We start from the raw sequence: 250,406 nt of genomic DNA, 5'->3' as shown, positions 1-250,406 counted from the left end.
ATTGTAACAATATTTATGTTGTAGAGTGTATCCAAGAACAGTAATTGTAGACTTACAATTGCAATTTTCTTTCTAACATGTGGCTGGCCAGGAATCTTTCCCATTCCTACTGCCAGTCATTGATGAAAGTCAGAAGGATGTACAGGCTAATGATTGACCTGTTTGGCCTTATTATGAGGGTACCTTCCTTAACCATCAAGTCCTGAAGGGTAACCCAATCCTGGACTTAATTGCTCAAAGGTACTGCGCCACTAACCCTAAGAAGGTGTGATAAGACTATACAAATGACTTACTAATTTCTAGTTCTTCATTATGAAAGTAGCAACATGTAGATCCTGCAGAACCTCTGAGGGGGAATCTTATTTTGTTCTCCTTTCCATCTCCTGGAGTTAACATGTATGAATTTAATGAAGTCAAACTGCCAGTTATGATTGTGTTAATATTCCATGATCCCAGGTAGGGGGAAGTAGATAAAACCATAATAGAAAATCCATATTTATACAAGAAAAAAAAGAATTTGCAAATAATTATCAAAAGCTATAAAAAATAAAAGTGAGTGGGGAAAAAGCGTGATAAATTACTGTTGAGCTTTATAAAAATGGCTCCTATTTAATTATTTCTGTTCAGGTGCAATGTATTGTTACTAAGGGGAATTAATTTGTATAACTCAATTTAAATGAATTTACAAAGCACAAATTGGAAATGACTTTGCAGTTCTCAGCAAAAATATTGAAGTATTTGATGCTTAATATTTCCACTGCAACTGGAAATTGTGGACCAATAAGTTTTCACCATCAGTAATTTTCTACTAAAACACAGATGTGGTGGGGGAGTGGGGCTGGGTTGGCCAATTCAAAGTCCAGGCAGATTCCATAAATGATCAGCCTTCTTGATTATTGTCCACAGTGGGAAATCTTCTTAATACTCTGGTAACAATTCCATTGATGAACTTGGGGGAGCTTTAGCCTGTTTCCTTTTTGTGACTTGTTTTGAACTCCTGGACTCGAGCCTAAGGCTGTTCGAAGAGCCACTGACACGCCTGACGTTCCACGTATCATTCTAAAGGTAAGCGTAATAATGTTCTCTTAAATGTTGTAAGTTTTGATGTTGTTGTGTGTCATTGTACGCCTTGTTTCTTACTGTAGATTAGTCAGGAAAATAAAATATAAGGGGAATCAAGAATTCCACAAAACTAACCAAAATGATGACGTTAGTGGTCTCTTATGTTGGGACATGAAGGTAAAGGGATAAATTTCCTGCAGGATCATAAAATAATTGAGAAGCAGAAGTTAATTGAAATCATGTATGCTATATTACTTTTCAATCACTGATGTAGTATGCCACAGAATAATAGAATCCCTACAGTGTGGAAGCAGGCCATTCTGCCTATTGAGTCCACACCAATTCTCTGAAGAGCATCCCATCCAGATGCACCATACTACACTACCCCTGTAACATGACATTTCCCAGTCGCCTGCCCACTACATTGCACATCCCTGGGCAATTTAACATGGTCAATCCACCTAATCTGCACATCTTTGAACAGTGAGAGGAAACCAGAGCACCCAAAGGAAATGCAGACATGGGGAGAATGTGTAAACTCCACAGAGGCAGTTACCTGAGACTGGAATCCAACCCGGGTCCCTGGCACCATGAAACAGCAGTGCTAACCACTGTGTCACTCTTACAGTTGTATGTGGTATCAATAACTATAGTAATAACTAGACTACATTATCAGTGATAACAGCAGATGCCAGATCACATGGAAGAAGGACAAGAGTGAAACAGATTCTAGTGAAGTCCTGCTCTACCCATTTTATAAATAGTTTATATAATGTTCATTACTGGAATGGTATAGAGGCCCCTTCCATCAAAAAAAAATCAAATCCACTCATGATATTTATATCAGCACTTGAATGATAAATCCTGCAAATGAGCAAACACAAACATTTCATTAAACCAGGTATATCACAGAGTTAAACCATCTCACATAAAGTGTTAGTTTTCATACAAACACAACTCGGGATAAGAGGTGGCATTGCAGTAATGTCACAGCACATGTCATCTAGAGCACCAGGTCAGTGTGATGGCGACAAGGGTTAAAATCCCACCAAGGCAGATGCTGACATTTGAATTCACTAACAATCTGGAATAAGAAGTTAACTGAATGGAGATCATGTGATTACTGTCAATTTGTAAAAACCATCTGGTTCAATAACAGGGAAGGACATTTGCCTAAATGTGACTCAAGACCCACAGCAATGTAGTTGACTCTTAACTGCCCCCTGGGCAATTAGGGATGGGCAATAAATGCTATCTTAACCTGTGTTGTCCAAACTATATGAACAAATAAAAAGCTTAAAGTTTAACCATGAACTGCCATTCAGAAAGGTGTGGTTAGTGATTTTGTTGGGGTTTTTTAAGATAAAGTTTGATATCTATCCTTTTCATGAGTTTAGTTTGTTTTAGCGGCTGTGTGCTTAAACTATGTTGGATAGACATTAGTTGTTCTCACATCTGAAGGCCTAGTTGAAGCTTTCGGACCACATCTAACTTCTGAGGACAACACTTTCGTTTCACAACATACCCACAAATCCCTTCAGGTGATACAATCAACGAAGGAATGCTTTAAGTTTCAACAATGTCTCCTTCACAGCAGTTCACAATTATTCATATTCAATATCAATTCTGTATAATAAAATGGAAATGTGCATCTCTTTCTCCCCCAGGGATACACCAAAAGGTGATTTTTAAGTGAAATGACATCTTTTACAGGGTCTATTTGGTTCCTTTGTGCAAAGGTTGTGCGATTAGCTCAGCTTTTATTATGAATAAAACCCAACAGCTTGTCACAGTACTCACTGAGCCAAGTGGAGTAAAGATCAAACATAACTTGCAAGCTGCCCCAGCACATCTGAAACCAACAATCAACATCCTGAGTGAACAGGCTTCACATTGTAGGCTTGCGATAATAATGGTTCACGTATTTAATATACCGCTGTAACATCTTTCCAACCTCCAGCAGTTCACTGATATAATCCTTTGTAAACAGCCTGCTGCAATAAAAGATTTAAAGCACGCAGAACATCGTGATCATGACACAGAGCTGCTTTTCCATAAAGGAGGTCGTTTTTCTTACCAGATGCATAACTTAGTGGCACAAAATCATATTCTTGAATATGCAAGTCTTTGAATCAACAAATACCTATCTAATTAATGCTTCATTGATGTGTGAATATGTTTTATGAAGTTCTCTCAGACTGTTGCAAATTGAATTCTCCTCAGAAAGAACACAGTGATTAATTCAATCAAACTTTAAGTACTGCCAACATAATTAAGGTAAAGATTAAAAACCTTTTTATATATTGTATGAAAATCACGCATCTGAGATCTATTTTAAAGACTTGGACATTTCTGGCTAAGGTGTGCTTATTATCAGAATAATTACAGTTCAGGCTTGAGACTGGTGAACTTCAGCTTAACACTTGCATGAATTGAGGAGTGACCTTATAGAGGTTTATAAAATCATGATGGGCATGGATAGGATAAATAGACAAAGTCTTTTCCCTGGGGTGGGGGAGTCCAGAACTAGACGGCATAGATTTAGGGTGAGAGGGGAAAGATATAAGAGGGACCTAAGGGGCAACATTTCACACAGAGGGTGGTACGTGTATGGAATGAGCTGCCAGAGGAAGTGGTGGAGCCTGGTACAATTACAATATTTAAAAGGCTTCTGGATGGGTATATGAATAGAAAGGGTTTGGAGGGATATGGGCCGGGTCCTGGCAGATGGGACTAGATTGAGTTGGGATATCTGGTCAACATGGACAAGTTGGACTGAAGGGTCTGTTTCCATTCTGTGCATCTCTGTGACTCTATGACTCTCATTGGGTAATGGTTCCTTTGATGTGGAGGTGCCGGTGTAGGACTCAGGTGGACAAAGTCAGAGGTCACATGACACCAGCTTATAGTCCACTATAGGTTTATTTGAAATCACAAGCTTTCAGGTGAAACTGACAAAGGAGCAGCACTTCAAAAGCTTGTGATTTCAAAGAGACCTGTCGGACTATATCTAGTCAGAGGTCACATGATACCAATAGTTGATCACGTCAGGTCATCTGTCTTTCATTTATGGTTGTGGTTTCGACATTATTCTGTGATTTCTCCAAAGGGCAGCGGATGAATATTTGCCAATTGCATTGGAATCAGGTCAGAGAAGGTTCACTTGACTTATTCCTGGGATGAACAGGTTATCCCATGAGGAAAGGCTTGGTCTTCACCAACTGTAAATTAGACAAATCAGAGGCAATCCCATTCAAAAGGTCTGGAGGGGGCTCGACATTCTGATACTGAAAGGATGTCTCCATTTCGGGAGAGACTAGAGCAAGGGGGCAACAGTTTGAAAATAAACTGGTGTTGCCTGTTTAGGAGAAATGAGAAGAAAGTCTTCCTCTCAGAGGGATAAGAGTCTGTGGAGTTCTTTCTCAGAGAGCAGGAGAGGCATTAAATGTTTTCTAAGAATGAAGCAATAGATTTTTAACTGATAAAGTAGAGTCATAGAGATGTGCAGCATAGAAACAGACTCTTTGGTCCAACCCGTCCATGCTGACCAGATATCCCAACCCAATCTAGTCCCACCTGCCAGCACCTGGCCCATATCCCTCCAAACCCTTCCTATTCATATATCCATCCAAATGCCTCTTAAATGTTGCAATTGTACCAGCCTCCACCACTTCCTCTGGCAGTTCATTCCATACACATACCACTCTCAGCATGAAAAAGTTGCTCCTTACGCCTCTTTTATATCTTTCACCTCTCACCCTAAACCTATGCCCTCTCATTCTGGTCTTCAGAGAGTATCAGACAAGAGGAATTGAGCACACAATTATGAACAAATGGCAGATCACGGTCAATGGGCCAAATGGCCTAATTACTATATACAAATGGCCATTCAGCCCATCAATTCCACACTGACCCTCTGAGGTGCATCCCAACCAGAACGTACTCAATCCCTGTAGCCCTTCATTTCCCCATAGCTAATACACATAGCCTGCATATCCCTTGACACAGTGGGCAGTTTAGCATGGCCAGTCTACCTAACCTGCACATCTTTGGAGGAAACTGGAGCACCCAGATGAAACCCACGCAGACACAGGGAGAATGTGCAAAGTCCGCACAGACAGTCGCCCGAGGCTGGAATCGAACCGGGGTCCGCAGCGCTATCAAGCAGCAGTGCTTCCACCGAGCCACCGCATCACTCCCAGTTGAGACCAACTTCTTGAATATGTACTTTTATATGTTTCTCATAGAGTCGGTGGGGTGGAGGAGGGGGTTCAAGGTCAAAGCAATTACCTTTCATTGGCCGCTTTTTTGAATCCATCCAAGGATTTACGCCAGTCGGGGCAATGGGAGGTCCTCACAGCAGATGGATTAAACTAGTTTCTTAGACCAAAAACTAGCCTCCAAGGCCACCCGTCTAGGAGGCAGGTGATTGGGAAGCTCACGGTTAAGGTTGGATGTTTAAGTTAGCAAACCCAAGGGGTGAAGTCAGGATCTTAAGGATGCAGCCACTTAAAATAAAATGTCCACATGGGGAATCAGTTTGCCCACTGCCATTCCAAAGGCAGTATTGGTTCATACTCTTCGTGGTAGCTTGTGAGGAAAACTGGGATCCTGTTTGATGGGTGGCAGGTGCAGATGCTGCTGCATGAAGTGAACATGAAAAATTACTCCAATGGATTTCTTAAAAATTCATTCATTCACAGGATAAGGGTATCACTGGCTAGGCCAGCATTTCTTGCCAATCCCTTAGTTGCCCAAGGGGCAGTTAGGAGGCAATCACATTGCCATGGATCTGGAGTCACAGGTAAGCCAGACCAGGAAAGGATGACCGTTTCCTGTCATGAAGGAGATTAGTGAACCAGGTCAGATTTTCCTAACAGTTGACACTGGTTTCGTGGTCATCGCTACACTCATAATTCCAGATTTTTAGTTGAATCCAAATTCCACAATCTGGCAGGGTGGGATTCAAACCCAGATCATTACCAGAGTCTCTGAATTTATAGTTTGGTGATAATACCACCAGGCCTTTGCCTGGAGTAGGTATGACTTGGTAGCCCAGAGGTATGGACACTGCTATTACACTACAAGAGCCCCCAGCCCCTGCTGTAAGTCCAAAATCTCAATCAAGCTGATAGCCTTTGATCAGTAGAAACCCCAACAGCACACACCCCATCTCTCTCACTCTGATAAGCTGCAAACAAGTCTGACTTTTCAGGGGGTATCAGGCCGGTGGATCCATTAGCAGTGCGATTAACCCCAACAACAGCGATCTGATGCTCTTGGTTTTTTTTAATTTAGCATGTTAGAGGATGCCCCACATTATTCCATGGATGCATGTTATGTTTGCAGATGTGTTGAATCAAGTCAAGTGGCCATAAATCTTACCACATAGGGCTGTTCTCTCTTGGAGAGAGAAAACTCATGGGGGTTTAACCTGAGGGTCACCAAACCTCAGGCGAGGGAAGAGACTGAGAAGGAGAATCCTTTCATTGTAACCTCAGCCAGTAACAGTAATTGAACCCATGCTGTTAGCATCACACTGCTTCGCAAACTAACTGTCCAGCCAATTGAGCTAAACCACTCCAACACTCTAAGTTTTGGTAATCGGCCCCTTAGGAGTCTCAATTTGTGGTGAGGTAGTAGTATCAACCATTGGTCTTCCAACCATAACTTAAGTCTCTTCTCGGTCAAGTGGGACTTGGACAAGGTGGACAGGTTGCTGGTAAACTGGAGGAACACTATTATCCTTGCAAGGAGTTCTGTTGTTCCACTTGGGAGGGTTTAAACTACTACAGCACGAGGTTAGGAATCAGAGCAGCAGGTCAGCATGTGAAGAGAAGGTAGAGATTATTCGGCTGATCAAGCTGGACCAGTTTAACAAACAAGGCAGCCCTATAAAATGTGTATTGAGTAAGATAGCAGGGAGAAACAATAAAAAGGATGCTGAAGGACAGAATGGTGAAGAAAGCCTTTGCTATGTGACTCAATACTCTGACCAATAATGAAAGCATACCAAACACCTTCTTCACTATCCTACCTACATGTGACTTCATTTACAAGGTGCTATGAACCTGCACTGCAATGTTTCTTTATTCAACAACACACCCTAGGACCTTACCATTAAGTGTATAAGTCCTGCTAAGATTTGCTTTCCCAAAATGCAGCACTTCACATTTATCTGAATTAAACTCAATCTGCCACTTCTCAGCCCATTGGCCCTTTCCATTCTGTACATCTCTGACTCTATGTTTGCCTTCATTAGTCAGAGTATTGAGTATTGGAATTGGGAGGTCATGTTGGGGCTGTACAGGACATTGGTTAGGCTACTTTTGGAAAATTGAATGCATTTCTGGACTCGCTCCTATCAGAAAGATGTTGCGAAACTTGAAAGGGTTCAGAAAAGATTTACAAGGATGTTGCCAGGGTTGGAGGGTTTCAGCTACAGGGAGAGGCCGAACAGGCTGGGGCTGTTTACCCTGGAGCGTCAGAGGCTGAGGGGGGACCTTATAGAGATTTATAAAATCATAAGGGGCATGGATAGGATAAATAGACAAGTTTTTTTTCCCCCAGAGTAGGGAAGTCCAGAACTTGAAGGCATAGGTTTAAGTTGAAAGAGGAAAGATTTAAAAAGGACCGGAGGGGCAACATTTTCACGCAGAAAATTGTGTGTGTATGTAATGAGCTGCCAGAGAAAGTGGTGCTCGTAGGTACAATTACAGCATTGAAGAGGTATTTGGATGGGTACATGAATAGGTAGAGTTTAGAGAGATATGGGCCAAATGCTGGCACATGGAACGAGATCAGTTTAGGATATCTGGTCAGCATGGACTTGTTGGACTGAAGGGTCTGTTTCCCGTTCTGTACAACTCTATCCTGCCGTAGAGCATACAGCCAAAATTAGCATTCTTTATACAAATGCATGGAGTGTAAGGAAAAATTAAGTGAACTATAGACACAGATTCAAATTGGAAACAATGATACAGTTGCCATTATGGAGACGTGGTCATGACTAGATCTAAACATACCAGGGGAATAGGTTTATAGGAGGGATCGAGAAAAAGGCAGAGGAGGTGGATTACCATTACAGCTTAGAAACAGAATCACTTCTATGGTGAGGGAGGATGTAATGAGGGGAAAGAACCCAATGGAGACCTTATGGAACTATAAAGGAACTAAAACCATGATATGTATCATATGTAGACAGCCTGGTAGCAGTTCAGAAGTAGCCAATTGTGTAAATGCTGAAATTAGGCAACTATGTAGCAAAGGCAGCGCAGTATTAATGGCAGATATTAATCTTAAATTTGCCTGGTGGAGACTGACCTGCAGAAAGGCTGTGAATCTCGACAGTGTTAGGATAGTTTCCTATGGCAATACATCTCTGATGCAACAAGGGGACAAGAAGTATTAGATCTAAGTAATGAGCAATGAGTTGATTTAATCAATGACCTGGTTGTTTGTGAGCATTTGTCAAATAGTGATCATAATATAGTCGAGTTTCATGTAGCACTTGTAGGAAATAAGCCATGAATTTTAGATTTAAGTAAGGCAGACTTTAATGGGATGAGACAGAGACTGTCCACAGTAAACGGGAAAGCTCTGCTAATAGATAAAACAACCAAAGAAGAGTGAAGGGTGTTCAAAAGGAATATTTAATGCTATTCAGAAGCAGTGTGTACCCATGAAAAGGAAAAGTTCCACATCACAAAGGAAATGGCCACAGACACCCAAGGAGGTAAGGGACAGCATAAAATTCAAACAAAGGGCTTATAGAAATGCAAAGAACAATCCCAAAGACTGGGACAAATACAACGACCAACAAAGGGCCACAAAGCAGCTTAAAAGAGCAACTCGAAAGGATTATGAAAAGAAAATGCAAGGGGCATAAAAGATTTTATAGTAATATAAAGAGAAAGCGACTAGTTAAGAGTACTATTGTCCCACTGAAGCCTGAGAGTGGGGATGTGGTCAGTGACCATGGGGAAATGGCAAACATCCCAGATGATTATTTTGTTTCAGTATTCACAGCAGAATACTGAAACTTGCCATAAATTCCAAAGAAATTAAGAGAGGAGCAAGGACAGAGTCTAAATAAAATTAGTTCAGTTAAATCGTCAGTAATGGGCACACCAATGGAAGTAAAATGTGACAAATCCCCAGAACATGATGGTTCCCATCCAGAGGTGTTGAAGGAGGTAGGAGAGCACATTGTCGGTGTCCTCACCATAATCTTTCAGAGTTCCCTGGACTTGGGAGTTGTACCTTTGGTTTAGAAATTTGCTCATGTCACTCTGCTCTTTGAGAAGGGTGATAGTGGGAAACCTGGGATTTCCAGATGAGTTAGCCTGACATTTGTGGTGGGGAAACTGTTGGAATCGATAACCCGAGTACAGTAACCAATCACCTTCTAAATTTTCAGTTAATCAAGGAAAGCCAATATGGATTCATGACAGGTAGATCATGCCTGACAAATCTCAGAGATTTTTGAACAGGTACCAAAGGTGGTAGACAGTGGTAAGTTGATGGATAGCATTGATATGGGCTTCCCACACAGGAGCCTATTAGCAAAGATGGAAGCCCATGGAACTGAGGACAAATTACAGACATGGATAGGAAATTGGTCCAGTGACACGAAACAGAGTTGGAATAATGGGTAAGTACTCAAATTGACAGGATGTGACTAGTGGTGTCCCACAGAGAACAGTGCTGGAGCCTCAGTTATTCACAATATTCATTAATGGCCTGGATAATTGCATAAAATGTCAAATATCCAAATTTGCTGATCCAAATGGCGTTATAGCCAATGTTGACAACAGCATTAAATTACAACACAATATTTGTAAGTTAGTTGAATGGGCAATGCTATGGCAGATGCATTTTAATATAAGCAAATGGCAGAATGGCCTACTCCTGTTCCTATATTACCATGTACCTAATTCTAGAGGAGATGTGAAGTCAGAGGGGTTCAGGATTAACACAAGCCCCATTTAATCTTAATCCACATAATTAAAATCATATGAAAATTCAGCATTTGAGCTCTAAAAGCCCACTTTGCTGTGGATTGTTGTTACTCAATCCAAACCCTTGGTGGATTTCATGTTTTTAAGATAAATTATTATTGAATTATCAAGAGTAGGTTGAAAAGAAATCCAATAATATATATTGAAATTCAGATAAAAAGTGTCAGTGACAGTATCTGGTGGTTTTCACATAGTTTTGAAGTGTTTGCGTATAATTAGAAAAGATATGCAGCCAATGGCTCAGAATATTCTCAAATCAGATGTTTTGTTGGATGTAAGAATGCTGTCTTTCCAAAGAGTGACACTTCATGCACAGATGAAACATTGCAACCCTGCCAGGGTCTATCTACACAAGGGCCAATCTATGTTGACGCTAACTTGTGAAAAACAAATCATGTTCAATATTATGAAAAGTCTTTGTAGATGACAGCAAACAAAGATGTCTAAATGCCTACAGGACTATATGGATGTCAATGAGTATTTACTAAAACTCCTGCACATATTCTACTGATAATTTATAAATGTTGAATGTTATGGGATGATTAAATATTTTTCGTATTTACCTGCTAACTATTGTGGTATAAGGTAATGATATTGAAGGAGTTATTGTCAATGTTACATTGGGAGGAACTCAATGTGGTGTCACACAGTCTTTGGGTGAAGACAGGTGAGTATAGAACAAGTACCTGAAGAGAGCAAGTGTATTCCGTACAGCTCCTGAAAGACTTTAGTAAGTATGTCCACCAAGTTAATGTCCATCATACAATAAATTACCATGTTAAGTCAAACAAATGCCTCTTCTGTTTACTCTCATCCTCTACTATTGAGAGTGAGAGACGCTGTTGAGAAAGGAGAGTTAATGGTAGCAAATTAACCCAAACCCCAGGTTAGCTGTGGTGGTATCTGAAAACACAGCATGGTGCCAACTGTGAGAGTGTAAAGACTTCAGGAGCCCCATGAAATGACAACTGTTATCACATTTGAGAGATGCAGCACAAGAAACAGGAATCTAGATACAATGACAAGCTTAACACTTTATTAATTCTTAGTTCATAAGTTAACTAACTCTTGCTGTATTAGAATTTAGAGGTGCCGGTGTTGGACTGGGGTGTACAAAGTTAACAATCGCACAACATCAGGTTATAGTCCAACAGGTTTATTTGGAAGCACTAGCTTTCGGAGCACTGCTCTTTCATCAGGTGACAACCACCTAATGAAGGAGCAGTGCTCCGAAGGCCAATACTTCCAAATAAACCTGTTGGACAATAACCTGGTGTTGTGTTATTTTTAACTTTGCTGTATTAGTTTATCTTGCTGATGTTCAAAGACTGTTTGACAAGGCAGCAAAAGTCAAATACTGACTTCAATTTGCAAATGATCCAATTGCAAGAATCGGGAAATTTTCCAGTCACCTACAAACATTGATGCCGACAAAGACAGTAAAAGCAAAAGGAGGAAACACTGGCTTCTGAATTTAACAATGTGCATGAATGCAACTTCCTTATGCATCACAAGTTGGAGAACTTCCAATATTTCTGAAGGACAGAGATAATGTTGCCTCGAGATAAGGCAGCACCTGGAAGAAAGAAGAGAGAAGCCCAAACTTCATCACCACTTTCATTTACACCAGGACCATTTCCTTGGCTGGATGAAATAGTGCACAGTTTCATCATTTGTGCCTACATTTCAGCAGAAACAACACACCACATTTTAGATCTTAGGAAAGTTCCCACAGAACCATTTAGAACACAACTGGTATCAGTTTGTCAATCCTACAATTAAATTAAAAATAAATATTTCCAATAGTAGATACAATTTTACGTTGGGAGAAAGCTCATTTTAGCACATTTTAATGTACTCAGAGCAGTTTGGATATCTTTATCAATATCTGATTTAGAACGTTAGACTGCTATTTTCATTTGGACCAATCCCCCGTGCCTTTGTTCCTGGCACATCCTCGGAGGAAACCAAATGGAAACACTCTCATAACAGAGTTCAGATGGAATTAGTGACTGCATTGCAAAGTAATCCATTCTGTGAAACACTTTGGGCACTTCAGAGAAACATAAAAATGCACTTTTAAGTTTGATTTTCCAACAACACCCACTAAGCTAACGACTTATGTCTTTTCTATCCAGATGCCAAGAGGTTACAAAGTTTGCTGATTACTAAATTGCAGTTCCATTTGGTAACCTTGTGTGAACAGGAGATTATGTACTGGCATAAAACATTCCAACTAAGGAGCCAAAGATTCCAGCTTGCGGAATTTTGAGACCAAGACGTTTACAAGTCAAGATTTATGGTCTTTGGGTATCAGCAGCAAATATTTATAAATAGAGCAACTCCTGCTGTGGTTATTTAGCTAAATCAATGCTTTTGTCATTGCAACAGCCAGTTGTTAATGATTTATTGGGAAAATTACATGAAGAGGGAATGATGTGATTCTTGACACTTTTACATGCGCTTCCAATGTTTATGGAGATTATCAAAGTTACGGATGGGCAACAAATGCTGTTTGTTGCCAATGATGCTTGCATCCCACACAGAAGGGAAACGCGCAACTTTTCGGGAATAGATTTGGGAATATTATGTGTGCACATTTTTACAGACCTTTACACACAAACTGAGGAGTGAAGGATAAGGTATTGTTTACCCCAGAACACAAGATCAGGCATGACCTTACTGAATGAGTGAACAGGCTCGAGGCGGTTACATGGCCTGGTCCTGCTCCTGGGTTCCCGAAACTTGAGTCAAAGTCCTTTCCAAGTTCTGCCCTAAATCTCCAGAAAACATTCAAGTGAGCTGAAGAATCAAGTCCTGAGCTGCACTGGCTCCATCAGATGCCCAAACCCTGATGGATGCAGACTGTTCAATACATGTAGATGCAATGCAAGTCCCAGCAATTCACTTTGTTTATCAGAGCAAGCTGCCTCCTTCCATCTGTTGAGCCCTCTCTGCTCCTCCTAACCAGCTGACAGCGAAACACACGCACGGCTTTGTGTTAAGTTGTGATTTTTTTCCCATGTTCATTTTAAATCATTTCCACTTCCAAGTATATATTCATTTAAACTGACATTGACCTTAAAACATGCTCATTAGTTAGAATATCCCACAGAGAAGCAGAGAGATGAGGGGTTTTAGAAATCCATAGTTTTCTACAGTAATTCACAATCTGCCGATAGCTGGAGGCTGATGGTATTGGAATTCCACACAGTAAATTAATAAGGTAATAAAAATGCTTTGTACAAAATGGAATGCCAGAAGCAGTTACTATTTTGAATAAAGGTATCAAAGCCTCTGCCTTTGTTGAATTAATGAGAGATGTGCTCACATACACAACTCAAAAAAAAATCCAGTCCCTTTCATTTTTTTATTTCCCTCTGTGCTGCACCACCTTCATTATTATTTGATAATGCAATGCATAATCTATTCGGTGGATGAGTCAAGAGTGAATCTTGCTTCCAACTTCAAATACCATTGATTTGCACATTCAGAGAGAAAATTGCCAAATGTTCTTGTGTCGAACAGCAAATTAAATCCTTCCAAACATATTGCTGCCAGCTGGACAAAGGTTAGCTTATGAAGGAAGAGGGACTGAAGTTTTTTACTTATGAGGTAACTCCAATTCCTCAGACAACATTACAACTTATGATTTTGAGGTATTTAGTTTCATATTGCGTTTATGAGCCAAGCAATTGCAAAAACGAGAGTCCGTATTTGGATTCTCTGTCAGGATAAAAGAACTAAATTCAAACAAGGAATTCTGCTGTTAGATGTTGATACTAGGTTTTGTATTAGTTATGATACCAAGATTTATTTGGAAGATAGCACAAGACCAGTTAATGAAAATCACATTTCTTTTAATAAAAATAGTACCTCATATACTTTGGGACACAAGTGACAGATCAGAGTATGTAAGCTGACCCACCATTGTATAACAATGTATGACAACACCATTCTCTGTTCCAAAAATCATATTTTTGATTATAATTGGTAAATCCTCTTTTCAACAGCAACATGCTATAATTGTATTAGTAGTCAGCCTCACTTTTCACCCTTGAAATGGATACATTACTTCCTGGTATGTTAAAACTGGGTGGAAGGAGATGATATGTACTGTTTTATAAAGATTCGAGGAGTATGAGACACACCCACCCTCTGTGACAAATGATGAGGATGCTGGCCATTCAAATCCATCCTGATGGTCACTTTTCTACTCAGCAAATAAGTCAACCCCAATTTTGGAGGGTTTTTGAGAGCATTGCAAAGGTCAACATATATACTCAGAATTATAGCAAATTTCAAATCATAATCACCATTCAGTCATTCTACATCAACAGGGACTGGTGTAATAGGTCTGCTGGCAAGGACTGCAGCAACTTAAGGTAAGGAGCCCACCAGCATCTTCTCCACAGCAATCTGGAATAGAGAATAGTAGACTAAACCAACCCAGAGGTGGGAGATTCTATGGAATGATAGCACCAGCAGTGATACTGTCCTGAGACCAAAGATTAATGTTGGATCTCAGGCTAGAATGGGCTGTAGTAGAACTGTGTGTGTTGGGTGCAGGGAGGCAGTAACAAGAGAACCACATGGCCCTCAACAGGAGTGCAAACATCCAGACCCTGTGCGACTAGGAAACCGCAAACAACTTCTCAAAAGTATTAAGGGGTACTACAGGTCTCTTGTTGCCACCCTGCACAGGAAGTTCACAGCTGCTGCTGGATTAACACCAGTGGAGGCAGGATAAGGACAAAGTGGTCATTAATTGACCACTTATGGCCCATATCAGGTGGCAGGGTGGTGGGAAGGCTGACCACAGGCCTTCCTGTCCCAGACATAACCAGGTGAAGGCAAAAAGATGGTGAGATCCCTTTTCCAGCCTTCCGCATGATTGAATGGACCCTGCCACCGAACCTGTCACCGTGTGTATGCGGGCAGTGGTGGTGGTGGTCTTTGTGGGGGGGGGAGGGGGGGGGGGGATTGGAAGGAGGTTGGGGAGTACGATGGGGAGTCCTCTTCAATGTCCACGCCATTATTACTCTCCAACAACACTATTAAAACTGAGAATCCCACTGCCTTCTATACAACCTTTCTCTCTGCAAATTGGCTTGCAAAGTGTAAACAACTTTGGAGTGTTCAAGAAAAAAGAAATACAAGCTGATCTTTATCTTCAAATCAAATGCTGTAGGTGAAAGTAGTGACTAATGGGCAATCTGACCCAAGACAGAGATTACTCAGTCTCTATTTGAAAGATAGATGTTTTCATCCTATTTTGATATATCTCTGAAAAACCTCCATCCTCATACTTTAAAAGTAACTGCAGAAATAAACTGGGCATGCTGCAATGACACCCTTCGGCTATTGATGGCGCTGTAATACCTCCACTGAGAAGCTGACAAATAGAATGTCACAGGGGCCCTAAATGTCAGAATAGAAATTAATGATGGGAAAATTAAGTGGAATATTTATGCACAGGTGTAATTTTTTTTTACTTTTGCAACGTATTCCTGTTATTTACAACAACTTAATGATTAAAGGTCAGTCGCTGATTCATGTACGAGTCTTAACCCCACAAATTATACAAACCCTATCTGAAACGTTAGCCTCCTCTTCTTATTTAGGTGCTGACCTTGGTGTCCCACATCGAGATCAGTGATTCTTTCAATGGTTGACCATGAATCATGTGATTATGTTTATAGTGTAATGCACTCTATCAAATCCTTATGGCGCTGTGCTGCAGGCTTCCACCACTTACCTCCATTATGGTGTGCCTTGTAAGCTGTGTATAAAAGAATGGTTATGTTAAAGAGCTATGAGCTGGTCGCAGGTTGCATGGGATGGCAGCAATTGTGCTCCACGTTGGCGGTTAACATTTTGTGGTGTCCATATCTGTGCTGCTATAGCAATATATCTCAGCAACTTACTTAATGAGCCAGCTTCTGCATTCATTACTGCTAGGTGTGCTCACTTTAGTGTGCTCTCAGTGAAGGATACCTGGAGTGTTATGTAATGACAACAATCCTTGTAGCAGCTCATCAAATAGTGCCTCAACTTCAGGATGCATCAACTGTGGTACATAGACATCGTTTCCTATCTTCAGTTTGATTTTGCAAAGCACTCTGTGACGTACTCATAATCAATTCTGTCAACATTTTTAAAACGCTGGCGCATATTTGGTGACATTAACCTTTATATAGTTCAAAAGCACAGCAGTCAGGATTAAAAGGATTTGGCAGAGGTGGACAGACTCCTCCTCCCATTTCAGTAGCACCTTTATTTAAGCTCTAAATTGAAAGGTCTAAAGGCATTTATTACACTTTTTAAAAAAAAATCATGAGACATAGAATGGAAGAGGAAAGTGAGTACTGCAGATGCTGAAGTTTAGAGTCGAGAGTATGGTGCTGGAAAAGCACAGCTGGTAAGGCAGCATCCGAGGAGCAGGAGCATATACTCTTCATCAGGAAGGTTTCTGCTCAGTTTATTTCTATTATATTTGATAACATGTTTCAGTACATGTTGAAGAATCACGGAGAATATTTACCTGTACTTTTCACACGGTTGCTTATGTGGTAAGTCCTATCATATCAGTTACAGCTCACTTTATGAAAATACATAAGAAAGACCAGTAAGCAGCTCTGTAAGGCGAGGGTTGCAGAAACACTTGTCCTGTGAAGGATAAAAGCGTAAAAGATTTCACACATTACCTCATGTATCCGATGGTAAACTCTTGAAGCACTTTAACAGAGGGAGAGGGGAGGTATTTGTGGTGATGGAGTGCCCCGGTACCTTAGAAACTGTGCCACGTCAACTGAAGTGCTGTCCGAATCCTGAGTCACCTGCACGTTTGCTGCCCTAGGTCACTGCCTTCAGCTAGCCTCACCACGTCCCATTACGAGCCTCTGCATTCAGCCCCAAATAAGAGTTCTCCCAAGCTCTTTAGCCCCTTCATCCCCTCTCCATTGTCTTGCAGATTTGTCTTCCATTCACTTTCAAAAACGTTCAAAGATTTCAATATAATTTCAGTCTCTAACATTAGAAAGCTCCCGAAACGTTTAATGCTGCAATATTTCTCATAATATTCAGATGAAGTTAAAAATCACACAACACCAAATTATAGACCAACAGGTTTAATTGGAAGCACACTAGCTTTCGGAGCGACGCTCCTTCATCAGGTGATTGTGGAGGGCTCGATGATAACACAGAATTTATAGCAAAAATTTGCAGTGTAATATAGCAAAAATGTATAATTTCAGTTACAAATTCTGTGTTACCATCGAGCCCTCCACCATCACCTGATGAAGGAGCGTCGCTCCAAAAGCTAGTGTGCTTCCAATTAAACCTGTTGGACTATAACCTGGGGTGTTGTGTGTGATTTTTAACTTTGTACACCCCAATCCAACGCCTGCATCTCCAAATTATATCCAAATGAAGTTAGCCACAGAGCAGGACTGAGGCAGTAGCAATGAGGTTATTTGTCCTATTTTATGATTATGATGAAGCCACAGTGGAAATCCAGATATGAGAATATTACAAGGATCCAAAATACCCTCAATTATTAACGATACTAAAATACTGTGAAATATAAATGATTAGTCCATCAGTGCACAATTATCAATCGCACTATCAAATTCCACAGAACAGCCATCACAGGTGGCTGTGAATCTCAGCATTCATCAAAACAATTGAATGTTTGAAAGCTTGTAAAAGACATTTCCATGTTTCTTTGGAATGGACAATTGTCACATTGGCAATGGAGAAACATGTAAGTGTGTCTGGCTTCACTTAAGCTCAACTGACATTTGGAAGTGATGCAATGGTTAAGGAGCTATAAATCCAGCTCTTCTTGGTGATGCATTTACATCAAAAGAATACTGGTGTTCAACTGTAGCGGGTTGTTTCATTTACAGCTTGGCAAAGGATAAAGCATTTTTAAAACTTAGCTTTTGGGTGGTGGTTGCAGCAGTCAACCAGATGCAGATGATATTCCCCTCTTCAGGACAGTCCAACTGTGTGAAGGACCTGTATCAGAGGTGTTTGGGTCTGCTTCTTTATGGGTTTAGCAGAATTCCTGTATAACATGAGCAGGTGTGCCCTAACCACCACCTTGTTGCATATTTTAAACATGAGAATCTGATACAATTTTGGCTTTTAAACATTACTTCCTGTGGTGGGCACCCCAAGTATACCTAAGTGCCTTCTTAAAAAATGTCACAGTCCACCTGGTACAGCTAGACACTCAGCACAGGTTAGGAAGGGCACTCCAGCTATAGAGAAGGAATGGCAACATATTGCAAGGCAAGATGATGCCTGGCTCAGATAGGAAATTGTCATGGGTCTCCTTACGTCTACTTCCTTTGCCTTGATGGTAGTGACGGCAGGAGAAGCTATGGTGAGTTGCCACAGTGCATCTTGTAGACAATACTCAGAGCTGCCACTGTTTATCAGTGGTGGATGGAATGACAGATGCAGACTAAGCAAGTTTCTGTGTCCTGGATGGTATAGAATGTCGAGTGTTGTTGAAACTATTCTCCTTCAATACTCCCATCATCCCCCTCCATCACATTCCTAACTGGAGTTGGAGCCATTTTGATGCTCCAAACTTGAAAACAGGTCTGTAAAAGCAGTTATTAGAGTCAATTAGGGAATTAGAATTCATCTTTCACAGTAACTGTAACACTATTCTGCATTCTGTTCTATTACCCTTTATGTAATGATTTAATGTCCCCTTCATTACTAGTATACTGACTATAGTGTGGGCCATCTACACAATGCATTACAGCAAGCTTCAGTTGACTGTATTTTCCCAAACCTGTGATCTCAGTGAGCTAGAACAACAGCAGTAAGCACATGAAACACCCCCAAAGTCATACACCATCCTGTCACCAAAATATAAAATTGCTGAGTCCAAACCTGAAACTTCCTACCGAAAAGCTCTGTGGGTGTATTGCAGCAGTTTAGAAAAGTGACTCAGCATTCATCTCCAAGGAAACTTAGGATGGACAATAGTGGAAAGGCAAGCAATGCCCACATTCCATAACTGAGTAGCAAAATAAGAGGGCAGTCACCAAATACTGACGTTCTAGATTTTGTTCACTGCCAATAAATGATGGAATGAAATTAACAGTTAATATTTACCGTCGAGAGTGTGGTGCTAGAAAAGCACAGCAGGTCAGGCAGCATCCAAGGAGCAGAAGAATCAATGTTTCGGGCATAAGCCCTTCATCAGGAATCAGGTTGATAGAATCTCTGGTCCTGATCCCAAAGGCACAATGTACGCAAACCCTTAACAAGATGGAATGCTGCAAGAGTCCATTCCTTTGTAGCTAGCCAGTTAAACCCAGATGGATCCACTAAGTTAGCACTCAAGTGAGACTGAGTTCTTGGTAGGTTACACCTAGGGATGCCTGTAAGTGGTGGAAGCACTCTTGTATTGGGAAGCCTATGATTTTCTTATGAGACCATGAGGAACATGTACCTCACATTCCATCCACTGCTCTATCACTTGGCCCTCAAACTCAGGGTGGGGGGAGAAATTCAGGTCTGTATCTGCACTTGGAACAACTCTATGGTCTTCTGACTGGCTTGCTTACTCAAAAACAAGGGCTCACCATTGAAATAATATCAGAAGGAGGTTAGTTACGTTGCTTATTTCAACAGTCACACCAAAACTATTCCCCTGCCCTCAGTTTCCATCAGGTAGGTGGATTGGAAATTAGAGTACACTTCTACATGGATAATTCCCCACTCAGAGCACCATTGAACAGCTGGCTGTAACAAACCGTTTGTTACCAAGCTAGCTGCTCCTCTGTAGTCTAGGGAAAATAAATTGCAGCTGTAATCTTTGAAAGCAATGAGATATAGTACTTAGGCACTTTAGCAATCACAGGAACTACAAAATAATTCACATTGCGATCTTCACTCTTGTTAACCTGTCCTCACGAACACTAGTACTACAACAACAGCATATTAGTTGTTTAAGATCAGCACAAAAGTGTTCTGACAAATTTAGTCCTATTAACTTCTGTTCATTCTTGCTTTTTTTTAAGTTGTATGTAGACTGCTCTCCTTAAAGCAAAGAGTTAGAACAATTAGGTTATCTCTAATGTGGCTTGGTGGTTCATTACAGGTTTTTAAAACATATATTCAGTATTGAAGTAGAAACACACACCCTACTCTTTGACTGACATGTTCCTGAAGCAGAGTCTATATTGAACTTGATTGGATAGGTTACATTTATGTGGTGCCGTAGCAGAAATTAGAAATTCTAACTTCTTGCTTTGTTTTTAATATTTGATCATTTATTATATACGTTTCTGCGAGTCAATTCAAAAAATGAACTATTACGCTCTTTAATGGAGACTATCAGCGGAATCAAAAGATACACTATTGCGACAAAGTGTGTTGTGAAAATGTGGCCAGCCAAGATTATATACAATTGAGAGGATGACCACAATTGAAATGTTTATTCCATAATGTATCCTAAATAATTCTAATCCTTAAATAAACACATTCAAGGGATAAAACACATGTAAATTTAAATTATTAATCCTACTGATTTTAACTTTACACTGAATAACTGACATGGACTCGCAATACACAGTAAAAGCCAATATCTTTACTTAAGTGAGTGCAGGGTACAAATTTTTACAACAATCTCTAGCATAATTGTTATCATCCGATAAAAAGTTCACTTATTTTTGTATAATGAAGAAAAAAACAACACATTCAGGGAAATTGCAGGTTAACTTAAAGTCTCATCAATATTTGTTTCAATGATGGCAACAAAGTCCAGCTTGTGCTGCCAACAGGCTTAAAGTTTAAACCGTGAACAGCTCCGGTAATCTCTACAAGTAACAAACAATTACCAAATACAGGTACATCAGTTTTATAAAAGCCATTTTAAATATTTTGCAAAGCAGTGTCTTGCACAGCAGAGGGTAGAAAGTCTGTGCAAAAGAAAATCATGTCTCTTCCCTTTCTCTTTGCATACTTTGTTTAGTTTTCCATAAACAGTGTCCAGAGACAGGAAGTTTGAGTTCTCGTCTACTGTCTCTTGTGTGCAAATAAACATTGCCTTCATATATCCCTGGATTCCACAGATAAGCACTGCATTTAGGGATTGCTCTGGGCTGCATTAACCCAAATTATGCCATTTACACCTTTTTAGTTTCATAAAATATTTGAAGCATAATAGGCCCAGTACATCAGTAACTGATTAAATCTAAAGTAAGGGTGTTTGTTTTTTTTAAATTTACTCCTTCACATTAGTTGCCTGATATTAGGATTTAAGTCCTATTTAAATTTCTACAAAACCCCCCAAGGGATTGTGACACCACTGAAGCTGATGGTAAATAAACATTTAAAATTTACCCTGAGAGTGATTAGTACTTTCTTACTGCCCACAGTATTGACATTTTACACAATTGAATAAAAATCTGACAAGTCTAAATTAAAATGTAATGGTTGGCAGTAATGCATTGTTATTGAAATCCCAATTTCTACCAGGATGTGTGTTCAATTTGTAGACTCAAATTCAACATATTCTCGTAGTGAGCTGAAAAGCCATCCTAAGGTACTTCTGCATGCTGCACTTCAGTGTTACTGGACTTTTATACTCATAAAATCAACTGCTGTAGCTCATATTCCAGATAAAGATCTCTACAGTATTCAGCTGTATGTTTGTTACTGCTTAGGATACAATAACAAATCTATCACATGCATCTACAGAAGTTAATTACATAATGCTTTCATCTCTACTATCTTGAAAACTAGATCTCAAAAGGTAAAGTTCTACTTTCCTCAGGAAACTGGTCACATGACTTTTTAAAACCCCGTGATAAACAGTGAACTCCAACAGTTCAATGACTTGAGAACAGTGCAAAAGGTGTGCTATAATTTCACAACCTAACACAGATGTTTCCAAACAAAATCCTTTCGGTTAGCAGGGGAAAAAAAACCCCAAAACCTGGAGGATTAAGAATGAGCAGAAATTTGGCCTTGAATTTGCTGCAGAACCTATTTTCTGAGATTGCAGGATTCCCTCTCCTTGCAAATATTAGATGGCAAGTAACTCCAAAAAACATTTGAATCCAGCTGCAAGTTATTTGCTGTACCTTCCAGTAGCTGCAGTTTGCTACCACGTTAGCTCAAAAGTCCTTAAAGGCGTTACATGGGAAACGGCCAGCTCTTTTAAGTTTTATGCTTTTCTTCTAAGAAGGGACAATGGCCATCAACAACAGAACTGACATGGTCTTTCAATAGAGTATTTCACTTTATTTAGGTGACCACTTCCTCAAAGCAGCCCACAAACCTGCATTGCACTGGCTTATAAAGGAGCCATTCCAACTTGGTTATAAATCCAAACTAAAACTTTTTGAGTGTCTGTACAAAACATCAGGAGTTGCATGGGAAATGGTCTTAAGTAGCAAAGGAAGTGATACATTTAAATAAGTTCTTTTTAAAAAGACTGATAATTAAACTAGTAAATATTTCTTAATGTAGACAAAGATATCAACTAATAGCAATGTAATTCTTGTACTAAACCATGCATGCCACTGACACAATTATGCAACATTGATGCCCACTTCGTAGGACACTGGTTATCATTTGTGAACAAAAGGTAAACGATGCCATCATGTAAGGCAAATTGCACACAAGGAGACACAGTAAATGTGAAGCAAACTTCCTACCAAATGTACAGAAAGTTTCCTCTAACATGCATAATTCAATAAAGCCTATTTCTTTTCAGTCCTGCAGATTACACAACTCAGCTGCTTTTCTGCAGCTTAAAAGAGGTCTGTTCAGCAGTGAGTGAGCAAATTATAATTCCTACCATTGCCTCAGTAGCATTAGCCTCATTTCATCTATCTTTGAACACATTTTCAACTAGTTAATATGTGTAGGAACAAAAAAAAAAGTGGGCAGAAAGTTAAAATGAAAAATATCATACTACTTTCAGTGTCAAATTCTATTGGAGGTCCAAACAGAATAAAATCAGCTTAAAACACACCTTAGACAAAATAATGAATTGATATTTGAGGGAAACTTGAAAATTCTTATCTACAAACATTACCTAACCAAAAATGTTAGATTCCCCTCTTAAAAATAATCAAATAATGAATATCATGCCTATATTTATTGCTAAGAACCGAAAAGCAGTATGGTCATATCATGAGTACATTTTGTAGGAATACAAGTCACACAAAACAATTTTTGTAAATCCAGCATGAACTTTGATAGCCCGTCATGCTTACACACATTCTGCTTCACTCTTTTTTATAAAATAAAGGAATGGAGTCTGTTATAAACCATGTAAAATGTCAATTCAGCTACAACGTTTTCCCTATTATATGTTGGCAGATATTGATTGGCATGGATTCAATGGGACAAATGACCTCATGTGTATTAATGACTCTGAACAAAACTGCCAAAGCCAAATTGCCCATTTTACATTAATAACTGGCAATCTATTAGCAGAAATTTAATAAGTACAATGTCATACCCTTGAAAGTTTCTCAAGCCTTTTGGAGATGGTTTTATAATGGAGAACAGATGGCAGAATAAAGGGACCAGTTCTGACGGTGGTGTCCCCAGAACCTGTTTGCAAACTGCATGTCTCCATGTAATATATTTTTAAAGGTATGTTCACTAAATTACGATGGATGAACTAGCCATGAAATGACAGATTTTGGTTCCCTTTGGTGCCATTAGCATTGGCTCATTTGGGAGTCGTCAAGTCAGTCCATTCAAGGGGTAAAAACCTTACTCTATTGCTCTATTTCTACAAGTGTGCACTCAGGCCTTTCCCCTTTGATTGTCAAATCTATTGCACTCACCACTGAACAATCCTTTTTTTTAAAATATATAAAAGAAACCTTTTACATTTTATTACTCTCAAAAGGTACTCACCTGCACTACTCCCCTGCAGGTTTTTTTTATTAAGAACCACAAGTGTCTACTGTCAGTGAATTATCACAAAAGGCAGCTTATATCAGAAAAGTGTAATTGAATAAAGCAGTGAAATTCCATCCACAACAGTCTACAATATAAGGAACTTGTTTTCAAGTTTGTGCATGACAAATATAACATCAGGATTTAGGATCTGCTTTTTATATGTATAGTAAAGCATTACCATACAGCACAGAAATAACAATTATTGTACACATTCACTGCCATTGAGGAAAATAAAACTTTTACTACTTTTTGCAAATGCCATATATAATAATTAAAACCCAAGGAAGTACAGCATATTAAACAAAATAGTAATTACCAGTGGATACTCTACTCATAAGGATCTTGCCCTGTCAAGTTGGTGATAATCCACAAAAATATACTTTAATCTGGTGAACGTACAATACATTGTACACTGACACCAAAGGTGATATAGTTAAGATGCTATATACACAACATTTGGCTCAAATTCTCTTTACAATAGGTTAGCAAGTGTTCATGGCTTTTAAAGGTTTAGCCTGCATTTTAAAAAAGCAAAAATCTAAGCCAAGGTAACAAGATAAAACCATATCTATAGAGAGCATCAACATGCAACTTTGGCATACATAAATAATTTCATAGCTGAATGTGTTTAAAATTATACAGTTCTATATAGTCAATAATAAGTTGGGGTATTATGTTTTCTTTTAATAAAAATATATAGGTGATCTGAATCAAATTTGGATTTCAGACATTAACATAAAAGAGCTTTAACTAAATTCCAATTATAACTTAATATATTAAGTTTCTCTTAATGCTATATTCACCAACAGTCTCCTCATTTCTCATGCAGGTACTTAATGCATGTTTTCAAGGTACTTAATAAATTGTGTTGCCACTTTTACAACTTGTTTTTGCACATGCAAGAAGAACTGCTCACCTCAGCTCCATACCGTGCAATTTATAACACTTCTTCAAGAGACGGAGACCCATGCCAGCTTCAATATCATAAATTTATTTTATGTACAGTATTGCTCTCGTTTCTTTCTACAGCTTCATTGCTACAAAGCAGAAAGTTTAACTAGCCACACCATTTTTATACACGCACACAGGACACTGTCTGAATTGACAACCAACTGTCTTGTTTTTGCAAGCATGGTAGGGTTGAATATAAATTTTTTTTGTTTTTTGCAAACCAGTATAAGATAACAGCTAATACAAATAAGTGCCAGACTGGGACAGTGACTAAAATTTAAATGTGGGACACCTGCAAATATACAATTAATTTGCACTGTAGAGTACCTGATTAACTTATACATTTTCCATGTCCTTGTCTTAGATATGTAAGGACAGTTTCTCTTGTAACAAAAGAGATACTACAAAACGGCAGCAAAAAGGGGGCTTTATGTCACCCATGTGTCCATCCGCATGCGTTTTACAGATGGGCTTTCTCGATCATCTGTGGATGGTCTTGCGAGTCCAATGGGTGAGTGAAAGTCACCCCGAGGGTCCTCGCGGTCACTTCCGTCGTACGAGCTGCTGGAGCTGCTCAGGCTATCGACGGGCGAACGTCCCGTGTCATGTCGGGACTGCTGAGGGAAACCTGAAGGTGTCATCCGGTCTCGAGGGGGCGAGGTTGGCTCCGATTTGATGTTAACGTTCTGGTTGGTATTGATCGAGAGGTTCGAACCCTGAAGTGACTGACTGTTAACTCTGCAGAAAATTAACAATAGGAGAGGTGAGCTTGATGACTCTTGCACATGATAAGCAAATAATACATTTCAAAGTTTGATCTGGCTCAAACTGCTTTTTTTGATTAAGTGCTTCAAATCACATAATTTTCATTTTCAGTTATATTTCTACATTGAATGATAATAATCTGAATATATGTTGGTCTACAAATTCTTGATCTCAAGTCATTCCACTGTGAGGATTAGGCATGTACCATCTACACACTTCCCCTATGCAATAGTGAAATAAAACTGCAGACCTGAGATGTTGAATTTTTCAAAATTGTTCAGCCTATGTATGTAAACTGAAATTACATTCCCCCCGCCCCGCCCCAACGTATTGCAGACCAAGATTTATAAAAGCAGCAGTAGTCAGTGAGCAAGCCCACCGCCAGACAAGTGACAATGGGAGCCCAGAAGCATATCATCGAATCCCTGCTGCAGTGTGGAAGCAGGCCATTTGGTCTATTGAGTGCACATCAATCCTCAGGACAGCATCCCACCCAGACCCATTGCCTTATCCTATATCCCTGAAAATAGGCATTTTCTATGGCCAATCCACCTACCCTGTACATCTTTAGACTGTGGGAAAAACCCACACAGACATGGGGAGGATGTACAAATTCCATGCAGACAGTTGCCAGAGGCTGGAAACGAAGCTGGTCCTTGCGCTGTCAGGCAGCAATGCTAACCACTGAGCCACCATACCGTTCAAAGTGGAGCAGCAAAGACCCACAAGTGTAGGGGAGTTGAATCTTGAAATGACCCCTTGCAGACTAGTTCTGAATACTGCAATCATATTAAACAGGGAAAATGTAGCTGTCACGGATTTGCAGTGCACTGGCTCCATGCTGGAAGATTTCACATGTCATGAACTTACACTTTCAGAAGCAACTGGCTAAAAAAACCATTAGTGGAGTGAGGAAAATAGCACAGCCTATTTGACTGCTACAGGAATTTTCCAGCTTTACACCAGTGTAATCTAAGAACAGAGTAGTTATTGACTGTTTCTCAGTCATAGGCAAAGGATCGGTTCAGGGGAAGATGACAGGGAATTAATTACCACAGGTAGAGCTTCCTCCTTTATACATACCAATAGGAAATTCTTGCAGTCCACTGAGAGAAACCTCGAATAATTGTTCCTTTAAGCTTCCATGCTAAGTCAGACGATCTTACCTCTGTTTCTCTCCCTGAAGCAGATCATCGGTATCATTCATTGGCCTCAAAATTGCTAAATTGCATCAGTTTAATTCTGGTGCAATTATTTAAAAATGATTACAATGTCATGAAACTAGGATTCTTGTGTTTCAGATAATAACCCACACTAACAGCTTTGCTCTCAGAACAGTTAGAAGCTAGGTTTGAACTGGTCCATGTCATGAATGGTGGGTGAGTAGTGAGTACAGTTTGTGTCCAAGCTCTCTATATAGGCACTTCATTCCTGACAGGAAGGAAATGCATCAGTTGTATATGTTTGTAAGCGTCTGTAAGGGTTAATAATGAAGAGTGCATTAAGCACAACCCAATATGATAATCTCACATGGGCTAAGTGGGGGATACTCACACTAACAATATCTAACGTACTAATGTAACTGGTAACTAGTTGCTATATGCAATAAACTGCATCTTATTTAAAATAAGAACCTCATCTCATTAGACTGTCAGGTGGTTTCTCTCCAACACAACAGACCAAGTAGATTCCTATCAGGAAAAAGGAATTTAGCAGAAAATCTTCATGGATCTTCCACCATGATGAACTGTAGTGAGTAATCATATTACAATATCTACTGACCTTCAGAAGTTGGCACCTCAAGCATTTTACTTCTCAACACATTTTCATCCTGGGTCTACGAATTTACAACCTCAAAAAGCACACTATAGGGTTTAACTGGATTAAAATCTTTTATAAAAGATGTGTGGAACAACATGGAATCTGCTGCTGCAGAATTATCAGATACATTTCCTTTCCTTCATTCCTTTATGGGATGTGGGCATCTCTGGCAAGGCCAGTACAGAGGAACCTCAATTATCCAAATTTCAGACTATCCGGACAAGACCACACTATCCTGATGCTTGGCTAAATTGTGTGTTATCCAGCATTCAATTATCCGAACATTTGATTATCTGAACAAATTACTCCCTGCCTGTGCCATTCAGATAATCGAGGTTTATCTGTATTTATGACCCACACCTTAGTGAGCTTGTACCGAGTATATTACCAATGAATTTCAAAGGACTGTTAAGAGTCAACCACAAATGGTGAGAGTCTGAAGACACTTTAGGCCAGATCAGTTAAGCTAACAGATTTCCATGAACACCATTAATAATTGGTCACCATTGCTGAGACTACTCTCCAATAGCCCTCATTAATTAAAATTTAATTAAAATTTAAATTCTACCAACTGATATGGTGGGATTTGAACCCATGTCCCCCACAATGGCCTTGACCTCTGGATCACTAATCTAGTAACCTTACCATTCAGCCATCATCTCCTCCTTACATAAGGAGGTAGGATTATTCTGGTCATGCAGTGATGTTATAACTGTAGCCTTTTATGAGCAGGTTTCAGACCATAACATTCTGCCTACAAATAACAAAGCAGAAAGCACTGTGTAAAATCTAAAGCCAGAAAGTACCTGCATTGGGTTTCCTTCAAGAGTTCTTCAAGAATAAGTAACAGAATCATATCAATTGCCATTTATTTCCAATATGAATATATTGTAACAAACCAAAACATATTGTAATATCACAAGACATTTATGCTGTCTGAGCTCAAACTGAATTTGATCAAAAAGTAGAATTAATTATAATCTTCTTACTGTTTCTTTATAATCCACGCGAGTGTAACATGGCTACTGTTGGATTTCTTCACAACTTTGGAAAAGGTTTCAGATTAAAACTATACTAAACTGCAGCTTTGGTTCTTGGAGACTAGTTTTCATGTCAAATCATGCAGGGTGATTTCTGACACTCACATACAGCCATCAACCAAATTCCAGTTACCAAAAAGAAACGTTCAACTGTTCACAGTGTTTCAATCACACATTTATGGATGTTGCTAATTTTGTTTGGATAAAAATGATTTCCAATGTTCTGTGGTCCTCACTGAAAATGTTGGGGATTTTTTCAGCCACTGCACCACCTGATGATAAGATCAGAAATGGAACCAGAGAGTGGCAGTAATCATTCGAAATAGTGTGATGTCCCATTAGCCAATCCAAAGTTTCCAATCACAAAAAGACTGAGGCAATTGATTTGATTAGATTCCCGACAGTGTGGAAGCAGGCTCTTCGGCCCAACAAGTCCACACCGACCCTCCGAAGAGTAACCCACCCAGACCCATTCTCCTACATTACCTATGGGTAATTTAGCATGGCCAATTCACCTAACCTGCACATCTTTGGACTGTGGGAGGAAACCCACGGGGAGAAAGTGCAAACTCCACACAGACAGTTGTCCAAGGTGGGAATTGAACCCGGGTCCATGGTGCTGTGAGGCAGCAATACTAACCACTGAGCCACCATGCCGCCCCTCTCGCATTGCAAATCTCTAGAACACAGTGATTTAAACAACGTGATTTAATTGGGTAACTGAGCAATTTGCCTGTTGTTATCTAGTTAGACCCCACCAAACAAGTAAGGCAGAAGGCCAAAGACACAGACCCTCATTCAGGCCATGTATTGGCCAAAAGTTTATTTTGACTGCTTAGGCTGAGTTTTGGTAGTACTGACTATCATGGTCCAAGTGCTTTGTTGATGCTTTTCATTGTTTTAATCTGCTGTTGAACAGAAGATTAATCAGCCTATTCTATAGCTAAGTGGAATTCTGAAATGATTAGCCTTTAGACATCATGTACACAAGCTTGTATGACTGAATCCTATATGTAATTACTTATAAATTTTATCCACAGTGCATTTAACACAGAATTAGCTCACAGTACTTTATGTAACCAATTTCCTTTCAATGATGATCATCATGTTATCAAACATGCCAGTCATTCAAAATCTCACAATCGTATGATGAAGCTGATCCGTTTGATCAGTTTACTTGCTGGGATTTGTTTGGAACAATTAACCGGGACATAGAAAAATTCCCTGCTCTCAGAATATTCCGATGAAATCTCTGCGCCCACCTGAGGGGGCAGACAGCTGGATTCCTAGTTAGGTATCTAATTTGAAACAAAGTCCTTTCAACAATGCAACATGCCTTTGTGCACAGCAGTGAACAGTTTGTCTGGATTCTGTACTCAAGCCCTGAGGTAGGTTTAAGTCACAACTCTCTGACCCAGAATTAAAAATGGCTCTAGAATACCCAATTTTAACTGGGAGAGTACCTAGAATGTACAATATCTCCATTCAAGTGTTATTCAATTATAACCACTTTTCAGGAGACACTCCATTTCTATTTATTTGACCTTGGAACACACAGAGAAATGGAAAATAAAGACTTGAAGAAAGATATCAAATGTCAGGATTGTATAAAACATGAGTAGAAGTGGATATTCCCTTAGGGTTCTTCCTCCTAACGATTGAATCTGAAGTGACATGAAGGCAATAAATATCTAGTGAACAGTCATACCCATCAGTCAGAGATTATTATTTACACCTGCATGTGGGGATGCAGTAAGTTGAGAACTGATATCAGATTGCAATACTTCTATTAAACAAAGGAAATGTCCAGCAACTTTGTTTTATTTTCAGAGCTCCTGGATGAAGCCAAGGGTCTCTCATCTGTCAACCTGTGCAGCTGACGTTAGAACACTGACTTATGCATTAAGACCACATACCTTATGTGGTGTTGAGATCTCATTCATAATGAAAACACTTATCAATAAAGTTAATCATCATTTGAGAGAACCTTATAGATTAAAAAATGGCACTTGGCCATTTTCTTTTACAAATTACTTCCATGATAGATGCTAGATCACCCAAGTAGCCCTTAAATAAGAAATCATTACAAGTGTGCCAGGTGTTTGGCATTCAGATCATTTTCTTCAAGGAAAGCATTTGGTTTCAAGTTTTATTGAAGCATGTTCCAAATGAAATCAGTAATGTTGCAGCTCTAATCTCTGGAATTGAATTAATAGAATAATTGGAGACATAGGGGCAGGCTATATTTGAACTAGCAACACTGAAATGCAACCCATGCCCCAGATGGGAAAACTGAAAGTACAGGGAGTGAGCTTTGTCGCTATGAACAATCTGGAAGAAAATCCACCATTTGTTAGGCCACCATTGAAAAGAATAGAGAAGAAACGTGGAGGCATTTTGTGATGAATGCAGGACTTTACAAGACAATGACATATTAAAATGATGTTCTGACTTAAACGTTCTGAAAACAGGGGATGGGGAGCTCATACCAAACATCTGCCCAGCCTATATGATCTGATTGTTATCAGGAAAGAAACCCAAACCAAAAACAATTGAAATCAATTGTATTGTGTGTTTGTTCCTTCTTTTAATCTAGTCTGCTGTGTTTGCTGTTCACAATGGAGTTTCCATTACACTGGCAAGACCAACCACAGCAGGTGACTACTTTGTGAAGTAATTCAACTATTGGTAAGAATGATCCTGACCCATTGCTTGTAATTTCAACAAGCCATTTTGCTTCCATATGAACATTTCTAGCAGAGGCCTGGAAAGAGGTTCCAATTCTCAATGCAAGCTGGAGGAATAGCATCTCATTACCCACATACGTATTTTACAGCCTTCAGAATTCAAAGTTAAGAATCACACAACACCAGGTTATAGTCCAACAGATTTATTTGGAAGCACTAGCTTTTGGAGCAATGCTCCTTCATCAGGTAGTTGTGATTCACTCAACATTGAGTTCAACAACAGCAGGGTTTGATTTCTGTCCTACATTTTAATTACAAACCCTTTGACTACATGTTTTGTCGGTGTTGTTGGCTTTGCTCACAGCAAACCTGACCAATTTTCTTCTTTTCACACCTAGCATTTACACCTTTCCCCCTCCTTCATCACATTAGCATATCCTTTGTCACAGAGTCATAGAGATTTACAGATCGGTCCAACTCGTCCATGCTGATCAAATATCCTAACCTAATCTAGCCCCATTGCCAGCACTTGACCGATATCCCTCTCAACCCTTCCTATACATGTACCCATTCAAATGCCTTTTAAATGCTATAATTGTACCAGCCTCCACCACTTCCTCTGACAGCTCATTCCATACACGCACCACCTCTGTGTGAAAAACTTGCCCGTTAGATCCCTTTTATATCTTTCCCCTCTCACCCTAAACCTATTCCCTCTAGTTCTGGACTCGAACACCTCAGGGAAAAGACCTTGACTATTTATCCTATCCATGCCCCTCATGATTTTACAAACCTCTAAAAGGTCACCACTCAGCATTCGAAGCTCCAGGGAAAACAGCTCCAGCCTGTTCAGTCTCCCCCAATAGTTCAAATCCTCCAATCCTGGCAACATTCCTGTAAATCTTTTTTGAACCCTTTTAAGTTTCACAACATTCTTCCGATAGGAAGGAGACCAGAATTGCACGCAATATTCCAAAAGTGGCCTAACCAATGTCCTGTACAGCTGCAACATGACCTCCCAACTCCTATAGTCAATGCTCTGACCAATAAAGGAAGGCATACCAAAAACCTAGTTCACTATCCTATTTACCTGCCACTCTACTTTCAAGAAACTATGAATCTGCGTTCAGCAACACTCCCAGGACCTCATATTTAAGTGTATAAGTCATGCTCTGATTTGCTTTTCCAAAATGCAGCACCTCGCATTTATCTAAATTAAACTCCATCTGTCACTCCCCAGCCTCTCTTGCTCGAGGTACCATCACCATCTGTTCCACTTGCTCATCCTTCCCACTCTGTCAACAGTATAAAAAACACATTTTTCCAGCCCCTTTTCAACATCGAAGTGTCAAATCAGACTTGAGCACTGACTCTGACTCTCTCATCACAGATGCTGCCAGGCCTGCTGAGCTTTTCTTGCAAAACCCTTTTCTTGATGGGAGAATACTACATTCAAATGATCACAAAGATCTCCTCCATAGTCAGGAAATATGGAGGAAGGCTAAATGAGCTGAGCTCTGATCAGTTTAAGAGACTTTCAATGATATTGTTTACTATTAGAGAGAAGTTTCTCGGAAGATTGCATATTTTCTTTAAAGTAGATTTAAAGTAATTCCTATTTTGGAAAACATGAACTAATGAAGACTCACAAAAGTACAGTGATTACAAATAGTGATTTACTTATGCATAGACTCAGTGTCTGTAGCCTTTAGGATTCTTGCAGCATCAAAGCTAAGCTCAATCATATCCTCATCCTTTATCCTACTTGGTATTCAAGCCAAGAGTTGCTGGCTGAGACCCAGCCACAGGAACCCTGCATATTTCTCCACATCTGTAGGCCAGGTACAAAGGCTTCTTGTAATGCTGCCAGTCTTTCTTAGTTACGATCAGCTAACTCATCATGGATTAGGAATCAAACCCTAGGTCCATCTGGATCTGCATAGCTTAATATCACATTGCACTTAGCTAAAGATCACAGACATACCAATAACAATAGTTTTCAGGTTTTATTTTCTACTCACAAAGTTATCTGCAATATAATCAGGAATCTATCAAGCTGTATTAGCAAGGCCTGACTTACATTAGTGAGCTGAGGGTAGCTGGTCCAAGATGATGTTGCTGCCAAGCAGACACTGGCCCTAATGACAATGTCCCTGGTGAGCTGAATCCTGATAGTGTAGACAAGTCAGCGCTGGTTAGTGAATAATCTGCAAATGAAATAGAGGTGGGGGGGGGGGGGGGAATCATTTTGTTACTTTTGGCTCCACATGAATATGTACCTTTAAATAGCAACTACTCCAGTGAGTACTGAAAGGCAGAAGCTTAATTTCATTTCTTGTCCCAATGAAGAATTATCTTGCAATATGACTGTGCATTAAATACCTTCATCAATTGTTAATTAACAGAAATGATTTGAAAAGGCCAGTTCTACGGCTTAGCAGATAGAAAAATCTAGAGACAATTCAGTCAAATTTCCAGGAGTCTACTCCTATATTTATATAATTATATATAATGAACAATTTGACTCATTAACAATTTTATTTCACTAGATTTTGGCTAAAATTGAATCTAACTTGTTACACATCATGCAGCTGAGAAAAATTGAGCTTTGTTAAAACAAAATGAAAGCACGGTAACAACCCAATTTTATGAATATGTCTGATCTGAATGCTTTAGATGTAATAAGGTTCCACATTGAAAAGCTGCATACATGCCCGCAACTATGTTATCATAAACACATTCACCATACCGTTCGAGACAATCACTTAAACTGAACCTCTAAGAGATGGGTCTTGAACCGAAAAGGTCAGAGTAGCCAGCATTTAGTGCAAGATGCAATCTTTGTAAAAGGAGAGAAGCTCTTCTTGGAAACATTGATGTTGTCAATCAACTGACACTTAAATTGCCTGTTAATTTTCATAAAACAAATGGCCAAGTGTTTAGGCCCAGGAGACTAACCAAAGATGTTGGAAGGTGAGAGGGGACTGAGTTGGGGGTCCCCAATTCCAGGTCACTTGACAAGGACACAAAGATTATTGGGTTGCCTTTCAAGAGCACAAGCTACAATCTTGTAGCTTTTGTTAATTTCCTGAAGCCCCATTAAGTTACGGTGGGCTCAGGATAATGGGTGTCAACTGAGTTATTAATGAGTCTAACTGGAATAATGCCAGCAGGAGACAGGAAGCCCAAACTCGATCCTTCTCTCAGTCTCTGTGATTAAGGGGACTGGTCACTATATTTCCAGCCACAATGGACTTCAATAAATTCAGCCCTTTGCCTGATCAGCAGTTGAATGCTAAACCCATTTCTGTTTAATCATCAGGTTGGTTTACATTATGGTAATCAACAGCTAGTACCAAAATATTATGCTAAAATCAAACATTAAACAGGTTTGCCTCACCAGCATGTACATTTGATGATTCAATCACATAGAAATGCTGTACTATTGTTGATCAGTAATATGATTGATCTTAGTAATGGGGTAGAAAATTTGCACTAGTTTCACACTTTTTAGTTTTACAGCACTTAACAAGCACCTGAGCTACAAATCTTCTCACAAACTTAAGCCTATTATTTGTTTTAATATTTTTTAACAACATGTCAACATCATAACTTTAGAAAATAGCATTTACTTCCCACTGCTCCACAGCCTGTAATATGCCAATTAAAAATCAATGGAGAGTTTTTTTTGTAGAAATTCACCTATACACATTGTTTAAAAAAATTAATGAGTATTTACAGAAAACTGGGGGACAAAATTGAAAAAATGGCCATCCTTCTCCAGAAATTAGAGCGTATTAATTTTCTCTTTTGCTAAGTTGGTTAGTTAATGTTGGACTCTTTCTGACCTGGAGGCAGACATTTACAAGCAATGATTTGTATTTAGCTGGTGTAATTTATCATAGAATCATCATGAAATCCCTACAGTGTGGAAACAGGCCCTTCGGCCCAACAAGTTCACTCCGACCTTCTGAAGAATATCCCACCCAAACCCGATCCCCATTACTCTAGATTTACCCCTGACTCATGCACCTAACCAACACATTCCTGAACACTATAGGCAATTTAGCATAGCCAATTCACCCAGCCAGAACATCCTTGGGTTATATATAGTACTGAGTACCTGAGTTCATCCATTTATATCATCATTCCACAAGACATATCAATACTATAACTTTCCAATGATAATTTTTCAGATTTAGTTCACCTACACTATAAATCAACAGAATCAGTAGATCCCACATCAAAACCTTAACATGTTCATAGATAGATTCTCTCAGACCTAATAGCTAAATCACCAAAACCTTCCATTTCTATATCTTGACTGAATACAAAATCCAAGCAATGTCACTTACATTAATATTTACATTTGAAAAAGCTAATTTCTTTGTAGCTGTACTTCAGTGTCGACAATAATGAATAAGAATCAATATTGTTTGATTACCAGTGTTGTATGTCGAGTACAACAGACCATGTGGTGGTAGACTTGGAGTAGTAACAGAAACTACTGGAGTTGCAAGAGTCTGTGTAGACTGTGAACTGCTTATCCTCTGTACATTCTAGAAATAAATTAAAAAGTTATTTAACACAAGCATAAGCCACTGAAGCACTTTCATGTAACATAGGCTTTTCCATGTGCAAAGCTATGCAAGAATTATTGGAAATGCAAATATATTTGTTTCCTTCATTAAAAAAAGTTGTTTTTGATCTACATTTCATTAGCCCACATTAAATTACAGGATGAAGAGGCTCGTCACAGAAGCAAGAAAACAGATGTGCATACTGAAGTTGAACGCCACTAAGGATTAATAATAAATGGAAATGCTGGATTGGGGATTGGTTATAGCATAAATCACCATTACATCTCATTTTGGACAATCAAGTTAAAAATCATATGTAAGAGGGACCTAAATGTCCCTAAATGCAGATGTTTACTCTGCATCTCATTTATTTGACTTGTAATGTAGAAGAATTAAAAGACACACTCCAACTCTGCTCAGTCTAACAATTTATTTTAACAGGAACCGAAATAGCCTGAGTATTTAATTCTAGAACAGAAAGCTGCTAGAGTTGGAGACCATCATACTTTCACTGGTTTTGTCAACTCTCCACCCGACCACCAGGTGGAATGATACACAGAGTAAAGATCAAGGGAGAGGAAATCCTTCCTCATGAAGATTTCTTCAATTGCACAGCATCTTTGAAAGCATCCCATAACAGGTTTATGTTGAATTGATAATGCTACCACTAGGACAATATTTCTAATGGAGAACAGAAAAAAATACAAGACCATAAAGAGAGCCAGAGCTTTGTTTTTGATCTGTGCTGGTTCTTTGCAGGACTGATACAATCATGTGGCAGCTTCCTTGTTTCTTGCAAACTTCAGTATTAGGCCTACTTTAATCTTTCATTATGTAGACATGCTGGAGTTGGAATGGGATGGACAAAGTCAAAAGTCACACCACACCAGGTTATGGTGCCAACAGGTTTATTTGAAATCACAAGCTTTTAGAGCGCTGCTCCCTCATCAGGTGAAGCTCTTGGGATTTCAAATAAGCCTGTTAGATTATAACCTAGTGTTGCATGACTTCTAAATTTTCATTAACTCTGCATAAACAGCCCATTCTGTTTTGTTGGGACAGAATACTGCAATATAACTGAGGTTACTTCCAGAGTCCTGGAAAGAATACAGAATTGCAATATTCCATTAGCAGTTATGGCCATTGTGAAGCAGCAGCACTAGGACTCTAAGTAACGTGCAGTCAGCTGTTTGATAAGTTCAAGCGGCAATTAGAAGATCCAAAAGCCAGTCTATGCTGAGTCGACTGGACTCTGCCTGGACAACACAGTCGTATTATCATTAGCTTCAGGTTTAACCTGGTTGCTGCTGAGCAACCCAGGTCACTAAGGCTCACACATGAATAATGGTCTACGTAGGAAAAGTATCAAAATGAAAGGAGGAAGTGGAGATAGAGTATTTAAAAAGTCTTCTTAAAATAATAATGAATGGTCGAAATACCTTATTAACAGTTAAGCAGCAAAGATATTATTCCTGTAAATTATGTTAAATGAAATATCAATTCTAAAACAAAAACAGAATGAGTTATCATTAAACAAATTATTCTGTTGTAGTTGTTGACTCAGTTGTTAAATCAAGTATTTATATACTGAAAATCACAAACAGCCCAACAGCGTGAAGAAAAAAGATTATGAAATATTTCATAATAAGTTTCAAAATGCCACATCCATTTAAACTCATAGGCTCATTGATAATCCTTCATGAAAAGGAAGGTATAAGCTGTCAAAAGCCTTAAAGCTACTGATGGTGACAGAACCTAGTACTGACTAATAAGTACAACTGTATTTAGCAGATAAACAGCGTTATTTAATGGTGATAATAATTAATTATATTGAGGAACAAATCCAGCACTTTTAATCGAGTCCAAATGAATTTGAATTTCCAATCAAAATACATTGATGGGACTTGAGCAAGACAACCGAGCAACATAATAATGGACATGTGTAAGGAAGAAGGGTGTCAATAACTCAAATAAAAGCAAGCTGCACTATTAAATCTAGACAAAAGGATCATCCCCCCCCTATACTTACATTCTGATGTGTTAATGAATGCTATTTATACACAGAAATTAGTAAATAGGTGTTAATGAAGATTGTCTTACATGTTTTGAGTTCTGTTTACACCCAATAGCTAAAGAATAATGACGTATAATTTCAAACTTTTGAGAGATTTAAAATTAACAGCTACTTCAAAAAACAGTGATTGAAATATTTTCTCTATGTGAGGGAACAATGCACTGACATTCCACACAATAAACACTGAAATAAAAAGGACTTTTCACTTCAAACACAAAGCCATGCGGTACTACAGTTGACAATACTATATCATACAAAAATTAATATTAGTTCAAATCTCTTCAAGACCAAGTATAATCACAAACATATTTCTCCAAGGTGCAATCAGACTTACCATATCCAATTCATCCTCCTCTGACTGCAGAAAGCAGATATAAAATAAACATACTGTGTTATTGGGAGTGAAAATGACCCTGACACTACTCACAAAGAACTGCAGATTCTGGGAATCTGAAGCAAAAACTTAAATCAGTCACAGTGGATTCAAAGTGTGAATTCTGCTTTTCTCCACAGAAGCTGCCAGACCTGCTGAGCTTCTCCAGCAATTTCTGTTTTTGTTTCTGACATTACTCATAATTGATCATCTAACAATACAAAGGTATTGATATCAAAATCTTAATTATTTGATTTTCTAAAAAAAAGGATCAATTTGTTATACTGAAATGGAATTGCAGCACTAACATTTGGCCTTTGTTTTAGATTTTCATGGGACCCAGACACACACTCCCTGGATTCCTTTACATCTTTTCCAATGTAGACACAGTTAATTTTCTCGATTAGACTCATATCCCTCAATTACAGCACCTGGGGTGTTCAATCCACACTCTCCTCCGATTCAAACTTTATAAGCTGTCCTCAAAGCTGTCATTTTCAAACAATAAAGTCAGCATTAACAGCACCAACCTTAACTTTCTGTTTTACCCTAAATTTGATGATAGTCATAGTATAAATTGGTCAATGTAAGTCCTACACAAAGCAAAATACTGCAATAGATCAACTTTAGAAAGGTGTATTGAGTAAAAGGTTAACTGAAAATATACATAAGAACCTGTGTGTCATGCTAATGTCAGAACAAGATAAAACCAGGATCTGAGTATGGAGGATCTCAGACAGGCTCTCTCCTGTACATAGTTATGTTTAATAAAACATGTTAATGTTCACTCATCTGAGTGCAGATCTGCTCTCACTACAAAACATATGCTGCTGCTTGCCTTCTGCTACCTTCCCCAGGTTGTAGTTCTGTGTCTCACTCGGGCATGTGCTTCTGTTCCCTTTAACCCCACTTTGAATACGTTGCCAAGATTGCTTGCTTCCAGCTCCTGAGCATTGTCCTAACCATGTCCCAGTACCACTGTAACTAACTGCTGTTCCCAGATCCACCTCAGACTAATGCCAATTCCAAGATAGGATCTTGTCTTTCAGGAGATCTTGCATAACCATCTGTCCTGTTGTTGCCAATTCCTCTCGGACCTATTCCTCTAAACTGTCCATGCAACTTCCTTCACATGCATCCACATCCAATGCTGGCTTATTTGGTCTACTATTATCCAACTTCACCATCCTGTCCCCTCAACCCTGGACTCTTCTCAATTCATCACAAGCCTTTATCTTGGGCATTATTTTGACCACTTTTCCGAGCCAAGCTCCCAAAAAATTACCTCAGGGTATTATGGTGCATGAAAGATACAATTGTGATGTAAGTTGATGTGCTATTAAAAAAGATCATAATTATTTTGCTGCATAACATCTTAAACATTCAATGGCATGACTTCTAAACCATTCTCAATCTTGTAGCCAAAAGACAGAACATTTCCTTGTGAGGCATTCTGCCTACGATTTCCAAAGTAGCACAATAAAATGGAGTCACACAGGTACGGATGATGACACTGATATAATTTACACTGTTTTGTTTTCTAATGGACTCACCAGAGGTGGCATCATGCCTTTGCTTGTTGGTGGAATGACCACGCGTAGGTCTGGCTTACGATTGTTCATTGCAACATTTCCACCAGGAGGGGGCGGAGACTTTGTGGGCATGACTTTTCCTAATCCATTCCCACCTGTGGAGCAGAGCAGGCCAGGCGAAGCACGAGGGTTAACAAAACCATTTCCTGAAATGGAATTTTAGAAAAAGATACATTCTTATATTATATTTTGATGCACTTGGGAGATTTTCTTGCTTAAATCCAAAGATGTGCAGCTTAGGTGAATGGTCATGCTAAATTCCTCATAGTGTTCAGGATGGGTAGGCTAGATGCACTTGCTTGGCCAAAGGGCCTGGAGGGATTCTATGATAACTGTAAATTATTGATGGTCAAAAATCACCAGGCACATGATATGCCCGGCTATGTTAGATCAACACTGACTTGGGCTCAAATATTGAATGCATCAATGAGTGCATTTAGTGACACCATTGTTCCCAGCCAAGGTGGTGATGTTAGCACAATTGCCTTGTGAATCACACTTCGGGACCACACTGCTGCAAATGATTATTAACTTTGTGCACATTGTGTGCTGTTAATTATCATCTGCTCCTGCATTTTGCTGGAGAATTCACACTGCTTTTAACAGGAAACGTTGCTGCACTCTCTTCCTAAATAGATTCCTAAAAAATAGACACTGCTTTTTAAAATAGACCAAAAATAGATCTTGCTTGCTGCAAAATCCAACATTTGCAGCAAAACTCGCCAAAAAATTCTGTTCTGCCTCCAGACCGTTCAGTGAGAAATAACGTCACAGACACTATCAAAATATTATATCTTGACTGGAATTAAAAATCTAACAGAGAATGGAACAAGAGAAATTTTCAATTGAAATGACAAGGATTTGGTTTCACTTGGTGAGAGTGCAAGCTTACTTTTGTTTACTTTCAGGGAAAGTGTGCTAACTTCTGGCAATTGGACATCGAGGGTCTTCCCCAGGATCCTGGGAGCTGACGTTCTACTCTCTGGGAGCTCAACCTGACAGAGGCATGGCTGGTAACGCAATGAGTCCAACCCACCCAAGGTTGGGAATGATTGCTGCATCCCACCATGCTGAGTGAATGATGGATGTGGGGGATAGTACACCTCAATTCCTTGTCAGTCCCTGGATCAGGCACTGTGCCTTTGAATGAGGGACCACCCGAAAGGAGCTTGCAACGAAACCTCTGCAAGCACTTACCCATCATACTTCACTCATGATGAAAACCCCCAACCATTGCTGGGTTGATGCCAGCAGCAACAGGATGTTGCTGAAGTGGGTGTTAATTGCCCAGTTTAAAAGGTCTCAATTTATGACAGGTAGGAAGGCTGTCCATTGGACGTCCAGGCATGGCTGGAGAAGAGATAGTATCAGGGACCCACACACCCGACTAAAATGCTCACCCCCACAAATGGCATTAAATGTCACCTGAGGTGCTTTGACTGTCACTTTACATTGGTAACTTCCTACAAGGTCTTCTGCATTTGATGGCTTAAAACAAATTGACCATTCCTTTAAAGTTCAGCAAATGAATTCAATAAATCAAAAACAACTCTTTTCTGACTGCATCTGGCTGCTGGCTCCCTGTCAGAAAATAGCTGAACTCCCCAGAAACTGTGTCCAAGGATCAATGGGAGATTAGACAGTGTCTTTTAAACCAAACATTATCCCCAAAGTTAATTAGAAGGTGCATTCTCTTGCAGGGGAGCTTTCTCTTTTAAAATTAGCAATAATTAATTCTCTTTCTTAACTGAAGGTTTTGCCTTTTTTTTTCCCCTCAAATAAAATGCTGTGTGGAACATTTTAGTTCATTCCTTAAAGATATAAATCCATATCTGAACGTAATTTTATATCCCAGCTCTTCAGGGATGGAAAAGGTACAAATTAGAAGTTGAAGTGTTATTCTCACCTATGTCACTTTCAATGGGACTACAGTTAGATTAGAAAACTACCAACATTGATTTCACACATGACAGTACCAAACAACATCTTTCATTTTTAAAAAATCATTTATCCACAGCAAACAGTCAGTCAGTCACCAAACAACGAGATACTGCCAGGTCAAGAATTCCAAAAACAAAATAACCCTTTGCCAAATGACAACAATTATGAGAATTCTGTACTTCCCCCAGTGTTGATATAAGTGAAGAAGCCTTTTTTTAAAGGGAGCTGTCAACTATATAAAGAACAGATACATTAAGATTCTATTTCAATTCCTCAGTAATCTAAATTTCCTTTCTTAACAGAAATCATTTCAGTACGGAGCATGCTACTGTTTCTAATTTACATTTAAAATACAATGGTTTACATTCAGCAACTCAACATAAAATGGCTACAATTGCAAAGAATGGTAAATGGGGGGGGGGGGCAGTGAAATTTAAACAGGCAGCCTAAATCTTGCCAAAGACATTTGAAACAAGTCTGAACTATTGATGTGGGAAAACGTAACTTTCTTCACCAGAAAGGGAACATGGACAACAAGTTTATGTTACGAATGACACTGAAATAACAAAGAATGCAGATAGAGTTTTGTGCAATCGAAAGATAGAAGGGGCTGGAAAAACTCAACTAATCTGGAGATGGTGTGGAGAGAGACAATGAGTTATCATTTTGAATCCAATACGACTCGCAGTCTTAACTCTCTTTCTCTCCCCATAGAAGCTGCCAGGTGTGCTGAACTTTACCAGCACTTACTTTCTGTTTTCATTTCAGTTTCCTGGCATTCACAGTATTTTGCTCTAACTACAGACATGGACATTCAACAAATGTTGAACAACAAAGACCAATAAAGTGTCAAAGCAATAGCAAAGTACAAGTCCAAGGAAGTCCTGGCTAACTTCAAGAACAGAGCTCTAGTCAAGCCACACCTTCAGCACCATGGTCAGACCTGGATTCCAAGAAGCACAGGAGAAAATACAAAAAGTGCCACAAAATAAATTATTTGTGTCAGAGGGCCGATTTACTAGGAAGGTCTGGAGGGAATTTTGCTTTTCAATCTGGGTAAGGGGTGTCCGAGGCATGATCTTACCATGGTACAAGGTTAATTTGCAATACCAATTTAAAGCAGAGAGTACAAGTAGGGATGAGGACTACGTACTTGAACTGATAACAGATAATTTGCTATCAGCAAGTTCTTCTTCATCTACTAAAGTATCTACAGAACAAAGACTGCATGTTTAGCTCCAGTGAGCCACAGAATGACAATGCTCTAAAACCCCAAGCACCTTCGTGATTAAATCCCATCTACATATCCTATTTCTTTCTTCCTCCAATCTTTTGCTAGCTTTCAATGAGTATTCACCTCAACTGCTCCCTGTGGCTGTAAGATACACTGTATGTTTTCATTGAAATAGTATTGCCTGGACTCCATATTGAATTTATTAGTTATTGTATTTATGGCCAATTTTTGCTCTTGGCCACAAGTGGAAACACCACCTTTGCGTCTACACTACTAAATCCCATCAAACTGGCCTCCATCAGGGCCTTCCTCGGTCTTCACTCTTCGAGAGAAAACAGCCCTAGCATAATAAATATTACTGTGTAGTTCAGGTGATCAAGTCTTAGTACAGACTTACAGATGCACTGGTGCAGGCAATAATCCCAGAACTAGGATGCGCTGAATGTAGTTAGGAACTGTGATTACTTTGTGGTCTGGAATTCATTCAGAGTTCCCCTATTAAAATTTAACTATGTTTGTACAGCATAGTCTGAAAGAAGAGTGTGAGCTTCCTTAAAAAAAAGTTCAATTTATTTACATGAGCTACAATGAACAATCAACCATCAAGATAACTGAACATTTGTTTGGATGAAATGAACTACACGACAAATGCAGCTTTGGTCAATTAAAAATGGCCTTCTTTTCCCCCCTAGACTATAACACTATGTAGATGTTTCATTATTAATTTTTCCTTTTGGGGATCCATGTTTCGGGGTAGTAGGCACAAGTGCATTTGGATTCCTGGACTGGTTTGTTTTTTTTTAAAAAAAAAGGTCATGAAAAGAACAATGCAACATTCTTTTCAAAAGCACATATCTTAAGCTAGTTACTTGGACTCCACCTGACTTGGCTAACATTTTTTTTAAACGATCATTTGGATTTCAGTTGGGTCACAGCTTATTGAGAGAGAGAATATCCAGTTCAGGCTCTGCTTTTCAAAAAAAAACCCTTGCTGTGAGTTCAGTATGAGAACTGAAACCCTGATCTAGTTTCTCTCCCTGAAAAGTATCCAAAATAAAGCCCTCTGCAACAATTTCTAAGTTAAAGGTTCCAGAGACACATACCTGTGTTTGGTGATATCCACCTACATATCTCAGGACATCAATTGAAAACCATCTTAGTCATTTTTAGCTTTATTCGTGTTTCCTTCAAAAGTTAAACATTGAATAATTTCCACCTCCCATCCCACACCAAAGTCAATCTCTGCAGAAAATGTTTCTTTTTGCTCCCCAGTGCCTGTTTGCATGTGTACATGTTGGGTTATTTAGATTTCTATATTTCAAACTGTGTTAACCAGCTCTGCATCTTTGCTAAATAACTCTTCTTTTATGATAAAAGAATTGCCTTTTTCTTTTCATTAAAGAAACCTGGCTGATAGATCTTTTATTCGAAATCTAAAATAGAGAAGGTATATCATTGGCTAAATTATTTAAATATATGTTGTGACCAGTTCAGTAGAGAGGGGCAGTGCACTCCTTCAATCTCAGTTGTAGCAAAAGGGTAGTGGTCACATCACACCATACCATATCATATCATAGTGGAAATGATGCATTTTGCTGGGATTGTGTTGCAATAAGCTCTAATATGAAACAGCAATTAGCAGCTTAGTCTTAACATCTTACGATGACCAAAACTAATCTGTCTTGCTCACTGAGGTTCAAGCAAGTGGAAACATCAGCAATAAACTTTTATTATTTTGATGCTTGCTGCATTAATGCATCTTGCTAGACCCATTTGGGACCACAATAATAAACAAACATGAATATAATACAGGCCTGCTTAATAATCAACCTGATCTGCATCATGCAATGAAGCATGAAAATAGAAACCTTCAAACATATGCTGATCATTTTGATCTACACAACTACACACTAAAAAGGACAACGTATTGGTCAATTAAAAGATTTCAGTTCCAGGAGAAGATACCCAGTATAATGAACACAACAATGCGTTTTTAAATAGTGATATTTGTTTGTATGTGTTAGCTCTTCATAGATCGCAAGCTATCAATATCTGGAAGGCAAAAGATTAATCATTTGAATTACTGAAGTGTAAAACAGGTAACATTATTTTCACAATGGGCTGCACTGCATAAAATCTTATGCTATTCCAGTTCTTAAATATCAAATAGCAAAATGTTTCCCTTTTAAATGCAATTTTTAAGTCAGTCTATAGGTTTGCAACTCAAATGATCAGGACTTCTAATTTAAAAGTTTTAAAACCAAGAACACCCTCAAGCCTAGTTAGACTTCATCAGTCTGTGGGGAGAGTGATTATGAATCAATGCCATGCACTTTACTGCCATCTAGTGACCAAGATAGTGATCGGATCAAATTTCAAGAAAGTCACGAGAACTTAAACTTTAGTAAATTGAATGCTTTCTCATCTTCCCTTGTGATTTGATTTTTTTGTGAGGATTAGATCAACTATAATGTGAAGGCCTTTCTGACCTTGTTTATATATTTCTATAAAGTATGTTTTACATAGTAGAGGCTGGAGAATGGAGTACAAATCTCAATTATTGCTGAAATAAAAGACTTTTTGTTAAAGCTATTCATCTTGCACTCATCATAACAGTTTACAAGACATATCCATGTAAAGGGTAAACAACATTTATAATGTATGAGGAGAGTGTTGATTGATGGTCAAGTGGACTGTGTTTGGTAAAGATGTTGCTATGGAATTGCATCTAGTCATGCACCAAATTTACATAGTCCTTTCTGCTTGGCAAATATTAACTAACAATATCTCAAGGTTGGGTATGGATTCACAGATTTACTTTTGCCCATTCTGTCAAGGAAAGTATATGTTGCTTGTTTGGACTGTCCTGAGCTTTTCTCATTTGCCTTTCCCAGAAGAGGCAGGATTAGCTCAAAGACAGAAAATAAAGTTTATCCTGTTGGTAGGAAAACTACTTGTGTATGTGAGCACCCAAGGAGTAAAGGGCAACATTAAATTCAATATTTATTTTCAACATCACTGATTAAAAAAAAAGAACAAGGTCAGAGTCCTCGCAAAATAATTTTGCCCAAGTCTTTGTTTTTGAACAGAACAGTAATTTTATTTTATCATTGTAAACAACTGATGCCCAAAAGAGATCATTATCTTGATTAGTTTGGGTCTTTCAAGCAAACAAACATTCCATGATTTCCAACATCAGGGACATTTTTCAATTGTTTCTTCATCTTCTAGTAGAGTTGGCCCCAATCTCAAATTGAGTGACAACTTTTAGGTTCTGATCCAACACAATCTAGCTTATCCCCAACCCTGCTTTGCACACTCTAACAGCATAACTGTCTACTGGATGTAAGTTTGCTTTGAGCTGGAAGGTTCGTTTTCCGATGTTTTGTCACCATACTTGGTAACACCATCAATAAGCCTCCAGTGAAGGCTTCACCAGAGGCTCACTAATGATGTTACAGAGTATGGTGATGAAATGTCTGGAAACAAACCTTCCAGCTCAGCAAGCAAACTTACATCTAGAACCTCAACCTGAGCCACAAATCTTCTCAAAACTCAATAATTGTCTACTTCATGGTAATTCCGTCTAACCCTGTAAACTCTGCCTTCCATTCACTCTAAGCAATTGTATTTCATCCTACTATGATCCACCACTGTTGCCACACCATTAATCACCTACATCCCATTCGATAGAGTTTGCTATGATTCTTGCACATAATATGTGCATTGTTGTTGCTGCAACTTCAACCAATTATTGTATAACTAAACAGGATGGCATTAAAATCAGCTCAGAGCAAACTTACATCCAGTAGACAGTTATGCTGTTGGAGTGTGCAAAGCAGGGTTGGGGATAAGCTAGATTGTGTTGGATCAGAACCTAAAAGTTGTCACTCAATTTGAGATTGGGGCCAACTCTACTAGAAGATGAAGAAACAATTGAAAAATGTCCCTGATGTTGGAAATCATGGAATGTTTGTTTGCTTGAAAGACCCAAACTAATCAAGATAATGATCTCTTCTGGGCACCAGTTGTTTACAATGATAAAATAAAATTACCTTTCCTTTCACAGAGCTGTTAACGACATTTTTCACCTTTAAACCAAACAATTATGAATTAATTGGCCACCAATTTTCAGAATTCACTTCTCACTATGCAAAACAGGATAGCAGCTCATCAAACAGTAAGTAGCACAGATCCCACAAACAGTCTTAATTATAAATGTTCTTCAATCTGCACACTACCTAACAAACTATACCTTCTACTCCCACCAAACTATATAGTCATGCGAACAGCCAAATTTTTACAGCATGCTACCCAACTAAAATGCTTGGACACTATCTATATATAATTCAAACAGACCTAGTGTTATTCTGGAATTTACAAAAAATTAACTATAATGCTCCTTGAACTGTTGATCAATCATTTTTATTCATGCAACTCCTTTTAGGATTAATTGTATTCTTACCTATTCACTCAGATGTCAACTAATAGCAAGCACATGGCTGAGTTTGAAGGCGTCTGTTTCACAGATCAGATATTTATTGGAGAACAAAGCCTTGGCCAGGAGAACTAGGCTCGAGTCCCACCTGCCTGGTTGTGTACCATAAAAAATCTGAACAAATTGATTAAATAACAACAGTGACATTCCTCAGGCTCTTGCAACACAGTGGTGGTGTCCCTGCCTCTATGCCAGAGGTCTGAGTTCAAGTCTCATCTGTGCAGGAAGTATCTTACAAAATGCCTGAGCAGGTTAACTAAAACAGACACTTTCCTGAATGACAGAGCAGGGCTCAGTAGGCAAACGGAGGGACTAAAGATTGTAAAGTTCTCACTGCTAGTGAACTGCGGTTGCTGGACCAATTACCTTGTATGAATTATTCCTTAAACAAGGTCAAAATATAAAGATGCAATTGTACAAATAACTAATGAATAATTTCAAAAGACACATGTCTTTTTACATTAGTTTATATTTTCAGAGCTCAGGCCTGAGCTGGTGTACCATGGAAATCTTGCATAGCGTTTACTCAGGTTAGAGAATTTTATTTTTAGACTGGTTTAATTTTGTGGCCTGGAAGGAGGACAGGGCAAACTGAACTGAAAAGAGTCCAAGATCAGCAGACAGTGGAGGCCGGGTGTAGACAAAATGGTACATGCTGAGTGAAGATTAGAGGCTCAGAGGGGTACTCAGGCCACGTCCTGAACGTTGGCAAGACTAGAGGTCAGGAAGTAGGCCAAGGATGCATGTCAAAAAGCAGTGCAAGGAAGGAAGCTAAGAAATAGGCCAGGTCTTTGCCAACAGATGACCACTATACATAAGCTTCTGTGAAGATGGCAGGGATAAAATATCAGAAATTTTCAGAAGCAGGAGAGAGGCAATTAACATTGAACAATCACTTGAATCCTGGCAAACAATGAGGGAAGCTTAATGTGGGTGAATTATTGGCCAATGACATTTTGCAAGCAACTGGTTTTCAGTCAAATAGAGCAGATCTTATTCAAAGATGGCAGACCCTGAGGGGGCTTGTTAGAGAATCTAGATCTCGGGGCACATTTTAAAAATAAATGGTTTCCTATTCAAGACCAAGATGTGGAGGAATCTCTTCTCTCAAAAGGGTCAATCAGTGAGATTCTCTTCTACAGACAGTAGAGAAGTCTGGGTCATTGAACATATTCATGCCGAGTTAGGCTAGGCATTGTTTGACGAGTGAATCAAAGATTTTGGAGGGAGGCCTTTATTTATTTGTGTATTCATTCAATGGTACACCGAAGAAAGAGTTAATTAGTAGATACAAACTTAAACTTTGAATCTCTCATCATTTCTGCGCACATTCAAGCAAATCACTTCTGCTTCCAAGCACTCGACCTCAGGATAAGGCTGAAACAAGAGCTTAAGATTTCAACAATAAATGTCCAATAGCAATTCTATATTTATAGAATTTAGTTGGCCTTCCTTTGGAAGCCATTTGCTGCACACTCCGTTCTGAACAGGACAACCACCTACACTGCAAAGGTTCCCACCAAAGTTACTGTACAATGGTTGGCAGAGGGGAAGGCTCCAGCAGGGTGATCTAATAAAAATAACTGTAGCTCTAAAATTTGTTTTGTTTATTATCTTTGCTTGGTGACAATATAAACTCTAAAGATGACTTCATGTTCAGCCTTTCCATGCTGACCCACTCCTTCTCTAACCGCACTGTGGAAGTACCTTCACCACATGGGACTGCCGCAGTTCAAGGAGGCACCGTCCCAAGGGCAATAGGGGATCTGCAATAAATGCTGGCCTGACCAGTGATACCCACATCCCATGAAAGAATAAATAAAATGCCCCCACCATACAAGAAATCCTTTCACAGCTATCAACCAATGTTACAAATATAAAACAGTTGGCAGTAAACAATTACACAATGAAGTATTGATGTGCAGATAATCTGCTGATCTAAGTTTTTTTCCAATGCTCAATTATGGTTCAAATGAGTCAGACTAGTTTTGATTGCAATTCATTTTATAATGAACTCACTATCCAGGCACTGGATAAACCTGAAATAGTTCTCTATAGGACCTTATAGAGGGTATTATTATGGAACTTAGGAATAAGTGAGGACTGCAGATGCTGGAGACCAGAGTTGAAAAATGTGATGCTGGAAAAACACAGCAGGCCAGGCAGCATCCGAGGAGCAGGAGAATCGACGTTTTGGGCATAAGCCCTTCTTCAGGAATGAGGCTGGTGTGCCAGGCGGGCTGAAATAAAAGGTAGGGGGGTGGGAATTTGGGGGAGGGGCGCTGGGAATATGATAGGTGGAAGGAGGTGAGGGTGAGGGTGATAGGCTGGAGAGGGTGTGGGGGCGGAGAGGTCGGGAAGAAGATTGCAGGTCAAGAAGGCAGTGCTGAATCCGGAGGTTGGGACTGAGATAAGGTGGGGGGAGGGGAAATGAGGAAGCTGGAGAAATCTACATTTATCCCGTGTGGTTGGAGGGTGCCTAGGCGGAAGATGAGGTGCTCTTCCTCCAGGCGTCACGTGGCCAGGGTCTGGCAATGGAGGAGGCCAAGGACCTGCATGTCCTTGGTGGAGTGGGAGGGGGAGTTAAAGTGTTCAGCCATGGGACGGTTGGGTTGGTTGGTTCTGTTGTCCCAGAGGTGTTCCCTGAAACATTCCGCAAGTAGGCGGCCTGTCTCCCCAAAGTAGAGGAGACCACATCGGGTGTAACGGATACAGTAAATGATGTGTGTAGAGGTGCAGGTGAATTTGCGACAGATTTGGAAGGATCCATTGGGGCCTTGGAGGGAGGTGAGGGGGGAGGTGTGGGCGCAAATTTTGCACTTCTTGCGGTTGCAGGGGAAGGTGCCGGGAGTGGAGGATGGGTTGGTGGGGGATGTGGACCTGACGAGGGAGTTGCAGAGGGATTGGTCTCTCCTGAATGCTGATAGGGGTGGGGAGGGAAATATATCCCTGGTGGTGGGGTCTGTTTGGAGGTGGCGGAAATGACGGAGGATGATATGATGTATATGGAGGTTGGTGGGGTGGAAGATGAGGACCAGTGGGGTTCTGTCCTGGTGGCGATTGGAGGGGCGGGGTTCAAGGGCGGAGGTGTGGGAAGTGGAGGAGATGCGGTGGAGAGCGTCGCCGACCATGTCGGAGGGGAAATTGCAGGCTTTGAAGGAGGAGGCCATCTGGGTTGAAGGCAAATACAATGTTAGCATTTATTTTGAGAGGGCTAGAATACAAGAATACAGATGTACTGCTGAGGCTGTATATGGCTCTGGTCAGACTACATGTCGAATATTGTGAGCAATTTTGGGCCCTGTATCCCAGGAAAGATGTACGGACCTGGAGAAGGTCCAGAGAAAGTTTACAAGAATGATCCTGGGAGTAAGAACTTGTCATATGAGGTGCAATTGAGGACTCTAGGTCTGTACTCAATGGAGTTTATAAGGATAAGGTGGATCTCACTGAAACTTAAAGAATACTGAGAGGTCTGGATAGAGTGAATGTGGAGAAGATATTTCCACTACTGAGAGAGACTAGGAGCCGGGGTGATCTAAAGTGAAGCCTTTAGAACTGAAATGTCTTCAGCTAGAGTGTGAAGAATCTGTGGAACCCATTGCCACAGAAAACTGTGGAAACCAAGTCATTGAGTATAATTAAGACAAAGATAAATAGGCTCTTGATTAGTAAGGGAATCAAAAGGTTACAGGGACAAAGCAGGAGAAAGGGGTTGAGAAACATATCAACCATGATTGAATAGAACAGCAGACATAGTGGACCAAGAGATTTAATGCTGCTCCTATAGCTTATAGTTCCCTCTCAAAAGTGAGATCAGCAAGGAGCTTATCAAGTTTCCCAGTCAAGACACAAGTAGACTTCTATGGACAACTGAATACATGCTAGGCCCAAATCAGGACAGAATGCAGGGTCAACAGCACAGTGGCAATACTACTGGACTATTTACTCCAGAGGTTTGGAATAATGCTCCATACATAGCAGTTCAAAACCCACAATGGCAGTTGGGAAATTTAGATTCAGTTAAAGAACAAATCTGGAATATAATTCCACAGAAAAGCTGCTAACATCGAAGACCCCTCCTACCCTGTTATAATCTCTTCCAACCATTCCCCTCAGGCAGAAAGTACCAAAGCTTAAACACATGCACCAATAGTTTCCCCACTGTTATTAGACTGCTGAATGGGTCTCTCAAATTTTAAAGCTAATGCTGATCTTGATTGAGGTGCCGGTATTGGACTGGGGTGTACAAAGTTAAAAATCTCACAACACCAGGTTATAGTCCAACAGGTTTAATTGGAAGCACTAGCTTTCGGAGCGACGCTCCTTCATCAGGTGGTTGTCTGATGAACCTAATGAAGGAGCGGTGCTCCAAAAGCTAGTGCTTCCAATCAAACCTGTTAGACTATAACCTGGTGTTGTGATTTTTAACGCTGATCTTGCTTTTGGACAACTTGGGTGCAGCCATAACTTTGTATGCCTCACTCTGTCTAAACACCTTACGATCTGTTTGTCCTTGAAGTTTATGATCTGCCTGTACTGCAAGCAAAACAAAATTTTTCACTGCACTTAGGTACATGTGACACCAATAAATTAAATCAAATCTTCTTAATACACACACCACCGATCCACAGCAATATTACTAATTCTTAGCTGCTGTCTGAAATGACCCAAGAACATTAGGTGTGCAATCTGCTACAGAACAGAACTGTGGGTGTACCTTCACCAGCAGGAGCAGCAAACAGCTCATCATTACTTTAAGGACAGTAAATGATGGCCCTGTTGGCAATTCTCATATGTCAAGGACAAAAAAAAAATAAAGAAAAGGTGGATTTTACCAAACTACTGGTGTTGTCCCATGGTTACTGGGGTAGAGGGGCAAGGAGAGTTTGAGGGCAAGTGGGGAGTGAATCATTTGACACTGTCATTATAAGGATTACCAAAAACATTCAATTGCATAGGAAAGCAAGTTGGCACTGAATCCAGTAACATGCTCTCTTTAAACAATTCCAAATATTTAGTTCTCAGATTCTGGACATGGTCTTCTCCACAGACATGACCTCTTTCACCAGACTTTCACATATGTAGACAGGACTGGACACAACTGGAATCTACACTTTGATACAATGAAGTAACAAAGAAGATTGATGAGGGCAGAGCAGTAGATGTGATCTATATGAACTTCAGTAAGGCATTCGACAAGGTTCCCCATGGTAAACTGATGGTTAGATCTCATGGAATACAGGGAGAACTAGACATTCGGATACAGAACTGGCTCAAAAGGTAGAATCAGAGGGTGGTAGTGGAGGGTTGTTTTTCAGACTGGAGGCCTGTGACCAGTGGAGTGCCACAAGGGTCGGTGCTGGGCCCTCTACTTTTTGTCATTTACATAAATGATTTGGACGCGAGCATAAGAGGTACAGTTAGTAAGTTTGCAGATGACACCAAAATTGGAGGTGTAGTGGACAGCAAAGAGGGTTACCTCAGTTTACAACAGGATCTTGACCAGATAGGCCAATGGGCTAAGAAGAGGCAGATGGGAGTTTAATTCAGACAAATGCAAGGTGCTGCATTTTAGGAAAGCAAATTTTAGCAGGACTTATACACTTAATGGTAAGGTCCTAGGCAGTGTTGCTGAGCAAAGAGACCTTGGAGTGCAGATTCATTGCTCCTTGAAAGTGGAGTCACAAGTAGATAGGATAGTGAAGGAGGCATTTGGTATGCTTTCCTTTATTGGTCAGAGTATTAAGTACAGGAGTTGGGAGGTCATGTTGTGTCTGTACAGGACATTGGTTAGGCCACTGTTGGAATATTGCATGCAATTCTGATCTCCTTCCTATCAGAAAGATGTTGTGAAACTTGAAAGGGTTCAGAGAAGACTTACAAGGATGTTGTCAGGTTGGAGGATTTGGGCTATAGGGAGAGGCTGAACAGGCTGGGGCTGTTTTCCCTGGAGCGTCGGAGGCTGAGGGGTGACCTTATTAGAGGTTTACAAAATTATGAGGGGCATGGATAGGGTAGATAGACAAAGTCTTTTCCTTAGGGTCGAGAAGTCCAGAACTACATAGCATAGGTTTAGGGTGAGAGGGAAAAGATATAAAAGAGACCTAAGGGGCAACTTTTTCACGCAGAGGGTGGTACAGGTATGGAATGAGTTGCCAGAGGAAGTGGTGGAGGCTGGTACAATTGCAACATTTAACAGGCATTTGGATAGGTTTATGATTAGGAAGGGTTTGGAGGGATATGGGCCGGGTGCTGGCAGGTGGGACTAGATTGGGTTGGGTTTGGTCAGCATGGACGGGTTAGACCAAAGGGTCTGCTTCCATGCTATACATCCATTACTCTCTAGGAGTTTCACTCTTCAAAAACAGCAGCAAGGAAAATCCATGCTGGAAAAAATTTGAGGCATGAAAATTTAAATACAACTGAATCTAATTTATTTACTCAATGTCAATGTCTCACATCAATATAAAATTGAAGTAATTCTGAATGTGTAAATAAGATTCATTTGAATACTGCATGCCCTTGGCAAAGTTACTAAGCAAGTTGTAGCCAAAAGTGCAATTCACATAATAAAAAATTACCACTGATATTAACCAAAAGTAGGGAATATTCTCTCAACTTTCAATCTGATAAAATATGGAATTTTCAGCTCAAAGCCAGGAGCACAAGTTTTGCCCAAAATTGGACTCGGGCCTCAGCAGCAGATTGCAAATGAGTTGAGGGAAGCCAATATACATTGCAAAGACAATTCTAAAGTTTCACTGAGACAAATCTAGTCCTGGTATGGGGGAAAACAGGGTTTGTTCTCAGGCTAGAGGCTATGCCACAATTTCAACGGCAGCCTTCACAAACAGTGCTTCTCAGGTTGCACAGGGCCCTGTTTAACCTTAATGCAACAAGTCTGCTGAAGGTCATGTTCAGTGAAGGTCATGTTCAATGAAGTCCATTTTTGAGAAGAGGGCCTCAACTAAATGTTAGACCCCTTAATGTCATAGGGAAGGGGCTTTAAGCATTTTATTTAAGAGCAAGCACCACACTTTTGGATTTTTTTTTCATATCTTCTCCCTATTGGATGTGTTTTAACCCATTAAATTTCTAGGTTTTTGTATATTTCTGCTTTACGGAAAGTGATCATTCGTGTGTTTTTGCAGGGGGATTTTACAATACTGAAATTATAAATTCCTCAACGAATCAGAAAGTCAAAACATTACTCAACTTGCTTCTCTCTTAAATCATGAGAGATTGATTTCCAGAGAACGAGCTGGGGTCTGTTTCTTAACAGCTCTGGCAATAAACAAGAACATGTGAATCTGACATCCCTGCTGACATACTGAGCAATTTTCAAAGGCTGCCTTTCCGTTCACTCGGAAGGTAAAAACAACAGCTGATGATCTACCAAGGTCTCACTGGGTCTCAGTTCCAGGATTCATCCTTAATCTGCACCTGCTGTTCCACTTCACATAGCGTATAATGGGCAAAGTCAGCTGGCAAGTTATTGTGTACCAGGAACGTAATGACATGACGTCACCCAAATGCTTGCTGGATGTTCAGAAGTTCTGCTCAGCTTACATGCTACTAGCTTCGCAAATCAATAAAAGGCTTGGCATAGTCTAACACAAACTTGAAACCGTCATTTGAGTAAAGCAAATTCTGTTGAGTGTTTTAGAAAATACCATATATATTAACTATATTAGCATAACAACATTACGTTCTACTGGTCGGTCAATGTGAACAATTAACTACATAATGACAAACTTAAATAACAATGCTAATCCCCTTTATGCTGCAAATTTAATTACAGTATTAACAGAGCATAAAAGTTGAATTGCAAGGCTCAACCTTCAGAGTAAAAGTAAATGAAAGACTGGGGTGATATTGAAATGAACTTTGAATTTTGCCATTTACTTTTTATTGTGGTAAAGTTCTCATTAATTTTACACAGCAGCTAAAAAGAATACTGAACCTGTGCTTCCCAATTTCTTTTCTGCTGTGACCCAAATTTAATACTGCATGCTTGGTGCAACCGCAGAGAGAAAACTGCGTTGGGGGTAAACAGTCAGTCATCTTGTGCTGCTGAGAGCGTGAACAGATTGCTGTTCATTCCGTGTCAGTGGGTTAAAATCCTGAACTCCCTTAGTAATGGTATTGTGGGCCTACCTACACCAAATGGACTGCAACAGTTCAAGAATGCAGCTCCCCACCCCCTTCTAAAAGAAGAAGTAGGGATGGGCAATAAGTGCTGGCTCAGTCTGCAAAGCACACATCCTGTGAGTCAGTGAAATAAAAACAGAAAAGAGAAACAACAAAATCACCTCCCATGTTCTGGGTCTGTTGCTGTCAATGAGTTCACTGAATGAGGCCACAGGCACAAGCAAATAAAAAAAACACATATATTTAAAGAGACCTCATAGCCAATCATGGACTGTCAAACTTGAGTCTCTGCTTCACAACCACTGAGTGATTACCACTCCGGTCACTCTTTGGGAACCTCTCCAACACAGTGTCCTGCTTCACTGTATGCTACAGACCTTTGATTAGCTTATTGAACTTTAGGGTTGTACTGAACATTAGGTACAGGTAAAACAAGGATCTCTGTTTCACTCTGCTTCAGTACATTCAGGTTTTATTACTAGCTAGACTGACAAATTACATGATATAAGGTCAGAACAAACTTATTTTAAAATCAAGCTTGCCCCTGGCTTACAATGCAAGATTAAAAACTTATTAAATTCAGGTTACAACACCTAAAGATTTTCACTTCATGAGATTTGCAGAGTTTTCACCAAAAGGTTAACACTATGGATTTGGGGCTCAAATAGTTCAGATTTTACTGAATAATCACATTAAATAATCAAAATAGATCCATGTTAGACTCAAAGTGCTAGTCTCAAAACGTTGATCTGTTAAATGTCACTTTGCAGACATTCTAATTATAGAGCTTGCACCATCTGCCACATACCCATAAAAGTGCCAAACTTTATGATTACCTCCCTACAAATAAAGGCTCATTTTTAAAATGATCATATAATACTAAATGGAAAACACCAAATCCTCTTCCTGAGACAGACAACATCATTGGGTAACTTTCCAGGAAGAACAATTAGGTATTAGGCCATAGATGTTAAATAATTGGATGACTATTGGAGGTTAGGCCTCTGACACAATCTCAAGGCTGTGAACCCAGCTGAAGTTATGTCTGTTGTGTAAAATCGCACTGATGTTAGCTTCTTTTGGCCTAGGATCCTGACCCAATTGCACGGAGTGACCAACTTATAAGGCTCTGGACTGATATCAGAGACTGCCCTTAACTTACAATACAGGGACACCCTGACTGAATGTGGTCTCCCTTGATTTGAGTGATAACAGCTGATAACCATGACAAGTTTCTTGGCTTTGCAGCTAAATGGCAGGGCAAGTCATAAAAGTGACAGGAATTTGGTATTCTAGGTGCCAAAGCACAAAAATAAACAATAAGGCAGGGATGTTGTGAGCATCCAGATAGGCACAAAGTCAGTGAGTGCTAAGAGAGAAAGAGAGCAGTGCTGAGATGCAGCATTGTCCAATCTGTGAGCTGTGCACAAAATGCCCTTGCAGCAAAATATCAATGCTAATTGTTAATGCATCCTAAACTGCCATGTTAAAGTGCAGAAGCAGCCTGTAAATAGATCAGTGAGATATCATGGAGATCCTGTGAAGTTGACAGGTGTCAGGCATTAGCAACATTAGATTGTGGAAAGGTGGAGAGATGGGGTGGAGAGGGCCCTGGAATGTCATTGCCTAATCTCCAAGATGGCGGCCTGGAGGGCCAAGGGATCAACTGAAATTGCCAGAGGTACCTACTTATGTTTTTCACATGGGGTATTGTCAAAATCTAATTTTCTCGTGGCAGGTTATAGAATAGGAAGCTGCACATTAATGTGCAAATACGTTAACAAGAAATTTTTCCAGTTAAGAGCAATCTTGACACTTACTAGACAGGATCTCATCTCAACAGCCAGAATTGTTTCAAAATGCAACGAGTTGCTCTCAACATCAAAAAAGTCTTGACAGACTTCTCATGATTTGCTCAGATTTCTTGCATCACCCACAGATTCTTTGTCGAAGCTGATAATGCTTCTCCAATAATTTCTGGGATGCATGGGTTTCTTCCATGCCATTATTGGAGTTCAGTTTATTAATGTATTGATAAAAATGGTTTACTACTTCACAGGTGAAATGGAATTAATAAAGCAAATTTAAAATGTTTCTCTGCGTACCATTTTATAACAAGTCAAAATTAATTATGTGGCTTCCACATTTTTGTTCAAGTTTTCATGTGTTGATTTGGACTTTTATCTTCCCTAAAAGGCAATGGAAAAGTTGAGACTGGAAGCAGTGTGATAGAAATATTAAATTAGATTCAAACACCTTATCTGAATTATAAAGTGGTTACATCCGAGAGAAAAATCCACCTGACACTAGCTAATGCAAAGCAGACCAGTGACTTAAGTAGTGCCTGGAAGTTTAAAGCATCAGCATAAAACTGAAAAAAGTTCTCTTACAAATGGTGGTGTAGAGTATTGCACTCTGCCGTTACAACATTTGGACTCTGAAGAAAAATGATGAGAAGAATCATAGAATCCCTACGGTATGGAAGCAGGCCATTCAGCCCATCCAGTTCACACCGAACCTCCGAAGAACATCCCAGCCAGATCCAACACCCCTACCCTAACTCAGTAACCCAGCATTTCCTGTGGCTAATTCACCTTGCCAAAACACACCTGGACACCATAGCATGACCAAACCACCTAAGATGCATATCTTTGGACTGTGGGAGAAAACCAGAGCACCTGGAGACAGGGAGAATGTGCAATGTCCACACAGACTGTTACCCAAGGATGAAATGAAATCTGTGAGGCAGCAGTGCTAACCACAGAGTCGCTGTGCCACCCCTAGGATAACAGCTTTTGAAACATGGGTATGATGGAGGAAGCTTAGTATCCATTAAATGGACAGAAAGACAAGCTAATGGGTTGGATCACGAATACAAAGTTCGGAATTGAAAAACAAAATTGCAAACTCAGAACATGAAGAAAATTTGTGCGGATGGTTAATTTTGACATGTGGACTCAGGGAAGCTTGAAGATAAGCAGCAAAGAAGCATGATGATGCTACGGTGACTACTGATAAACAAAGCCAATGACATGAGGGTAAAACAGTATTGTTTCATTTGAATCTTATGATAATCGGAGGATAGGCCGTTAAACAAACTGAAGTGAAAGAGCCAGGTTGGGCAGCAAAAAAGGCACAAATTAGGTTTTCAACAGATGGGTTGATATAGGGTAGGGAAGGACCACACAATGATGACTTTAAAAAATAGGTAGTTCTGTTGACAGCAGAAATATACAATCAGCTTGTATAAATTACCAAGTCTATCAGCCGTTTCATTCAGTTTTAGGCAGCAGCTAGGGAAGAGGGATCAGATCTGCATACAAAAATTTCTGCTGAGTCATGAAGTGACATAGAAAATTGAACTAATGCCCAAAAACTGCAACATAAGTAAAACTTGATATTTTTACAGCTCATAAATAATGGCTGTCAACAGAAGAAACTCAAATTCACATAAATATTCTCACACAAGTTATGGAAATTTAGGCACAGATTTAAGCGCTGACATGTTCAAGGGGTTTTAAGGGAGAGGATGGGTGGAAATTTAATGTGCAAACCTGATGCAATTAATACCTGGTATTGTAAATTGCACATGATGGCATTGCACAAGGTTACATTGAATCCAGTTAAATGATTTCTGTAAGTAGGCCAACTGTTAATCGTCAGGTTAGGAATGTTGATGACATAGGTTGCTGAAAAGGCACAAATTCTGGATATAATTGAGCAAGATCTGCCAATAGAAACTGCTGTGGAATCATTGGGTTGACTTTAATTATTTTGCTTTCATCCCTCGGGAGGGTAGAGCAGTGTAATACAATCAAGAGCCTTCGACTCTTTCTGATTGTCAAGGTAGAACAGATTAAGGACAGTTCTCTTGTCTATCTTCTCCCAGTTGAAGCCCTTGAATGTCAAAGCAATGGCTACTTAAGAGCCTCATGCCACCACCACTGCTATGCAAAATCTACTGAACTTTAATGAGGGTGAGAGGTACCCTCCTGATCAGACACACTCTGCCCACACAAAGCACCCCTACTTGCAATTGGAGCTGTCCCTGAAAGGATGCCCCCTGCAACCCAAAACTGCTTTGGTCTGCATCAACTCATCTGAATTACAGGACCTTTGTTACAGTAACAGCAGAGACTTTCAATGTGACTGAAGAATTGCTGGCTTCTGACTGGCAGTGACTCTCGGAGATGGAATGTTAAATAGTACGGAAGCTTTGACAGTAGGCAGAAATCTGCCCAAGTGATGCTTAACTGGGAATTAATCTGGGAGTTCCAAGAATGGCCACAGAAGGTTGTCCCAGTTTTCCAACCTATCACTGGCCACCATATGGCCATTACATCCAGTCCATTGATTGAGATAGCAAATCTATAAAAGACCCAAACCAAAGCTGTAAAATGCTGTGTTGAGAGACTGGGAAATATGGGACCGTTTCAGATCTGGACTAAGGGGATCTTTGTGGTTGGAATGGTGCAGACTAGGCGAAAGGCAGCAGAATCTGGATCAGCCGAAGCTTATGAAGGATGGAGAATGTGAGGCTAATGTAGCCAGGTTGGAGGCAAAAAAAGCTTGAATGAGATTTTCAACGACCAAACCATAACGACAAAAAATGGCCAAAGCGGTTTGTGGTGGCTGGTAATTTGACACTTCCATTGTCTTTTTTTTAAACACAAGAAAGTGATGCTGTGTTTCATGCATATTCTAGTTTTAGATTGTCTATGTTGCCTGTGAGATGCCAACAAGGCAATATTCCAAACCAGACTTTGCACAAAAAAAATTACCATGTGTAAACTGACTGCTACTGGCTATGAATGCTTTGTCTTATCCTAGAAATTTCAGCTGCAAATCTCTGCTTTTTAAAATTGGCATACCTTGTATATTTAAAAGATCAATGGAGTGGAGCTTCCCTTATCAGAAACTAACAGTAGTACAGTAAGAGTAGAGCAAGTGACATTTCTGCAGCTTTTCAGGTTTAGACCAGATGATGGTTGAAGATTTTGCAACAAAAGCTTACTGAGTACCATATTGAAGATACTTCATAAACATTTTGAAGTTCAGAAGTGACTCTTCACATTCTCAAATTTGTATTTTCAAACAATAACTGTGCTTTTAAAATAAAGGCTAGTTAACAAAAGGCTTAAGCAGTAGAGGAATAGTAATTTCAATAATTTGTATACTGAACATAATGAATGACAAACCGATTTGTTCTGATGTTACTTACAAACTCAAACTTTTACTTAAAAAGAACTGTACTTTGCATTTCTTCAGAAAATTATCACATCCTCAGTGTCCAAAAGTGCTTTGAATGTGCAGTTTTTTTTTCTTTATTCATTTGTGGGATGTGGGTGTCATTAGCAAGGACAGCAATTGTTACCCATATCTAATTACCCTTGAACTGAGGGGCTTGAGGGACCATTTCAGATAGCAGTTAAGAGTCAACCATATTGCTGTTGATTTGGAGTCCTATGTAGATCTGACCAAGTAAACAGAATTCCTTCCCTTAAGGACATCAATCAATCAGATATGTTTTACAACGAATCAATGATAGTTATCATGTTCCTCACTCATATTTTTAAATTTAATCACCATTATGGAGAGAGGCAGAAAAAAGCATCGATTCTGAACAATTATCCAAACAAAATGGCAGCACAACAGCATAAATTTCTTAAACCAGAAGTTTCTGAATGCCTAATTCCAGCAGGTTTCAGCTTGCAGGTTGGAATTGAAAGGATGAGCAATATTTCATATAAACTTTGCATAGCAGAGTAAAACGGATGCTAGCAAGTCAGCTACTCATTTTATGCATCCTCCAGTTATGTCAAAGGAAATTAATGAAATTGCAGGAATTACAAAACAGACTACTGGCTCATTATTACTCATGTAGTATTATCACCCAAAGTAGATACATAACCCTGAATGTAATAGAATTAATTCCCCTTTTCTACTGACAGTAGGTTACACTATTGAGCTCATTCCAGGTTTTTTTGCTTACCCACAGGGCTGGTGCCTGCACCATTCGGCATTGTAAGGTCACCCATCATTCCACCTATAATAAAACAGAGGACAGATCCAGTTATCAATCAAATGCATCAGAAACACATTCTCAATTTATTGGCAATAAAACTGTTCCTAAATGTACTTTATGAAGAGGTGTCAAAATAAATCAAGTTTTATATTATTGACTGAAAATACATTCCCCTTACAAAATCGAGTAAGGCTATTTAAAGTTGCATAGTGAATTGACAGCTTTTTAATAGACTAGTACTTCATAGAATCTTCAAAAACAATGATATACGTTGAATAATACATACGAGAAAACTCAAAGACACTATTTACTAATATATTACAGCTATATTTTAGACAGTGGATTTGGATCGGCTCAAGCTTGGAGGGCCGAAGGGCCTGTTCCTAGTCTGTAAATTTTCTTTACTCTTCTTTACTTTTCTTTGCTCTTGTTCTATATACCAAAGTGCATGTACTACAAAATGGCTGTAATGTATCTAAGCTTTGCTTAGAAAACTTCTTTCTTGATTAAATCACTATAAATTAACTGCAGATGGGAAATAAAATTAATATCACCAATTCTCTCCAACCGTTAGCTCTCAGTACCACTTACTCAGCTTCTCTTCTGTCCTGGCCTCTTATCAATAATCCCCTCGTCTTCCTACCCCTTTCATACTTCTCTCTCTCCACACTCCATCTCTATCCACTTCTCACCCTGCACCCCTCCCAACCTTATCCTGCATAAATACCAGTTTTTCCTATTTGTTATCTGTTCTGAAGAGCCACCAGACTTGAAACTTTAACTTTGCTTTCTCTCCACAGATGCTGCCAGACCTGAAGTTCTCCAACAATTTCTACGTTGCATATTCTAGCATCTGCAGTTGTTTGCTTTATTGGATTTAAATAGTTCACCTAATTTGATAATTTAAAAATCTACTGTACACTGGCAGTGGGCGGCACAGTGGTTAGCACTGCTGCCTCACAGTGCCAAAGACCCGGGTTCAATTCCCGCCTCAGGCGACTGTGTGGAGTTTGCACATTCTCCCTGTGTCTGCGTGGGTTTCTTCCGGGTGCTCCGGTTTCCTCCCACAATCCAAAAAAAAAGTGCAGGTTAGGTGAATTGGCCATGCTAAATTGCCTGTATTGTTAGGTGAAGGGATAAATGTAGGGGAATGGGTCTGGGTGGGTTGCGTTTCAGTGGGTCAGTGTGGACTTGTTGAGCCGAAGGGCCTGTTTCCACACTAAGTAATCTAAAAATAAACCTGTAATAGACTGTGCATCTGTAATTTAAAAAATCATTTACTTAAAAACTTACTTTGCATTTCTTCGGAAACTTAGCACATCCTCATTATGTCCAATGGTGCTTTTAATGCACAGTTTTTCTTTCTTTATTCATTCGAGAGATGTGGGTTTCACTAGCAAGGACAGCAATTGTTACCCATGTCTAATTATCCTAGAACTGATTGGCTTGAGGGGCCATTTCAGATAGCAGTTAAGAGTCAACCATATTGCTGTGGATTTGGAGTCCTATGTAGGTCAGACCAGGTAAAGAAACCAGAATTCCTTCCTTTAAAGGCATCAAATCAATGCTAGTTGTCACATTACTAACTTTATATTTTTAAATTTAAATTGGAGAAATGTTTGTACTTCTGTCCCACACCATTATCCTGGATATCTGGTTTAATGATGCCGTAACATAACTGCTACATGACTGTCTCCTCTAACAGTGTGTTAAATGACAGCTGTGGCAGCTAAGTTTCTCACAAGATCCAAACATCAAATGAATGACCAAACAATTGGATTTTTGATGGTGATTAAGAACACCACATAGCAGCACTGCACAGACTTGCATCAATTTCCAAAGTCTGTTCTGCTAACTGCATATCACACACGTCATGGCCTGAGATGGTCAGCGCATTCTGGTGAACTGAACTAAGCCCATATAAGTTGGGCTTGCAAAAGGACTGGTCCCATCTTACAAGGAGCCTTGGTTCCAAACCCACAGATCAGTTTAAAAGGAAAGGCTGCAGCATGGCAATTATCACTTACTGGCAACCTAAAAGAACACTTCCAGCCCCTCAGTAGGAGGATCTATTCTGACATGATGGCTTGACATTTCTAGTAGTCCCACTAGGTTAACAGCAGGGGTCACTGGGACTGCAAAAAGTCCCTCGGATGAAGAGGACATTGCAACAGAGATTGGTAAGCCTGACGTTTGAATGGGGACGGATCAGGAGCCTGGTTTTGGGTGGGGGGGGGGGGAGAGGAGGAGGAGGCTGAGGAATGCAGTGTGGCATTGCCTGAAATAGTTTTCGATTGTTAGCATTCTGGTTTCAAAGTTCTGCGTACATTCAGCTTGAAATATTACTCCAGTTCACGTTTTAAAACAGAATAAAGCGGAGGGGCTTTTCTTCTCCCTGCCCCACCACCAATTTCTATTGATAATGGATTCCTGCCTTTCAAAGAATTTGCCTGTTTTTTTTTAAAACTTTGTCAGAATTCATTGATCCTTACTTTATAACTCCAGAGATCAAACAACATAAGATAGCAGATTAAAAAATGTAATAGGTTTACTCTTTTGACAAAGCTTTCATTAAAGGGAGCAGTGAGGATTGATGTATATTTTGCTTGGTAATCCAGTGAGGGCCCCTCCTTTTGTTTTTAAGTCCCAAAGTTCTGGAAGTTCCTCCATTCCCTTCTCCATTTTGCTTTTCCACACCAAAATACTCTTTAAAACATACCTCCTTGACCAAACCTTTGATCATCTGACCTACCACCACCATGCATGGCTCAGCATCTAATTTTGCGTTTTACTGCTCTCCTGCAAAGTCCTATGGTTCTGTCCATTATGTTAAATGTGTTACAACTTCTTGTAGCTAAACCTTAATGGGCAGTTTTTCCAGTACACAACCTTATCTGCTGGGAAGGCATAGGAGGGATTAACTGTCCACAATTTTCTCAACTGATAGATGATGCATGAAAAGTCATGCGTGGCCCATGTCCAAATCTACCAATACTTCCCCCTCCAAAACAATGGGCAAGGGACCGATGTTGTAAATGTGAAGCCAGAAACTCACCTCATGACTTTTTTTTTGATGGTGACAGGATTTATGGCAATCTAAAACATTATTTTTTCTATTTCATGTATTCACAAGTTCCTAATCCAAAGTAAAAGCTCGCTCATTGTGTGCCATCTTTCACAACACCTTCCAGAGATGTGGTCACATTCTATATGTGTTGGCTGCAATAGTTAGATGTATAAAGTATACCTGCATTACCAGCACTGGGTGGTCTCTGTGGAGCCCCTGGTGACACAACGTTTCTGGGCAGTGTAGCTTGAGGAGGCGAAAGCATGCTGGTATCTGTTAAAGATGTGGTTACCAATGAATGAGTTACAAGAGAGCTGCTTGGGTGGCTGTAGGTTAGATTATTTGGGTTGCTCACTGGAACTGCAACTGGCATTGCAAAGTTTTGTGGCGGCAAACCAGGCTGCAAAGAAATCAAAAAACATGTTACTTCAATGCTAATATATGTCTCATTTCATTAAAAGAAATGGCAAAGATGTTCTGTGATTAATTGAGTTAAGAGTGCTAAATGCTTTTAAACATTCAAAAATCTAGCATTTATGATGTAATCACATAATTTCCTAAAGTAGTATAATGAGCATGGATTTAAGCTCTGCCATACACAAGTGAGCACAAAGGCAGAAACAAACACTTTTCATCTGCCCAGTCTTTTAAGGGTTGTTACTCCTGTCTCCATCTGATATAATCAACGTAGCAACAATTATATTCCTCCAAAATTGGTGTTTAGATGTACCTTTCCGTTAGTTCACAAGCACTGGCTACCTATACAACCAAAGGGCAATTTTTTTTTTAAGTTCTCACAACTCAGGGAGTGACAACCAGCCTGTGTGTTTGCAATACGCTGTGGTGGCAGATGAGGTGCCCCTTCCTTAATGAGCACTCTGGAAACTGACTTCCTAATATTTGAGCCGGAAATAAACATTCTGAAGGCATTTTCTCTTTTTGGTCTCAATCTTATAGAATTAAAAGTATGAAAACTGGAACAAAGATTTTATCTAATTACTGATCCAAGAACACTAGAACATGTGAGCTCCTGAACTGATGTACCACTGATAATCAATGAACACCAATTTAAACCACAGAAATGGAAAAAATGCATTTTATTACTGTCCTAGATATTTGTCAGATGTTATCAATAATTTATGGGCTGCAAGTTTTCTAAAAGTGTGATGCTTCTTAAATGTTACACACTTGTTTTCATATCAGTGTGCGTGTGGTTCAAAAGCATAGCATTTTTCCAATTGCGATATTATTTATTTCCAAGAAAAGTCTCGATAAAGGACATTGATTATGTTCCATAAAATAAGGCCAATATTTTAAATTGAACTGAGAGTCTTCTAGTGCAGTGGTAGTGCGTCCCTTCCCCCACCAGACCAGAAGGTCCATTTTCAACTCCCACCTGCCATGCAGATGTATTATAACAGGTCTTAACAGGCTGATTAAAATAATGTAAAACAGAACTATACGTTAAATGAAATTATACAGAAATTAGCAAGAATGAAAATGGACTAACTGAATAAAAACTCAACTCTGATATTAGTACATTAGTGTAACTTTACAGCATAGAAGTGCTTGTTTCTCAAAAGCAGCACAGAAGTTAAACACAAAACGTGATATAGCACATGCCATTTGATAGACAACAGACTGAGATATTAAACTTCTTGACCAGGTCCTAAACAAGAAGTCTGCAATCATAAATACAATGAAATATTTTATGCAAATTTAAAATGGAAGTTTTTCTCAAGCAGTTTACAAGAATTTATGCAGAAATGAAAACTTTCCAAATAACCATTTGCAATTAAAATAATGAACATTTCAATACATCTGAGGAGGAAGATGGAGGTTCATTTGGATTTAATTGTATTTAGCCTGAAGGTAACTTTAATGGAATGAATTATATAGTAATTTTCTACAATATTTTCAGAATTTGCAATAAAATTTGGAACAGTTGTTAAACTCCAATTTAAGAGCAAGTCACAGAGGCAATCCTAATTCTTCAAAACTTGAATTTAATGCATGCAATGAGGGTCTCACTTACTGACTGGAGAACCAGTGAGAGACCCAAGTCATTCTCACAGGGAGGCCCCACCACCATACTGAGTTGGCGCCTGAATCCCTGGACTTTGAATTAACCCCATTCTTGCCCTGATTGGAGGCAAAGTGTGGGAGGGCAGCTTTAGGCATTCTCCCCTTTTACCCCAATGAAGGATTCCTTGTTCAGGCACAGACAGCAACCGCAATCCCCTCTACCCACTCCAACACTGACATCCTATCATGAGCTGGTGAGTTTTTCAGATCCGCTCCTCTCACCTCAGGCTTAAATGCAAGAGGTTTTCTGCTAATGTAGGACTGAGGTGGAGCAACGTCTGGTGATAAAATGAGCCATGAGAGACTGGGTTAACCTTGCCCTTTGTTTCGAATTACAAAATTCTTGTGCTGAACCCCGGAAGTTAACTACATATTGCATTTGAGCACATTGTTATAAATTAAAATAACATTGCTTTGCTAATTTCCTTTTGCTTTTAGTCTTGCAGACATGAGAAATATAAAATTGATATCAGAACATTGACAGATTTGTTTGGAAATTCCACATTCGAACTTCGTTTAATTGCATCTTTCGACTTTGTTACACCGTGACATTTTTGGATGAATCATTTTGAATGATATGAAATAAAATTTCACATTGGATCTCCTGGTCTGAAAACACCAACCTATGAGCAGCTGGCAATTTGACAATTAAAAATCAATATCCCCATGTCTTTGATGTCACGCCCAATCCCTACGATATTGCTTCCTCTTCTCCTGAGGAAGTGACTCATGCTGAAACGTAGATTTCCATACAACCACTTGGGCTCAAGTATTTATTTCTCAAACATAAGACAGGGGAATGAGTGTTAACAGATCCCAACCACATCCTCACTTCCCATCCGCACATTTATAATCCCAACAATGGTTCGTGGATTTCAAAATCCTACCCGATATTTCCACATAATTTTAACACCCTTGCCTGGCCCCTAGATTTGCTAGTTCAGCAAGAGAACAAATCCAAGAAATGAATGCTCTCGCAAAATTGATGCATTTATCCACTGAGCCAGAAGATATCATTTTGTGGTGTCAGGTGCAATTTACATGCAGGAGTCGTGTGTAAGTGCAGTCTTTTAGGTCTCCAACTATCATGTAAACAAAATGACAATAATTGATAACCCCTACTTTATTGCAGAAAAGCAATCAAGATTTGAATACCAACTATTTGATTAACAAGATATACAACTGCATGAATTGTATTAAGTGTTGTTTTAACAAGGCCAATTATTTCAACATTTAGTTTTCAAAATATTACCCCCGATCAGCTAACACCTTTAACTTACATAAACAGAGGCAATCTTGGCTCAAAATAGTTTCTAAATATATTATTCTACCATCATTATCATTTGGGGTGTAACTTTTCACACAGCCAATACCATGGAATGTTTTATTCTGTTTTATATATAATCTAAGGGGCAGCAGCACAATTCAAGGACTCAGTACTACTTACAATTGATTCAACATTTGACTATGCATTCTCTGCTTCGCAAATGGGGTTTATGTGAAGGAATTTGGTGGAACAAGTTGAAATTTTGCCATTGGCTTTGTAAAACTTATCATTTACTGATTTTTAAATCAAGCCAGAAGTTCCCGCAATTTAAATTTCAAAGCCCAGGCTGGAGTTCCATAAATTTTCAGATCTGGTTGAGAAAAGATGCATTCTCTCAAATGCAAAACAACACCTTACGGAAACTCTGGATCAGCTTGGCACACACTATGTTCAAACTATAAATGTTAGAGTGAATTATTCTGTATATTAATTCATAGGCATTATTATACATTATAGAGATAATGAGTTGTGAGATGGAAAAATCACAATATTGCTGGAGGTGTGTAATAACTGAAATGACACAGTATGAACAGGGTGATTCATTCCAGCCACAGTAATTTGAATGAGTTAGTTCTGAATCAGCTCATGACATTAGGTACGTGTTTTGTGAATTAGGTCTCATTCGGTGTTGCTTCACACTCCGTTCAGTTGTCTTCATGCAGCCTTCTTCAGTCAAAGAGCAGGCAATCAGGTAGCAAGGAAATCAAGGTCTTCTCAAGCAAAAGGACCACATGCCAAAATCTACTTACTGCGAGTTTGTGATTCCTCATCATGTTATCAAACTCTTCATTTATTTTTTTATATTTTTCCTCTGTGTGTGGAGTGAGCACGTATGATGAGTCAGGCTCTGGACTGTCGCAGCCTCTGTGTTCTTTCTTGTTAAGTGCCTAGCAGATTTAAAGAATCAACACAAAGAATACCAGATGAAGGTACTTACACCATAGCGCTTGAACATTACATCATTATCTTCATTAAGCTTTCTGTATTTGTCCTCCATGAGCGGACTGTGCTCAAAAGAATCATCTGGGTCTGGGCTATCACAGTCATTATGTCCTTTCTTTCTTAAGGTCTGAAATACAATTGGAAAATTCACACACAACTACAAACCTGCCATAACAATAACTGTTCACTGACAGAAATATAAAATTTACGATTCCCCCTTGCCACCACCGCAACGCACCCCAAAACTTATCCAATCTTAGTGGGCATCTTTATAAGTCAGGAAGTAAGCCCAAAAGCAGCCACCTTTACAGTAAAGAGAAGAAAATGATATGACATCAAAATTAATTGTAGTAATGCAAGTTTTAACATTGACAGGTACTTATTGCTCTATTATTTAAAAACAGTTTTACCATCTTGAACTCATTTTCATTTAGGAAGCTGCAGAATGAAATTCATTCTATTCCCTTTCACTGAGCTATATGAAGATTACAGCAGCTGTTTAACAGTAGTTACCATAGTCCCAGAGGACCATAGGGCTGCTCCCTCATTAGAGGGAGACAACTGGTGAGGAGTTTAACCTGAGGGTCATCACATCTCTGGTGAGGGGTGGGGGTGGAAGGTTGAAAACTACAGACTTTCATGGTGACCTCAGCCAATGTGGGATTTGAACATGTTGGCATTACAGCAAACCAGGTGTAAACTGAGCCAACTGACTATACAGTTAAAACAAACAAATTTACGAGTTTCCTTACTTTAGTCACATTTCACATCATGTGAAATTATATTCTTGGATCGTATGTGTGAATGGTTCAGAGTTGAAAGGACATGCTAAACACATACTATTTAAGGAAGGGGTGAAGTCTGGTTTCTTGCTTTCAATATGCAAACTTGCTTTACACAGGCGAAATTCTTCATTATCGTACATTTTTAATACAAGCTGACAGCACCAAAATAGGTCACCACAAAATGGTTGGAGTAAATTATATGCACAACGGAGCATACTTGTAGCAGTCACAAATACAATTTTGAGTGTTTGGAACTTATAAGCAAAAAGGAAAAAATAAGTCATACATTAATAACTTTTATTCTGAAAGTTCTAGCAGTAGAGATTCAATTTGAACAGAAGTGAGAAAGGGTGACATCATATCAGGCTCCAATGATATGTCCCGTATATTCAAGCCAGTGGAATTAAAACAAAGCATTGGGTGTTACATATACCAGACAAACCATATAACACTACCAAACCATATAACACTACCAAACCATATAACACTACCCATTTTTGCCTACATTCTGAGACAAATTTCTACGCCTTGATGTCTTAATGCATACCAGAACTCTTTTGGAGTTCAGATAGCCAATAGTCTTCCTTCCAGTCACTATGAACAGATGGAAAATGTAGTTAATGCCCACTATATTTATTTCCTTGATCTTGCAAATCAGACATAATTTACAAGAAAGGATTCTTTTTAAGAAAAAAGGCTACATACAATTTTGACATTTAGAAAGATTCCAGAGTTGGCAGCAGGTTGTTCCAGTTGCTGAACCACAAGAACTTGTATTTATTTAGCATAATGAACGCAGTAACAGAACAGACTATTCCAAAAGAGTCTCACAAGAGCGCTAGCAACCAAAATTTGGCATTGGGAGACTAAGACAGGTAACAGAAAGCTTGGTCAAAAGGTTTCAAGAAGCTTCTTAACTGATGAGAGAAGATGAGAGGTTTCAAGAGGCAAATCCAGAGATTGGCTAGCCAATGGCATAAAGATTAAATTTGGGATAAGTAACATTTGGGAACAGAGGGTTGCAGAGATCTCGGACATAATAGATTGGCTTTGCCTCCTCTGCCATCCCAAAGCCCAACAAAAGCTTTGAAATTAAGGGCAACAATTTTAAACTTCAGGTGCACCCAAGCCATTGTGTAAGATCAACTTCAGCAGGTAATTTGATGAATTTCAGAAAGCACATCCAGTATTTGCACAGCAATTCTAATTATTTAGGAGATAAATTTGAAGTTGGGTGGCTTCTGATAGTTTGCAATGGGACAGAGTTTTTTTTTGACAATAATAACCTCTTATTGTTTTGGGTATATAGCTATTATTTGGAAAACTGGATGTGCAGAATCAATAATACAGCCCAAGATGGAAGTAAAAATTAGCCCACTTTCAAAGGGCAATATTTTCTCAATTTCCATTGAAATGAATTGTTGAGGGAGATTCACAGCCCTGGATCTTGCCTGGTTTGAAGCCAGCTTTCTTGCTCAACCTCCCACTCTTCACCTCATTAATTATACAGCTGGGCTAATGGGCACTGTCCTTGTGGAATTGCACAGGCAGAGAGGTTGGTACTGCCCAGACCACCTGTCATTTAGAACTGTGGTGCCATCTCTGAAGACCAGCTGCACACCATTTCAGATGCTCCAAGCTTGGATCTGACCATTGTTGCTTCTTTCCATTCATTTTGGATGTGGGTGTCTCTGACTAGGCCAGCATTTATTGCCCTTCCCAGTTGCCCAGAGGGTAGTTAAGAGTTATTGGCAGAGGAGAGAAGCACGGTGGTGCAGAAAATAAGATGAGTTGAGGCTTTCATCAGCTGCAAATGCATGGAAATAAGGTAACTGCTGCTCAATGAAGGAAGTCTGAAGTTTCATTAAGGTTCGGGGGGAGAGGGTGAGAAAAAAAGACTTGCAAATATTTTTCTCAGTGAGATTTGAAGTTTTTTCATGCTCTCAGAATCTTCCTATCTTTCTTACCAATGTTCACCCCACATTGGCGAGGGGAAATATTTCTCCTTAATTTTTTTTTAAATGAGATACATTTCTTCACAGGAGACAAGATGAGAAATTGAAGGATAATGCTTTTCAAAGAAAAATTGGAAGATGAGGGGATTAAATCAACAAAACTTACAAACCAAAAGAACAGGTACAGAGTTAGGAAAAGGAGGAAAAAAAAAACGCTCTCCACATTGTAATCCAGGTAACCTACAAAACTCTCATTTCTGAGCTCTGCATCTGAACCAATGGTGGTTCACTAATTAATATTAATTAGTATATTAGTAACAAGTGTTTTATTTTGACCTCTGATTTGCATTACTGTGGAATATGAAGTTCCCTCTTCAGAGTTCACCTTGTGCACACACAGCATAAGAAAATGGAATAAAAGTTAGCCATATTGAATGGAAAGAGCAAGCACTCCCCTCTATCTGCATAAATAATCAGATTATTGAGCGAATTTAGTTCATAAAATTAGCTCAAATTTCAAGTACTTTATATTTGTCCTTATTCTTCTTTCCAAGAATCCTTTACATAATATGCAGAGAACACAGATTCCAGCTGTAATTTATGCAAATAAATGAACAAGATTTGCCAAGCTGCTCAGCTTGCTAAAGAGAACTAACTTGCAAGAGAGGTCAACAGCAGATTACCACAAAATAAAATCAGCTTGGCCTCCCTTCTAAATGAATATTGCGTTCCTCCTTTGCAGTGGGGACTTGACTTGTTGGCTTCTATTTTTAAAAAACAGAAAATCTACCTGTACATGGTCTCATTTTAAACTTGCAAAACCTAGAGCTGTCTCCAGAACATTACGAGCCAAATCCCGAACAAGTTCTGGAGCTAACCAGTAGAATAAAAGCACCAAACCAATGCACGTTTCCATACCTGACCAACTTCACCTCCAACCTCTCCTTCCACCCTTTACCACAAACCTCACAACAGCCAATCTTTCACCCAGCTCCTGACTGTAGCTACTAATGCCCCCTTTGCTCCTCGAATACTCTGGTTCATCTTCAAACATCCTAGACTGCAGCCTATTCTTGATAACTTAACCAGTAGCTCTGGGTCCTTAGACACTGGGCTCTGATGCCATTTTTAGTCTTGCCTGCACATCCAACCAATCCCCAAATATTGAGAATTTAGTGTTCATTGGTAGAAACAAATTTGATACCAAATGAGAAACTGCAAACTAATGGCTGGGGAACTGAATGGAAATCAGACAGTACAGAAAAGGTTCATTGAGTCTACACTGGCAAAAGCTACTCTAAGATTGCCTTTTTAATTTACTTGGTTTCTTCTGACCTACATTTACAGTGTACAGCTGCAATGTAACTTCTTTTCCTTCATTTCTCCATTCTGTAACTAACGATTGTACCTAGATACCTTTGTACCTAAGATGGCACTGTAAGTAGCGACTTGTAAATTTTTCATTTTACTCATTTGAGTACGTGACAGTAAAGCTAGCTCAATTCAATCGACATTAACCCCAGCAATTGACATATACCCTTGAAATGTGATGCCATTTCAATATTCATCCAAGTACTTTGTAAAGGTTGTGAGGTTTCCTGCCTCAAATACCCACCCAAGGTATTGCTTCCAGATTACTTTTCACACAGATGCTGATAGGAATGTCACCAAATCCCTCCCAAACCTCCTGCCTTTCACCTGAAAATTATGCTCTCCTGTTATTGTGCCTCCACTCAAGAATCCCTGTCTCCTTCGAACAGAGGAGAAGATCTCTCCATCTGAGGCTTCGATGCTTTTTTGCTTAGCAGTCTTGAGTCTGACACAGACGTAACATTATAGGAGTGGATTTCCCCCAGAGTTTTACGGGTGTGGTAGACAGAAGGAGTAGGTGGCAGGAAATGGGACATGTCTCACCTACTCGACTAATGTTTCACATGTAGTTTTGCAGACCCTTTAATATTAGTGCATAGTACTCAAATAAATGGTGTAAAAAACTTAACTGATATTTGAACTCAACCTGTGGCAATTAATAACAAGCACCTGACTCACAGAGCATTCTACTTGAATGGCATAAAGGTTAATGGCCCAATCCTATTCTTCTCTTTCAGCAGATAGCTTTTTCTTTCCACAAAGAGCAATGTAAATTTTGGTTGTTAGATAACCATGGACAATTATTGTGCATGCCACAGTTTTGCCATGCAGAAGGTCCTACTGTGAAACAAGCGGTCAACCTGAAGCCAGCAGCAAAAGGTTACATAAAGAAGTGAGGACATGCTTACTGGAACAGCTTTGCTGTCAGGAGCAGCTAGACAGCAGGCTCTCTGAGATTTCTTTTAGTTGGTTGGACCACTCACTTCAAATGCAAAATGCAATTCCCAACACCATTCTTGCCAGCATTGCATACACTGCTACCTTAATCCCATACAAACAAAAAAATTAGTTCTCTGCACAAAATGGAACAAATTTATATTCTTTTAAGTGGTCATTGTTTCTGTTCTGCGCACTTATTTCACTCAGCTTATTTTTGTATTAAAGAAAAATGGATATTTTCCCCTAATTTGGCTGGGAAGCTTTATGTAAAAAGTGAGGTCTGCAGATGCTGGAGATCAGAGCTGAAAATGTGTTGCTGGTTAAAGCACAGCAGGTCAGGCAGCATCCAAGGAACAGGAAATTCGACGCTTCGGGCCAGAGCCCTTCATCAGGAACGAGGAGAGTGTGCTAGGCAGACTAAGATAAAAGGTAGGGAGGGGGGACTTGGGGGAGGGGCGATGGAGATGTGATAGGTGGAAGGAGGTCACGGTGAGGGTGATAGGCCGGAGTGGGGTGGGGGCGGAGAGGTCAAGAGGAAGATTGCAGGTTAGGAGGGCAATGCTGAGTTCGAGGGAACCGACTGAGACAAGGTGGGGGGAGGGGAAATGAGGAAACTGGAGAAATCTGAGTTCATCCCTTGTGGTTGGAGGGTTCCCAGGCAGAAGATGAGGCACTTTTCCTCCAACTGTCGTGTTGTTATGTTCTGCCGATGGAGGAGTCCAAGGACCTGCATGTCCTAGGTGGAGTGGGAGGGAGAGTTAAAGTGTTGAGCCACGGGGTGGTTGGGTTGGTTGGTCCGGGTGTCCCAGAGGTGTTCTCTGAAACATTCCGCAAGTAGGCGGCCCGTCTCCCCAATATAAAGGAGGCCACATCGGGTGCAGCAGATGCAATAGATGATGTGTGTGGAGGTGCAGGTGAATTTGTGGCGGATATGGAAGGATCCCTTGGGGCCTTGGAGAGAAGTAAGGGCGCAAGTTTTACATTTCCTGCGGTTGCAGGGGAAGGTGCCGGGAGTGGAGGTTGGGTTGGTGGGGGGTGTGGACCTGACGAGGGAATCACGAAGGGAGTGGTCTTTGCGGAACACTGATAGGGGAGGGGAGGGAACTATATCCGTTTGGAAGTGGCGGAAATGACGGCGGATGATACACTGTATATGGAGGTTGGTGGGGTGGTAGGTGAGAACCAGTGGGGTTCTGTCTTGGTGGCGGTTGGAGGGGAGGGGCTCAAGGGCGGAGGAGCAGGAAGTGAAGGAGATGCGGTGGACAGCATCGTCAATCACGTCTGGGGGGAATCTACGGTCTTTGAAGGAGGAGGCCATCTGGGCTGTACGGTATTGGAACTGGTCCTCCTGGGAGCAGATGCGGCGGAGGCGAAGGAATTGGGAATATGGGATGGCGTTTTTACAGGGGGCAGGGTGGGAGGAGGTGTAGTCCAGGTAGCTGTGGGAGTCAGTCGGTTTATAGTAGATGTCTGTGTTGAGTCGGTCGCCCGAGATAGAAATGGAAAGGTCTAGGAAGGGGAGGGAGGAGTCTGAGACAGTCCAGGTGAATTTGAGGTCGGGATGGAAGGTGTTGGTAAAGTTGATTAACTGTTCGACCTCCTCGTGGGAGCACGAGACAGCGCCGATACAGTCATCGATGTAGCGGAGGAAAAGGTGGGGGGTGGTGCCAGTATAGTTGCGGAAGATGGACTGTTCCACATATCCTGCGAAGAGACAGGCATAGCTGGGGCCCATGCGGGTGCCCATGGCAACTCCTTTAGTTTGGAGGAAGTGGGAGGATTGGAAAGAGAAGTTGTTCAGAGTGAGGACCAGTTCAGTCAGTCGAAGGAGGGTGTCAGTGGAAGGGTACTGGTTGGTTCGGCTGGAAAGGAAGAAGCGGAGGGCTTTGAGTCCCTCGTGATGGGGGATGGAGGTGTACAGGGACTGGATGTCCATCGTGAAGATAAGGCGTTGGGGACCGGGGAAGCGAAAATCATGGAGGAGGTGAAGGGCGTGGGTGGTGTCCCGAACGTAGGTGGGGAGTTCTTGGACTAAAGGGGACAGAACCGTGTCGAGGTACGCGGAGATGAGTTCGGTGGGGCAGGAGCATGCTGAGACAATGGGTCGGCCGGGGCAGTCAGGTTTGTGGATTTTGGGCAGGAGGTAGAAACGGGCGGTGCGGGGTTGTGGGACTATGAGGTTGGAGGCAGTGGATGGGAGATCCCCTGAGGTGATGAGGTTATGGATGGTCTGGGATGTGATGGTTTGGTGGTGGGAGGTGGGGATCATGGTCAACGGGGCAATAAGGGGAGGCGTCCGCGAGCTGGCGTTTGGCCTCAGCTGTATAAAGGTCGGTGCGCCAAACTACTACCGCGCCTCCCTTGTCTGCCGGTTTGATGGTGAGGTTGGGGTTGGAGCGGAGGGAGTGGAGGGCTGCACGTTCTGGGAAGCTTTATGACCCTGTACTTGATTTGTTTTGAATAAAGCTTTTCAAATGTGATTGATCCAGCTTGTATCTAATTATACAGCAGAGAAGACGAAGAAAAATGCAAATAAAGTAAATACTATTATAAATGCTGTTTGCAAAAGATTGAATGCATATTTATTGTTGCAAATGTTTTTCACAAATACCAGCTAAATTGAGTTAGATAAATTTTGACCTAACTGCTGCCTTGTGAGAGGACAGATCACTTTTCTTCCTCTTGCAATTTAATCAGCTGTTGCTGTAACCATTTATACAGTTGCTGCAGTTCTGGATATCCCACAATTACATCAACACCACCTTCGCCCCCACCCCACCCCCAACCACCAGCCCCCAAAACCACACCCCCCATCCCCCCAACCACCCCCCCACCTCAAGGGCTGATTGACTTCCAGCAACAGCTCACTATGGCAATGCAAGAAGCAGGAAATCTGCATGTGCTTCTCAAGAGCTGATTGCACGGAGAGGGCCTGATTTAAATTGATTAATAACCTGTACCACTACATTTGTTTGTCCCAATATCTGCTAGTGTCTAAGTGGCACGTTGCCTGTATTTACTTCTTTAACCCCACATGGTAGTCAGATGGTAGTAGGAGCTGGGAAGAAAAGTTAATACCAAGGTTCATTGCTTGTAGCATGGTCAAAGTTCACTAAACATTGTGCCTAGACTGGTCATTATATTAGCCAGGACAAGCTTACGCAGGCGATTATTCATGACAGAGAGACAGGGAAGAGTTAAAGCTCTCTTTAATGGGGTCCCAAACAGCTGCCTTATCACTCAATGCCTTGGCAACTCCTCAGTCAAAATACTGTTTTTGCTTTGTGTCAGAGACTTGTGCTGGCATTGATGGGTCAGTTCTGATGAACTGGCTGAGGCCCAGTGTCTCAGTTCACTTACATTAGCAAAGGCATTAATGACCAGGCAGCTGTCCCAATTTGTATCCAGGACTCTACCTGAAAGGGTAAAGCAATTGATTGCTGGCACATTATTAACCAGTGCTTCGCTAGCTGCATCATTGATCCCCAAAGAGGACTGCCCAGAGTTTAGGCCCAAACATGCTTTAACAGTATAAACTCTTTACACAATGGCCCAGAGTGAGATTGGTGGTCAGGACATTATCCCACTCGCACGTTTCAGAGCAGCATTGGTGATATCCTGGGAATAAGAGATCTGCTTCCCTTTCACTAAAGCCAGAATCTGCTGGCACCTGCTATGTCTTGCAACTGTACCTACACAGAAAGACTAGGTCATGTTGGAGAATTCCAATGATATCATACATAAAGGAACTGCACATACGCATATTATTGAAAATGTAGGAGTTCGGATCAATGTGGGGCTGGCGGGGGTGGATGCAAGTGAGGATGAGGGGAGTGCGACAGGAGAGTGAGGATCACAGGGTGGGCAGAAGGTAACATAGATGAGGTATAGCATGACGACGATGAGGAAAGGGGGAAAATGGGGGTGACTAAGGTGCGTAGTCCACATATGTGTAGTGTCACTAGACAACACACATCGCTGAATGATCCAGGTGAAAAAAGAACAAAGAACTGTGGATACTGAAAATCAGAAATTGCTGGAAAAACTTAGGAGGCCTGGCAGCATCTAGCAGCTTGAAATCAGAACTGATTTCACTTCTGAAGGAGGATTCCTGGACCCAAAAGAGTCTGTGCTTTCTCTCCACAGAGGTTTTCAGAATTCTCCGATTTCGAATGATCCAGGGAATCAGGGTAATGAGAAGAAAATTAAATTCACTGACAGATTTGTTATCTATACAAAATATTTATTATAATACAATAAGATAGTTAGCAGTGGGAGTTTTGGATCCTGGTTCTGACAACATTGATGCCTCAAACTTGAATGAGCTATTGTCTATATTCAGTATTATGTAACTTGGATAACCCCCTAAAACATGGCAAACACTTTAAATTATTAGTGCCCCCCCTCACCTTTTTTTAAACAAAGTTACGGATACATATTTGTCCCGTGGAGATCTAAAATACTTTGTATTTGACATCACAGAATATCTTGCATTCAGAAAAGATATCAAGACTGGTTTGTTTTATTTTGCTTGTTCCACCCATTGCCTGAAAGCCATTCAAAAGCTCAGCTGTTTCTAAGGCACAGAACAGGCAGCCTTCCATTTTACAACACTGGTTCTCAAATTTCAAAGGCTCATGGTTGCAGCATATGGACAAAAATAAAAATTCCAGTGTTCTAATTATGTAACACTATTTACACTTTTATCGGTTACTTACTTCTTAAAATAACAACTATTCTTTTGCTCAGTGCTAAATACTCGTAGCTCCAATGTCAATTCCAAACTGTATTTACAATAAAATATACATGACAATTGAACTCACTATATTGCAAACAAAATTCTCAAGGAAAAAGCAATTCTATGCACATAAGTAATCCACCATGAGGAGCTGCATTCACAATCCACACACTGCATCGGTGAAAAGTACTTTGGTTTTGCACCAACTGTGCAATTACAGTGTAAATGTTGCTTGAATGTAGCACCAGGAGCCGACACCAGAAGGAAGCTAAGACTCCCTACAGGAGATTGCTTTGCTGTTTGATCTGAGAGCCAGTTTGGACCTTGGCACTCAATTTACACTCCAAGATTAGCAGTCGTGTGAAGCTCTGCACAGACAATAAATTTATCGAGTGAGAAGGCACTGCGACTGAAAGCATAATTAACACCAACAGCAAGTACAGGCAATTCTTTGCAATTTGTTGACTTCTAAATTGCCATTATAGGAGTGCTGGAAAGCGTCTGAGCCTGGTTACCCTTTAAGAGTTGAAAATGTGTTGCTGGTTAAAGCACAGCAGGTCAGGCAGCATCCAAGGAATAGGAAATTCGACGTTTCGGGCATAAGCCCTTTACCCTTTAAGAGTGCAGACTGCCTACACATCATCCCATCACTCTACATCAAACACAATGTGGAATATTGTTTCCTGTATATTATATATTATACTCCTATCATACAAACATACATGATTATTTGAAATTAATTTTATTGACTCATTTTGTTGTACCAAATGCTTTATATTTTCCTGTTACTGATACCTGCCTGTTGTGTGGTTTTATTTGTGGTTTTGAGCCTCCAAAGCCTTTCTCGCTAATTTCCTGTTTACTGATTCTCAAGCTGCCTTAGTCTCTGATGATTACTTGTTTATCATGCACCCTCTGTTCATGCCTAACAAAGTATATTGAAACATAACTGAAAATAATATGACATTTCACTGTAATTATGAATCACTTCTTGGTGTTTTTCAGGCATGCTGTTATGCATTTCCAAAACATTATACCTGGCATAATTTCAATCATCTACAGAATTATTTTCAAGAAGTTACTAGCATTGCCTTTTGAACTGTCACTAAGAAGGGGAGACATACATGGAGAATGTTAAGCCTCCACGGTCGCAAGAGAGGGTCTGATCTTTGCAATTGCCAGGGACCACCCTCAGAGACTGCCTCCTACCACAGACTTCACCCTCCTTCCATCAAACTGCGGCCTCACAGCTCCACGAACCCAGGATCAATTCCAGCCTCTGATGAATGTACGTGTGGAGTTTGCACATTCTTGCTGTGTCTATGAGGGTTTCCTCTGAGTGCACAGGTTTCCTCCAACAGTCCAAAATTGTGCATGTTAGGTGAATTGGCCATGTTAAAGTGATGAAGGATGTAGACTGGATAGTGATGAAGGATATAGTAGGTTGCAGAGAGATATGGATAGAATGCAGAATTGGGCTGAGGGGTGGCAAACGGAATTTAACATGGACAAGTGTGAGGTCATACACTTTGGCCAGAGTAATCGGAATGCAAAGCACTGGGCTAATGGTAGGATTCTTGGGAGTGCAGATGAGCAGAGAGATCTCGGTGTCCATGTACACAGATCCCTGAAAGTTGCCACCCAGATTGACAGGATTGTTAAGAAGGCATACAATGTTTAGCCTTTATTAATAGAGGGATTGAGTTCTAGAACCAGGAGGTTACGCTACAGTTGTACAAAGCTCTGGTACGGTCACACTTGGAGTATTGTGTATATTTCTGGTCACTGCATTATAAGAAGGATGTGGAAGCTTTGGAAAGGGTGCAGAGGAGATTTACTATGATGTTGCCTGGTATGGAAGGAATGTCTTATGAGGAAAGGCTGAGGGTCTTGAGGCTGTTCTCATTAGAGAGAAGAAGGTTGAGAGGTGACTTAATAGAGACATACAAGATAATCAGAGGGTTAGATAGGGTGGACAGGGAGAGCCTTTTTCCAAGTATGGGGACAGCAAACATGAGGGGACACAACTTTAAGGTGAGGGGAGAAAGGACAGATATCAGAGGTAGTTTCATTACTCAGAGTAGTAAAGGTATGGAATGCTTTGCCTGCATCGGTAGTAGATCCAAGTTTAAGTGCATTTAAGTCGTCATTGGACAGGCAAATGGACGTACATGGAATAGTGTAGGTGGGATGGGCTTCAGATTAGTATGACAGGGCGGCGCAACATCGAGGGCTGAACATTACTGTGCTGTAATGTTCTATGTTCTATAAATTGCCCGTATTGTCCAGAGATGTGCAGGCTAGGTGGATTAGGCACAACAATACAGGGTTAGGGTAGGGGTGGGTCTGGATGGGATGCTAATTGGAAGGTCAGTGCGGACTCGATGTACTGAACAGTCTGCTTCCACACTGTAGGGATTCTACGATTCCATCAATTGCCTGGCAATCAGGTGGAAAACTCTACGGAAAGTTTCAAATGAGATCCTGTGATTACCTTCAGCAGGACCTCCACCTTACCAGGATCTACAGATTTCCTCAGTTGCTGCCGGACACCCCTTTCTCCCTTCCCCATAAGCAATGGGATTGTTGACTCTACTTCACATCCTTGACACTGTCAACAGGTTACTTCGATAATTAAAGAGTTTTTACCCATTACCCAAAAACTAAAGGGCGATTCAAATCTACTATTCATCACAAAATAACTTCAACTAATTTCTGTCAAATACACAATTAAGATTTCATGCAATAATCTGAAATGATGTGTCTACATGATTCAGTGAAAAGTAAAAAGTTCAAATAGAAGGAAAATTAAATAATTTTCAGAGATACTGGTCTAGATTTTCTGTTTCCTGTTGGGAGAAGGGCTTCTCCTCACTGCATGACACCTCCAAACCTTCCCCCTAGGTGCAAGCCAGATGCTTATGCAGGATAGATGTTGGCAGAATCCCTGCAAAAGGCAGTCTACTTTTGCAATTGTGCAAAGTTTAGCAGTGCTATTCTGGCCACTTGCTGTGGAAACAGAAGAGAAATGTTTATAACAGTGGGTCTGGCAGTGGCTGTGCTGTGCTGTGCTGAAAAGCTGCAAATGCCTTTTTTCCCCAACTTCAAAACAGGTTGTCTAAGAATGTGGGATCTCACCATAGGTTAAGAAGCTTTGACTAAAGGCAAGGAATATGGCAGAGAACCTTCTACAACATGCTAAGCCAGACTACTATCTTATCCTGAAGACAGCAATATTGTGCCATTTACAAGCAGCGGGCAGTTAAGACTCCCATCTAGCCTCCAACATCAGATCCACTGAGCAGAGGCAAGCCCACTCTCAAATGCTCAATTGTTGTATTCCTGAGTCCTGAATGAATAATAACTGATAGAAGCTGATCTATCTTCATTCATACAAATAAAACTTCAAAAGGATTTGACTGACAGAGTACTGCTCCCACAATCATGTCCAATCTGCAGAACAGCCCAGCCAATCCAACAACTTTAGAAGTCTGCCACAAAACTCAACCTAAACAAAATCAACCTGAATTTATGCAGTGCAGTTTTAAAACTGTGCACTTATCCACTTGCTTAGTTGGATACCATTTCATACTTTCCCAACTTGATATTCACTTGATTAGATTAGAATAAATTCCCTCCAGTGCAGACTCATTTCCCTACATCTACCCTTGACTAAATGCACCTAACACTATGGGTGATTTAGCATGGCCAATTCACCTGACCTGCACATCTTTTGGAACATGGCGGAAACCAGAGCACCTGGAGGAAACCCACGCAGACACTGGGAGAATGTGCAAACTCCACACAGCCAGTTGCCCCAAGTGAGAATTGAACCAGAGTCCCTGGTGCTGTGAGGCAGCAGTGTTAACCACTGAGCCACTGTCATTCCCTGACTAAACAGATTCAATTCTTTTACTCTTCCATTCCTCCTCTGATCATTTCTCACTCTTCATTTTCCATGGAAGGTGATGCAAAGTAAATTGTGATTCCACAGGTGGAAAAGAGCTCAGAGCAGCTATGTTTCACTTGAGCCTGCGGAGTAAGTATCAATTTGCTTTTGATCATAGGATCCTTTCACCATTTAATATGCACAAATCCAAAATGGTCCATGCACAGCACTGGACCATTGGAAGTCATGAACAAGGTCTTTGGAAGTCAGGATCTTCTTGGTCCTTTATGCACAAACCAGGACCAGCTAATTCAGCACTAGCCAAAGATTTAGGATTCTGCAATATAAGGCCAGTATCACAAACCTGACTGTCCAAAATGCAGGCATTTTACTCTCCGGGCATTACTCAACATTTACAATTGTGTGTTGGTACACTGTCACATCAAATAACAGGAGTCTCAAAAACTAGCATTCAGCAGCTATCCTGGACTGCACTCTTCATTATTCGACTCATGAATAGAATGGACTTTTCAATTAAATTTTGACACGTAAATCCAGGCCCAGATGTTTGGGCTGCACAGTATATCAATTTGTTTGGTGACAGGTTATGTCAAATCTGGGAATGGTACTAGCTTTCAGACACCCAACCTATAGTAAGTGCTAAACCACTAATAAACGTAAAACAGTCCATAAAATGTGATTTGAAGGAGATTGAGGGATCTTTGAACATTTTCTTAAATTACCAGTTCAATATTACTTCAGTGTTTAATTAAAATATGATACCACAATGCAAATGGAAAATCCAGCACTTCATAGGAACCTTGTGGGGAATGGAAGGTGCAGCCTGAGCACTCTCTGTCTAGTGATTATAATGGATAGAGAATCGTAGGCAATGTCCCTTTGATGAACATTCATGTCAAGAGCATTCACTTATGGTATCACCCCATATACAAAGCAGTCATACTAAAGTATGGAAAGATTGTGATGCGAAACGTTAAAGACTGAACCCCACCTCAATGCGCGGTTACTGTAATCATCATTAACTGTTTCACCAGACACAATTACATGGTCAACCTCAAGAAAACGACCCGAAATCTTTCTAATCTGAAGCGGAAAGTCTGCAAAGAGTGTTTCTGCAAATACTTGGCATATGTTTTGTCTTCTGTACGCCAACTCTGTCTAAACTTCCACTAATGTACAGGATCATTAAATCAGCACATGGTAAACAGGTGCTGTCATTTCTAACACCTGTCAGTCGTTCAAGGCCTTGATCTTCCATCTTAGCCAATCAGCTGAGTACTCCATACACCATAGCCATACATGGTTCTGTTATTTGGTACCCTGAAGGTCATGAAGTGTGAGCCCAGCTAGCTCTTGCTGCCAGCTCACAGTTCCCAGCACTGATACGAGTAAAGCAAATATTCACGCTCCACTGGGAAAAACACTCAGCAGACAGGCTTCTGCTACCGTTTCTGGAAGTCTTTTCTCACTGCAACTCTGGAGGGGCTGTTGTCACCACCAGGGAGCTTAAAACAACAGCACTCCATTAAAAGATAACATGCCATGAAGCCTTTCTGATATCAAAGTCCTGTCACCTTATCACTTCATTTGAGCTAGGGCTTTCAGCCCCAAAGCCGTGAAGTAATTTTGTTCTTTTTTTTATCATTAGTCAGTAACACAATAGCTTGAGCCTTGTTCTACGCACAGGAGTACATCTGGAATGCTGTAATCTGTTAACAAAGCCCAGTGAGAGCTATGGGAAATATAGAAGCCTTCATGTTCTCAGAGCTGGCTGCATTTTCACTTTGATAAGAGATGTGCTTGGTTACAAAACACTGGGGTGGGGGTTGGCAGTGGTGACTGCTTCTTGTGGCATTTACAGCTTGTTTTAAAAAACTCCACAATTCTCGGTCAGTCAAATCCTTTGACATTTCATGAATGAAGACAGATCAGCTTCTCTAAGATACAGGGCTTGAATATTCATTCAGGGCTCAGGAATACAATCGAAGATTTTGGAGTGGGCTTGCCTGCTCCTCAGTGGATCCTGATGTTGGAGGCCAGATGGGACACTCTGCAGAACTCTCAAATCAGACAGAAGGGGGGCAAGAAGAGAAAAGATGAGGGGGAGTGGGGTGCATGGAGCAGGAAAAAGCAGGGGGAAGGGACAGAAGGGAACAATGGAGTGGGGAGAGAGAGAAGGGAAAAGTGGGGAGTGTGGGGCAGTTGTTGATACAGGGTGTTTTCTCATGTAAATATGGTGCCTCTCCACCAACACATTCCCACCCTCAGTGCAGCACCCAATAGCCAACCTCAACAGCCTGTACTATGACTGGAAATCCCAGTTGGTGTAGGTATGGCCTTTAATTAAACGCAACTTGTAGTGGCCACCACTGCTTTCATCTGAACTGGATCCCAACCTTAATTAAACACTTGGCCCTGGTAGTTTTGAAATTATAAGGTTCTTTAATAGCTATAGTGAACTAACTTAAATTTGCCTGAATGGGAAAGGTCTGCATCAACAGCTTGGGAAATATTCTGCACTTCTTGAGTAACTGGGAAAGGTTTGCAAGCCAGAAATAAAGTACACAATCATTATATCGATTTGTAAACTTAATGGTATAAATACCATCAATAGTGTATCAAGGTTGCACTGTTATTTCCTCCAAGTATTCTGTGCTTGTACTTTGTCACTATTTTACTTCTGTTTGTTTGAAGTAACCAAAACACGTTGCACAATGATGCCAACCACTCACATCCATTTCATCCAAGTGGTCAGTCTTCATATACAGCAACGACTTCCATTTATACAGCACGCACGCGCACACACACAAAATCAGGAATGGAAATGCTGGCAGTTTTGCTGATACTAGTTGTGAGAGAGACAGAGGCCAGCAGCTAAATGCCAAATGCCCCCAGCCAAGTTCACATAACTGATCACAGACCATGGATTGAACCTGAACCGTGCTTCGCCTGTGTGGTTCATTTCCACAACGGGCTATGCTCATCACCAATTGAGCCACTGGAGGAACTCAAGTTTCTCAAACGTACATCAAACTTGATCATTTGCCAGCCCTCAATTGACTGCCAACCTTTGACTTCCAATGTACATAGACATCTGCTCCATGGGATATACAGGTTGTACCTTGGTTATCCAGCAGCCTCAGAGCCAGGGCTTTGCCACACCACAGGAGGTTGAGTACATTCAATGTACAAAGACACTAAAAGTAAAAAGATCTCCCCTTGAGTTTACCAAATCACTTCTCTAATGGACAAATTATTTTCCAGTTGGACACCAAAAGCTAGGCAAAGTGAAACACAAAGTATAATGAATAAAGAGTGTTGCAGAGTCACTCGAGAGAAAACTGGAAGTCCTGTGGGTGCCACCATCACAGAGGATGCCAGAGAGGACTACACTCAGAAGGTACAGACTGTACTAAATGTTCATCTGTTGATTTTTTTAAAAATGTTAACTTAAATAGATACTTTACTATATTTTAGTTTATACTGACCAAACTGCAGTAGCCAAATTGATTATTTAATCATTATTTTTATTCCACACTGGCTGTTTGAAGGCAATGTTTTAGATAACTGAACAATTATGAAATGCTGTTTTGGGAAGTGCAAGAAACAAAAAAAAATCCAGGTAATGTTTTCCAACAATCGGATCTCTCAATCATCTACAAAAACCTCTTGTAAATAAATAACTGGGTTACAGTAAAACAAAAGTAGGGTGAGATGTGTCTTCATATTGTAAATTAACAAAACATTTTAAACTCCTGGCCTACCACAGAGGTAAACATCACTACTGCTGGCAAACATCGAATCATAACGGTGCGGAAGCAGGAAATTTGGCCCATTGAGTCCACACCTACTCTCTGAAGGGCAACCCACCCACTCCCACCCTTCTATCCTATCCCTGTAACCCTGCATTTTTCATGGCTAATCCACCTCACCTACACATCCCTGAACACAATGAGCAATTTAACACGGCCAATCCACCTAACCTGCACATATTTGGACTGGAGGTGGAAACTGAAGCACCCGAAGGAAATCCATGCAGACATGGGAAGAATGTGCAAACTCCACACAGTCACCCAATCCCTGAGCCACTGTGCACAAACCTCGTATTACACCAAATGAACTTTAAAAGACAAAGGCTGTGCCATGGATTACACAAAATGCACTCAATTATTCACCAAACTATAAAATCTTGCCACTAATCACAACAAACATTACCTGTGATATAGTTTATTTTATTTATTTTGTCTGAGCACATCTGCTAGTGAAAATCCCATTTGTGATTTCATGATTTCCAGACCCAACTATTCCAATTTACTACAAACTGATCACCCACATTCTACCCTCTGCAAACTTGAAGTCAGCCAAGATTTTGCTATCTTTTTCTTGACTTAAATCACTTTCCTCTACCATCTCCATGCTCATTCACCTATACTGGCTTCATGTCAAGAAGGGCTGAAAATGTGTTGCTGGAAAAGCGCAGCAGGTCAGGCAGCATCCAAGGAGCAGGAGAATCGACGTTTCGGGCATGAGCCTGAAGAAGGGCCCATGCCCGAAACGTCGATTCTCCTGCTCCTTGGATGCTGCCTGACCTGCTGCGTTTTTCCAGCAACACATTTTCAGCTCTGATCTCCAGCATCTGCAGTCCTCACATTCTCCTCATGTCAAGAAGGGCCTTGATTTTAAAATTCTCATCCTTGTTTTTCAGTCCCTCTAGGAGCTCTTCCAACCCTATCCCTAATCTTCTCCAGCCCTACAATCCTCATGTCTGCCCTCTTGTGCATCTCCAATTCTAATAGTTCTTCTGTACTTTCAGGTGCCTAGGCCCCAATCTCTGGAGTACCCTTCTGCCTGTCGACCTTGCATTCATTCTATAAGAGTCCTTAAAACCTACCTTTTGCCCTGATAGCTCAAGGATATCTATCTCAAACCTACGTTTACAATGCCACATGAAGAGACTTACGACATTTAATTACATTAAAAGGTGCTGTATCGTCAATCTGATTCTATGTTGTTGCTACAGTTTAAAAAGGAAGAAGTGGTAAGAAGATATTGATAAAATCTAGCGCGACTTAAGTGTTTAATGACCTGAAATGGACATGAGAAAAACTAACTTAACAACATATGCACAATTCAGTGTTTTAATAGGATTCAAATTCCCAGCTTTCACCTTTTGGCATTCAATCAGATTTTCCAACTCTTTGAAAACATTCTTCAGCTGCTGCTGAGGGAACTCATGAAATATCTACTCAATACCAACATCAAAACAAAACTTTGTGAATGATGCTTCATATGCCAGTTATGGACATTCTAAACAACTTGCAATGCAAATTATAATGAACTTATTAAATAGCAAATAGATTGGAGTCAATATCAAAAGTATGCATTTAACTGCAATGCATTAATAGACAGTCAGAGAAGCAGATGCAAGGAAGTTTGCTAAAGCAATTATAAAATCACTGATTACGTTTCAGCTGAAGTACTGCATCCATTTCTGGCCACGACATTTTAGGATATACGTCAGTGCCTTAAACAGGTGTAAAGGAGATTTACTCAGTTTATACCAGAAGTGAGGGACTTCATTTATGCATCCAAACCAGAGAAGATGAGATTATGTGTTTCCCTTACAACAGACAAGGATCATTGAATCCAGAGGTTCAAAATGATGAAGGGCTTTAACAGAATAAATAAGAAAAATGGTTTCACAGGCAGAAGGTTGGTAAGGATGAGAAGGCAGTTAATTGTGTATCACTAATTTTAATTTTTATTTCAACACAAGTTATAATAATTTGGAATGCATTTTTTTGATAATGGATTTTGATAATGAGTAACTTTCAAGAGGAAAACAGTTATCTGCTTGACAAGGAAGTAAATGGCAGGGCTATACAGAAAGGACAGGCAGTTCCACTAATTGAACAACATTTTTAAAGAGCTGAATCAAGTACAATTAGTTGAATAGTTGCCTTCTGTGTTGTATGATCAAGACATCAAGTGCATCTTCGATCTTTTAAGTAACATCACTGACTTAAACTGATTGAGTGATTTTGCATTACCAGAAATACTTTAGAGGACCAATAGTATTAAAGCTTCCAACCAACTGTTAACATTTGAACTGAAACATAATGCTGTCTTTCCAGTTTTCTCATAAAATTTGTATTAGGATATTTAGATGCATAATTAAGCACAATGAAATGAAAGCTTCCAGGACATCCCTAATGATCATTAATTCTGGGTTACTGTATATTCCCACTGAATGCAGTTTCTCATCAATTTGAGACTTTACTCTGACAAAAAGATCTATAAACTTGCAAGATTATCTTGGTGCCTTCTGCAAGTGGCTGTCTAGCAAAACCCAGTCCCTGAGCATATGCTGGAGAGCAGCCAGTTTATGAAAAATGTCAAGCCATTTTCTTCTCCTTGTGGATTATCATTCTGAAATACAAACATCATGATCAAAGAGAATTGTGCAGTTTGTTCACATTCAGTGAATCAGGGCTTAGTCACTGCTTCACTTTTTTTTTTAAAATGCAAATTTTTTGCTTTGCAGTATCTGATGAGGAAGAACGGATGAGCATAATAAGCTGGCCAAAATCAGCTTCAATGGGGACTTAGAACTGTGAACAAAGTAACGTAGGTATCTTTTGTATTACCATGGGCCAATGGAGTGATAATAACACGTGAAATGGAAAATATCTTTCAAAGCTTCTCACTTGTACTCTTTCTATTCAGCACCCCACCTCAATAAACCTAAAATTCAGAAGGTTTAGCTGTTCAAGAAAAATCTCATTTTGAAGATAACAAATGTATAGATTAAACACAATGGATCGTGCAGTAGCAATTACCATCTTCATGTAAGTTTTGATGGCTTAATAGACCTTGGCAGTGAACCCATGCAAAGAGTCTCAGACTAAGAATAAATTACAATCTTTAATGCCCAAGTATTATTTTATTGAATGTGCGCCAATATTACCAAGTACCACAGATACAGGGAACAGGCACAGTGCAACTGTCACATTCCAAAATCATAGGGTCTTTCAGTCAGGACTGGAATCTCTCCACCAAATTTGGACACTTCCCTTACAAAGCTGGGAATGAGGATTAACGTGCATCCATATTGTCAGGAGGTAATGGAAATCTGGCTACACGGTCACTGAAAATGGGTCAATGGCATCGAACATATAGACAAGCAAGATCAAAATATTGTTAGTCTTTATATAGCTGCACAATAACTGTTTAATTTTGTTCTTAAATTAATATCTGAGTGCCACACTTCATAGCTGAAAATGTGTTGCTGGTTAAAGCACAGCAGGTTAGGCAGCATCCAAGGAACAGGAAATTCGACGTTTCGGGCCAGAGCCCTTCATCAGGAATGAGCACATATCAAAGTTGCTAGAAATTACTCAGCCCAATACACTTGATGGATTGAAATAATAACTCATGTAGCAAGCATTAGAGTTGCCATCCTCAAAATACCAAAATTGTCATGAAACCTGAGCCTACTCTATCGGGAGCTTCCCTCTTCCTTCCCAGACGATGACTCGCTCTTGACCCCACTCAACCTGCACTTACTCAGGTGGATCCTCTACAACTGGTTGGAGTCACCCAAGAATCCCACTTGCAGTCACTGGAGAGTTAAGGATTCCCACCACGTTTGACCTCTGGCTAGTGAGCTGGGTGGTGTTGGTGGGGTCCAGCGGGGGAGGAGGAGGAGGAGCAGAAAGTGTGTTCTTCTGGGAATTTGCCGCGCCCTCAGACCGTAATCCCACTACAGCTCCTCACAAGTTCTTTGAGAAGGTGACTATGGAAGTGGATGAGGGTAAAGCAGTAGATGTTGTGTATATGGATTTTAGTAAGGCGTTCGATAAGGTTCCCCATGGTAGGCTAATGCTAAAACTTCGGAGGTATGGCATTGAGGATACATTAGAGGTTTGGATTAGGAATTGGCTGGCTGGAAGGAGACAGAGGGTAGTAGTTGATGGATTATGTTCATCTTGGAGCGCAGTTACTAGCGGTGTACCACAAGGATCTGTTTTGGGACCATTGCGTTTTGTTATCTTTATAAATGATCTAGAGGAAGGACTTGAAAGCTGGGTAAGCAAGTTTGCGGATGACACGAAAGTCGGTGGAGTTGTGGATAGTGAGGAAGGAAGTGGTAGGTTACAGCGGGATATAGATAAGTTGCAGAGCTGGGCGGAAATGTGGCAAATGGAATTCAATGTAGCTAAGTGCGAAGTCGTTCACTTTGGTAGGAATAACAAGATGATGGATTACTGGGCTAATGGTAGGCTACTTGGTAGTGTGGATGAGCAGAGGGATCTTGGTGTCTATGTACACAGATCTCTGAAAGTTGCCACCCAGGTAAATAGTGCTGTGAGGAAGGCATATGGTGTACTGGGCTTTATTGGCAGAGGAATTGAGTTCCGGAGTCCTGAGGTCATGTTGCAGTTGTATAAGACTCTGGTGAGGCCTCATCTGGAGTATTGTGTGCAGTTTTGGTCGCCATACTATAGGAAGGATGTGGAAGCTTTAGAACGAGTGCAGAGGAGGTTTACCAGGATGTTGCCTGGAATGGTAGGAAAATCTTATGAGGAAAGGCTGAGGCACTTGGGGCTGTTCTCATTGGAGAAGAGAAGGTTTAGGGGAGATCTGATAGAAGTGTATAAGATGATTAGGGGTTTAGATAGGGTAGATACTAAGAACCTTTTACCGCTAATGGAGTCAGGTGTTACTAGGGGACATAGCTTTAAATTAAGGGGTGGTAGGTATAGGACAGATGTTAGGGGTAGATTCTTCACACAGCGGGTTGTGAGTTCATGGAATGCCCTGCCCGTATCAGTGGTGAACTCTCCTTCTTTATGTTCATTTAAGCGGGCATTGGATAGGCATTTGGAAGTTATTGGGCTAGTATAGGTTAGGTAGGACTCGGTCGGCGCAACATCGAGGGCCGAAGGGCCTGTACTGCGCTGTATCCTTCTATGTTCTATGTTCTAAGTCTCCATGTAAGCAGTTGAAATCTGAACAACTTGTTTTCAGGAGCACAGAACAAAGGCACATTGAATAATCAAATTCGCAGACCTTTTTTTAAATAAAGGCAATCAATTGTAAAAGCATGATTTAAAGATCGCACCTTTCTCAATGAAACCAAACAGTTTGTTAGACAAGGTTACAGATTCATGCTGTCAAAAGATAACAGTGAAAGGTCACGCTACTCAATTACATTCCACTGAGCAAATAGATTGGTAGAAGAATGACCTGGGTTTACTTTGGAGGAGCATTCCTTGTGTGTGGGCTACTTTCAGCTTAGGAACTCAATTCCAAATTTCGTGAACAGCATCTTTAAACTTTCTTCCTCTTGTGCTATTATTTCCACAGCCAGGCTGAGTGATAAGACCAAATGCCCATGAGGCAGGAAATCCTGCATCACCTTTCTGCAGCCAAGCTAAGAGCAAGTAGGGCGGAGGCAGTGAGGTTCGAGATTGACGGGGCAGAGGTTGGTGGGTGATCCGGATACTTGTCATGGAGGTGGGTGGTGGTGAAGGCAGAGTAGCTGAATGTAGTGCAGGAAGCAGGTAACAACCAAGTGGGCAGGGCCTGATGGTTAGGCTTTGGGAATGAGGTGAGTGGATGTGACCGGGAGAATGAGACATGTTTCAGTGATGGGGTGCACTCACTGGCTAGACACTCTGGCTTGAAGGAAGCTCTCCTGTGACCTGACCCATAAGCAGGGCTGGAAAGGAACTTAACTCATGGACTCAGACTTCATTTCCTTTCACCTGCTCACCTTCCCCAGGCATGAGAAACCTGACTGACAAGCTAAAATAAGCAGACTTTTAAAATGAAGGTACTTAGTCTCTTTGTAACATGTAACCCTGTCTATAGTGTGCTGATTGCTCATTCATTGTTCTTGCTTGCATTAAAACTGGATGTGGATAGGTTCAAGGATGGACCTCTAACCAAACCCCAACATATCCATTTTTGGAGCTAAGATTTAGTCCAACGTTTCCACCACAATGGGATTAGTTACATCAGTGATCAAGTTAAATGCTCCTTTATATTACCTTGCTAACACTCTCAGCAGTCTTTGCCTTTTCTGGCTTAATATTGTTTTGAATTCCAAACACGAGCTCAGTCAAGGCAAATGGATAAGAACAGTTATCCTCTTATGTCCACTGCTGCATTCAAGTAGTGGAACCTAGATAGCTCTGATAATTCAGCCCACCTAACAATAGCAGATCCAAGCAAAATTATCCCTGACAAGTTATAATTGACTTTCTAATAGCTAAAAGGGTAAATGCCTGTGAGGGACAATTTCAGTAAATAGATTTTTAATCCTTTGCTTGCAAAATTCACACTTGCTTTGTTGAATTAATTCCTAAATTTTAACCAAATAATATCCTAAACGTAAAAAGCACTTCTACAGCAAATTGATTTTAATGAATTTATCTGCACCACTTGATTTATTAACATTGTAATTTGAAGCAGGTGTTTTTTTTAAGGATGACAAGTATTATACTGCACTTCTGAATTTAAAAAAAAATTGTTACTGTTTTCCCCCACCCCAAAATCTCTACTCAGTGTCTGGTACTCTTACGATTGTGTAACTATTCTGAAGAACAGCTAATACCACTGAATGTTTGATACTTTAGGTCACAGAATACAATCAATCAATCAGAGCTGTGCAATATAGATTACATTGCAAGCATTCAATCATTTGCCAGAGCAATTTCAAAGATGGTTTTATAGCCCAATTCATTATACAACTCAAGACAGGTTTAGACACTGGGTAATTTTATGCATCCTCAGGTTACAGTGCAGTTTTTATTTTAGTATTAGTCATTAACAATATAACATCGATAGTGTCAATGAAGCCTTTGGTCACCAGTTGAATCAGGAAACTAGTGCCCAAACCTCGATTGTTAAAAATATATCACGTTAATTATTACTATAAAGTACTGCACACCCATTGCTCTTAAAATATTAAGATTCCCAGATTCTTTTTCCATCCCTCAAGTGAAATTCTACTCTAAATTTCTGTTACGTTTGCATTGTTCACTGACCTTTTAAGTATCTAACCTAAGTCAGTCAATAAAAGTTTAACAAGTGTCTTATAAGTTTTCAACAATTTTTTCTAATTTCATGAAGTCAAAAAAGCAAATTGGTAACCTGTCGCTGAACAGACAAGTTCCAGTTATCAAAGGATTATTGTTTCACTGTGTCGCAGCAGAAATATATAAATGTCCCAACAATTTGGATTGAGTAGTAAAATGGGAAGCTCCATGTTTACCTACAGAACAATTACATTCTCAGAGCCTCTAACTGTCAAGTTAGCCTTTTCTGCTGCTCGTTGCCTCAACCTTCCATGTTTTTGTTATCTAGTCTTGGCCTAGTCTTCCCTACTTGCTTTGGGTCTTGACACTCCATCACAATTCTTTTTAGCCTTTCTTATTTCCTATGGTCAGTACTCATCAGCTTGAGCAAAGGAAACAAATAAATCTTCAAATTACTTGTGAAAACAGAGATTTCAGGTAGCATGTGTACAGTCACATTTGTACTGTACACTCAACAGTCATGCTGAAACCATCAAAATCTCTGAACAATAAATGTGAAGATTTGTTCCGTCAGTCAGTCTATTCCACTGAATAAAGGGCTGGTTTTGTAGAGATCACATTGCATGGAATGTCCAGCATAGAAACAGGCCATTCAGCTCAACTGGTCTAAGTGTAAGCATTCAATAAATGTTCTCGCCACTCTATTTACTTCACCTCAACATATCCTTTTACTCACGTTTCTAATCTAGCTTCTCATTAACTAGATCTATTCTACTCACCTCAAATCCTCCATTTGCGAGTGAGCTCAAAACCATCCTAACCACATTTCTAAACCACTTACTTTTGACCATCTTGAGATCATGTTACCTAGTTGTGAACCCTCCTACAAATGGAAACAAATTTTCTATCTACCATACTCCTTCAGAATTTAAAAAAGGATATTTATCAGATCCTCTCCTACTTTTCTCTCCAAAATTTTCAGTCAAATATATTATCAGCAATAATTTATTCTGAACACAACTGTCCAGGTATAAATTTAAACATTAAAGTTATGGATCAAAAATAAGCCTATTCAATTAATACAGATTGTTACCAAGAAGTCTACAAGGGCAACATAAAGAAATGCCACAACGCTGTTTTGTGCGGCATTCAACAAAATCCTCTAGTTTCAACATACCAAAAGGAAACAGAAGGGAGTTTTCAGCAGTTTCTTTTTATTGTTTGAAAATGTCACTTAGTTAGGACATTTGCATCTTTTCTCTTCTCATGCATACAAGGTAGATAGAACTTAGTTCTGTTCCCATAGCTAGCTTTTCCTGTAATTGGTCACGAGCCTGTGACCAGAGTCGATAGCCTGAGAGGCGTCATTTAACATCAACCATGGGTCAGGCAGCAGACTCTCCTGCTTTTATTGCTGCCAAAGGTGTATTGGAAGTACTTACAGGGTTCTTTTTCAAAAAAAACAAGGTTGATAAACAACTTGCTTGGTAGGATTATGAAAGAACCTTTTGTGGCCATCAAGTCTCGAGTGGGACTCGATTTGGACATTAACGTGACAGAGATCAAGAAACTTATTGGAAAAGTACAAGTTTTTTTTAAGTAATGAAAAATGTTCATCTTTACTCCTTGTTTAAGAAACAGTGGCCTGGAAAATAGAAATTTGTCTCACACAACTAAAGCTAGCCACAATTGTTTCGCTGAAAAAAAAGATCTTTCTGAATGGGTGCGGAACGTCAAGTGACTCCAGACTCTAGCAACAATACTGCATTACAAACATCCAAAAAGCAGTATTTTGGAAACAGACAAAAAGTGAACAAGAGATTGGGGGGGGCATGATGAGATTGAAAATGAACGTGCATAAAGCAGGGCAAACAGAGTGCAAAAAAAAATGGTGCATTGTTACATAAATCGATTGATAGTTTTCAAAATTGTTCATATAGAAATGAATTAATATTGGGATATTAATGACAATGCTCCTTATGTGAAGTTGCAAACCACTTAATGGCCACGTATATGAGCAAAGTAAATTAACATCAATGGCTAAAAAAACCTTTGTTCCAAGCAAATGTTTGATAAATTAATCAGATGGGGGAGTAAGATCATTACAAAAAAAAGGGAGGTATTCTATTAGTTCTCAGATTCTCAACCTTGCTCATAATATAAAATGGTGGGAGAGGGAATTCAGTTAAAAACTCTATTACTGACACAAATATTTTAAGAATATTGTACATAATTTGGGGAGGGGAGTGAAGAGAGGAAGATGAAAACAAGATGTTCAAAAAAACTTAATTTATGGAGCATCTTTCACATCAGATGTCTCAATATCTATCATTTAATTGTTTTTTTCAAGAAACACAATAATTTTTATAAATAAGCAAAGCAGCCATTGTGCACACACCAACAGCATTGCAATGGGCAACCATACAAGCAGTTGACCACAGAACAGTGATTACGGTAACAAGTGAACTCCCCTGCTCTTCTTCAAAGTCAAGCAGGGTGACAGGACCTCAGTTTAATGCTTCCTTCAACAATGTGCAGCTCCCTCACTATCGGCACTACACTGAAGTGTCAGCCAAGGGAATGTAATCAATTTCCAGAGTGGAATTTACACTTGCATCTCTGAAGCAAAAAGTACTACACCAAACATATGAAAAGCAAAGGGAGACCCACAACAAGAATGAGGGCAAGTTATATAACAGAAGAGGAAAATTTCCTCTTTAATCCCTTTAATAGCATTCCATTGATAAGTATGATGTGTGGCTTGGAATCACTGCCAAGATATGCAATAACTATCTGAATTCCACCATATGACACTGAATAAGTGAGAGGAAAGTCTTGTGTCAGTTTCACTGTAATAGTTCAGTCCTGGATATTTAATACAAAAATGCAGAAGAGATTCACCAGGATATTGCCGAGGCTGGAGTGATTCAGCTGTGAAAAAAGAGATTAAACAGATTGGAGGGTTGTTTTCTTTTGGCCAAGGAGAAATCTGATTGAGGTATACAAAGTTCTCAGGGGCACAGGCAGGGTAAGTAGGGAGTAATGTTTCCTCTTTGTAGAGGAGTCAATAACCAGAGACCACAGTTTTAAGGTATGGAGCAGGAGATTTAGAAGAGATTTGAGGATTTGTTTGCCACCCAGACAGTTATGGGTACCTGGAATTAATTGTCTAAAAGGATGAAGGAGGTGGTGGAATTCCTCAAGACATTCAACAACGATTTGGGCAAACATCTGAAATACCATAGCATAGGGGGCAATCGGCCAAGTGCTGGAAAATGGGTTTCAGAAGAAATGGACTCTACTCTCTGGAGCAGACATGATGGGTGAAGGGCGTCTTTCTGTGCTGTAAAAAAAAACTTTGAGTGTCAGAGACACTAACTTTCAATAAATGCAAGCAGTTTCCTGGCATCATCAATCCTAATGCAAGATGGTTACAGGAAATGCAGACTCTCTGTGCAATATATCCACTGTCGAGGAGGTTGATTCAGCTTTGCGTTTACTTGTAGGTGATTTCCCTGAACAGTTTTGTCTCACTTTTCAATTGCATCAGTGACAATAATGAAAAAAATTCTAATTCCGTCAGAATAGGTAAACAGCTCTCTAAGTACAAATTTCATTGGATAACTTGAACATTTTTGTGAACTTTTTTCTTGAAGAGAAACATCACAACTGAAATTATGAGCACCTTTTATGCAGAAGAACACTGCAGTGTATCATCATACTGAAAGACATGAAACATTATTGCATGTTGCCAGGTTATTTTTACCCGTGTCCTGCAATGATTTATAAGTGAACCCAATATTGGTTTGTGTAAAGAATTAAACTACACGTACAGGAGAGATAGAACTTGTGACCACATGAACAATTAAAAATGTCATTCCGAATTTAATTGGGTATTAAAAGTATATTAATTTCTGAGCGCACCACATTATTTAGTTTCAATATTGTTATCTAAAGGTTGAAATTGTCTTGTCTAAATCATCCCAACTTTAACCGTTTAATAGAAGATTATTTACTGCAGCCATATATTGGAAACTGTTAAGCAGGTTAACATGAATCACTACACTGTCTAACAAGCAGTTAGACTGTACTCTTTAAACTTAAATAATGGAATCACCTGCTCACAATCGGAGACCAGCAGCAGAAAATTGATTTTTATTTTGCAGAAAAACATATGATGTTATTACAGGTAGTGCAATCAAAAACTTCACTAATTTACACATGAATCATACAGATCCATCATTATCATTTGGAACAGTGCCAGGCACGTTACAGCTAATTCTAGGTGACAAGAGGTAGAAATTTCTCACAGAAGCCAATGGACAAAGGAGGTGACGACAGTGGTAAGGTTACTCGTAATCCAGAACCTCAGGCTAATGTTCTGAGGACATTGGTCAGAATCCCACTTTGACAGATGGTCAAATTTAAATTCAATAAAAGCCTGGAAGCAAAATTAGCGACCAATGTAACCACATTTGATTCAAGATGGTGCCAATGCATTGCATCATTTTGCAACGTCTTACAGCAGGCATTACACTTACTTACCTTAAATCATTCTGTTCTTTTAAATCTCAATTCTAAGTCTTTTAAAATGACTAACAATGTCCTACAACCTCTTCCAACCTCAGGCAAGAGATACAAAAGCTTAAATACATGGTCCAACAGATTCAAGAGCAGCGTCTTCCCTGCTTTTTTAGACTTCTTAATGGACCTTGTAAATTTCAAATTTAATGTTATCCTCACTCTTTGTGCACCTTCTCTGCAGCTGTAACATTGTATTCCTCACTCTGTTCTATTAACCTTATCCACTTAGCATGTTATCACCTTTTTACTCTGACTGGCATATGTGACAGCAATAAAGCAAATGAAATCAAAAGTCAATTGTCATGAGAACCCACCCAGTTCACTAACATCCTTCAAGGAAAGATTTCTACCAGCTCAGATAGTAATGCAGACTCTGAACTCCCACTGCACTTTAGGATGGACAATAATTGCTGGCCGAGCCAGCGACGCTCCTATCCCATGAGCAAACAAATAAAAGGATTTGAAAAGATATATAAAAGCAGCATAGTTCGAATTGTCTCAATGTTTCTTTTCCCCTCATACTTTTGGCCCATTTTGAAGTCAATTTCACTCCCACATACACCCAATTTTCTTTCGTACAATGAGAAACTAAGCAGCTCAACACTATCCAAGCTCCGTTCTGGTTTAAAGATGGGAAATACAAATCTTTGATGGTCAGGACAAAACAATATCAAAATTGGTTAGTGATTTTGTTTCCACAGGAAATCCTGCAGATTACAAAATTTCAGGAATACCCCAATCCTCTCCATTTGTTAGAGATGCTTTTCCAAGCATCAGACAAATGAAGTGCTGAAATTAAAGTCAAGAAATAATTTAACAAACTGTAATCAGACTTCCAGTGGACTGAAAAATATGGCAGGCAAATATGAAGCAGGGTTGTACAAAATGCTCAATATTCTAACTGAACGCAGGGCCAACTATTGAAGCAGCCAATCTCTTTTCTCACTCTTGCTTTTAAGAAGAAATAGGAATGGTGAAAGGACAGAAGGAATATTTAGGCTTCTTACACTAGTTACTTGTCAAAACACCACACTACACAACAAAAAGTACAGATAATTACTTAGTTTTCAGCCAATGGAATTTCAAAAGTCAAATGTTGAGATTTCCTTTCTGATTTGGTATTTTTATCTGACAATGGAAAGAAACCAAAAGTACAAATACACTTCTTCTCCGTGTAGAATCACTCCCATTGAAAGTAGGGCATGATAAGGATGGAAGGCTCCAAGCGAGCTTATTTTCCATTGCCTGCAGAGATAAAGCAGCACTGATGCATTAGAAAGTGGAACATTGGAATAAGTTGTGTCTCACTGATAATGCTCAATCACTTCTTTCCAAGCACTATGGAAGCCACTTCCCAAAATGGATAGAAAGTCAAAACGTGATGATTCCAGTCAATTAAGACTAGTGTCAAATGGAAAATAAAGTTGCTAGTCTCAGTTAGTTTACTGAGAAAACTTTCCTTCAAGTGTTTATTTAATACATACCCAAACACATGAGTACGATACAACCTAAAGACCCAATGGGTTTGAATGAATTGGTATATTTTTACAACTGTTCTTGAGCCAAACTAGTGCTGTGTAGGCTACTTGGTAAATTACAAGGATTCTGGATGAAATAAGTTCAGAAATTCAGTTCCATTCTAGGATAAGAACACTCATTGCAGTACCTATTGCTAAAAGATCCTAGGATCAATTTCTGGTCAGTATTAAGTTAGATCATTTATCAAGCTAGATTATTTCTGTTGTGTAGAAGGTGAACAGTTATGAATGACCTAATTATCCCTGTAGAAAAGTCTGATACTGGAAAAGCACAGCAGATCAGGCAGCATCCAAGGAGGAGGAGAGTCCTTCATTAGGAATGTTGGGTGTGGGAGTGTGGTGCTGAGAAATAAAGAGGGGGTGCGGCTGGGGGATGGTTGCTGGAGAGGTGATACATAAATGCAGTTCGGGGGGGGTGATTGTGATAGGTCGGTGGGGAGGATGGAGCAGATAGGTGAGAAGGAAGATGGACAGGTGGAACAGGTGAAGAATGCAGTGCCAAGTTGGGATGAAGTAGGGGGAGGGGAGATTTGGAAACTAGTGAAGTTGATGTTGATGCCATCTGGTTGAAGGGTCCCAAGGCAGAAGATGAGGTGTTCTTCCTCCAGTCATCGTGTGGCTTGGATTTGGTGATGGAGGCGGCCCAGAATATGCACGTCAATGGTGGAATGGGAGGGGGAGACCAAACTGTCGACTCTCCTGTTCCTCAGACATAGCCTGACCTGCTGTACTTGTCGACATGGCTCTCCAGCATCTGCAGTCTTCACTTTCTTCTAATTATCTCTGCTACCAGGATAAGGGCCAAACCTTGCTCCTAGAGTGGTACACGTATGAAATGAGCTGCCAGAGGATGTGGTGGAGGCTAGTACAATTGCAACATTTAAGAGGCATTTGGATGGGTAGATGAAGAGAAAGGGTTTGGAGGGATATCGGCCAGTTGCTTGCAGGTGGGACTAGATTGGACTGGGATATCTAGTCGGCAAGGATAAGTTAGACCGAAGTGTCTGTTTCCATGCTATACATCTCTATGACTCTAATTGTTACACTGTGACCTAGATCAAAACTAACTTCAAGGATTACCCTTCACAATTCTGCCCAAGACCTAACAGAAATCATTTGCTCACCCAATTAGGTGGTTTGAAAAGAAAATGAAGAGTAATTTCAAAATGACTTGGCTATAACTTATCACAAACTAGTAAACTTACCACAACATCAGGAATACTGATGTCAATTACTCTAAATGCACTTAGTTTAACTTTGATACTTGCATTCTGTGAAAAATGAAACATAACCTATATGGCCAGAGACCCGGACTCAATTCCCGCCTCAGGCGAATGTGTGTGGAGCGTGCACATTCTCCCTGTGTCTGCGTGGGTTTCCTCCGGGTGCTCCGGTTTCCTTCCACACAAAAACGTGCAGGTTAGGTGAATTGAACATGCTAAATTGCCCATAGTGTTAGGTGAAGGGATAAATGTAGGGGAATGGGTCTGGGTGGGTTGTTCTTCCGAGTGTCGGTGTGGACTTGTTGGACCAAAGGGCCTGTTTCCACACTAAGTAATCTAATTTAATCCATAAAATTTGTCACTGACTGTTTCAGAATGAGGCACACGTGCTGCTATTCTGGTAATTTCACAATTTAAAAATGCGCCACTGTGTTAAGAATTGTAACTTAAACACAGTTACTAGCATGGAAATTAATGGCGAGAATGCTTTTTCAATCCAACAGTGCAAATAGTGTTAAATAAGATTGAAGAACTGAAATACAGATTATTATTGGTAGCTTGGTGCTGTTTAAATATTAGAAATAATTAAATATTAATTCCAATTGAGCAATTTAAAACAAGGAAAGACCTTGTATTAATATAGAAGGTTACCACATCTTCAGGCGCTTCCCTGTCAGTGAATTACTTTTAAAGTATATTCTCTCCTGTCAATTTACCAAAAGCAAGATCTCACAAATATTAAATGAGACGAAGGTCCAGAAGATCCATTTTTTGATGATGTTTAGCCTGACATGACGAGGGCTCGTTGTGGTGAAGTCGTACCATAAGATCTTTTACATCTCGCAGAATGAGTCAACATAACCTTTGTTTAAACAACAGAAGGCAAGAGTCTCCAAACAACGCTGCAGTCCCGTAGCTCTGTAGTGAAATTATCTGAGGGTCTTGAACTCACAATGTACTAATTCAGAGGAAGGAGCCCTATTAAGTAAGCCAATAAAGAAACTTACAAATGTAAATGTATTCAAGTAATTTCTTCATTACTTTCAGACTTCTATCAGATTTTCAGATTATTCAAACACAATTTAATTAAAACAAGCAATATACCATGAAAGTGTGGTATTTATGGTGAACAATATGTAATTCACAATACAACAGTAGCTAAACTACAAAAGTACTTAATTGGCAGCAAAGTACTTTGGAATGTCCCAAGATCATGAAACATGCTTTATTAGCATAAGCCTTTTCATTCTCCTCAGTACATCACTGTTGTGGGTCAAGCCTGCTTTTACCATTGTTGCTTTTTAATAAAACAAAACTTCAAACATATATTTATTACAGATGTATTCTGAATATATCATACCATGCTGCAGTAAGGTGGAAATCTATCCTTTAATGTTGGATCTAGATTTTAGATAAAATGAGGTGAAAGAGAGTAGCGAGAGCCAAGGATCTAGAGATCATTCAATTTGTGTTAATTTTAATTAAGCACTTATACCTTCATGCCATTGGCTCTGCCTGTATATTTATTGATAATCTCTCTTTAAATTTAAAAAGATTGAAATTGATAAATACTAGGTTCTATCCAATATGAAATATATTAACTATTCCATTTGCCAATATTTCCATATTGTGACCATTTCAGTAAAAGGAAGATGATGTTACTCCAAAAAACTCAAGATCTATCCTTTGTACATTCTTTTAAAAGAAATAGCATTGGTAATCAAGTTTAAATCAGATATTTACACCAGCCACAAATAAATCCAATCCAGCTTAGAATTCAAGTACCATTCTAATTTACTTTCACTTTATAGATTCAAGTGGAATTGCTTGTATGTTTTTATAAAGATTGCATTGCATCATAAATTTCTACTGCTCTTGAGTAAAGCTGTCTCAATGAGCTACTCAGGTTTATTTCTAAACAGGACTTGTACTCAGTGACCATTATTCAATTTCTACACTTGGCAGTGAGGACTCAGATTACACCATTAAGAGATATTCTAGCTGATCAGATGGTGAAGTTCAGAATGATTTACAAGACTGTTTCATTGATCCACTTCCACGTCTTTACAAGCTTATGTCATGCTCATCAAAACTCTTTGTTTTCCATAGATTCATTTCAGTAAAGATATAGAATACTTTCAAATGCAAAGGATCCTCTGAATACTTAAAACCAAGCTTTACCAATGCTCATTTTGTGAGCTTCCAACAATAATTATTAGTGAAATAGGTTTACTCTCACAAATAATTTTGCTGAACAAGTGGGTATGCCTATAGGCTTGTATGGATATCGATTAGCTTTCTAGGTCAGGATTAATACCGGTCTGCATTAAATTTATTAAACAGATGATGGGGCCATTAGCCAAGATTAGCTAAACAGCTCTTTGACCCAACTGAAAACCAAAAATGGGTGGAGTGCATTTCTGTGGAACTGGAGAAATAAATTAACATTGATACCATTTTCTATAAGAGAGGAGACCCTTCACTTTCAACAAAAAACAAACCTTTTAAAAATGTAAACTGGACCAGCAGATGGAAAATTGGGTTGAAGATATTTTCATTTACATATTTTGTCATGTTTATTTAAAGAATTTATACAGATTACATCACACCAATATACAGCTAGGCAAGGTAAAATCTCCAGGAGCACTGTAACCAAATCACAAGTTAAGAGACAATGCAGGTGCTTCTCCCAACTTGCCTAAGCATGGTGGTATTCAGTAGAAAGAAATGTTCAGAGTGCATGCTCAGTCACAGCTTATCTATTCATAGCTGGAACCCACTCCAGACACTTTCAGAGACACTGTTCTATTAAAAGGCTCTATGCCATCAGTAAAGTTACCTGACAAAACATCAAATATGCTCAATTATCTCTACTACTGGCATTTTGAAGGGAAGGTCCCAGGGGCGGGCATTTCCTCCAGCATCTTATTGTGATTGCCTTTCTTGTGGCTGATGGTGTTTTGGTTTAGTGCAGGTTGAGACGCAAATTTACTTTTATTTCCAATAATGCCTGTATGATGAGTGATAGCTACACAATGACTTCATATGTTCTGGTGTTTTGACATAAATGTATTGGTTTTCCATGTTAATGTAGAAACCATGCAGTTCAACGCATCATTACTCTCTCTCTTCAGTTGGACTTATCCGCTCACTTCACAGTTACAGTCAGAGATGTACAGCATGGAAACAGACCCTTCGGTCCAACCTGTCCATGCCAACCAGATATCCCAAACCAATCTAGTCCCACCTGCCAGCACCTGGCCCATATCCCTCCAAACCCTTCCTATTCATAAACCCATCCAAATGCCTCTTAAATGTTGTAATTGTACCAGCCTCCACCACATCCTCAGGCAGTTCATTCCATATATGTACCACTCTCTGTGTGAAAAAGTTGCCCCTTAGGTCTCTTTTATATCTTTCCCCTCTCACCCTAAATCTATGCCTTCTAGTTCTGGAATTCCCGACCCCAGGGAAAAGACTTTGTCTATTTATCCTATCCATGCCCCTCAATTTTGTAAACCTCTATAAAGGTCACACCTCAGCCTCCGACGCTCCAGGGAAAACAGTCCCAGCCAGTTCAGCCTTCCCTGTAGCTCAGATCCTCCAACCCTGGCAACATCCTCGTAAATCTTTTCCGAACCCTTTCAAGTTTCGCAACATCTTTCCGATAGTTGGCAATATTCCAACAGTGGCCTAACCAATGTCCTGTACAGCCACAACATGATCTCCCAACTCCTGTACTCAATACTCTGACTAATAAAGAAAGGAAAGCATACCAAATGCCTTCTTCATTATCCTATCTACCTGCGACTCCACTTGCAAGGAGCTATGAACCTGCACTCCAAGGTCTCTTCTTATCTATTCACAACTGTCTCCTTGAAACATCTTTCCAGGTTCTTCTTAAATGATTTGATGAACTCTTCTCAATAAAATCTCTTGCTGTGAAGCATTCCATCTCCAATACTGTTATAAAAAGTACTACTTGCTTATCTTGGTTCACCCCAAAGAATGCACACAGATAAATACTATTTGTTATTCATTAATGCTGCTGATAACTCCCTAGATTCTTTCATTCTGATATTCCCCAGTTTAGCATTCCTCTCTACCACTCCCTGGGCAGTCATTGTTCTCCAAACAATTGAAGATGATGTTTTTATGGGTTTAATATAGTTTTTAGTAACACCGTATAATGCAATCTCTGGTACTACAGTTAACAGGGGGAGAATGCACTCCAACCACAATGCCATAAACAAACATAGATCTAGATACCATCTACCAACCCCTCAGAAAATGAACAGAAAATGACATCACCACAAACCCCAGGAACCCCATCCAGGACAAACATGTAAATAGAAAGCAGGAGACAACAGCTTCGCTTCACTTGGAGGTCGCCACTGATGATGTTCCCTAGCCAGGTAATGAAACGTCTGGGATATCAAACCTACAGCTCAGTGAGCAAACCTACACCCTAAACCTCAACCTGAGCTACAACCCTTCACAAACCTTGCATGTATTCATTAAGAATAGAGGGTTGCAATCATCTCATGAATTCGAGATAATGTTCTAATGTCCTAGACCCAATTTCCCTAATCCTGTAAAGTCAGCTCCCTGCTGAAAGCACAGGATTCCCTCTGTTACACTATCCTATCCTAACCAATGTTCAATGCAAAACCACCTCTTCAGATCAATTCCCTGACAAAGCACTGAACCCCCTTTTTTTTAAACTGCACTTTCATATTTTGCAATGTATTTGCAACTCCAGAATTTTCTTCCTTTCTTTTGACAGACTTGCTGTTTCACCTAATTCTTTTCCCTGTTAGGGGGTACTACACTAAAATGCATGAATCTCTTCTGAAGCCCCATCACAGAATCCCTAGTGTGGAAACAGGCCATTCAGCCCATCGAGCCCACACCAATCCTGCAAAGAAGTTCATCACCACCCCATCCTATGCCTTTAACCCTACATTTAGTATGGTCAATCCACCTAACCTGTGCATCTTTCGACTATGGGAGGAAACCAGAGCACCCATAGGAAACCCACACAGACACAGGGGCAGGGACAATGTGCAAACTCCACACAGACACAGTCACCACTGGAGGGTGGAATCGAACCCAGGTCCCTGATGCTGTGAGGCAGCAGTGCTAACCACTGAGCCACTGTGCCTCTTGCATTCTTCAAAATTCATCAGGTTTCCAGTTAAAATTTATTGCCTAGAAAAATAAATTTGAATTGCAATCTTATATAAAAATAGACTGACTGCATTCTGTTAATCAACACACCACTTGTTCTTTCAACAAGATCTTGAAAGAGTGTATAAATCATACTGAAGAGAACACAGCTTAATCCAAATTTCTCAGCATGTGCACATATAATGTAATTGGGGTAGGGGAGGACATGGCAGCAGTGTCTTTAGAACAGGGCGGTGCGGTGGGGTGGGGGCTGCTGGTGGGGATTGTTAACCTGGTCCAATGATAGGCACTAATCACGCCTGTTTGAAGGTCTGGTTTTAACACAAAATTGCTATTACCATGATTTTAACCTTCCTGGTGCTCGTGAAACAGAGAAAGCTGCAGTTTTAGCCCTCAAGCACTAAATGGACATCAGTTCCATGGAACTATTTGTGTGTGTTCCATGCAACTGAAGAGTTTAGAATTAGTACAGTTTCACGATAAGGGCTCAGCCGTTCAGCAGCTCGAAGTAGTAGTTGTTCTTCACTCGGAAGATGGTGAGAGTTTGGCATTCTCTATCTCCAAGAGGTGTGGACGCTCAATTCATGAATGGCATTCAAGACTGATGTCAACAGATCTTTGGGCATGAAGGAAATCAGAGATGAAAATCAGATATTAAAATGCATCGGCATAGAATTGATGAGAAGTACAGCAATGTACAAGAGACCAAGTTCAAGGCTCAGGTAGCCTAATTCTGTTCCCATCTTGCTGATCTTAAATTGTACTATTGGAGTTTCAGGTACACAATTTAGCATGTTATTTAGGCATGGTTGTTACAATGCACAGTGTTACCTACTTAGCAAAATCCTTACACAGTAATAATCCTCGCCACCTATAGTGTGTTCTTTTTGGTCAAGTTGGACTCCCTAGTTGTTAGTTTCCTCTTCATCAAGCTTACTCCTTTGTAGTTATTAGACATTTGTGAATTGTTATTATCTCTTCATTATTTCCACAGTTGCTTTCTGCACCATATGCAATGCGTTCTGAGCAAAGAACGACTGGTTCAAACCATGTTGCATATGTGAGCTAAGCTTGTCCTCAAATAATTCAAATTATCAATATGCAGGAAGAATGAAAAAAAAAAGATGTAATAAAAGGACTGGACCAAAAGGCTGCTTGACAATGCCCACGACAAACAGAGATTTCACATTTTGGTTGCACATTTCAAGCAATCTCAGAAATTTTAGACGATGGAAAATGTTGTCTGATATTCCAAAGACAAAAGAACATTCCTCAGTTGCCTCAAAGATATTGGTCTCAACCAGATCAAAATGCCATCATTGAACTGCTTTCAAAACTCTTTGCAACATGCAAATAAAGTTGTATAGGAGTGCCCTTTCTGCATCATTACATTTGGAGAAAGTCAGGTAATTTTTAAAAAACTGATTAAAAGTCCAACAGCTCTCTTATTCCTTCTGTATCAATACAAGGGAAAAATATCAAGGAAAATTATATTATCAACACGTTCTGAAAAGTGTGACTGTGCCAGGTCGAAGTCGAGTGAGAAAGTTCTGCATTCCATGTAAATATTTTGAATCATGGCAGGTAGCATATATGCAATACTAACTAATATGTGCAGCTGCACAAAATTGAAAGAGTGCATCTCTTAGCTAATTCAGTGATTGAAAGTGGGACACAATTCTTAACATAATATTAAAAACTTACAATATTAACAACTGAAAATTTTACTTAACAGTTTTCTTTTACAACTCGGGACAAAATTCAACCACTCCCCAATAAAAATAACACAGCTGCAGGGGATTAACAGAGATTAACCCATACATATTACCTTTGATGCAAGCAACATGCCAACTTCATACTACCTACTAAATTTATATGATGCTCCATTTGGCCAGGTTTAAATGCACTACTAAACATCTCAGTCCAGATTTGTGCGCCATGAACACTATTTAAAAGACTAGAGAAACAAAAAGACGAAGATAAATGGTTCTACGTGTAAACTGTATGTGAACACCAGAGGAAAGTGATAGAGGAATTCAAACAGAAAATTTCTGGAATTAGATACAAAGGAACAAGTTGCCTCATTTGTCTCAAATCTCTCTCTTCAAGCAGAGATTGGTAGGCTGGGCACCATATTCAAGCAGCTTTTTGATTTAAATAGTAATTTTTAAATGAAGTTAATTACTGTGCAAAATAATATTCAGCTGAAATTATGGAAGGCAGTGGCATAGTGATAATGTCACTGATCCAGCAATCCAGAACTCCAGGCTAATACTTAGGATACATGGGTTCAAATGCCACCAAGACAGATAGTGAAATTTGAATTAATTACATTTTTAAAATACACAAGTTGCCTAATAGTTGCCATGGTCAGCTATTATAAACACCCACTTGGTTCACTTATGTCTATAATGGAAGGAAATCTACTATCCTTGCCTAGTCTGGTCAACATGCAACTCCAGATCAACAGTACTGTGGGCAATTAGGGATGGGCAATATATAGCAAAAGTGAGGACTGCAGATGCTGGAGATCAGAGTCAAGATTAGAGTGTGCTGGAAAAGCACAGCAGGCCAGGCAGCATCCGAGAAGCAGGAAAATCGACGTTTCAGGCAACAGCCCTTCGTCAGCAATATGTGCTGATTTAGCCAGCAATGTCCACATCCCACAAACAAACAAGTGTCAGATCAAGGAATTTTTTGGGGACTTGTAAAGAGAAAAATATCCACTCCTAGCATCCTGTGCTTTTCAAGTGAAAGCTTACTTTGAGTCTCCAGACCCCTATGGTACAGAATTCTTCACAAATAAAAAGATAAGCAAGTCCAAGCATAAGTCAGGAATCCGTTATCCAAAAACCTCAGGGCCAGTGAGTTTTCAAATAAAGGATGTTTTCAGTTTTTGGGTCCATTATAGTCCATTTGAGTCCACTTTTGTCCATCAACTTCATTTCAACCATATGGACCTAAAAGTGAAGCTTCATTCCTGCTCCTTAAGGACCTGCAGAAATTTGTAGACATGCTGAGTTTGGCCCTTTGCAAACAAAAACTAGGTCTGCTTTGGCCAAGAGATGATGTTGTTTTCCCTAAAGGGCTGGAACTCTGTCTATAGGACTGTTTGGGTCTGTTTCTGAACAATCTTCAGTTTTTGCATGTAAGGATAATGGATACCCAACCTGTATCACACCAATCTCACAGATACCAACTTGATGGACTGGGTATGACGATTGTAGTCTCAAACTACAATCCAGATTTCAAGGCACTGGCAGATAACCTGCAGTTACAGGTGTCACACTGAGACTTAGTGAGCACAGATTAAATGAATAATTATATAGACAGTGTTTTGGATTTATATGACACAAAGTAAACAAACACTTTATTGTATAGTTTCTTCAGGGCAAATCCTGAGTTAAATTCAAAGTGATCTTGTGCTTAAAAAGGTTGGAGACTTACTGGTGTACACACTAAGCTGCTTGCTCTGCACGTTCCCCATGGACATATCTACATTTCATGTTTCTAGTTTACTAGCACAGTGCTATCAAACAGAAATATGCAAGTTTTTAAGGTGGCAGATCCAAGATGTCAACGTTGTCTCCTACTTTACAGATGCTGCCACACCTGTTGGCATCATCGGCACTTTTGTTTTGTTTATTTCAGGTTTTCAGTATCTTGGTTCAAATCAGTCTTGCATGAGGAATCACTCAAAGTGGCGAGCAGGGTTACATGTATCAGAGATTAAGCATCACGCTTTTCCATTTGGACTAAAAATAATGTCACATATATATTTTTGCATACACCTGGGATGAATTGGTTTTATGCATTGCAAAAGTGCAACTTTAAGCCATCACCAACAACAATGATAACATCTCAGCAATATGTGGTAAAATCAATATAACATTGTGAAACTATGTAAGCACTGGTCGAAACAGACATCAGCTAACTGCAACAAAAAGGTGCAATGTCATCCGAAAGCATCAAAATTTAGCCACCACAAGCACTTTCGAAGGGATGGTGAATGCCAAACTGTCAGTTCTTTTCTAGGTCAATTAAAATGCTCACTCTTTCCATCTGAGATAGGTAGTTACGTTAACACCAGATAGTTTTACTCTTTACATGTCTTGCACAAGTCAATTAAAAGCTAAACTGCCTTTGCCTTTAAGATGGACATAGAAACATGCATCATTGCTGGAGAAACTCAGCAGATGCGTGAAGAAAAGCAGAGTTAGTATTTCAAGTCCAGTGACCCTTCTTAACCTGTGTATGGTGTGTTCCCTTAAATTTGATCACCAGATATGATCATCACTGGAAAGGGATTTGCTGCCTATCCCTAGCTGTAATGGAGAATATGGTGATGAGATGATTTCTTGAACTGCTACAATCTCTATGTTGAGGACACTCCCATTGTAAAGGAAAGCATTGCTGCATTTTGACCCATTGACAAGGAAGGGACAGCAACATTTCCGAGGCATGATGGTATGAAAGTTTGAGTGAGATGTTTGTGCTCAAATGTGCCTCCTGCACTTATCCATCTAGGTGGTAGAGGTTTGGAAGGATGGTTGGAGCCATGGTTTATAAACTGAACACATTACAGCTCCATTAGCACTCAAGAGGTTCAAAATCATCCAGGGCTAAACAGTCCATCATCCTCATCATTGACTGCCTCTGCAATAATGCAACAATGGTGTGCCTGCTGTTACGGCAAATGCTTCATGTGGAGGCTGATTGCATGCAGGCTATTTTGTCCTATATTAATATCAAACATCGAGTGTTTGTAGAGTTATACTCATTCAGGCAAGGGAAGAATTTGCATCACACTCCTGGTTTGTGTCTTGTAGATAGTAGAAAGGCTCTGAAGAGTCATGAGGTGAGTCATTCACGGCACAGATATCATACTGTTTCAGATTAACTTTTCCAGTCACAGTGGTTTCTCAGCTAAGTGTCTAGTCAGTGGTAACCCCAAGATATTAAATGGCACAGCAGTGGTAATACCTTTGAAGGTCAAAAGGAGGTGTTCAGAGAGACAGACAGACAGGCAGAAGTCATGGCCTAGCACTTGCATGATGAAAATGCTACTTTCCATTAAGCAGTCTGGATTAGTGGTTGCTTCAATAGAGAAGTTGAAAATGGAACTGAAAACTGTGCAATCATAAGGGGACACACCCACTTACATTGTAATGGAAATCATTGACAATGCATCCAAGAGGGTGACAACTGGGCACAATGCACAGAGGAACTCCAGCAGCAATGGCTTAGGCCGGAGATGACTAATTTTCAACAACCACAACCCATTTTCCTTTGTGCTAAGTATGACTCTAGCCAGTGGAGAGTTTTTTTTCCCTCATTCCAATTTAACTGGGGCTTCTTGAAATGCCAGTAGTTACAGATCTACATTAACCTGTCCCCATTCAAATAATTTCTCTTTTTTTTCATGAAATTGACCAAATCTTGCTGAACCAATTATGATCAGGGAAGATTGGTGGTGGTTGGGGGGGGGAAAAGAGAGATGGGGAAAGAGGAGAACTGTCAGGTAATAAAAGGAAAACTCTGCCTTTGCGCCCACTATATATGCACACACATTAATTTTTCAACTTAAGCATTAATATTTATGGAAGCTGTCCATCCGTATAAAATGAGAATATGCAATTAAATATAATATCTCATACAAGTGCAGCTGAAAACTGAATCACAGAAACCTAACAATTTTTCAAGAGGCCATTCAGCCCAGCCTGCCTATAGCAAGTCTTTGAAAGAACTAATTAGAGCAGCTCCCCAGCTCTATCCCCATAGCTCTGAGTTTTTTTTTCCACAGTTCCATCTACATTGCCAATTTCTTCTTTTGTTCCAATAAACAATTTCCTCCAAATTATTTGGTTGCCTGTGGACAGGTTGCTGATGGTTTTTTTTTACAGGCTACAGTAAAGATGTGCAGCAAGATTTTGAGAGAAAGCATCGTAATTTCTTTCTCTACAGTCCCCAATTAAAATCATAGAAGGGGCAAATGTCCACGAGTGAGGCATGCATCAGATCCTGTAGACAGAAATACATGTATCAGTTATTATCATTCCCCAGAGAAAAAGAGTTCTGAAAAAAAATTCTCCCCACTGAAAAAGGCAGTTTATAGCATTCTTTATGTCACGACTGGTTGCATTATGACTGCATTTCCAATTTTTGTTGCTTGTTTTTCCACTTCAAAAAATGTTGTGAAAACAGTGTCAAATTCCAAATGTTGTACATTTGAACCTAATTTCTCACAAAAAGATATATTTCAATATATAATATAATTCTATTGTGTTATTGACACTCACAAATGCCAGAAATTCTTTTTAAGATGTTCTCCACTTCAGTGTCTAATCCCTCAGCAACTAATTTCCTGTCACTCAAGTTGTATTTATTTTAATTAACTCATATCTGGGGGCCAGAAGCTCTGCCTGAAGTAGCATTCCCATTTTCACTCCCGTATTGGAGACCGTCCTCAAGAATGGATACATTTTCATGCCCTGCTAAAACTCATTCCAGAATAGCTAAATGCAAGTGCAAAGCTAACAAGAAAGTTAACATACCTGCACTGTTTTTTTGGACTGATGTCATTAAATAGAAGAATCTAGAGAATATCACTTTAGGAGAAAATTAAAAGGGAAGTGACTACATACAACATTGTCAAATAATCTATTGGCAGCTTGATAAGGCAGAAGAGAAAGCAGAAAGGGAATAGAAGTATAAATGGCACATCTTTAGTGCTCAACAGTACCCTCACTGTAATATGCCTGGGATAGGCTTGAGTTAAGGGACTCAGGGTTCAAACTATGGGCAGCAAGAGGAGTTTCCAGTTTGGGAGACTTGTTTGAGGGGGAAGTTATGTATTCCAAGCAACTGAGCCATAAATAATGGGCTGCCCAGCAGATATCTTTTCCATTTTTTTCAAGATTAGGGATATCATTCTGAAGATGGCTACGCTTCTCATTAGGACCTGTAAGCCCGATACAGAGAGGTTGTTGCTACGTTCCACAAGCTCCTTTTTCGGTCAGTGCCCTCGATCATTGGTGGGGCCTGGCAGGATATTAACCGGTAATGAGTGGTTTGGGAGTGGAATGGAGATCTCTTCTGAAACGTGGAAGGACATATGAGAGAATGTGTGAAAGATCTCAATTTGTATTGGGACATGCTATGCAGTTAGAAGTTCTGCACAGGGTTCATCTGGCACTGGACCATCTGGCAAATTTTTAAAAAGGGGCATCTCCAATGTGCCCCAAATATAAAAATAAGTGTAGGTACTCTTACCCATTGCTTCTGGACATGCCATAAGCTCCAGGTTATTGGAGCTCTGCGGCAGGAGAGATAGGAAGGATACTGAGGACCGAAGTTAAAGTAGATCCGATATCTCTCCTCCTTGGTCTACTGATTTTATCATCTTAGATGGGCATGGGAAGAAACAATTAAATATTCTTACTTACTATGCATGGAAGAATATTCTGATGAATTGGGTGTCCAGAAACCCGCTGGGTTTGTTGGAATGGCAGGAATTAATTATGAAGCACATTCCCTTGGATTTTTTTCCAGAAATACGATGCAACATACAATAGACTTTTTTTTAAAAATAAGACACGGCAGCCCTTTTTTGAATTATTTGGATACAGATCTGCCTGCTATCTTAACTAGGGCATTCGTTTAACCAGGATGGTTAGGTTTGTTGAGCCCTGGGCCCTGGTCCGGGGGGCTCCTGAGTTAATACGGGTATACATAAAACACTCCCATTTTTTCTTTGGGAGATGTGCGCTGAGCATTGTTATTTTGTGTTCTTGTGGGTTAATTTGGTGTTTTGTTTTGTTTTATTAGTCACTTGCTTATTTATTGGTGTTGTTTCGCACAGGGTTTGGTTTTGTTTGTATTATAGAGTAGGTTATTAGTAGATAGTAGTTGTATTGTAATTTGCTTTTTTATTATACTGGAATCTGCTATATTTTCAAAAAATTTATATTTTTGTGAAGTCAAAAAAATGCTTTTTGCTAATAAATATATTTACAAAACAAAAGGGAGTAAAGGGAATGTCACAGTGACTGACAGTGCGACATTTATCCAAATAATATGGCCACGTTGTATTCTGCCGGTGCCTCCACTAATGAATCAGAATCCTTCCACTTCACTCTGCTCAATGTCAAACAAAGACAGATAGATATCACCGAACCAATGTCCAAAATTTGTAGATCCTCAGCAAAGTGAGTGCTAGAGATCTTTAGAACAAAGGTCCTCCCCAGCAGCTGGACAGACCAAGAAAATATGTGGCTTATTAAAGGTTATTATAGAATGCGACTGTAGTGATTGGAATCATGGCCAGGTGGATCACATTGACTAGGAGTTTCTTGATCGGGATTGTTACCCTGGGCCAATCAGGGGGCCCTGGCTTTCAGACATAAACAGGAGATTCAGAAGGTCTCTTCAGTCGGGGCCTAGCTTCGAGTGGGGTAGTCACTGCCCAAATACAGTGCACATGTGAATAAAAGGTGACTTGGCAATGGGATGAACGGATTCTGACCTTGTGACTTTTTCTTATTTAATATGAAGTCTTCATTTTTAAAATTAGCAAAGACGTGTGTTTTGGGTGACTGTCGAAGAAATTATTTATTTCACATTTTGTGAATAAACTTTAACTTTTCTTTTTTTAAAAAAAGAATCCACGAAAAGACACTTTGAAATTTTTGAAAGACCTCTTGAAAAACCACACAATTTGAACTGATTGCTAGACTTGTTGGCTGGAGGTCATCAGACTGGGCTTTATGGCAGTTCTGTTTGAAAAGAAGGTTGCATGCAATTGGAGGTTTTCATTTTCATTTGGAGAAGGCCTGAAGAATAGGCGGTTTCTGAAGCACTTCTGTTATGAATCCAGACTATCCTCTTGACGAGCAACTAGAAAACTCCTCAATACTGCATTTCTCAAATGAGTTGCATCTGCCAAGACTCCTGAGACAACTGCCCTACATCTGGTGACCTGTCTACATGTGTCAGAATGCAAGATCAGCAACCATCAAAACATTTCATGCATTATCCATTTGTTTCTTTTAAGGGCTAAACATTATTGGCCATAAGTAATTTTTTCTTCAAAGTGAATTGCGCTGAGAGAAATCTATTTCACCCCCCTCTATCGGGGTGCAGGTGTGTCTGGGTTTCAGATGATGTCATGGGTAAATCTTATTTTCACATGACAGTGTTAACCATTTCTGCATCCTTGCTGAATAAGTTTTGTTTTATAACAACGCAATCACTTTGTATTTATTAAAGCAACTTGTTGATATATCTTTTTTACTCTAGACTAATATCGGAAAAAAAATGATGGGCCAAATTGGGAACTGGATGTAGCCTGAAGACACTTCTTGACCTTGCATTCTCCACCAGTCTGTCTTTAATCCAAATGCAGATGTAGGCAAAAAAAAACATGATGAAAAAGAAAACTTCCCCAAATCAAGGGAATGGTGTAAACAAAGCTAAACAATTAATCTGATTTTGAATTTTAACCTCAGCTGTTGGACTACGGTTTCTACCCTTACAATTAAGCACATGAAAAGAAAACTTCTACTCAACTACCACAGATAAATAACTACTTCCTACAATGTATTTATTTTATAAACTCAAAACAAAACTACCCTGTTAAACACCTTATACAATTAACTGAAAAAGTGTACATTGAGAAAAATCTCAGTTCCTATGCCTCCTGACAAACAGTGCAGACTTGCATAAATGTTGGCCATTTGAGTAAGATACTATATCAAGTGGGCATGTGTTTCAATAGGCAGTAAATGCCATTGAGACAAAGAGAATGAAGACTGAAGGAAAAAGAAATCAGGGATGATTTCAACTCAAAATCATCTCAATTACAATACAATTTCCACTCTTCAATTGAATTACCATTCTGATTATTTCCTAATTGCCTTTCCATTACTGCTCAGTTAATTCATTTAGTGAATCACATGAGCTTTCTCTGAAACTAATTGACAAGTACAGTGCTCAACGACAATTACTAGCATATCAAACTCACTATTTGCAAGCTGAGGCTGCTGTTTAACATGTTTGAGTTAAGACACCAATCTCTATGCAGCTAAAAGTTCTGCACAGGGCTCATCTGGCACCAGACCGTCTGGCGAAGTTTAAAAAAGGGGCATCTTCAGTGTGCCCCAAATGTAAAATAAGTGTGGGTACTCTTACCCATTGCTTCTGGACATGCCACAGGCTCAGTGTTTACTGTAGCGTTGTGGCGGGAGAGATAGGGAGGGTATTGAGAACTGAGGTCAAAGTAGACCAGATATCTCTCCTCTTAGGTCTACCGAATTTACCATCTTTAGACAGGCATGGGAAGAAATTATTTAATATTTTTGCATACTGTGCACAGAAGAATATTCTGATGAATTGGGCGTCTGAGAACCCGCCGGGCTTGCTGGGATGGCAGAAATTAATTATGGAGCACATTCCCTTGGACTTTTCTTTTTACAAACATGGTGCACCACACAACAGACCATTTTTATAAGACCATGGCAGCCCTACTTGAGTTATTTGGAAACAGATTTGTCAGTTGTCTTAACTAGGGCATTTGTTTAACAAGGATGGTTAGATTTGTCAAGCCCTGGGCCCAAGAGGGTTTCTCCTGAGTTAATATGGGTATATATACAATGCTCCCATTCCTCCGTTTGGGAGTTTTGCGCCAAGCATAGCCATTCTGTATTTTGTGGGTATTTTTTGCTTTTTTTTGGTGTTGCTTTGCACAGTGTTAGGGTTTGTTTTTTATTAGAGGGTAGGTTAGTAGTTAGGAGACAGGAGTTGTATTGTAATTTGTGGGGGGGTTTTCTGTTTATTATACTGATATTTGTTATTGATTATATTTTTCAATAATTTTATATGTTTTCAAAGTTAAAAAAATTTTGCTAATAAATATATTTACAAAAAAAATACACAATCTAATGCAGAATGTTGTGAACTAAAAATTTTTGATTTATTAAATCAGTGGAGTATTCAATCAAAAGATGGAGCGCGGGAGTTAAATATGTTGGACTGCAAGTGACATTTTTAAAATTGTTCTTTGTCTGTTTATCATTGCACAACCCAAGCTCATTTCTACCATTTTTGAAAGACCTTTCAGTGATGGTCAACTACTGGATTATATAAGTTCCAGTAATGACAAATCTCCCCTGCTTAAAATTTGTACATAAAAACTCCAATCAGAAAGGGGGGAATAAAACTTGTATTTGCATAGTGCCTTTCACAACCACCAGACAAACCTAATGTTTTACAGACTTCCAAACACTTCTGAATGTGGTAACTGTTTCAATGTAGGAAAAGCAAAAGCCAAATTGTTTATGCTGAGTTCCAACAAAGAGCTACAGAATAATGATAAAACAATCTGTTTCTTGTGATGTTGACAAAGTTAAATATTGACCAGGACCCTGGGGATAATCCCCAAATAGTAATTGTAATGTGCACCGCATAATCTTACCACTCTGAAGAATTTTCCATTTTTGCATTAGGCACCTTGGTATATTAAGCAGCAGAAATTTTATTTCAAAAGTAATACAATTGACTTATCCAAATGCTGATCAAATTGCAGATCTCAGAAGCATGCAAAAATTTGCAAATACTAACACAAATTTTTTAAAAATGTTTTGCTAACTACAGTGCACACTGACTTGAATCATCTATTTTCGAGTTGGCTAAATTACACATTTTACTGAAGTGTGTCATTGCAAGAATGTGTTTACGAACTGAATGTTCCTGGGGATCTCACACTTTAGTGTGGATATCAAGACTATTTTTAAAAATCCTACCAGGGAAGGTGTTGGCAGAGGAGGCAATTCAAGTCATTAGCTTTCCAAATCTAATGAGAACAAAATACATGGGAGAACTGATACTATTGCAAAATGGAGTAATTTTTTGTAGTGCATCACACTCTGCAAGGCTTTTCAGATGGAAGAGATTACAGAAACAGGGAGGGGGTGCTATGATGTTGTGAAGATGTTTGACCATGAGCACGAGAAGTTTAAAATGAAGTTTAGACAGACTAGAAGTCAATGGAAGTCAATCAGCACAGGGATGATTGATGAGCAACCCTTGATACATGCTGGAATACTGACAGAGTTTTGAAGTTCAAGTTATGGGAGGTCTGTCAAGAGAGACACCCTAATAGTAGTCTGGAGAAGGCGTATCAGAGATACAGAGGAGGACAGAAGTAGCAGCTGAGCTAAGGTAGAAACAAACACAAGGATCTGATGTTTCAAGGACACTGAAATAAACTTTAGGTGGTTACGCATTTACTAGCTGTTCATCAATACAAATAAATACAATATTTTTTATAAAGAGAAAAGCTTCCTTACCATGAAGAAATTTTAATTTTCAGGACAATTCATAGATTTAGCTGCAGTTATCACAGCAAATGTGCTGCAATGTATGGTATATAATGACATTAACTGTGTCTACAAAGATAACATTTACACAATCTGATGCAAGACTACAAATCCATTATGAAGTATCCAAAATAAAGTTTAAATAAGCTTCCAGCACATGCGGTTGTTGAATTCAGTGTTCCTTTTTGCTTCCAAGTGTAATGCACATCAGTAACCAAAAGGGAAAACAAATCCAGGACCTAGGGAGTAATAGAGATGTAACTGAGGCACCATCATAACAAGACTGACCTCTAGCCTGCACATAAGTAGAGTCTGGACGACCTGGCTTTTTTTGATAGCATAAGTTTCATGCAAAATATTCTGTCAACTAAAATCTAAGGAATCGGACGAGCCTGTTGAATAGGGGAAACCAGAGTCAAAAGGACTGACCATTCATTTTGAGAAACAAGGCAGAATTAGTATCAAGCTTCCAAACTGAATTAATGAACATTCTTCTTGGTTTCTCTGTGAAAAGACAAGTAAGGCCCAAAGTGCTGCAACCTTCATTCGTGCCAGATCAGGGATAAAGCACTGAACCGTCAGCCTCAATCTAATCCACACTGCTCATCCAGCTAACTGAACCAACTGGCTCCCCCAAGGACTTTATGGCAATGTACACTTCCACAAGCACACAGTGGCCCAGGGCGTGATGATGTTCCAATTTTCTTTCCATCATATGATTGACCAGGATTTTTTTTCCCCTCTCTTATTGCCTCGGATGGTATATATTAACGGAATTTACATTACGTATGCAATTTCCTTAGCCATGAAGTTCTGGAATGGAATTTGAACTTAGAGCACCCACAGCTCTCTAATGTACCTTGAGACCATGTCCTCAGTGAAAACCAGTAAATAAAAAAAAGACAAATGCACACTTTCAGACTTCCTTTAAAGATGCACTAAATTGTAGGCTTATTTATAATACCATAAATGGAATGGATTTTTATATTCTAATATCTATTTCTTACTACCACCTACTGTTCTTTCAAAATGATGTCTCTTCCTCTAATTCATAGTGTGACAGAGAGGAATGGGACAAAAATATTCTTGATTTGTTTCACCACCACTACCAATGCTATTTCACAAACTAAGCCAGGGTGAATGATCCAAGGTGAATGGAGCTAGTTGATGTCACGGGTCTTCTCCCCTGAGATAGGAGGGCTACATAAGACCACTAGTATAGAAGCTTGGCCAAGAATAACTTGCTCAACCAAGAAAGGAACTTGATGTTACTGGCAACTAAAACACAAGTTATGTTCAACTGGGTTGCCAACAATTCAAGTTATAAAAATACATTTTTATGGGCAGCACGGTGGCACAGTGGTTAGCACTGCTGCCTCACAGCGCCTGTAGACCCGGGTTCAATTCCCGACTCAGGCGACTGACTGTGTGGAGTTTGCACGTTCTCCCCGTGTCTGCGTGGGTTTCCTCCGGGTGCTCCGGTTTCCTCCCACAGTCCAAAGATGTGCGGGTCAGGTGAATTGGCCAAGCTAAATTGCCCGTAGTGTTAGGTAAGGGGTAAATGTAGGGGTATGGGTGGGTTGCACTTCGGCGGGTCGGTGTGGACTTGTTGGGCCGAAGGGCCTGTCTCCACACTGTAAGTCTAATCTAATCTAATTCAGTACATGACCTGTTGTCACTTCCTTTTGAAAGTCAGTCAGTGCTGAAGTCTTCAAGACTGGCCAATCTTATTCCCACATCTCTATCTTCTCTCCATCCCTTTACCCCCAAAAACTCTCATTTGCAAACATTTCACAACCACAGATGACGTTAAGTTTTGGTTCTAGAAGCAGCAATGTCATGGCAGGTAGGAAAGCTCAATGAGGCAAGGTGGTCAATAGGTTGTGTGTGTCAGGAAAGGGTGAGTTATAGTAATATGCAATGTGATGAGTATTAATTTCAACATAATTGGAGGAAAAAGTGGAATAGCATGTAAGAAAGTAATTTTGGAACATAAAATGAGCAAAGTTCCAAGGAACATTGATCACAGTTGTTTTAAAAGAAAGGTTGAGTCCATCTTGAAGAATAGATAACCCATCTATAAATGAAAGATTCAATACAGTAATATAATAAAAAGCAGCATTTTTTTTTCTGGTAGCTTGACCACAAATGGGGCATAGGCTGAACTGCTCTAGGTCTGGCAACAATCCCCTATTCTTGGCATATTTTGGAGGATCAAACTATTGGTAAGATATTGGATGCTATTCTTACTTCTTGGTTAACTATAGTTGACTTCTCCAACTCCTAGGATCTTTTTTTCTCATTGTCGTGAGGCATTTAAGTTCCATTTAATATCAGCAGTATGGCTAAAGATGAAACTATCAGAAGGCAAGTGATTCCAGTCTGAAGAAGAACTGATTAAAACAAATACAACGTGCAATTAAGGGCAGCCTAGACAAAAGCCAAAAGAGGGGACTGGGCTTTAATTCCCCACTAGTCATCTCACAACATCGAGTCCACACAGCAATTTAGTTACACAGCTGCGGATATGCGAATAAATACAGGTCCTATCAAACTGTTGCATATCATGCTGTAATTCTAACAAAACAGCTACTGCTACGTCTAGAATTCCTTAACAAAACACAATGTTATCAATTTCCACTGAGCACTTTACACATTCAGCTATGATTAAAATTCCTCTGCTGATTTCAGTAATTAGTCAGTTGCTTCATTCTAATTTTTATTCATTTCGCATTTAGAATTGTAATTGATCAATCAAACTAATTATAAAGTTTTATGTGACTTGCTTGTAATAGCAGCTGTGTCCCATTTGCCTTCATTACAAAAATATGAAATGGCAGCTCTAATGATATTCATAAATATTACATAATAAGATTCAGTTCCAATTGCAGCAAGCAGTTATCTCCCAGGTATTTAACACACAATATTGCCCAGCTGGCAACAAAGTGACTTTTTAAAATTGCATTGTTAGTCTCTTCTGGATCATTAATGATCCTATCATACTTATAAACATTATAAAAATCCATATTTCTAAAGACTTCACATTACCTCTATACATGAAACTAATATATCCAAAGATGACAATGATCCCAAACTGTAAATTCACAAGCATAATTGATCAGTGGGTTCCAGCCCAAATTTTGCTGCTATTCAGTAATAAATGAACTGATAGCAATGTCTGGTATCCATACACAAGTAGTTACAGAAATTTGAAGAGTGCTTTCAGGGATACCTTGGTTTCTTCACAGCCTTGTAGAAGTCTTTGAAGATGCAGTCAACACAAAAACCAGTAATTTGACGTAAACTTCAATTCCTATTTTAAACAAATTATTCTTGCTGCAAAATTCATCTTGATTGAAATACAACAAAGTCATAATTCAAATCGTGTTGAAACATTGGACACATTTTTAAATTGAGGATTCTTCTCCTGCACTCATGAGGGCAATTCGAAATAAACACCAAAATGAAATCAGCATTTATCCTGTACAAGAGGAGTGTGCTGATTGATTGCGAAGTAAACTCTGATTGGCGGGTGCATTGTCAAGGGGGAAATACACCAATTGATAAATGACTGATAGCTAGAATAACATGGTTTATTCTGTTTGGTGAGAGCATTGCATGGAGAAACAAACCAGAGAATGGCTGTCACCTATTTTGAATTGAAACAGTTGCAGTTTTCGAACAATTGTTTCTTGTGTGTAAATAACAGGATTCGACATAATGAAGTTTGTAGTTACCTCTACATGCAAGTGTGCCATGCTAATAAGCCCAATACACTCCAAAATTGGTTGCCAGCATAATTATCTGCACAATCTAGATTATCCAGCAAATGCCATCCAATTGCGGAACCACATCTAAATGTTCAATGTAATATTTATTGCTAACAAACTTCCCTGTTCCAGAAAAAATAGCTTTCCAGATTTCTAAAGTTATTTCCTTCATGCTATTTTGTCACAAAAAAGAATGTCTCGAAATAGCCAAGTTGTTAAGTGATGGATTAGAAATGCATTGGGGTTTCCATGCACAGGTTCGAATCTTGCCAACTATGGTTTCCTGATCTTGCAGACTTTAAATTATTTCCTGGTGGATTAGTTGTTGCTCAAACTCCAGAAAGGCTGTCTCAACAAACCCTTATTTTGGGGTGGCATAGTGGTCAGCGCTGCTGCCTCTCAGCGCCAGGGACCTGAGCTTGATCCCATCCTCAGGTAGTGACTGACTGTGTGGAGTTTGCACATTCTCCCTGCATATGCGTGGGTTTTCTCCGGGTGGTCATGCCTGTGGAAAATATTCCATGTGATTGACCACTTGGCCTGCTTGATGGTTTCGCCATTCCTGGAGGCCAAGGAATCCTTTCAGCTCGTAGAATGAAACTGAATTTATTGAGAGCATAAAATTCACTCCAGATATTTCTGGCCAACTTTCTTTGAGGTCAGTAGCAAGTACTGTTCCTTTGCTCCTGACAACAAAATAATGACTTAGCAATGGAATTGTTTTAACTATGTTGTTTAAGATAATCAAAACAACAGCAATTCTCAGCCAAAATATTATGCACGTTCATATAACTAAGTTTACCCTTATTGTAATTATGCATATTTTAAAATACATAATGTTTTCACTGACAATTAGGACTACTGAAATATAACCATTTTTAAAAACTCAATTTTATTTATTTGGTTCTGTTGCAATAAACACACAAAAGTTCATTCTTGTGTTTCTCATTCTAGTAAACAGGGCATGCAGTGAAAGTCACAACATCTAAATCATGAGACTTATCAAAAGATGTGTGCAAAAGTCAAATCAGGTGATTTAGCAAAATAAAGTTGTTTGGAAATATCATAAAGTTGTAACCATTAAGCTTAAGAGTGAACAATGATTGTGGCACTGCAAAACTTTTCCTTAAATTCTAGGGCTATGGCTGTCCTATTATAATGGTTTGTCTTTTTAAAATAGGCATATGATGATGAAATATGAACCAGTTGTGAAACATCATAACACGCTTGCTTTTAAAAAGATATTTCAGTTCATCTGCATTCTGAAAACAAATACAGAAGGCAATGTTAGTCATTTCTCTTCTCACAACATGTATGATCCCTGGTGTCCTTTTTTTGTTCACGAAACTGCATGTTGTCATCGCTCTTGTAATACAGTGAATAAGAGATGTATCTAGTAAGTTTGAAAACATGGAGGATGTCAGTGTTGACTATAAAATCCTGGGATTTGAAAAATGGAATAGATTTTCTGTATGAATTTGTTTGAGTGTCTAGTTTTTATTACAATCTTTTTCATTCAAAGAGGTCAAAGAGTTGGGGTTTGTTATTTTCCATTGTCCTGACTAATACTAGCTTCAATAATAATTTCAACCATCTAATTCACAGTGAGAAATTAAGATGTGGTCATTATAGCAAAACAAAAAAAAAGGTGTTTATGGAATCCTTGGAACACAAGTATGTTCCAGATCTCCAAATGTCTCTTTTCCTTTCCAGCTCACATTTAAAATCATTATTTGCACTAATGCTTCTACCCTGACCTGCTTAGTTTGTCTTCAGTAAAATTACTCTACTGATTAATAAAGTCAAGGACATCATTCCATGCTCAATGACATATTGTACTGGCTTATTGAAATTTTGATTGCTTACTGAAATTTACAACCACAAAAGAGAAACTGTGTCATTACAGGGGGTAACTTGATGAAACATTCCTCGAGGATTCCATCACTAAGATGTATTCAATTTAGATGGAATCAGCCACTTGCATCATCCAAAGTTATGCTTTGTAATGGCATGATGGGTATTCTCATACAGCAGTTATGCAAGTTTTCTGAAGAGACTTTTTTTATGGGTATCCAAGATGAAGCCAGCAATTTTCAGCTACCCAACAAAAATTTAGGATTTTTACACAGGGTGGGCGTTTACTGTCATCAAAATGGAGGATGGGGGTCATATTCTGAAGCTGAAGATCTCAGCATAAACTCAGAGGTCATAAAGTGTCTAAGCAGAAAATGCTTAGTTGATGTTGAGTTTCATTGGAACACAGTAGCAAAATAGTAGGACCTAAATGTTAACATGGGATAAGGTAGCTTATTGATAAGACAAGTGCAAGGGTGCAGACACACAAACAGAATGGAGGTTTTTCCTTTAGTCACTCTACCTGCACTTGGTCTCACTCATGTAAAGGGGATGGCATTGGGAGCAGTGAACATAGTAGACTAGATTGAACAAAGTAAAAGCAGGAAGCAGTTTCACCTGGAAGCTGTTTTTGAAACTTTGGACAATGAAAGACAAGGAGGCAAAAGAACACATTTTACACCTTCTGAGATTGCTGCAAAAGTAACTATGGGGTGGTAAGGAAGTGTTATGAATAGTGGAGGAGTGGACCACAGTTTCAAAACGAGGGAATGGAACACTGGCAGCGGAGGGAACACAATGCTATGTTTGATGATGGTATTCTGCTGGAGGTGGCAGAAAGTGATCTGTCTGAATATCACGTGTCAACTCCTTCTACTTAACATGAATAGCTCCATTGGCTAATACCTGGAAAGAAGAGAACTCAACTTTTTGTAATTGATGCCTCACAAGCAATCAGACTAATAATTACTATTGCTGACTTGTAAGTTAATGGATAAGCAGCCTACTGGTGGAGATTGGACACTGCAAAAGCCACTTAAAACAGAGTGTCTAGCAATCCAGACATTAATCCATGTTACGGATCAGCGAGATATTTAAGTACCAGATAAAGTACTTGGTCAATCAAATGCAAACGGATGTCCTAATGAGAGGACTCTAGTGCAACCTGAACCCTCAGTAAATTTCTCCTATTAGTGCCTTGCAATACAGTTTCACAGGTGGAACTGAGTAATGTACTTCAAAAGAAGGACCAAATGGCACAAGATACCTGTCAAAGGCAATTCCAAATAAAGGTCTTTCATATCTTTTCCCTTCTCCTGTCTTACGTATTACATTGTTCCCAAAAAAAAAGTTATGATTCTTTTTTTCCTAAAACATCATGATGTGTGCGATATTGGAACAAAACATTAACCCAAGGTTATGGTAAAATAACAAGCTGCTGCTTGGATCTGTGCTCAGGGCCTTTTGCAAGGCATGAGAATAAAGCTAACAGATGGCTCAGTGTCATCCAATGTCATCTGAACGTGGCAGTTGCCATTTCAGAAAACATCACAATGATTGTACGTTCTCCCCAGAACATAAACTGACCGACCCTAACTCTAAGTATGTAGTGGGTGTTGAATGAGAAAGAATCACAAAGATTAGCATCTTCATGTCTGCTAATTACTTAAAAACTCAATGGCAAGGATGCTGCAAGCCACTTCATTGCTCACATCATCAGAAAAAAAAACCTTCCACAGCAGGCACAATCCATCAATGCCTTGAAATCTATCTCCATCTGTCAATGGCTGCCACTGGCTCAGTGTTGATATACAGATAACATCGACCTACAACAGTTCGCACCCTGAGCTGAACACTAAAGTTGGAACTCAGAATCATATTTTATTCTTCCTGCTATCCTGCATAATTCTACATTTGCAAAATTGCAAGCTGCAATTTCCTGACAGCAAAACAGCAGCAATGTAATCCTGCTTTCTCCATTTATTTAGTTCTAAAAGAAAAAAGGTCAGAGTGCAGCTGTTCCCAGAGTATTATTTATCAGCTTAGGTAAGCTCCAGCAGATGACGATATTGAAATAAACAGATCTCTCTGACCTCCTGCAGGTATTCGATGGAAGAACTCAGAAAATCCACTCAGTGTTTTACTGAATACACCCTACATACAAATGTAACATGTGAGCCATCCTAACGTGAAAGCTACTGATGGTTAAATCCTGGAAGCTCCAAGGGGCTTTGGAGCCTAGCCAGAATCAGCTGCAAGTGGGTCATGCTGAATTATGAATGTAGATACAATATGTGTACATTTCTATGAAAAGACAGCAGTGAATAATTAATCCCAGGGGTTGATATGCACTTTGTGATCTATATTGTATTCCCGGAATTAAGCATCAATCTGTTTCTGTATACAACTGCAAGGGACAATTTGATAAATGCACAGGATGCATTGTAGAAGTGGTTGAATGCTAGGTGATGTACTCAGATCCTTTGCTGTGCCTGGCCAAAGTGAACCACTGGGACTAAATACACGACACTTTTTTCAACCTTGAAATGTTCATCTCATCCGGTAAATGCACAGACATGAAAACAAACCAAGTACTCAAACATACACTCTGCCAAACAGCTCTAAACAAATCACTCAAACATTTAATCTAATCATTATTCTAATGCTCCATTTATACTGCATGTTTGTTATTAGTGTAATGCAAACCATAGTTGGTGTACTCACGTCCAACGTTTTCTGTTTCTTAAAAGTCAGCTCAACTTAGAGCAGTAAACTAAAATAGTTATAAAATCAACATTTCTTTAATTTAAAATCGGAAAGTAACTCAGAGTCCACTTAGCTGTCTTTATATTTTCTCTGATCATTTATTTTGAATAGTCAAAATACCATTGAGCATCAGAGGCCAATAAATAGAGTTCAAATGCATTGAGCTCTGCCCTCTTGAAAAGCAATGCAAGTAGACAATACAATTACTCCTATCTACATGCATTGCTTACAGAAACACCCCAGAGAACATAAATCACATGGTACAACGTATCTGGGGCGGAAAAGTCACAGGTTTGCCAAAGGGAATGTCACAAAGCAGTGAAAAAGTACATTTTTTCCTCATCAAGCTATTAGAAAATGTTCATGCCAGAGAGCTATTCACACCTATCACAGAAACTATGGCTTACCCAGAGAAGAAAAGATAGATACACAGAGGTGGAGTAAACAAATTCAATTATGCATTAGTGACAGAGATGCGATAACAAATATGTCTTAGAGCTGTTAAATTATAGGTTAGGATCTTAACTCAGATTAATAGTAGTAGTGACTGGTAGACAAAAAAAAATCAAACCATGCACAAAGTAACAGGCAAATGAATGTCCATAGTCTTGCATCAGTGACTACTTTGTACGTTCAGATTGAAGGAAAAGAGGAAAGGCAAAGACAGAGGTGTGGAGTTTGAAATCACACTAGCTATATTATGGTCTTTGTTTATCTTTAATTGTAAATCAAATAACTAATGTCAAGGTAGGTTTGGAAAAGCATTAAGCAACTTTGAAAAATAATATCCAGCATACAACACCTCACTTTGATTCACACAGAAAGTTGAAGACAGTCAGCAGCTGAAAGTACATTTTGCACCTTCATAATTCAGCATTCCCTAGTTACTTAAAATGTTTTAACCTCACATGAACTACTGACTCTGGAGCAGTTGGTGCTTATTTAAAGGGAGTGGAGCAGGTCAGGCAGCATCTGTGAAAGAGAAAGAGTCGGGTTGTACGTGCTATATGTATAGATGTAGCAAAAAAGGTGGTCAGAGCATTGAGTTGAGTTGGGAGGTCATATTGTGGCTCTATACGACGCTAGTTCGGCCACTGTTGGAATATTGCATGCAACTCTGGTCTCCTTCCTATCAGAAATAAGTTGTGAAACTTGAAAGGGTTCAGCAAAGATTTACAAGGATGTTGCCAGGGTTGGAGGATTTGAGCTTTAGGGAGAGGCTGAACAGGCTGGGGCAGTTTTCCCTGTAGCGTCAGAGGCTGAGGGGTGACCTCTTAGGAGGTTTATAAAATCATGAGGGGCATAGATAGGACAAATAGACAAAGTATTTTCCCTGCTGTGGGGGAGTCCAGAACTAGAGGTCATAGGTTTAGGGAGAGAAGGAAAAGATACAAAAAGGGACCTAAGGGGCAACTTTCTCATTCAGAGGGTGGTGCGCATATGGAATGAGCTGCCAGGGGAAGTGGTGGAGGCTGGTACAATTGCAAAATTTAAAAGGCATCTGGATGGGTATATGAATAGGAAGGATTGAGAGAGATTTAGGCAAAGTGCTGGCAAATGGGACTAGATTAGGTTGGATTATTTGGTCAGCATGGACGAGTTGGACTGAAGGATCAGTTTCCGTGCTATACATCTCTATGACAAAAAATTACAAGTTACAAGGTGAAACAGAACAAGGGAACAGAGGCCCTTTCCTCAATCGGGTTACAACTTGTACAGGCTCCTCCTCAACAAGGAGTTTATAACAAGTATATATTTAAAAAAATAAAATTTATGGTATGATCACTATCTTTATCTTGTAATGCACCCTGGAAATTCACATTTGAATAAAAGAGAATGCTTTTTGCACAAAAAATGAGTAATGTGTATCAGAAATATGCACCCAACTCTTCTTTATCAAAGGAAAGCAAAGTTACAAAAACTATAGCTAGGTCCAGCAACAAGTTAGAGAAATCGAATTGGTGGGAAGGTCTATTATTGCAAAATTATGCTGTCCTTGAAATAATATTATTATTATAATAAAAATGATAAGCCTTTATCCCACACTGTTTTTAGCTTGTGAGCAATAACCTATCAGGCCCTGGGCATCTTTGACATTTTTTGATGTAAATGATATAATGTCTAATTTCATTGCAAAACACAAAATACAGGTGCAACTGCTTTTTGCCCATTTATGCTCTTTACCACATTTCCTTAATAATTTCTGTTAATTCTGTAAAATTCTTCACTGTTCAGTAACAGATCCTCCCACATGCAAAGCAATGTCATGATGTATGGACAGAATGGGTAAAGCAGTTGATCTTCTCCCATGAAACATTTCCTTATGCCTATGTGTAGAATCTTGGGGTTTAGTTCAGACTTTGCACAGCAATCTAAAACAGGTGATAATCAAAGTGAAGGTTTCTTTTTTCATCTCTCCTATTTGTTATTTCCATTTACTTCAAGGGAATGAAAAGACCAAAGGGCACATACAACAGGCTATTGATTCACTAGCACCTGTTTTACGCTATCACGCAAAGTCAAAATTAATCTCATGTCTCTCAGCATCGAGTCATAGAGTAAGACAGCACAGAAACAGAGCCTTCAACCTAACTCATCTGCAGCAACCAGGCACCCTAATCTGATCTAATCCCATTTGCAAACATTTGGCCCAAATCCCTCTAAATCCTTCCTACTTCACTTACCCCTCCAGATGCCTTTTAAACATTGTAATTGTACCAGCCTCCAACATCTACTCTGGCCAGTTGTTCCATATACGCATGCAGAGAGTGGTGCAAATGTTGCCTCCTCAGGTCCCTTTCAAATCTTTCCCCTCTCACATTAAACCTCTGCCCTCTATGTTTGGACTCCCCTCCCCCAGGAAAAAAGAGCTAGGCTATTCACCCTAACAATATCCGTCATTATTTTATAAGCTTCCATAAAAGGTCAGCCTCAACGCTCCAGGGAAAAAAGCCCCAGCTTATTCAGCCTCTCCCTATAACTCAAACCCTCCATCTGGCAACATCCCTGTAAATCGTTTCTGAACCTTTTCAAGTTTAACATAGCAGGGAGACCAGATTGAATGCTGTACTCCAAAAGCAGCCTCACCAGTGTCCTCTGCAGCCGCAACATGACATCCCAACTCCCATACTCAATGCACTGACCAATGAAGGTAAACATTTTCAGCATTCTGTAAGAAAATGATTTTATTTCTGCAATTTTGCTTTCAAAATTGAATACCATTTTGTATATTTCATTATTTGCATTTCACATCTATTGAACCCTCATACCTGCACATAAATTGATGAAACAACAAAAGGTTTGGGTTAGCATTCAACAACTACAGTGAGCAACAGCAGTGAGGTACAGAATATGTTCCAGTGTATGCACTGAACAAATGTGGGTGGTGAATTATCGTCACTTGCTATTTTTTGAAGCAGGTGTATGGAAAGAAATAAATCAATACGTAAAAAATCTCATCCGTATCCAACAATCATGGTAAACACTGCTTGTTTAGATAATATTCAGACTAAAATAAAAATATGATTCAAAAATAATAACTAAGACTATGTAGTCAGATTGTAGGGAATCAATTCTCCTATCAGAGAAGCATGGCCTGTCAAGATCTGTCAGTGTTTTACTCTAAATATTCACAATTAGATAGTTTTCACAATTATTAGGTATTGGTAGGTGATCATTAGAGGCAATTGATTAATCGGAATGCAAGCATGTAACTTGCATTCGGTACTAATTTGAAGTGATTGTTGTAAGCAGCATGCACCAGCCAGAGACCCAAAATAATAGAAATATGATGCAAGGCAGGGTAAGCCACTCAAACCATTGCATCTGGTCCACCATTCCAAGAGATTATGACTGACCTGATAAGCCCTAACTTTTCTTTCCAGCCTTAGGTTTTTAACTCTGGATTTAATTACTGATGAAAAAGAAGTTTATCCCACTCAACAACCCGACCTCGACAGCCCTCTGTGATACCCTCAGAGGAAAAATCATCCTCCTCACCTCTGCCTCAAATGGGTGACCCCCTTACTCTGAAACAATGCCCTCAGGTCCTAGACTCTCCCACAAGGGAGGATCAAGCTTTCCACTTCTACCAGTCAAGCCTCTCCCCACCCCACCATGCCCCAACCCCAACCCTTAGGAATTTTGCATGTTTCAATAATGTTGCTCCTCATTCTTCAACTTCAAAGTGTATAGGTTCAACCTTCACAACCTGTCCTTATAAAATAGCTCCTCCATACCCAAGATCAATCAATTGAACATTCTCTGGACCACCTTATCTCAGTGTATCTTTCCTTAGCTAAAGACATCAAAATGGTTCATGACATTCTAGTTGTTTGCTAAAACTACACAAGGACTCCCAATTTTGTATTCCATTCCCTTTGAAACAGAGGCCAGCATTCTAGTTGCTTTCCATATTACCTGCTGAACGTGTATACTAGCTTTTCATAATTTGTGATCAAGGACTCCCAGTTCTCACTGTGCTGTAGCTTTCTGAAGACCTTCTCCTTTTAAATAATATTCAGATCCTCTATTCTTCTTGCCAATGTGCATAACCTTACATTTATTTTCCACATTATGTTCCATCTGTTAAGCTTTTGCCTCATCACTTAACTCATCAATAACCCTTTGCAAACTGCTTGTGTCATCTTCATCACTTGTCTTCCCATCTATTTTTGTGCTTTCAATAATAAGCTGCAGCACTAGCTAAAGCTAGTCCATAACTCATGGTTGGAGTACGTATTGGCCTTTTTGGGGGAAATGAATAATTCCTATGATGTCCTAATCTTCAGGGGAACAGGGGACCACAGGTGTGGTCAAAAAACAGTGGGAGCAGATAACCATGAAAATCAATGCCAGATGTCAAATCTCAAAGTCAAATACAATGCCAAAGAAATTGAATAACCTCACGTGAAATCTTAATACTTAGGCGGCCACTGTTGAGGCTGCATCCACCAACAGGGCAGAAACTAGACAATAGGTGCAGGAGTAGGCCACTCTGCCCTTCAAGCCTGCACCACCATTCAAAATGATCATGGCCGATCATCCTTAATCAGTATCCTGTTCCTGCCTTATCTCCATAACCCTTGATTCCACTATCCTTGAGAACTCTATCCAACTCTTTCTTAAATGAATCCAAAGACTGGGCCTCCACTGTCCTCTGGGGCAGAGCATTCCACACATCCAAAATGATGGAACCCTGAAATCTAATTCTCCTACTCATAGTCATCATTGGAATATCAAATCTCTTATTTATAAACTGCAGATGTTACAAGCATATAAAAAGAATCAATGGTGACAGAAATAAAAGTTTTTTTATTTTATAGTGAATAGTCAGAATCTGGAAAGCACTGCCAGAGAGCACTGGAAGCAGATCAGATTCAAACAAGTCTTTCAAAAGAACATTTTAAACCTGCTCAGGAGGAAAGATGTGCAAGGGCACAGAGACATAGCCAAGGTACTGGACCAGCTGTATGCTCTTCCCAGAGGGCTGACTCAGACACAACTGAGTGACCTATTTGATGATTCTGGTTTTCCCTCATTAATATGAAGCCTTTGCCCTTATAGCTTTTTCCTTTCAAAATATCCAATGTACAACCTATTGTTGCAATTTCTGGGTCGCTGAAGACAACAAAGTACAGTCCACTTGATTTCACAGCCACAGTTACCATCTCAGGTACTGAAGAACACCTATCCTAAAGAATAGATGAGAGGCAGGATCTGCCTATGAGAAGAGGCTAGGCATGATGACACTACCAACAAGGAAGAGAGCAAAGTCAGCACAGATCCCAGATCACCAGAGGTGTGGTTGCACACAGGCTGCAATAGATGATTCCATTAAGCACTTTGATGGGGTAGCCAATAAAAAAAACCTCAAAGATTGCTGGTAGCTATATGTAATAAAATGCCTGGTGAATTGGGAAGCCTATTATAAAGCTTTTAGTCAATATGAAGGAGCATAGAGGACTCCAGTACCAACGTTACAGAGGGCTTTGCACCCTGCTTGGAGGCCATCCTTTCCAGCATGTAACAGTTATCAATTCCACCAGCAAATGCATGGATCCAATCACAATCCAATCCAAACACAATCACCAGTTCTTAAATAGATTGCTAGGATTACTGAAGCCTCACTCTGGTTGAGTAGTAGTTGCTTCATGCACCAACTTGCTGTGTCCTCGTTTAGCATAACAACATTGGGCCACCCATGCCCGCCACATTTCCGTGGTCATGCTGATGCCTGTTAGCCAACCCAGCAACACTGTATCGTACTTGTATAAACCTGTCACAGATGGCCAGGCAGAAGAGACTTGCTCAAGGTTGCCTGATCCCTTTCTCTTCCCTCACTCACTGGTGGCACAGGCTGTTCCTTCATGATGGTGGAGTTGATTCATCATGCAATAGATCAGCATTAATCTTGGCACCTGCTCCATCAGGTTTGCAGGGTTCATCCAGACAAGGTCCAGGAAGCAAAAGCACTATCTTAAAATCTGCAGAGTATTTAAAAAAAAAGGTGGCAGGTAATGTTTTGAAATATTGGGGCTGTGATGCACTTGCATGAAAGAGGAGCTGAGGCCTGGGGCAGAACAACCATGAACTTAATGAATGGTAGGATAGGCTGGAGAGGCCAAATAGCCTACTCCTGCTCCTATTTCTTATGCTGTTATGCTCCCCCTCCTCTTGTTCTGCATCCCTTGGCTTCTATTTCCAACATATGCAGTATCCCAGTGGACACATCTGCAGCAGCAGCCCTTTGTGGGAACAACTCCTTTGTACAGGAGCCTTGAAGTCAGCAAAAACTCATTCAGCACCTGCCACACCAATCCCTGTGGACTTCCTACAACTTCAAACAATTACATAAAGCAACAAAAAAAATTGTAGACTCTTAACAATGGTCAGGAAACCAGCCATAAACCAAGTATTTGATAATTCCTTTAAATCAAACTGGGGTGGGGCAGTCCTTCCTGTTCAATTGACTGGTTAACAGAGGATGTTAACTGAAGCTTAAGCACCATGAGTGATAAATAGCACACAGAAGCTGCTAGTCTGCCTCCTTCCAGTGTCAGCATGTTACATACACATTTATGATGGTATGTCATAATTTACCCTTTAAATGTGCAACCATGCAGTGGTTTCAAACCTCTCAAATAACTCATAGTATCCACAAAAAAAAACGCAAGTGAACACTATTTATTAACCAAGATCATAATGTTTAAAGGACTTTCTCTGATGCGGTATTGTATTTTAGGTCTTTCAATGGCACACATGACAGCCTCGTTTAGCAGCCAGATCAGTCACAAGAAAGTTCACATGAGTGGCCCCAGAGGAACTTGGCTCAACTTTCTCTCCCCATGAGGAAGTGTCTTGTCTTTGCTCGGCAGCCCTTTCTGACAATGAAATTTAGGTTCAGGACTTGCAACTGTGGGCAATCATGTGGGAAAACTCATTTCCTTAAAATCACCACTGCAATACAAATCAAAAATATTGAATCATCAACCGGCCAACAACAAAAATAAACAAAACTTCAGTAGTTTGTCTTGTAGGGTTGCCATTTTTGATGCAGGCAGGTCAAGCTGCAGCTGTACACTCTCAGCCACCCACAGTCCATTCTACATTTCCACCTGCCAATGCGACAGATGCTACAGCCTCACTATCACTGTCTCCAGCTAATCTGTTGAGAGGTGAAAACCGCTGGTTTGGAGCAGGTGGTGAATCTACTTGACTAAAAATAAAACTGCACTCCTTGAAGGGATGCGGGTATAATAGACATTAAATGTAATTTAAAAATATATATAATTTGCTGATGTAGCACAGTAAAACACCAGCAAGTAATACCACAGAGTGGCAGGATGTGGTTTTCACACAAGATCTCCTAACCTGGTGATTTTCTGATTAGTCATATTGCTACGTGGAAAACACCAAGTCGAGGTCAGGTGCTTCCTCACAAGAGGCAGAGATCATCAGGAGAACAATTATCAGGCTCACATTGCACACTTGTTGAGAGACTAGTACCTGGGAGTAGGTTGTTTGCTTGTCCTCTCAGAAATCACACCTGCTGTATGGCCCAGAGACACCACAGTGTCAGGAGCAAAACAGAAAGATGCCTTTCACTGCAATTACAGCAAAACACTGAAGGGTTCAGCTGTTTCTCAGCATTTACTGTCGATAACCTCTAGGTAGCAACCTCTCTACTCTCTAGGCTGCTTTTAAAACCTCCACATTTGGACAGTTGGCTTGATTAGTGGTAGAAGCAGAAACAATAGCAAATGAGAGGCATGAACAGGCAGAGAATAGAGGGATATGGAACACACACAAACAGATGGGATTAGTTTAGAATAGCGTCATGGTCAGCACAGATATGTGGATTGAAGGGCCTGTTCCTTTGCTATACTGTTCTATGTTTATGATTAATGAATAGAAAACATAAATCTATAGAAGAACAATACTTGCTTAGTTAAATAAAAAAAATTCCAGCACTGCCAGAGATCAGAACTCTCCATCTTCTGACAGACCCTGATATCAGTCAAAAGCAGACAGCAAAGGGTACAAATCCAGCCCTATGTCTGAAAGATGTTTCCCCATCTACTAACAAAATTACTGAGTAGAACATAGTAACAACAGCAGGCATTAAGTCCCTTTAACCTGTTTTGCAATACTTCATTTTGGTCACCTCAGCTTCATTTATCCAATTGTAATCAATATCCTTCAATAACTTTATCTGTTAGTATCCATATCATGAATATTGGAATTGACACAGAATCCACAACACTTTAAAACCTGTTCTAGATTTCCACTGGCCTGTGTCAGAAAAATAATTCCTGATTAGAGTCCAAAATGCACAAACTCTGATTTTACCATAATGCTCTTTTGTTCTGGAATCCTCCACCAGAGGATATAGTTGCTCTGCATCAGCCCATTTGAACCTCTTTATTATTTTAAACATTACTCTTCGATCATTCCTCCAATGAAATTCCAAGGAAAACAAATTTATGCATCATCTTAATTCATCCCTTCAAATCTGCTAATTTTCTGACCAATCTGTATGGTTTCCCTTCACTTTTCTGTCATCTAAAAGGAGCCTGATCAAAATTCTAGACAACTGAAGCATTACTTCCTCATTTGTATTTTCCAGTTCAAGAGAATGACCAGCATTTTAAGTTTTTGATTACTTCTTCTACAGAAACTGTACATGAATTTTTAGTGATCGGTGTAAATTGACACCTAAATCTCTTCACTTCTCCACAGCTCCTAATCTCTCACCCTATAGAAAATATTCAGAATTGTCTTTCTTGAAGAGATTAGTGAAACATAATGTGCAGTTCACAAATCAAAACAGGCGCGGTTGATTCATGCGCTCATCTGCTTAATCAGTCACTCAGTATCTGATGACAGATTCCAAACAAATCATCAAGTGACTTACAACCACATGATGAACTCAGTGAATTTTGGTTGGACCTGGACAGCATCACGAACCGATTGGTCAGTCGTTCGATCACTAGGTAATTAGTAGAAATTCTAATGTGTTTTTCCAGTTCCCACGTTGTGTTTCCCATCCTGACCTGGGCAAAATAAGAGCTTCAAGAACATTATCAACATTTGAAATTCTGTGTTTATTTACCCAACAAAAGCGGCCTTTGCATACAGAGTAAAAATTTGACAAAATAAAAAAAAGAGGGGAGATCCTGAAGTAAGTCTTCTTCCAACAGAATAAGATTGGGTTCTTTTGTTTTCTATGTCTGAAATTCCATATAATGAAGAGAAGCAGATAAAAGAAAAGAATGAGCATAAAGATATTTCTCATTCCAGGAGACCTATAGGTCATGGAGGCAATGCAGCTTTGGCTCCTGCAGAAAATGAAGTACATAATATTTTAAACTGAAAATATTGCTATGAGGTCTACCCTCGAGTTCATTTGTGAGACTGGGTCTTGGGTAGAATAGAGAGTGACCACTCCTAGATTTTATACCTCACTATGGTGTTGAGGAGCAGTGTACTTTGAGGGCCTGACTGCAGCAGTACTAAGTTTGGATGCCAGTGATGTACAACCACCAGAATTATATCTTAAATCATTTATTTACATTGTCCATATCATGCCCGATTTAACTTTTCAACTGCTCGCCACGTTTCTTAAATTGGAATTAGGTGAGCCCACAATGTTCAAAGCCGGACGAGGTAGGAAGGTGACATACCCAACATCGGAGAGACTAGGCACTAGACAACAATTAGGGAGATGACAGCAGGCAAATTGATGAAAAAAAGCTGTCTCTTGAGACAACTACCTTAGGTTCTGAATACTATCAGTCACTAATGAATTCTCAAGGTGATATATCTGCCAATGACCACTACACAAATGAAATGTCTGTGTGATGGGCACCACAGAAAAAGCAATGACTATTTGGAGAGGTCAGTAATGACATATTTAGAATTTAGATAGAAAGACAAGGGATTGATTTTTAAATTCTCTAACAACAGTGAGGTGTCAATTTGCATTGGGAGAGGGAGGGAGGAGAGAGGGAACTGTAAAGAAGGATAGAAGCAAGAAAGTAGGAATGCTAACCTGCAGTAGCTTGTGGAGATAGGAAAAGCCATGGAGAACTTGGGAAAGAAGAGGATCTTAAAATATGATACATATGTGTCATTAAAGATAAGGTAATGGAAGAAAGGGAAGCAGATGGTTCCTTAAATTAAGAGGTTACAGAAAATAGAGATCAGAAAGCCCTGTAGAAAGAGTGCAAGGATAGCAAAGATATGGAAAGGCCAGAAATAGGGAAAGAGGTAGTCAAGGTTGAATTGAAAAATGATAATATTGCTAATCCAACTCAAACAGGATGAAGTTGTAAACTTTGCTTCAGTCTCATCAACTAGCTGGGTAGTGTGGCAATGCAACAGAATTATTGGGAGGTGGAAATTCTAGCTCCTTATCTCAACGTACAATAGCAAAGTTGGATACAATCAACATACATCGGTAAATGATTCAGTATGTTCCAATGATGCTGCATTCTGCATGATGTCTGATATTTTTACTTCTGTTAGAGTGTTTTAACTGATCCAGCAATGCTTATTTTACCCCCAGTAGCTTAAGAAATTAGATGTGGATTTTTTTCTACCACAATATCAAAGAGAGGATTCATCACAGCTAACTAATATACAAGATAATGTCTTCAGACACAGAGGGGTCTGAGTTAATATTAAAATATAGAAGAGAGTATTTCAAAGACTCATGACGGAAAAAAAAATTCTCATCTTTATCTTAAATGGGAGTGACTGTTCTATTTTCACAGAAATCTCTTCCTGGTGACTAGTTTCTATCCTCCCCACAAGAGAAAATACCTTCAGCATCCATCATATCAGGTCTCCTCTGAATATTATACTAAAACAACCTCACATTCTTCTAAACTTCAGTGGACACAGACCCAGCCTGACCAATATTTCCACACAAGATCCCACCCCTTTTGCATGAAATAGTGCAGGGAAACGCAGTTTATATTCTTCCTTAAATAAGGAGACTGAAACAGTATACGGATATGACCCCACCAATACCTGCAAAACTGTAAGAAATGTTTTACGTTCTATTTTCCTTGTAAAAAACCTTCAATATTCCATTTGAATTTCTAACGTTATTATGGAATATGTTATAATCTTCATTCCATGAACAAAGTTAACTTGCTTGATTGTATTCAAGCAGAACAAATGCTGGAGAAAATCAGCAACTCTGTCAGCATTAGTAGGGAGAGAAACAGACTGTGAGACCAGTATGACTCTTTTTTCAGAGCCCAGGCATATTGGGCCCAAAATGTTGATGCTTTGTTTCTCTCTAAAGATACTGCCATACCTGCTGAGTTCCTCTGACATTCTGTGCGCTTGTTTCAGATTTCCAGCATCTGGATTATTCTGCTTGTATTTACACTGCATTGATTGAGACAAAACTACTTCTCATGACTATTTGTCCTCAAATGCTTTTGTGTAATGAATTAGGTTTAGTTTCCTCACATAGACATCAAGATGAAACCATTCTAGAGCTTGAACCATTTCACATCTTTACAAAGATCAGTTGCTTTAATTTGTCACTGGCAATGGAATTATTACACTGCACAATATTTGTTAATCAAATTTAGCCAGATTGAGGACAGGGAAAGAGGAACAGCCTGTTTAGATCTCGTTCATCGATGTGTAAAAGTGGGGTTCAACAATACATTAGAAATCAATGATTGGATATGGGATTGCACCAAACATAACTCATGCCAAGTTCCCATTCTCAGGCATATAGTTAGGGGCAGGATAATGAGGAAAAAGCATTTCTTAAATAAACAGACAAGAGGAAATCACTGTAAGCTACTGTTATCCAGCTCGACTAATCATTTCCAAACTAACATAGTCAAGCGTCTGGGAATCTGCCAACAAGCCATCCTTTCTGCAGAGCAAAGGTCCATTGTACATAAGGATTTAAATCAAAAGGATAAAAATAAACAAACTTGAAAACAGAGACAAAAACAAGTTCTTTTTAAATTAAAAACCAATGCCCTCAGGAAGGAAGAGGATACAGTAGAATTACAGTCCAGATAGTTGAAAAACAAGGCATAGCACTGTTAATTGGAATGTACTACACCAAATGCTTATTATCATTCAACTAAATGACAGGGAGTATGTGAGGATAATAGCTACTGAGAAATAAACCTTCTATGTATCATTTCGAACAATTTTAGAGCATCCTTACTACTGGACTGACGTGTGCAATGTATTTATTTTTCATTTATTTTTAGCTAGTAGCAGTAGTTGTTAGTGCTGATGCAAGCAAACAGGATTCACTGGCCTGATTTTGAAGCAACAATGTCACTGTATGCATCCCTCAGTAGCTCTGTTCCTAAAAGGATAACTCAATGACATGCTTCATGTTGTGAAGCACTGCATTGTTCGTTGCAAGAGATATTTTCTTCTGTCACATATATCAGACACAGGAGGACAGTTGTTGTTGTTCTGGAGGATTTCAGAGCAAACTTTAAGTCCTCTTAGTCAACACTAGCCTGATCAAAGAATCCTAAAAATATCAGTAATTTATTCAACTTACGATAATCTAATAAAGTCAGTTTTGGGAGTTTCTTGAACTCAATTAGCTGGAAAGATTACCAATTTGTGGTATTCCCTATGGAGCAGTTTTCTGACAATCCAGGAAAATGGCCTCCTTATTGAGAGCCCCACCCAGAGACCCAAACAGAAAGCCAACCCCTCCTACACACAACATAATTTGAAACCAACTGAAGCATAGTTCCGTTCCACATTTTCACTTCTTACTGAATACTATAGAATAATACTATTCAACAGTAGAACCAAACTTCCACTGACAATCAAACATCCAAGGAGAAACATCTCATTACAAAAAGGTTGTATCCACATGTACAAATTTAATCTGGAATCCTGCCTTTCTGTTGTCTGCTTCCTCTCTTTAACCCTGGTTGTCAACCACTGATACCCAGGGATTTGTAGCATGCATCAGATACTCATCAATCTATCCTAATGGACAATACGACTTTCACATCTCTACAAGGTACCTCCATATCAAATGCTACATATTTGAAGGGGATCTTAACATTCCCCATGATCCACCATACTGGATTCAAACATACACGTGTGCCAAACATCACAATACTGGAACATTAAAATAATTATACATTGAATCTTGTATACATGAACATATTTCTTCATAAAAAAACAAGATTCATGATTTTGTTCACTGCTTGCCATAACTTCTCTCTCATTTGCAAATGGTAATTTTGGGCTAGTGAATGCAGAACTGCACTGACAGCCTATGTGGACAGATAGAGCAACGCATCTTACTGCAATCAGAATAAAATAGCCATTCTCCAGCAATATTATTTACATTGGCTCCAAAGACATCTGTACCATCTTGTTTACCTTGCAGCATTGCTGCTAAGACCAAGCTGCTGTCATGCGTGGCATTACAAATTAAAAAGCCTCAACTCTCCTAAAGACATAACTCAGCTCTCATTCTAGAGCACTTCCAAAATTTGAACAGTTTATTGGGAATTTTAACCTGCTGGTAGCCAGATTAAATTTTAGTAAGCAAAATTTAAATATTTTAATTGGGACATCACATATCAACCAAATCAAAATTTATACAATAATGGTACCTACCTCAACAATATCAGAGTTGGTTCTGCTTTCATGAGGTTCATTATACTCTGTGTACTTGAGTAAAACTTTGTCCATGTCAGTACTCGCATACTGAAACAATTTGTTTGAACTGTTGAATATTATCAAAGCAATCTCACAATCACACAGTACACTCAGTTCATAGGCTTTCTTCATTAATCCAAATTTTCGCTTTGTGAACGTCACCTGCATTAGAAAAAGAGGAAAAACAGAAAACTTATGTCCAAATCTGAAGTTTGGAAAATTTACATTGCACAACTTTACAATGACAGTGTGAATTCCTGGAGATGAAAGGAATGGTTTTAAAACTTATTCTATTGTTTTTTTGTTAAAAAGCAGAAATCAATTTAATACAAAACAGATATTTAATAATTATTTATCCCAAAATCTCATTCTTCGATGACAGATTTCATTTCCACTTCTTACCATATCTCCTTATTCTCCCTTTCTCAAAATGCATCTGGTCATCATTTAAACCCATCCAATGTATTTGAAAATATGGTCTTATCTATTTTATCTGGTATGTCTAATAAATTTTTGGAGAAATTTTCTAATTAAAATTGATCTATTTAGCTCCAGCTTCCTCGTGTTGAATCCCTACTATCACTATATAAAATAATCAACTTCTATAATAATTTTTAAAACTTTCTTCCCATAGGTCATATTTACATTTCCTCTTGAATTGAGAAAAAAAAGTGATCTTAAAACAGTGTGGCAAAATGTTTACTAAAAATAGGAGATTCAGTGGAAACTCAGCTGGTCTGACAGCATCTAGTACAAAGAGAAAGAAACTTAATGTTGCATATGAATTGAGTTAAATATGCTTCAGAAGAAATGTTAACTCTTTCTTTTGAATTGCTGTATATCTATATAGACTGTTGCTAGTAAGGCTGGCCCAAACTAAGTTACATGAATGAATTGCCCTCTGAAATGGCTAATCAACCACATTAGGAAAAGAAATCTCCTTATATGTGACTGCAGACCCCACACTAAACGACATTAGGGAACCAGATGGGCTTTTACAACAATCCACAATGTCGCTGTGTTTTGCCACTTGAATTCCCATTTTTGAATTAAGTGAATAGGATGTGATGTCAAATAGAAGTAATATTTTTGCTGTCACAAAATACTGCCAATGTTCGAGAACCGAAATGAAAGCAAAATGCTAGAGAAGCACAGCTTCCTGAGGAAGGGCTCATGCCCAAAATGTCGATTCTCCTGCTCTTTGGATGCTGCCTGACCTGCTGCGCCTTTCCAGCAACACATTTTCAGCTCTGATCTCCAGCATCTGCAGTCCTCACTTTCTCCTGGAGCTTGAAGCCAGCCTAGCTTCACACATGGTGAGTTCCACACCAACAGCATCCATTGTAAGCAGATCACACTAGATGATTGGGCAACATTGCAGAAAGTGACATGAGGAATGACTACATTTCAGGAAATGATATTAAGAGAAATTTTAAAAAGTAGTAATTGCAACTAGCTTTCCTTATAAAATTTAATGCAAAAATCTTTTAACAAGCTTGCTGGATTATGGCCAGTTTTACACAGACATCTATTTTACCATCACTGAATGAGCTCATTAGATGAGAAATTTAGAAAATGAATATAAAATTATAAAGTGGTTGATTCAAAACTTAATGCTCAATTTCCAGAAAAATTAGAGCACATTTGGCTCCTGCTATTCTTCCATTACACTTGCATCGAATGAAACCTAACTTCCTGTATCCATGTATAAAATATTAAAAGAAACTCAAAATGACAAATAAAAGATCTTTAAATTTTTTTTTAAAAAAGGTACAAAGCTTTGTTTTAAGCAACCATGTAAGAACATTAGGGGAGGTGATGGCCAAGTGATATTATTTTTGGACTGGTCATCCAGAGACCCAGTTAATGATCTGGGGACCCAGGTCAAACCCCTTCATTGCAGCTGGTGGAATTTGGATTCAATAAAAATCTGGAATTAAATAGTCAAAATGATTCCATTGTCGGTTGTCAAAAACACCCATCCCATTCACTAATGTCATTTAGAGAAGGAAGGAAACTGCCATCCTTACCCAGTCAGGCCTAAAATGTGACTCCAGACACACAGCGATGTGGCTGACTCTTAACTGCCCTCTGGGCAATTAGAGATGGGCAATCAATGCTGGTCTAGCCAGTAATGACTTCGTCCCATGAAGGAATTAAGCATAACTCAACCATAATAAATCTCTGTCCCCTCCCCTCCAACAAGTACATGTTGCTATGATTGAGATTATCCAATCAGATCTTTCTTCGATTTACCTCCTTGGTCCAAGCTTCCTGCAGGTTTACTGCTATTTCTCCAGCCTCTTCCATGATCAAACATGGACACAGACACAGACACAGACACACATGCATAGATACCCACCATCTTGCCTAGCCCTGACCGCTCAATCTGCAGCTTTCCTCCTCTTTACAGCACTTCTTAAAACCTATCATCTTTTGATCAACTGCTACAAAGTCTATGGTGGCTCGGTGTCAAATTTTGCTTTATAATGCTAGTATTTTATTAGATTTAGTGTTTATTAAAAAAATGCAAGTTGTTATTGTTTGGGCAGAATTTGTACAATTTGAAACTCTTGACAGACAGACTAATTTTAGGGACTTCTGACCGGACATCACAAAGTCCGATGGACACTATCTTTCAAACATATTTGGTAAGTAATTAGCTGCAAGAAAAGAAAATGCCACTGGGTTCCCTTTAGAATTGATTAATTAACTCAGGCAGACACTCAAAACTTCAAGTTATTTCATCTGTTTCCACAGGTAATAAAAATGAAAAGTAGAGGATTATATTCCTGCCCAAATATCATGGTCTATCCCAGAATGAATGGTCGATGAAGGAACCCAATCTAGAGGTTTGCATGGGTGTATATGAAGAGTTTTGCTGTAGGAGACATAATAAAACAGTAGGAGATCCACACCAAGCTCAGGCTATGGAGCTTTAGTCTCAGTCTTATCAAGTCCTAGTTTCATTCAGTTATGATATATTAAAAATAACTTTACATCATTATTATGCTACCAGGAAGATTTTGAAAAGGTATTTAGTTAGCAGCTTAAGCAGCTTTCTTAACTTAAATATTATTAGCATCTTTAATGAAAAATAAAATAAGCTTTACCAAAAAGCGACATAAACCATAACAAAAAGATCCCCCTGGCCTCACTCAATTATCATTCAATGCTAATTTTTCAGAAAGCAACTGCTTGTTCTGGAAACCAGTAATTTCAATTTGACATTATCTTACTTAATGTGCTGATTTTACACATAGCCCAATTTTGACTCATCAACCATTCTATGAAGTGCTGAACCCACCTCTTAGCTTGCTGTTTTCTTTCCTTTATGTCAAGAGTTTAGACACGGAATTGTTTTTGACTGTGTATAATATTAGGTCAATGGATTTTCCAATGTGAACCCCAAATGGTAAGAGGAAAAAGAATAGAATTGTATCAGGCAGGCGAACAGACCATACCAATTCACACCAGGCCACACAATGGCACAGTGGTTAGAACTGTTCCCTCCCTACACCAGGGACCTGGGTTCAATTATAGCCTCGGGTGATTTTCTGTGTGGAGTCAGACAGTCATAGAGATGTACAGCATGGAAACAAACTGTTCGGTCCAACCCATCCATGCTGGCCAGATATCCCAACCCAACCTAGTCCCACCTGCCAGAACCCGGTCCATATCCCTCCAAACCCTTCCTATTCATAACTGCAAATGTGTTGCTGGTCAAAGCACAGCAGGCCAGGCAGCATCTCAGGAATAGAGAATTCGACGTTTCGAGCATAAGCCCTTCATCAGGAAATGTAAAACTTGCGCCCACACCTCCACACTCACTTCCCTCCAAGGCCCCAAGGGATCCTTCCATGTCTGCCACAAGTTCACCTGTACCTCCACACACATCATCTATTGCATCCGCTGCACCCGATGTGGCCTCCTCTATATTGGTGAAACAGGCCGCTTACTTGCGGAACGCTTCAGAGAACACCTCCGGGCCGCCTGAACCAACCAACCCAATCACCCCGTGGCTCAACACTTTAACTCTCCCTCCCACTCCACCGAGGACATGCAGGTCCTTGGACTCCTCCACCGGCAGAACACAACAACACGACGGCTGGAGGAGGAGCGCCTCATCTTCCGCCTGGGAACCCTCCAACCACAAGGTAAAATCAGCACCTACCTTCCTATTCATAAACCCATCCAAATGCCTCTTAAATGTTGCAATTGTACCAGCCTCCACCACTTCCTCTGGCAGCTCATTCCATACCCGTACCCCCCCCCCCCTCTGTAAAACGTTTGCCTCTTAGGTCTGTTTTATATCTTTCCCCTCTCATCCTAAACCTATGCCCTCTAGTTCTGGATTCCCCGACCCCAGGGAAAGGACTTTGCCTATTTACCCTATCCATGCCCCTCAATTTTGTAAACCTCTATAAGATCACCCCTCAGCCTCCAACGCTCCAGGGAAAACAGCCCCAGCCTGTTCAGCCTCTCCCTATAGCCCAAATCTTTCTACCCTGGTAACATCCTTGTAAATATTTTCTGAACCCTTTCAAGTTTCACAACATCTTTCCGATAGGAAGGAGACCAGAATTGCATGCAATATTCCAACAGTGGCCTAACCAGTGTCCTATACAGCCACAACATGACTTCCCAACTCCTGTACTCAATACTCAGACCAATAAAGGAAAGCATACCAAACGCCTTCTTCACTATCCTATCTACCTGCGACTCCACTTTCAAGGAGCTATGAACCTGCACTCCAAGGTCTCTTTGTTCAGCAACACTTCCTAGGACCTTACCATTAAGTGTACAAGTCCTGCTAAGATTTGCTTTCCCAAAATGCAGCATCTCGCATTTATCTGAATTAAACTCCATCTGCCAACTCTCAGCCCATTGGCCCATCTGGTCCAGATCCTGTTGTAATCTGAAGTAACCCTCTTCGCTGTCCACTACACCTCCAATTTTGGTGTCATTTACAAACTTACTAACTATACCTCTTATGTTTGTGTCCAAATTATCTATGTAAATGACAACAAGTAGAGGACCCAGTACCGATCCTTGTGGCATCCCACTGGTCACAGGCCTCCAGTCAAGTTTGAAAATTATGCCTGTGTCTCTGTGGGTTTCCTCCAGGTGCTCCAGCTTCCTCCCACAGACCAAAGACTTACAGATTAGGTGGATTGGCCATGTTAAAATTGCCCATGATGTGCAGGGTCGGTAGATTTACAATGGGAAAATGCAGGCTTAAAGAATAGGGATATGACTCTAGGTGGGATGTTCTTTGGAGGGTCGGTTTGAACTCGATAGGCCGAATGGCCTGCCTCCACACTATAGGGATACTATGATTCACAAGCATAGGCACACCTGCCTAGCAGTCAGCTATGAGGAACTGAGAACATGGGTCAGGATCAGCAGATACCCAAATGCAGAGCTGCATCATTTACTGATATCTGTTTTAGAGATGACTGCCAGAGAATAGTTAGCTGTATCCATCAAGTTTCTTTTTGCTTTTTCCTAGCCCTGCTACCCGCTCTGCCCAGTAGAGATTAATACTTTGCACCAAAAAGCAAGGCTTCCCCCCTTCTTTGCTGTTCCATTTCATGCTCCTGCAAACCTAGGGTTAAAAGGATAGGCCATTGCATCACATGGATGCTCATATGCAGTTGCACTTCCGCATCTACCGCATTCACCATCACCTCCCACCAAGCAATTTCCATCAGCCCCATCCCAAACACAAACTTTGAATGGATTGATGCTCATTAAATATAAGCCTTTGCAATTGTGGTCAATGGTGCTCTCCCCAAACATGGCCAATTTGTATTTTTGAAACTTACTTGTCACCCCTTTAAAGCTGCTTGCATGTAATTTTATGTTGAGTTCTCATCATCAAAGCCAATGTGGACACTGTGCATCCAAAAAGTTTAGTGAAGCGAACGAAAGGGCAACATTAGCAGCATAGTCAGCACATTCTTGGTTGGGTATCAGAAAAATCAACCCTCATGTACTTTCTCCATTTAAAGTAAACAAAGCAGCAGCAGCAGCAGGAGGGAGGGCAATGGTGATAAAAGGCACTTGCTTTTAGTAACATCTTGTAACCAGGCCACAGCGCAGGCAAATGGAGGCTCCCAGCAACCGATTCTCAAGTAACATCATATTATTATTAGAAATACGTCTGCCCTTGCAGGAAGTGAATAACTTAATGTAAAATGAAACCTAATTAAGATACATTTACTACAACCATTTTGATTTTGTTTGTACAGTATGTGTGGGTACTGAATTGGATTGTAGAAGTCACAGTAGTGTAGATTCAAACCCAAATGAGTTGATACACTGGATTTTTTTTAAAATAAAAAGACAGCAGGAACAGGAGTTGGAATCATTCATACAATGATGAAATGCTTGGAATCTCAATAAAAATTTACATTAGCATATGAACTATATATATTTACAGGCCAAGTGCCTCTCAGATGACTTCTCATTTGCACTGGCTCTTTACAAAAGCAATCTAAAAATTAACCACATTGGCCCGCTTTCTCCCCAAGATCACTGCAAGTTTACCACCTGCCAAAACCACACAAAATGCAACAAATCAGATGATCCAAGAGCTGCACCAAGGAGGGACATGTCAAGTTCATGCTGTTCTATTGTTGCAAGGGAAAAACACTGGTCGCTCATAACAGAAAATGTTTTATTTATTCTTTTCATGGGACATGGACGTCACTGGCAAAGCCAGCAATTATTTTGATCTCCAATCGACCTTTGATGGACGACCTTGCTTGGCCATGTCAGCAGTCAGTTAAAAATCAATCACATGGCTGTGAGTTTAGAGTCACATTTAGGCCAGACCAGGTAAGGATGGTGGATTTCCTTCCCTTAAAAAATATTAATGAATCAGATGAGTTTTGAACCAATTGGGGATTAATTTGAGATCATTAGAGACAATGGTTTTCAATTCCAGACTTCGTAAATTGAATTCAAATTCCAACATTAACCTGGGCTTCTGGATTACTGGTTGAAGTAACAGCACAGAGGCAGGTAGCCAACCATTAAGTCACCATTGATTTACATGTGCACAGCATTGACTTTGACCAGCTAGCTCAGAATTATTCCCTAGAAGGAGGAGACTTTCCAAACCTCCAGTTTATATTTTTTTTCCTGTGATTCATTCACTCATTGGATATGGATGTTGCTGGTTGGCCAGCATTTACTTGTCCCTTGGGAAGGTGGTAATTCCCCAATTCCATACCCCGTTCCTGCTTTCTCCCTGTATGCTTTGATCCCTTTCATCCTAAGAACTATATCTAACTCCTCAAAATAATCCAATGTTTCTGAAACAATCCAATATATTTTTTTAAACTCCCACACTACCACCTAACTGCGGCAGTGCTTATTTTTCCCCAGCACCCATGGTATGCGTGTGTGTAGGTGTGAGGCACAGTGAGAGAGACAAAGTGCACAAATCATTGTTCGATTTCCACCACCAGGAAGATAGGAAAACACCCGGGTGGCCAGTGACAAGCAGTGCCCTTCACATCAAAGGGACAATCCAATTTATGTGTTAGCCGGGGCTCCCTGACTGACCCAGGTTAACAACTCCCAATCAAAAATCTGAGTCAGAGATCAACCTGGCTCTCATTCAATCACTACACTGGTTAGCGATTATCTCTCTTCCTCCGCTCATTATATTCACTTATTTTACAGTCTTGAAACAACACAGAGGACTCACCATTAAAAGCTGGTCACATTAGTACTGAAAATGTGAATTATTCAGCTGTTGACAGTCTGTATTAAAATTACTTGAAAACCAATTGAAGACCAAAGGTCTGTGACTATTATCCTAGACGCAAGACATTAGGTAGTTCAGTACATTGTCACCAATGGCCTTAAAGGCAACTTCAGTGTCATCAGGATCAAAGTCAAGAATCAAATGTAATTCCCATAATAGGCAAGATTCTCTAAAGTTAAATTATACAGCATCTCTGTAAGGTAACTATCACTTCAGTTTGATGCAATGAGAGATATAACTGTCAAACAAACTTAAAAGGGTACTTCATCCAAATAATGGAACTTCAGACAACAATGTCCTCTAGGGAAGGAAACTGCTGCCCTTATCTGATCTACATGTGACTCCAGAGCCACAGCAATGTGTAGAGTCTTAATTGCCCTCTGGACAATAAGGAATAGGCAACAAATGCTGGGATAGTTAGTAATGCCCACATCACATGAATTAATAAAAATCTAAATCAGCATTGAACTGCAATACTGCAAATGGGGACTGAACTCAAGGCATTTGAATTAAAGCATGACAGAGTAATTTCTGGCTGAAGGAGAGTGATTACACCAGGAGCAGAGATCTAACAAAGAAAAAAGTAACTGTAATAATTTCAGCACACTCCAGTGGGCAACAAGCAGGCCTGTTCGAGTGGTTGCCACATGTTTACCAGTTACCACTAATTTCAGTGGAGAGTAAACACTGGAAGAGTGTAAAGACAGAGGCTGACTTGAACTATTCATTTCCCATTATTAGGTTAGGTAAAAGTTACATCCAAAATGTTTCAGACATTGTTTGTTATTTCAGCATTGAAAAGGAAATCTACTTAGACAAGAATATGTTTGCAATACACTGACATTTCTGATTTTTAAAAAGGTCATGAGCACTTCCTAATAGATTGCAGGCACAGGAAAAGAAAAGAAAGTGGTAAAAGAATTCTAATTGATTCCAACCTTGTTGCAGTAGATGAATAAACATAATGACATACTGCTTTACACCATTTTTATGTCATGTTCCATTTCTTAGCATGCAATTCTGTATTGGCACAGAATGAAGCAATCTTGTTTATACTACTGGCTCCCGGTGTACAGCTCCCAAGGGCATCTTTGTGTAACCACACACACAGCCTTACGTACGCGAGTGTATCAGTTACAAACAATTTTTTTCAAAATTGCATGTACAGTGAACAGAATGGATTGTCAAAATAACTGGCTCTCTGCAGGTGACTTTTTAAATAGTTTATTTGAAATTGGGGCCAATTCAGAACTGAACACATCAACATGGATAATTAGACAGTGTAACTTAACAACCCTGATCCTAATTCCAAGTGGTAATATTAGTGGGCCAATGATAATTTTACCCAGTCACACATCAAAAGTAGAAACGATATTGAAGTATTAGCGGATCAGTTGGATACCAAGCCAATATAATAAAGTTGTTCCACAATCATTGCTTGATGTGCAGAGAGTTTTCAATATCTTGCAATTATAATATGGTAAAATTGCTTTGTTTTTTGATTCTTTTATAAGATGTGGCAGTGCTGGCTCGAGCAGCTTTGATGCCCACCCCTAATTGCCCTTGAAACTTGATGACTTGTTTGGCTATTTCAGAGGACAGTTGAGACTCAACAATACTGCTATTGACGTGAAGTGACATGTAGACTAGACCAGAAAAGGATGGCAGACTTCAATCCTCAGAAGACAGTTGTGAACCAGATGGGTGTTTACGAATAATTAAATGGTATTTTCAATTCCAGAATTTATTAATTGCGTTTATATCTCATAATCTGCTCTCTTGGAATTTTCTAATCTGTGGCCCCAGAGCACTAGCCAGGATGATTAGTTCAGGCACATTACCATTACATCACCAAACCCCATGCCTAGGCAAAAGTAAACCTCAGAGACAACATAGTTTGAAAGTGTAGTGAAACACATTCTTCACAGTTCCAGATTACTTTCTTACCTGCCTGTTACGTTCATCCATAATCCTTGTGATCTGAATCTTTTTCCGCCCCATCTTCAATTTCCTCTAATATATCAGCTCACAATCCTAGCTCTGTCAGTACTTAGATTTTCTAGTTCATGGTACAAGACTTCTTTTGACGTTTTTGTAGACCTAGCTGGCTTAGCTCCTCTTTTAAAGCCTAGAGAGAAAGAAAGAGAATGAAAATGAACAATTATGATACATGACCATTTCTGATTTAAGGAAACTATTTCTGTTACAAAGTTTACAGTATTAAATTCGCTTTCAAAAAAAAAGCAACAGATAAAATTTATTCTAAAATGAAGGACTCCAAAGGCAGAGCAAGTATACATGATATATTAAAGAATATCAAGGCAACTGACATGACAGCATAGGTTCACTGGGTTGCTCCTTGATAAAGAAAATACAAATACAAAAACCCACCTCAAAAATAATTGTGGCTACTTCCATTAGAAAAGAAATTAATGTGCAACGTGAACAAAGTTTGCAAAATTATGATGGGATGGGATCTGATGGGATGGAGTAAGTAGAAACAGATTCTCTCTCATGCCATATCTGCCACGTGGAAATGATTCTCATTATTTACTTTATCAATGCCTCTCAATGTTGAATACCTCAATCAGTTTCCCCCATCAGGCTCCTCAGCTCTAAGGAAAACAAACCCAGCCTATCCAGGGTTTCCTCATAACATAGACATTTCATCCCAGGCAACATCTTGGTGAATCTCCTCTTCACCCTCTCCAGTACAACCACACCATTCTAATAATGTGGTGACTAGAACTGCATACAATATTCCATCTGTGGCTTGACCATTGTTTGAAAAAGTTATAAAAAGACTTCCTCACTCTTATATTCTATGTCCTGGCTAATGAAGGCAAGCATCCCAGATGCCTTTTTCACCAACCTAGCTACTTTGCTGACATCTTTCGGGATCTATGGACTTATACACCAAGGTCCCTTTGTTCCTCAGTGCTCCATGAGGACTCCCTTATTGAATCTCCCAAAATGCATTTATCAAAATTAAATTCCATCTGCCACGGCTCTCCCCTATTTACCAGCTGATAAATCTATCACTGTACCCTATTGTCCTTCTTGAACAAAGGAACAATGTTAGCTATCCTCCAGTCATTTGGCATCTCACCTGTCACCAGCAAAGTATTAAATATCTCCACCAGGGTCCCAGCAATCTCTTCCCTTGCCTCCCATTATAGCCTATGATACATCTCATCAAGCCCTGGCATTTATCTAATTTTACAACCACTGAAACATCTAACTCCTCCTCCTTATTAATCTTAATATGTTCTAGAACCTCACCAACCCAAATGAAAACGGTGGTTACAATATCTTTCTCAGTTGTGAATACAGATGAGAAGTATACATTTAAGACTTCACCCACGTCCTCTGGCTCCATACACAATTTACCCCTTTGGTCTCAAATAGGTCCACTCTTTCCCTAGTAACTCAAGTCTTAGCAGAGTTATAAAATCTCTTGGGATTTCTTTGCTCCTAGTGATGGCGGAGACTAGAACAACTGGCTGGCACAAAAATATGCCAAGATATCCCTGTATAATCTTTACAGCAGACAGAAATGTCTATTTTACATGTAGGGATGCAAGCCTGTGAAATACAGTAAACAGTTACTGAAGCAGAGATTATGCCAACAATTGAAATGTTAGACAGTTGGTCAAAAAGAAGGGAATACATGAATATCGGAATAGTTTGCATCTTGCTGTTTGTAAAAAGTTCTATTTATTCTAATGGAACATAGCAAGGCAATTTGTCGTGTAAGAATTTTCTCTGAATGTTAACAACATTCCATCAGCAAGCAGATAAAGACTGTGTGAAACATTGAAATCGCTGGTGCTGACAAGCAGGAACAAGCTTGCTTCAAGATTCCCCACTAATTTACCAGTGTTCTGAACATCAATTTGCGTCAGTATCTCTCAAACATGATCATCAAGCCAAACAGCCAAATGATCGCGATGGAACAAAGTTTTTCATTCTTATCAAGGAGTGAGCAAGCTTCAGTGAAGTTAATCTTTCTTGCCAAGAAGTTATTGATTTAATTTTCACAACACTGAAGTCATTTTTTCCAATCTACAATCCAATTCCTAATCATAAATGCCTCTACCAACTTGGTTCCCTCTGATCTTTCAAATCAGATGTTCTATACTTACCACAACAACTTGCATTTATACAGCTCCTTGCATACAGAAAAAATATCCCATGGAGATTTAGATTAGATTCCCTACAGTGTGGAAACAGGCCCTTCGGCCCAACAAGTCCACACCGACCCGCCGAAGCGCAACCCACCTATACCCCTACATATACCCCTTACCTAACACTACGGGCAATTTAGCATGGCCAATTCACCTGGCCCATACATCTTTGGACTGTGGGAGGAAACCGGAGCACCCGGAGGAAACCCACGCAGACACGGGGAGAACGTGCAAACTCCACACAGTCAGTCGCCTGAGGCGGGAATTGAACCCAGGTCTCTGGCGCTGTGAGGCAGCAGTGCTAACCACTGTGCCACCGTGCCGCCCTACAGGATAATTATCAACAAGTACCTAATACTGAGCCATATAAGGATATATTCAGATGAAGGAACAATAGCTCAAATAAAGCAGTAAACTTAAAGAAACATCTTAAAAGGAGAATAGAAAGGTGGCAAGACAAAGAGGTTCAGGCAGGCAATTCCAAGGCTAAAGGTGAAAGCAGATAATGGCATGACCACCTGCAAGGAAAAATTAAAATCAGGATTGCATGGAGAGTCAGAATTGGGGCAGTACCAAAATCCAGAAGGTTTGTAAGGCCGGGGGAGGAGGGAGAAGCCAGGTTACGCAGGAAGTTCAAAACAGGGCAAGCATTAGCTGTTGATAAAACTGGGAGTCACTGTCAGGCAGCAAGCACCAGGCCTTGCCGAGAGTTTGGATACAACAGCAGCAAAGTTTTGATTCAGTCGAAGGAGATTATACTGAAAACACTAAAAATGGAAAAATCAAGGGTGGAATTTAATACAGTGTCAGTGTGCCATCAACAGGTCCTGTTATCTCTTTTCACGATGTTCTGCAATATTAAGATGCCAGTAGTTTCTCACTATCATCAGTTTCACTGGGGAAACTGTGGTCAATGTCCACATACACCCACAAGAAGAACAGGATCAGCAAGCATTTAGGGCCACTGCTGAATGAAGGTGTGATGGAGTCACTGTCTAGGGAGAAGTCAGAAGAGCAAGCAGGGTGGAGGCTCCCACCAGGTGCATGCTTCCTAATATTAGGTGTCTCTGCTAAGTGTAGATTGCAGATACCTGACAATGAAAGACAACACCTCTCCCACACTCCACCTGCCTTGTCTATCCATGAGTTTTCCCATCAGGGAAGAGGTGGAGAAGGAAAATTGCTCCCCACTTGGCACCCTCCCACCCAATTAAATGCCCTCCCCACTCCAAACTTCAGACTCCCCTTTAGTGGAAGGCCATTACTAAATTCTGCCCCTATAATGTAACAAAGGCATGGATGACGTGGATTAGAAGTTGAGCAATGTACAGAACTGGAAATAAGAGGTCACAAGTATACAAATTAGCAGCAACTCTAGGCCATTCAAGGCCATCCGGGTGTCACAAATGGAGCACATATGCAGGTGGAAACACACTTCGGTGTCAAATAATACTCAGTTTGCAAATAGTTTGGTTTGGCTTCAGACAGCTGTCAGTGAAGAGTGTAGTACGCAGCTGGAGGAAACTTCTGTTAATTGTAATGAAAACAGTTTAACAATTTAGACAGAAGGGTCAGGAGTTGGAGACTTTCAGCCAAGTGTCATCAACATACCTGTGCAACTTGACATGGTATTTCTGAATGATGCTACCAAGAGGCAGCCAGTGGAAAGGAAACACAAAGATTTCCATGGGAGACTCCCAAAGAGAAACCTTTACAGGTGAGTCTTTGTGCAGGGAAGATACACAAGAGTAACTACTAGTTAAAAAGGAGACAACTACAGCATCATAAGTACAACTTTACATGACATCCCATTTATTCACAGGTGACGGATGACCATATAGATATCCAAGTAGGTAGATAAATATCCCTTTGTTATTATTTAAATCTCGAATCCTCTGTCTAATTGTGTATGTAACTTTTTTTAAATCAGTTAGAAAAACCCTGTATCAGAATGCCAAATCTCAGTGTTTGAAATACACAGTCATTTATTAGTCCTAATTATTTTTCAGGCACCAAGCAAATCATAAATTAAATAATTACCTCTGAAACAAAAGCTAATGACTTGATGTGCTCCAATTTCCTTATTTCGTTAAGCAATAATATAATTAAAGGGACGGAGTACATCAGGGGTTCACTGAAATACTCCATGGGATGGTAAGATTGGTTTGAGGAAATATGAAGGAAACCGGACCTGCATGTTCTTGATTGTCAAAGAATGAGAGCTGATCTCATTGCACCTCAGATTCTTAGAGGTGGGCCACAAATAGATTGTTTCCCCATCGCTCGTGACTTTAAAAAATGGAACATAAATTACTTCTAACCTGAGATTAACTAGAAGGAATTGCTTCCCTCAGGTGTTGAGGGGGTTCAAGACAGAAATCAACGGATTTCTGGAGACACTACAGAAAATGGCATTGATCCAGACTATGATCAGAGTGGCAGGGCAGGCTTGATGGGCTAAATGGAAGAGGAGAAAGTGAGGACTGCAGATGCTGGAGATCAGAGCTGAAAATGTGTTGCTGGAAAAGCGCAGCAGGTCAGGCTAAATGATGGGTTAAATGGCCAAGTCCTGCTGCAAATGTTCCTAAAAAGGAATACATCTGTACTTGTGATTGTGACACGAGTAGGATTCCTTCTTACTAAAGTGAAGAGAAGACAGAACAGAATAATCCTCCCGAATCCTCTAAAATAACAAAATGGATATGGGACAGTAATTTCAAAGTTGTAACCTCATTGGAGCTCATGTAACAATAAGTTAGGAGCTAGGGGTTAATCACTAATGTTTAGCCAAAGAAATAATTCCAAGCATCACTAATTGAAAAGCTCCCCTCACAAACCCGTTACGATTTATACTCAGCAATAAGGCCACCGATTTTCCCCTTCTCAACACTTAGCCCAAATATTTCCTGTTTCCTTCCACTAACACAACCACACAATTACCCCTTAATTCTGCTTGCTTATAGAATAATAATTATCCTACCCACTGAATTAAATGCTGTGAAATATTTTTATATCTCCTAAGAAAGGTACTAGCAAAATACAGGCCAGTCTTTCCCTAAATGCATTTACATGCGTGTCCCTTCATTGAATTTTTCCCAAAATGGGTAGATGTACATAAACATTTCATTTAATTTGCCTTTCAAAGACTTCTGTCTCCTATTAAGGATATAACTGCCAGTTTCTTTTCATTCTCATTATTCTTCCTAACCATATCAAGTCATGAATTTATATCCTCTCTCGAGAAGACCCCTGACAATGTGCCTGTCACTTCTGGTTCAGAGTTTACTTTTACTTTCACCTTCACATAATACAATGTAATTACCAGACTTCCAAACAATACCTCACTTCCAAGAAAAATACTTACAAATCTTGTACACAACAACACAGCAAATGATTTCTAACAGTGGGTGGAATTTTCATTTCAGTAGGAGCTTATTACTTGTCCATAGTGGATAGATAACTCATTAAACACCCCATTCAATTCTTCTCCCCAGTTAAGCAGGTTTACTGATACCTGTTTTACATTCCTGCCAAAACTGAATATACTGTTCATGGGCACAGTCAAAATCGCTCAGTGAGAAGCGCGGTAGATTGAAGATTGAAAGGTCCCTGGTTCAGTCCCGTATTTCGGCAGTGAATAAAATTAGGTGTCTGGTGTAAATCTGACCCAGGTGGCCCGAGGTTCAAGTCTCAATTGCTCAAGAGGAGTTGTAACACATCTGAACAGGTTGATTTGGAAAATATCTGAACGCATTTTTGATACATAATGGAAGAAGGGAACATGGATATAATACTTGAGTGTTAACTGGGTTTGAATTGGTAGTATGGGAAATATAGGGAACTAGTAATCTGTGGGCTGCCCTGTGCTTTGCAAGTAAAGTAATTTGCCTCTGTTTCCAGTTGAATGCAAGTGGTGATTAATAGTTGAAAAAAATTCCCAGGCAATTTGGTAAGGACAAAACAAACCAAATCAAATCAGTTATGTGCAAGAGCACTTCTGGATGCAAGAAAGAAAATACTCTGCCTATACCTCAGAGCCTGGATTCAAGTCCCACCTGCTTCAGAGTATTTAATAATACCTCTAAAAAAAGCTGTGTCCAGGCCTCCGAACAGGTTGATTAGAAAATTTTAATGCTCCATCTGGTGTTCTGAATATTCAGCTCTATATGCGGCACAGGCACGCATGAAGCTTCCACCTCATTACAACAGGTGCTAAAAGGTTGATAAGACTGGAATTCCATAAGAAGAGGAATCAAAGCATTATGAACTGACCCCAGATTGTTCAAGGCAAGGTGAACTGGCACCCAGCTTGTTCAAAGCAAGGTGAACTGGACAGTTCTTTTCTTTTAAAGTTACACCAGAAGCAATCAAAAAGCAGATTTCCTCTGGATATTTCTGACTGCTTCTGATGTTAATGTGTATTTGGTGCAGCAAAGCTCTGGGTGACATGAACAACACACTGCAGAGTGACAGATCGTGAACAATTGTGCCTGCAAAATGTATACTGAAAATGACATAAACTGAGGCATAAACTGGTTCCAAACATTACAATTACAATTCAGTCCAAAGATGTGCAGCACAGGTGAATTGGCCATGCTAAATTGCCCATAGTGTTAGGTTCTTTAGTCAGAGGGAAATGGGTCTGGATGGGTTACACTTCGGAAGGTCAGTGTGGATTTGTTGGGACAAAGGGCCTGTTTCCACACTGTAGGGGAATCTAATCTAATCTAGGTAGTAAGCATCCTCAAACAGCTGTCTTTGGACCTTACACAATATAAAAAGTGGTCAAAACTGGATGTGTTGATGGGAGAGGAAATACCCAAATTTGCTGAAATGGGCAGAATATCGGTTCAGAGCCTGCAACTGAGCAACAACTTAAATATAGTGCATTACAAGGTCAGCCTGCAACATTACTGCCTTGTAACTACTTCCAACTGTCCATTATTCTCGACTTGATTTTCTTCAATTTTCACTTGAAAAAATGTTTAAATCAAACTGGAAGTTTTGAACAGAAGATTGCAAGTGACAACTAGTAAAAGGAGAACAAATCCTTAAAAATATAACTTTTTAAAACGCTGTAAAATTATTTTGATGGAAGCAATAAATTATTTTAAATGCTCAGGAAACAATTCCTTTGTATAAGCCGTTCACAATTACGTATTAATTCCAGTGGTATTATGAAATAGAATACCAATTCTGCACAAAAAGTAAGACGTTGCAAGAGAAACACAAATCAGTTAAGCTCGCCAGTCAATTCAGATAAGTGGTACTCAGATAAAAACTTGAAGATTGCAAAACATCAGAGTTGTTAATCAACTACATAACTTGAGATTTAAACAAAACCAAACTAGCATGCTGTTTATCACTTTCACTCCTAACTACATCCAGATTTAAAACAAAAACATATTGTTTTAGCAGTATGATCACAATAGTTGGATAAGTTGGATAAGCGCATAATTAGAAAATGAGGACAATAGCGCCTACAAGATTCCAGTACAATACATGGCAACAACGGTTTATTGCACCCAATAGAACACAGAACTGATTTTCTGCCTGCAACAGCAACTTTGGGTGTTATTTGGAAGCTGGAATCCAATAACTTTGTAATCTTTTATCTTTATTAAAAACTGATCCTAGGAGCACTGTGCAAATGCATCACCTGGTGCGGTAGTGATTCAAAACTGTTTGCACTGATGGCATCAAGCAGTATTTAGTCGTAAAATACCTATTAAAAAAGGTGTTCAGAGGCAAAAGACAAATTTATCATTCAACAATATCAAATATTTTACCCATTAAGAATAAAGCAGCTACATGACAAGAGTTCCAAATGCTTTATTAACAGTCTAGAGCTGGCATCATGAAGAAAATAATACTGGGAAGGCTATGAATGTAAATAAGAAACACAATATCGGAATGCACACACAGTCAATCATCCAAGAGATCATTTGGATTGAACCTTACATAGAAAAAAAATCTTCCTTAAAAAAAATCTTACTTGTAAAATTAACCAATCTTCCTCTTTCAGAGTCTAATTGCTGGGTTTTTCTTTTTACTTCAATTAAGTAATACAGATTCAGTTTTAAGGAAAAGCCAGCAATCTTGAAAGGTTAAAACTGACTATCCACCTAACCTTTTTCATGCGCATGGGATTAATTTATAAGTAGAGAAATAAAACATTCTATAATTATAAAAGTTAGTTGATTCTGAATAGCAAACTTTCAAGAGCAATAGTGATTTATCAGTTTTGATACCTCCATTACAAATGAGATGCTGACAATTTCTGACATCGCACATGTGCAGTTAAACCTGGAAATCCAGAAACTGCCAGAGGTTCCCCACTCCTCCATTTGGTGCAGGTAGACTTCTTACAAGTCACAAGCTTCCCCTTGTTCCCCCCATAGCCTTACTATTAGGCCTTTAAGGGCGAATGAAGCTTGACTTATGTGTAATTCATAATTATCACTGAAAAATCTCCTTGGAAAACAAGATTTTTTTGCGGAATGTTATACTTTCGTAACAATGGAGAAATAAATAAATAAATTTTGCATGATATTGATGCTTCTACTTTAATCCTCTATCTATAAATGTTTAAAATTGATGGATAATCAGTGCTTTTAAAATCTTCCAGATTGTTGTCTACGAGATTTCTGAAATGCAATTTGTTGCTTAGATTGATGGCAGAATGGAATTAACACCTGGAAAAGGTGAAATCCACACCGACAAATCACAAGACCATGGAAGGTGGTTTTCTTCAAGTTCAGCAGCAAGTTCCGTCACTTTGCAGCTGACTGCAAAACCAAGGCCAATGTTACTAATGAACAGAGATTAGATTTAGATTAGATTAGATTCCCTACAGTGTGGAAACAGGCCCTTCAGCCCAACAAGTCTACACTGACCCTCCAAAGAATAACCCATTCAGACCCATTTCCCTATGATTAATGGACCTAACAGTATGAGCAATTTAGCATGGCCATTTCACCCAACCTGCACATCTTTGCACTGTGGGAGGAAACCAGAGCACCGGGAGGAAACCCATGCAGACACAGGGAGAATGTGCAAACTCCACACAGTTGCCCAAGACTGGAATTGAACCTGCGACCCTGGTGCTGTGAGGCAGCAGTGCTAACCACTGAGCCACCATGGCCCCCCCACCCCACCCCCCCAGCTTGCAGTACAAGAAAAGTGAAATGTTATTTTCTATAAAAGTCATTTGCAACCTTTTATTTAGAAGAAAAACACCTTCTGAACATAAACAATTTATTTGGTATAAGCATGACTGCATTTTATTTGCATTTAGCATTTGGTGTTATCTTTGTGGCACTATATAAATGTTTTATTCTAGACTGATACTTTCATGAACATATTAATCCAAATCCAATATTCTGGTTGAGGCAACAGAGTGTATAAACAATAAATAGTAGAATTAACAAACAGCTCAACAGTAGCAGACTGGTCTCAGTTTGTCTGGTTAATTACTATATTTGTTTCCCTTTTAAGTAGCAGAGGTCAAGGCTGTAAAAAAAATATTGGGGTAGGAAATAAATCTCATCTAGGTTAATAGTTTCCATGAGTCTAATCCCAGCTCTTCAATAAAGTCAACTCCACCTCCTCAATGAGCACATAGACAGTAATCCCTATTATCCAAAGTTACTAAAACAGTAATTCTCAAAGGGGTAGTTTCTTCTACGCACACATACAATTCAATGTCGGACAGCTATTATTACAGGAGGACATATATTTATACAGCACTTAAGGCAATAAAATATCCCAAGGGTGTCCACAGGAACATTATAAAACACAATCTGTCACCAATCCATCTAAGCAGCTATAAGGGCGGATGACCAATCGTGTACTCAAATGTATTTTGAGGAGAGAAGTAGAGATGCATACAAGTTTAGGGAGCCAATTTCAGATCTAAAGAGTCTAAAGCAGGTGAAGTTTCTATCACAATAGAAACACAATTAAAAATCAAGGATACACAAGAGACCAGAGATGGAGGAGCACAGATATTATGGAGAGTTGTCGGGCTGCAGGAGACGAGAGAGATAAGGAGGGGCACATGACTACAGTAGATTTTAAAATCAAGGACAAGAATTGTAAGATTGAGACATTGCTGGAACCATAGCCAAAATATACTAGTGAGCAAAGGGGTGAAGGTTAATGGCACCTGAAATTTTAGACTGCAATGCGTTTGAGGGCCAGGGGGTAGTGATTGCAGAGATCAATGTGGTGGCTTCAACTGAACCCTGACTGTTTTGCAGACATTGAATTGGAGTTGGCAGAGCTACCCACTTACCAGTTACAAGCCCATCAAAATCTATTATCAGAAGCTGACTGAAATTTTCCAAGACTGTCCTGAGTCCAAAGTCTGGTTTTGGTAAAAGTTAAGACTTGAGTAGCTGTTTCCAAATGGATTCCCGTTTAGAATGGAAAGTGAGGGAGCGTGCCATCAAGAGCATTGGAAGTAAACGTATAGGGAGCATTTCTTCAGTTGATGAGATGGGCAGAAGAAGAGTTGAACAATGATATCGAGGTAGAACTAAACAATGTCAGATGAAGGAATGGATGTCTACACAAAAGCTGTAGGCCCACTAAGCTTAGTGGACGGCATGGTAGCATAGTGGTTAGCACTGCTGCCTCACAGCGTCAGAGACCCGGGTTCAATTCCCGACTCAGGCGAATGACTGTGTGGAGTTTGCACGTTCTCCCCGTGCCTGCGTGGGCTTCCTCCGGGTGCTCCGGTTTCCTCCCACAGTCCAAAAATGTGCAGGTCAGGTGAATTGGCTATGCCAAATTGCCCACAGTGTTAGGTAAGGGGTAAATGTAGGGGTATGGGTGGGTTTTGCTTCAGCGGAGCGGTGTTGACTTGTTGGGCCGAAGGACCTGTTTCCACACTGTAAGTAATCTAATCTAATCTTATCTCAGAATCAAACATAACAATGATCAGAGCTCAGCCTTAGGCACTTGCCAGAGAGAAGGATATGATGGGTGGTTAGGAAACAGCATTTGCATTCGAGATCAAAGATCATGACTGCAAACTTTCCAATATTTCATTAGGGGGAACTTCTGCATGTCAAACTAGCAGTATGACAGAAGAAACGAGGTGTGGTAAATCTAGATGCCAACAACACGCATTTAGAACTGGATATTGAGAATTTGAATGACAAATCAGCACAACACAAAAAAGAAACAAAAACTGGCCAGAAAGACCAAATGGGGTCAAGTATCAGATCTTACAAAGAGACATTCATGCTTTACCTTAAGCAAATTACTACAGATGCTCAAAATCTGAAACTTGCATGGAGAATGCTGGAGAAACTCAGTAAGTCTGGCAGTATCTTCAGAACTCCAGAATAATACAGATCTAAGACACTGCCACCCCCTTAACACCTCTCCTGTCATACTGCTTGTCTGACACACAAATTCCCCAATGAAATACTGGAAAGTGTGGAGTCACGATCTTTGATCTCTAACACAGATATTATTTACTAATCACAAATCATAGCAAGTGCTTAGGGCTCAACCATGATCCTTGTTATATTTGAGTCTGAGATGAGCTTTCAAGCAATTATCAAACAAAGTTCTGAAGAAGAGTCAAACTAGAATCAAATTGAACTTGGTTTCTCTTCACACTATGATGTGGAGATGTTGATGTTGGACTAGGGTGGACAAGGCTAGAGGTCAGACAACACCGGGTTATAGTATAGCAGGTTAATTTGAAATCACGAGGAAAGAACACAGTGATGTCCTGAGGTTGTGAAAGGCATAATTTGACTTCAAGTCCCTTCTTAAATGGGGATATTATGCATTTGCTCATCAGTGAAATAAGAGATTCTAACCTTTTTTTCTGAAAATTCACATCATTTTGTTCATGTTTATAATTATTTTGTCTCATTATCAGAATGCAATCCTGTTTAGAAGAAATGTACATGTTCATGGCTGTCGTTTCTCAGTAAGGTAGTAGTGAGTATTTTAAATAGTTAATCTATACGCCAGCATTTGCTGACAAAATTAAAATGGGGGTTGGAGGAGCTTTTTTGGCTTAGTGCCACTCGTCAGTTTCACAAACAAAAGAACTACAGTCAAATAAATACATCACAAGTAGAAATTCTCACAAAAATGGCCCACCACTTCAAACAAAATGAGAGAGACCATGGCACCATTTAAAGAAAATGAATTGCTGTACAGGCCAACAGATAGAACAACTGGTTATTTATCACAGGCGTTGTTGTTTCTGTGTCTTCGTTGTGCATAGACTGTCTACTGTGCTTGCCTTCATAATAATGTCTTCACTTTGGAAAGGCCCGAAGGTCAGGTTGATGCTGCAATATAATTCAGTTGTTTTAATAGTGCCCAAAAGGAAGCAAATTGTGCAAACTCAGCAAGTGTAACACAAGAAAGGTTAGATTGTTTGGTCTGAGAGTACTGGTAGAAATTTGCTGAAAGAAAATCAGCAACTACAGTGCTATTGACGATATCATGGATACAAAGTTCAGTATCTTATTTAAATTAAAAATCACACAACACCAGGTTATAGTCCAACAGGTTTAATTGGGCAGCACACTAGCTTTCGGAGCAACGCTCCTTCATGAGGTGACAATCATCTGACGAAGGAGCGTCGCTCCAAAAGCCAGTGTGCTTCCAATTAAACCTGCTGGACTATAACCTGGTGCTGGGTGATTTTTAAATTTTGTACACCCCAGTCCAACACCGGCATCTCCAAATTGTTTGAATTATGTAGTTAGTTCAAGTCATTCCTACAGAACAGAACAAAAAATACTCTGATGCTTCAAATAATGTTGTTCTCTTTCTTCTGTTAATTAACCATCACCTATCTGTAAATTATTGTACTAGACCAATTTCCAGTTGCTGCTTACTTTTCTATATGTGTTCAACATTGCTAATACAGACCTGAAATTTCAGTAAAAAAATATAAATTGGATTTCAAATCGAATATTCAGCCGAAAAGATGACAGACTCCTTGCCACAAACCTGTTACACATTTAAGTACATTATGCCCATAATCTCCTAAAATCTTTCACAATAGTCCATTGAACCTTTTGCCTGAAGGCTTGCCTTTTCATAATAATGGGCTGAATCCACAGCTGCAAAGCCTTATGCATGCATTACCTGCATTTGCACGCACTCAGGGGCTTTAGGTTACATCCAGATGTTCAAATCCAGTAAAAAACAAACGGCTTTTTTTTGAGAGAAATAATTTTTCCATTTATCACAATAGTGACTACCTCTGTAGGTTCACAGCCTCAGTTTGAGAGTCACCATACAAACTTTTTTTAAAAATGCATCTCTGCAAGAACAAATTACTGCAGAAGCTGAAATCTGTACTGAAAACAACAAATGCTGGCGATCAGATTAGGCAGACAGCATCCACGGAGAGCAAACTAACATTTAAAGTCTAGATGACCCTTCAGAGCTGAAGTGAAGTGTGGAGGGGGCAGCATTTATGCAATAATTTGGGACGGGGTGGGGTAAATGGGTGTAGGGTGGTGATGGATAAATGATGTTGATAGTTCACATTAGGTAATCGGAATGTGAGAATGGCAGAACAATGGTGTGTCTAACTGCTAGACTTGAAAATGGCAGACAGACCAACTGGGACGAGGGAGGGGAGACAGAACATGATAAGCTAAAAGAAAGGGAAGACATGGGAGCTGGTTCACAATTTGAAGATGGGCGAACTCAATATTAAGTCCAGAAGGCTGTAAAGTGCCTAGTCTGAAGAGGAGATGTTGTTCGCATAACAATGGTGAGCCTCCTGTCCGACTTAAAAAGGACCATAGCTGGTTATTTTAATAGAATGCTTCCCATAGTCAGTCATTTTAAACATAACGCTTCCTGTTATGAAGTTAAAGCCGGTCACTTTAACACAGCATCCTGCTCGCATGTTCACACATCTGTCCTCAGCATGTGCTGTGATTCACTGGAACACTGCAGCAAACTGGAGGATTAACAGCTCATGTTCAAACTTAGCACTTTTACAACGTGAACCTAAATATGGAGTCCAACACCTTCAAATTGTGAACCAGATCCCATTTCTTCCCTTTCATTGAGCTTGTTGTCATGTTCTCTTTTCCCTCCCCACATCCCAGTGGTACTGGCTGTCCATAAGACATAGGAGTGTAAGTAAGACCATTCGGCCAATCGAGTCCACTCCGCCATTCAATCATGGCTGATGGGCATTTCAACTCCACTTACCAGGATTCTCCCCGTAGTCCTTAATTCCTTGTGACATCAAGAACTTATCAATCACGGCCTTGAAGACATTTTGCTTCCCGGCCTCCATTGTACTCCACGGCAATGAATTCCACAGGCCCACCACTCTCTGGCTGAAGAAATGTCTCCGCACTTCTGTTCTGAATTTATCCCCTCTATTTCAAAGGCTGTGCCCATGGGTCCTAGTCTCCTTGCCTAACGGAAACAATTTCTTTGCATCCGCCCTTTTCAAGCCATGTGTTATCTTGTAAGTTTCTATTAGTTCTCCCCTTAACCTTCTAAACTCCAATGAATACAATCTCAGGATCCTCAGCTGTTCCTCATATGTAAGACCTGCTATTCCAGGGATCATCTGTGTGAATCTCCACTGGACACGCTCTAGTGCCAGTATGTCCTTTCTGAGGTGTGGGGACCAAAACTGGACACAGTACTCCAAATGGGGCCTAACCAGAGCTTTATAAAGTCTCAGTAGCACAACGGTGCTTTTATATTCCAACCCTCGAGATAAATGACAACATTGCATTCGCTTTCTTAATCATGGATTCAACCTGCATGTTTACCTTTAGAGAATCCTCGACTAGCACTCACAGATCCCTTTGTACTTTGGCTTTATGAATTTTCTCACCGTTTAGAAAGTAGTCCATGCTTGTATTCTTTTTTCCAAAGTGCAAGACCTCGCATTTGCTGACGTTGAATTTCATTAGCCATTTCCTGGACCACTCTCTCAAACTGTCTAGATCCTTCTGCAGCCTCCCCACTTCCTCAATACTATCATCGACAAACTTCGCTAGAATGCCCCCAGTCCCTTCATCCAGATCATTAGTATATAACGTGAACAGCTGCGGCCCCAACACTGAACCCTGTGGGACACCGCTCGTCACCAGCTGCCATTCCGAAAAAGAACCTTTTATCCCAACTCTCTGCCTTCTGTCAGACAGCCAATCCTCAATCCATGCCAGTAGCTCACCTCAAACACCATGGGCCCTCACCTTACTCAGCAGCCTCCCGTGTGGGGGCACCTTATCAAAGGCCTTTTGGAAGTCTAGATAGACCACATCCACTGGGTTTCCCTGGTCTAACCTACTTGTCACATCTTCAAAGAATCCTAACAGGTTTGTCAGGCATGACCTCCCCTTACTAAATCCATGTTGACTTGTTCTAATCCGACTCTGCTCTTCCAAGAATTTAGAAACCTCATCCTTAATGATGGATTCTAGAATTTTACCAACAACTGAGGTTAGGCTAATTGGCCTATAATTTGCCATCTTTTGTCTTGATCCTTTCTTGAACAAGGGGGTTACAACAGCGATCTTCCAATCATCCAGGACTTTCTCTGAGTCCAGTGACTCTTGAAAAATCTCAACCAATGCCTCCACTATTTCCTCAGCCACCTCCCTCAGAACTTAGGAAGTAGCCCATCAGGGCCAGGAGATTTGTCAATTTGAGACCTTTTAGCTTTTCTAGCACTCCCTCTTTTGTAATGGCAATTATATTCAACTCAGCCCCTGACTGCCTTTAATTGTTGAGATATTACTCATGTTTTCCACTGTGAAGACTGACGCAAAGTACTTAAGTTCTCCAGCCATTTCCTTATCTCCCATCACTAGGCTTCCAGCATTAGTTTGAAGTGGCTCAATGTCTACTTTTGCCTGTCGTTTGGTTCTTATGTATTGAAAGAAACTTTTACTATTATTTCTAATATTACTGCCTAGTCTACCTTCATATTTAATTCTCTCCTTCCTTATTTCTCTCTTTGTTATCCTCTGTTTGTTTTTGTAGCCTTCCCAATCTTCTGATTTCCCAGTGTTCTTGGTCACTTTATAGAATCTCTCTTTTTCTTTGATACATTTCCTGACTTCCTTTGTCAGCCATGGCTGTCTAGTCCCTCCCCGGATAATCTTTATTTTCTTGGGGATGAACCTCTGTACAGTGTCCTCAATTAAACCTACAAACTCCTGCCATTTTTGCTCTACTGTCTTCCCCGCTAGGCTCTGCTTCCAGTCAATTTTCATCAGTTCCTCTCTCATGCCCTCGTAATTTATTCAACTGTAACACCATTACATCCAATTTTGCCTTCTCTCTTTCAAACTGCAGACTGAAATCTACCATATTGTGATTGCTGCTTCCCAAGTGTTCCCTTATTTTAAGATCTTTTATAAAGTCTGGTTCATTACATAGCACTAGGTCCAGAATAGCCTGCTCCATTGTGGGCTCCATGACAAGCTGTTCCAAAAAGCAATTCCATAAGCATTCAATGAATTCCTTTTCTTTGGATCCACTAGCTACATTATTTACCCAGTCCACCTGCATATTGAAATCCCCCATGATCACCGTGACCTTGCCTTTCTGACATGCCTTTTCTATTTCCTGGCACATGTTGCGCCCCTGGTCCTAACCACTGTTAGGAGGTCTGTACATAACTCCCATTATGGTTTGTCCTTTCAAATCTGCCATTCTCACTTTCCAATCAACAAATCTGAACTATCAACATATTTTCTCCATCACCACCCTACACCCACTATCCCCCATCACCACTTCCCCCTCCCCAGCATAAATGATGTTCCCTCCACACTTCACATCAACTCTGAAGAAGAGTCATCTAAAATGAAAACATTACCTTGATCTCACTCCATGGATGCTGTCTAACCCCCTGTGATTTCCAGCATTTGCTGTTTTCTATGCCTTGATGCAGCTTCTCAAAACTTAAATTATGACATTCAACAGAATATTTGGCACTTTCCTTCCTCTTTCCCAACCGCTAATGCTGATTCACAGCTGTTTTACTCAGACATGCGCATAGGAAATTTGAGCAATATTTGAGATTGGCTGCATAGGTGGATTTCAAAGCCAACTCCTTGGGTGGCATCTTTACTCAGCATATCTCGAAATCCAGACCCAGAAAAATTCAAGCCTTGTGCGGTCATCTTGACAAGTGTTCAGAATGAATTGGATTCCCAAATGACTGATCTTAAGAAGTTTGTTCAACATTCTTACTGTCAGCTATTTATTACATTTTCCAGACAACCTGTTCCGAGATGTTACTGCACACCTCTGGAACAGGTGGGACTTGAACCTGGGTGTCTCAGTCCAGGAGTAGGGACACTACCACTGAAACACAAGATGCTCCCCACCCGCAGCCATTTATCTAAACAGAAATACATATGTCACCTGTGGCTTAACAGGCAGGTTACCAGTGCTAGCGAGAACTTTGAAAAGTTTCTGGATAAAATTCAACAAAGAACATTTTTACTCATAAGCGACCCGAGACCAGACAAGGGGGAATCAACTCAAACTGTAACTGGCTTACAAAAAACATAGAAAAAACAGCATTTGAAATGCAAGACTCAGGGGTGTGATTTATGTCAATCATATCATCTGTTAACTGGGCCTCTGATACCCCAACCCTCTAATCTTAAAAGAACAATTTTCAAAACATTTTGGCAAATAATCATGTTCTTTCCTGCATTTACCATCGTGGCTCTCATTGGTATCAAATTCATTCTTACTCTTTAAACAGAAGAAATTTCCTTGAATTGCATAAACATGTTGAATGTCTAGCAAACAGAAAAAAAAATTTATTGTTCACACAGTTTGCAAAGCCAGGAAAAAGAGGATTCCTCAACTTCAGTTTAAAATCAAACATAACACTCATTGATTACATAATCAATAGCTGCAACATGGGTGTTTAAAACTAAAATTATGAGAAATTAATTGGAGATTTTGAAAGCTTTGCTCAGATGCCTTTGAAGCTGACCTAGATGTTTCTATGTTGCTCTGGGACACTGGCTGACCTTCAGGCCACATGCACAAGATCCCTTTCTTCATTCTGTTCATTTGATTTGCAATGACAACTTAAGCTGATTAGATAGCTGTATGCTTCACAATCCTGTATACAGCAAAAATAACCAAACACAATGCCAATCTGACCTGGGGAATTGTCAAGACGTGTGTATTTCAGTAGCACCTTTATGTGCTCATTATGAGAGAACACCTACTCAATTACATAACCAAGTAACACCAGTTGCAAGTTCATTATTCAGGTCAATTATTGCTATGAATTAACACTGATGGTAACAAAATAATCGCCATTAGCCTCACAGTCAGAGCCTTCGTAAACAACCCAATCTATTTTTCCACCATATCTGGTACAAGTTTTCAAAAATCACAAGCTATCTGGTTAAAGTGGAAAGGGAGAAATAGTTCCCACATGTAAAAGAATCAAGAATAAGAGGGTAGAGATTTAAAGTAATCTGAAAACATAGCAAATGTGATGAGAGAAAAAATTATTTTCACTCAGTGTTTGCACCAGGAATGCACTGCTTGGAGTGGAGTAGAGGCAGACGCAGAGACACTTCAAGCATTCAAGAAGCCTTCTTATAATTATGTGAATAGAAATAACGTGCAAGAGTATGGGGAAAAGGTACTGAATCATAATGCTCATTGAAGAACTGGTGCAAATTCCATAGCTTGAACGGCTTCCTCCTGCATAATAACAATTCTGACAGATTCCTAAGTCCGTTACGCTTTTCATTTCATAATGTAGCCCATAAGGTAACTATCACAGCATTTGGAAGTTCCGCTGGACCTTGGCCAGTACTTCTAACATCTTTATTTTTAAAACTTGCTTGGTCAAAATTATAACTCAACCTTTAAAAATAAAATCAACTGCCCCAGGGGTCTTTTTAAGTGTGAAGAAATCAAATTTTTTTCATTTTCCTCAATATTTATTTCCCGATATCAAAAAGATGGATTATTCTTCTCAGCACTTCCCACCAAGGGCAACATCATCACAAAATGATCAGCACTACAGAGTCATTACACTGACACAATGGAGACTGTAAGATAGCACAAGTGACAATTTAACTATTCTGCACTGTCACAATAAAATAAAATGTTAACGGGGGAAAATTATGTTAATCTATTCTCAAGATCACTCCAATTTGTTGAGATTTCACCAGTCTTCATTCAGCATGGCACAACAATGTTCAAGTAAGAATACAAACTTAAAAAGGGATTAAGCAAAAAGCAGCCAAAAAGTCTACTTACAGGTTTTTAATCAATGTAAGCTTCCAATATAATTGAGGCTATGTACAATGGATCGTGGCACTGATCCAAGTAAAAGAGATTGTTTTAAATACTCGGCAAAAGAGATATATTCTCAAATTATTAAAAATTTGCTCTTGTTTAAATAAAAAGCAAACATAAGCTATTCAGACGAAACAGTTTCTTTTGGCGAACATCCAATAAGGTTAGAGTTTACGGAACGGTTTAAAACAACTGTTAACAACTTTACAATTGTACCTGTGAGTCTGTGACCTTCCTAACTGGTTTTGTTAACTAGGGCAGTAAAAGCTAGCTTCAGTCCTGAGCGATTACCACAGCAACAGATTACACATGCACAGTACAGGAAAATCCAAGAATCAACTGGGACTAAATACACAGACACACAACGTGCTCTACTAGATTGCATCATCATCTGCTTTAGAAGCTAAAATGTTGGAAATGTTTCCAACCCATATGGATCTCAACTAGACAGCACAAAAATGCTGCCTCCCCCAACAAAATAAACCTAAAATAACAAAAGGATTAAAAGCTCATTTCCACAATTTTGTCACAAGTTGACTGAAGCCTTCAATGGGAAGTGGTTTAACAGCAATAGAACTCAATGTTCACTCCAGAACAGACAAATATGATGGTTTATATTCCTTTTAATCCATACTTGATAGGATAAGTCTCATCATTTTGTTCAAATAAAAGGAAGTATTAGCTTGCCCATAAAAAGGTATCATTGGCTTATGAGCCAGAATAATGGGAAAGTATTCTAATCAGCAACATTAAACACCCAAGAGGAAAGAACTTTACATTATGTTCAAAATGAGGTACAATGTAATTCAATCTGAAGCCAGGGTGTCAACTTGAATAAAGGATGCAATGAAAGTATGAGGTGTAAATTGGCTGAGGTGGTTTGGGACAATACATTAAAAGGAATGTTGTTACATAGTCCAGTGCTTCTCAATTCCATTCTTTTAAATGGTCTTTTAAAGAAATATTACTTGATTTACAGCAACTAAATCTTCCTTCAGGGCACAAAATCAGAAGAAAAGGTCAGTCAATGGTGGCTAACAAAGGAAGTTAAGGATTTTATGAGATTTAAAGAAAAGACCTATAAAATTGGTCAGAAATACTAATAAACCTGAGGATTGGGAGTATTTCAAAACATAGCAAAGGAGGACCAAAAACTGACAAAGGGAAAACAAAGAATGTAAACTGGTAAAAGACATTTAAAAAATGGTCTACAAAATGTCTATAGTTGGTACCAAAGAAATTCTTGTCTGAAACAAACGCTTGTCCAATACAGGCAATGTTAGGAGAGCTTATAAGACCATACGACATAAGAGTGGAAATAAGGCCATTCGGCCCATTCAATCATGGCTGATGGGCATTTCAACTTCACTTACCAGCATTCTCCCTGTAACCCTTAATTCTTTGTGACATGAGGAATTTATCAATCTCTGCCTTGAAGACATTTAGCGTCCCGGCCTCCACTACACTCCGCGGCAATGAATTCCACAGGCCCACCACTCTCTGGCTGAAGAAATATCTCCACATTTCTGTTCTGAATTGACCCCTCTATTTCGAAGGCTGTGTCCACGGGTCCTAGTCTCCTCACCTAACGGAAACAATTTCCTAGCGTCTACCCTTTCCAAGCTATGTATTATCTTGTAAGTGTCTGTTAGATCTCCCCATAATTTTCTAAACTCCAATGAATACAATCCCAGGATCCTCAGCCATTCCTCGTATGTTAGACCTACCATTCAGGGATCATCCATGAGAATCTCTGCTGGACACGCTCCAGTGCCAGTATGTCCTTCCTGAGGTGTGAGGACCAAAACTGGACACAGTACTCCAAATGGGGCCTAACCAGAGCTTTATAAAGTCTCAGTAGCACAACAGTGCTTTTATATTCCAACCCTCGAGATAAATGACAACATTACATGCGCTTTCTTAATCACAGACTCAATGTGCATGTTTACCTTTAGAGAATCACTGTGCTAACCACTGTGCCGAAGCGGAAGATGAGACATTCTTCGTCCGGCGTCGGGTGGTGAAGGACCGGCAGTGGAGGCGGCCCAGGACCTGCATGTCCTCGGCAGAGTGGGAGGGGGAAGTTGAAATGTTGGGCCACATTGCGGTTGGGTTAATTGGTGCGGGTGTCCCAGAGATGTTCCATAAAGTACATCTTGCGTTAATGATTTGGATTCATGAACCAAATGAAACATTTCCAAGCTTGCAGATGACACAAAATCAAGTAAGAAATGTATATTATGAAGATGATGCAAAGTGGCTTCAAGAAATACTTGGACGGATTTAGTCAGTGGGCAAGAGTGTGGCAGATGGAATGGAATGTGGAAAATGTGAAGATAGTTGAAGAAAGTGTAGCCGTACTAAGAAACCTGGATGCCCTTGACAATAAGTCACTGAAGGCCAACATGCAGATGAGCAAGCAAGAAAGATTAATGGACATGTTAGCCTTTCTCACAGGAAAATAGTACAAGAGTAGTGAAACTTTGCTTCAGCTATATAGAACCTTAGTTCTATATGAGTACTGTTGCAACCTTGGTCCCCTTAGTTTAGGGAGCAGAGGGTGAGCAATTAATGTTCACTGGACCTAGTCCCAAGTCGACAGAACTTTAGTTCTATCTATTCATTAAAGGTATGGAGGCATTGCCGACTTAACCAGTATTTATTGCCCATCGCTAGTTGCCCTTCAGAACGTGATGGTGAGATGCCTTCTTGAACCTATGAAGGACTGCCCTTCAGAGGGAAAGTAGGAAAACTGGATTCAGTTTTGAAGAATGAGTGTTGATATCACTGAAATCTGTAAAATACTTAGAAAGGGACAGATAGGATTGATGCAGGCAAAGTGCTTCACCTTTTTAGGGAGTCTAGAATCAGGCGACAATTTAAAAATAAGGGGAAACCACTTAGGACAAAGAGGAGGAGGTTTTTTCACTCAAAAGGGTTAAGAATCTTTGGAGGGGGCTATGGAAGCTCAATCACTGGGCATGTTAAAAATAGACATTGATAAATTTCTAAATACCAATGACATAAATTATCATGGAAATTTTGGTAGATGATTATCCATTATCTTACTAAATGGCTTAGCAAGCTTGACAGGCAGAATGGTCTCCTCCTGCACCTAGGTCCCTAGAATAATGCAAAAATCTTTTCTCCCAAGAAATACAGCAAGCATTATTGCAAGTTGTTATGCGATTCTTGTCCCAACTCTGTCAGTCAGCAGCTTCTCAAAAGGTTAGAAACACTACTGTATCACTTTTGATAATGCATAAAAATGAAGATCATCTTTGTGCTGTGCCTCTGACACTTCATTTGCACCTTCAATTCAGTGTCAATATAGACCAGCTAGACAAGCATTTAAAATGGAGAAAGTTAATACATACTGTGACAAGTCATCGTTATCCTCTGAAAGGGAAAAAAGACATAGGAAATAGGAGGGTCTGAAAAGGAAACATACAGTGTAGGTTTACAGGAATCACAAAAGGAAGTACTGCAGCCAGGAGATGCAAACATATAATTATATTACCCAATCATATTATTACATGTATCAATTTGAATATGATTGGATAATACAATCATGTGTACTAATTGGAATGTTAACTATGCGAACATGATTGGTTCAAGATAGGAGTGAACAAAGTACAACTTTCTGATTAGAAGCTGCTATTTATAGGAATACTGTATTCAATTGGATGCTTGCTATCTGTGAGACTAACAAAAATCTTTGTTCAAGCAATAAAGATTTGAGCTATGTCATTCTTAGATATCTACATCCCCAAAACAGTATGAATAAATGTCTAAACAAAAGAAACTCAGAGTCTCGTCTGATTCAAGAAGAAACAAAGGATTAAACTCACTCTTAAATACAAGGTTCTAGGTGTACTAAAGAGTTTATTGTAAGCAGTTTGAAGTTATACATTTAATTACCAGCAGTGTCTTTACTTCTTTCTCAAACCACTTATTAATAAATCTTGTATAATTTTAAAATACAAGCCCATTTTCAGTTCTCTACTTGTAGCTGAAAATAACCAGTGGTTTGTTAGATGTTTCAACAAGTCTCAACTTCTATATTAGCTTTTTAATTTCAAATTATCATATGCAACTTCATCTTATTATCTTTCCCTCAACTTGGAGAGCTAGAGACTCAAATTCAATTTAATTTTCTTATTAAAACAGTAAATGGCCTTTTCATGCTAGTAATCTTTTAAGTTCCAATTCCTTTTATCCCATCACACTGCTTAAAAATGTCATTTTTTCTCATTTATTCTCTACAGCTCAATATAACTCATCTTAAATATTCAGCTTGGTAATTTTGTTCTTTGATAACCCAATTACATTAATCACTTTTCTTAATGACAGTCAGAGTTCCTTTTCTGCTCTTCTTTTAAAAGAAGTCTAGATTTCAGATGGATCTCCCCCAACTTAAAACATTTTAACCTTTACTGGAATGCTCTATTCAACAGCCAACACTGCTTTGTATTTAAATTTCCTATTCGCAAATGAAAGACAATGAAGAAATTGAAAACCAGTTCTAGAATCAATACACTAATTGATTAATTCTTCCTGTCATGCCAGGCTGCAAATAAATATCATTATACAAGGAGATTGAATAGTTCAGTAGAAATGACATTCTTCTTCATGGTAATGTACGTACACAATTGTGATTTCCCCACCTCCATTTCAGAGGATTTGAAGTAATCCTTAAATGAAATTCAACACTAACACACCAGCTGCTTTCACAAAGTCCAAAAACCATTCGTGTTATATCATCCCACTGACCATTCCCCCAAAAACCCCTCCTTGAGGCTACCTTCAGTTTTCCAAGAGAAGGACACTTATTAGAACATACTGATTTAGCTTATTTGATTTCAGTTTGTGGTTAAATTGTGCAACAAAAAGCACTTGCTCTTTGAAAATTGTAATTAACCAATTGGATGCAAACCGATGAGCACCGAATTTTTTTTTGATTGCTGCAGAGAACAATGTTATGTTTCTTTTCAACTGAAGACCATAGTAAGATTGAGTCAATACCCAGGTAGGTAAACATTAACAAACTCCATTATACATTACATGGTGCAAATAAAATTGGACAGGAGAGAGCTTAGAGACCCCACACACTCAGTTCCAGGTTCTATTTTGTTCAAACATCACTGATTTTATTATAATACAATAAAGTATCATGACCTTTAGGAATAAAGATCCAAAACTAAATTCAAAATAAGATCCACAAGTCGCTTCTCAATAATTTCATAATTTGATACCAGAAATTTATGCCCAAAATCTACTTTTGGTTTTTCAAGATTTTGGCAAGTTCCTTCAGACATAATGATGCTGGCTCCTGGATTACACAAAAAAAATCCTAAAACTGGATCAAAAGTTTTCCTGTTAAAAACCATACAAAGTCTACCCTACTACTGGCTGCAGTTATATTACCACTCTGGAGAACAGTGGCTGCACTTGAAGAAGTGTAACCAGCAAGACTCAATTATAACATGCTACTAGCACTCAAATTCTGCTCATGCACAACATTGTGTTCCCTGCTGTTTTTTATTAGGAGAATAAGCATCTGCATTCTCATTATGTTAACAGACTCAAAGTCAAGTTCATCAGAGCAGAGAGGATCAAATCAGCCAGCAAAGACATTTTTAAATTCAGCGTCATGTCAGACTGAAATTACATACCACCTTCTGGATAGGTGGCACAATGCTTAGTATTACTGCTTTCACAAGTTGGATTGTAACCAAAAAATTAAGGCCAAAACCTTCACACTGACACAAGGTAACACTCCACCCATTTTTAACTCCTGATGGACCATCTTACAAAGTACTCTCATTTCCAAAAACAATTATGTAATTCATTTATAGTTAAGTTCTTGCGTAACTCTCCCATAGCATTAAGCCAGCACATCACTTATTTTTCAACTTCATTTAATTTCTTGACACACTGGAGACATTTTACCCTGCATTTGTATTTTCTAATTCTCTACTCAGTCAAATCAAATAAGTTGTTTACAGTTGCATTGTCTATGCTTGTCCTGCCCTTTTCAATTTTCTTCAGTAGAACCAAGTGCACTCAGCGAACCTCTCTATATTATCGCACCCCAAAATTATTTATTTTGTCCTGAAGAGGCTCAGAAAATCTATATCCAAAATCTAAATGTAACCTCAAATAATCTGCACAAAGTTAATGCTTTGAATTGTAATCAAATATGCTACTGATGTGTTTATGTTACTGGTTTAAATTGCCTGGACACTCAAAGCATGAGCAACAATGACATTTACATCATTTGTCTTAGTTAGCAGACATAATCATTTAAACTTGTCCAATTCACATTCTAATAAGCAATATGTTGTTTTGGTCTTCAGTTCAGAATCTATTTATTATTTTTTAGCACATTTCATTACTATAAATTAAGTACTCCTAGACTATGCTGTTAACATATTCATGGAATAGTCAATAAATTGCCAATCATCCTTATGGAGTGTTTCATTAAAAACTTTCTACATAAAACTTTTGAAGCAATAGGTTTTAGCTCCATATTCATTTGAAACATCCCAGGGCAGGCTTACATCATATAAATTGGAATTCAGTAACACAATAAGAGAAAGTAAATGATTTTTTAAAAAATGTTTTTTGAAAATATAAGCAGTGAGCATGACTGTAAGCAACAATAAAACAAAGACAAACAAAATGTCACAGAAACTCAGCAAGTCTGGCAGCACCTCTGGAGGGAGAGAGAAACAGAGTTAACGTTTCACATCTGGTATGACTCTTAAGAAAGGTTATATCAGACTCAAAACATTATCTCGGTTTCTCCTCTGCTGAGTTTCTCTGACATTCTCTGCGCTGGTTTTAGATTTCTGATATTTTGTTTTTAAAACACAAATGCTGGAATTGCTCAGAAGTCTGATAACATCTGTGGAGGGAGAAGAGTTAATAGTTGTTGATCACAGCTGTTCTTGTAGGATTAAAAACAAGACAGATGAACAATTACTTGGTGGAAAAGGGTGGAACTTGTCAATATCCATGTAGCAGTCATTTTCAGAAAGAGATAAAAATCAGTTTGTGTTACACTTAAGAACTGCCTCCCATTTTGCTCAATGATTACAGTTCTGGGCGGCACGGTGGCACAGTGGTTAGCACTGCTGCCTCACAGCGCCTGTAGACCCGGGTTCAATTCCCGACTCAGGCGACTGACTGTGTGGAGTTTGCACATTCTCCCCGTGTCTGCGTGGGTTTCCTCCGGGTGCTCCGGTTTCCTCCCACAGTCACAAAGATGTGCGGGTCAGGTGAATTGGCCAAGCAAAATTGCCCGTAGTGTTAGGTAAGGGGTAAATGTAGGAGTATGTGTGGGTTGCGCTTCGGCGGGTCGGTGTGGACTTGTTGGGCCGAAGGGCCTGTTTCCACACTGTAAGTCTAATCTAATCTAATCTTCTGTTCAAATGGTCAAGGAAAACTTCAAAGATTATACATGTATCAAATGTTAAATAGATGTTAATTAGAACAGCATTAAAAAAAGTGAAGGGACCTTTCACACACAGTTGGGGCAGTTAGAGGTAATGAGGAATTTACAGGAGCTCGCGTGTGCGATGGACAGCAGTTATGTGAAGGGAGAAAAGTCACGGATACACTCAGGTAGATGGGTTAACACCAAGAAAGGTGGGAGGGGTAGGCAGGTAGTGCAGAAGTCTTCTGTGGCTATCTCCATTTCAAACAAGTATGCTGTTTTGGAAAATATAGGGGGTGATGGGTTATCAGGGGAATGTAGCACGAACAGCCAAGTTTCTCACATCGAGACTGGCTCTACTGTAATGAGGGGTACATCAGGTTCCAGGCAATCAATTGTGTTAAGGGACTCTCTAGTCAGAGCACAGACAGACATTTCTGCGACCAGAGGAAAATCTGAATGCTGTGTTGCCTCCCTGGCGCTAGGACCAAGGAGGGTGCAGAATGTTCTCAACAAGAGAAAGGGACCAGCAGGAGGTCATTGTACATATTGGAACTAATGACAAAGGAAGGGAAAAAGGATAAGATTCTGAAGGGAGAATATAGAAAAAGTTAGGCAAGAATGTAGAAATTAGGTTCTCAAAGATTGTAAACCTGGATTACTCCAGGTGCGAGCTAGTGAGGGTAGAAATAGGAGGATAGAGCACATGAATGGAGGGGAGAAAGGTTCACATTTCTGGATCATTGGAATCTTCTTTGGGGTAGAAGTGGCCTGAACAAGGAGGACAGATTGCACCCGAATTGGAAGAGCACTAATAGATTGACAGGGAGATTTGCTAGAGCTGCTCAGAAGGATTTAAAACTAGTAAGGTGGGGGATGGGAAATAGTGAGCAAAGACATCAATCTGAAACTGGTACAGTTAGGAAAAGGAGCAAGTCAAACATTCAGGGCAGGCAGGAACAAAGCAGAGAACAAGGTAGGACTAAAAATTTAAACTGCATTTACTTCAATGCAAGAGGCCTAACAAAGAAGGCAGATGAACTCAGGGCATGATTAAAAATATGGGACTGCGATATCATAGCAATTACAGAACATGGTTCAGAGATGGACAGGACTGGTAGATTGACATTTTAGGAGATAAATGCTATAGAATGGATAGAAAGGGGACCAAGAGAAGAGGGGGAGTGGCAGTTTTGATAAAGGATAGTATTACAGCTGTACTTAGGGAAGATATTCCTGGGAAGACATTGGATGGAACTGAGAAATAAGAACGGGATGATCACCTTATGGGGATTGTTTTATTAACCCATTAATAGTCATCAGGAAATTGAGAAACAAATTTGTAAGGAGATTAATCTGCAAATTCTCTGTTGGAATAATAGGGTGGTTATGGCTGGGGGACTTTAAACTTTCCAAGCACAGATTGGGACTGCCATAGTGTTAGGGGTTTAGATGGAGAGGAATTTGTTAAGAGTGTACAACAAATTTTTCTGATTCACTGTGTGGATGTTCCTACAAGAGAAGATGCAAAACATGACCTACTCTTGGGAAATAAGTCAGGGCAGGTGCTGAGGTGTCAATGAGGGAGCAATTTGGGGCCAGCGACCATAATTCTATTGGTTTTATAATAGCTATGGAAGAGGATAGACTGGATCTAACAGTTGAAATTCTAAATTGGATTGAGACTAATTTTGATGGTATTTTCAAGAATTTTCAAAATCAGATTCGGTGCAGATGTTCGCAGGTAAAAGGGATGGCTAGAAAATGGGAAGCCTTCAAAAATGAGATAGCGAGTCCAGAGACAGTATATTCCTGTTAGGGTGACACGAAAGGCTGGTAGGTGTAGGAAAGGTTGGATAACCAGAGAAAGAGAGGTTTTTGTTAAGAAAAACAAGGAAGCACATGTCAGGTATGGACAGCAGAGACTGAATGAATCCTTACAAGAGTATAAAGGCAATAGGAGTATACTTAAGAGGGAAATTAGGAGGGCAAAAAGGGGACATGAGCTAGCTTTAGCAAATAGGGTTAAGGAGAATCCAAAGGGTTTTTACAAGTACATTAAGGACAAAAGAGTAACTAGGGAGAGAATAGTGCCCCTCAAAGATTATCAAGGCAGCCTTTGTGTGGAGCCATTAAACGAGTATTTTGCATCAGTGTTTACTGTGGAGAAGGACATTGAAGATGTACAATTAGGGAAATAGATGGTGACACCTTGAAAACTGTCTATACTTCAGAGGTGGTGGTGCTGGATGTTTTGAAATGCATAAAAGTGGATAAAACCCCAGGATCTTATCAGGTGTACCTTAGAACTCTGTGGGAAGTTAGTGAAGTGATTGCTGGACCCTTTACTGAGATATTTGTATCATCAATAGTCACAGGTGAGGTGCCACTGTTTAAGAAAGGTGGTTAAAAGAAAAGCCAGGGAACTATAGACCAGTGAGCCTGACATCGGTGGTGGGCATGTTGTTGGAAGGAATCCTGAGGGACAGGATCTACATGTATTTGGGAAGGCAAAGACTGATCAGGAAGTGTCAGTATGGCTTTGTGCTTGGCAAATCATGTCTCACGAACGTGATCGAGTTTTTTGAAGAAGCAACAAAGAGGATTGATGAGGGCACAGTGGTAGACATGATCTATATGGTCTTCAGTAAGGCGTTTGACCAGTTCCTCATGGGAGACTGATCAGCAAGGTTAAATCTCATGGAATTAAGGAAGAACTAGCCATTTGAACACAGAACTGGTGGAGGGTTTTTTCCAGACTGGAGGACTGTGACCAGTGGAGTACCACAAGGACCTGCTTTTTGTCAGGTATATAAATGATGTGGATATGAACATAGGAGGTATAGTTTGCAGATGACACCAAAATTGGAGGTGAAGTGGACAGCAACGAAGGTTACCTCAGAGTGCACCAGGATCTCGATCAGATGGGCCAGTGGGCTGAGAAGTGACAGATGGAGCTTAATTTAGATAAATGCAAGGTGCTGTATTTTGGAAAAACAGATCAGAGCAGGAAAGCAAGACAAAAATTCAATTTTCAATGGGTTTTGTCAAACCACATATTGTATTAAATGGCTTTCAATTCATTCTTGAAGTCAAAGTTGTCTAACAAGTCAGAGGAGCACTTCAAACACATTAGATCAGCTCCTCAATAAATCAAATTGCAAGCAACAAAATTAAAATCATAATTATTGAATGAGACACGAATGAATTTCATTCATTTACAGCAAACTAACATGATTAATATCTGCAATGCCAAACCAAGATCACATTACTTCAGTGTTTATTGCAATTTTGTACCTGTAATGTCAACAGCCATTGTAACAGAGCATGAAAAAGTACTAAAACGTTCCTCAATTTAAGCAGCAATCTCTCTGTTAATTAACAGTAACTGTATACTTTTAACAGTTGTTTAACATGTAAGCTTTGAAAATTATTTCTCAAGCAAATGATATACTTCAAGAATGTTTTATGAGAAATAAGAGTGAAATGTAATACTGTCAGTTAAATAAGGAAATACTGAATAAAACAATTGTTTTTAAAAAAAGAAGAAAATTCAGTTCCTCACTTCCCCACCCTATTAAATATCCACTTCTAATTAGGATGTGAGCTTGGGCATTGAAGTTTTTGGTTGGTTCAGAACTGCAATGACAAGGCTAACATTAATAACTTTATGACTCTTGTGCATGATAAGATCAGGAAAGTGATCAAGTGTCTCATCTTTTATGACAATAGATAAAAATCAATGATTTCATAGAAAAGTCACATTTTAATTCAGACAGACACTAAAGTTATTACAGAAAACAAAAAAATGCTGGCACTCACAGCAGGTCAGCCAGCATCCATGGACAGAGAGCAAACTAAAGATTTCAAGTCTAGGCAAATTATTATAGATGGTTTCAAAGCAAAGCATTCTTTTTTAAGTTGAGTGATAATACTTAGCAACCCATTTTCAAAAGAGAAAAAAAAATCACCAGATATGACCCCAAAAAGACCAGAGGAAGAAGCACACTATAAGACAGATTTCAGAGAGTGTGCTTACCCCAAGGCAGAAAGGAAACAACGAACAAGATAGAAAGCAAAGGCCCTGAAGAATAAAATCAGACGTGGGCACTGTAAAACAAAAGTCAATGATATGAAAGAATTTCTGCACACTGATGCATATTCCTCTGATGTTAATAACAAAATGACCAGTACTTTATGAATATCATCCAATGTCTTTGATCTGTTGAAGTTCAATCAACACTGGAATGAAGATATTAATCTGGAATTTGTGATCATAATTACAGCAAAACTATCAGCGCAGCCATTTCTGTATGGAACAAACTCCTGGCTTCCACACATGCACGGTTACATGTGGAAAGCTGAATTATTATCAGTTTTTCATTATTCCTATTTGGGATGTGATGTTGAAAAACATTGCAGATGGAAATTTGATTCAAAACAAAAATCACTAAATTGATGTGAATTTCCACTTTTGCGCTCTCAATCCCATGATTTAAAAACGATTACTTTGCCGATGCACCCAGTTGATTTTCTTTTTGTTTCTAAATGAATACCCAAGTCTTCGTTGGTTCTAAACACTGCCCTGGTTCCCAAGGGGGGGAAAACAAACATAATTTGGTACAATGACAACTACATTCTTCTATTTTACAAAAACACCTTCAATTTGCCGCCTATTTCTAGTCTTCCCTAATCATCCTATAGTCTATCCCTGACTTACCCTTCAAGGACTTCTCAATCTGTCAACATATATCCACTAAATTGTTAATGTTGATATTAGTATCATGACCGAACTTTGACCCAAACCATTTCCTGTAAGGATTCCAATCTTTTGTCCCAGTTTCTGCCTGCTGCATATTTGAAAACAGTGTGTCTGATTGTATTCTTTTCCAAAAATCAACAATACGCCTCCATGCTGGTTGGAAAGGACCTCAACTATGTCACACCACTCCTTCTGCTCTCATCTCTTCCACTCCATCCCAGAACAAGAAAGGTTCAGTCCCACTCCATCATCATTAGCAATGACATACAATGCAATGCCCTCTACCACTGCACCACATCTCAATCATGTCATCAGCATCAAAAATCCTTTACACTTGTCTGTATTTCAAGCATTCTGGAGGGCTCCCCAAGCCACAGATACAATATGCAGGAACATGAAGTGCAACACCAATCTCTTTGAGTTCCTTTCTTTGCTCCTTCCAAACCCATACTTTTTCTTCCTCATTTTAAAATCTTTGTATATTGTATTCACTACTCACGTGCACTCTCCTTCATGATGCAGAAACCGAAGCATGAACTATTTGCTGGAACAACTTGATTAGTTTGCAAGTACAAAGCTGAATTTCCAGATGCCTGTTATTTTGATTCTTCACCCTACTCCCACACTGATTTTTTGGTCCTTGGTCACCTAAAAGAACCAATAAAGCTCAAACTTTAAGAGCATCTTCACACTTATTGAATGGGTACTTTATCAGCTTCTGAACTCAACATTGAGTTGTCAATGAAGGCTTTAATATTCTCATTAACATCTCCATTGTTTCAGTTTTCCTATTACCATTTTTTGCTTCTTGGGAACTCCTCAGATTCCCAGAGACTTGCTTCCACTCTAGGTCGATCGGTTCGGAGATGACTGATAAGTGCCGGTCATAATCTGCAGGTTCTGCCAAATGTGTGGCAGGCAATGACCAGAATCCTAGGTTGGATATTCTAGTGCTCAGCTTTCCTCAGTCAGCTGAAGTCTGAGCTGGCACACTGGGTGAACTCCATGATAAAAGTCTGGACCCACTGAAACGAGGCTTCTAAAAATGAATCTCATTTAGGGTGTAGATTTGCTCGCTGAGCTGGAGGTTTGATATCCAGACGTTTCATTACCTGGCTAGGTAACATCAGTGGCGACCTCCAAGTGAAGCGAAGCCTGTTGTCTCCTTTCTATTTATATCTTTCTCCTGGATGGGGTTCCTGGGGTTTGTGGTGATGTCATTTCCTGTTCGTTTTCTGAGGGGTTGATAAATGATAACTAGATCTATGTGCTTGTTTATGGCGTTGTGGTTCGAGTGCCAGGCCTCTAGGAATTCTCTGGCATGTCTTTGCTTAGCCTGTCCCAGGATAGATGTGTTGTCCCAGTCGAAATGGTGTTTTTTTTCATCCATGTGTAGGGCTATGAGGGAGAGGGAGTTGTGTCTTTTTATGGCTAGCTGGTGTTCATGTATCCTGGTGGCTAACTTTCTTCCTGTTTGTCCTACGATGTGTTTGTGGCAGTGATTTCATGGAATTTTATAGATGACGTTGGTTTTGTTCATAAGTTGTACTGAGTCTTTAAAGTTTGTTAGTTTTTGTTTTGAGAGTGTTGGCGGGTTTGTGTGCTACTAGGACCCCTCAGAATCCTTGTAGCACACAAACCCGCCAACACTCTCAAACAAAAACTAACAAACTTAAAAGACCCAGTACAACCCATGGACAAAACCAACGTCATCTATAAAATTCCATGCAAGGACTGCCACAAACACATCGTAGGACAAACAGGAAGAAAGTTAGCCACTAGGATACATGAATACCAGCTAGCCACAAAAAGACACGACCCCCTCTCCCTCATAGCCCTACACACGGATGAAAAAAAAACACCATTTCGACTGTGACAACACATCTATCCTGGGACAGGCTAAGCAAAGACATGCCAGAGAATTCCTAGAGGCCTGGCACTCCAACTACAACATCATAAACAAGCACATAGATGGTAACTAGATCTATCAACCCCTCAGAAAACGAACAGGAAATGACATCACCACAAACCCCAGGAACCCCATCCAAAACAAACATACAAATAGAAAGCAGGAGACAACAGCTTCGCTTCACTTGGAGGTCGCCACTGATGTTCCCTAGCCAGGTAATGAAACGTCTGGATATCAAACCTACAGCTCAGTGAGCAAATCTACACCCTAAACCTCAACCTGAGCTACAAACCTTCACAAACCTTGCGAATGAACCTCATTGTTGATCTTAAAATCAAGGGTGGGTGGTGGTGGTTGTGCTATGGGAACTAGTTAGAATTTTCTCAGCGTAAATACCCTGCACATTTCTCAGACAAAGATGTAACACATGAGAAAGATGAGATGCCTTTAAAGAATATAAAATTGAGAAAGTGAACAGAGTTTTCTATCAACAGGCTAACGTCACACACAAAAATGCAAGACCTGTGAAATCCACTGCCTCCCTGTTATTTTTAGAAGGCATCTATTTTAAAAGTTTTGATAAATTGATGCTCTATTCCCAAAGTTAATGAATACAAATTCTAGAGCAATAAACTACTTATTGCTAACCGTAAAGCCAGAGTTTGTTAGTAACTATAAATAGCTGCCATTATGTCAGATTAATGAAGGATGCAAAAAAGAAATTTACAACAGATTTATGGAAAATTCATCAGTAAAAAGAATCACCAGTATAATATTGTACATTATTACAATTCAATCTAAAAAAGGACTCTGATTTAACGACAATTATATTTTAGCAACAATGTTACATATACTTAGGATATGGCACTTCAAAGCATTTTTAAACTCCCAACATATATTCAATAAAAATCTTTTGTATGAGACAAAATACACTATAAATGGAAGAACAATTACAATTCAAATAAACTTGACAGACAAGAATAAAACCAGTTTTCAGGCCACTACTTTATTTGGAACCTTGTTTATATGGTGTGAAATTTAACACATTCTCAAAACTCCTGCAGTGCGATTAACAATGAAGTTGAAATTGACAGTAAAGTTATCTAATGAAACCGACCCTGTCCCTTATATTCAAACCTCAACAATGATATAAGGAGATGACGAGTAAAGTCAGATGTTCATCGACTAGGGAGTTGTGGGTGCCACTGGCTAGGCCAGCATTTTCTGTCCTTGAGAAGGTAGCGATGAGCTACTTTCTGCAACTGTTCTAATCCTTACATTGTAGCTGTGCTGTTAAAGTGATACTTCCTGGATTTAGACAGTGCAACAATGAAGGAACAGTGACATAAATCCAATTCAGGATGGCTTGAAGGTGTTCCTATGTATCTGCTGCCCTTGTCCAACCTACATGGTAAAGGTTGCCAGTTTGGAGATTGCTGTTATAGGAGCCTTGGTTAGTTGCTACAGTGCATCTATTATTTCTTGTACACACTGCTGCCACTGTGCAATGATGAAAGGAATGAAAAGGTGGAAGATGGTGAATAGGATGCCTACCAAACAGATTGCTAATACTATAACTGTAATACAACAAAGCAAAGTATGCCTGGAAGATAGACTATCGACTGCCCTCAAATGGGAATTTGTACAATTTCTTTCTGTAAATCTGAATGTTGTCTTGACTAGCAGAATTAAATTTACACACAAATAGTTAAAAATGGCAAGAAAGTATATCAATTACCTGTCTTAAGTGGACTAGCTCACAAAGTGATTTCAATGCATGTCAGGTCAGCAATAGGTATGATAACATCCACAATAAGTGGTTTGACAGGGAAAGGGGGGGCTCTGGAAGCATTCTGTTTAAATGCCTCAGCTTTTTTCCTCCAGTCTTTCTGTCAGTCAGCTGCAGAAGACCTTCGGATATTTCACTTTGCAGTCATACTGCAGAATAAGCAGAAAACAAAATTCCTGCTGAGGCCATCCCAACTATTGACATTTTCACAGGAATTGTTCCCTAAAGACCTCATCAATTTGAGAAGAGCGTGCAAGTTCATCTTGACCAGAAGATGACATTAAAAGAATAGAAAAAGCTTTGAACTTGTGAAGAAACGTGACTGCTCCTTGGATGCTGCCTGAACTGCTGTGCTTTTCCAGCACCACTAATCAAGAAACGTTGCCGTCAATGCTTCTAAATCTTTCTTAAGGCAGTTGAGCATGTATGCTTGCAAACGGACTATTTAACATTTGAGTATTTGTGAAACCATGCGCCAAAAAGTCATCCCATTATTTGAGGGAGGAAGAAATCAGAAAACTGTAGACCCACAGGTTTTACACAATTTAAATAAAAAGTTATGGAATCCGATATTCCATCATCAGGGACAATGCAATTGAGTATTTGGTCAAATATCAGATGATCAATGAGAGTTGCATGGATTTAGAAAGCATCAGCTATCTTTGTGGGAGAGTTGGTGTGCAATTCAAACTGAAGTTTCTAAGATTTCAAACAGGATAATGTTCTATACTGAGCCAACAGAACAGCAGGCTACCTTATGTGGGAATGGGCAGTGAAATGACTGTAGAAACCTGGGTTGTTAAAAAAAAAACACGAGTTAGTGTACTCAGGTTTAAATGAGTTTTCAAATGTCATAAGTGATAATTACTTTTGAACAATTATTCTGGCCCTAAAAAATTAAAATTTCACAAGTATGACATCTCATTTTCTCAAAGATAAATTAACATTGAATTTGGTTTACAGTTTTGGTCTTGTGCTCTTTTGATTTCCTCTTTACTTCTCAATCTTTAGCTCTATTTCTATAGATGATTTAGATCTAATTTATAGTTCCTGCTTTTACTTCTCAGTTTGTGTTCTGTATGCCTCAACAGACTACTTCAAATCTGAACAGTTACATAGACTCATATTCATCGACTCCATAGATAATTTGTAGAGGTACCAAGCCTGAAGAAAATAGTAAGATTTGAAATCCCTCCCAACAAATCGGAGACTTAGTCTCTTTGCTGCATCCCTTCATGAACCCCAGAAAAAAAGAGATAGAACAGCATAGAATATAGAATAGAAATAAAGTGAAAAGTTTCATAAATTGCCATACCATGGCATCTAAATAAATGACAGAAATCATAAATAAGCACCAGGGCCCCAGCTCAGGTGAATTGGCCATGCTTAATTGCCCATAGGTTAGGTGCGTTAGTCAGTGGGAAATGGGTCTGGATGGTTTACTCTTCAGAGGGTCAGTGTGGACTAGTTGGGCCGAAGAGCCTGTTTCCACACAGTAGAGAATCTAGTCTCAAAAATCGAATCTAAAAGGTTATCATGATTATTAGAGTCAATTGAAATTTTCAATAATAACATGAACAGAGTTGTATTAGGCAAGGATGCCAAGCGATATCAAGCAAAGACAAGTAAATAAATATAGTGAGGAACAGAACAAATAAATGGCAGGAAAAGTTAAATGTATTGAATAAATTTACTTCTGTTCCCACATTGCTCACAACTCAAGGAACTAGAAAACTGTACTGATTACAAGGAAAGCAGAAATTGGGAAATGACAGTCATACTTCAAAAACTAATACATCAGGAAGATTATAGCTCCACTTTGCTTGAGATATTTTGAATATATCGTAGAACTGCATCCATTGGACTATTTATCCAGATGGATATAACATTGGCAAGCCCTATCAGGTTTCTTCTTGTGGTTTCTGAAATTTGAATCCTTCAATGCATCTCTGTTTTGTTACATATACTAATGTTACCCAGCATCTGACACAGGAGCAGGATTACTTCTTGTTGGTGACTCCTCATTGCTTGAGTCATGACTGAGGACTCAGACACAGAATCAACATGGATGTCTACAGAGCCAGAGTTCAAGTCATCAGTTGTGATGCTTGGGGAATTTTCTGTAGCCATGTCACTTATAGCCTACCAGTGGGCTGCAGGTTTGGTATAGAGATATGCTGAATTAGCATTTACCTCGAGATGGATTGGTTAGCCTCAAACAAGCCTTCCATGCAGAAAATTATTACAATGCTCTCTTTGTGAAGGGTCTACGTATCATTGTGCATCATGTAGTTTGAGTTTTTAAGCATGCTCTCCATAGAAGATTTGCTTTGCGATTCATTAGGCATATACATGGGAGAAATTAAAGTTCAATTTTCTGGAGAATGATCTTCATGCTACTGAATACAGCACTAAATGAAAAACAAAAACTTGTCTCTCTTTTGTGGAAAGTATTCCAGAGCTTTGTTACAGCACCTACACCAAACTCTGGCTATTGCAACAGACAGGAGGGTGTTATGTCCTATTATAGTGTAATTTTCGATCTGCAATTTACTGCTATGCCTTTTCAAAATATGAAAATGGAGTGTGCTAAAGACAGAACATGCTTGCATGGATATCTTTGTTAATCCCTATATAGCACAGTCCCAAGGTAGGAGATTTCCTTATAGGTTTGAGACAAATACAATCAATGGTCTGATGGTTTGTAGCGTGGGGTCAATGTATACAGTCATGCCTCTCAGTTACATGCTGCAGTTCAACGTCTTGTGTGTTTTATACTATCATTCTGAAGTTCTCCTAGAACATGGAGTTGGTATTTAGTATTTTTACACACTTTTCAAACTCTGAACAATTATTCAGAGAAATGGAGAGATAAAATACTCCAATGACCAACTGCTAATTTACAGTACAGCAGATCCTCACACCTTTTAACTGCATGTTTATAAAGGTTATGCAAAGATTGCGCTGTGATCATATTTTGCCAAAACTATTCCCCCGCTTGAAATGAGTGATTAAATCCTAACAGAATAAGGTTGCATACTCAATGACTACAAAACAGTACAATAAAGAGCAGCAGATCAATGCAGGAGCATAATGTACATTTCAATTCAAACTCTCATTCATGCAAATTATGCACAAGTAAAATGCATTCGGAATTTTTCTATTGTTAAATGAAATTTACACAATCATCTAAACAGTGCATTAAAAAGATACAAAAAATACACTAAGTGGGATTGAGTAGGGGCATTCTTTCTTTAAAAGACTAAAAGAAATTCCATTAAAAGGCCAAAAAAAATCTCTGCAATGTAAGAATACTTTCATTTGATGCGAGGAGCATGGACCATGATTATTTCCAAAGTATTTGATGAACGTGCATAGAATAAAATCAAGACAAATTCAGCATACTGTAGTTAAATATACAGTTCACTGACTCACGAAAAATGTGAAATCTTTTAAACTACAAAATTGATTTTTGCCCAGATTGCAGATTTCAGATAATAATAAGACCATTCAATCTCAGTTGCTTTTCCCAAGAACAGGAAAGCAATGTTTAAACTATAAAGTAAGTATCCAAGGATTCTGTTTCATTTAATTAGTAGCTCTCCTTATTAAATGTTTACACCACACTACATAAACACATACCAATATGTACGTGTATGTGCACACAAATTATTCTATTAAATAAATGGCAGCTAATATTAGGTCAATTTTTAATTTTAAATCAGTGATTGACAGTTTACTACTAACCTGAAGTACTGAGTGATACAAGCAAAGGTCAGAATGTAGAGTTAGTGCATAGACTAACCATGGTCATCTTAAATCGATGAGACGTCTTGAGGAGCTAAATTGCCTACTTCTGTTCTAATGTTCCTCCTGAAGGAACATTTTGATTTCGGCATCAAGCACTAAAAATGGTAATATTGCTAAGTAAGCATACTTAAAAATAATTACGAACCTTTTGACTCAACAATTTGAGACAAAACACAACTTCACAGCTCACCAGTCACAAATTACTACAATCATGCATTAATTTTCTTCAGAAATTTCTAAGTATAGAACGTTAAGACTTTAAATAGAATATAAATTTAGCTTTCAAAGTGCAGTTTTCAGCACTCAATTCACTTTGAAGCTTTTGACCGTCATTGTTTCCCTTTGCTTCTCCCTTTTCCAAATCTACTCTCACCAACTGCATCTTTGGTAAAATGCAAGGGCTGTTTAGATGCTACTTCCTCCAAATATTCCTTTCTTTGATGTTGTAAAATAGCCAATCCTTCTATTGAAATTGAGAGATATCTTCTCATTCATCAACAATTAAAAAATGTCTCATACCTTACATAAGATATTTTGGAATTTTATAAAAATAAAAAAAATCATGATTGAAGAAATTTATATAGAGTCCAATGATACAAATTATTGGTTGTTTGATTTTTTTATCCTTCACCTAAGAATAGCATTTGCTGTTGGACAATCTTAAAAGTTGTAATAGTGATATTTTTCAGGAATCGACACTCAACATTTCTATAATGAATCAGTGAGAAGGAGAAATAACTTCAAGCTCTGTACTGAAGCTTAAAATAATTCTTTAAGGACCGAGAAAGATTTTCAGAATATGAAATGCTTTACTACAAATAGCCAGTTGAAGTTAAAATCAAAAGACTACTTTTATGGAGGTAATTCAATAAAGTGTTGAAGAAACCTTTGAAGCTTATAAAAGAACTCAATGCAGAAATGGATTTAGAAAACTAGATCTAATTGAAAAATTCTGGGTCCTCTGTAAATGGAGAAGACAGAAGCGAGAATATTACCAAATATAATATGGGTTTGCTTGAAGCTTGTTCCAGGAAAACAATATTTTAATTTACACATTTGCTTGATGTTGTCTCAGTTTCACTCCTTATGCTTTCTTGAGCAGAAGCCTGTGTTAGTAATCTTGCCTATTCCAAAGATCACGGTGGCACAGTGGTTAGCACTGCTGCCTCACAGCGCCTGTAGACCCGGGTTCAATTCCCGACTCAGGCGACTGACTGTGTGGAGTTTGCACGTTCTCCCCGTGTCTGCGTGGGTTTCCTCCGGTTTCCTCCCACAGTCCAAAGATGTGCGGATCAGGTGAATTGGCCAAGCTAAATTGCCCGTAGTGTTAGGTGAGGGATAAATGTAGAGGTGTGGGTGGGTTGCGCTTCGGCGGGTCGGTGTGGACTTGTTGGGCCGAAGGGCCTGTTTCCACACTAAGTCTAATCTAATCTAATCTAATCTAATCAAACTATGATTACTGTGTTAGTAACCACGCAGAGACCAAAGTCAAAAGACAGTTCATTCTGTTATAAAGACTAAAATGTCAGCTTAACTGTAAGTGACAGTGACAAAGACAGTGTCAAAAATACAACCACTAGATGCATCTGTATTTTTCCACTGCTGCGAAATACTATTTTTATGTATTCTCTATAGTGACCAGGCTCTACAAAAGCATACCATTGTCGATATCTTTTCCTTCGTATTTGCACTGAGAATTTTAAACAGAGTCTGACAGAACTGCTTTCAAATTTACAATCATTCCTTCAATTTATTTACTCAAATAAAAAGTTATTCTAGAAGTTATAACACATTTGAAGCACAAATCTTCTGAAACAATTCTATTATTTCAATAGAAATCTTCAGTAACTGAACAATGCCAAACTTTAGTTACATTGGGCATGTGCAGTAAGTGAAAGTATATACCTATCTGTAATAGTCCTATAGTTTAGTTAAAAAGGGGAAATATAAATGCAGATCAAAAAACTTGTTAAATGCCTGACAATTTCATTATCCAACTGAACAGGTAATTTAGACTCTATGAAATACATTCCAAATTTCAATTACTATTTTCCTGAACCCACACTAAACAAGCTTTCCCCAAGACACATATCCTTAAACAGTATGCTGCAAATGTGTTGCTGGTCAAAGCACAGCAGGCCAGGCAGCATCTCAGGAATAGAGAATTCGACGTTTCGAGCATAAGCCCTTCATCAGGAATAAGAGAGAGCAGCCAAGCAGGCTAAGATAAAAGGTAGGGAGGAGGGACTAGGGGGAGGGGCGATGGAGGTGGGATAGGTGGAAGGAGGTCAAGGTGAGGGTGATAGGCCGGAGTGGGGTGGGGGCGGAGAGGTCAGGAAGAGGATTGCAGGTTAGGAGGGCGGTGCTGAGTTGAGGGAACCGACTGAGACAAGGTGGGGGGAGGGGAAATGAGGAAACTGGAGAAATCTGAATTCATACCTTGTGGTTGGAGGGTTCCCAGGCGGAAGATGAGGCGCTCCTCCTCCAGCCGTCGTGTTGTTATGTTCTGCCGGTGGAGGAGTCCAAGGACCTGCATGTCCTCGGTGGAGTGGGAGGGAGAGTTAAAGTGTTGAGCCACGGGGTGGTTGGGTCGGTTGGTTCGGGCGGCCCGGAGGTGTTCTCTGAAGCGTTCCGCAAGTAAGCGGCCTGTCTCACCAATATAGAGGAGGCCACATCGGGTGCAGCGGATGCAATAGATGATGTGTGTGGAGGTACAGGTGAACTTGTGGCGGATATGGAAGGATCCCTTGGGGCCTTGGAGAGAAGTGAGTGTGGAGGTGTGGGCGCAAGTTTTACATTTCCTGCGGTTGTAGGGGAAGGTGCCGGGGGTGGAGGTTGGGTTGGTGGGGGGTGTGGATCTGACGAGGGAGTCACGAAGGGAGTGGTCCTTGTGGAACGCTGATAGGGGAGGGGAGGGAAATATATCCTTGGTGGTGGGGTCCGTTTGGAGGTGGCGGAAATGACGGCGGATGATACGTTGTATGCGGAGGTTGGTGGGGTGGTAGATGAGAACCAGTGGGGTTCTGTCTTGGTGGCGGTTGGAGGAGCGGGGCTCAAGGGCGGAGGAGCGGGAAGTGGAGGAGATGCGGTGGAGGGCATCGTCGATCACGTCTGGGGGGAAGGAGGCCATCTGGGCTGTGCGGTGTTGGAATTGGTCCTCCTGGGAGCAGATGCGGCGGAGACGAAGGAATTGGGAATATGGGATGGCGTTTTTACAGGGGGCAGGGTGGGAGGAGGTGTAGTCCAGGTAGCTGTGGGAGTCAGTCGGTTTATAATAGATGTCCGTGTTGAGTCGGTCGCCCGAGATAGAAATGGAAAGGTCTAGGAAGGGGAGGGAGGAGTCTGAGACAGTCCAGGTGATTTTCAGGTCAATTCTTCCGCCGCCTTCGCCTCCGTGCCTACTTTCACAACCAAGACTCCCGCCCACCCTCTGACGACCCCTTCTCCCGCCTCCAACACACCCCATCCACCTGGACACCCCGTGCTGGCCTCCTACCCGCCCTCGACCTCTTTATAGCCAACTGCCGCCGTGACATTAACCGACTCAACCTGTCCACCCCTCTCACCCACTCCAACCTCTCACCCTCAGAACATGCAGCCCTCCACTCCCTCCGCTCCAATCCCAACCTCACCATCAAACCCGCAGACAAGGGAGGCGCGGTGGTAGTTTGGCGCACTGACCTGTATACCGCTGAAGCCAAACGCCAGCTCGCGGACGCCTCCTCTTATCGCCCCCTTGACCACGACCCCACCTCCCACCACCAAACCATCATCTCCCAGACCATCCAGGACCTCATCACCTCAGGGGATCTCCCATCCACCGCCTCCAACCTCATAGTCCCACAACCCCGCACCGCCCGTTTCTACCTCCTGCCCAAAATCCACAAACCTGCCTGCCCCAGCCGACCCATTGTCTCAGCCTGCTCCTGCCCCACCGAACTCATCTCCCAATACCTCGACACGGTCCTGTCCCCTATAGTCCAAGAACTCCCCACCTACGTTCGGGACACCACCCACGCACTCCACCTCCTCCAGGATTTTCGCTTCCCCGGTCCCCAACGCCTTATTTTCACTATGGACATCCAGTCCCTGTACACCTCCATCCCCCATCACGAAGGACTCAAAGCCCTCCGCTTCTTCCTTTCCCGCCGCACCAACCAGTACCCTTCCACTGACACCCTCCTTCGACTGACTGAACTGGTCCTCACCCTGAATAACTTCTCTTTTCAATCCTCCCACTTCCTCCAAACTAAAGGAGTTGCCATGGGCACCCGCATGGGCCCCAGCTATGCCTGCCTCTTCGTAGGATATGTGGAACAGTCCATCTTCCGCAACTACACTGGCACCACCCCCCACCTTTTCCTCCGCTACATCGATGACTGTATCGGCGCTGCCTCGTGCTCCCACGAGGAGGTTGAACAGTTCATCAACTTTACTAACACCTTCCATCCCGACCTGAAATTCACCTGGACTGTCTCAGACTCCTCCCTCCCCTTCCTAGACCTTTCCATTTCTATCTCGGGCGACCGACTCAACACAGACATCTATTATAAACCGACTGACTCCCACAGCTACCTGGACTACACCTCCTCCCACCCTGCCCCCTGTAAAAACGCCATCCCATATTCCCAATTCCTTCGTCTCCGCCGCATCTGCTCCCAGGAGGACCAATTCCAACACCGTACAGCCCAGATGGCCTCCTTCTTCAAGGACCGCAGATTCCCCCCAGACGTGATTGACGATGCCCTCCACCGCATCTCCTCCACTTCCCGCTCCTCCGCCCTTGAGCCCCGCTCCTCCAACCGCCACCAAGACAGAACCCCACTGGTTCTCACCTACCACCCCACCAACCTCCGCATACAACGTATCATCCGCCGCCATTTCCGCCACGTCCAAACGGACCCCACCACCAGGGATATATTTCCCTCCCCTCCCCTATCAGCGTTCCGCAAGGACCACTCCCTTCGTGACTCCCTCGTCAGATCCACACCCCCCACCAACCCAACCTCCACCCCTGGCACCTTCCCCTGCAACTGCAGGAAATGTAAAACTTGCGCCCACACCTCCACACTCACTTCCCTCCAAGGCCCCAAGGGATCCTTCCATATCCGCCACAAGTTCACCTGTACCTCCACACACATCATCTATTGCATCCGCTGCACCCGATATGGCCTCCTCTATATTGGTGAGACAGGCCGCTTACTTGCGGAACGCTTCAGAGAACACCTCCGGGCCGCCCGAACCAACCGACCCAACCACCCCGTGGCTCAACACTTTAACTCTCCCTCCCACTCCACCGAGGACATGCAGGTCCTTGGACTCCTCCACCGGCAGAACATAACAACACGACGGCTGGAGGAGGAGCGCCTCATCTTCCGCCTGGGAACCCTCCAACCACAAGGTATGAATTCAGATTTCTCCAGTTTCCTCATTTCCCCTCCCCCCACCTTGTCTCAGTCGGTTCCCTCAACTCAGCACCGCCCTCCTAACCTGCAATCCTCTTCCTGACCTCTCCGCCCCCACCCCACTCCGGCCTATCACCCTCACCTTGACCTCCTTCCACCTATCCCACCTCCATCGCCCCTCCCCCTAGTCCCTCCTCCCTACCTTTTATCTTAGCCTGCTTGGCTGCTCTCTCTTATTCCTGATGAAGGGCTTATGCTCGAAATGTCGAATTCTCTATTCCTGAGATGCTGCCTGGCCTGCTGTGCTTTGACCAGCAACACATTTGCAGCTGTGATCTCCAGCATCTGCAGACCTCATTTTTTACTCCTTAAACAGTATTCCTAGTTCCCCTGGAGGAATTCATTGGATATGCAAGAAAGAAACAAAAATAAATTGAGCAAACAAAATATTAAAATTTCAAAATGGGAGTGAACAATTAAGAGTTCAGATCAATAACTTCCTGAACATGAGGAAAACTGCCATCTTTTAATGATCTTGCAAAGGAGCTCACTAACAAAATACTGCCACATGACAATATTTAAGTAATATACAACTACCAAAGAAGTAACCTAGTCACTTTCAGATCTTGCAACACCATTGAGAGTCAAACTATTAGTATTTATTCTAACAGTTCACTGTCTGTGAATCTCAAAAATACACTTGTGCTCCCAAATTTGTACAACTGACCTAAAAAGTAACATTTTGCCCAGATATGAAGTGAGTATTTGATACATATTTTTAAATGAAACTTTGACTGTAGTATATTTATTACTAAACATGAAAAGGAAAAAATCTATCTTAATTCTCTGGATTTCTTTTAAATAATATTTCAACAGGCTAAAAAAGGAGACTGCAATCAATTTAATGCTCCAAAAAAATTTTAAAAATGAACAATGTGCCAGTAGCAGTAACCAAAAGAATCTCAGTAGTACAAGTGACAGTATGCACAGTTTCCCTAGAGATTAGTTTAGAAACTTGTTTTTCTGAGGCCCTGTAGCATATTTTCCTAAGAGACTGTCAATTGTACATTTATTTTCTAGTTCCATTTTTGTGAGCACATACTATTTTGAATCTTATTATTACTCTAGTACCCCCTTGCTCTATTTCTTTAAAGCAATCTGTTAATCTTAAACTTCAGTGCTGCACAGAGGTGCAGTGCCAATTCCATAGCAAGTGAGAAGTCCCATGCTCCAAGGGTCAATAGCTTTGGATAGTAAGCTCAGTAATTACACAAAATATTGTTTTCAGAGTGACTTGCCACTCATTTTTGATGGACAGATCAATGGTGTTCAATCTAGAGTGTGACATTATGTATTATATGCTGAAGTAGAGAAGATTGTATGGTGGCATTCATGGAATTCTTTTATTCAAATAAAGGGAGTGTGGGCAATGGTAAATAGGCCTTTTGGACAATTAATTTACTTATTTATTGCCAGGATGTGATTGCTGCTGCCAGGGCCAGCATTTATTTTCCATCTGTCATTGTCCTTGAAGAGGTGGTGGTGAGCGCTCTTAAAATCGCTGCTGTCGGTGCATTGGGGTTATGGAGCAAATTCCAGGAGTTTGACCTCATGACAGTGAAGAGACAGGGACATATTTCCAAGTCAGGATGGTCTGTGACTTAAAGAGGTACTTCCAAGTGGTGAGGTATTCACATGTATCTGGTGCCCTTTGTTCTTCTCGATTGTCGAGATTGCAGGTTTGGAATGTACTGTTCAAGCAGCCTTGGTGAGTTGCTGCAGTACATAGTGTCAAATGGTACACCAATGGGTTCCTTTGTCCTGGATGGATGGAGCTTTGAGACTTGTTAAAGCATTCATCCAGACATGTGAAGAGTATTCTATCACACTCCTGACTTGTACCTTGTTAATGGCGGACAGGTGGTCAGGAGACAAGAGGCATGTTACTCATCACAGAACCCTGGTTTCTATAAGCTTTTGTTGGCACAGTATTATTATGGCTGGTCCAGGCCAAAGATCTCACTGTTACAGAACACTGGTTGCTGGCTAGATTATCATCATTTGTTAGAAATAACCACTACAATTGTGGGACAAGTAACATTTCTGCTGCACGTTGGTCCAAATCTGAATATTGTTGCGTTCTTATGGCATAAAGACACAGGTTGCTTTAGTATCTTGGTCATTCTAATTAGTTCTGAACATTGTGCAAATCAGCGATTATCCCCACTTCTGACCTTATGATAGAGAGAAGGTCATTGACAAAGCAACTATAGATGGTTGGGCCCAGGACACCACCCTGAGGAATTCCTACAAAAGGTGCCCCCCCAATTGAAATGATTGATCGCCAACAACCAGAACCATCATGTCTCCAACTCATGGCGAGTCTTCTCTGATCCTTACCGACACCAGATTTACCAGGATCCATTATGCAACACTCAGTCAATGCTACTTTGATGTCAAGGGAAGTCACTTTTACTGCTGACATCGAGCTCCTTTATTCAAGCTTGGACCAATGTAATGTGGTCAGGATCTGAGTGGACCTGGCAGAAACCAGGACATCAGTGAGCAGTTTATTCTTTTGCAAGTGCTGCTGGTAGCACTTTTGACAACTACATTGTTCATTTTGCTAATTGAGAGTAGACAGACAGGGCAGTAATTAGCAGGGATGGGGGTTGTATGTGCCTTGCCTTTAGTGTGTTGAACAGCCATGAGCAATTTTCCACAGCATCAGTGTTCTAGGTGTACTGTAACAGCTTGGCTAGGAGTTCAAGTCTTCACTATTATTGCTGGAATGTTGTCAGAGCTTGTAGCCTTTGGAGGGATGGAGTGCCTTCAGCTGTTTCTTGATATCACAAGGATTCAACAGGATTGATTGAGGGCTGGCATTTGTGATGCTGAGGACATCAGGAAACCAGATGGATCATTTAGCTGGCACTTCTCCCTGAAGATGAAATTGTGATACCTCAGCCTTCACTTTTACACTGATGTGCTGGGCTCCTCCATTCTGGAGGACAGAGGCATTGTGGATCACCCACCTCCTGTAGTAGTTTAATTATCCACAACGATTCACAACTGGATGTAACAGGACTGCAAAGCTTAAAATGTGATCAAATAACTGAAGGATTTTTTAGACATGTCCATCACCTGTGCTTTTTGCTGTTTCGCACACAAGTGGTTCATATGTATTGTAGTTTCATTGGTTCGACACCTCATTTTTATGCATGCCTGACTTTGCTCCTTGTATGCCCTTCCGTACGCTATTAAATTAGGATTGATCCTCTGGCTAAAATGGTAAAGGTAGTGGAATGGATAAGTCAGGCCATAAAGGTCACACATTGCTAACAGCAAACAGCCTGTCACAGATGTCCAGTTATGAGTTACTAGATCTGTTTGATGATCTGTTAGCATTTTACATTTTAGGTTTGTAGGGAGTGCAAGGTCCACTCGTAGCAGTAGCTATGGAAGCTGAAGCCAAGGAACTATTTAATACAAAGTTTAACCAAAAAAAAAATCAGCTGGAACTTATCAGCAAAACATTTCCCGTGTTCAATATCTAGGAAATTTCATTGGTCAAGAAGTTATATTATCCAACTGAAAACAGTCAACAAATAGTAAAAAGGTTCATTAAAGAAAAATTTCAAGCCATTTGTAGCAATACATAAAATTTCATCTCATGGCAACTTTAAAAGATCAGGAATCAAAATGTTTACTGAGAGCAAACTATGTTTCCACAACAACATATCTAAAGTGAAGAGAATGTTCTTGGCCAACTCTTCACATACACAGCTTGAATATCATCTTTCAGGTAATAATTAACGGCCAACAATCAGAAGCAGCTAATCTCTGGCCAAGTACACAATTGGTTCTTTTCTCATCCGTCCACAGTTCAGTAGTTTATCATAACATTTCTTGTCAAAAAGAAATAATAAGAGTCACCATCCACAGTCTGTTAACCCTGGTCAATAATTTACAAAAGGCTAAATTAATAACAGTTATTACTTAATATAAACATTTTATTGGTAAAAGAAAGCTTACTAAAGTGTTCTTGATAGTCATTGGCAATGATCATAGCAGGGTTTTGTCACAAGATGAGAAAAATCTCAGTAAGTCAGAAAACCAGCTCCGACCCTATTAATTCCAGACTTCTCCAGAGGTGGCAGCCAAGCATTCGAAGGTTTCAGGAAACATGGCAGCAAGGGGAGGACAGCTTTGAGAAGAAGTTAAGCACTCCCTGTAGACCAGGAGGAGTTCTTCATGCAAGCCCCTTTCTCCCCACATCCCAAGGCTTCTTTTCCATCCCACCCCCATGGACGAATTGGTCAAATAAGCTACCTTGGGACGTCCTCCCTCCAGCTTTCCAGCTGGACCTGTTAATCAAGTTCACTTCTTGGTCAGGATCCCATCACAATTAGAAGACATAGCATGAGCCATCTAGTCGGATCTCACTCCCTACACTATTTTTGGTTCAAACACTTATTTGTAAGAGTTTAAAGAGGAATACATAAGAAACGCTTTTCTCAAAATACATGTAAAACCTTTGAGCCATCAGCAGCACATTTCACTAGCTATGAAATCTCCTGGAGTATCTCATCACATCTTCCAGCCAATATGAAAATCTTACTCTTGTAAATAACAGAACCAGAAAAGGAGGTGTTTAAAATAAACATGTATTATACCAATTACCATTTGGATTCTTTCCCATACTGACATGTGAACTTGATCACAATCACGTTCTCCTCAATCTTATGCCAAAAGATAATTTAAGATTCCCAAAGGCATTCAAGAGAATAATAATTTACCTGAAATTGACCAATGATAATGTGAAATCAAATCATCTTTAACACATACCAATTCGTCTGAAAAGTCTGATTCAACCAAAATAATGCCCGAAAAATTCATGCACAATTAATTTGGAGTTTTATCCCCATTAGTGATTCTGGGACTTCGGTTTCAATTCAGCCAAACTCTGAGCCACGGTGTCATGATTTGCCATTGTTAAAAACTAATAATTGAAACTGAGGATTAAGCTAAGCAGTTCCTGCTACGTATCTTTATTTTACAAGTATTCTTCTTTGCTTTGTCCAATCTAATTTGGAAGAAGTTGTCATAATTTGGAAAGAAGATACAAACAACGTCATTATATAAACACAGAGTTCAAGTTTGCTTGTTACTCACCCTTGTGTTAAAATGACTGATTCAAATCTAGTTTGTTCCCAACACATTATTGGAAGCTAATAAATTTTTGTTAGAGGGTACAACTGCAGTGTACTCATAACAACTCATAAGTACAAATCAGAACAAGTGATCCGTGATTTTTTTTTAAAAAGCGTCACTGACGTTGCTTTTAATCCTTAAATACAGTCCACACCTCCATTCCTTCAGCTACAGCACTATTGTTCTAATACTAGCAGCTGCACTTCAAAACATTATTGGAGTGGGTGGTATTGTGAAGGTATTTTTGTTGCCAATGAGTCAACAACGTATTACAGCAATAAAGTTGCATGTAGGCCAACACAAACGGTAGCAGGTCCCTCAGAAGTGGGGTTCATGCAAACCTTTTTGTCAAATATCAACCCAAAATTGCTGGAGTTACCGAATTCATTTTTGCAATTTAAGTATGATAGGATTTGATCCCAGGCATTTTGAATTGCTAGTCTAGTGCCATAAACACTGGATGCCCATACCCCACCACAGCCTGCAGAATCCATTGCTTTGCTTGAAGAGTAAAAGAATGTGATAGCCAACTCTGCTAGGGCCCTCAAACTACTGCATTCTACAGCTCGACTGGATTCTGTTTCTACAGTCAGAGTTCACCCGTCACTTCTGTGCTCCTGTGAAATAAGTGACAGAACAATTGTGCCCTTTGTTCCTCGATATATTTCCTCATCATTCTTGCATTTCATTTGACATCATCTTCATTTCTTAATAACCTGCATATCTGTTTTAATGAGCAGAGTCCAAACAATTACAGGCGGAGTATGTAAGTGAAATGGAAACAAATCAAATTTCAATCCAGTTAATCATCGACAGCATAAAGTCACCATTAAAGGGTATTACACAGATAAAAAAAGCTGTATGTTGAGCACTGATACAAGCTGAGCATCATTTTTTTCACATTGTCCATGCTATGAATACAGAAAATAAAACCTTAGTCCTGTTGGAATTGTAGTTTTTGTTTTAAAACATTCATTGACAGGATGAGAGCATCGATGGCTGAGACAGCATTTATCACCCATCCGTGATTGCACAGACAGCAGTTAAGAGTCAACCATATTGCTATGGGTCTGGAGTCACATGGAGGCCAGACTGGGTAAAGATAGCAGATTCCTTCCCTAAAGGACATTAGTGAACCAGATGGACTTTTGCTGGCAATCGACAGTTAATGTGTGGTCATCATTAGACTCAATAACTTTTTCTTTAAATCTGGGATTAAATTCAAATTCCACCATCTGCTTTGGTGGGATTCGAACCCAGGTCCCCAAAGAACATTACCAGCGTTTCTAGACTAACAGTCCAGTGATAATGTCTTATTAAAGGCTACTGGGGAGGCAATGTATCATCATTTCCTCTCCCTTATCCAGAGTTATGCACACCCCTATCATTGACGATGAAGGCAAATAGCCAACTTCATGTCTTTCACCAAGTCACATGTAATCACTGCAAAGGATGCAGAGGGTTCAATAGAGACGCTTTTAGCAAAATTTTCATTCTTTGCACAACCTGGTGCCTGATTCTTATTTGCCTCCCCATCAGTGAAACAGATTTTGAGAAACAAACTTGTAGGATAAAAAAATGCAGTGACAACTTCAGATTTTGTTAATAACACAACAGTGCTGAATGTTACACTCCTCTACCAGTGGGTTTGAGGACCAAAAGGTATATAACCCAACATGAGGCCTTGCATCCTACTCAGACCAATGAATTTTTTTTTTGTTACACAGATCACACAAGTATTAGAAACACCAACCCACCCTTCAGCCTATTGATGCCATTAAAAATGGTCCATTAATGTCACTTAAGAGTTGTATCCCACCCCTGCTAATAGTATAGCTGTGGCTGGGCATGAGTAGGAGTAGAGTTGACACGATACAGTAATCTGGTGGCATGTAGGGGGAAGGAGGGATACAGAATCCTCCTTTTCAGATCCTTTGGCTGCTGAAAGCTAATCATTCCCTTTTAATCACAAATCGACCCTCCACTTACTGAAACCAGCAATCACCCCAAACCCCCATCTTGTCCATTAGTCTATGATCCTCAGTATTGGGGATTGTAGTGCTCTCAATAAATTCTCCAGACAACGTTCTTCCAACAAAAGGTTGGAGGTCTCTCCTTGACACCAGAATGACTTTGAGAAGGAGAAATCATGCCTTACAAATTTTTTTAGTATTCTTTCAAGGACGAATAAGCAGGAACCATGAAGGTAAGACCAGTTAATCCATTTGTATTTCCGAAAGATGTTCGATAAGATACTGCACGTGAGGTTACAGTCAAAGAGTGTGGTGCTAGAAAAGCACAGCCGGACAGGCAGCATCCAAAAAGCAGAAGAATCAACGTTTTAAGTTTTTCATTGGGCTTACCCCCAAAAAAGGAGATTCCCCCGCTCCTTGAATGCTGCCTGACCGACTGTGTTTTTCCAGCACTACATTCTCGACTCTGATCTCCAGCATCTGCAGTCCTCACTTTCTCCCTGCACAGGAGGCTACTCAATAAAGATATGGTATTGAGTGTAGTATAATAGCATAGACAGAGGACTGGCTAACAGACAGAAGGCAGGGTAAAGGATGAAGAGGATATTTTCATGGTATAAACTAACTGAGGATCAGTGCTGGTGGTTTGAAATTATTTACTACATATATTAATAACATAGATGAGGAAAGTGAACATACTTTCACTAAATATGTGGTTAACACAAAAATAGGTGGGAAGGCAAGTGGTGAGAATGACACACAGTCTGCAGAGGGATACAAACAGGTTGAGCGAGTGGGCTAAAACTTGGCAGGTGGAATACAATGTAGGGAAAATGCAAGGTTATGCATTTTGGTAGAAAAGAGAGGGGTGTTGGGCCCTCACATGGTACAGAAGTAGTGTCTCTTCTGTTCCACAGTCACATAACAACACCTCTGAACAGGTTAATTGGAAAAAAAAGGTTAAATAAAAATGGAGTTGAATTGCATTTAAATAAATAAATACTACAGAAAGCTGCAGCACAGAGGGACATATAAATCACATACAGCTACCATACAGGTTCAGTAGCTGACAGGGAAGGCAATTAAATGTTGCTCTTTATTTTAAAAAATGGAATGTAACAACAGGGAAGTCTTGCTAAAGCAATACAAGGCACTAATTAGACCACACCTGGAATATCTGAACAGGTTTGCTATGCTGACAATGGTGGTAATCTGGAGAAGGGTCACTTGGTTGATCCTGGGATTACAGGGGTTTTCTTGTGAGGAAATGTTGAGCAAGTTAGATCTATATGAATTTGGACTGAAAAGAATAAGGGGTGACTACATTGAAACGTAAAAGATTCTTACAGGATTTATCTGGGGGGAGTACATACAGCTTGCTTCCCTTACTAGGATGGTCTCATTTATAACTTTGTGAAGAGGAAATCATACTTTACAATTTTTTAAAGCATTCTTTCAAAACTAATAATCACCAGATGGCATAATCTCAGATTATCTCCTTTCTAGACAGAGATAAAGATGAACTTCTACTTTCAGCCGATGGTGAATCTGTGGAGTTCTTTACTATAAAAAGAGCTTCAGAGGCATCGTTAAAGAATATTCAAGGCCACGACAGACAGGTGTTACGGAGAGTTGATCAAGCATTGTAGGGGGAAGGCAGGAAAGTGAAGTAGAGCATAAACAGTTCACCATGATTGCACTGGAATAGCAGAAGCAGGCTAGATGGGCTGAATGGCCGAAATCTGCTCCTACATCTTAAAGGAGCAGCTGTCAATAACTTGAGAGCGAGTTCCTCTCCCCATGTTTTAGCAAAGAGGGGTGTGGGAGGAAATAAAGACTGCTGTTGTTCCTGACATTATGTTTGGAAAATTGTAGAGTTGTACATCAAGCTGTTGTCCACATGCTAGGAAACAGAAGCAAGACAGTGTGAGGAGGTGATTAACCAAGACACATACAGTGAGCTGCAATATGTACATGAACTTGCAGACTTCAATTTGCAAATTCACTTGATGACTATTGCCAAAAATGTAATTCATATATCAGATCCGAGAAGTCTGGGTCTGAGAGTTGCAATGAGATGAAATGTTTGCGACTTGAACTAGACAAGCAAGACAGTGGGGGCAGTGCAGTGGGGTAGGAAGAAAGAGCATTCTGTAATAAATTGTTAAATACAGTTTCTGTCGAGAAAGTGAAAAGACTCAGCCATCTGTTAAGCTGAAATTTCAACTTCCTGTTGCAGGCTTCTTCTTAAAACTAGGTAGAACATACATGACAAAACGTTCCCTCAACTGCATGCCAAAATTAATTCAAAATAGCAGTCTGGAAACTAAAAGGAGGACCTACAGAAGAAGCAGGATTGGCCAAACATTTCCAATATTCAACAGCAAACAAAATATCATCCATATGAAGCATACCAACAGAGAGCAAGCCATTCACTCTTAAAATGATACAAATGCATATATTTATGCTACCCACTGGAACTCAAAGAAAAACAACAATTTAACAGCATTTGTTAAATATGACCATGGTGTAGAACAGACCATTGAATTTCTGGGCTCAAGCAACACCAGGGCAATACAGAGAGAAATTTAATGCCTGAAGAAATATTAAAAGACATTGCATACTATGAAAGGTTTTGGACAAATCAAAGTCCAATTCTGTGCATGCCATCATGCTCATTAATGTAGAACCCATATAGTTCTCTAAAATATTACTATACCTGAAAATCTCAATCAACAATTAATAAAGTGGTATCAAATTTCTCCTCCCTGGAGGAACCTACCCTCTCATTTTGCATGGTTTGTTAATTAAGCAGGGAAGAATGTGATTCAAATGAAATTTAGAGTAATTGACTGTAAAGAAAATAATTGCCATCAGTGGTCAAGATTCAAGGAATGTTACACATGACAAAAGTGCAGCTCAAAGCAAAAGTCATCACTGAAATCTCTACCTTAGGGTGAAAAGAATAACTTCAATGATACATCTCTTTCTGACATCAGCAACAGGAAGAGAATGATGCTCATGAACAGTACAAGTTATTTAATCAGATGGCCTTGTGTGCTGGTTTACAAAGGGTGGTTGCAAAGAAAAATGCAATGTGATTACTATTTTAAAAAATGCATAATTTTTGTTCAGTTTCCTCCAGTTTACTGAAAGGCTTTCATGGTAGTTGTGGTGCTCCCTACCCCTGAACCAAAACGTCTAGGGTTCAAGTCCCCCTGCTCCACAGGTCTCTAATAAAATCTCCGATTAAAATCATTAGGAAATATCAACTCCCACTTGCTTATTCTGTATTGAACATTTGAATGATTTTTTTTAAAAATGGTAACCAAATATTTAATATCCTCAAAATAACCACAAATCTGTTACTGTTGATGTCAGTTTCAATGCTTTCCAGCATGCTGTCCTTAATTGGACTTTCCAATGTGATTGGAGATACAGCTTTGGGAGGGTTTAGAAGGGATTTTCAGGGTTTTGACACAGCGATAGCAAAGCAAAAGTATTAAAGTTCTATGTCAGGATGTTATGTGGTTTGGAGGAAAATGTATGGGTGCTGGTCATCCCACGCACCTGCTGACCTTGTCCTTCCAGGTGGTGGACGGCATGTGCCAAGGAGGCTTGACAAATTACTACAGTGCATCTTATAGATGGAATCGCTGTTGCAGTTGTACTGTGGTGGGTGGGGTTCCAATCAATTGAATTGCTGTGTCTCCCACTACCAAAGGATCGGTTTCCATGCTGTACATCTCTATGACTCAATGGTATTAAAGCTTCTTGATGGTTGTTGGAGCTGCACTCAACTGTTGTTGCAGATCTGTCACTACAACATTTCACCTAGCAAAAAGTAACACTATAATGTGTGTATGTTTTTGAACACTTGAACAGAAGTCAACAGTATAGTCAGGAAATACAAAGTTGTCATTGTTACACATACTTAAGCACTCCTTTCAAATTTTTATAACCAGTCAAAATAACACCACTCCCCCTCCTCTCTTGCCTCCCTTTCTATCCTTCCTATAGCATTTGTATCCTGGAACATTAAGCTGCCAGTCCTATCCATCTCTGAGCCATGTTTCTGTAACTTCTATGATCCCCATGCCATATTCCTAACCAGGCCCTGAGTTCAACTGCCTGTGTTAGGCCTCTTGCATTGAAGTAAATGCAGTTTAAATTTATCAGTCCTACCTTGTTCTCTACTTTGTTCCTGCCAACCCTGACTGTTTGACTCATTCCTTTTCCCAACTATATCAGTCTCAGATTGATCTCTTTGCTCACTATTTCCCTACCACCCACCCTCCAACCTTACTAGTTTAAATCCTTCCAAGCAGCTCTGGCAAATCTCCCTGCCAGTATATTAGCCCCTTACCAATGCAGGTGCAATCAGAGGATATTCCAGGGAATACATCCAGGGAAGTTATTTGTGTGAAATTGAGAAATAAGAAAGGGATGATCACCTTATTGGGACTGTACAATAGATGCCCTAATGATCAGCAGGAAATTGAGAAACAAATTTGTAAGGAGATTTCAGTTGTAAGAATAATAAGGTGTTCAAAGTTTGGGAGAAGATTTGTAGCTCGGGTGCTCGATGTTGTGGCTCTGTTCGCCGAGCTGGGAATTTGTGTTGCAGACGTTTCGTCCCCTGTCTAGGTGACATCCTCAGTGCTTGGGAGCCTCCTGTGAAGCGCTTCTGTGATCTTTCCTCTGGAGGCTCCCAAGCACTGAGGATGTCACCTAGACAAGGGACGAAACATCTGCAACACAAATTCCCAGCGCGCGAACAGAATCACAATAATAAGGTGATTATGGTAGGGGATTTTAACTTTCCAAACATAGACTGGGACTGCCATAATGTTAAGGGTTTAGATGGAGAGGAACTTAAGTGCATACAAGAAATGTTTCTGATTCAGTATGTGGATGTAACCACTAGAGAAGGTGCAAAACTTGACCTACTCTTGGGAAATAAGGCAGGGCAGGTGACCGAGGTGTCAGTGGGGAAGCACTTTGGGGCCAATGACCTTAATTCTATTAATTTTAAAATAGTGATGGAAAAAGGATAGACCAGATCTAAAAGTTGAAGTGATAAATTGGAGCAAGGCCAATTTTGACTGTATCAGGCAAGAACTTTCAAAAGTTGATTCACAGACGTTCACAGGTAAAGGGACGGCTGGAAAATGGAAAGCCTTCAAAAAAATGAGATAACAACAGTCCAGAGACAGTATATTCCTGTTAGGGTGAAAGGGAAGACTGATAGATATGAATACATTAAGGACAAAAGGGTAACTGGGGAAAGAATAGGGTCACTCAAAGATCAGCAAGGTAGATTTTGTGTGGAGCCGCAGGAGATGAGGGGAGACATTAAACGAGTATTTTGCAATGTTTACTGTGAAGGAGGACATGGAAGATACAGAATGTAGGGAAATAGATTGTGACATCTCGAAAAATATCCATATTATGGGGAAGGTAGTGCTGGATGTCTTAAAATGCATAGAATGGATAAGTACCCAACATTTGATCTGGTGTACCCCAGAACTCTGTGGGAAGCTAGGGAAGTGAATGCTGGGCCCCTTTGATATACGATGATATTCGTATCATCTATCGTCACAGGTGAGGTACCAGAAGACTAAAGGTTGGCTCATGTGGTGCCACTATATCAGAAAGGTAAAGAAAAATCAGGGAACTATAGACCAGTGAGTCTGACATCGGCAGGGGACAAGTAGTTGACAGAATCCTGAGGAACAGGATTTACATGTGTTGGGAAGACAAGGACTGATTAGGAATAGTCAACATGGCTTTTTGCATGAAATTATGTCTCATGAAAGTGATTGAGTTTTTAGAAGAAGCAAAGAGGATTGATGAGGGCAGAGCAGTAGATGTGATTTATATGGACTTCAGCAAGGTGTTCGGCAAGGTTCCTCATGGGACACTGGTTAGCAAGGTTTTATCTCATGGAATACAGGGAGAACTAGCCATATGGACAGAGAACTGGCTCAAAGGTAGAAAATAGAAGGGTGATGGTGAAGGATTGCTTTTCAGACTGAAGATCTGTGACCAGCGGTGTGCCACAAGGATCAGTGCTGGGTCCATTACTATTTGTCATTATATAAATAATTTGGATGTGAACATGGGAGGTATAGTTGGTAAGTTTGTAGATGATACCAAAATTGGAGGTGTAGTGAACAGCAAAGGCAGCAGTATGGTGCCTCAGGTGCTTAGTACTGCTGCCTCACAGCACCAGGGACCCTGGTTCAATACCGGCCTCAGGCAAACTATCTGTGTGGAGTTTGCACATTTTCCCCGTGTCTGTGTGGGTTTCCTCTGGGTTATCCAGTTTTCTCCCACAGTCCAAAGATGGGCAGGTTCGGTGAATTAGCCATGCTAAATTGCCAATAGTGTTCAGGGATGTGTAATTTAGGTGCTTTAGTCAGGGATCAACGTAAAGTAATGAGGTAGGGGAATAGGTCGCAGTGGGATACTCTTCGAAAGTTGTGTGTGGACTTTCTGGGCCAAGGGCCTGTTTCCATACCGTAGGGATTCTAAGGTTACCTCAGAGTACCACGGGATCTTGATCAGATGGGCCAATGGGCTGAGGAGTGGCAAATAGAGTTTAAATTTAGATAAATGTGAGATGCTGCATTTTGGAAAAGCAAATCAGAGTAGGAATTATACACTTCATGGTAAGGCCCTGTGGAGTGTTGCTAACAAAGAGACCTTGGAGTGCAGGCTTATAGTTCCTTGAAAGTGAAGGAGGCATGTGGTATGCTTTCCTTTTTTGGTCAGCATTGAGTATAAGAGGTTAGGTGGTCATTTTGTGGCTATACAGGACATTGGTTAGGACACTTTTGGAATACTGCATGCAATTCTGGTCTCTTTCCTATCAGAAGGATGCTGTGAAATTAGCAAGGGTTCAGAAATGATTTACAAGAGTTGTCATGGTTGGAGGATTTGAGCTATAGGGAGACGCTAAATAGGCTGGGGCTGTTTTCCCCAGAGTGTCAGAGGCTGAGGGGTGACCTTATAGAGGTTTATAGATCATGAGGGGCATGGTTAGAATAAGTAGACAAAAAGGTCTTTTCCCTGGGGTGGGGGAGTCCAGAAATAGAGGGCATAGGTTTAGGGTGGGAGGGGAAAGATATAAAAAGGACCTAAGGGGCAACTTTTTCACAAGAGGGTGGTACATGTATGGAATGAGCTGCCAGAGGAAGAGTTGAAGGCTGGTACAATTACAGAATTTAAAAAGGTACCTGGTTGGATATATGGATTGGAATGGTTTAGAGGGATATGGCCGAGTGCTAGCAAATGTGACTAGATTGGGTTGGGATATCTGGTCGGCATGGACAGGCGGGACCGAAGGGTCTGTTTCCATGTTGTATACCTCTATGACTTTAAAAGTCAGCTGAGTAAAGTATTTCACTGAACATATATAAAATGTACCACTATTAGTTTTGAAGAACCAATTTCAAATGACAAGCTTTCTGCCAATAACATTTATAATAGATTTTATTTAGAAATAGACTAATTTTTCAAGAAGATTTAAGATAACTCCAATATATGTTAAACAAGGTATGTGTGTTGTGCAGATAAAACTGTTGTGCAGTTAAAATTTTTGACTCTCTCATTGGCCGAGACTAGCATATCAGAGCCAATAGCAGCTTTGATCTGTAAGCAGCAACATTTGAGAAAAATTTATATTTTGCATTCCAAGTTTGTGACCAGATAATTAATTCACTTAACTACATTTAAAAATAATATACATGTAATCAGAACTGCAGTTTAAGTTTCTGTTGTGATAAAGTCATAAAAAAGTTTGTTGTTCTAAACAGAATGCAAACTCAAAACTATTATTAATGTTTCATTCAAATCTGTTTGCCTGCAAATAACATCAATTCTGTATATATTTTCTGGAATGCGATACACCTGGCAATAGTTCAGTGTCTATCCCTACATTTTCTTAACAAACATGGCATTGAGCCTTCTAAAACATCCACAAGTCTAATGTGGTCAAAGTACTTCCTATTGTTCAGTCAGAAGATCCAGAGTTTTGAATTGAATTAGCTTTACTGTCACACGATGACAGTGAAAAGTATACAACTCCACCAATTACAGTGCCATCTTAGGTACAAAGGTACCTAGGTACAAATCTTAGAATACAAATTCTTAGGAAAAGAATAGAAAATAAAGACATAAAGAGTCCAGCATTATAGACATTCAAAAACACAAGACTATTATAATAAATTAGAAAATGCAGACAAATAAAACATTCAGACTAATACTGCCACAATAAAGAGAAAAAGAAAAAATTAAAAAAGAGAGAATTTAAGATGAAGTCCACTTAGTCCATTTCATGCCTCTGGCTTGAGGACCCAATCCCCTCATATTTGACCTCCTGGGCTGGACCCACCACAATGCTAAAGAAAAAGCTGTATGAAATCACAAACCAATGGAAGCCACCACAAGGAGTATTCCTTTGCTTTACATCAATATCAGTGCTGTCTGAACCATCTGTTGACTTTTCCTCCTGTCAGAAGCTGAATTAACAGGTGTAGCTTTGTTCAAATGTTCCTTCTGTGCTCATACTCCTATTACCACAATCTACATCTTCTGTCATTAACAACTGAGCACTAATGAAATTGCTCAAAAGCAAAACTAGAGAGTGTGAATATTTTTCTACCAATCTCTGCAAAGAACTGATTTGCACATCAGAAAGCAAATCTCAATACAAGGATATTTTAAGCTATCAATTTCACATTCGTGTAACAATGCTGCAACTCATCAGCATCTTCACACATTTACATACATCATTCAGATGCAGAGTCACTGGACTTGAAACATTAACTCTGCTTTCTTCCCACAGTTGTTGCTAGACCTGCTGAGTTTCTCCAGTAATTTTTGCAGCATTCACAGATTTATGTGCATTTAACTTTATGCTAATTAGCATTACTTCAAGGTTTAGGCTCCAAATTCCAGCAACCTGCCTATGTCAATCACTCCTTTGACAGATGCAAATCAAAGGGGCGGCACAGTGGCTCAGTGGTTAGCACTGCTGCCTCACAGCGCCAGAGTCCCGAGTTCAATTCCAGCCTTGAATGTGTAGAGTTTGCACATTTTCCCCATGTCTGCGTGGGTTTCCTCCAGGTGCTCCGGTTTCCTCCCACAGTCCAAAGATGCACATGTCATGTGAATTGGCCATGCTAAATTGCCCGTAGTGTTAGGTGCATTAGTCAGAGGGAAATGGGTCTGGGTGGGTTACTCTTCGGAGGGTCGGTGTGAACTTGCTTGGCCGAAGGGCCTGTTTCCACAATGAAGGGAATCCAATCTAAAAATCTAATCTAAATACTTTACAACCCAGGAAATGGTCTTTGATTCATTCATGGCATATCAATGACACCAGCAAAGTCAGCATTTGTTGCGCACCCCCAAATGGTGTGGACAAGTGTGGTGGACTGCTTTCATGAAACATGGTAGTCGTCCGATTGTATTAACAAGTAAGAAGTAGAATAAGTAGAATTCCGTAAGTAGAATACTTACGTTCTATTTGATTTCAACAATCTCTCTCACTAGAGGCAGGCGGTGAAGAGAAGGGTGGGTAGTTGGATAAGGCAGTATGCAGGTCACCTTAGAGATTGCTCTCATGCATTGACTTTGCATCTGTACACTTCTCAACACCAACTGAAAGACATTTGGAAAGTATATTAGAGCATCACCATGGCCAGCAAGAAGAAAAAGCAAACTAAACTGCACCTTAGAGTAGACAACAGTATATTATTCATTTGTACTAAATATGTGATGAACAGGTTCATGTTTATTAAATCGCCAACATATGTTTATCGCTATGCCTTGGCTCACATTTCTAAAATATCATATTTGCTTTGCAATGTCAACATTAATAAATTAACTCAATAGTCATTTTAACTCAACCAATTCAAACATGCTACAATACACGTCCATTGCAGGTGGGACTTCAACTCAGACCCTCCAGCCCAGAGGCAATGACAGTACCACTGTGTCACAGTCATGTTTCATTCAATACGAGTATGTGACTTAATTGTTCAAAAGTATTTATCTTCAGGTTAAACTGTTCGAAAATCAGAATGTTAAAGGTTTTTAATCTGACAACAAACCAACCATCACAGGATGCCTGCATTCCTATTAATGATGAGCAAAAACAAAGCAGATTTCACTGGTGCTCTATTTAGAATGGATACCTATACATTCTCAAGCAGTTTTCCTGATAAAAGATATTATATATTCAAATAACATTTCTTTTCCCTACTTAATTAAACAATTCGAGTAATTCTTCACAGATTTAGGTAATGCTGAACAACGTTCTTTAGGAACTCCCTCTCTTTCCATTTCATATAGTCATTAAGGTTTACTTGTTAAGGAAGATAGTAGATTGCAAGAAGCATAGTATCTATGTTTCTATAGGGAAAGTGAAGTTCACTGTACTATGCTTGAAGTTACATATTAGAAATTGCAAAACACAAGAGATTAAAATATGGATCTCATATAGCTCAGATCTGGATGAGAAGTCAAATTCCACAATCAGATTTGTCTTCTGCAATTCCACAGTATGAATTGTCTCAAGGAATTTTTGGCTACAAAAAGACTTTCAAATTACTGAGAAAATCAAAGAAAATCTGTGCTAGCGCAGCTGCAGACACTGTACAGACAGTAAGTGTGGCCCCTATTATAAATGGCTGTCACAGTTAAATAGTACTGCTGCTCTTATTTACAATCCAAGTCTTCATGAGTGATGTTAAACACTATTCTAATTGTTCCCACTGTTTTGAGCATCCTCCCACTTAATTTCAATTACTGGAAAACTTCATTCACGAACTTGCTAGTGGGCTATTGTGACTGCCGATTTTTTGAATACGTTTATGTATGACTTTTATAATTTTTCAGCTCAAAATGGCCTACCTCTGAAGAAAGCTGTGGATCTAATTTGTTCACAGCTACAGACCTTTCATAAAATCTCCCTCTCTCAAAGACCGGTCAAATGGATTTCTAGCTAATTCTGAATCCCAATAAAAATGGTTCCTCAAACAAAACTTTAACAAAGAAATTTAGATGCAGAATATATTGTCTGAAGGAATAATTTTATATTTCAAATACAGTCCAAAAATATTTGAAAACATTTTAGATGATAAGATGTAGGAGCATTCAGCCCACGCAATCTGCTCAGTCATTCCGCATGATCATGTCTGATGTGATAATTCACAACTTCACTTTCCTGCTTTTTCCCCATAACCCTGGATTCCCTTGTTATTATAAATTTATCAGCCTTGAATATTCTTAATGATAATCGGCTTCACAGCCCTCTTCTGTAAAGAATTCCACAGAATCCACCCTCAGTCAATAATCCTCATCTGCCTAAAATGAGGTTATGCCTTCTGGTTCTAGATTCTCAACTTTTAATCTGTCAAGTATCTCAGAAATCTTTCAGTAAAGGTCTCCTCTTACTCTAAAGTCCAGCGATTACAAGCCCAACTTTCTCAACCACTCTTCATAAGAAAATCCCTCCCAATCTAGGATCAATCTCATGAATGTTTCTAAATTGCCTTCAATACCAGCATCTGTTTTCTAGAACAGATTAAAATTAATTTGAACTTGTATAAAAAGTTCAAAAGTTGTAGGGCATTTCCAAAGTGCTCTAAAATAGATCACTTGAAAAAGTGATAATTTGTTATACAGGTAAAGGAAGTAGCCAATTTGTACTTCAGAAAAAATCCCACAAATTCAAGTCATGCTAGCCTGGAAACATGAACTTTTTTTTTCTCTCTCCACAGATGCTGCGAGAATTGCTGAGTGTCTCCAGCACGTTGTTATTACACCATATCTTCAGCTGCTTTTACTTCAGGCAAAATATCCAAGTTGTCCATTTTCCGTGTTTGTGACTTAGATGAACATCTCACAGCAGACAATGTCTGTACTGCATAAACACGTTAGCCCCGCGACCATGCATTACACAGCATTAGGTTTGAGCCCATGACCTTCTGAATCAAACCTTCATGCAAAAAAAAATCCCTGAACAACCTGGTTATTCCCACCTGTGCACATTTAGACACTGCTTTTAATCTGTCAGCAAGTTTCATTGGATCCACTTTAAGCAACAGCATTCTGCACTAGTTTCCACAAATTATGGCTGCAAACCCACTAAAAGCCTTTTGTATACATGCACTGTCAAGGGGTAATAATTTATTACTTCCTTCATTATTTGCACAATGCACGATTGTGATGCCCTTTTCTTGCAATGAAGTTTATCCATTGATTTTTAACTACAACAAATACTTATATCATGCCTTTAACATAGTAAAATGGCCCAAAAACTTCACAGTTGCAAAATTGACACTGAGTGCACACACAAAGTTTAAAACTTTCCTTCAGACTCTTCAAAAGCAATTGTGATAACTGTGATAACCAAGGAGGATTACGGAGAAGAATTTCAGCAGATTAGCGCTTAAGCAGTTGAAGGTGCAGCATCCGAACATGCAGCAGTGACAGTTGGGCATCTGCAAGAGACCAGAATCGCAGGAGTCACTGTAAGCTTATAGGGCTAAAAAGAAGTTACAGAGTTAGGATAGCATGGGTCAATAAAGGAGTTTGCAAATAAGGAGAAGAAAATTAACAATTGAGGAGCTGCATTATATAGCACAGATGGAAATGAGCCAGCATAGGGGTGAAGAGTGAACAGGTTAGGTGCAAATCAGTTTTGGATTAGCTCAGATTTATAGACGATACAAATATACATATGCAAAGAAAGAACTGGCAGTGTCTGGAGGTGCAAAACACATGTTGAAGGCTTCAGCAGATAAACTGAGGGGCCGAAACAGGATGTGCCATGGCAGGTGGAGGTAGGCAGCTTTGGTACTGGGGGAAGGTTGGGTGTTAGCTGCTCCCTCTGACGGGTGGCCCAGCTTGGAGGTCAGAAGCATCGCCAAATGCATTTCAGCGTTGACAACATTTTCTAAATAACCTGCTCAGAGATGGCATTATAAACCTCTGGAACAGGTGAAACCTGGACCTGACACTAATTACACAAATAATTAAGTAAAGAAAAACAAAAAACAGAAGAGTCTGACCATCTCAGTTAGTCCATTCAAAAAGACAACTGTTTCTGAAACAATTCCAATTCATTCACATCGATTATCCCATTTGGGAAACAAGCCTATGTAATATGTGATATACAAAAGGAATAACCCTTGGGGTACCAGTTCTAAATTTACCTTTAACTCATTTAAAAGGTCATCTTGTATTAACCTTGCAATGTAACTTCAATGGTTTTAAAATTTTTCATATATACCCCTTGAACATCAATTCCACAATGCAACAGAGTACAGTGAAAAGCATTCATTTGTGTATTTCTCATTGTAAAATAAACATTCACAATGAAAATCATTAAAATTCAAAATATCATCAAGGCTTGAAGGTTTACATTTGTCCAGTCTTTGTTGATAACTCAGACCTAAAACACAAGGAACCAGGCTCACGACTCTTCCCTTTAATGCCTCCAAATGTCTTGTGCCTTTATGACAAAAGAGAGAATGCAGTACTTCAAGTTGACCAGTGTGGTACTCACTAACGCTTTGTATGAAACAAATGGGAGATTTTGTTCTGGATAAACTATTATTACAGTACATTTTAATTCTGTTTTGAATTGCACGAAGCATGGCTTGAGCTTGTTTTCAGCTGAACAAAAACAAGAAAGCAGAGTGGTTCCTAACGTAACATCCATGCTGTTTCTTCCTTTGGACCTCCTCTTGTTCGAGTTGTGGGTGTGCAAAGATTTCACATCAGAAACTGCATTGCAGCAACTGGATGAATATCTGAAGTGCAGTTTAAAAGTGCATTGCATTTGGCAGGGTTCAGAGATTAGGAACAAGCCTAGCAAATAAAAGCAACAGGTCTCATGAAAAGAAGCAAATACTTAAACAACACAATCATTTTCAGTTATATGATGTTCTTCATCAGGCAATAAAATCAAATGACAAAGTCTTCTCTGGCTCAACAATACATGAAACATATTTTCCCCAACAGATTCCAGTAAAGTCTGCAATCTTTTGACTACATATTGTTACATAGTATCCACAGTCACATGTAACAAGAGTATTCACAGTAATTTAATTAGCAAGGGGTAAAGACTATAGTTCCCCTCTGACAAGATTGAGGCTCTGCCTTGGGATCAGACTAAATTCACAAATACTTTGTTGTGATGTCTTTGCATCTCACTAGATTATGTTTTACTTGCATTTTAAGTGGCTGCATCTGCCACTCTTAACAGGACGCCAAAAGAAAAACAACTCAATTTCAGAAGCAACATGCATCCCCATTCTAAGTGATTAAAGACTTAATAGCAACCTAGGTTCGTTCAATATATTGCATCAGTTTTATGACACTTTGATCTTTTACTATAAAGTCTGTGTCCTAGGATCCTGCTACTTTATGAAGAAGCAGTGCTCTGAAAGCTTGTACTTCCAAATAAACCTGTTGGACAAGAACCTGGTGTTGTGAGATTTTTAAACTTTGTCCATCCCAGTCCAACACCAGCAACTCTACATCAATTGCATGTCAGCACTGACAATAGATATTTTATAAAATCAGCCTATTCATTCAGAGATGGTACTACACATCTCTGCAGCAGGTGGAACCTTACTCTGGTAGGGACACTACCACCATACTATTAGAATCCTTACATAGGTAATATGTCAATTCTAATCACACATATAATGAAGGAAAAGCAAACTAAACTGAATCACCTACCATCAGAATTCTTGATCCACATATGGAAGGTAGGCACTCGAGCTTTCTACTCAGCCACATTAATTCATTACACAAGAAAGGTAAAGGCAGAAGAGAAGTAGGAAAGTGTTAAGAGTTAATGAGAGGACAAGTAATGCACAGAAAAGTTAATCTGTGCTTCTCCTAGCTGCAGAAAATGGATAGGAGAATTTATGGTCACAACAAGAGTCCAATAATACAACATGAGCAATCAGAAGGAAGAATTGAGGAGGAGGGGGAGGATGCCCATAAATCATATAATCTTAGCAAATTCCTCAAGGGCTGAATTATGGGGAGAGTGGGGTTATGGGAGGAGATTAAGCCATTAGAACTCACCAAGAATTAAGATAATTGGTAAAGAATTTGATTCATGATTAGAGTATATTAATAAAGACAATGTTGGATAGAGTCATAGAGATGTACAGCATGGAAACAGACCCTTCGGTCCAACCTGTCCATGCCGACCAGATATCTCAACCCAATCTAGTCCTACCTGCCAGCACCTGGCCCATATTCCTCCAAACCCTTCCTAATCATACACCCAGATGCCTCTTAAATGTTGCAATTGTACCAGCCTCCACCACTTCCTCTGGCAGGTCATGTTGCGGCTGCACAAGACATTGGTTAGGCCACTGCTGGAATATTGCATACATTTCTGGTCTCCTTCCTATCAGAAAGATGTTGCGAAACTTGAAAGGGTCCAGAAAAGATTTACAAGGACATTGCCAGGGTTGAAGAATTTGAGCTATAGGGAGAGGCTGAACAGGCTGGGGCTGTTTTCCCTGGAGCGTCGGAGGCTGAGGGGTGACCTTATAAAGGTTTACAAAATTATGAGGGGCATAGATAGGATAAATAGACAAAGTATTTTCCCTGGGATCGGAGAGTCCAGAACTAGAGGGCATGGGTTTAGGGGGAAAGAGGGAAAAGATATATATATAAAAAAAAACCTATAGGGCAACTTTTTCATACAGAGGGATCTAGCTAAAGCTTTTTTCATCATCCAACAGGAACATTACTGTAGCAGTTATACAGCAAATGTAAGTTATGGAAATGCCTGGTAAACCGAATTTAGTCTATCCAGAATTCTTGCAAATTCTTGTTAAAAAGTCACTGTCAAGGAAGCAATAAAATCTTTTGAACCAACAGGTATTGAAGCTGCCTTTGTTCTCATGAATGAGCAGTGGAAAGTGTTGAATGAAAAGATACATCCATGAAAGTATGATACATAGATCATCTATAGCTTTATCTCCTAATGAGCAAAGTTTTATCATTTTCCATTAATGTTTTGTTAAATAAGATTTATAGTGCTCACTCCACCATGACTCACAATGACCTCTCTCTCACACACAATCTTCTGCAATTTCATCTCATTAATTAGGTAACGAGGAGCCCTATTTGTGGAATCATATGGAGCTGTTCACCAATAACATGACCTTCCAGTTCTCACTTACATAGTGTCATATCAAAAGCTGAGTTGCACACTACATCAGATGCTGTAAGCCAGGATCTGCCCTTTGCAATGCAGCGTTTGACAACGGACACAGAGAATATGGGCCAGAAAGCAAAACTTGCTCCACACTCCAGACAGGAACCTGAAGATGCAGAAGGATGAGGTGGCATTATGGTAAACCCCAGCCTGTATGCAGCCCTAACTCCAAACTGCAAGGATATAAATTGCTGGGTTTTGGTAGAGTCAAACACCAAGCTGATTGTTTCCAGTCCAGGAGGTTGGCTGCAGACAAGAATCTGGACTGACAGTGGCAGTAATCCTTGATCGACTGTAATCCCCTTAGACTCCAGGAAGGAAGTCCAACTTGCTGACAGGACTCTCTGTAATGACCATTAGACAACCGAATACCACAAATGCATTCTCCCTCAGTTCGCAGCCATTCAAACAATATACAACTTCCTCAGACTCATATTTCAAACCAGTTAACTCAACAACTTGCAACATTCTAAGAATCCTACATCAGCCTTCACCATAAAATTGTAAGATAAAGGGGTAGAAGTGAGTGAAAGGGGAGTTGCAGGTAGAAAGGATAGTGAAGTATACTTTCCTTTAGTATACATTTATTATACTTTCCTTTATATAGGAGTTGGGAAGTCACAATGTGGCTATACAGGACATTGGTAAGGTCACTTTTGGAATAGTGTGTACAGTTCTGGTCTCCGTCTACAGGAAGGATGTTTTGATATTTAAAAGGGCTCAGGAGATATTTACAAGGATGCTGCCAGGGTTGAAGGATTTGAGTTATAGGGAGGGGCTGAATGGGCTAGGGCTGTTTTCCCTGGAGCGTCAGAGGCTGAGGGGTTTATAAAATCACAAGGGCATGGAAAGGGTAAACAGACAAGGTATTTTTTCTTTTTTGGCCAGGCAGGGGAGGGGGGTATTTAGGGTGAGAGGGGAAGATTTTAAAAAGGACCCAAGGGACAACTTTTTCACACAGAGGGTGGTGCGTGTGTGGAATGAGCTGCCAGCGTAGGTGGTGTATCCTGGTACAAATACAACATTTTAAAAAGATACCTGGATGAGTATATGAATAGGAAGGGTTTAGAAGGATATAGGCCAAGTCTTGGCAAATGGGACTAGATTAATTCAGGATGTATGGTTGATATGGATGAGTTGGACTGAAGTTTCCATGTGTTTCCATGATGTATATCTCTATGACTCTAAGTAGTCCATTCTGTCCATCAAGTGCCCTTTGCCACTTAATGAGATTATGACTTAACAACCCATTTTCTTACCTTTTCCCTACAACCCCTGATTTTCTTTAAAGGAAAATCTGTCTAACTCAGCCTTAAATGATCCAGCCCCCGGGAGGTAGAGAATTGTGCAGAAGAAATTTCTTCCAACTAATTATCTTTCTTACAAAGAAATTGATAGATCAGAGTTTCCAATATTAAGGTTGTGTTTCAAAAGATCTACAGGAAGTTCAATACAGTAACATGGAAAATTGGGGAAGCATTTTATTCAGCTTCTATGATTGCAAAAATGCACAATGCAAATTCATTGTGCCATGATGCAAATCTAGTTTTTTAGAATCACAGTGCACCTCTTCTGTGGTGCAAAGTTGAGGAAGTGAAATCATTTTCATGTAGCATTTGAATTACACAGAATAGTAAAAGTTGTTTTATGATACTTTCCTCACAAGATATATCTCGATTAGACCTGGAATCTAGACTTGAAACTAGTGCTGAAACTAGACTTACATCACACAACATCAAATGAAGCTCTCTTGATAATATTTGGATTAACCAATAGCTCAAATCAAATCCAAAACAAGGTCAGCTGTGTTGATGCAGATCACCAGTATTGGCTGTATACCAGCTCTCAAACACCACCACTATCCATTACAACCGCTGATGAAGATTATACTTCAAGCCTCCACATTGACTACTCTGATCAGAAAACTAACACTTTAGCAACACTATTCTATTAGGATACTCATTAATGAGGTCACAGCCATTTTCCCTACAGCTAAACAGAAACCGATACGAAGACAACGGAGAAAAATTTGTTGTTTTAGATGCACCTTCAATTGATGCAAATCAATGCCACTCCCATTGTTGATTCAACAAGTTATTCCATAGTTGGCTTTGGAGACTGCAAGGCCATTATTAATTAACAGCAATCCAGAGATACTGGTTATAACCAACTGCAAGAAATGCCTTTCTGCAAAACCTGAAATCACAAATACAAACTTAAAAGTCACAAGTTGCAATTTTTTGACAAGCCCAGTGAAGTACAATTTAAAGCATGAGAACGCATGCTTGCCTATCGGCTGAAACAAATAGATAATGACAATTACAACTCATGCTACCAAAAAGAGAATAGTACAAGATATCAATAATTAAAAAACAAATGACAAGATGACCACAGGTTAACAAGAGTAAACAGAACCTTATTCTACTTGCTAAAATTAAATATATAAACAAATGCTGTATTTTCCCTCTGTCTTTGAAAGTAGCTGGAAAAGGATTTTAAATTTACTCTCAATTGATGAATACTCAAATAGAAACTTGGTTTATGATTTCTGCTTCAGTTATTGGCTTAGAGACCAATACAGTGTTTCCAGCTCGATCCCAATCACTTTTGGGTAGAAGAGACTAGAGAGGGCAACAGTCCATCCATATACAGTAGGTGCATAGTAATGTTGTATAATTGACAAATTATTTGTCTGATTTTTCTTCTGCCATTTGTAACATCACAATGCTGATTTTGAAGCAAGCAGGATAATTTACCAAATAATAACACTTTTTAAATAAAATTTAAAATTATGCCAATCCCAGATGGTACCAGTCGTTCCACATGTCATCATCCAAGCTGGATGTAACCATTTGCGAACACTAGGACAATCTCAAATACTGGAAGATCAATCAGGCACGACCCTCTGAGAGATAGAACAGCTGCCTTAAACAGACAAGGAAATTTTGGTTGCTTCATAAACAGGTGAAACTATAATAAAGTGCAATGTTCCAAAATGGTTTAATAGACACCAAAGGTTTTGTCAATTATCATAAGATCACACATTACTTGCATGTAAATGGTCTTTATTGTCTGATCAACTGGGGGCTAACCTTGAAAAGTTTAGTTGATTTATATTTATAAATCACTTTTGCAGTCTCTCCTCTTCCATCCAACATCCCCACCAACTCGGTCAAGCAGTGAAAGATTTCAATTTGCTATTATGCAAGATCAAGGTTCTGTTTTAAATACAAGCCAAACATATATTCATGTAACTTCAATTCCCATTTTGTTCAAAAAGTCTTCAGATTTCGGTGGGATTGACACCTACAGTTGGCTTATTCTTTAACCATCCAACTTGAGAGAAAATAGACAGACAGACAGACAGACAGACAGACAGGAGTAGGCCATTTATCCTCACTAACATGTTTGCCATTCAATGGGGTCATTACTCATCTGCAACTTAACTCCATAAGCACCACAGATATCACAATTCTGCTATCTCCACTGTATAAAAGTTTCATCCCTCAATTACCCACTTCTTTACCTTCAACTTCTTCTATCACATGTTCTGTACATACGTGCTTTTACATCTTTTTCCCCCCTTTCTTGCTTCCTCCACAAATGCCAAATCCTTAAAATATCCTAACTGCAAACTCACTTTATTTTTTCATTTAATATTAGGTATGAGATGTACATTAAAACAGAACCAGAGACCCAAAATATTTCTCCTTTCCCTCATTCTTCCCTCCAAAAACAGAGAAAAAAATTAACTTTATTTTCTATTCCTTGGTAGCTCACTTATGCCACGTAGAGGTTAAGATTTATCATTTTTCTTTGCTTTGCAAACATCACCAAGGTTTTTGGTTCAAGGAAAGAAACAGAAACCCTGATATTCTTCATTAAAAACACTAATAAAAATCCTGTAACCCATGTGGCGAACAAGATAAGAATGGTTCAAATCACTCTCAACCGTGAATAAAGCGATTATCATGAAGGGATTAAACATTAGTCTTTGAGAGACCCCACCCACCCAATACATAAATAATTGCCTCCTGAGTGGAGCTTATCAGTGTGCAGTTATAATCACAACAAGCAACTTAAACACAGCTATCATCTTGTAGGAGATAACAATGTTTCTTCGTATTAATGTAGTTATCTCATCTTACGTAGAAGTAAAATAGGTTACGGTAGAGTAAAAGAGACAAAATTCTTGAACAACAAGAATAGGTCTTTTGCCAAAAAGTTCACATGGCCATTGTTCCCTTACTATTCATAAGCCTTAAACCAATACAATAAGATCTCCATATGCCTTTAACAATGTTATGACCAAGCAAAAGTTTCACCTTCCAACAAGGTGTCAGCTGCACTATCACCTGCACAAACCAGTGCTTCAGATTCAAAGTAATTGTGAACATATCACATCCCCTTTTAAAAATTTTAATTTTTTTTACTTCCTTTCATTGTAAAACTACCTTCTTGATCATGCTTTTCACTTAGTTACGGATAACGACCAGCATTCAGTGCAGACTAAAAATGTGATCTTGTGATTCTCTGTGGGAATGACTAAAGGAATTTCATTTCAGAAGATGCCCTGAAGATACTGTTGCTGTTATTGTGCAGAGTGCTTAATGCCATGACGATCACTATTTGGAAGGCTTTTCAAGCTGAACACTCTCTCCTTTGCCTCTCCCTCTGTGACGCTGATTTATTTATTCCATACAGCTAAGACTTCATAAGTAGGAAACCTGTGTCCTTAGATAAAGAGCAAGTGCTACCTAGAAAGGTCATACACCACAACTTCTTCACATAAAATGCTGTACCAAAAAAATTGTGATCCTCAAAAGTTTATTCTTATTTAAAAATAATCAATAGTGCCCCCAAGATAACTGCCAGTTTTTGTTCCATTCATTCACAGATGCCAGCGGAATCGATCACTGAACAATAGATGTTTACTTTGGTTCTACTGTAATAAAATTTATTTGACAGCAGATCTCTTCATAATACATTTAAAAAGCCAGAAACACATCACAGAGTCTCTGTATCACGGTGACAATGCTTTGATAAGACACAGAGATAAAATTAAACCTTCACTTTATGTAGAAGGATAAAGGAGCACAAATGTGGAGCTGAATCAGCTGAAGCCAGAGCCTCCAATGTCAGATTAAGAAAAGGAAAACAGGGTACAGACCCATACAATGGTGATAGAGGGATGGAGAAGAGGTCAGATAGGAAGTATGGTGGAAGTGTGATCATGGATAGAAAAGGCAAAGTCAAGGACTGATCTCAAAACAAAGGCAAGAAAATGTTGAAGTTGTAGCATTAAGGGTCTGAGAGTCCATGTATCTCAGCAAAGTTTAGTGATCAAAATGATGGGGACTAAATTTGGATGACAAGACAAAAATGAACTGAATCTTACAAAGGGTGACATAAAGGGTTGAGAGCTCTAGATTAAGTGACGAGCAGTAATAATTAGATGATTGTGGCTGGAAAGAGAATGGAGGATATGTGGATAAGAAACAATGAGATGCAAAGACTATGCAATCAACGGGCTGAACAAAGTATTTTAAGTAATCAAATGTCTCCAAACAACTCATGATTTAGAGAATTTGCTCTGAAACCTCGGTCTAAATTTTCCCATCCATCCATTCAGCTGAGTTCACTTCAACGTTTTAGGATTTACGGAAAAATTGTGTTTAACTAACTGGCTGAAATTTTTTGAGGAAGTAGCAGATAGAATTGATATGGATAATGTTGTTGATATGGTGTACAGGAAATTCCAAAACGTGGTTGACAGTATGTCACATGACAGAACCTTGAAAACAGTTAGAGGTCACGTAGGATGAATATGTAATGGAGGAAACAGAGGCAATGGTTAGTGGACAGTTTTTGACAAGAGCAAGGTTTGTAGTGGAGTTCCCCACAGGAAAGTACAGGGACCCTAGCCTGCTTCATATACATTAATGATCTAGACGTTTGTGCGTAGGGGACAATATCAAAGTCTATGGATGATACAAAACTGTGAACAATGATGGGGGACAGTTTAGAACTCAAAAAAAGGAATTGACAAGTTGGTCGAGTGGATAAATAGGTGGCAGATAAGAGAGGGGATACGTTTTGCTTGAAAGAACATAGAAACGCAATATAAAGGGGACTACTTTAAAAATAGCGTGCAGGTGCAAAAAACCTGGATATGTTAGTCATTAAAAAGTAGCACGATAGGTGGAGAGAACAGGTACGAAAGCAATAACAAAGCCTAACATATTTTATTTGGGCAAAGAGATTAAGCTAGGCTTATATAAAACACTAGTTACACCTTAGCTGGGGTCTTGTTAGAATTCTGAGTCCTACATTTTAGGAATGATTGTTAAAAAAAAAGGGCTGCAGATGCTGGAAACCAGATTCTAGACTAGAGTGATGCTGGAAAAGCATAGCAGTTCAGGCAGCATCCGAGGAGCAGGAAAATCGACGTTTCAGGCAAAAGCCCTTAGGCAGATGAAAACATCGATTTTCCTGCTTCTCGGATGCTGCCTGAACTGCTGTGCTTTTCCAGCACCACTCTAGTCTAGAATTTTAGGAATGATGTAAATTCCTAGACAGAGTGCAGAAGAGGTTTACATGAACAGCTCCCGGGATGAGAAAAAACTACAGTTTTTGAAAACAGAATCGAGATCTTGGGCTGATTTCTTCAGAAAAGAGAAGACTCTGGGAAATTAAAAACTTCTGTCCAAAATCAAGATTGGAAAGTTTCTCTTCTTCATAACAGATCAAGAATGGGTGGGCACAGTCTGAAAATACCAAATGCAATGCAGGGAAAACAGGTGTTTTGCGAAATGAGCAGTTGGGGTATGGAAAGCACTGCCTGGACTTATGGTGGAGACAGGTTCAGTCAAGGAATTGGTCAAGGATGTAAGACTATTATTTAAATAGAAAGAATGGGCAGGGTTATGGTGAAAAGGCAGGAGAAAATCACAAGTCATTTGAAGAGTCTGAGCCTGAGCTGAATGGCTTCCCTGCAAAAATTCTGTGATTATTCTTGCATAAATACTTGTTTTTGTATTGCCATATTAACACTTAATTGAATGGTTTTGTACTTCCTTAGAAATTACTTGCTCACTTTGTGTCACTGTCCAGACTATTCAACATGGCGTGTTTGTTTGAAGTTGAAGCTGTTGTGTTAGGCATTGCCAATGATTTACTCTGTTTCTCTTGGCTGGCAACATTATTAAATACCAAACAGCAAAATAGCATAGAGTGTCCCACTGTTGCTTATAATTAATTCTCTGCATAGAAAAGAATCCAGTTATGATCAACACAGTTATTGCCAGAATTATTTTTATCCAATCCAGGTAGAAAGCTTACTAACAGATTGTGATTTTTGTTCTGTTCCCATAAAGAAAACAATGAAAATAAATGAGATTTTCTAAATATTCAATTATCATTTACCCAAGTTGTCTTTCAGTCTGAACCCATTAGGAAAATCTTCACTGATCGTAGGATGAGCCTTCTTAGGATACTTAGAACCTCAACAATGTGGAAACAGGCCATTCAGCCCAACAAGTCCACACTGACCCACCAAAAAAGCATCCCACCCAGACCCAGCTTCCCATCTTATTCCTATAACCCTGCATTTCCCATTGCTAAAAACAATCTTACCTACACATCCCTGGACACTATGAGCAATTTAGATTGGCCAATCCAACTAACTGCATATTTTTGGACTGTGGGAGGAAACCTGAGCACTCAGTAGGAACCTGCACATTCTCCTCATGTCTGTGTAAATTCCAGACAGTTTCCCCAGGATGGAATAAAACCCGGGTCCCTAGTGTTGAGGCAGTCGTGCTGCCACTCCCTGATTCTTCAAATCTTATTAAATAAATCTACTGTTTAAAATCAAATCCAAACAAAATGTTTTTAACACTGCTTTAAAATTATTGCAGCGAAGGACTAAGACATCTTAAATCTATGATGCTTCATGTTTTTGAAAATATTGTATTGTATTGTTTGAAAAGGAATGTCGAATATTCCTACCAAAAAGCCTTCATTCAAAAATAACTTAGTACACAACAGCAATAGTGGTGACACTTTCCACGGAGCAACAACTTACCTTTGTATACTACACCACATCTTAAAAAAAAACTTTCACACAGTATGTCCTAAACTGGAAAGCAAGACTTAACCAATCAATCAATCAAATGGGCAGACAATGTTGTTGGAAGGTAAAATCAAAATCATCATAGAGACTGCTTTTTTAAAAAAAGAAAATAATCTGAAGGCATTGAGGCAGGTCACAAGGAAGACAATGCTGCAAGAGTAGGATATGGAGATCAGATTAGAGATATGCAGCAATCAAGAGTCAGGGAATTTAAGATGCAAAGTATGGAGAAGATTCCCAAATGAAACAGGCAAGATGGAAGCAGAGAGTTCAAACAGCCAAGCCCAAGATAACTTATATGGTATGCTTTCCTTTATTGGTCAGAGTATTGAGTACAGAAGTTGGAAGGTCTGCGTGCATTTCTGGCCTCCTTCCTATCAGAAAGATGTTGTGAAACTTGAAAGGGTTCAGAAAAGATTTACAAGCATGTTGCCAGGGTTGGAGGATTTGAGCTACAGGGAGAGGCTGAACAGGCTGGGGCTGTTCTCCCTGGAGCGTCGGAGGCTGAGGGGTGACCTTATAGAGGATTACAAAATTATGAGGGGCATGGATAGGATAAATAGGCAAAGTCTCCGACTCAGGCGACTGACTGTGTGGAGTTTGCACGTTCTCCCCGTGTCTGCGTGGGTTTCCTCCGGGTGCTCCGGTTTCCTCCCACAGTCCAAAGATGTGCGGGTCAGGTGAATTGGCCACACTAAATTGCCTGTGTGTTTGGTAAGGGGTAAATGTGGGGGTATGGATGGGTTGCGCTTCAGCGGGTCGGTGTGGACTTGTTGGGCCGAAGGGCCTGTTTCCACACTGTAAGTAATCTAATCTAAATCTTTTCCCTGGGATCAGGGAGTCCAGAACTAGAGGGCATGGGTTTAGGGTGAGAGGGGAAAAGATATAAAAGAGACCTACGGGGCAACTTTTTCCAACACAGAGGGATCTAGCTAAAGCTTTTTTCTTCATTCAAGAGGAACATTACTGTAGCAGTTATACAGCAAATGTAACTTATGGAAATGCCTGGTAAACTGAATTTAGTCTATTCAGAATTCTTGCAAATTCTTGTTAAAAAGTCACTGTCAAGGAAGCAATAAAATATTTTGAACCAATAGGTATTGAAGCTCCCTTTGTTCTCATGAATGTTTACGGTGAGAGGGGAAAGATATAAAAGAGACCCAAGGGGCAACTTTTTCACGCAGAAAGTGATACGTGTATGGAATGAGCTGCCAGAGGAAGTGCTGGAGGCTGGCACAATTGCAACATTTAAGAGGCATTTGGATGGGTATATGAATAGAAAGGGTTTGGAGGGATTTGGGCCAGGTGCTGGCAGGTGGGACTCGATTGGGTTGGGATATCTGGTCAGCTTGGACGGGTTGGACCGAAGGGTCTGTTTCCATGCTGTATAGCTCTATGACTCTAAATAAATGATGGATGAGGGAGTTAGTAGAGAAAATAGTGACAGTGGGTAATTAGGAAATGAGCCAGAGGCTGGTATAAAACAGAATTGACATGGCAGAGCTACACCACATTTCACCCCACTACTCATTAAGCTACCAAAAGGCTTGATGAAGTTAAGTTTTTTTGGGGAGTTCAAATTTAGAACAATACAAAGGCACAAAAGGTAGACATTCCATATGAATGCATTGTTGTTAATAAAATAACATTTGATACAGAAGATTGTGAAGCGCATTTAAAATTCATGCAAAAAGTAGTCGGAGAATAAAAACAAACGACAAAAAAATCCAAATATCAAAACATACACGCAAAAAAAGTTGACCACAAATGAGTTATAGCACCTTGACATAGTTAATGTTTGTTGTAATTCTGCATTTCTACACTCCTACAAGTACAAAGTCTCTGCCAAAAATCAGTATTTTGGTATTTTTGAAGATCAATAAATTTTAATGAGAATGTTGAATGCGATTGGATGTTTAGGCTTGTTGGAAACAAAGATGTAAATTTCGTTCAGTGACCATTTTTCCAATGAATGAATCACTATAGGACAGAAGGTTCACCATTGTGGCCACAAATCAATGAGGAAGCAATTGCTTTGGTGAAAAATAGGTGGCCAAGGAGCAAATTATGCAAAAGACTTGCTCTTTGAACAATGGTACTTTAAAGGGAAAATGGCATACAAAAGAAGCAAAGTCTTCCAGTGAATACTTTCCTTCTTAAGCATCCAATTGCCAATACAATTACTACCTCATTAATTTGTCCCCTCAATAACCCTTAGGCATTAAGCAAACTTTTAATCAACTTCCTTTACATTCACCCATCATTAGTTTGGCATAATAACGGAGAAATGTTATTTCAAGTTGCATTCTGATTTTTTAGAATGATGTGCATTGACTAAATAGAAAATACCAGCGAGCTAGTCTAAAACCATCATTCATTCAAGTCATTTTACTTTGTTTTTTAAACAAATGGCCAATTGCACTGAAACTTCCATTCCCATCTCATTGTAGGGTGTTTAGAGCAGAGCTAATTAAAAATCTTTTGGGCAAAAGGAGGATTTAAGAAACTATACACACAATTGTTGTTGGGCCGTTATACCAAATTGCATAAATTACACTTCAGAACCATGCCTTCATTACTTGTATGGCAGAACCTGTTTATAACCATGAAAACTACTGGGCACTTAGATGCAAATAGTTTGTGTATAGATATGAAAGGAGTAGTAAGCATACAACATGCCCTCTAATTTCAACACAAAATGAGTCACAAATCCTTTAAGCCTTTTTGACAGGTTCTTAATACAGATTTTGAAGGAATATCTGTAACTTCAGACCTTCCTTATAAGGACACTGGTCACTCATTCATACTTGCTGTGCAGCCTGGTTGGGGTTTTCTCCATGTTATGATTTTCACTGCACTGAATTTCAATTGCTTGAGTAAGCATTAGTTTATTTACAAAGATTGTGCATCACCTTACGTCACTCTTTCCAATACATCAGTACTCATTCCAATGTAATAATCCTCTGTGAATGTTAAGACACTTCCGTATGTTGATCTGGTATAATTAGGATCATAATGGATTCTATTTCTAAACAAGAAAGAAAGTAAATTGACCCCAACATCAAATATGCATCAATACTTTTGAAATCCCTGGGGTGGAACAGGAGATAATTACCATGTTTTTGCTACCAAAATAAAGATTTCCAAAGAAGAAGAAAATACCCATCTGCATTCTATCACTTCACTAGGTTGGTTTTTCGAAGTCAGTTTAATTACCATCTATTTTAGCTGCTGCCCCATTTAGAATAATGAATTTTATATAAAACCTTTGAAAGCTTACTGGAAAATGTTAGTTGTAACATTTTAATAAATTTGACCAGAAAGCTGGTCATACCTAGAAAAGTAATGGTTTAGATTAGATTAGATTACTAACAGTGTGGAAACAGGCCCTTCGGCCCAACAAGTCCACACCGACCCGCCGAAGCGCAACCCACCATTCTCCTACATTTACCCATTTACCTAATACTACAGGCAATTTAGCTTGGCCAATTCACCTGACCTGCACATCTTTGGACTGTGGGGGAAAACTGGAGCACCCGAGGAAACCCACGCAGACATGGGGAGAATGTGCAAACTCCACACAGTCAGTCGCCTGAGGCGGGAAAAGTTACGTAAAAGAAATAACATTGATATTTTACAAACCAATGCAAAACTCAAAATATGGACTTGAAATGGACATTAAAATATTTTTGATTTAACAGATTTTAAAATCTATATTTTAGTTAAACTTCTAAATTTTTAGAAAAACAGTCTGAGGTCCAAGCAATAATTCTGATGAGCAGCTTGAAGTTTGCACTTAAAGAATTCAGCAAATGCTGAGAAGCTGATGTCTAGTCAACACATAGCCTGTCTTAACAATGCAACATTTTATTATGCTACCTAAATTGGATCCCCCTTTCTCTTTATTGCATCCCCCTTTCTCTTCTCTCTTCATCCCCCCCAGAATTATATACTTCAGATCTATTTTACGCAGCTTTAATAAAAATCTTATCACTATTTCTAATCACTGCCTTGTCCACTGCCTGAAGGACAGTTGACAAGGGTTCAATGCCGCTGTGAAAACTGTAGTGACACTTCATATTATTTGATTACATACTGTCAGGACACAACAAGCACAAGATAGAATGCAAGTACCACGTTTCAGTTGTCTTGTTACATTTGTACTCATCATTTTTAAAGTCATCATAGATTCTGACTTAATTACAAGTGATCAAAATCAAAGTATGGAATCATATCATGTATTAATCACAATGTTTTCAGAACTTAAAAAAGTCACAGATCATATACATTTTCAATCTTATTTTGATCTACAAAGTCAGTGTCGCAGTCACAGTTGTCCAAGTAATAATTAAACAAAGGACCCTATTATCAGATACAAATACATATACAGCATAGTCAGAAATAAAGTAGTCATAAATCTCAAAAGGAAAGTACATTTAATCCAACATACAACCCGAATGCATAGCTAAATAATGGCACCTCTATCGTTGTTTTTCCCTATATTAGCATTGTTTTTAAAGTTACAATACAAGCCATTCACAAAGCTCACAGATTATTTTGAAACATTTTAAATCAAAAATTCAAGCCTGGAAAAAGATCATATTTTACCTACACAAACATAAATCAGAAGTAAAAGCCGAAACAGATCTGAAACCGCAGATCTTCCCAGTCATGCAGGTATGGAAAACAACTGTTCTATGATGGACTCTCAGGAACCAACTGTTTGTAGTCTATCACACAGGCTGACTAAGTCACTAACGCCTCTGGCCCAGTGGACACCTCACTTCTGTTTGAAAAGTGGTGGCAGCTGAAGGAAGAGATATTGATGGCTCACTAGTGGTTGAACAGCTGAGAAACCATTGCTGTCTTCTTCTATTACACCTACATCAGCAAAGTCACAGCTTGTAAAAGCCCACATGGTGAGGCCTTTCAGGCGAACTGCTCACTCAAAGTATGTGGCAACATTTTCCTCTGTTCTTTAAGTTATCCACAATGAAAGGTTCTCAAATGCGAATTTACCAGTGTCAGGTAAAGAAAAAAATCCAAACTCCAGCACTCAATACTGTATCTAGAAATAAAGACTTTCGAATGAAGTAAATGACAAAAGCAACAAGCTTTTGCAACAGTGGAATGATTTTAATTATATGACATACACATGAGTATATGATGTTGTAACTGATGGGCTTTAAGCCATAGCGTCAAGAAACACAGGCGTGGGGTAATTTCTTGGATTAAAGAAAATGCAGTCAAAATAATGGGTGTTTATTCACCACCTAATATATTTCCAAGGTCTCATGATTTACTACGGTATCTAAATGATACTCCCCAGGTCCACAAAAGGGGGAAGTTTTTTTTAAACAAAACATTACAGCAAGACAGTCATATTTCTAGTTTTAATTATGAACAAAAAACATTTAAATGAATTAAGTTTGATCAATATACTGTATCAATAGTTTTATGTCACAATAGATCTAATTGTAAACTACTGAGTGGATTAACAGGATTATCAAATGTACTACTCTGCTACAGGACCTTTTTAAGATTAACAATGAAGATTCCTAAAGCTCCTTGAGCTGTTCAAGGGTGTGTATGACATCAGTGGTTTATTGAGTAGAAAGATAATCAATGAGCATTATTAAAGCCTCGTCAGCAGGATCTTAAATAAAAGCACGAATTAGATTGCTCTCTGTGACAGCAGGAATCATGACCTACCCTATAATAATTAGGTTGATGACCAGCCTTCGAAAGGATGAGTCTAATCAATCTCACAGGCTAGGGACTTACACATCCAAACTAAAACTCCAGAAAAAAAAACACAGAACTAAATGCTTCAACATTTCTGATTTGCAGATTAGTATGTTACAAAAATAAGACAACACAAAAAAAGAGAAAAAAAACTCAAAAAAAAGGCAAAGAGCAAGAACCTATTTACTGTGAATAACTGCAAACAAAGGCAAAACCAAATAAATTCTTGCATTCCATGAGTGAATATTTGTGCACTAATGATAGTTAAAATGTACATACATTAAAAAGAACGTTATGATTTTGCTATAGAAGTTAGAAGGAGGAAATCATCTCCCACAGCTCCAGTGTATGCAATACTATTTTTTTGAACCACAGATTGTGGGGGTGGCATGGAAGGGAGGGAAGAAATAAACCTGAGCAAATGGAAATCGAGAGAGTGAAATGTATTAGCCAGGGCTCTACCCAGGAGTTCAGTAAATGATATTCACTACAAGTGCATTATCAAAAAGCATGCTGTGCAGATCCACCCTTACAAAACCTGCTCATTTGGAGGTCTTTCATGAGAACTGCTGTTATTTGCCACTGTGAGGACTCCCACCAACACAGCTGCAACATTCCCCAGTTGAGCAGGTGGGAATCCATCTACCAATACAAATGGATACCAGGAGGTTTTGAAGCCCACCCAGCTTTTCAGAGAAATGCTTCCACCACCTCCCCCAGAACTTAACAGGATGGTGATATTTTTGGCACAAACCCAGGCTGGTGAGGAGAGCTACTTATTGGACCAGGAATCACCTACAAAAAGAATTCTTTACAAAAGTGATCAACCAAAAAGGTTTTGTTTGTCATTTTGCTTTCATATAAAAAAAATTGCCCCTTCTGGTCAATCCAGTCCAATTCTCTTCCTTATCCTTGTAACCTAGGATCCATAGTTAATGCTCAACCTTAAAAACTGCAAAATCCACAAGTCCTTCCACAAATTTTGCAACCTCATTGTCTAATTAATATCTGAGCTGCTTTCCCATCTTCAGTCAACCGAACAAAAAAAGGGAGATTTTGTTTTCTCTCTGGTCACATACAGTAGCTCAAAGTATTGTCAAATGCAGTCTCCAAAGTTAGTTGTCAATTAAAACTTTGCAGCCTAATCCTCTCAGACACAGCACTTTGGAATCTACAATAACAAATAGCATGATCACAGGTTTGCCAAACAGACTTAGAATCAGGTGGTTCAGCAATGAATAATAAAAACAGGACTTGCATTTTAAAATAAAGAACAAAGTCAAATTTTATTGCTGATTAAAAAACAGCTTAAACTGGAAACAATCAAATAATCCAGAATCAGACTACTTTCAAAATTAGGAAGTTTTAACCGGTAAAAAAACAACACTCGAGAGTTAAGTTCCATTGGTGCCTAAACTGAGGGGTGACCTTATAGAGGTTTACAAAATTATGAGGGACATGGATAGGATAAATAGACAAAGTCTTTTCCTTGGGGTCGGGGAGTCCAGAACTAGAGGGCATAGGTTTAGGGTGAGAGGGGAAAGATATAAGAGAGACCCAAGGGGCAATTTTTTCATGCAGAGGGTGATACGTGTATGGAATGAGCTGCCAGAGGATGTGGTGGAGGCGGGTACAATTGCAACATTTAAGAGGCATTTGAATGGGTATATGAATAGGAAGGGTTTGGAGGGATATGGGTCGGGTGCTGGCAGGCGGGACTAGATTGGGTTGGGATATCTGGCATGGTTGGCATGGACGAGTTGGACCGAAGGGTCTGTTTCCACGCTGTACATTTCTATGACTCTAAGATAATTTCAATGCCAGAGAGCTATTGAAAAAATAAGCAAAATGAAAATAAATACAATAACTTGCATTGATACACTGCCTTTAATTGGGTCAAAATGAGCACAGAAAAATACATATTTGATGCCTTTTTTAAAACAAGGCATTGAAGTTAGAATAACTAAGTGCATTAATACTATGTTTTGCAACATATGTTAAACAGCCCACTTGATACAGAGTTTAAAATTCATAGAAGTGTGAGATTTAACAGCAATCTATTGAGAATTTAGGTTATGCATTAGGTAGCAACACTGCTTTGAAAAAAAAAGGTTTTACAAAAAAAATTCTAAATTTGTGAATAATCCAAGCTTGGTGTGGTTTTCTGCATCAGTTTAAAAGTTCAAGCCAAGCAACAGTACAATTAAGCTATCAACTTCCAAATAAAGCAATTCGAAATATTGGAAGAGCTTACATAAAAATATGACATTCCAGATTCTCAGACACTAGCCATTGTTGAAAGATTTAGGAAAGGAGCAATACTGCCAAATGAAATCTAAAATTTACATTCCACAATGAAGCTCACACAGCTCATTAGTCTTAATTCAATTCAGGAGTATTAAAAAAATTCCAAACTGCACTTTGCAGCTGTGTACTCTTAGAATATGATCAGTTCATATATTTTATAAATACAGTACTTTGCAGTAATATGGGACATTGCACAAGGGACTTTCAGTTATGCAGCTGTGCTAGGTCAATTCTGAAACTCCTCTTCGTAAAAGATCTAGTGCCATAAAAGGTAAGGAAATAAATCTAGTGCCATGGTGGCAGGAAAATAAATGGACTATGTTCTGAGGTAAGCCTATTAGCTGCATGCAGAGTAACTGTTTTAAAGTGATCACCCATCATACTTTTGAACAGAATAAAAAAAAGTGGCTAGTTTAAGTCTTCAGTATATTCTGCATATATGCAATCACATTGTCAGACTTGAGACTTTTAATGGATTTTCAACAATTCAACACAGCCCGTACCCAATCCCAAAATCCTGTGGGTTTTGGCCTTGTCTGACATGGTAGCCTTGAATTATTAGAACTAAAACTGGATTCTTCTGCTTTGGTTGGCATCACACTCTAACGCTCATATTCCTTCAAGATGTTTGAATGATATGAAATAATCACACTGCTATGACCAGTTTTCTTTGGGGTTGTTTTCTGGGACACATATTGGCCAGGACATCAGGGATAACTCCCACCCACTGTTGTTTGAAATAATGTTATATGGAATCTTTTACATCTGTCCATATGGGACCTATGTTTAACATCTGATCTGAAAAAAAGTAAACTTCCACAGAGCAGAACTTCCTTAATGCAATCATGTGTCAGTTTTGAGTTTTTTTAGTACTCAAATCCAAAATGCCTGTGTGTGTGCACCATGTATGTCTCTGTGTGTGTGTGCACGTATGTGGTGTAAGAGGGTATTAGCAACTGAACCAAATAATAGAGATTGAGATGTGGCCTTGGCCAAATAAATAACCTTAACTATTTGCCTACTCTAATCTATTTAACAAAATACAAGGCAGCTAAAGTACACTATTCAGCTGCAACACACCAAGGGAGGGGGATTCCAAAACTGTCACAAACCTCAAAAGATCAATCAGACAGTCAAGCTACATGGAAACGATGTGGTCTTGTCTGAAAACTGGCCATACACTTTTAAAGAAATGCAAGGCAGCTCGAGCATAAGGTGGAAATTATGAGAACTCTCAAGTTGGAAATGCTGGTGAATATGTGTAGCGTGATTGAATGGTGTTTGGAGCGGAGGTGTAGGGGAGAGAAAAGAGATGGAGAACTGATACTGATCAATGTTGACAGGTTTCAATATGTTGTACTGGGACGTAGCCTTTTCTTTTAAAAAATGCTGTTACATATACTTATTCTTCTTCTTCTTCTATGATTGAATATTCCTTTTTGGAATTCAATTGGGATCAGCAGCCAGATTTTAATCCACATTCTAAATCATGTAATTGGTAAGGGAAGACAGTTCCTTTCTCAAGGCTGACAGGTGAGGGAATGGACCTGGAAATGTTTCAACAAGGAACCCAAGGAGGAGTGAAAAAGAGAGCAGATCCTGAATTCAAAAAGGTGGTGCAGGGAATTGAATGGGGAATGCAGAGAGAGAGAGAGAGAGAAAGAGAAAGAAAGAAAGGAGGAAAAGTGAGATAGATATGTTATCCAGCTGGCAAAACATGCAGGCCAAAAAAAAATGTTAAGTATGGGATCCGAGGGAACATGGGATTGCAAGGGGTCAGAGAGCAAGAGAGTTTTCAGATGAAAAGGGAATTAAAGGGAAGTCAATTATGCAAGAGACTGTTTGATTGATTGCCACTGAATTGTGTTAGTTTGGACAATTTTCTAAATCAGAAATTGCTCAAGAATGTCAGCAGGTCTGGCAACATCTGTGGAGAGAAATCAGAGTTGACGTTTCAGGTGCAGTTTTGAAAAATGGTCACTGGACCCAAAACTTTAACTTTGATTTTTCTCCACAGATGCTACCAGACCTGCTGAGATTTTTCAGCTATTTCTTTTTGTTACAGACTTCCAGCACCTGCAGATTTTTATTTTTTAAAAAGTTTTTGTCTTTTTGTAAATGAACTGATCACCTAATGTTGTGTGCATGGTCCTGTCACAGATGCTGTTCACTACAATATGTTATAGATGACTGTGTTACAAAACAGCAACATATTTTTCCAATCATAAACGTGACCTGGATGCTGATGAATTACACATTTACCTGTGATAATTATAACAATTAACATAGCCGAGTGAAAGTTCACAGAATTCAGGCACTTGTGTTTTACCAACTGACAGAAGATGCATCAGTGATATCCTGCATGATATTTGCACTCATGTCATCACTGAACAGATCATTACAAAGTCTTTCCACAACATATCTTGGAGATGCCAGTGTTGGACTGGGGTAGAAAAAGTTAAAAATCTCACAATACAAAACCAGGTTCTCGCCCAACCCATTTATTTGGGAGCACGAGCTTTCAAAGCACTGCTCCTGCATCTCCTCAACAACCTGATGAAGGAGCGGCGCTTTAAAAAGCTAGCCCTTCCAAATAAACCTGTTGGACTATAACCTGGTGTTGCGTGATTAACACAACATAATTCTTCGAAAAGTACTTAGAGATTGTCATTAAGCCCCTCACGAAACACACAGCTCCCAATATGATAATCACACCCAGGTAACTGAGACAATAAATGTGTTCATTTGAAATGTGAAATTATTCTAATGTTAACCTTAAATGTGAAAAATTGGTGAAAAAGCACACAATTCTTTTTTTGTATCTGTTACAAGTAACTGAAGTACACAAAGATCCCTGTTATGTGAAGGTACTGTACATGCATTCTGAAACTATCCTATAATGAACTGCAGAGGCAAATGGTATTATAAGCAAAACTTTGAAGATTTGGAATAACCCAGAAAAGAGGTAACACAAGGCTCCCCAGACAGGAGACAGGACCCCATTAAATACCATGCTATGAATATAAATTATGCCCATGTCACTTGAACAAAACATCGTTAAAAACCCTGCAAATTTAGTTGTGATTCAGTTTAAGACTAAAACGGACTAATGATTGTTATCTGCACTAGTGGATGGCAGTGCAAGAAAATATGAAAAATGCTAAGCAGAGGACACAGCAGATTCAAATAAGCTTAGCTGACCCTGCTCCATTGCATACAGGAAAGTTGCTTCAATGACAATAATTGATCAGATGGACCAATGGACCAGAGAATGGCAGATGGAGTTTAATTCAGATAATGTATGACATTGCCTTATAGCAAGGCAAACCAGAGCAAGACTTATACAGTTAGCAGTAGAGCCCTGGGGAATGTTGCCAAACAGAGACCTAGAGGTGCAGGTGCATAGTTCCTTGAAAGTGGAATCGCAGGTAGACAAGGTAGTGAAGGTAGTGTTTGGCCCACTGATCATAACATTGAGGATAGGGAGGTGATGTTGCAGCAGTACAGGACATTGGGGAGGCCACTTTTTGAATACTGTGTACAATTCTGTTTACCTTTCCATAGGAAGGATGTTATTATACTTGAGAGAGAGTGCAGAAAGGATTTATAAGGACACAGCTAGAGTTGGAAAGTTTGAAATATAGGGAGGGGCTGAAATGCCCTGGGTCTGTTTTCCCTGGAGCAGAGGCTCAGAGGTGACCTAATAGAAGTTTATAAATTCGGGGGGGCATGGATAGGGTGAATAGCCCTGGTCTTTTTCCCAGTGGTGGTGATGGTTGGGGGAAAGAGTCCAAAACAAAAAGGGCATACAGCATGAGGGGGGGAAAAGGTTTAAAAAGGACTGATGGGTAGCTTTTTCATGCAGCAGGTGGTCAGTACATTGTATATGGAATGAGCTGTCAAAAAGGAACTGGCAGAGGCAGAGACAATCACAACGTTTAAAAAGGAACCTGAATGGGTATATGAAATTGGAAGAGTTTAGATGGTTGTGGGCAAAATGCTGGCAAATGGAATTACATCTGATTAAGATATCTGATCCATGCACATGAGTTGGACTGAAGGGTCTGTTTCCATGCTGTATTACTCTGACGCTACTGCTCTAAACTTGAAAATTGATGCCTAATTTGAATGATGTGAAATTAAAGCAGTAGGTTCTACACATACGGATTCCAAAGTGGAAATATAAAGAACAGCCAGCAGTGGCTTGCATTTATCATGAAGCAAAAAGGATTTGGACATGGTCAAACATGTTTTCTGAGTAACATCCACATCCTACAATAATATTTTTATAAAACCTTTAAAAATAATGAAATATCACAAGACACTTCACAAAAGCATTACAAAACAAAAACTGAGCAACAAGGATTTCATCAGTCAGACAACCAAAAACTTGGTCAAAGGAATAGATAAAATGTGGAAAGTTAGATCGAGATGTTCAGACATGAATTTCAAAACTAATGTCCGAGGCATTGAAATGATGGAGAGATTAAAAAAAAAGTCAGGAACACACAGATCTCAGACTGTTATTAGGAGATGGATGGAGTCAGTACCTAGGATTTGGAACTTGGAATGGGAACTTTAAATAATGAGGTCTTCAAACAAAAAGGCCAGCATTGTTGACCGCAAGATTTTTCAAAATGTTCAATTAGACTTTGAAATTTCAAATAAAATTTTGAAAAAAATACAGATATATCCAGTTCAAATGGAGGAAAATTTCTGCTCATCTAGTATTGAATGTCTGATGAGCAGTCTGATAACTTAGCATCAGTGGAGACATTGAGAAGCTGTAATGGGTCACTATGTGGTCATTTACCCTATGCTTTAGGATGTTCCCAAGGGAGCCCATGTTGATGAGAAACTAAATAGTGGCAATGGAAAAAAAAGACTCCTGAGAACACCAGAGTTTATGTTCCACAGTGATTCTGTGGTTATGATTAAACTGAAAAGAATGGAACCAGATGAGAAAAAGGCTCATTCAGCTGGATGACTATGAAGAAAAGTTGCAGGAGGATTTTAGTTGGCCCTCTCAAAGGATCCAGAGAGGCAATCTTTAACACGGTCAAATAGAATACCATTTGTAACTTCAGTAAGAGTCATTTTGAAACTGTGACAGGGAGAAAACCCGACTAATAAGATTCAGTACAGAGTTCTGGGAAAGATGGCCAGCAACATGTTCAAAAGACTTGGGAGGGGAAAGAGAGATTGGTGATTGAGTATTGGTTTGCAAGATCACTGAAGTTGATTCATCTTTTAGGAGAAGGGATCCTGGCTACACTTCTGATTTGCAAGATGAAGTTCAATGCCTAAAACTATACAAATCCTGGATGTAAAAATAATTCCTATTTTCACCACAGGTGGCGTGATGGAAGATTATCTGGCACAGCTGGGCTAGAAAGAACCTAACTATGCTGTGTATTATGAAGGGGAGCCTAGGCCTTCAACAGCTTTCCCAACAAGATGTAAAACATATGAAAACACAGGGGAGGCCAGAAAAAGGGACAGCATTAAAGACTGAAATAGAACTACGATCTGTGGAGTGCAACATCATAAAAGAAAAATTATTTGGCTCTGATCTTGCTAAATGAAGTCAAAATGAACTTCACATTAAAAAACGTTCCATTGCATTCCCCTCACCCCCTCCCAGTATTGAAGGCAGGTTTAGGTAATTACTAATGAAGTGTCTAGATAGTAGCTCGCAATCCTAAAATGTAGACAAGACAGTCTGATTTACAGTACAATACTGTACTGAGTTCTGTACTCCCAAATAGTGCATGTTACATTACTTTCAAAAAAGACACATCATTGCTTTTAAAAAACAGTCTATGTTACACATTGAGACAGCACAGTTTATGAATTTTTTTTCAAGCATTCTAAGTAGAGCTTTGCAGATATCACAGAATGTCATTCATGGTTTTATCATAAGCCAAGCGAATAAGCACAATCCAAAATAAAATAAAGCTGAAATGGCAAGGTTGAATCAGAACGCAATGTTCCAACACTATTCATTATGATCACAAAATTAAAAACACGAAGGCTCAAAAATACACAGCAATGGGACCAATTTTAAACTGCATAAGTGAATAAAGTTTTGAGAGAGTAAATTCTCACCCAACATGTCTGTTGAGGATGTCATTTTTATTTTTAAGTCAAACTCTCCTCTTCTCAGCTGACACAAGAACATGGTCTGTCAGCCAGATCTTCAAAATCTTGCTTTCCTTCTTAAAAGGATTTGTCCCTGCCCCCACAATGATGGAAACCCATGTGGTAAAATTTAATAGACACAATGGCAGCAGTAACAGGAAGAACTAGCTGTGGACTGAAGTTTGAAATTCAGCACTAAAATACGACATATCCAAAACAGACTTTTCAGGATTAGTGATTAAAAGATATTCCGAAGGTTCAACAAAAATTTTAACTAATTTCAAAAACAATGTAAATGAATTGAAACTCAATAGAATTTGTGCCTTATAACTCTGTAACCCATTTTCAACTATCCATTATCCTCAAAGGAAATTCAAGACAGTTTCTGTCATTAAAGATGCAGCCACAATATTTCCTCAACAATCCCAGCGTTATCCATTGAAATTGACAAAGCTTAAGAAAAACTCTTCACACTAGCAGCTTAAGCAAAAATTTTTCCCAGGTTAGTCTCATACTTTGCTTTGAACACAGGACGATTGTCAAAGACTAAGAATTTGCATTTACACAGATAGAATGGTTTGGGATTTTCTACAAATCAATGAATTATACAGTCAACATGGTCAGCCAAATTTTAAAGACTAAGATCCCATAAACAGAAACTTATATAATACATGCTTTGGTCAGGTTAGCAGAGGAGAAATATTGGTCAACATACCCAGAAAAGCCTCTCCTCTTCAAGCAGATTGATTGAAGAGGCAGGTAGGGCTTGAATCAATTTCTAACCCAATAGACACACTGCACTGACATGTCAATTTGGGTTGTTTCCTCAAGTCTTGGAATAAGGCTCAAGTCCACAATATTCAAAACAGTACAGGAAGAAAGGCAGGGATCTAAGTTTGTGTGCCAAAATAATCCAATAAACATACTGATTTAGGTTGGAGTATAGAGATAATGAAATGTCACATGCTCCATTTAAAAAAAACTGAAGCATCAGAATTTATTGGATGAAAAAAAGTTAAGGAAAATCACATTATTGTGTTTAATTCATTATATTTCATGTTCAGGCAGCAAATTAGCAATTGTTATCTTACGTAGCAAGTGTGTCAAGTTAATTAATGCTGAATCACTCTGTCAACCAATGGTGGTCAGCCAAAGTAACTGCTTTGAGCCACTAAATAAATTAAAATCAACACTCACTGCTGAGAAAGCATTCTTTGCAATGGTTCAATTTTCGTAGGATTGCTTCATTGGCCAGTTGCTGTCTCAATTAGCAGCAGTCTCATTACAGAGTCTCAGGTCAGAGTCATTCAGCATGGAAACAGACCCTTCAATCCAACTCATCTATGTTAACCAGACATTCCAATCGGTCTTAGACCCATTTGACAGCATTCAGACCGTACCCCTCTAAACCCTTCCTATTCATGCTTTTTAAATGCTGTAATTTTTCTGCTTTTCTCTGGCAGCTCATTCTATTCATGTACCATCCTATGTGTGAAAACGTTGTTCCTCAAACACAATGTCAAAAGCCAAAGGACCTGTACTATGATGTCCTATTCAGCCTCCCCCGATAACTCAAACCCTCCAGTCCTGAAAACATTTTTGTAAATCTTTGCTGCAGCCTCTGATGTTTATTGACATCTTTCCTGTAGAAGAACAACCACAATTGTACATAGTATTCTAAATGCAATTTCACCAATATCCAACTGCAACATGACATACGCAATGTTATGACTGACAAATGTCTTTTTCACCACCCTATATACCTGTGACTCCAATTTCAAGGAACATGCACCTGCACCCCTAGGTTCCTTTGTTCAACACCACTCCCCAAGGCCCTACCATTAATTGCTCAAGTCCTGCCCTGGTTTGCCTTTCCAAAATGCAACATCCCACATTTATCTAAATTAAACTCCATCTGTCACTCCTTGTCCCAAGTAATCAAAATTTCATTGTACTTGAAAAGTAATTTTCTTCACTGTCCACTACACCACCTGTTTTGGTGCCTACTGTAGAGACATGAGCATGTAATTTAGGTTGCCACTACAACATATTCCGAGAGCTGCTACACTCTTGGATGTGCCAGAATTCAGAGGAGGGGTTAAATCATGGCCATGTCCAATGTTGGTGCAACAGATATCATAATATTATTTTAAAGATAAACAGGGGAGTTATAGAAGTAGGAGAAAGTGTGGACTGCAGATGCTGGAGATCAGAGCTGAAAATGTGTTGCTGGAAAAGTGAAACAGCATCCAAAGAGCAGAAGAATCGACGTTTCGGGCATGAGCCCTTCTTCAGGCCAAAATGTATCCATCAATCAACATTAAAACAGATTATCTATTCATTGTGCTCCACACAAAAGGAACACTGCATGTCCAACACTATAACAGTGATTACATTTTGATAGTACTTCATTTACTTGCATTGCCTGTAGACGCTTTGGACGTATTAAGGTCACAAGAGGGACTATAGATGTTTCTTCTTTCTAACTAGACTGATTCTTTATCACAGAATTATCCAAGTGCAGAAGGAGGCCATTCAGCCCATCATGCCTGCACTAGCTCTTCAAACATGCACAATTTTTATACCTCAATAGCTAGTCAATCTTCTATTCAGCAGCCAAACATTCTATTTCTGTTCCTATTTCACATAATCATCATCAAACCACACTTCATATAGGGTGGATTAGGAAGCTTTTCACTTCTGCTCTCATGAGTAATCATGTGGTATAAATACACAAATGTAAAACCATTACACCTTCACCCAAAATCTAAACTTGCACATGTTTTAAACAGCTATCCGAGTATAATCAGAAATGGGAAACGTAACCAAAGTGTTAGGGCCAATTGTAACACGTCACTGCACCCAGGCTGTGATTAAATAAAAAGTGAAGTCTGGTAATCCACTCCGAAAATATCTTGACTATACTACTCACTTCCATGCTATTTAATTTTCAATCAATCACTGTGCATCAGGATAGTTTTAAAAAGTACATGTTATTCTGAAGTAACTGTCCATCTGAAGAGCAGCAAATTAAAACAAATTGACACAGCAAGCATGGGAAAACAAATGCAGAAGATGAGCATGTCCATCAATTAAAAGAGAGCACACACGCGCGAGATTGAGAAGAACAACAATTGGGAGGTGGAGTGAAGTGTCTTATACCCTTGATGACTTTGCATTAAAAACAGCCACTGTGGTACAAGCCCTCAAAAAGTTCTAATCGGTATCCCACATTTAAAAACATAAATTAAAAAGGTTTTTCTTTTTCTGTTTAATGGTGTTTGTAGAGAAGGGCAGCTCTTGCATGTTCTTTACTATTCAACCAGAAGATAATTCATACTGCAAAGATTATTTCAGACCGAGCAGACTAGACCTTACTAGTTCCAATTTCCAAATCATAGATTACTAATCAATTTAATTTGGCTGGTTAAATATGCTGCAGAGACATCATCTTGTCCCTTAGGAATATAAATGCAAGTTTTCCATTGTGTACCAACAAAGTGTTGCAGCATTTCTTTAGAATACTGTTGCTAGTTTGTAGTACACACGACAGTAATCATGCAAGAGGTGTTGTATTGGGTCCACACAAGCAGATTTTTTTTTTAAAAAGGTACCTAAAGCACACTAAACATTATTTATTCTTTCACTTTTGAGTTCTGTCTTTGGAGGGCATCTTAAATTATAATTAACACTTATTGATTGCAGACTGTGACTAGTAACTGACTAACTGAGCGGTTATGAATTTAAGAATGCTACACAGGAATTAAATGCTGTTTTGGTGAAATATTGGAGCGTATTGGATTGAATTGTAATTTCTAAACTATCCAAATATTGCTATGGGTAAAAGGAAATGAGCTCAGCTATAATCCCATATTGCTCAATATTATTTTTCATCTGTATTATTTGAGTGTTGTACAGACAATTAGAACGCGTTTGTTCAGAAAGTCAATACTGCAAAGATAACAAAGGCTATTGTTACCACACATTTTCTTAACATTATTGATGGAAAAATGAACTCTTATTCCTTAGAATGATATTGTAATTTATATGCATTTAAAATTAAGACAAGAAAAACAGGAAAATCCTAATTGCACTGCCTGCTGTAACCTCTATCTTTGGGTTAATATTTGGTAGCTGGTCCCAATTGCTGCTTCCCTTTTCTATTTCCTCCATTCCATTTCAGTTGCAGTTTAGGATTTTTTTTTACAAAGTAAAAGCATTGCTTTGTGTCTTTGCTCCCCCTTAATCCTTGACCTTACTGCCCACTTGTCTCAATAATATCTTGTCACAATAACAGGTATTCAAAGCCTTGGCTTGAAATGTGCCTTGCCAGACAAGTGTGCACTCAGATGCAAAGGCTTTCTTATGAAGCTTATTGCTTTAGCCTCTCATCAAATATCATAGAAATCTCAAAAGATCTAATCTAACAGCCTTGCTGTTCGATAAACCCACTGAACATGCTAGCTGCAAGCTTCAGACTACGTATCTCTGGAACCCCAAATGACACTTTCATATTGCTTAAGATATAATACAAAGTAGGAGTACAAAATAGCTACTTCAATTGATTAGACCATCAAAACAAAAAAAATCTCACATTTAAAGTACAACATACAAAAATCTTCATATTCAGTGCTTAAACATATGAAAATTCTATGAACAACAGAGCATGTTCCTAAGCTGAGCAAAGTTTTCCAGCTGCACTTATTCTACAAGAATTATCATTACTACAGATGAGAAAACATAGACCAAAGTAATATTTACAAAGCACAGCTAAAAGTCAGTATCATTCAGCTGTAGATAAGAACCTCGAATTGTGACAGGAATTAACAACTACAAATTTCACCACAATGTATGATTCAAACACACCAGATGCAGGTGCAAAAAGTTAAATCCACAGCCAAGCTGTACAGTAAAAAACCATATGCCCTGTTACAAACATATGAACTTGCAAGCCTACACTGGTTGCATTATTATATTGTATTTCCAGTGTATACATTACAGGAGGATCTGCATATCAGTGGTTCGCAAAGTATAAATGCTGATTTACAGTGCGTTATACACCCTTTACATTGATTCTATGCTACCAGAGTATAGTTACTCTACTTAAAATAATTGAATCTTACAGATGGTCCAAGCATCACATCAATAAAATTGTGCAACCTTCCAACAGTAGAGTTAATTATATTTATAACACAACTTAATTTCTTAAGCACTTTTAATTAGCAGAAAGCATTTTGCAATTGTCTCCCCACCACCAACCCCATCCCCGGTGCATACATGTGTCAAACATTCACAACTGACTACAGTTTGGAGTAAATAACTATTTGCATTTGCATAGCAACTGTCACATCCCGACAGAGCTCACAAGGTAAACACCATACAAAAAAAATTAATAAATCAGGGATGTCAGGTAAATGTTTATACAGAATTATACATTTTTTTTATAAATTTTGCTTTTGTGTGCAAGACTCTAGTCCATAAATGAAAATATTACCCAGTCGGTTCCTTAATATATTATTCAAACAAAAGTATTTGCTTTGCTGCAATAGTTCCCCGTTCTGACACTAAAGTTGCATGAAATCTAGATAATATTCAGTCATGACCGATAGGCTCTATTCTACAATTAGCTTTCAGTGAATGGTAAATTTTCTGCAACTGTTTCCAACGTATCACAAAAAAATTTCTTGGACATTTAATCCCTCAATTTAACCAGCTACTTTTAAGTCAAGGGACGCTCGTATTTAGGATTCATGGTGAGGGAGCTGTTAGATCGTAATTATGTGTTGAAGGACAAGGTACACATGTATATTATTATAGCAAGGTAGTATTGATCAAACACTTAACTTTACACAATCCTTCCATTGATCTGCACAAGGTTTGAACTCACTATTTGCTTCTTGCATCCAAATAGAACATTCTGCTTCATAATAAATCGAACAGAGAAATTAATCTGATTCTAGCTAATACCATGTAAGCCATTTTTCTCATGTTTTCAGGAATACTTAATGAACTCAAAAGAAATTTGTCTGCATTTTGGAATCTGAAATGTATCACAGGAATTGCAGTTTTGTATGCTGCACCTTCATACAGCTTAGTACAAAATAATGAGTACAATTGTACAATCAAAATGTTGTGTTTGACCCTTTTACGTAATGCAATTTATTATTGGTCAGAATCTGTACATTAAAAACTGACAGGAGTAGCATCTAGCCTAATAAACATGAGAATATTATAGAAAGACAGCTACAACCTATTTCATTACAAAACTTTTGCAGCATAATACCACATTTATCCAATCTCATAAAACAAACCACAAATTGAAAACAAAAATTGAAATCATTGACTGTTAAAAGGCCATCATACTAACTTTTGATCACTAAGTTCACAATATTGCATTACACAACAGACAATGAAATAAACAGGCAATGTATCAAGTAACACATTTGGACAAGTAATGCCATGATACCATCCAACAAGAATCGAAAACACAGTCTTTTAGCTGCCCATTTTTTCCCAAGAGCAGTTAAAAAGTTACTTTCAAATCAGGAATCCCACTTATTTCAACAACAATGAGGTCCACGCAAGGAATATTTTTGAAATATTGTTTACATCTAATCTTATGCAAAATAATTGCTACTTGGAATTTATAATATATTCTATACTTCAAATATACCAAAAGGGATCAAACTGTGCTGAATATACCAGCGGAAACATGCTTGACAAAACAAACGAAATGTCTTCACATTCAAGACTGCTTATAAGCAGTTTGAAATTAACTACTCTACTCACTGATGACTAAGCTGAGCTGTCAAACTATTAGGTTAATCTAGGACTTCCATCCTACTGTCAATCTCACGCTAAACAATATATTTCTGCATTTTCAATGTTAACACTATTAATACATTCAGCTAGACCCCTCGACCCCGCGCACGCAACTGAATGTTTTGGAAACTAGATGAATACTTCCAAACAGGGCATTTTTCATGGCTCCCTTCAGTGTACATATGACAGCCATTAATCGACTCAGAACGAAGTTATTCTGCTAATTCACTGATCCATCTGTAGACTAAGGATGTGAAAGAACACATTTTCTGGGTCCAAAATTACACAACACTTGAAATAGTTCACAAAATAAAACAAGCATGCAAGGTTTTTTTTAATAAAAAAAACACAGACATCATTCTCAAAATAAACATGTTTAGCCAGTCAATAAAAAAAAGTTGACTGAACTTACCACACAAAAAAAACTCACTAAATCCTGCCTTTGTGACTGTGGGCCTAACAATCCAGCTTCAAACTTTTCTTAAAAATAAAAAAAAATCGTGTACGTTCGCCGCACACTTCCAACAACTATTCGCTTTCTCCTACCCTTAATCAGAAAAATCCTTCAAGATGGGATGAAGGTTGGGGAGGAGGAGTGGGGGGTAGAATAAGAACAAACATGCCAGAATATTTCCGGGTTAATTTAAGCGATCAAGGCACTCACCCCCACTGTAACATCCCCTCAAGAGATAAAAGCCAAAGATGAAGAGGTTTTGAGGAGGGGACGGGAAACAGCCACGACTCAAATATAGCTTTTTTAAAAAAAATCCCCTTATTTAAAAAAAACAAACATATAAAATAAAAGTGAAGTGAGAGGTTGTAAAGGATTATTCACGCTGCTATTATATCCAGTCTGCCCCCTGAAAGCTCTGGTGCTGTTGCTGCTGTTTCTGTCATTTGCTGTGAGGCTGGAAAAGCGAATAATCCACTTCAAACAAACTCAGATTTCCCTGCCAAGCAGATACATTCGGGTGGCTAAGGGAAGCAGAAATGTTGCTATTTTTACTCACCACTCAGAGGATACTGTATCAGCCGCGAAATGAATAATTGTATCAAAAAGACACAATGTTGCTATTTTTAGTCTCCCACAGACAGACCTGCCCCTTCGCTCACAGCAGCAATCCTCCTTTATCCTTCCGCCCACCCAGGACATGGGGGGGAGTGAATCAAACACACACATTCCTCCCCCCCACCACCAAAAATACTAGATCCACCCCTCCAGCCATCCCCATTCCCACATTACCAACCCCACCTCCTCCCCCCAGGTTGTTGATAGATGAACCCCACTACATACACGCCGCCCCCCCCACCCACTCTAATAACAACAACACCAAAAGTGGGGCCTACTTTTTTGCCAGAGCCGCAGCACTGCGCGGAGTAGCACACAGCAGGCTAATGGTCTGACGTCAAACGCCCCCCTCCTTAAGGAGATTTCACATCCGCCACCTCCTTTAAAGGAGGGTATTACTCCCTCAAATCCGCACTTTTATGGTTACTACACCTCTGTTGCATTGAAGCAGTGTGGAGGAAAGGACTGAAGGTCTCGGCACCCCGAGATGATGGTGTTTTTGACCCTCTGGGCTCCGAGAATGTTTCCAGTTTGGGTCTAAATTCTCCCTACCTGCTATTGACGTCATGGGAGGGAGTGTGTGGGCGGTACCCTCTCTGAACGCTCCCTCTTCCTGATTGGCCGCGCCCCCCATGATTGACGGGCGCCTAACCAATAGTAAACCGGTCGGCTGGCAGGGTGGGGCCAATGGGCGAAGAGGAAGTGCAGTGTTTGGTTGAGCTGGGCGTTGGGGGCGATGAGGTTTGGTTGAGGGGACATCGCAGGGTCTGGTTCCTCAGGAAGAGGGTGGGGTGTGGGAGCATGGGCTTTACTCATTCATTTATGTGTCTGTTGCTGGAAATATCTAGAGTGTAACTATGTACTTTGTCCGGAGTGTCTGAGGAGAGCTTCAGTTGTACACACCAGCGCAGT

General features: G+C 39.5%; 1 protein-coding gene across 18 annotated transcripts; it reads right to left on the bottom strand.

The window, feature by feature from the left end:
* Nucleotides 1–25,008: 25,008 nt before the first annotated feature.
* Nucleotides 25,009–249,979, bottom strand: mef2aa (myocyte enhancer factor 2aa). 18 transcript variants are annotated; one of them, XM_060853178.1, is made up of 12 exons: nucleotides 249,436–249,547; nucleotides 212,538–212,678; nucleotides 151,151–151,331; nucleotides 141,382–141,585; nucleotides 69,002–69,139; nucleotides 65,021–65,240; nucleotides 61,741–61,794; nucleotides 39,883–40,067; nucleotides 38,291–38,314; nucleotides 35,747–35,861; nucleotides 33,383–33,509; nucleotides 25,009–25,727 (listed from the first exon to the last, which is right to left on the bottom strand). In XM_060853178.1, the coding sequence occupies exons 3-12, from the start codon at nucleotides 151,202–151,204 to the stop codon at nucleotides 25,418–25,420; spliced, it is 1,431 nt and encodes a 476-aa protein (XP_060709161.1). In that variant the 5' UTR covers nucleotides 151,205–151,331; nucleotides 212,538–212,678; nucleotides 249,436–249,547; the 3' UTR covers nucleotides 25,009–25,417. The 18 variants fall into 18 exon arrangements, with proteins under 18 accessions (XP_060709161.1, XP_060709178.1, XP_060709163.1 ...); XM_060853195.1 differs by lacking the exon at nucleotides 212,538–212,678 and adding an exon at nucleotides 69,190–69,321; XM_060853180.1 differs by lacking the exon at nucleotides 249,436–249,547 and adding an exon at nucleotides 249,090–249,387.
* Nucleotides 249,980–250,406: the final 427 nt, after the last annotated feature.

Source organism: Hemiscyllium ocellatum, chromosome 39 (genome assembly GCF_020745735.1).
Source record: "Hemiscyllium ocellatum isolate sHemOce1 chromosome 39, sHemOce1.pat.X.cur, whole genome shotgun sequence".
In the NCBI taxonomy this organism is placed as follows: Eukaryota; Metazoa; Chordata; class Chondrichthyes; order Orectolobiformes; family Hemiscylliidae; genus Hemiscyllium; species Hemiscyllium ocellatum.
This window is presented reverse-complemented; position numbering and strand designations above follow the sequence as displayed.

Excerpts from the sequence above, each read along its gene's own strand:
- mef2aa (XM_060853195.1), bottom strand. The coding sequence starts at position 151,204 with ATGGGGCGGAAAAAGATTCAGATCACAAGGATTATGGATGAACGTAAC. Across the intron at positions 69,140-69,189 it reads TAATGTTCAAGCGCTATGGT|GCACTTAACAAGAAAGAACA; the intron begins GTAAGTACCTTC and ends TAAATCTGCTAG. Across the intron at positions 33,510-35,746 it reads GTACTCGACATACAACACTG|ATTATTCACTAACCAGCGCT; the intron begins GTAATCAAACAA and ends TTTCATTTGCAG.